The following is a 288,358-nucleotide window of genomic DNA, read 5'->3' as shown; positions in this document are numbered from 1 at the left end:
ATAGTCAGCCCTGAAACATACAAATAGCATTATACATACTGAGGTTTTATTTATGTATTTAGGAATATATATATATATATATATATATATATATATATATATATATGTGTGTGTGTGTGTGTGTGTGTGTGTGTGTGTGTGTGTACGCTTACAAACATATGTTTATAATGAACAATTAATGAACACAGAGGCCCTGAATTTGAAAGAGAGCAGGAGAGGATAGATATGGGAGGCTTTTGAAGAAAGGAAGGGAAGTAGGGATGATTTAATTATATTATAATCTCAAATATAAAAGAAAGAAATAAAAAACATAACAAGTTTGGCTACAAGGAATTATGGAGTTGGCCTGGTTTAGCTGCCTTGAGGGGTACACAACATAGGTTTTTTTCAGGTTAGAGTCTATTCTTTTGGGGCACCATGTGCCTTTCAGTTCCTGAGAAAATAAGGCACCACCTCAGGTAGTGGTGCACTCAAACTGTGTATCTCTTTGTTACCTAGAAGTGAGCAAAGCAAAGAGAAGTTTGGCAGAATAATTAGTCTTAGACATTAATCTCCTGTACCTTGTATAGCTTGAGAACATCATTGTATCCTGGAAACTATAATTGTATTCTTCCTAGTAGCCACCATTATACTCTGATTCTGATAAGTGTATAAAAGGTCTGACTGCTTGCAATAAATTTGCTTCAGTCTCAGTCTTTCTGGGGCCTGGATTTGGTTCCAACAACCATAACAGGACAATCTGGTTCAAGAAGTAGGTCATTGAACATTGGGAGTGACAAGTAAATTTCTTCCTATCAGCTGTCCAAGGTTCTTTGTGAAGAGGGATACGAGCAAACCATACTGAGCCCTGGAGCAGTCAGGTACATAGTGCTATTCAAGACATTGGAAAGAAGACATTGGTTTGAATAAGGTGTCCTCCATAATTTTGGGCATTAGGACACTTGGTCTACAGTTGGTGGAGCTGTTTGTGTTGTTTTGGAGACCTGACCTTTTTAGAAGTATGTCAGTGTTGCAGGCTTTGAGGTTTCAAAGCCTCCCACCATATCTAGTGCATTCCTCTTCCTGATTGTTGTTCAAGATGTAAGGCCTCAGTTTCTGCTCCTGTCATCTGTTTCCTGCTGTCTGCTGTCTTCATATCACTATCTAGGTCTCTGGACTTCTGAAACTGTAAAGCCCAAGTAAACTCTTAAACTCTTAAACTTTTATATATACAGAAAAGTACACATACACACATACACACACATACACATATGCACGCTTACTACTATCATTATATCATTTTTCACTGTGCACTAAAGAGAGAGACAGAGAGAGAGAGAGAGAGAGAGAGAGAGAGAGAGAGAGAGAGAGAGAGAGAGAGAGAGAGAAGGAGGCAGGGAGAGGGAGAGGGAGAGGGAGAGGGAGAGGGAGAGGGAGAGGGAGAGGGAGAGGGAGAGGGAGAGGGAGAGGGAGAGGGAGAGGGAGAGGGAGAGGGAGAGGGAGAAACAAGGGGTCAGATAAATCTTCAGGGAACTATGGAGTCCTGTGTTTGAATTTTGTTTCTTGCTGTTCTGGACATTTCAGACACAAAACATCAAGTATATGTAAATGGGAAGATATTTCATGTTTCCTAGCTGTTGTCTTCTGAGGTATTGTCTTTCATCACCTTCTCTGGTTTCTTTATTTTTATATTTTATTTTTATTATTATTCTATCATAGATTACATTCCAACTGCAGTTCCCCTCTCTCCACTCCTCCCAGTCCCTCTACCACCTCCCTTTTCTCCCAGATTCATTCCTCTCCAATTTCCCTTCATGAAAAAACAAAGCTCCTGGTGATATCAACTAAACATAGCATATTAAGTTATAATAAGACACAAATCCTCATATCAAGACTAGATAAGGCGGGCTGGACATATGCTTCAGCGGTTAAGAGCACTGACTGCTTTTCCAGAGGTCCTGAGTTCAATTACCAGTAACCACATGGTGGCTCACAACCATCTGTAAAGGGGATCGGATGCTCTTTTCTAGTGTGTCTGAAGACAGTGACAGTGTACTCACATGCATGAAATAAATAAATAAATCTTAAAAAAAAAAAAGTCTAGAAAAGGCAACCCAGTAGGAAGATTGAGTCCCAAGGACAGGCAAAAGACAGACATAACTAGTCCTACTCTACACCAAGAACACCAAGCTACCCACTCTAACCTATATGCTGAGGACTTAGCTCAGACCCATGCAGGGTCTATGTTTGTAGCTTCAGTCTCTGTGATCCCTTATGAGCCTGAGATAAAGAAAAAACAAGGCCATCAATCACGAGTATGAACTACAAACAAGAGGTCACTAAATAGAATCTTTTATTATCAAGATGAAGTAATTGACAAGCAGCTCTCTCATAAATCCTAACACATCCCTGTTGTAATGAAATATTTGCAGAAGCAGATTATATATACATTTCTGGCATGTAGATGAACTGAAGACTATAATTCAATGAGAATAAAGAGTTATATGCAGAATTCATTGAGTTTCACTTCTCCACCTTAATCTTCCTATGAATGCCTCCTTCTGTCCTATGGGGTTGAGCCTAGCTAAAATTTGCTCCTGATTTATATACAAAAATATTTTTAAATCTAAGTCATCCAATTTTTCCTGGTTGGACTGATAAACTCTTTAGAATGTACACATCAGATTGGAAATACTTAGAGAAATGTATTTTCAATATATTTATAATGGACACCTGCATCTGAGATTTGGCCTCAGTTAACAGTGGAATTTAAGCAAGGGTGTTTGGGTTGGTGAGCAGGGGGTGGGAGGAGAGTATAGGGGGTTTTTGGAGGGGAAACTAGGAAAGGGGATAACATTTGAAATGTAAATAAAGAAAATAACTAATAAAAAATAAAAAGAGAAAGAAGCCTGTCACAGACTTATTTTGTATCCAAATTTAAACTGGCATACAAATATGCTTTCAAATGTTTTACTATTGTTTATTCTCAGAAAGAGTAGGTTGCATAGAAAGGGCTCAGTGAATATTGGGTTGTCTAACCTTGTTTTCTTAGTCCTAAAGGCAACACGAGCTCATATATGGTAGTGGTCAACACCACCAAAAGAATAGGAAACTTTGGAGCCAGGTGTTGGGTACACCCATAATCCCCAAATTTTGGAAACAGGCAGGAAGATAAGGAATTTGTGTCATCTTTGGTCACATAAAGACTTCTTTTTTTTTTTAATTGGATATTTATTTCATATACGTTTCCAATGCTATGCCAAATGTCCCCCACGTGCTCCCCCACCCACTCCTACTTCTTGGCTCTGTCGTTCCCATATACTGAGGCATATAAAGTTTGCACAAACAATGGGCCTCTCTTTCCACTGATGGCCAACTAGGCCATTTTCTGATTCATATGCAGCTAGAGACACGAGCTCAAGGTGGGTACTGGTTAGTTCATATTGTTGTTCCACCTATAGGATTGCAGATCCCTTTAGCTCCTTGGGTACTTCCTGTAGCTTCTCCATTGGGGGACCTGTGATCCATCCAATAGCTGACTGTGAGCATCCACTTCTGTGTTTGTTAGGCCCTGGCATAGTCTCACAAGAGACAGCAATATCTGGGTCCTTTCAGCAAAATCTTGCTAGTGTATGCAATGGTGTCAGCATTTGGAATTTGGAATGGATCCCCTGATTATGGGATGGATTCCCGGATATGGCAGTCTCTAAATGGTCCATCCTTTCATCACAGCTCCAAACTTTGTCTCTGTAACTCCTTCAATGGGTATTTTGTTCCCAATTCTAAGAAGGGGCAGTGTCCACACTTTGGTCTTCATTCTTCTTGAGTTTCATGCGTTTAGGATATTGTATCTTATATCTTGGGTATCCTAAGTTTCAGGGATAATATCTACTTTTCAATGAGTACATATCCTTTGTGATTGGGTTACCTCACTCAGGATGATGCCCTCCAGGTCCATCCATTTGCCTAAGAATTTCATAAATTCATTCTTTTTAATATCTGAGTAGTACTCCTTTGTGTAAATGTACCACATTTTTTATATCCATTCCTCTGTTGAGGGGCATCTGGGTTCTTTGCAGCTTCTGGCTACTATAAATAAGGCTGCTATGAACATAATGGAGCATGTGTCCTTCTTACCGGTTGGAACATCTTCTGGATATATGCCCAGGAGAGGTATTGCGGGATCCTCCAGTAGTACTATGTCCAATTTTCTGAGGAACAGCCAGACTGATTTCCAGAGTGGTTGTACATGCTTGCAATCCCACCAACAATGGAGGAGTGTTCCTCTTTCTCCACATCCTCGCCAGCATCTGCTGGCATTTGAATTTTTGATCTTAGTCATTCTGATTGCTGTGAGGTAGAATCTCAGGATTGTTTTGATTTGACTTTCCCTGATGATTAAGGATGTTGAACATTTTTTCAGGTGCTTCTTAGCCATTCGGTATTCCTCAGGTGAGAATTCTTTGTTCAGCTCTGAGCCCCATTTTTAATGGGGTTATTAGATTTTCTGGAGTCCATCTTCTTGAGTTCTTTATATATATTGGATATTAGTCCCCTATTTGATTTAGGATAGGTAAAGATCCTTTCCAAATTTGTTGGTGGTCTTTTTGTCTTATTGACAGTGGCTTTTGCCTTGCAGAAGCTTTGCAACTTTATGAGGTCCCATTTGTCAATTCTCAATCTTACAGCACAAGTCCTTGCTGTTCTATTCAGGAATTTTTCCCCTGTACCCTTCGAGGCTTTTCCCTACTTTATCCTCTATAATTTTCAGTGTCTCTGGTTTTATGTGGAGTTCCTTAATCCACTTAGATTTGACCTTAGTACAAGGAGATAGAAATGGATCAATTTGCATTCTTCTACATGATAACCTCCAGTTGTGCCAGCACCATTTGTTGAAAATGCTGTCTTTTTTCCACTGGATGGTTTTAGCTCCCTTGTCAAAGAACAAGTGACCATAGGTGTGGGAGTTCATCTCTGGGTCTTCAATTCTATTGCATTGGTCTACTTGTCTGTCACTATACCAGTACCATGCAGTTTTTTTATCACAATTGCTCTGTAGCACAGTTTTAGGTCAGGCATGGTGATTCCACCAGAGGTTCTTTTATCCTTGAGAAGAGTTTTTGCTATCCTAGGTTTTTTGTTATTCCAGATGAATCTGCCAATTGCCCTTTCTAATTCGTTGAAGAATTGAGTTGGAATTTTGATGAGGATTGCATTGAATCTGTAGATTGCTATTGGCACGATAGCCATTTTTACTATATTGATCCTGCCAATCCATGAGCATGGGAGATCTTTCCATCTTCTGAGATCTTCTTTAATTTCTTTCTTCAGAGACTTGAAGTTCTTATCACACAGATATTTCACTTCCTTAGTTAGTCACGCCAAGATATTTTATATTATTTGTGACTATTGAGAAGGGTGTTGTTTCCCTAATTTCTTTCTCAGCCTGTTTATTCTTTGTGTAGAGAAAGGCCATTGATTTGTTTGAGTTAATTTTATATTCAGCTACTTCATTGAAGCTGTTTATCAGGCTTAGGAGTTCTCTGGTGGAATTTTTAGGGTCACTTATATATACTATCATATCATCTGCAAAAAGTGATAGTTTACTTCTTCCTTTCCAATTTGTATCCACTTGATATCCTTTTGTTTTCGAATTTGCTCTGGCTAAGACTTCAAGTACAAGGTTGAATAGGTAGGGAGAGTGTTGGCAGCCTTGTCTAGTCCCCAATTTTACTGGGATTGCTTCCAGCTTCTCACTATTTACTTTGATGTTGGCTACTGGTTTGCTGTAGATTGCTTTTATCATGGTTAGGTATGAGCATTAAATTCCTGATCTTTCCAAGACTTTTATCATTAATGGGTATTAGATCTTGTCGAATGCTTTTTCTGCATCTAAAGAGATGATCATGTGGTTTTGGTCTTTGAGTTTGTTTATATAATGGATTATGTTGATGGATTTCCGTATATTAAACCATCCCTGCATCCCTGGAATAAAACCTACTTGGTCAGGATGGATGATTGCTTTAATGTTTTCTTGGATTCGGTTAGCGAGAATTTTATTGAGGATTTTTGCATGTATATTCATAAGGGAAATTGGTCTGAAGTTCTCTATCTTTGTTGGTTTTTTTTTTTTGTGGTTTAGGTATCAAAGTAATTGTGGCTTCATAGAATGAGTTGGGTAGGGTACCTTCTGTTTCTATTTTGTGGAATAGTTTGGGAAGAACTGGGACTAGATCTTCTTTGAAGGTCTGATAGAACTCTGCACTAAACCTATTTGGTCCTGGGCTTTTTTTGGTTGGGAGATTGTTAATGACTGCTTCTATTTCTTTAGGGGATATAGGACTGTTTAGATCATTAACCTGATCTTGATTTAACTTTGGTACCAGGTATCTGTCTAGAAACTTGTCCATTCCATCCAGGTTCTCCAGTTTTGTTGTGTACAGCATTTTGTAAGAGGATCTGATGATGTTTTGGATTTCTTCAGGATCTGTTGTTATGTCTCCCTTTTCATTTCTGATTTTGTTAATTAGGATGCTTTCCCTATGCCCTCTAATGAGTCTGGCTAAGCGTTTATCTATCTTGTTGATTTTCTCAAATAATCAGATCCTCATTTGGTTGATTCTTTGAATAGTTCTTCTTGTTTCCACTTGGTTGATTTTGCCCCTGAGTTTGATTATTTCCTGGCGTCTACTCCTCTTGGTGAATTTGCTTCCTTTTGTTCTAGAGCTTTTAGATGTGTTGTCAAACTGCTAATGTGTGCTCTCTCTAGTTTCTTTTTGGAGATACTCAGAGCTATGTGTTTTCCTCTTAGAATGGTTTCATTGTGTCCCATAAGTTTGGGTATGTTGTGGGTTCATTTCCTTAAACTCCAAAATGTCCTTAATTTCTTTCTTTATTCCTTCCTTGACCAAGGTATCATTGAGAAGAGTGTTGTTTAGTTTCCATGTGAATGTTGGCTTTCTATTATTTATTTTATTATTGAAGATCATCCTTAGTCCATGGTGATCTGATAGAATGCATGGGACAATTTTAATATTTTTTATATGTTGAGACTTGTTTTGTGACCAATTATGTGGTCAGTTTTGGAGAAGGTACCATGAGGTGCTAAGAAGAAGGTATATCCTTTTGTTTTAGGATAAAATGTTCTGTAGATATCTGTTAGATCCATTTGTTTCATAACTTCTGTTAGTTTCACTATGTCCCTGTTTAGTTTCTGTTTCCATGATCTGTCCATTGGTGAAAGTGTTGTGTTGAAGTCTCCCACTATAATTGTGTGAGGTGCAATGTGTGCTTTGAGCTTTACTAAAGTTTCTTTAATAAATGTCGCTGCCCTTGTATTTGGAGCATAGATATTCAGAATTGAGAGTTCCTCTTGGAAGATTTTACTTTTGATGTGTATGAAGTGTCCCTCCTTGTCTTTTTTGATGACTTTGGGTTGGAAGTCGATTTTATTAGATATGAGAATGGCTACTCCAGCTTGTTTCTTCAGACCATTTGCTTGTAAAATTGTTTTCCAGCCTTTAATTCTGAGGTAGTGTCTATCTTTTTCCCTGATATGGGTTACCTGTAAGCAGCAAAATGTTGGGTCCTGTTTGTGTATTCAGTCTGTTAGTCTATGTCTTTTTATTAGGGAGTTGAATCCATTGATATTAAGAGATATTAAGGAAAAGTAATTGTTGCTTCCTATTATTTTTCTTTTTAAAGTTGTCATTCTGTTCTTGTGGCTGTCTTCTTTTAGGTTTGTTGAGGGATTACCTTCTTGCTTTTTCTAGGACGTGGTTTCTGTCCTTGTATTTTTTTTTCTGTTATTATCCTTTGAAGGGATGGATTCGTGGAAAATTAATGTGTGAACTTGGTTCTGTAGTAGAATACTTTCGTTTCTCCATCTAAGGTAATTCAAAGTTTGGCTGGGTATAGTAGCCTGGGCTGGCATTTGTGTTCTCTTATTGTCTCTATAACATCTGTCCAGGCTCTTCTGGCTTTCATAGTCTCTGGTGAAAAATCTGGTGTAATTCTGATAGGCTTGCCTTTATATGTTACTTGACCTTTTTCCCTTACTGCTTTTAATATTCTATCTTTATTTAGTGCATTTGTTGTTCTGATTATTATGTGTCAGGAGGAATTTCTTTTCTGGTCCAGTCTATTTGGAGTTCTGTAGGCTTCTTGTATGTTCATGGGCATCTCTTTCTTTAGGTTTGGGAAGTTTTCTTCTATAACTTTGTTGAAGATATTTGCTAGTCTTTTGAGTTGAAAATCTTCATTCTCATCTACTCCTATTATCTGTAGGTTTGGTCTTCTCCTTGTGTCCTTGATTTCCTGGATGTTTTGAGTTAGGATCTTTTTGCATTTTCCATTTTCTTTGATTGTTGTGCCGATGTTCTCTATGGAATCTTCTGCACCTGAGATTCTCTTTTCCATCTCTTGTATTCTGTTACTGATGCTCGCTTCTATGGTTCCAGATTTCTTTCCTAGGGTTTCTATCTCCAGCGTTGACTCACTTTGGGTTTTCTTTATTGTGTCTACTTCCCTTTTTAGGTCTTGGATGGTTTTATTCAATTCCATCACCTGTTTGGTTGTGTTTTCCTGCAATTCTTTAAGGGATTTTTGTGCTTCCTCTTTAAGGTCTTCTACCTGTTTAGCAGTGTTCTGTATTTCTTTAAGTGAGTTATTAAAGTCCTTTTTGATGTCCTCTACGATCATCATGGGATATGCTTTTAAATCTGGGTCTAGCTTTACAGGTTTGTTGGGGTGCCCTGGACTGGGTGAAGTGGGAGTGCTGGGTTCTGATGATGGTGAGTGGTCTTGGTTTCTGTTAGTAAGATGCTTATGTTTACCTTTTGCCATCTGCTAATCTCTGGAGTTATTTGTTATAGTTGTCACTGTTTAGATATTGTTCCTCTTGTGATTCTGTTAGCCTCTATCAGCAGACCTGGGGGACTCGCTCTCTCCTGAGTTTCAGTGGTCAGAGCATTCTCTGCAGGCAAGCTCTCCTCTTACAGGGAAGGTGCACAGATATCTGGCGTTCGGACCTCCCTTCTGGCCGGAGATGAAGGCCCAAAACAGGACCTTTCCCAGAAGCTGTGTTGCTTTGACCTGTCACAGAAGCTGTTAGCTTCTGTAGTCCACACTCTCACCTGTGCAGACTACTTTTGGCGGAGTCTCAGAACCAAGATGTCTCCTGCCAATCCTGAGGCAAAGCCCTCCAGGGCTGGGCAGAAACCTATCCTCTGGCCGGGAAGGTGCCCGAATGTCTGGAGCCCGAAAAGGGGGCTTTCTCAGAAGCTCTGTGGCTCCCGCCTGTCCCAGAAGCTGTTAGCTTCTGTAGTGCACACTCTCACCTGTGCAGACTACTTTTGTTGGAGTCCCAGAACCAAGATGGTTCCTGCTGATGCTCCACATAAAGACTTCTAAGCCAGGTTAAGCTACAAAACAATAATTTTCACAATGAAACAGATAGTTCTTAAGCGTTTCTACACTCAGTAGTTGTGCATTTTCAAGCCTCCCTAATGACTCGTGCACAATATTTTTTAAATGCCCCCTTTAATAGTTTAAATCAATAAACATTTTCCAACTAATATACAACAAGTTTTAAAGGGATGCTATTTCGTGCACATTCTCCAAGGAAACAGGAACAAATATCTACCCACCCAAGGTAAGGTTTTAACAGCAGACTGAAGTAGATTTCACCAAATTCAAACTACTGGTCTTATGTATACAGCATAGATGAGGACATTGCTAATATGGATGTGGGTAACCCCAAAGTAGGTATAGTATCCAAAAGCCTTACACTGGCATAGAAAATATTACCCATATTGCCATAGATGGCATCCCTCCAGTTAATCTTCCATTGTATAAATATGTTCTTTAGGACTCCCCAAGACCATGGCACTATGTGCAGTTAGGCTGGATTATACACATCTAGAAAAGGCAAAGGCAAAAGTGGCTGAGAACTCAGTGGTGGTCTTATGATTCTCCCCTCCCTTTCCTCTATGAAGAAGTGTAAATTTCCTCATAGGCCCCATTGTGGAAATGCCTTGTAAGTAATCACAGCAAATTCGGGGGGGGGCATGGGAGGATGGCAAGGGCTGTGATGCTAAGACAGATATGATTTTACAACAGATGCTAACATCAATATGTTACAGAAATTTGTTAAGCATGTATGACATCATTAGGTATGTAGAATTATTTAGAAGCACTTTAGTCTTGAGAATTGACTATAAGATAATAGCATAACAAAACAATAAATGTCTATTCATATAAGAAAATATTCTCACCTAATATGTTTCCATGTAATTTAATATGTGAATATTCATATCTTCATATGGTGCATTCACTTGACAATATCCTAAAATAGGCCATTTTGACAGTGTCCTACACACAATGGCACAGAAACTGATTTCATCTAAACTACATTTCTCACTGGCAATATAGTAGCTGATAGTTTTCTATGAGAAAACTCTAGTGAAGTAGTAATTTTGAGACGTTTACGGAGTATAGTGTGGAAGGAGGTACAAATGGCTCTTCCTCCAGGTTCTTCCTTGGCAGTATTGACTGAGTTGAACCTTGTTCTATGGATATGACTCTTGAGCTTGCTGAATCTAATAACTTGAGTCATTACTCTGATGACTGGATCCTAAGGTAGAAGATATTCCTAATATATCTAATTTTGACTGGTTATTTTCTATGAGTCACAATCCCCTGGAGATACTCTTAATTTGGAGATCACTGGGCACAGGTATTTGTATCATTTAAGACTGTGTCGTGAGGATTCAATATATTGCTGGCTTTGGTGAGAAGGAAATAAATGAGCATACCCTGAGTGTTATGCTAACAACATCTTATAGACTTCTCTTAATTAGATTAGAAAATAAAACTAACTTGCTCAACTTGAAACAGAACAATTTGATTGAATTAAATTGGTAACGAAAATTATCAATAAAACTGATCCATTCAAATCAATCAGTACCAATAAACAGAATGGATCTAGTTAAGGGAAAGAACTGAAAAGCAATTAAAACCATGGCTGTGTTTAACCTCTGCTGATTCACTCAATGTTCCAATATCTGGTAACATATTGAGAGACAAACAGTTGAATAAAGTCTTTGAAGTAATGGTGCCTCACTCCGCTTCTAAAATTATTGAAAGCAAATTGCTATTTCTCTAGTGACTGTGACAAATATGTACAGAAAGAAAATAAATAGAAAAATCTCAAACTATAATTATACATGAGAAAATTATTAGTTTTTTGCAGGAACTTTATAATTAGTCCCAAGAATAAGTATCAATTCTATGAAAATGAAACTATTGGAGTGACCTTTAACAGTGAATTAATCACTAAAAAAATATCTAATATAGATAAACACAACTGAGGTATACATTGGATCATTGCCTACATTCTGTAAGTTACACGCATGTTTCATGCTAACAGAATAATAAGAAAAGTACTTCTAATGTACATATGGGATATGGCTATCACTTTTACCCATGGCTGGGTTTTCAGTGGTTTGTCAGAGGTTTTGATAAAATGGTTAACAAGCCTCAGATATGAATTGGGTAAATCAAGGTAAGCAGTTCAGTTTACTTAGCTTGAAATCAACCTCTATTATATTTGAATTCTTATACTGGGAAACATTTATCCCCTTTAAAACTGGTCAGAATATTTATTTACGTTGTCACTTTTCTGCTGTGTATATTCATTGTGAAAATCCTCACTGGGTTGAAAACTGGGATAATAGGGTATTGTGCTGACAACTTCTAGCAGGGAGTTTGGAAGCTTAACTGATGACTTTGCCAGTCCCACTGTGTCAAGTAGCAGAGGACCCTTTGCAGAGGCACCTACCAGTCCTGCCAGCCTTCTCTCCTAAACACCTGCTTCCTTCCAGTTCCTCCTAGTTCATCCTTGCTACCAATCCTCCTGGGAAACAAGAGGTTTCTTTCCCAAGGATGCTTGGTTTCCAAGATTCCCAAGTTATTTTTACCACAATCATAAATGCCAATACAGCTGCTGCTCAAACATCAGTGGCAACATTTGCCTGAGTCTGGGCAACGCTCTAGCTCTGGGAGATGCTGTACTCCCCGCAGTCTGTATAGCTGTTTACTTATCATATTCTCAGTTCCTGCGATCAGATTCAAACCTTCAAGTATCTGCCTTGGGACTGAAGAAAACAAGCATGAATCAAAGCCATATCTTTCAAAGGCAGAAAAATAAAAATAAGATTTATCAGGGAAGGAAAGACAACCAGGGGGATGAAGGTCAGAGATATGAGCCTGAAGCAAATTTCATACAGCATCACCCTGTTCTGCTACCCACAAGGAATTTTCCAGACATGGAGAAAAATCTCACATTTGGGCAAGCTGTTGTGTTACTGGTGGGCACTGCCGGGCATGGTGGCGCATGCCTTTAATCCCAGCACTCCGGAGGCAGAGGCAGGCGGATTTCTGAGTTCGAGGCCAGCCTGGTCTACAAAGTGAGCTCCAGGACAGCCAGGGCTATACAGAGAAACCCTGTCTCAAAAACAAACAAACAAACAAACAAACAAAACAAAACAAAAAAACAAAAACAAAAAAAGAGTAAATACTGACTAGGGCATATAACTTGGTGTAATAATATTAATAATTTAATTCATGTAAACATCATGTTAATATCTGAGATGATAAATTCAGAACAAAATACCAACTCTATGCCTCAGCCTGAAATGGAAATTGTTCCATATGAAAGTTATTGCAAACTATTATACTACAAATAATAGGATTAATGTTTGCTTACAACTATATCTAAGTATGCCATCCACAAATATGACAAGAAAGTGGGGTAAAAATAATTCCCTTTTTTCACTCTTGGTAGGAGTCTGAGGTTGAATATTCTACAAGAGAAGAGTCAAACAAGACTAAGAGGATTTACATCTGCATAGGCCTAAAGGAAATTATTCTCAAAAAGAAAATGTTTTTAAGAGTAATGAAAGGAAAAAAAAACAGAATTAGTGAAGATTTGTACCTCTTCAACAATCATATTTCACAAGTCTACTCTTCAGTGTGTGTTTATCTGATGATGCCTCTAGAGAAGTAATGAAGGGTAAATGTGGGCATATGAGTGGGTCCCTGAACCCATAGACTTAGTATTCCAATAAGAAGGGGCATAAGAGAGATTACTCCCTTTTTTCATGCACAGGCACACATGCACACACACACACACACACACACACACACACACACACACACATTTATGTTTCAGAAAATAATTGGGAACAAAAGATGAGAAATAACAAAGCAATCTCCTTGAGTCTGACATCAAGCTGACCCAAACAGATAGAAGTTCATTCAATTCTAAGTATCTTTGTCACATGCTGTAAACATATTCACTAATCTTTGAATGTTATCAGAGACATGAAAAACTAACCAAAAGGGCAAGATTTCAGGAACATTTGTTTATTTATTAATGAATATCTATACCACTTTGTAATGTAGTTTGTAGTATAGAAGATCAAAATGTTAAAAATTAAATTTCTGTTATGATTTCTAATTTTTAACATTTCTACAAAATATATTCAAGGAAAATGTCGATTCACAGCAAATTGACTAGATGATCACTGAGAAGGAACTCATCAAACTGATGCTCAAAGAACATTTAAATTTGAAATTTAGAGATGTTTCAACTATACAACATGAGGTGAATATGTAATGCTAGTGTTTGGTTCATTTATTTCTAATTTAAAAGTACTATCCATACTTATAAATTTATCATTCTTGCCTCTAAATAATTTCATGATTCTAAAAATCAATTTTTCTATTGTATATTTTTAACAAAAATACATAATTCTTTCAGTACCTATGTATGGTGAAATGTGAGTTTTCAGCTTCTCCTGTTAAAGAATGGAGGTTTCTCCAAGTCCATCAAGGTTAGTGTAGTCTTAATAACTCTTTCATCAAGAAAAAGCATTTGGTATAGGCATACAGGCTTTATGACTCAGTTTTCAGAGCCCCTGCTCTCTTCCTTACAATCCTGCCACTATAGCATGTGTGGGCTCCTTGGAAAATGTAAGACCACATGAAATGGAAACAAATCACCTCATTTTCATATATTCCAGATCAGCTATATCTCTGTCTTATAAGATTTAAAAGTGATTTTGATGGCAAGACACAATCCATTGACCCAGGGGTAAAGTAAAGGCATTTTCTTATTGTTATTACTGTTGTTAGTTACAAATTTAAAGGAGTGAAGGATGCACCTGAGGCAGGTTAATAGCAAACTAAATAATGGAGGTTGTCTGGGTCAAATATGTAACTTTACCTAGATTTCACAGTTTTCCTGTATTGATCAATTTGGATAATCTCATGGACTCTGAGATATAGACCTTGTCCTTAGCTCACCAGTTTCCTGTTGCTGGCATTGTGTCATAGTCTCTGATAATATAAATTATTAGAGGAAGGACTTAACAGCTTAGAAAGTAGAACTGACCAACCAGAACTTTATAATGATAGATCAAGGCAAATTAGAATATGTTCACATAGGGCATAATGTTATAACTTCTCCTGATAAAGAATGTAGTGTTTCTACAAGTCCATCAAGGTGCTGGACAAGAGCTGAGCTGAGATTAAGTTTCTGACCTATACAATCATAGGGTTATTTCTTAAATTACTAAAATTTAAGATAAGTGGCTATGAAAGTAAAGAAAAACAATTATCTCAGCAGGAGCAAAGGTTTTTACAATAGAAATATGCATAAAATTTAAGCTTATAAATACAAAGTTCAGATGGTTGAGAAAACGTTCCAAATTTGACTTTCACCAAAAACAACATGGAAAAAAGCAGACACTTCCATGGGTACTACACAGAAGTAGAGGCCACAAATCAAATACATCAATCACCAGTATGAAAATTGTACTTTAAATTACAATCACAATTCTGTAGAGTCTAGATTTATACTGACAATAAATTCGTCGAGGTATTTGTCTTTTTCTAAACCCAGTGGTACACTCGCTCATATTTTTCACTCAGAAACAATTTACAAAAGAATACTGAAAAGTGGTAAAAACATCAAAGATTGAGACAAAATTTTGTATAGTGCATTGCCAATTGTGTATCAGAAGTATATCAAATACCCTGTCAAAGAACACAACACCTGCCTGATCCTTGTTGCTGTGACATACTCCCAGTTGGTCTGCTCCTGTGAAGACTCCATATCCCAATCCATTCTAAAGGACCTGCTACACCCAGAGCAGTTGGTACGAAACCCCCTCAACCCACCCACCCCCAGTCCCAGAGTTGCTGTTGGGAGCCTGGTGGACTTGGGAGCCATCACCCACCAAAATCTCACCCTCCTGAATACCACCCCTCTTCCTTCCATCCCTTCTACCCATTCTGCCTGTTCCTTGCTCCTGGGGCAGACTCTTAGATGGTCTGCTCCCATGAAGACTCCATATCCATATACATCCTGAAAATCAGGAATCTGTCCTAAAATCCTATCTCATGAAGATAATAGAGTCCTTTATGGAGGATATCATTAACTCATTGACTGAAATACAGGAAAACACAGGTTAACAGGTGAAGGAATTGAATAAAGCAATCCAAGACTCAAAAGTGGGAGTAGAAACAATAAAGAAAACACAAATGGAGGTAAACCTGGAAATGGAAAACCTAGGAAAGAGGTCAGGGATCACAGATGTGAGTATTACAAACAGAATACAAGAGATAGAAGAGAGAATCTCAAGTGTAGAAGACATGGTGGAAAAGGTTGACACAACTGTCAAAGAAAATTCAAAGCATAAAAAACTCCTAACCCAAAGCATCCAGGATATTCAGGACAAAATGTAAAGACCAAATCTAACAATATATGGAATAGAGGAAAACAAAGATTCCCAGCACAAAGGATATGAAAATGTCTTCAACAAAATCATAGAAGAAAACAACTTCCCTAACCTAAAGAAAGGGATGGCTATAAAGCCTTTAGAGCACCAAATAAATGGGACCAGAAAAGAAAATCTTCCTGTCACATAATTATCAAAACACTAAATGTACAGAGCAAAGAAATAATATTAAAAGCTGCAAGGGAAAAGGTCAAGTAACATACAAAGGTAGACCTATCAGAATTACTCAAGACTTCTCAACGGAGACTATGAAATCCAGAAGAGCCTGATCATGCAGACTCTAAGAGAACACAAATGCCAGCCCAGGCTACTATACTGAGCAAAATTCTCAATCAACACAGATGGAGAAACCAAAATATTCGAGGAAAAGACCAAATTCAAAAAGTATCTATATACTAACCCAGCTCTACAGAGGATCCTTGGAGGAAAACTCAAACACAAGAAAGAAATTCAGGACAAAATGTAAAGACCAAATCTAAGAACGATTGGAATAGAGGAGGACAAAGATTCCCAGCACCAAAGAAAGCACAAGATATTGAGCATCTCACAAAAAATTCAAAAGCAGAGAACCACAAGCACATAAAGCCACCTACAAAACCAAACATACCAGGATCCAACAGTCATCTCTATTTGCTCAATATTAATGTACACAACTCACCTATAAAAATATATAAGCTAACAGACTGGATATGCAAACAAGATACAGCAATTTGCTGCATACCAGAAACATACCTCAATGTCAAAGACAGGCACTATTTCATAGTAAAAGTATAGAAAAAGGTTTTCCAAGCAAATGGTCACAGGAAACAATCAGGAGTTACCATCCAAATATCCAATAAAATAGACTTTCAACATGAAGTTATCAAGCATGATGAAGAAGGACACTTCATATTCATCAAGGGGAAAATCCATCAAGAGGAAGTCTCAATTCTGAACATCTATGCCACAAATGCAAGGACATCCACATTCATAAAAGAAACTTCACTAAAGCTCAAAACACACATTGAACCCCACACAATAATAGTGGGAGATTTCAACACACCACCCTCATCAATAGACAGGTCATTGAAACAGAAACTAAACAGAGACACAGTGAAAATAAGAGAAGTTATGAATCAAATGGATTTAACAGATATCAACAGAACATTTCTTCCCACCCCAAAAGAATACACATTTTTTTCTCAGCACCTCATGCTACCTTCTGCAAAATCAACCATATAATTGGTCACAAAACAACCCTCAACAGATACAAGATAATTGAAATAATGCAATGAATCCTATAAGATCACCATAGCCTGGTCTTCTGAAAAGGGAGACATAACAAAAATGGAGGAAATTCAAAAAGTCACCAATACTACATACTGAACAAAACTGGAAAATCTGGATAAAATGTATGGTTTTCTAGACAGCTCCAACATACCAAAGTTAAATCAAGAGCAGTAAAACTATCTAAACAGGCCCATAACGCAGAAGGAAATAGAAGTCATTAAAAACCTCCCAACCAAATGCAAATCAAAACAACCCTGAGATTCCACCTCACAACAGTCAGAATGGATAAGATCAAAAACTCAGGTAATAGCAGATGCTGGCAAGAATGTGGAGAAAAAGGACAATCCTCCATTGTCGGTGGGATTGCAAGTTGGTACAACCATGCTGGAAATCAGTCTGGTGGTTCCTCAAAAAATTAGACATAGTACTACTGGAAGATCCAGCAATTGCTCTCCTCGGCATATACCCAGAAGTTATTCCAACTTGTAATAAGGACACATGCTCCACAATGTTCATAGCAGCCTTGTTTATAATAGCCAGAAGCTGGAAAGAACCCAGATGTCCCTCAACAGAAGAATGGATACAGAAAATGTGGTACATTTTCACAATGGAGTAGTACTCAGAAATTAAATAAAATGAATTTATGAAATTCTTAGGCAAATGGATGCATCTGGAGGATATCATCCTGAGTGAGGTAAACCAATCACAAAAGAACACACATGATATGCACTCACTGATAAGCAGATATTATGCCAGAAATTTAGAATATCCAAGATACGATTGTAATACCCACGAAACTCAAGAAGAAGGAAGACCAAAGTGTGGATACTTTGATCTTTCTTAGAATGGGGAACAAAATACCCATGCAAGGAGTTACAGAGACAAAGTGTAGAGCTGAGATGGAAGGAAAGACCATCCAGAGACTGCCCCACCTGGGGATCCATACCATATACAGCCATCAAACACGGACACTCTTGCATATGCCAGAAAGATTTTGTGTCGACCCTGACATATCTCTCTCTTGTGAGGCTATGCCAATGCCTGGCAAATACAGGAGTGGATGCTCACAATAATCTACTGGATAGAATACAGGGTCCCTAATGAAGGAGCTAGAGAATGTACCCATGGAGCTAAAGGGGTCTGAAACCCTATAGGAGGATCAACAATATGAACTAACCAGTACCCACAGAGCTGTGTCTCTAGTTGCATATGTAGCAGAGGATAGCCTAGTAGGCCATCAATGGGAGGAAAGGCCCTTGGTATTGCAAAGATCATATGCCCCAGAACAGGGGAATGCCAGGGCCAGGATGAGGGATTGGGTGGGTTGTGGAGCAGAGCAGGGGGAGTGTATAGGGGGCTTTGGGGATAGCATTTGAAATGTAAATGAAGAAACTATCAAATAAAATGTAAAAACAAACAAACAACAACAATAAAACAAAACCTCCCAACCAAAAAAAAAAAAAAAAAAAAAAAAAAAAAAAGCCCAGGGCAAGATAGATTTAGGACAGAATTATACCGGACCTTCAAAGTCGACCTCAAACTAGTCCATAAATGAGAAACAGAAGGTAAACTACCTAACTCATCAAAATTCCAACTCAATTCTTCACTGAGATAGAAAGGGCAATTTGCAAATTCATCTGGAAAAATAAAAAACCTAACATAGCAAAAAAATTTTCTCAACAATAAAAGAACCTCTGGTGGAATCACCATGCCTGACATTAAGCTGTAATACAGAGCAATTGTGATTAAAAAACAAAACAAAACTACATGGTACTGGTACAATGATAGACAGGTAGATCAATGGAATAGAATTGAAGACCCAGAAATGAATGCACACAGCTATGGTCACTTGATCTTTGACAAGGGAGCTAAAACCATCCAGTGGAAAAAGACAGCATTTTCAACAAATGGTGCTGGCACAACTGGCAGTTATCATGTAGAAGAATGCGAATTGATCCATTCTTAACTCCTTGTACAAAGATCAAGTCTAAGTGGATCAAAGACCTCCACATAAGACCAGAGACACTGAAATTAATAGAGGAGAAAGTAGGGAAAAGCCTCGAAGATATTGGCACAGGGGACAAAATCGTAAACAGACCAGCAATGGCTTACACAATAAGATCAAGAATTGTCAAATGGGACCTCATAAAATTGCAAAGCTTCTGTAAGGCAAAGACACTGTCAATAAGACAAAAAGGCCACCAACAGATTGGAAAAGTTTTTTTCCCAATCCTAAATCTGATAGGGGACTAATATCCAATATATATAAAGAACTCAAGAAGGTGGACTCCAGAAATTCAAATAACCCCATTAAAACATGAGGTTCAGAGCTAAACAAAGAAGTCTCAATTGAGGAATACCGAATGGCTGAGAAGTACCTGAAAAATTGTTCAACATCCATAATCATAAGGGAAATGCAAATCAAAACAACCTTGAGATTACACCTCACATCAGTCAGAATGGCTAAGATCAAAAATTCAGGTGACAGGAGGGGCTGGTGAGGATGTGGAGAAAGAGGAACACTCCTCCACTGCTGGTAGGATTACAAGCTTGTACAACCACTCTTGAAGTCAGTTTGGAGGTTCCTTAGAAAATTGGACATAATACTACCAGAAGATCCAGCAATACCTCTCCTGAGCATATACCCAGAAGAAGTTCCGACTGGTAATAATAACACATGCTCCACTATGTTCATAGCAGCCTTATTTATAATAGCCAGAAACTGGAAAGAACCCAGATGTCCCTCAAAAGAAGAATGGATACAGAAAATGTGGTACATTTACACATTGTAGTAATACTCAGCTATTAAAAACAATGGATTTATGAAATTCTGGGACAAATGGATGTATCTGGAGGATATCATCATTAGTGGGGTAACCCAATCACAAAAGAAGTCATTAGATATGCACTCACTGATAAGTGAATATTAGCCCAGAAACATAGAACACCAAAGATACAATTTGCAAAACACAAGAAAATCAAGAAGAGGGAAGACCAATGGGTGGATACTTCATTCCTCCTTAGAATAGGGAACAAAATACCCATGAAAGGAGTTACAGAGACAAAGTTTGGAGCTAAGACGAAAGGATGGACTATCCAGAGACTACCCCACCCAGGGATCCATCCCATAATCAGCCACCAAACCCAGACACTATTGCACAGTGCCAGAAAGATTTTGCTGAAGGGACCCTGTTATAGCTGTCTCTTATGAGGCTATACCAGTGTCTGGCAAATACAGAAGTGGATGCTCACAGTCATCTATAGGATAGAACACAGGGCACCCAATGGAGGAGCTAGAGAAAGTACCCAAGGAGCTGAAGGGGTCTGCAACCCTATAGGTGGAACAACAATATGAACTAACCATTTCCCCAGAGCTTGTGTCTCTAGCTGAATATGTAGCAGAAGATGGCCTAGTCGGCTACCACTGGGAAGAGAGGCTCCTGGGTATTGCAAACTTTATATTCCCCAATACAGGGGAATGCCAGGGCCAAGAAGGGGGGTGGGTGGGTAGGGGAGCAGGGCAGAGAGAGGGTATAGGGAAATTTTGGGATAACATTTGAAATGTATATAAAGAAAATATCTAATAAAAATAAATAAATAAAAATAAAATAAAATAATAATAATAATAAAAACAACAGCTGGGTGAATCACCATCCCTGACCTCAAGCTTTACTACGGAACAATAGTGATAAAAAAAAAAAAACCTGTATATTATTGGTACAGAGACAGACATGTTAATCAATGGAATAGAATCGAAGTACGAGAAATAAAGCCACACATTACAGTCACTTGATCTTTGAAAAAGATTCCAAAAATATACAATGGAAAAAAGAAAGAATCTTCAATAGATGGTGCTTGACTAACTGTCTGTCTATATATAGAATGAAAATAGACCCATATTTGTCACTTTGTACAATGCTCAAGTTCAAGTGGATCAAGGACCTCAACATAAAACCAGATACACTCAATCAAATAGAAGAGAAAGTGGGAAAGAGCCTTGCACTCATTGGCACAGGGGGAAATTTCCAAAACAGAACTCCAATGGCCCATGCTCTAAGATCAAGAATTGATAAACGGGACCTCATGAAACTGGAAAGCTTCTGTAAGGCAAAGGACATAGTCGATAAGACAAATCAGCAACCTTCAAATTGGGAAAAATCTTCACTAACCCTACATCCAATAGAGGGATAATATGAAAGGACCCTGATATAGCTGTCTCTTGTGAGACTAGGCCGGGGCCTAGCAAATACAGAAGTGGATGCTCACAGTCAGCTATTGGATGGATCACAGGGCCCCCAATGGAGGAGCTAGAGAAAGTACCCAAGGAGCTAAAGAGATCTGCAACCCTGTAGTTGCAACAACATTATGAACTAACCAGTACCCCGGAGCTCTTGACTCTAGCTGCATATGTATCAAAAGATGGCCTAGTCGGCCATCACTGGAAAGAGAGGCCCATTGGACACACAAACTTTATATGCCCCAGTACAGGGGAATGCCAGTGCCAAAAAAAAAAAAAAATGGGAATGGGTGGGTAGGGAAGTGGGGGGGAGAGGGTATGGGGGACTTTTGGGATAGCATTGGAAATGTAATTGAGGAAAATACCTAATAAAAAAAAAATCACCAAAAAACAAACAACCCAATCAATCTATGGGGTGTAGAACTAAACAGAGAATTGACAACTGAGCGATCTCGAATGACTGAGGAGCACCTAAAGAAATGTTCAAAGTCTTTAATGATCAGAGAAATGCAAATCAAAATGACCCAGAGATTCCACCTTATACCAATCAGAATGGCTAAGATCAAAACCTCAGTTGTCAACATATGTTGGAGAGGATGTGGAGAAAGAGGAACACTCCTCCATTTCTGGTGCAAACTGGTACAACCACTCTGGAGGTCAATCTGGAGGTTCCTCAGAAAACTGTTAATAGATAAACCTGAAGACCCAGCTATACCACTCGAGAATATAACCAAAAGATGCCTCACCATGCCATAGGGTCACGCATTCCACTATGTTCATAGTGGCCTTACTTGTAATAGCCAGAAGCTGGAAACAACCTAGATGTCCCATGACAGAAGAACGGATACAGAAAATGTGGTTCATTTACACAATGGAATACTACTCAGCTTTTAAGAACAAGGGCATTCAGAGTTGCAGGCAAATGTATAGAACTAGAAAATATCATCCTGAGCAAGGTAACTCACTAGTAAGTTAGAAAAAAAAAAAAAAACTGTACCTAATACAAAGATACTCAAAGATACGAATACTACAGAACTCACATGAAACTCAAGAACGAAGACGAAAGTGTGGACACTTTGCTCCTTCTTAGAATTGGGAACAAAACACCCATGGAAGAAGTTACAGAGACAAAGATTGGAGCTGAGACGAAAGGATGAACCATCTAGAGATTGCCATACCCGGGGATCCATCCCATAATCAGCCCCCAAACACTGACACCATTGCACACACTAGCAAGATATTGCTGAAAGGATCCTGATATAGCTGTCTCTTGCGAGGCTATGCTGGGGCCTAGCAAACACATAAGTGGAGACTCACAGTCAGCTATTGGATGGATCACAGGGCCCAATGGAGGAGCTAGAGAAAGTACCCAAGGAGCTAAAGGGGTCTGCAACCCTATAGGTGGAACAACAATAGGAACTAAGCAGTACCCCCCCGGAACTCATGTCTCTAGCTGCATATGTATCAGAAGATGACCTAGTAGGCCATCAATGGAAAGAAAGGCCCATTGGTCTTGCAAACTTTATATGCCTCAGGACAGGGGAATGCCAGGGCCAAGAAGTGGGAGTGGGGTGGGGGAGGGGAGTGGGGGGGAAGTTTTGGGGGACTTATGGGGGAGCACTGGAAATGTAAATGAAGAAAATAACTAATTAGTAAAAAAAAAAGTTAAAAAAAAAAAGTTTAACAAGCTGAAGTGCCCAATGAGGATGCCTCATTCCCACTTGGGAGAGAGATGAAAGCAATCACAAGTGAGGAGGCAGGGAGAGACCTGGAAAGAAAAGTGGGCAGTTGAGAGGGGGTGGGGGAGAAGCGAACCTGATACCTGATCTGGTATTGGGTGAGGGAAAAGGACTGAAGACATGAGGGCAGGCAGAAGGAATGTAAACAGGCAACCTCAGCCAATAGGAGGTTGGGGGGACATCCCAGAATGCACCAGACACCTGAGAAGTGAGAGACTTCCAGGACTCAAAGGGAGAGACCTTAGATGAAATGCCCAACAGTAAGGAGAAAGAAATTATAGAGTCCACCTCCAGCAGGAGGACAGGACCTCAAGTGGGGGATGGGGTTTCCATTCCACAGTCACATCTCTGATCCATAATTGTTCCTCCCTGAAAGAATTACTGGAATGGAAATGGAGAGGAGCCTGAGGAAAAGAAGATCCACCAACAGGCCCAAAGTGGGATCCAGCTCAAGGAGAGGTTCCAAGGCCTGACACTATTACTGAGGCTATGGAATGTTCACAAAAAGGGATCTATCATGACTGCCCTCTGAAAGACCCAACAAGCAGCTAAAGTAGTCAGATGCAGATATTTGCACCCAACTAGTGGACAGAAGCAGCTAGCCCCTGTTGTTGAATTAGGGAAGGATGAAAGAAGCTAATGAGAAATGTGATTCCATAGAAGGACCTGTAGTCTTAATTAATCTGGACCCCCGAGATCTCTCAAACACTGGACCACCAAAGAAACAGCATATACCAGTTTGATAAGAGACACTCAACACATATATAGTAGAGGACTTCCAGGTCTATGTTCATTCAGAGATGATGCACCTAACCCTCAAGAGACTGGAGGGCCCAGGAGTATAGAGGTCAGGTGCGGTGAAGGGTGGGTGTATTCACGTGGACATGGGGTGGGGTGGAGAGGAGGTGTAGGATGTGGCACAGTCAAAGGGTGGATGTGGGGGGCAGGGAATAGAATATGGAGTGTAAAGAACAAATTAAAACTTAAATTAAAATTAAATTAAAAAAGAACACAACACATCTTTATTATCGTTTGATATATATATATATACATATATATACATATATATACATATATATACATATATATACATATATATACATATATATACATATATATACATATATATACATATATATATACATATATATATGCATGTATGTATGCACAAGTGTATAAATACAACCTGTTGAGTCTGTTTTTATTGTTTATCTTTAGATGGTTTTAAGGCTGATCTGGGCCACTGTTGAGAGTTGATGGAGCATAATGGGAGTTGGAAGAAGGGGACTTGTGAGGGGCTGAAGACAAGACAAGGGGAAATTGGGAAAACTATATTTTAATTTACATATATATGATAATATGTATGTTACATATTACCACACACACGGGCACACATATATTTGTGTGTGTGTGTGTGTGTGTGTGCATGTGTGTGTATGTGTGATATATATATAACACATATTATAAAATATATATATATTATAAAATACATATAACATATATTATAAAACACATATATAATACACACACACACACACACACATACATACATACATATTCTAGAAAAACACCATCCAGTAATAGCTGTATTATATCTGAGGGAACATCAGAACACTTGAATGGTACCAATGAACTGCTTTTGAAAAAAGACCCACCTGGGCCGTTTCTTTATACTAATGAGGAATCACAGATGTTCTGAAAAATAGCAAAATATGAACAATCTGATTCCATATTGATACTGCATAAATTGTGTGACATTTAGGCAACTAATTCCCTTTCTATTACTCAATTTAGGATATGTAAATCAAAGCACCTGGCTTGATGGCGTCCTCAATTTATTTCTTCCAAAGGAATTAGTTTGTTTTCTAGATACTACCCAAATTGCTTTACTTAAAATTGCTTATGCTAAACTTTTACAGCATGTCAGTAAAAATGCTTAATATAGGCAAAATATATGTATCATTGTTTTTGTATTGTATATCCAGTACATATGTATAGCAATATTTTAATATTGAATATATGTTCATATGTATATATTTTATAAACACTCAAATATAAAATTATGTAAATTATATATATATTTATCTCATAATTTTAAGATACACATTTTCCACAATTATTTGTGAAATCTGGATATACAACAGCTGTCACTATCACTGAGGTACCTGGTTATCATCTGTAAATATCATTTTCTGCACATGTGTGAATTTGGTCACAGCTGTTCACATAACCAGGAATTCGAATGCATTATAGACATTGTTTTATCAAGCAAAGCCTTAGTGTTGAAGAAAGAAAATCATAAGCATTGCACAACCTCTCCATGATTTCCTCAAACAACCCCAGTGCTCTAAGGAATACAATGGAGGGATTTTTAAGCAGCTTAACCTAGATAGCCAGGAAAGACAGTCTATTTTACTTCCCATGGTTATTCATGACCTAGGGTGAGAATTTTAATTCAAACAACTGAAGGATAAACACACAGAAAAAAAATACATTATTGTGATTGGTACTCTGTATGGACAATAGTAACTCCTTGATATTTCAGTCTACAAGAATACTTTAGATTTATGGAAAGAAGGGTTTTGGCTTCTGATTATTAGATAGAATTGTTTCTTTTCAAAACTTACAAAAATCAAGCAAGTCCTATACTAAGACAGTATGGATAAATGGCTGACAAGAATGGATGGCCTCCCATGGCTTACTCATGAAAAAAATAGTAGTATATAAAGTTTTAAAAAATATTTTCTTGTTTTTATGTTTTTATAAATGTGTCTTCATAGATGTTCTTGATAAAAATAGGAAAAATCCAGCACTGATGGATGACTCTGACTTGGAAAGTTATTCAGACTGAGTATACTTGAGCTTAGAAAAAATGTTAAATAAGACATTTTGCATTTATATAGTTTTATTATATGTATTATCAATATGTGATAGAGCATTTTATGATCATATAAGTCACAAATATTTATGAATAAAAAGGTCACTCAAAGTAGTTGTAAATCACAATACTTCCTAATTTGAAATGTGATCTTATTTTGATTGTTTAGATAAGAAGTTGGCCAACAGTGGTAATTTAGAAGCTATACACTATTGAATGGATTATCTTAACATATATGATATTTACTCTGCAACCTTTGGCTTGGTGTGGGTTCTGGAGATACAATCCAAAGTCTAATGTTGTTATGGCAATAACTTTACTGACTGAAACATCTCCTATTTGCCCCAAAGCAAACTATCTAAGGTACCTTAAATATAGACCAAGAGCTGCAAAATACAACTTCTACTTTCTGTTACTCAAAGAAGTCATAAAAGCTATGAAAAATGTATAGTGCCAGGAATTGAACCTGACATTCTGAAGAATGGAAAATGTAGCAATGGATTTTCAAACATCTTTGATCTATCTCTTCAACTTCAATCACAAGTAATTTGTACATTACCCCTCAAATGTAAACAAAAAGTTTTTCTTTCAATATTTGCTTAAAATTCCACTCAATAATGTCATCAGATCCAAGCTCAAAATTGCATCATTAAAGAAAAGTATTTGCAAAGAAAATCTTTAGTTGAGGTTTTCAGAAGCCCAATTATGTATCACTTTGTAAGGAAAAGTATACAAAATACAATTATATCCCGCCTGCATCCCCAGATATGATAAACATACAAAGAGGATACTTGGACAATAAGAATTAATGCTCTATTTAAAAGAACAAGAGGAAAAAGCATAGGGGTCACTAGCCCAGACCATCTTGAAACCCAGTTGAGGACCTTGTTCCTAGATGGCAAACATGATTCAACCTTGGTCCCTGAAGACCTTACTAACAATTCCATTGTTTTCCACTGATGTCTGCACATTCTGTACCTTTCTTTTCATTTTCTTTCTTTTTATTAGATATTTACTTTATTTACATTTCAAATGTTGCCCCCTTTCCTGGTTTCCCCTCTGAAAACCCCCTATCCCCACCCTCCTCGCAGTGCTCCATAACCCAGAGACACCTACTTCCTGGCCCTGGCCTTCCCTTACACTGGGGAATAGAGCCTTCACAGGACAGGGCCTTTCCTCTCATTGATGACCAACTAGGCCATCCTCTGCTACATATGCAGTTGGAGCCATGAGTCCCACCATGTGTCCTCTTTGGTTGGTGGTTTAGTCTCTGGGAGCTCTGGGGGGTTGTGGTTAGTTCATATTGTTGTTCCTCCTATGGGGCTGCTAACCCCTTCAACTCCTCGGGTCCTTTCTCTAGCTCCTTCATTGGGGACCCTGTGCTCAGTCCAATGGTAGGCTGCGAGGACCCAACTCTGTATTTGTCAGGCACTGGTGGAGAGGCTCCAAAGACAGCTATAACCGGCTTCTGTCAGTAAGAACTTGTTGGCATCCACAATAGTGTCTGGGTTTGGTTACTGTATATATGATGGACCCCAAGGTGAAACAGTCTCTGGATGGTCATTCCTTCAGTTTCTGCTCCACATTTTATATCTGTAATTCCTTCCATGTGTATTTTGTTCCACCTTCTAAGAACAATCAAAGTAACTCACTTTGGTCTACCTTCTTCTTGAGTTTCATGTGGCTTGTGAATTGTATCCTGGATATTCAGAACTTGTGGGCTAATATCCACTTATCAGTGAGTGCATATCATGTGTGTTCTTTTGTGATTAGGTTACCTCACTCAGGATGATATCCTACCAATACATCCATTTGCGTAAGAATTTCATAAATTCATTGTTTTTAATAGCTGAGTAGTACTCCATTGTGTTAATGTACCAGATTTTCTGTATCCATTCCTCTGTTGAGAGACATCTTGATTTTTTGCAGCTCCTGGCTATTAGTCATCAGGGAAATGCAAATCAAAACAACCCTGAGATTCCACCTCACACCAGTCAGAATGACTAAGATCAAAAACTAAGGTGGCAGCAGATGTTGGTGAAGTTGTGGAGAAAGAGGAACACTCCACCATTGCTGGTGGGATTGCAAGCTGGTACAGACATTCTGGAAATCAGTTTGGCAGTTCCTCAGAAAATTGGACATAGTACTACCTGAGAACCCAGCTATACTACTCCTGAGCAAATACCCAGAAGATACTCCAACATGTAATAAGGACACATGCTCCACTATGTTCATTACAGCCTTATTTCTAATAGCTAGGAGCTGTACTTTTTTTTTTTTATCATCTTTGTTTTCTCCAGAAATCTGAAAATGGACTTAAACCCCTTGTTCTGTAAGAGCCTTTAAAGGTTCCTTTTGTCTCAAAATGATTCTAGCCTATTTTAATTTTTGGTGCTTTTCCCAACATAATTCTTTCACGAAGTACTTCGGGATTTTCTATAGCTCTTATTGGGTTACATCCTGTTAGAAAAGTCAAGCCCACAGAGATCTACCAGATGAGTCCATTCCTTGCTAATTTTGATACTTAGAGTTTTATAGACAACACCTTTAGTATTCTCAGTAGTTTCAAGTGCCCATAACTCATATATAATATCTTTTTGGAAAATTTCTTCTTTATTATACAATGTCTAACAATATCATATATAATGTTCTTTTAAGCCAAAGTAGCTATAATTTACATCTTTCTGAAACTTTATGCACCGTCATTTAATTACAGCTTTAAGCTTTTCATCCTTATGGCATTCGTTACAGATTGAAACCTAAGCAATTTCTGAGATTCTTTTCCAGAAGAGACTATAGAAAAAAATTATTTGAACTCATCTCATCCTGGAAACTGTGCTTAAACTTAGTTTCTTTAGTGTATCTTCATGTTGAACCACTGACAGCTACAAGACATGTTTGTCATCTATCTAAAAAGTGCTCTCTGGAAATCTCTTTGGACAGATCCGTGATCCATTCTAAGTTTCTATTTCTTTTCAAGTCATAATCTGATCAACTTTCTACTACAAAGTAATACCTTTCAGGAAGTCAAACATTATAACATCTCTTCTTGTATCTTGTACTAACATCATATCTAGTTCTATTCACTGCTGAGTTACCAGACAAGGGCATGCTTTATGTGTATGTTATGAATATAACCAATTTCTGTATGTTAATACATAGCACCATTATCATATGTTTGTGTCCAATATCCTTTGGGTTTATAATCTAGAAATATCTGATAGAACACAATATTATAATTGAAACCATCAATCTACAAACAAACAAAACACTAACAACAAACAAGTAGTTTGGGAAATATGATAACTGTCTCAATTCTATTTCCTGTTGCTGTGAGAAAATGCTCCAACAAAATCAACTTAATGAAGGAAGTACATTTTATCTCACAGTTCTAAGCTGGCTATATGGTGCATCATCCTTCAGAAGACATAGCAAAAAGGAGCTTGAGGCAGCTGGTAACATTGCATCCACAGTCTAAAAACAAAATGAAATGAAGATTGTGACCAGCTCCTTTTTTCCCTTTAAACAGCCCAAGTGCCCAGCTCACATGGAAGTTTTTTTCACCTCAATTAGCCTAATGAAGATAATTCACAAAATTAATGTCCAGAGGCTCCTCTTCATGTCAAGATCTCATCAAATTGAGATAAATATCTACAGCTCCACCACTTGTGGATGTTACATCACTTTAAATCATAACCTTCAACTTGTCACCAGCATCTGATGTTTATCTCATAAATTAAATATTTAAATGACTTAAATTTAAAGTCCCTATTGTAAAATTTAACAAAATGTTAAAATCCCAAAAGTTAACTCATGAGACTCAAAAGAATCTGTTAATGGTGAGCTCCTTTAAAACAATAAGTAAATAAGTATCAAAGACCAAGTTATATATTTCTAACATACAACATACAATGATACAGTCTAAAATAAGGAAAGGGGTATAACAAAAGTGATTAGACCAAAGAAAGACAAAAGTCCAATAGGGAAATTACAAAATTCTAAGTAATCAGCTATAGTATGTGGGGCTTATAATGCAATTCTCTGATTCTCAAATGATGATAGAATCCCTATCCTTCAAAATCACATCTCTCTTCATCTTGTTAAACTCTATGCCCACAGCTTCCATAAGTGGGCAGGCCACAATCCTGTCATATCAAGTATCCTAGGCATCATTTCAATTTAGACTTCCCATTCATATTTTCCTACAACAGCTTATCAAGGAGGATTCATTTTGGACAAAATCTATATTGATTCTAACTCCACTCCTGGTATCATTCTTAGTTACTTTTCTTGTTGGTAAGATTAAAATATTTTGACAAAATCAAGGTTATGGAAAATTAGTTTATTCTGACTCACACTCAAAGGTCCAGTCCATTATGGTGGGGGATTCAAAGTGGCAGCAGCTAAGAGTGTTAAATGCTTATGGTCAATTCACTTTTCATTTTATACAGCTATAACAGTTAATAAATACACAAGTGTTATAAAAATGTTTTCCAACATAATAACCAAAAAACTGCCTGCCATATGAAATAAGCTTCAATTGTGAGTGGTCCATCCATGCAGTTCCAGTTCTATTTACTTAATCACATATGCCCCAGGTTTCAGCCAATGTAGGATGATACAATGTTGTCATTAATGTAGATTCTATCCCCAATAGTAACAGCATCTAGTCTATGAAAGCATTAGAAATTTCACTTTGCCATGAGTCTTGGAATTGTTTTACTTGCTTGTAGTCACTTGCTTGTAGTATTAATCAAAACTTAGCCAAAGAACTCTATAACTTAGTTTAGGACAGCAAGAAAGGTTTACTCTAGTATGTTAGAAAGCCAGAGTCAGAAACTTCTGTCTTCCACATCACTATGGTCTAAATAACAGAAAGATGAATGAGGAAACAATTAAGACCCACCTGCAGTTTATTTAATGGTTTGGACAGAGCTGTCATCTGAATGAACAAGGAAGAGGACATGATTTTAAATAATTTAAAACTTACTGAGAATTTAGCAGATCTTAAAAAATTCAAATGTTCTCCATTAATACAATAAGATGAAATGTTATGCTGTGTTTTGAGGTCACATGTGAAAAAGTGTGAAGATTCATGTTACTTCCTGAAGGAATAGCTCTACTTAGGTTCATGAAAGTGAAATGATCTACAGTTTATTAAGAAAGAAGCTATCATTAAATTGCAGTAGAGAAATAGATTAATGGTGAACTCCAGAAAGTTTGGATAGCCTTAGAAAATCCTCTTCCACCATGCAGATAAGATACAGCCTTGATTATATCTATTTGATATACCTAACCCTTTATAAAGACCACCAATATACTCTAAGGCCAATCTGTCTATGATTCAAACTATCAGAAAATATACTCACTTCATTTAACCAATGTGGTTGAGGGACTTTATGAATCAAGAATAAAAGGAATAAATTAAGCTACTAAATTGACATGTATGTTAAATATAATACATGTTAATGTTAATGTTCATGTGGTCTACTTTGTGGACAAAGGGTTGAAAGGTAACAGAGTTTTGTTTATATATATATATATATATATATGCTCTTAACTTCTCAACTCAAATTAATCTTAAGATATTTTTTATTTTAATTTGGGTTTCAGATCTAAGTGAATATACCTAGAAACATCTAAGGACTGCACATATGTATATATATATATATATATATATATATATATATATACACATACTACATACAATATATATATATATACATATGTGCAGATTAATGAGATTAATGACCATCCTTGATACCAATCCATTTACAATATGCTAAGTAAATGGATTATACATGAGCTAAAAGATAAACGTTTATTTTTATTTTATTTTTTACTTTTTGAAATTAAAACTGGTAGATACTATTACTGATTTGAAACTTAAATATATATATAAAAAAACAAAACCCAAGATACAATTTGCAAACCACAAGAAACTTGAGAAGAAGGAATATCAGAGTGTGGATACTTTGTCCCTCCTTATAATGGGGAACAAAATACCCATGTCAGGAGTTGCAGAGACAAAGTTTGGAGAAGAGATGGAAGGAACGACCATGCAGAGACTACCCTATCTGGGGATCCATACCATAATCCACCACCAAACGCAGACACAAATGCATATGCCAGCAAGATTTTGCCGACAGGACCCTGATATAGCTGACTCTTGTGAGGCTATGCCAGTGCCTGGCAAATACAGAAGTGGATGCTCAGAGTCATCTATTGGATGGAACACATGACCCTCAATGGAGGAGCTAGAGAAAGTACCCAAGGAGCTGAAGTGATCTGTAACCCTATAGGAGGATCAGCAATATGAACTAACCAGTACCCCCCTGAGCTCAAGTCTCTAGCTGCATATGTAGCAGAAGATGGCCTAATCGGCCATCATTAGGAGGAGAAGCCCTTAGTCTTGCAAAGATTATATGCCCCAATACAGGGAAATACCAGGGCCAGGAAGCGGGAGTGGGTGGGTTGGAGTGCAGGGTGTGGGAAGGGTATAAGGGACTTTTGGGATAGCATTTGAATTGTAAATGAAGAAAATATCTAATAAAAAATGAAAAAAAAAGCCGGGCGTGGTGGCGCACGCCTTTAATCCCAGCACTCGGGAGGCAGAGGCAGGCGGATTTCTGAGTTCAAGGCCAGCCTGGTCTACAAAGTGAGTGCCAGGACAGCCAGGGCTACACAGAGAAACCCTGTCTCGAAAAACAAACAAACAAACAAAAAAAAACAAAAAAAAATGAAAAAAAATTAAAAACCACTTATGCTGTTATTTCTATAATTAAACTTATCAAAATATTATGAATTTTGACTCTGTCCTATAATTTGTATCTTTTCTTCTAGTCTCATTTTCTGAAAATTTTCCTATCAATTTTCCTGTTAATATAAAAAGGCAGAACTGCACATATCCTGAAACTGATATTTTTTTTGTCTGAATAGAAATTTTCCTCTAAAACACCCATGGAAGGAGTTACAGTGACACAGTTTGGAGCTGAGACGAAAGGATGGACCATCTAGAGACTGCCAAAATTCCACGTATCCACCCCATAATCAGCCTCCAAATGCTGACACCATTGCATACACTAACAAGATTTTGCTGAAAGGACCCAGATATAGCTGTCTCTTGTGAGACTATGTTGGGGCCTAGCAAACACAGAAGTGGATGCTCACAGTCAGCTCTTGGATGGATCACAGGGCCCTTAATGAAGGAGCTAGAGAAAGTAACCAAGGAGCTAAAGACAACTGCAACCCTATAGGTGGAACAACAATATGAACTACCCAGTACCCCCCAGAGCTCGTGTCTCTAGCTGTATATGTAGCAGAAGATGGCCTAGTGGGCCATCAGTGGAAAGAGATGCCCATTGGTCATGTAAACTTTATCTGCCTCAGTACAGGGGCCAAGAAGTGGGAGTGGGTGGGGAGCGGGTGCGGGACTTTTGGGATAGCATTGAAAATGTAAATGAAATGTATACCTATATAAATAAATAAATACTTTTGGAGAAAAAAAAAGAAATTTTCCTCTTCATTAAAGGCACATTCTGAATCTGGGCTTCTATCTAGATGACTGTTTATTATTCTAGACTTATGGAGATTTATAACTGACATGGGCCTGATAAATCACCAATATCATAAATAGAACAGCCAAATGACTTTTAACAGACCATTACTTTTATCTTGCTTGGTCCCTCCTGAACATTATCACCAGGTTCCTAAGTGTCAAAAAGTATCTGGAGAAGACTCAAGATGAGTCTCTGGGGACACTTTTGACCTCATTTGCCATTTTCAGTAAGGATTTATCAGCTCCAAATTGAAAGGAATAGCAATTGCCTTTGAAGGAAAACATGTTTTCACTTTGAAGAAAACGAAGTAAACAAAAATGTCAGGAGAAAAACTCAACCAAATATTGTAAAGCACAAAGGTGTTTCTTTGTTAGATTTCTGCTTCCAAATTATTAAGATTGAAAATTCCTTTCCTTTTCTAACTTAACTCATATTCATGCTGACTACACTAGCCATAAAAGTTGAATACCTTTTTAATTTTACTATTATTTCATCATTAATATTTAGGTAATTTTAGAATTATACTAGACTAACATCTTAAGAATCAATTCAAAATGACTACATGAATTTGGCTCTCTTCTATTGTTCTTCAGACCCTTAAAAATAGGCATAAAATAAAAATAGTATGAAGTCAAATTTCCTGGTCGAAGACAATGACATGTGACACAGAACATAGGGATATGTTCAGGAATTTTCAAAAAACCAATATCATATAAAACCTTCATTATAAACTTTCCAGAGAAAATGTATTCTTTGTTTAGAAAGAAAGGAGTTCCCATGATCCATTTTAAACAGAGAAGGAAATAAGTTGGGTTGGAGAGCAGTAGGACTGATTAAAGAATTCACATGTAAAAGTCTGAGACACTCATGGTCTCCCACGCCTTGGAAGAAATTGGACAATTGTGACTCACCACAGAGTAAAAAAATCTAATGTTTGGAGAAACTGAGCCAGTCAACATTTGTATATTGGCAAATCATGTTTTACTTAAGAATAGATGTAACAAATCAGAAAGTAAAGCATAAAAATTAGAAATGTGGTTACCATTGATCAAGGGGCAAGGCGATATTGTAACTCCTTCGTAGGCATCCAGTGGCTACCACAAGCATAGACTGTAGTCAAAATTTCTTCTCAGGCTAGCAAAATCATTCTGGGAAAAAAGTGCTCACTTGTGAACATAACTAGAGTTTATATTCTCCTTTTCCCTTAAATCCTCAATAAGAAGAACAAAACCAAATCCTGTATGTTATCTTTAATGTAGTAAATTAATTTAGTGGCAATAAAACCTGTTCTGAGAGTTTAAGTTATGGTATTTACAACATTTTTCTTTCCCAAAGCTAGAAATTAACATCATTGACATACCTCTCAACCTCTAATACGGCCAAAATATTCTCTGTTCACCAATATGTTTCTAAAACAATATTGAGTGTGCTTCTTTGACAACCTGAGATTAATCCCCAGAACCCATGGTGGAAAGAGAGAAACAAGTCCTGAAAGTTTTCCCAATATGAATTCTTGTCTTGAGTCATGCTCTGATCCACATCCATACACATGAATCATATATACACACACCAATAAGAATAACAATAGTAACATATACAATAAAAACATTAACTTCTTCTCAGCAGAGATTAATGATTTTTCTGAAAATGAAAGTGACTTATTCCAAAGTTGCATGGCCACCCTGCAATTTAACTACAAGGTCTGTTCTGTTGCACCCTTCAACTCGGATGTGTATCACTAGTCATTAATTACTCTTGCCTCTCTTCTCCATTAGGTATTTTCTCAGACAGATAGACAGACAGACAGATAGACAGACAGAAGACGAATGATAGATATTCCTTGAGAATCTCACATGTTATATTCCTTCCATGAAAACTTTATTTAAAACTAAAATTTGCCAATTTTAGCTGTTTGTATTACTTCCCTAAGCTATAACTTTGTCATTTGAACTTACAACCATTTAACATTTTATGTATTATATGCATTATATAGTTTATGTTCTATTATCCAATAGAAGCTCCATAAAGAAAGTTTAATCCATGTTGTTTACTGATTTTTAGTATGAAGCTGTCCTACTTACAATAATTATTTAAACTTTTTAAAATAATTAACCAAAATACTCAAATAATAGGAATATTCCATTTTAACAATAATAACCTTAATGTATTAAATACTCAGTAATAATCTGGTTTACAGACTGAGACTTGTTTTATAATATTTTATCATTTATCACACAGTGAGGTAGGAAATAACATGTCTGTTAAATAGGCCAGACTAAGTCAACATCACCTGATGTATATGGGGTAGGTATTCAGAGTAAAAGGTTGCTTAACATAACCAAGAGAGTGTGGATCCTCTGTTTCCCCTTACTTCATACCACAACCAGAAAATCTGATAGTTGCTTAACTTTGGAAGAACACACTCACCATATACCATCGAATATTTTCTTTCTCAAAATATGATGTACACTTATTGGCAAGAACTATTCCTGGTGGAAGTCTAGATTTGACATACCAATACATTTTTATACTTTCAATAGTCTTCTAAAGAACACAGTTGACATATAGATGAAGGATTTGAAAGCTGTACTGGCAGATTTTGTGTATCAATGACACAAGTTGAAGTTATCACAGATAAAGGAGGCTCCCTTAAGGAAATGCCTCCATGAGATACAGTTTTAAAGCATTTTCTCAATTAGTGATCAAGGGTGGGAGGGTCCATCGTGGGTGGTGGCATCCCTGGGCTGGTAGTCCTAGATTCTATAAGAAAGCAAGCTGAGTAAGCCAGGGTAAGCAAGCCAATAAGTAACATCCCTCCATGGCCTCTGCATCCATCAGCTCTGGCTTCCTGACCTGCTTGAGTTCCAGTACTAATTTTCTCTGGGGATGAACAGCATTGTGGAAGTGTAAGCTGAATAAGTCCTTTCCTCCCGAACTTGCTTCCTGGTCATGATGTTTGTGCAGAAATAGAAACCCTGACTAAGACAAGAGCATACAGGACCTTGAAGGTTACAGTCAACCACAGATCTCTCCAAAAGAAGTAACAAACAAAATCTGAACAAATAATCAATCTAAGAATCCAAGTTCCTATACTATTTCTCCATCTGGGAAAGAAACAGCCACACCTCAATTTTGTATGTGATTTATTATCTTGTGGTCTTGGGAACACACAAAGTTGGGGTGTGATAAAGTCTTAACAGAACCTCAGGACACTCTCAGCTGTACAGTTGAGACAGGGTTTTTATACTCTCAAAATAAGCAGTTCTTAGAGGTGAAGTACCCCAGAACTAGTACAGACTAGCAAAGAATGTGCTTTTATAAAATATATGTTCTAGGTCTGAAATTTTTAATCTAACCTGATAAATATTAACAATCAAATTTGCAATTGAGAAATAAATGTCTCAGTAACAAAGTGGGAGGGTCTTGCCAATGCACCATGGCCTGCACCACACTTTCACTCATTCTTTATCAAAATGTGTCATAGAATTTATTATCCTAAAAGTCTCTTCTGTGCATTCTCTATCCCTTGACACCAGAGCACTTAGAAGTCTCAAAACCTAGAAAGCAATTACACAGGAAATGGAATTAATACTATGAAAAGGCCTATCACTGTTGAACAACAAACTGTAAGATCATTTGGGAACACTTTTATAACAGGCTTTCAATAAGTCAAAACACAAAAATTTTAATGAGAATTATAAATATATGGAACCAAAAAGCAATATTACAAACCCAGGAGTACAAACAGTAACTTATTCCTGCACAAGGTAGAGGTAAGATTATTATAACCTATTCTATTAAAGCAATTTGTCATTAGAAAGTGATTAGAAAGGAAATTGCTATTAAATAATCTCTTCAGTTATACAAACTAAATTATTTCACTGTGATGAATTTGTGTAGGCAAGAATTGTAACAGACTCTATGGGAATTGGGCCATTAAGTTATATATCAAAATGACTGAATTCTTACAGTGTAAAAGCAATAGGAAGCTTGTTTATTACCTTTGCTGCTAAGTCATAGAACATCAAATTACACATGCATGCTACTAAATTTAGCAACCTTAAGCAAGTGACTTAGTGCTTTTCTCTTTGTTTCTTTATCTATTCCACTTAGTTGATGAATAAGAACTGTCTTTCCTCAACTACTGGACAATAAAAATGAGATCAACAAGGGAAAGAAGTTGACACTGAAAAGTAATGAAGAAAGGGAAGAAAGAAGTAATAGGATTTCTCTTTGGGATATTTCAGAATGTTGACTGCAGATAAATGTTACAAGTTTTATAATCTGATTTTTCTGAAACTCACAATGTATATCAGGCTAGTCTTGAACTCACAGAGATCCCTTGCTTCTGCCTCCTGTGTGATGGAATTAAAGGGGTACACTATCATACCATGACTGAATCATTTTTATTTTTGATTGATAACTCACCATTTCTGAATGATAATTTGAAAATGTAAAATGAAGATGCATATCTACCATTACTTTTTATTTAAAAAATACTGCACAGGTATATAAAGGATCACTATTTCCAATGAGAATAAGGTGGACAACTGTGATTGATATTCCTATTGATCAACTTGAATAAATCTGGAATGAACTACAATTCAGAAATGGAGGGCACACCTATGATTCAGATCTTAAGGCTGGAAGACACCTATTTCTGACCTGGATCTTGGCATGGGATGACATGATTTTGGTCCGGATTTCAAACCCAAAACTTTTGAGATATTAGATAATGATGACAAAGAAACAGCCAACTACGAATGTAAATTTGCTTGTTTCATTCAAAAATTTTGCTTGCATATTTTCCATTCATTTTCCTGGAAATATGCAGTCTCTGGGAGGGTGGTAGGAAGGGGGACCCTCTAGAAAGTACCAGAGACTTGGAGTGAGAGACTGTCAAGGCTCAATGGGAGTGACCTTAGCCAAAATGTCCAACAGTGGGGACAGGGAAATCAACCGGTCTATCTTCAGTAGATAGATAGAGCCTCAAGTGGAGAGACAGGTTTGCCGACCTACAGTCAAACTTTCTAATTCAGAATTGTTCCTGTCTAAAAGAACTACGGGGACAAAAATGGGGAAGAGACTGAAGGAAAGGTGATCTAGTGATCAGTCCTACTTGGGGTCCATTTCATGAGGAGAGGGTAGGCGGCACCAAGGCCTGACACTATTACTGATGCTATGATGTACTTACAGACAAGAGACTAGCAAGTCTGTCCTCTGAGAGGCCCTACCTGCAGCTGAGTGAGACAGTCACAGATACTTATACCCAATCATTGGACTGAAGTCAGGGAACTCTGTGGTTGAATTAGGTGAAGGATTGAAGAAGCTGAAGGGGAATGTGCCCTCATAGGAAGACCAGCAGTCTCAACTAAACTGGACTTCTGGGAGCTCCCCTGGACTGAGCCACCAACCAGGCAGCTTTCATAGGCTGGTCCAAGGCCACTGGCACATATACAGCAGAGGATTGCCTGATCTGGCCTCAGTGGGAGAAGATGTGCCTAATCCTAGAAAGACTCGAGGACCCAGGGGAGGGAGATGCCTAGTGGGGGAGCAGTGGGATCATACTCTCAGAAGCAAGAGGGAGGAGGAATAGGATGAGCAACTGTAGAAGAAGGAACCAGGAGAAGGGCAACAGTTGAAATGTAAATAAATAAAATAATTTTTAAAAAATTATAATATGCTTGCAATTAGAGTGTGTCTTTAAATTCATATTCAGTATGACCAACAGCTCATCTTCTCCCACCTTCATAGATTATTATCATCATAGCCACTTCTAAAATTTGTCCCGAGAATGGAGAACTTCTCACAGATCAAAACAAATAAGTTGGGACTATGTGGATAGCACAGGACCTTCATTATGGGACCCTCATTGTACATTGAAGAATGGCATCTGTATGGAAACTTGGTATGCCTGAACAAATGCATCTTAACTCATAAAGAAAAATAACGTCTTGGTTTATCATCTGTGTTCCTATAACCCTTACTATTTTCAAACAGCTTGAAGGTTCTTTAGGGAGTTTACTTGCACACAGCTCAAAGCTTATAACTTAATTACTTAGCAGTTAGTCATTCTGAATATATTGATGTTAGAATGCAAACATATTGATAATCAGAAGTTGTGGTATGTTAAAGGACAGAATGTTCTTTTAAAATATTAAATATTTAGAATAGATAACAAATTTCTTCTGATCTTAAGTTTTATTTTGCATGTTAATATAAAAAACATTTACAAAAAATGGAGAAAAATACTTTGTAGGTTTCTTCCTTTATGAAGAAAATGGTAGATGTTCTTTTTCATAAAAGTTACACAAAAAGCAATTAGCTACTTAATATTAAGTTCTTATTTAATTCTTCAAAGTTTGCTCTTGCATTCATAAAGTATTATAAGAACCAAAAATTGCTTGACTTAAAACCTTGCTTCCAACAACACACGCAAAGTGAGGATTGAAGAAAAACAATACAGATGTGCAGGATGAATTAAATACAGCCCCAATAAACCTAGGGTTTTGAGAAGCCATTTCAATAAGAAATACAAATAACAAAATTTGAGAAGAAATTCAAAAGACATAAGGACAATTAATAGAAAAAACTCAAAAATTTCCCAGCTAGTACAAAAATTTAAGAGTTGTTCAGGGAAGAGTGCATGCAATTAGTAATTCACTGATAGTCATTGAAGGTAGGTAGGAAAATAACAGGTAGCAAGGGTTGGTTGAGGAAAGTAAAAGAAGCAGTAACAGCAAAATAATTTTTCCCAAGAACAAGAAGGCAAAACAATAAGGCAGAGCTAATGTTCAATATTTTAAGCTGTTACTTTCCAGAAATAGAAGGAGAACATATCTAGACCTTGAGTTTCCTCAAATTACCTAAAATAAAGTCTGTCCCCAACACAAATACATCTGGATCTTTTTCAACAATTTATTAAACTCATTCTAATATTTATGTAGGAAATGGGGTGTTAGACAGCTACTAATTCATCTAAAAGAAAGGACAACATTTAGAAACAATCCCCAGCAGATGTCACTTCCTTTTTTTAATGGATATTTTACTTATTTACATTTCAAATGTTATCCCCTTTCCAGGTTTCCCCTCCAGAAACCCCCTATCCCATCCTCTCTCTCCCTGCTTCTGTGAGTGTGTTCCACCACACAACCATCCACTCCTGCCTCCCTGATCTGGCATTCCCCTACAATGGGGCATCAAGCCTTCACAGGAACAAGGGCCTCTCCTACAAATGATGTCCGACAAGGTCATCCTCTGCTACGTATGCAGTTGGAGCCATGGGTCCCTCCATGTATTCTCTTCGGTTGGTGATTTAGTTCCTGGGAGCTCTGGGGGATCTGGTTGGTGATATTATGCTCTTCCTATGGGTTGCAAACCCCTTCAGCTCCTTCAGTCCTGTCTCTAACTCCTCCACTGGGGACCCTGTGCTCAGTCCAATGGTTAGCTGAGAGCATCTGCCTCTGTATTTGTCAGGCTCTGGCAGAGCCTTTCAGAAGACAGCTATATTGTGCTCCTGTCAACAAGCACTTCTTGTCATCCACAACAGTGTCTGGCTTTGGTATCTGTATATGGAATGGATCCCCAGGTGGGACAGTCTCTGGATGGCCTTTCCTTCAGTCTCTGCTCCATTCTTTGTCTGTGTATTTCCTCCCATGGATATTTTGTCCCACCTTCTAAGAAGGACTGAAGCATCCACATTTTGGTCTTCTTTCTTCTTGAGCTTAATTTGGTTGTGAATTGATTATACGGTATTCAGAGCTTTTGAGCAAATATCCACTTATCAGTGAGTGCATACCATGTGTGTTCTTTTCTGAGTGGGTTACCTCACTCAGGATGATATTTTCTAATTCCATCCATTTATTTGCCTAAGAATTATTCATTTTTTAAAATAGCTGAGCCATCCAGTGAAAACAAGACAGCATTTTCAACAAATGGTGCTGGTTGAACTGGAGGTCAGAATATAGAAGAATGCAAATGGATCCATTCTTATCTCTTTGTACAAAACTCAAGTACAAGTGGATCAAAGACTTCTACATAAAACCAGATACACTGAAACTCATAGAAGAGAAAGTGGGGAAGAGCCTCAAAAACATGGCATAGGGAAAAATTTCCTGAACAGAACACCAATGATTTATGCTCTAAGATCAACAATCGACAAATGGGACCACATAAAATTTCAAAGCTTGTGTAAGCAAAGGACACAGTTAGTAGGACAAAATGGCAACTAATAGATTGGGAAAAGATCTTTACCAACCCTACATCTGATAGAAGGATAATATCCAATATATACAAAGAATTCAAAAAGTTAGACTCCAAAGAACCAAATAATCCTATTAAAAATGGGGTACAGAACTAAACAAAGAATTCTCAGCTGAGGAATACCAAATTACTGAGAAGCATGTAAAGAAATGTTCAATATTCTTGGTCATTAGGGAAATTAAAATCAAAATAACCCTGAGATTCTACATCACACCAGTCAGAATGTCTAAGATCAAAAACTCAGGTGATGGCAAGGATGTGTAGAAAGATGGACATTCCTCCATTTTTGGTGGGATTGCAAGCTGGTAAAATCACTCTGGAAATCAGTCTGGAGGTTCCTCAGAAAATTAGACATAGTATTACCTGAGGACTCAGCTATACCACAAGACCTAGGCATATACACAGAGATGCTCCAATATATAACAAGAAAACATGTTCCATTGTGTTCATAGCAGCCTCATTTATAATAGTCAGAAGCTGGAAAGAACCCAGATGCCCTTCAACAGAGGAATGGATACAGAAAATGTGGTACATTTACATAATGGAGTACTACTCAGCTATTAAAAACAATGGAATCAGATGTCACTTCTTATTGCCCTGTGGTTATGATAATATAAAATTGCAAAGGCACAAGATAAGGTACAGTGGTTAAAAATGCCTGCTTCTCTTGCAGAGGGTCAGTGTTTGATTCCCTGCACCACTACCAGGGGGCTCACATATGCCTATAACTCTAGTTCAAGGGTTTTGGCACCTTATTCTGGCCTTAGCAGGTACCCACAAATAAATGCACACTGACATACATATACAAAAAAGCAAGAAGCAAATAAACTAACAAACAAACAAAAAAAAAAACCCACACCAACAAACCTATTTCTTAAACCTAAAGAAACAAAACCTCAAATTTGATATGTCATCCAAAGGAGGGGTAGGCAAATACAGCAATACAACATCATTAACTGACAGAAATATATGTTAGTCTCTATGAAGCATATGACAGACACCTCAATAGATAGGGAAGTAAATAATGTTGACTATAAGTTCCTGGGAATGTGACCATTCCCCACAGAGAAATATAACACTATGTCCTAATAGATCTTGTATAGATAAATGAACTCCAGATGGATTAAAGACCTCTTTGTCTTCTCTAGGGAAGTATCATTGGCCCAGAATTCAAAATAAAATACCCAAAACACAAATCCTGTATAGGAGTTATTTGTTGTTGTCTATTTTCTCTCACTGCAGCTGAATACTGGACACAAAGTATTTTACACAAAGTGAACTTTGGATCATGGGTTTGAATCTGGGCAGTGCAAAGGCCCAGAATTTGAACCAAGAGAGGCATCTGGTGCTACATTAAAGCATAAATGATGGAGGGTACAGCAAAAAGAGATGGAGTATTACAGAGATATGCATGTCTGGCTGAATTTATTCTTTTTGTCAGAATTCCACTCTGATGGGGACAGATAAACCCAATCACCTCATTAATGTTCACCGTATAATGTTTTGGTATTGGCAGTTAAATTTCAACATTTGAACAATGGAGAGATTTCTAACTATGGCAAAAATTAAGGGTAAAATCTGTAACAATTAGGCATTTCTAATCAAGGAATGTTAAGCCAAGGAAATTTAAGAAATGAGCAAGAAATAAAAAATTTATAATATGCAAAGAAAGGGGACCTATTATTTATAATAAAAAATAAATTAATTCAACAGGAATTATAAGAACTCACATTAGAAAAACAGACAAATGGCATCATGGGCAGCTCATAGAAGCAGAACAACTACAGGCTAACAAGCCTGGAGTTAATTATTCACATTTATCTGTAATCACATAAAAGCAAATTCAAATTATAATAGAATCTGTTCCACCTCATTAAAAAAAAAAACTTGACATTCCGAAATATTGACAGTGCAGAGTTTTGTAGTTATGTGCATGGCATACAATCCAACTTTCCATCCCTGATGATTCATCCTCTGGACATTTTCACATCAATCAAAGGAAGACAATGTAGCTATTGATCACAATAAGACGTTGGTATTCCTTCTGAAGTTCAAGTTAAGAGACAGCATTTTGATAAGATCAATAAATGGACCTTATTCCACCATTGCCCTCTGACAGAGCATTAAGAATACAGGGGCACACAGTGACTACTTTTAACTTTTTTAACTTTTAACAACTTTTAAGGTAAGAAAAGGATCATTAGTAGTTCTTAGTCCCATTAGCACTTTGAAAGAGTGTGAGCACTCAGACTGTAGAGATGTAAGTACACACAGTTTTCCTAGAAAATAAAATGCCTGCTGTTAACAGATTCACCATATCTATAACAAATAACAAATGATTAAAAAATTTGTTTTAGTGAAATGTAAAAAAAAAAAGAATTTGGTATTATACTTAATTACTGTTTATGGAATGCAGATCAGTACATTTACTGGATACATATCAGGGACTTCTGGATGAGGCTTAGAAAATACTCATTGGACTCAAATGGACTTCTGAGCTAACCAATTGAAGCAATTGTTATATTTCTATAGCAGAATCATATCTCTACATCAATGAAATAAAAAAAATAGAATCGACTTGAAGTTCAATGCTTCTTTTACAATGATATTAAAAATAACACAAAAACAGTGCATTGCAATGGCTGACTAAGAGAACAAAAGACTGCACATCAGGGATGGAAATAAAACAGAATTATAATGTTGACATACCTCCACACAGTAATATATACATGTATACACAACTTGCATACAAACATAGTCACAGGACAGCAAACAGGAAATAATGAAGACAGAGTGCTCTGAAATAAGGAGATGGTGAACATATTATATCTGATTATAAAAACTGATTGGGTAACTGATCTAAAATGATACAGTACATTAAAAAAGAATAATGAATATTTTATTATTTACTTATTATTCTGTGTTTAAATGCTGTTTATGTTTTAAGAGAGTCAGATTGTGCTCCACTCAGTTAATAGCACTATGCACTACCAATATTTCAAAACATCAAATCTTCTATGTCCTTTCCAATCGGATGGTGCAGATTTTATCTCATTGCTTTAATTTGCGTTTATGTGATTACAGAGAACTGTGAATAATAAATTCTAAGATAGTTAGCCTGTAAGTGTCCTGTTCCTTGTGTGCTGCATTCTGATATCAATGGTGTATTTTTAAATATGACATCTTTCATTTCTTGTTGAATTCAAGTAATGCATTTTCTTTTATAAATACTAGGTCCTGCTTGCTTTGCATATTTTGAATTTTTGTTAATACTATATAAAAATGTTTATCATATTGTTCTTTGAAAAGAAATATCTAATTGCTACAGATTTTACCCTTAATCATTGCCATGACTAAATTATGTATATTTTAATATTACCATAGTATTTTTAGATCAGTTACATAATCAGCTTTTATAGTCACACATAATATGTTCATTATTTCATAGCACTCTCTTTTTTCCTACAGGTCTGTCTGCTGCTCTGTGTGTTATCTGTATGTTTGTATGCAACTGTGTGTGTATGGAGTTGTGTCAATGTTATAATTCTGTTTTATATTATCTAATATATATATATTTGAGTCAGGGTCTCTTCACTATGTAGTCCAGGCTGATCTTAGTTTCATGATCCTCCTGGCTCTACTCCAGAGTTTCTGACATGCAGCAGTGCATGGTCATACTAGCTATAAAGTTTATTATGATTATTGTTTGAAATAATTAATATAAAATATAAGAATTATTTTAAGTAATTTGCAAACCATCCTGTAATTTCTTGGCAGTATAGTTATAACTTATGGAATTATTTAAGAGAAAGACACCTTGTAATTCAAATACTTAGGAAAATATATACTCACAACAAAACGGTAATCTTATGACTTAATATTTGGCAAGTCATTCACATACCAATAGTTGTTAATTACTTCTGGAAGAATTTTATACATGAATGTTAATCATGTGATTATTTTGTGAGGCTACTCAATTTTAATATAATTTTCACATACTTTATTTATTACTTTACCTGTGTGGGAAAGCATCATCTACTTAAGGAAAATAGTGTCTGATGACAAGTGTATAAACCCTCAGGAATCAGTCAGCATTCAACAAAGGAATTTATATATTCATGTTATTTTAGACTATTCATAGTGACCAAATTATGGAATCAGCCCACATCTATATGAACAGATGAATAGATAAAGAAAATACAACATTTTGGACTGCTATCCATATGGAATAAAATTATGCCATTTTCAGGTCATTGGACAGAATGGAAATCATTAAATCGCTTGTTAATAAGTTAATTAAGGCAGATTTAGTACACTCTTGAGTTTTAAAAAGACATGAAGGTAAAGGAAAGTATTTGTAACAAGAAAAGAAACTAGGAAGGGGAAGAAGGAAAAGGGAGAGCAAGGAACAATAAATATGATCATATCATACATACATGTATGGAACCATCACAATTAAATGTACATTTAATGTATGCTTAAAGTCAATTTTTTTAAAAACTCTATTATTTATTAATTACACAATTTGTTCTCGAATAAAATACATGTTTTCTTTATAGTTTCAATATAGACAAGTCACATAATGATCATGTAAGTGAAATGTTTGACTTCCTGGGGAACCCCAATGGAAGAGTTAGGGGAACCTCTGAAGGAGCTAAAGAAGTTTGCAACCCCATAGGAAGAAAAATATCAACTAACTGGATGCCTCAGAGCTCCCAGGGCAACCAAAGAGCATACATGGGCTGGTCCATAGCTCCTGCTACATATGTAGCAGAGAACTGCCTCATCTGGTAGCAAGGGGAGGGGAGGCACTTGGTCCTGTGGAGGCTTGATGCCCCAGAGAAAGGGGATACTAAAGGGGTGAGGTAGGGGTGGGTGGATGGGGGGGAGCATTCTCTTAGACGTAAAGAAGGGGATGGGATGAGGATCCACAGGGGAGAGACAGGGAAGGAGGATAACTTTTGAAATATAAACAAATAAAATGATTAATAATAATAATAAAGAAATACATGTGTATTACACCTAGGGAGCTCTGCTCTTCAGAATAGCTTTCTTTTTGAATATAGAGTTCAGTCATAGACTGTATGTATGAGACATTCATTACTAGACTACCAGAATCAAGAAAAATGGCATCTTTGTCATCCTAAACACACTTGTTAACTTATAGCATTTTATATATACTATCTGTCTGTCTGTCTGTCTGTCATTTATCCATCTAAAAGATATATATTTCCATCCTTAAATCCTTCCATGCATCCCTTCCTCCATCCCTCTCTGCCTTGCTCCCTCACTCCCTCCCTCCATTCCTATAATTGTACTCAGTTGATTGTTTTTTAAAAGTTGGTCAATATGAGTTTAAGGTCAGCCAGTTCTACATTAAAAATTCCAGATCAGCCAGGACTACACAGGGGCCATAAAAGAAAAGGGGCATGATCGGGAGCAGGAAGAGAGGGAACTGGGTGAGCATTGTGCATAACTATGAAATAGTCAAATAATAAAAGACATTCTCATTCAAGAAATATGAGTTTTATTTATTAGTAACAAATCCATCATTTTTTCTTTGCTTTTGGACTCTTGCTGATTATTGGCTTATTAAAAAGACACACACACACACACACACACACACCCTCAACTGGCAAGGAGACACCTAGTTGGTGGTGTTCTTCTTATGTGTGTCAGGGCCAGAGCAGATGCCAGTCCTTTGTTTATCCTAACTTGATGCCTGGCTTGGTAGCCAAAGCTGTTTTATGCCTTAGACTCATACAAATCAAATCAAATCCAGGCAGCACAGTGCAGGAGGAGGAAGACAAATGAAGAGCTGTGGACCACAATGCTATCCACAGACCTGCCCTCCAGTGCTTATCACAGAACAGGTCATACATAGATACCTTGACACCAGGCCATGTAGCACAGATTAAGGATGCTGCCCCAGGGGCACCACTAGCAGCATGGCCAATCTGCAGTGGGAGATGAGTATGTGGTGGTCGGGTGGGTGAGAAAAGAGAAGTGGAGCAGCTTCAGCATTATGAAGAGAGATGAAACTCTATTCTCCAGGGTGAGAAGCCAATCCTGCCTCCTGGTGCCATGGTGAGGTCCCAGCCTGAGCTGCCACTTAGTGCCATGTCTGATTTCATGGTTTCGTATTTACTCAGCAACAGGAATGGGTAGGGGGCCAGTATCAGTGTCCTTGAATCATATTATTACATGGGAACATGCATATGGCCCTGCTATGGGCAGAAGGATATAAGGAGCTGTGCATAACTGATTCTGCCCCTGTAACTCAGAAGAGTGACCCTTGTGCTTTGTCCAGGCAGCACAATGGGATTGGCTCTGGAAGCTGCAGTGTGAGTGGGCCAGCCCTGAGGACATGAGTGTAAGGGAGCTGATTCTGCCTCTCATCTGCAGTGGAGTGACATGGGCACAGACATAGTGCCCCACATCGCTATCTCCAGCAGTAGGGAAAGCTGCCCACAGGGTCATGAGCTCTGGAGAACTAGCCCTGCTCCTTACCAGCTGGAGTACTCTGGGAAAGTGGGCCCTGCACCTCACCTATACAGCACAGCAGAGCTGACCCTGGTGATGGGGAATGCAGGTGAGATAGCCCCAAGAGCAAGAGCACAGGAGAGATGGCCCTGCCACTCACCAGCTGCAGTGCTCAGGGAAGCAGACCCTGCACCTCCCCTGGGCAGCACATTAGTGTTTGCCCTGGTGGAGGGGACATAGATGAGCTGTCCTGAGGGCAAGAGCACAGGAGAGCTGGTCTTGCCATACATCTGGTAGAAGTTGGCATGGGTGTAGGGTTGCCCTCCTTCCACCCCTTGTCACCTACAGTAACCTAGGTGGCTCATGAGAATGTGAGAGCAGACCTTGCACCTCACCTGGGCAGCATGCTGGAACTGTCTCTGATGGCAAGGCATGAGTGAAACAGCCCTGAGAGGATGAGAGCAGGACTCAGAAGCTGCAACACTTGGGAGAGTGGACCCAGAATCTTGACTGGGTAGCACAATGAAGCTGACTCTGGAGGCGTGTGTGCTGGTGAGCTGGCCTTGACGTTGCCTCCTGATGATGGTAGAATTGGTGGCCTAGCCAAGAGTAGTGCTCGAGAGCTCACCCTGGTGGTGGAGAAAACGGAGAACTGGCTAGCTGACCAGTTCAGCTACAACCCAGACCCAGATTCAGGACTCCTATCCCAAAATCTATATCATCTGCAATGGTTGGGTCATCTAAAAGGGCCATTCCTGCATTTCCAAAGCTGCAAGATCTCTGTGACACAGGGAAACTATACGATAGCTAGTTTCCAATACTGACAGTGTCAAAGAGCTAGATATCTCGAACCAGACCAATGTCTCATTGAAGTGAATATTTTTTAAGTGAAGCTGTGAGGACCAGGGATATACTGTAGGACACAGTACGGCATACTACAGCCTCCAGGATAACATGTTTTCTATGCTTTGTGCTTTTGTTGTTGTAGTAGTGTTTGTGATTTATTGTAGGGGTTGTAATGACAAAAGCTGGATATTAGGGGGAAGATAAGTAGGACTAAAGTGCATGGTGTAAAACTCACAATCAATAAAACAGTTTTAAAAGACTGATACAAATATTTTCCTTGTTTTGCAACTTGTCATCTGACTTTGTGACATTTTTTTGAATTATTCATTAGATATTTTATTTACTTACATTTCAAATGTTATCCCCTTTCCTGGTTTCCCCTCCCAAAACACCCTATCCCATGCCTCTTTCCCCTGCTTCTATGAGGGTGTTCCCCTACCCTCCCACCTACTCCTGCCTCCCCACCCTGGAATTCCCTTACAATGGGGCATCCAGCCTTTACAGGAACAAGGGCCTCTCCTACAAATGATGTCTGACAAGGTCATCTGCTACATATGTAGTTGGAGCCATGGGTCCCTCCATATGTTCTCTTTGGTTGGTGGATTAGTCCCTGGTAACTATGGGGAATCTGGTTGGTTGATATTGTTGCTCTTCCTATGGGTTGCAAACCCATCCAGCTCCTTCAGTCCTGTCTCTAACTCCTCCATTGGGGATCCTGTGCTCAGTCCGATGGTTAGCGGAGAGCATCTGCCTCTGTATTTATCAGGCTTTGGCAGAGCCTTTCAGGAGACAGCTATATCAGGCTCCTGTCAGCAAGCTATCTGGCTTTGGTGTCTGTACATGAAATGGATCCCCAGGTAGGACAGTCTCTGGATGGCCTTTCCCTCAGTCTCTGCTCCATGCTTTGTCTCTGTATCTCCTCCCATGGATATTTTGTTCCACCTTCTAAGAAGGAATGAAGCATCCACACTTTGGTCTTCCTTCTTGAGCTTCATTTGTTCTATGAATTGTATCTTGGGTATTGCAAGCTTTTGGGCTAATATCCACTTATCAGTGAGTGCATACCATGTGTGTTATTTTGTGAGTAGGCTACCTCACTTGGGATGATATTTTCTAGTTCCATCCCTTTGCCTAAGAGTTTGATGAAGTCATTGTTTTTAATAGCTGAGTAGTACTCCATTGTGTAACCAGAAAAGTTTTTCATTACATTTTTGAAATAAGTCTAACTAATTCTCAGACATTTGGTAAAAATGTCGAGATTCTCTTTATTGTGGAAATTCTCTCTTTTTTCTTTTTTTCATTTTTTTCTTTTTAGTAGATACTTTCTTTATTTACATTTCAAATATTATCCCCTTTCCTAGTTTCCCCTGCGAAAATTCCCTATTCCCTCCCTTTTCCCCCTGCTCATCAACTCAGCCACTCCTGCTTCCTGGCCCTGGCATTCCCCTATACTGGGGCATAGAAACTCACAGTACTAAGGGCCTCTCCTCCCATTGATGACTGACTAGGCCATCCTCTGCTACATATGTGGCTAGAGTCATGGGTCCTACAATGTGTTTTCTTTGATTTGTGATTTAGTCCCAGGGAGCCCTGGGGGTACTGGTTAGTTCATATTGTTGTTCCTCCTATGGGGCTGCAAACCCCTTCAGCTCCTTGGGCACTTTCTCTAGCTCCTTCACTTTCTATCACAATTATATATAGCATTTTATAAAAATTTTAAATATGTGCAAATATATAGCAATAAAGTTTACATATATAGCAATTTATATATTTTATTAAATTATTGTTTTTATTTTATTTCCTGGGGAGTGTGTGTGTGTGTGTGTGTGTGAGTGTGTGCATGTGCACACATGGGCATGCATGCAAGCAATATGAGAAAGTAAAGAATTAGAGTTTTAATGTTGGGAATAGAGGAAATTAATGGTAATGATTTTTTTTCAGGCTTACTTTTCCTCTTTATTTAAAAAAGATTCTTTCTCCCTTTGCCCTCCAGGGGTCATTCAGGCAATAATGTCAACTCAGAAAATCACAGGCTCTGTTTTTAACAAACATCAAGAGGTTTGTTGTTTTTCCCTGTATCCAGTTTCTCAAGACCAAACTAATTTGACCCCTAAGCTTGACTAATAAAGACCACAAAGTTAGCTTGCATATGCATATGGACCATTCTCTCATCTATTCACCACACAGAAATTGAATATGCATGGTAAAATTCAACAACAGTTTCGTCACATTTCTCAACTCTACCAGTCTCATCTTCTCATGTTCTTCCTTCAGTGTCTTCACAGCTCCCACTTCTCCTAGAATGGTCTGTCCCCCATTCATTCCTCCATGTCTCTGCTCACTTCTCTCCTTAGATAGCTATGTAAATCTCCCTCTATTCACTCCCAGCATCTCTACTCTACTTCCATTTTCCTTGTTAGCATTTATCACCCCTGACAGAGTCAATAATGATCTGGTACATGTTGCCCTCATCCTCGGACTGGACACAAATACCATGGCAACAAAGTCATTTGATTTTTATATCTGTAGATCGTTAACCAACATCGGTGGCTCTTTAATAAATATATTAAAATATATTTAAAGATATACCAAATCTCAAATTATCTTATTAGTTTAATGAATTCTTCAGTAATATTTTTCTGAGATTTTTATTATGAAAAGGGAAATATTTTCTTTCTTTATTTTAATTTTGGATTTTATTGTATGGGATATTGCACATAAAGGTATATTTTTATAATAACTGTGTAGCTATTCAAATAGCTGTAATATTTATTTCTAGTACTTCGTTTCAATCTATAAAGCACCTTGATCTATAACATCTTTTCTTTTTGCTTTTCAGTTTCACTATTGCTACATTTACAACACAAATATCTTCTAAACCCTTGGTAAAACTAATTTAATCTCATTGATTATCTGGTTAAATAAATAATATAAAATCTTATTTCAGACAAATAATTGTTTAACTGCATACATAGTAAAATCATTGAAATGGTTGTATTTCTCCAATGTCTTGGCCGAAGACAAATATAAGTAAGTTACATTACAGCAATACCCATGACATTTTTATTATTAATGCCCTTATTATAAATTCTGCCCAGATCACAATAATAGATAGTGACAAATTAAGATAATGAAGCTAGAATACTGGTTTACCTGTTTTCCTTGCACATCTTTAAAGATGGTACTTCCAACAACAATTACTTTATTCTGAGAACAGTTTTATGATAGAGATCACTCTCTTGCTACCGATAGCAACCTGACTTATTTAAAGCATGTGAATGGCATTAACATCCTTACTATAAAATACAATAATCTTATACCACAAAAAATATGTGAGGCAAACCTGCATGGGTGTTTGCAGTGACTAACTGTATAACTAGAGAACAGAGATGGAAGAAATCTAAAGATCACTTTTATCCCCCTCTGCACGAAAGAAATGGAAGCCTAGTGGAAGATATTGGTGACTCAACTAACGAAACAGAGAAGAGTCAGAACACTACAGGTCCACTGTATGAGAGCAGTTGCACCACACTTGGGAGTATCAATTGGGTTCTTCTTTATATCTGAATTTATGTTTTTTTGTTTTGTTTTGTCAAACATCTATGTGTTGTACTTGTTGGCCTTATGATACTCAGTATATTCAAACTTGATGGTAACCTCTTCCCCAGAATGATGTTTTCTCTCCAACCCAGCATTTTTGTTTGTTTGTTTAAGACAGGATTTCTCTGTGTAGCCCAGATTCACATGTGACCTGGTGCTATCCTGAGCTTCTGACACCTCACATGTAATCAACCCACACACTGTATGACTATTTCTATCACTTTAAAACTTAATTCTATTTGATTTCTCTGCATCCACATCATCTTTCATCATTTTTTAACATATTTCCAAATTATCTAGCAGTCTACTAAAGGTTCCCTCTTGCATGGTTCATGCCAGCTCTCCAGATAGCCCTTCTCAGCCTACCCCAGTTAACCATAGTTTCTGGATGATGTCAATTCTTACAGTTTCTACTGCTTGGGGTGTTTTGTTCCTTCACTTACCAGGTGTCCTCCTATCATGGCTAATCTGGATTCTACTTGACGACTGAAGGTGAGACTAATTTCATGTAGTATACCATACTACTTGTTTTTAATGTTTAGCACCTGGGACATTTATTCCATTTGTGTGCTTTCTGATTTAATTGGCTAATCACTTTGAGCCACAGGCTACTAAAAAGCCAGAAAGCCAGCTTTCAACTTTCAAGCAGGTTTAATTAAAGAAACTAAGAGGATAAAATTATTTGCTGTGGAAAGAAAATTGTTAACTGGATGTCTATGAATTTATCAGATGAAGGGATATTCAGGGTCTTTTGATTGCATAAATAACCCATGTGATAATGTTTCTTCTGCTATCTAAATATTTGACGTTTTAAGTCAGGAAACATTGAAAAGACACATACATATGTAGTGACATAAATAAAAATAAATATTAAATGAGAAAATCAAGCATATTGCTAGGACTGTATTATAGCAAGAAGAATCTAAGGAGCAAAAGAATAGTAATTTGTTTCCCTGGCCATTCCCAGTGATTTGTTACTATTAGGTACCTAATTCTCTATAAATAATTTCACAGGATGAATCAGATATGGACACTGTGATATGGCATATCATATGGGCCAAGATTAAAATATTTATTATTTATGGTGAATGATAGATTACTCTGTTACAGTGAGTCATTAGGAGAGAATATAAAGGAAACAAGATAATAACAAGTCGAAATGATTCAATTTCACCACTTACAAAGCAACCTGTTATTTGATATGAACTCTTCTTAACAAAAAATATATTTTTGGTAACTTTTTAAAAGTCTGATAACGTAATCCTCTTTGTACTTCAAAAGCATACTAAAATTACCTCTCTAGAATCATGTGTGTACTTTTACAGGAAATGAAAAAGATCAGAAAGCATGGCTAAGACAGATGTTATAAAGATCTGCTTTCAAGCAGCTGTTTGTCTGCACCAAACACTCTTCCCCCCCTCCTCCTCCTCCTCCTCCTCCTCCTCCTCCCTGTTCTCCTCCTCCCCGTTCTCCTCCTCTGATGCCCCATGTTGAATTCTATCTTAATAGATCTTTTCTTTCTTCTCCTCCTCTCCCAGGTTTTTGGGCATTTTTAAACTGTGCTGATCTGTTTCCTGACTAGAAACACAGCCATAGGAAGCAGTACAGAGGTTCAATTTAAATGTCTTTGAATCTTTTGTCAAATAACATCAACGATCAGCCAGGGGGGTTTTATCCCTTTACAATTTTCCTGTCGCCTTCCAGATACCTTATATTTATAGAATTATGTATTTAAAAAAGGTCTGATTCTAATTTTAAATCACAGTATTGCTTAAGTACAGATCTCAGCTAACTGATTGCTACTGGGCATTATGTTATTTGGTACAGAAACACCCAAAGGGGAAATGTTATGCGATTCCTAACATTCTAACATCTTGTGATGCTATGGCTTGCTAAAAATATTAAGTGACATTGACTCATAATAATTCCTAAATGAAGACATTAGAAAATATTTCTTGGTCATTTAATTCCAATTAGTCTCTAATTCCTTTATTTTTTTTATAAAATAATTCTGCCATTAATGGTAAGAAACTATTTGTGTACCACAGCACTCTGATTAGTATACTAACAGGAAATATTCTGATAAACTTAAGCAAACATTCCCTATCCACATTTGTCATTTCAAAAACTATTTATAAAGTTAATTTTGCTACAGAGTTTTTTTCTGTAATTGTATATGTAGTTGTATTAGAAAGAACAGTTTTTAATTCACAAACCATAAAAGTAGTAAAATCATACTGAATAATGAAAAGGTATTAACTTGTCAAAAGGGTATAAGTATATATGCAACCAACATTGAAGCACCTAGTTGTATAAGATAAATATTAAAGAACCAGACAGATGAAATACACTATATCATAATGTGCTAAAGGATTTAAATATCTCACTCTCAGTAATAGAAATTATTCCGACACAAACTTTAGCAGGAAACATTGAACTGGGATAACAGTTAAGGTGAAATGGACCTAAAAGGTGTTTATGAATTTTTCTCAAGTACACACAGACAATTTTCTGGGATAGATAATATATGAATTCAAAGGCAGCAGGAAAATTCTGAAGGGATATAACCCTCCTGGCTTTTAGCAAATTCCAAATTCAGCAATTCTGTGGACCTTGTTCCTCCTGGCCTTTCTTCCTGTCCCACTCCTTCACAGGACTCCCTGTGCTCTACCTATCATTGGCTGTGGGAGCATCTGCTCTCATTAGCTGCTGGATGAAGTATCTCTGATCTCCTTGATTACAATTCTGTTGGAACTGTACCATAACACTCTGAAGGCAGGACAAACTGTAGGTAGGTTTGTGATTGGATTGGTTTCCCTACATTTGAGGCCTTGCCTGGTTCCAAAAGATAAGTAGTTCAGGCTCCATGCTCACCATTATGAAGGGTCTTTACTAGGGTTTCTTTCATAGATTCCATGGAGTTTCTATTTCATTAAGTTTCCATCTCACTCCCTGCCCACAGAGAGTCAACTGATCAACTGTCTGAGTATCATGGTGGCTCACAGGTATCAGGGAGCCTGTAGGCATCTGACCTAGGTCCTCTGCTTATGTTATGGCTGAAGGCTTGGTGATTTTGTGGAATCATAACATGGAGTGGAGGTTGTCTCTGACTCTTTTGCCTTACTTGTGAGATTCCTTTTCTTCTACTGGGTTGACTTATACAGTGTTGATGTGATGGTATGGATCTTTTTAAGGTTTATTATGCAATGTATGGTTGATGCTTCTATGAGGCCTGATCTTTTCTGAGGGGAAGGCTGAGCTAGAAGATAATCAGGGGAAGAAGGAAGATAGAGCAGAAAAACTGGGAGGAAGGAGAGAAAGGAAACTGTCATCAGTGTGTATGAAAGAGTAATTTTTTTTCAGAAAAATAATTAAACTCCAAGTCTCTTTTAAAAAAACAATGGTATACAACCACAAATAAATAACAAAAAAAATTTGAAAGCCCATAAATATGTACAATTAGACGCCAAAATTCTATTAGTTAATGAGTCAATATAAAATTAAAAGGGATACACCTTTTAAATATTTTTGGACCAATGAAAGATGGAAAAGGGACATATCAAAACCAATGGCATTTTGCAAAATAGCAGGACAAAAAGAAACATTATAGAAATAAATAAATGCTTGTAAAAGAACAGAGACCACGGATAAACCAGGACTCCTGTACCTCAAGGAATTAAAAATAAACAAATTAAATCCAATGTAAGCATAAGGCAATTGACAATAAAGGTAAGAGTAGAAAAAAATGAATATAAAAACTAGAGCAATAACACAAGAGTTCAAACAAACTAAAAGTTGGATTTTTAAATTGATAATTCTAATAGGTGAAACTATATCTATTCCAAAGAAAGGATAACAGAGGACTCATATGAAAGAGGATAGACTATAGCTGGTAACAAACAAATGTAAAGTATACATGTAAGTCTGAAAGTAAATAGCTAGGAGTCAAACCTCGTTATTGTACCATTGTGATAGCAATCACCAATGCAGAAGAATCACAAAATAGCAGAAAATCTCAACAAATGAATAATGAAAAAGAACACTGAGTTTATTATTAGCCTTCCTCTAAAGAAAGTCCTGACATCTGATAGCTTTACTACTGAATTGTACCACACATTTACAGGACAATTGGCATTTTTTTAAAAAATTCTTTTAAAAATGGCAAACTATTTTTGTGAGGCATTACATTGGTATAAAATCCAGAGTGTAAGAAGAGACTATGGTCCAGTATCCTTGATGCAAAATCTCCTTCTAAAACTGCATTCAGTAATGTATTCAAAGGATGATTACAATGATACAATGATCTACTGAGATTTATCCCAGAGAAGCAAGGATGGTTGGGTATATGTAAACTAATAAGTGTGATGTATCTTATTATTCAAATGAAGAGCAAAACCAATACTTGATTATTTCATTAAAGACAAGCAATTCCTTTTTCAATATTAAAAATACCTCTGTGACAAAACACCAAAAAAAAAAACCCACAAAAAACAAACAAACAAAAAACTGGACATAGGACGGTACCTTAATAAAATAAAAAGCAAGTTCATAGCCAGCATGGCACTCAATGGTAACAACAAACCAAAATCCTTTCATTTGAAAACTGGACAGGATAAAATTGTGCATTCTAATCACTGCCATTGAACAAGTTCTTGCATGAAAAATCAGACAAACAATGAATATGATGGGCATCCAAATAGAAACATTGTCATTGTTTACTAATGGCATGTTCTCCTGTGTATAAAGCTCTAAATAGCTCACAACGTCTATTAGGACAAAAAAAATGCAGTGAATTTTTAGAATACAAAGTCAACACAAAAATACAGGTCTATACATTGACACTGAGATAGCAAAGACATCAAGAGAATGTTCCTGCTTATGAAAGCTACATGAACAGTACAATACTCAGGAATGTATTTAATATAGGAAGAAGAAAAGCTATGCATTGAAAACAAAAGAACAGTTAAAGTAAAGGAAGACACAAACAACAGTAAGAAAGATTATGCTGATAGATGTATTAATATTGCTTTAATGTTTATGCTACTCCTGGAAGAATAGTGACAATACTGGCATTTCCAAGATTCTGGTGTCATTTTTTTAAAATTTTTTATTAGGTATTTTCCTCATTTACATTTCCAGTGCTATCCCAAAAGTCCCCCATAGCCACCCCCCCACTCCCCTACCTACCCACTCCCCCTTTTTGGCCCTGGCGTTCCCCTGTACTGGGGCATATAAAGTTTGCATGTCCAATGGGCCTCTCTTTCCAGTGATGGCCGACTAGGCCATCTTTTTTTTTTTTTTTTTTTTTTAAAAGATTTATTTATTATATGTAAGTACACTGTAGCTGTCTTCAGACAGTCCAGAAGAGGGCGCCAGATCTCGTTGCATGTGGTTGCTGGGATTTGAACTTTGGACCTTTGGAAGAGCAGTCGGGTGCTCTTACCCACTGAGCCATCTCACCAGCCCCTAGGCCATCTTTTAATACATATGCAGCTAGAGACAAGAGCTCCGGGGTACTGGTTAGTTCATATTGTTGTTCCACCTATAGGGTTGCAGATCCCTTTAGCTCCCTGGGTACTTTAGCTCCTCCATTGGGGGCCCTGTGATCCATCCAATAGCTGACTGTGAGCTTCCACTTCTGTGTTTGCTAGGCCCCGGCATAGTCTCACAAGAGACAGCTATGTCTGGGTCCTTTCAGCAAAATCTTGCTAGTGTATGCAATGGTGTCAGCGTTTGGAAGCTGATTATGGGATGGATCCCTGGATATGGCAATCACTAGATGGTCCATCCTTTGTCACAGCTCCAAATTTTGTCTCTGTAACTCCTTCCATGGGTATTTTGTTCCCAATTCTAAGAAGGGGCAAAGTGTGTCATTTTTAATGAACTAAAATAGATTGTCCTGGTATTCATATGGAGTCTTGAATCATCCTAAATAGCCAAGAAAATTATGAACATAAAGGACAATGCTAAAGGCAACACATGACCTGACTACAATCCTCACCCCAAGATGGAATTACTGAAAATGGCATGGCACATGTATTAAACTAAACCACTGAAAGAGTGACCAGAGAAAAGAGCCTAGAACAAATAGAGGTCCGAGAAGACAATGCCAACTGTTCACACTGGGAAAGCAATGTCTCCATCATTAATTGAATTGAGAAAATTATTCATATCTGGAGAATGATTTGGATACTCCTTATATGGCATCATATAGAGATCATATTGAATAATGACATATTGAATAATATAACAGAATATGATCCAAAATAGAGAGGCATGTGGATATGAGCAACTTGTTTCACCTAAAGTAACAAGCATTTACTTCAAGGGATAAAGACTATTCTTCTTTTGTAGCAATTACAAATTAGAGGCAAAGGAGAGGGGGATTGGAAAGGGGTGTCTGGAGGGAAGATGGGTAAGGGGGACAACATTTGAAATGTAAATAAATTAAATAATCAATAATAAAAAAGAAACAAAAAAACAAATTTAACTCATATGTTTGAGCTTAGGGATGAACACAAATGAACTGCACAGTCAAATATAATTCTAAAACCATAAATTCCTTGTGACCAGAGGTTATGCAGAATCTCTTATGTATAATGCTAAAGGTACATCATAGAAGAAAAATATGACAAATAGACCTTCCTCACAATGAAAACTTTTGGTATTCCAAAGACACGAATGAGGAATAAAAAATCGTGTCACTGACTAAAGAATGTCTTCACCTAGTGTCTGTGTTTTTGTCTGAGTGTGTTTGGGAGTATGATGAATGACCCAACTGCAGAATATGTGAACAGCAGTTAATGCTCAGTAAGAACTTCAAAGAAAAGGCAATAAAATCTGGGCTAAAGATTTCTGCAGGCATGTGAATAAATAAGATACTCTACAGGGCAAAGAAAGATCTTGCCTCAGGCAAAGGGTACATGGCATCTGAGGAGCAACATACAAGGTTGTGTTCTGCCTTGTAAACACATATGCACACAGTTGCATGCAACACCCTCCCCCTCCACATGAACATGAAAATCCATACACAACACACACACACACACACACACACACACACACACACACACAAACCCCAAGTCTGATTTGGAAAAACGAACACATTCATTGTCTCACTTAATTGGTTTCATGTCTGGATGCTCAGTTCATAGCTTCTCAAATGCTTCAGGGTTGTGCGGTTCTCAATTTATATTTGAACAAACCCTATCTTACTTATTAAAAGTCAACTATTATATGACATAGTTCTAAGAGCTGGGTGGATTTGTCTGTATTTCATTGTCTGTATTTCATCTTCTTAACAGCTTGATTTCCATCTCTTGTGACATTGTTGTATTTATTGTTATTAAACAAAATTAAATAATTGTAGATACCTCACTATTAGACCTAAGTTAGTCTTAACTAAAATAGCAGTAATATCCCATCTTCACAACATATTCAAGTGCCCTTTAGACATAGACACTACTTGTTTGGAATGGCTTTCCCGGATCTTCCGTCCACAGACAAAAAAAAAAAAAAAAGGAACACACATACATTTATTAATTTGTATGTTTCTCAGGCAAAAAGGAACTCTGAAAAAGCTGATGCAGATCCTTTGCTTGTTTAACACTGACAGGAAGGAGTGCTTTTAGAGCAAGGACAAAGGCAAAGGACTTTGAGTCTCTAGGAGCTGTAAACTGCAAATGCAAATACACAGCATTGCACAGAGTGGATGAAGACTAGGAATCACTGTTACATGGGTTTCTCTGGTGCTGTTTTCTGGCTGAGCATGTAAATGGTCTAAAGCCTACCTTTGGTAACAGTCCTTGCTGACAGAGTAGAGGGTCATTTAGGAATGTATGCACCGCTCTTAGGTACTTGAAAGGGAAAAGAGGACTTTTCCTCTGCTTCTTGTCATATGCTCCAGCTCAAAAGAATCCTCACAGAAAAATGGCATATTTGCGAATAGCATATTGTTCTGCCCTCCAATGCTTAAAGAAATAATTACCCTCATATCATTTCCATAACGGTAGTCACGAAGCATGTGCCTGTGTCCTTTGTCTTCTGCCAAGATGACTTTTATGTAAAACTTACTAAGAGATGTATTATTTGTCTCTTTCCTATGTAGAACTAATTAGAATAGTATTTCTTGATCCTGCCCTTACAATTCTGTTCTTCCCAGAAAGGTTATATCACAAGACAGATCTAACCACTAATTCTATTCATCACATCCTGGGGGTGAGTCATGCAACGTGTATGGAAAAATTCGGAACTAGCCACACTATTTCACAGGCTTTGTTCCCACGATGCCTTGCCTCACTTTTGACTAAAATATAAAATCTAGCAAAATATCCTTGGGAATATGTTTTTCTACGAAGGCCAAGCAGCTTTTGTTATGGCTTTTATCTCTTAAAATAAAAAGATCTGTATTTGAAAATAAAGATGCACAGTGAAGAAGAAAAGGGTACGATTTCCCAGCACCAATATAAAGAAGCAACAGAGACACTAGAATATGCAAATGCTGCTTTCAGCACATGTTAAGGATTTCTTCACTGAAGGGTGACTAGTTTTTGGTTTCTTGGTTGCTTTTGCTTTGCTTTAGCCTACATATTTATGCTTTCATTCTTTTTTGTTCTTGCTAGCTTCCCTGTTCTCTTAAACCTTTAACTCCTGTTCTTCAACATAGTAAAAAATTATCAGGTACAAAAAATACTGAGACACTATTTCAGCCAAGGAGCCCAGGGAGACAAGAGGATAAAATGTAAGGCAATATTCAAAAGTAAACACACACACACACACATACACACACAGAGAGAGAGAGAGAGAGAGAGAGAGAGAGAGAGAGAGAGAGAGAGAGAGAGGGAGGGAGAGAGAGAGAGAGAGAGAGAGGTTAGGACATCCAGGTTAGGATTGTAATACTGTGGGCCAGTCTCTATGTAGGAAGCCTAGCCATGATCCAAATTAAAATCTAAGTAAATAAATAAATAAATACCTCTGAATAAACTATTGACTTCAGCTATACAACTGTGATTCATCAATACTGATTCAACAAGTACATCAAATATTGCCATCTTACTCATGTGTGCTAATCAGATTTTCATCCGTATGACAGAACACCTGAGGACATCTAAGGAAGGAAAGAGGTAGTTTGACTCATGGATTCAGACCACTGGACATCTAGCCCCACTGCTTCTCCCACGGGGTGATGATACAGAACATTCCAACAAGGGAATTTGTGAGAAAACAAAACTGCTTGCCATATAACATATGAGGAAGAGATGGTAAGAGAGCTGGAGTTGGGTATGAAGCGATGCACCCTTCTAAGCACAGCCTCAATTAAATTCCTCCTACCAACTCCATCCCTAAATTAATTGTAAAGCTTGAATTAGACTAATCAATCCATTGATGAGATTAGGGCTTCCACGATCAGCTCCTCACATTGCTGCCATGTGGACCAAGTATCCAATATATGCATCTCTGGTTATGTCCTATATCCAACCCATAGCACAATATGAGATATTAAGAACATGGGTACATGAGAACTATTGCAGTCTTCCAAGATTCCCTATAAATTTAAAAATTCTAAAGCTAAAAGATTATTTCATTGTCATTGGCTTTTTTCTAAAAGGGCCTACCAAATAGTCACTGAATATTAGTTCTTAACCTGTATGTGAATGTTGGTGAAACTATCTTATATATGCTCATGAAAATGTGTGTAATTTCTACAGTTCCCTGAATTGCATTTTTACTCTCTCTCTCTCACTTATTTCTATGTCTATCTTAAGACTTTACAAAGACAAAATAAACTCTCAGTGGATTACTAACTCTCTGATCACCCCACCTTTAAACAATAATTTTCACTTGTTTATCTTCTGTTATAATAAACATTTGTATTTTTTTATCTCTGCATTTTAGGAATAATGGGACTTGGAAATGATTCTTGACATGCAAGCATGGTGATATGAGTTTGTGTTCCTAGTTCCCAAATAAAAAGCTATGTGTGGTGGCACACCTTTGAAGCCTTAGTGATGGAGGCACAGGCACACTGATCACTGTAGTTCACTTGCAAAACTCCAAAATTTTAGAAGAGACAAAGAGATTCCTGCATTTTGATGTCCTGTTGGCATCATGAATTTGGAAGGTATTGTAACAGTTTTTTTTATCATATGATTCATAAATATATGAACCTTCAAATATTGGCTATGTTATAAGTATGCATATATACATATGTATATCTGTATATATGGCATATATGTATATATAGCATATATATTTTATTTAAGTATGTATACATATAATTCTTGTAAATATATATGACTGTGTTGAGTGTATACAAACATACATATATAATTACAATCACATACAGATACACATATATTTATACATATATCTTTATAATAATAAAACTAAAAAAATAAAATTTATATGCCAATTTAATCCCCTTTTTTCTTTAAAAACTGCATTCTTTTTTTTATAATTATCCCCTAGAAATAATATGTCTCTTAATTATTTCAATTAGAAAAGATAAAACATGATGATCACCTGTTTCCTGAAAAGCAGTGACTTAGTCAAATCAGGGCAACTGTCTTTGTCCTAAGAAATGCAAGGTGAGCAGTCTTCATTAAATAAAATTTGAAACAAGAATGATGGAGGAAATTTACAGCAGCTAAAATTTATGAGGGAGGCTCAGGCTGTGAGTGAACACTGCTGTGAGTACACTCTATATTAATTTTTAATCTCTTAGAAATAAGATATATTAACCCACTGCCATACCATTAATCACTTACAATTCACACACTGAAAAGAGAATTCCCTCTCACCTCTGGCCAACATTCTCCCAAATATCAAGTGAACTGAAAGTTATACATGGAGAATATTAAATGTTTAAATACATAAGACCTTCCATCCCTACAAACCTCCTTATTTCAATCTTCTCATCTATCTTAAAACATTCAAGATAGTATCATTAAAACCAACATAGTTGTCCATTAAGGCACTGACATATGTCTCTTTTATAGAAAAGTTCAGATGAAATTCTGAAAGAAGAAAATATACTACATCTTAACCTCTCAAAGAAGTAAAGATTTATAATTTGTTAGGATATAATAAGCAAATATGATTGACAGTCACTAGTCTTGAGTAAATCTACTCAGCATAGTAGCTCTCAGAAGGTGAGTAACTTACTTTCATCAGATAACCCTTCACTGGGAAAAAGAGGAGGAGAGGTAGCAAGGAGTGGGGGGGAGAGACAGAGAGACAGAGACAGACAGACAGACAGAGAGAAAATTATCATGGGTTTTCTGTAGATAAAATACAGTAGTTTAATTAACTTTTATAGATTTATAAGAATAGTTATTACTGTGTAAAAACCTTTGATGAGATACACAACTTTTTATACAGTATTAAATTATTTTTCCAACTTATCATTTATTAGTTGATTTTGCCTTAGCAAGGTCTTTCTGTAAGCTGGGCATAATGATAGAACAATTCTGTCAAAAAAAAAAAAAAAGGATGTTTGACTTTTGACACAGACTGTAGTTAGGGAGAATAACATCAGGTGTTTGAGAATTAAAAACTATTTGAAGAAAAACATTTTAATATGTAAGATCATTTAGTAAAAGTATGTGTTATAATGTAGAATGACCCCCGTGATGGAATTAGGGAAAGGCTGGAAGAAGCTGGGGAGGAAGGCAACCCTTTAGGAAGACCAGCAATCTCAACTAATTTGGACCCCTGATATATATCAGACAAAGAGCCACCAACCAGGCAGCATACAGTCATCTGGTACAAGGCCCCTGACACATATACAAGAGAGGACTGTCTGGTCTGGCTTCAGTGGAAAAAGATGTGCCTAACCCTCGAGAGACTTGAGGCCCCAAGGGGTGGGGAGGCCTGGAATAGGAAACCTCTTGGAGACATGGGGGAGAAGGAATGGGATGAGGAACTGTGGGAAGGTAGACTGGGAGGGGGTAATGGCTGGACTGTTAAAAAAAAAGGTAATTAAAAATATTAAAGAAAATAAATATTTGCTGGTACAATATTTTTTAATGTAGAATTTCAGTTGATCTAACTGCTTTAGATCTTGAGAATATGTCTTGGATTTGTATTTTCAAATATTATGCACATGTTTTTGTTTTACCATGCCTTTTAAGTTTACTATGTGTGGTTAGTTATAATTTGATGAACCATTTTACAAATTCAAGAAGCAAAGGCTTGTGTGGAGGATGACTTCAGTGATGTTAAGCACACACTCTCCCACTGAGATACCTCTCAAATCATTTTCAAAAAGTTTTAATTTTTTAATATTTTAAAACATATATTAGGGATTCTTTGAGAATTATAAACAATATATTTTAATTATATTCATCCCACCTGCTCTTCTTAACTCTGTCTATATCTGCCCATACTGCTCAACTCCAAAATTCTTGTTCTCTTTTTTAAAAATCTAATAGCACATGTGTGATGCTCCTGGATGTGGGGCTATGCATTAAAGTATGGCCAATCTACTAGAGCCACACACTTAAAGCCACATATATTTTCCACAGTTCCTCAGGGTACAATTATTTTCTATTCCATGCTACAGTGTTGAATGGTTTACTCTTTTACAGGCAACAATAAATGCTGTTAGTTCATGAGTGAGTTCCTGACAGGTCTGGAAGACATTGCTGGGAGATAGTGTTTTCTATATATGACAGACAAACTGCACCCATCTCAGCAATAGAGTTGCCTAAGCAAGTCAGGCATTGTAATTACACCCTCTGATAAACCAACAACAATAAGGGAAACCCCACTTTGTCCCACCTCTAGGTGGAGAGCTACAGGTGGTCAGTGACTACTGACCGAAGGACAATTAGGTTCTTGAAGGGACAAACTTCCATTTAGGTGGTGCACTTCCCAGCAAAGAGCTCATGACACATGTTCTGATAACCAGAATGAAATGGACTCAGAAAAGTGTGTGTGTGTGTGTGTGTGTGTGTGTGTGTTTGTGTAAATTATAGGAAAGAACATGAATTTGGGAGGAAGGATACCAGAGTAGAGGACAGTGTAATGTTGATGCAGTTTTCATTTAATAAAAATTTTATTTAAAGAACAAAATATGAGGCTTCCAAGCAAGTCTGAGAAAAACATTCTGGCCATTGTGTTCAGTGCTTAGAGGAATTCTGATGGAACTATGTAAGGGTATTTCTGGTGACATTAAAGGAAAAATCAAAGGTCAGGACATCCTTTGTCATGAAGAAATTATTACAACACTGTTCTAATACCTCACTTATTTTGCTGTGAAATAATCTAGCAAACCTGACACAACAGAATGAGTAACCATTAAAACAACATTACATATGCTAATTTGGCAACATTAAAATGTAGTTAAAGTGCACATCATTTCCTAAATGCAGATGCCTCATACTTGATTCAGGGTGTTGAATAGACATTTATCTCTCTTTATTTTGCATGATACATACTAACCTAATATATCTTCACTTTAAATCTTACATGTTGAGCAAGTTTAAGTCTTAATGTGGAGGGATAATCCTTAGCAAAAAGTGTCCAAAGCTAAAACTTTAAAAAATACCAAATGTGCCAAGCATTCCAGCTACTATGGAATCTCATCAGTGTTTAGGTGTTAGGATGCAGCAGAGAGAGAACTAGCAGAAAGCCATATCACAGCAAGAACCAGCCTGCAGCTTTTATACAAGTATCATCAGTAACCATGAAGGCAGAATTTGAGACTTTATTTTTATATACATCTTACAACATCATTACAAACGAGTAACTGTACCATTGAAAAATAAGGATTTAATTCCAACTATTTCATCAGCCATTTTGATGTTCCATGACATCTGTAATGAGATGAGTTTTTTCTGCCAATAAAAGGTAGGATATTGCATATGGACATGCATCTAAGTACCCATGAAACATGTCAGTTATATAGTGAACATTAAGTGCCTACTTTTGAAACATTATCATTAAGAAATGATGAGAACCCTTAGAAATATCAACATTTACCTTAATACTATAAACCCTGATAATGCACAGAATGACAGAACTTGGGTCGCAAAATACATAGTCAAGTACAAAGATCTCATAGTAGTTTCCTTGGCTCATTAAAAAGTAGTAGCACAACTTTCCTTCCTTCTTTCTTTCTTTCTTTCTTTCTTTCTTTCTTTCTTTCTTTCTTTCTTTCTTTCTTTCTTTCTTATCTGGAAACTTGAAAATATAAAAAAGCTTTCTCAGGGCCAAGGTTTGTACTTGTAACTAACTCTATAATGGCAGAGCTTATTTACATTTCCTTTGGAATAGAGGTTAAATTGAAGACTGTTGTCTAGTGAATATGTAAATAATTTCAGTACTGTGGAAAGAAGATCCCACATTATAGTTCATTACAACCCATTTTATATCAAAATCAACCATCTTCTTACAAAATTGAAAATTGGCCTTCAACAGTTTAGGTTTTCATTTGTTGTTCTGGTAGATTACTCATCCAACTAGCTTGTAAGTTGGTATCATAATTTCAGAGAAACCTCTGACACATATTCATGCTCTGTTCATGTAAAAAGCCAGTCTGTGTTTGAAGGGAAAGAACAAAAAGAATATTTCAGGATATTAGAGAAAAATTTTAAAAAAATAAGGAAACTAAACTGGATGTGGTCACATTAACAATAGAGTTTTTGAGATAAGATTCTGCAGCATTTGTTCTAGAATTAGGTTGCAGTAAAGATGTTCTATGTGTTGAGTTCCAAATATTAAAAGGTGAAGTGTGAGAAAAAGAACAGAAACAAGGAAAGCAGTGAGAGCTACAACCTTCTCCATAAATGGCTCTCTGTTTGTGGGGCTCCACACACCCCATTCTCTGCCAAGCTGCAACTACAAAATCTCTTTCATGGAGCACGTAAGTGAGCAGAACATTTTTCTCCACAGAACACACCAATATGACCTCTGCTTTCCAGTATACCAGCAGGCTTCATATGAGATTCAGAGTGGCCCTGACATGGTGACTATACTCTGAGTGGCAGACATGAGACTAAAATGAGATGAAATCTGTACTCTGCCTACAGAGTTGTTTTATCCAACAATCCAAAAGCCATTGAGTACTTCATTAGTAAAAATTAACTCATTGTGGCAGAAGAAATCAGGCTGCTAAGATTTATAATTCATATTCATGATCAATAAAAGTCTTCCATGTTATTCTACATTGCTTCCCTTAATGGCTTATAAAGTTCACTGTCAACTTTTTTTCTCATGTACTAACATACACAGTTATCAAATTTCACCTTGGGGCTATTAAGAATTTACATGAACTATTGCGCTTGAATACTCATAAAATTAATATTTAATAGCCAGTAGCATTCTAATCTCTGCCTTACTTATGCCTCAAAGGAGCAAAGAAGCAAAGAAATTTGCCCACAATATTACAGATGTAACTATCAAGGGGCACTGTAGATTCTTTAAGTCATTATATGCTCAGTATTTCAGATGTTATAGTGATGTTTATCTCACTTGAAGAAGATGACACCATAACACTAAGACTTAGTGCAACCACTCTATGAGAAAACCAGAGCATGAAGAAAAGAGTTTATCAAAATTATATTCTTGAGAACTTATTTTGGTGAAATTTGTTGATTCTGATCTTCAAAAGATTTACTCCAAGAGCAGCCCAACTTTATATGAAAGCAAAGCATATATATGAGGCCAGAGTATAGCTTGTAGACAGTGTTTAAGCACTGGTACCAATTGTGTACATTTTCTCAGTTATATTGGGACACTTTTACTCTTCTCTTGTGGGATGATGTATACCTATAGCAACAGGTAGAAACTGTCTAGGCTTCAAGTTTCATTCATCCAAAATAAAAACTTAGTTATTTGTCATATTGAAACAAACAAATAAAGCATGCTATTTGATACTGCTTTATAAAGTATTCAGTTTTTAAGGTTTACTTTTGGGCTGTCAGTCAAATTTTTAAAAGCTATATTCAAAGTCTTTAAAGTCATTTTGGGCACGTGTTCTACTTTTACCTTGAAATGTGCCTCCTTCCTTCTACCTCAGATTTTGTTAATTCAAATTTGCATAATTATATGTGACCTTTTTTAAAGTAATAATGTGGATTTGATTTCTGATAGTAGCTTTATTTTCTTGTAGATTAAAACTCATCCACAAAAACATAATTAAAGGCTATTGCCAATTACCTTCAGTACAGTCTTTCGGACCTCAAACTGGAGCAATTTCAACTTTAACAGTCTTGTTCTAAAAACAGAATTTCCAAGCAACATTATTTAGTTACTGAAAAATTACATGCATTATGGATGCCAGTAACACACATTTTCAATGAATTTTCTTCTCCTTGTCCCCAAGATGCCATTCATTTCTGAGCAAATAGGTCCACCTAAGGGCACTGGAGCCATGGAATATACTATTCCTCTCACAAATCTTGTCAGGAAAGAAAATCTCCTCAGTGGTTTTTCTCCTTGATCAATCTCATGATGTCAGGTACTCACTTTCATTACCTCTGGAAATTTGCATACTGCTAACCTCTTGGTTCATATATCTCTAACCATTATTTTTCCTCTTAAGGTCTGAGTCAGGGAGGAGGATTGGTGATATTAGGAGAAATGGAAAACCATGTGTTCACATCAATGGAACTAATTTTTCTATACAAGAGACAAAAATATATACAAAATCATTTCTAAAACATTTGTTAAACATGTGCTTTCTGTTTCATAGGTAGTTTAGTGTTTTATGCTAGGGCAGGACAATATGACTTTGATTGCATATTTTTAAATGAGAATTTCAGAGCCACAATCACCCATGATAAACCCACCTTTAGTCAGGGAAAGAAGGCAGAGGCAAGAGAGATAGCAGCCCCAGGTGCGTTTCTGTAGCTCTTCTGTGACTGGCACAGAATACAAGTGCCTATGTAAATACTAAGCTTCAAATAATGTCAACATCATTCAAGAAGACCCTCACTTGAGAGAAAGTCTTTTCTTGGAAAATCTTTCTTTTCTACAAGTCTACTTCCCACCTCCCCTTGTAATTATCAAAGATTCCTTTTTCATCTGACAAAGAATTTGATAACTATATTAATAGACTCAATTACTGATGAACTATTGCTATCAATCAATTTTGGAAAAGGGAACATGCCTATCTTCAGTCATATACACACTGCTAAGCCCACCCAGCTCTGACCATAGCTTCAAATCTGCAGTCACACAGAGAGTCTGGTTTAATGAAGCATCCCATGAAACAAAACAAATAGGCATGAAAATGAGAGAGAATTTTAGAGAGGAGCAAACATAACAGTGGAAAGAAGATGGAAGAATGTGGGGTGGGTCATGAGGCACATGTGTGAAGTGGCCTAAGAAAATTTAATTAAGTAAATATTATTGTGAGTTAGAAAACATCTATATTAATTAATTGATTCCAATTTAATTAAAAATTCTGGACAAAATTAGAGATTGAAATAAATCCAAAGAGAATGTTATTCACATATAAAGTTAAAATCATTTATGGAACCAAAGAGATGTGATATATTGAGGGGATAGGCAGGGATACTACTTAGAGAGATGGAACAGCAGAAAGATTTCTCACTTTTCAACATTCTAAAAGCTCTTAATAGACACTTACATACTTAGATCTCAAGTTACACACTGATGTCCATATCAAGTTTAAAGAGACACTGGGGCTCTAGAGAACTGGTAAAAGCCAGTGTTAGTACAAATTCAAGGATTATAATTTATTCTCACTGTAAAACTCACACACTCCTATTTAGATCAATTATTAAAAAAATAACATTTTCCAATACAGTTTCTCTTCTGTGTCTGTGGGTTCTGCATTAGTGGAGTCAAACAATTATAAAAATAATCCAAAGGCCATCTTATGAACATATATCCTATAACTTTTCTTTAAAACATACTTCTTACAAAATTTTCTGCTCTTCCCCTGACTTCCTGTTCCTATAGATATATATATAAACATTCAAAAATTAAAGCCTAAAAATTTCTACAAAATGCATGTTAATACTACAAATCCAGGAGAAATGAGATACAGTATTTACATTTAGAGACTTTCTTGAAATAATGGTAATTGTATGATAAAAACTGTGTATATGTGAAGTTTGAAAACTGAAATTATAAATGAGAATTGGGACATAACAAGTTCTCACTGACAGTCAAGGGTAGCTAGCACAATGCAACTGTATGCAATGTTGTGAGTTAAAGCAGCAATGCAGACTATGAAGAAAATAACCCCTAGTGACATGAGAACAGTCATGAGTGGCAAAGACTCAACTTCAGTCAGCTCCTACCTTTCTGCTTATTTTTAGCAATGTATTATGATCCATTGAGACTCACTCATGAAATAATTCACTTTTTATTTTGGGTTCATTTATCTTCCTCTGCCATATCTACAGAGCAGAAATGGAGATAAAAGAAACATAACATATGTTTAATGAATAATTAATTGACTTACATGAACCAATTAATTTAGATTTGTCCATCTAAAATGAGGACAGGTAGGTTCTACCAGATTCTCACTATGTAACTCTAAATAACATGCAAGGTGAAGAGTCACCTCTGAAAAGAAATGTCACCAGCCGGTGTTATAGCAAAAGAATGCTCTTCTGTGTCTGCGAGTTCTACATAAAAGGAGTCGAATAACAATAATCCAAAAAAAAAAAAAAGAAAGAAAACAGTTGAATGCAAGGACATGCGAGCACATTATTCCTAACACAATCCAATAAGATAACAATTTGCATGACCTTTATATGAGGTAGATATGATTTAGGCTATAAATTTCATGTACAGATTTCATGAAAATATTTTGTACATAATAAAAGCCATAGTATATATATATATAAAAAAAACAAGTATCCCTGTATTTCAATATCAGCAAGTCCTAGAACCATGCCCATGAAGAAGCCAATAGTCAAATGTATATCAAAGGACATCTAGAAAGCATTCAGACCTCTAAATCCTCAGTATGAAAGAGCAGAACAATAGCTATATACAAATACATACATTATTAGACAGAGTTAGAATAGAAAATTTCTATACTATCAAGTTTCACATATACTAATTTGAACCATAAGATTGCTAGGAAAAGAAATCCATTAAGACTACTATAGAGAAAAAAAATGGTTCATAATTTTTTTTACCCTTTTAGAAACCAGACATAAAAATTATTTTGGGTTTTCTATGATTCTTTGTTTCTAAAGCTAAAATATGAAGTGAGGCCCTCCTGGTTTGCTGTAACCCCTTCCAAAGCCAGTGAGAGAAATCTTAAAAGTCTCTGGGTACCAGTCAGTCATGAAAACTAATCCCTACACTTTAGATAGCATTAGCCTTCAGCCAAGCCTTTATTTCAGAACATATGAGTTCCTCACGGCACCGGAGAACAGAGATGAATGTGTACAGAAAAAACCTGCTGTGTCTGTTGCATGGCTTGCTTCCCTCTAGTGTTTCCTCAATACCCACAAAGTTTTTCTTCTGGGAAAAGAAAGAATCAAAATTAAAGAGCAGTGGTGTGATGGGGAGAACCATGGGTTTTCTGAGTTTTTTGTTTTTGTTTTTTGTTACAATCATTGAATGTTTGAACCTGCAAGACTATCACTCATTATCTTTCTCACTTGGGGAACCCTAAGAATCTAAAGGGTCTCGAGAATTCTCTTTCCTGTGATTAAACAGAGCACCCCACCTAGTAGTATCTCACATTTTACAAACATAGGGAGTATATTGGGCTTTTCTCATACAAGAGTGAAACTGCTTTCATCAAGTACAGATAGAATCAGGAGCTTAAACACAGAAGTGTTGGGAATTAATTCTTACAAAGACAGAAAAGCAAGGAATGAAAAGTAGAGTTCCATTTCTTGCCACCAGTATGACAACAGCTGACAACCCACTCCTATGACATTCTACAGTTTATGGGTTGTCACTGATAGGGGAGGGTATAAATGAAAAGACTTTTGTACCTCTTGTCTTAGAGAAATTCTAAGACTCATGTGGCTAGCTGTAATAGCTATAAGTTCCATTTACACTCATGTCCCAACCTCCACAGACATAGTAAACAATAGAAAAAAATCAGCACATTTAGAAAAGGGCATCATTGTCTCTAATCCAAGGTACAGATTCTTCAGCTCTTCACCTCTGAGGTTGGGAAGATATAAGCATGAAATGAGTCTTAGATATGAGTTTGGCAAGTCCAATCAGGAAATCTAGTATTGCTATCTGCACCATAGACCAGAAGTATAGTTACATCTGTAAACGATGTTTGTAAGACGTGCAGATCTTGGACACTCATAATTGACATACTATATGCATTTGTTTGTATTTAAATGTGTAAGTGTGCACATGTGTGTACATGTGCATGTGTGTGTATGTATGTGTGTGTATGTATATATGTCTATGTGTGTATATGTATGCCAAGGTCAGAAAAGAACTCCTACTATCATACTTTATCACTATTTGCCTTATTCTCTGAAGACAGGGTCTCTCACTAAACATGTAGTGGTTCTTTTGTTCTAGACTGGATGACAAGCAGGCTTCAAAGATCTACCTGTCTCTCTTCTTACAAAACTGAGGTTAGCCACAGACACTCATGTACAACTCTTACTAGGATCTGGGGATCTAAACCCATGTCCACATGTTTATGCAATGTGTTCTTATCCAATAAGACCTCCCCCAAACCATGATATACACTTCAAAAAACATAACCATCATTGTAGTGGTTTGATCTGATGCCACTTGTATTCTAATGGTACATACTGGTTTCTCAAGATACAGTTGCACCAGATGAGCAGATCCTCATGTACATAAAGTGATGCCATGTGACCTTCTTCACAATCTCATTGGGAAATGGAGGGAGAAAAGTTGGAATGGATGTTAGAGTGAGGGAGTTGCAGGGAAAGGAAGAGGAGAGAAAGATGAAGGTAGAGGAAGCTGCCATGGACCAAGACTGCATGACCAAGAGAAACAGCAAGTAACATGGGACTATATATATGGAGAAAAATTAATATATCTCTACATCTACCTAGTCTAGGCTTATGGATTGTAAGTAAAACACTTGGATTATTTGTATTTTATATAAGTTTGTTAGAATTATAAAGTATTTTCACATGTCATTAGATTTGCACACACACTATATTCTGAGATGCACAGCGCCAAAAAATAGGAAATGTTCAAGAATGGCTCAGGAAAATAGCACCTGGTAGAAAGAATCCAGCAAGAATATGATCAAATGGCAACAATAATTCAAGGATTCAAGCTCATCCAGGCACTGTCCAGCAGCAGTGGAATTCCTACACTGTGAAAGCTCATGGGTTTGGAGATGGGAAAGGGATGAAGAACAAAAAGAATCTAAAAGGACAGATTTCAGGTTTATGCCAGCAGTAGAAGTCTAAGTGTTTGTTAGGAAGACTGGATTCTCAGGAAGGCTGGAGTTCAAGTGAAGGTTCTATTAATAAGCAGAGCATTAAGATGCTAATTAGAGGAAGTGCCCTTTATGCAAAGCTGTCTGTTTGAATATTTAAGCTTGAAAGGATCTTGAACTTGAGAGTTTGGGAACTCAGAGTTTTCACAAACACCTGGAGCACATCTGTGTTGCTCATGACCTATTTGCAACAACCCTTATTTGCACTGCCCATCAAAAAGTATCTCCAAAACTCCTGATGCACTTGGTTCTTTCACTTTATATCTGGATGGTGGCCTCCCCATCCCTCCTCTCCTTGCAGTGACACTCTTATAAACCCCTCCCTCCTTACCCCCTCTCTTTTTCCTCAGAGAAGGGGAAGCCTCCATTAGGTACCACCATTCCCTGGGACATCCAGTCATAGTAGGCCTAAGTATATCTTCTCCCACTGAGGCCCAACCAAGTAGTCCAGTTAAGGGCAGGGGATCTATTGACAGGCAACAAAGTTAGAGACACCTTTTACTCCAATTGTTATGGGATCCACATGAACACCAAGGTGCACATCTGCTACAAATGTGTAGGGGATCTAGGTTCAGCCCCTGCATGCTCTCTCAGTCTCTGTGAGCCCCATGAGCCCAGCCTAGTTAACTCTGAAGGTTTTCTTGTGCTGTCCTTGACACCTTAATCTTACCCCATTCTATCATCCACTCTTCCACAAGCTGCACAGAACTCCTACGAAGAAACAAGAAGCAAGAAATATAGAGAGTATTAGCTCTACCAGGAAGTTGTGCCATGCACTAATTGCTTATACAATTCTCCAATTACCAATAGTAATGTTCCTATGAGAAATGAAGCATACAATTATTAAGAGAACACTTTACCAGAGGCTGCTAGAAACTCTGAGAGTATAGACTAGACTAAATACTCCTGTGGTTATAAATCCTGAATAGAAAAGCCAGCAGGATGGCTCAGCAGGTAAAAGTACTTACCACCAAAGCAGAAGCCCTGGGACCCACATGGTGAGAGAAGGAATCAACTTTCCCAAGATTTTGACCACCACACATGCACAAGGCACATACATACATACATGCACACATGCATATATTAACACATGCATACATACATACATGCATGCCTGCCTATATACATACATACATACATACATATATACACACACACACATGCATGCATACATACATACATACATACATACATACATACAAACTTAAAGTAAGAAATATATTTTAATGACATTAGGTACCTCAATGACAGGAGCAGTGTAAAGTACAACAGATTATGTGTATTATAAGACCCTTGGACATGCTGAACATAGTACTTTACCTATATTAGTGTTTATCTTCAACAAGTAAGCATTTAATGTTCTTTTAGCTGTTGATCATATTTTAAAAAGTTCTTAATCTTTTTTTTTTGTTATACTAACAATCCATCTAAGATGTGTGTGTTGGGGCTTGAAAGATTGAGAAGTAGTGCTTTTATTTCTTCTTCTAAGTTAGTGGTAAATGGAGGGAATAGTAAAATTAACATATTAATATCCAAGGAAAACATTATATGTGGCTAGGAAGGTTCCTGTTGATGCTTATAAAGCATTAGGAAGATAAATGATATATGGAAAGATTTTTCCTGTGGAACTCATAATTTGAACAAGATGTTGATCTATTTTATAAAGATAATTTAATTTTGTATTACTTAAGGTTAAAATGTGGTATTCTGGTGGCAAAAATAATTCCACACTTAAAACAGATTATGATAGATAGATAGATAGATAGATAGATAGATAGATAGATAGATAGATAGATAGATGATAGATAGATAGATAGACAGACAGACAGACAGACAGACAGACATACATACATACATACATAAATGGATACATACTTACATAGATAGATTATACACTGACAGACAAATAGTAATTTATATTAAATTGATAAATTATATGTAGATGACAGGTACGTATAGATAAGCAATTATTATAGGTGAAGATCCAAAAGGAAACTAAAACTCACATGGTAATAATAAGTCTTTTCTGGTAAAAGAGACATAAAGCTGTTCCCATCAGAAGTAATACTCCTACCACAAAAAATAAGCAACCAGCTATACTTTTAAAAAATATGTTTTACTTTTTAATTATAGTATAATTATATTATTTTCCCTTCCCTCTCTTCCCTCCAACCTATCCCATATAGCCCCTTGTTATCTTTAAAATTAATAACCTCTTCTTTTTAACATAGATTTTTTTAAAAAGTATGTCTCAAAGCTACATGTGTAATTACATAATGAACTTAAATTTTATAGAATTTCACCCTTGAAACCCATGTGTGCACATGCTCCAGCTCTCACAGGCCTTTGTAGAAGTAGTAACCCAAAGCTAAAATAGTATAAAGTAAGTTAGGGAGCTTGCTATACATACACCCAGCATTGTCTGAAAGGAGATGCTGCTAGTTCCTAAAGATCCAATATTAGGTAGGAAGGCCTACAAAAATCTCCCTCTTCTTAGGTTCTTGGTTCTTCACTTTGAAGTAAAAGTGCCTGAGTAAGAAAAATGATATACTATTAAGAAGGATAAAATGTTCCCAAGGAATAAAATGCAAGAAACAACACTAGGGAGCAAAAAGAATGTGCTGTAAATTTAGAAACAACAACCATATAAAAGGCAGAAATAAATTTTGTGATACTCAGAAGCACACACATAGCCTATAAATCATAAGGGGACCTCTGGGGTTTCAGCGATGATCAAGTCCAAATCCATGCTGAAGGATATTGATCCCACCTAAAAATATGTAAAGTCAGATCTGCAATTAATATGAATAACTCTGCAAGACTGACAGTTTAACAACAGAGTCGACTTGCTCTTCTGCACTGCTGAATTTGCAAGTAAGATCAGATTCTTCACAGAGGGCAAGTTTAATTGATTCTCTACTGATTCTTTCATTCCTTTTACAATTTCTATAATATGTTAAACACTTATGAGACATAGAAAGATATAAGAAAGTAGCTTATAGAGGAAAGAGTTAATAGGCTGGGGCATAGATTACATGGATTTTGTACTGACACAGAGATTGTTCCTATGGTTAACCCATGGTGTAGAAAAGACAGGTAACACATGTGAATACAAGAAGAATTTTAGCAGAAAAATACAATCTATACACATAAGCAAAGGGGAATATTCAAAATAGTTGAATGATTTCATAACAAATAGGACATTCCATGGCAAATAATCATTGAACTCAAAGAAAGGTTAATAAATATTTTCTGAATGAATGATCAAGAGAAAAAAATGTTTTTTGTTGTTTTTTTAATTAGGTATTTATTTCATTAACATTTCCAATGCTATCCCAAAAGTCCCCCACATGCTCCCCCACCCACTCCCCCACCCACCCACTCCCACTTCTTGGCCCTGGTGCTCCCCTGTACTGAGGCATATAAAGTTTGCTTGACCAAAAATGTTTTTAAAAATAGATAATGCAAGATTTATGAACCCAAATTAAGTATTTCAGCAAATCTAAAGTACAATGTTGGGTGAATGTACTTAGGATTTATTCTCTCTCTCTCTCCCTCTGCCCCTCTGTCCCTCTGTCCCTCTGTCCCTCTGTCCCTCTCTCCCCCTCCCTACTCCCTCTCTCCCTCTTCCTCTCTCCCTCCCTCTCTCTCTCCCTCTCTCCATCTCTCCCTCTCCCTCTCTCCCTCCCTCTCTCCATCTCTCCCCCTCCCCCTCTCTCCTACACACACACACACACACACACACACACACACACACACACACAAAGAGTTACTGGCTTCTATGAGATGAGCACTTGTATGTTAGCATAACCCTCTGCCACTATGTTGTTCTCCTTGTACCTTACATGTAACAATGGAAGGAGCCACTCAAGGACTAAATCCTCCCAAACTGAAATAGACTTAATCTTTCTTCCTTTATTTCTATTAACTGCTTGACACAATGAAAAAAAAATCTAACTGAAATAATGACCACAGACTTTCCAGTTCAAAATGAAAGGTGTTGCAGACATAAGTTATTGTAATGAGTACACCACTTTAGATTGTGTTCAATACCACTGAACACTGTGCTGACAACAGTACACATGGAAAATTCTGTGTATATTTCATCACAGTGAAAAAATGGAAGAAAATACATTTTAAAATTATATAAATATCTTTAAACAGCTCTTGACTGCACAAATCAATAATGACAACTTATAGGTTTGTGTATATGCAGAAGTAAAATATAGGATGAGAAAATATACAATGGAAATGACAAGAAGAACTGTAGTGATAGAAACTTAAAAATAGTGTTTAAGACCAATTGAGGGGAACATGCATTAATCTCCATGGAAACCATTCAGAAAGAACAGAAAAATAATAGCCAAACTCAGTAGACTTAATAGAAAACTACAAAGAAGAGAAAAAAGGAATCAACATTAGAGACATACATATTTATATTAAATGTTAGTAGACAAAATGCTTCAATTTAAAGGCAGAAAGTTGATACTAAATATTAGTAAGTAGTATTCTACGTTGTTCTGCACTGTTAAAATACTTCTAAGTGAGAAATATTTCTAGTATTTATATGTTTAAACCCACATTTTAGTTAAGAAGGTCCAGGCAAACCAGAAATTATCAGGAAGAAAAATTTATATTCTACAAATACTATGCATAAGAAACTGGTATGATTGACTTAAGATGTTATTCAACTATACCATCCTAGCATATATACCCCAAAGAAGCTAAACATGGGATATGGGATACTATCTTTATAGAACTATTCCATATATATATATATATATATATATATATATATATATATAAAATCTTTATGGTTACTTAATTATGTCATTTGTAGGGAAATGAATGGAACAAGAGATAATATTAACTGAAAGAAGTATCAAGAGTCACAGATGAATATTACATCTTTTCTTTTGAAATTTTGATGTTGGCCCTACCCTTGAATGACTGATCCATGTCTCCAGCCCATATTTTCTCTAATATGCAAAACCCAGCTAAGATTCGGGACATGTGGGTTCAGTGAGAGGCCTGTTATCAAAAAGTTTGATAGAGAATAATTGATGAATTTTCCCAACATCACTGTGACATCCACAGATATATACATATACATGGAGATATACCTTCACACACATGCATGTGTGTGTGCACACACACACAAAGTCATGAAAATCTCAGAGAAATACATTAATTTGAACACTATTTTAAAATGAGTTATAAAACTACTCAGCATAAAAGAAAAAAAATCTGAATCTTTAAAGAACAGAAACTGGTACTTATAAGTTAGGGCCAAAAGAGGCATGCTAGGTCACTCCAGAAATAAGAAAGAATATTCACAATGATGAAAGGACCAAGTCAGTAAAAAGATGTGTATAAACATAGTCTTAAAATACATAAAACAAAAATTAATAAAACTTAAACCACACACAGAGAAAAAGAGATTCTAACAACACACTCAATAATTACTGGAATAATTGAATGTTGACAAATATAAAATTTATAGATAAACAAAACTGAAATTCATCTGCTAATATGACACAATTTTTATATAATTCCTGTCAAACCCAACAAGAGCTACAATCTTTTTTGAATAAATTATTCAGCAAGTTAAATTAATCAGGTCTTAAGACAGGTCTCAATAATATGAATAAAATTCTACACTTAAATGATTCAAATTTTGTGTTTATTGCTTAAATATTCTTGTTGCATTTACTTTAATAAAATTAAGTTTTGAACTTAATTATGTATACACATGCAAAATAAATTATATGTAAGTATTATATATGTATGAATTATATATAATATCACTAGATATTTAGATAAAATTACAATGGATTCTAGAGCGGCACAAATGTTAAGAGAGAAATTTTTTAGAAAGCTCATTTCTGTTGTATAATTTAATAAGTAGTTCACAAGTTAATTTATAAAACAAATTTCCAGAGACTTCAGTCATAAAACTTCTCAGTGGACACTTCCTTAAAAAGTATATTATAACATGCAATGTGCACATTTTCAAATACAGTACATTTAAAACTACAACTTTCTAGTCATAAAGTTGTCGAAGATTCATTAAAAATCCAACCTATTGATTTAGTTGTCCATATGAGTGTGTGTGAGTGTGTGAAAACTTGTGTGTGTGTGTGTGTGTGTGTGAATTTGTTTGTTTGTGTGTGTGTCTGTGTGTGTGTTTATGTGTGTGTGTGTGTGTGTATGTATGTGCATCTACATGCATGTGCTTGTGCATAAATGTGCCTGTAAGTATTTCTGTTCCTATTAAGTTTACTTGAATATAGCTTTATAATTATTGTCGGTTGACCTCTGGAGGCATTCCTATCCAAGGGAAATATTAAAATGTAAATACAGAGGTGGATGCCCTCAGCCAACCATTGGACTGAGCACAGGGACCCCAATGGAGGAGTAAGCAAAAGGACCCAAGGAAGTGAAGGGGTTTGCAACCCCATAGGAAGAACAACAATATGAACCAACCAGACCCCTGAGATCCCCCAAGAACTAAACCACCAACCAGAGTACACATGGAGGGACCCATGACTTCAGCAGCATATGTAGCAGAGGATGGCCTTGTTGAACATCAATGAGAGGAGAGGCCTTAGGTCCTGAGAAGGTTCAATGCTCCTGGTTCCATGCCAGGACAGGGAAGCAGGAGTGGGTGGGTTGGTGAGCAGGAGGAGGAGGCATGGGATAGGGGGTTTTCAGAGGGGAAACAAGGAAAGGGAATAACATTTGAAATGTAAATAAAGAAAATATCTAATAAAAATTTAAAATATGAATAAATGTAACATACACATTAAAAAAAGAGAAAAAAGAAAAAAAAAGAAATCTCACAATCATGAAACAAGAAAATTGATAGTAAATGATTAATTGTAGAATAAAAATTCTAGGATAAAACTTGGAGTGATCAAATCACAACAGGAAATAGTATGATTAAGTTGTGCCTCCTTACTGCCATGGTGTTTCTGCTGTCAGAAATAGTTCTGTATATTAACTAAACATGATATGCTATTTAGCAATAATGTTAGAGCAGTCCCTAGAATGGATAATCAATGACTAGGTAAGTTTGGAGTGCCACTGGACAAATGACAGGAAAGATCTTTCCAACCCACCTCTTGCTCCTGGCTGGAAAAGGGACTTCTAATATAGTCTTCAGCAGAAGGGTGAGAGAATGAAGCAATACTGGCCATGCTTACCAATTCCTGGGCACTGTGTTCAGAAAGCAGGAGTGAAGACTCTGACATAAAAAAAGGACCATTCATGACTGTCCTCCGAAATACTCAACATGCAGCTGAAAGAGTCAGAGGCAGATATTTGCACCCAACCAATGGACAGAAGCTGCTGACCCCTGTGGCTGTATTAGGGGAAAGCTGGAAGAAGCTGAGGAGGAGGGCAACCCTGCAGGAGGACCAGCAGCCTCAGTTACCCTGGACCCTTGATATCTCTCAAGCACAGGAACACCAACCAGGCAGCATACACCAGCTGATATGAGGCCCCCACACATAGACAGCAGAGGACTTCCGGGTCTGGGTTTAGTCAGAGAAGATGCATCTAACCCTCAAGAGACCCCAGGGAGTTTAGAAGTCTGGTGGGGTGAGATGGGGGGTGGGACATCCTTATGGAGACAGGAGGTCAGGAAGGAGGTATGGGATATGGAACAGTCAGAGGGTGGACCAGGAGGGGTATGAAATCTGGAGTTTAAAATAAAAAATTTTAAAAAAGAAAGAAAGAAAAAACATGTAAAGGATAAAGAGATGGTAATTGGCATTGTTGTCTCATGTTCTCTTTCTATCATTTCATTTTTAAAATTCTGTTAAAAGGATGTAATGATTCTTTGAAGTTTTTTTTTTCTTTCTATTTTCCTTTAGTTCAATAAAGTCTCTGAGTTTGTTTTGCTGAAGTGTTATCCATGACTGGACTGGTCAATAAGCCCTTGTGTTTCCTTCCCAATGTCTCAAAAGCAAAACAAAGCAAAACAAAACAAAACAAAACAAAACAAAACAAAACAAAACAAAACAAAACAAAACAAAAAAACACACTAATTTACTACTTCTACTTTTTAGGTTCATTGAACTCCAAGTATTACTGCTGTGCTCTTCTCTTTTATCTCTAGGCTTTTTATAGCTTTAGTTAATTTTTTCTTAGCAAACCTTACTCTTACCATTTCCTTTTCAGCATCTTCCATTCTCCTATTTGTACTTATGCATTTAAAATCAGTGACATGCACACTAATATCTACATTTATCTAACACCTAAACCTCAACATATGTTAGATTGTTCTTTCTTATCACTGTTAGGCAATGTAAATTCTTACTAATCTTTCAGCCATAATTTTATAACTTTTATAGAGTGACTTTTATCCAGACCTTAAAGTACAGATTATATTTCATGTTTTCTGTGAGTTATACCTGACCACAGTAATCCAAAGTAATTGACACTAATTATCTTTCTGCTGATACAGGGCATCCATGGTCTCATATGTTCATAAGTTACATATCTCAGTTCTTTAAATAAATGAGGAATGTCCCAAGGGCAGATGTTTCTTTGAACATTCTGTTTAACAACTGAAGGTAATATCATAAAAACAATGGGTAACTGTGTGATGTTATCACTTTTATTCCTTCTTCATGGGCTATCTTAATTACAAATCTTTTAACCTGTGCAGTAGCCAGAGGAGTTGACTAAAAAAATGACTGGAGACAAACTCTTTCTTCACTACAACCCTGATGAGCAATTTAAACCAGAAAAGAAAGTGCACTCACCATTAACTGCCCCAAACAATGAATTCAGGGTAAATGTGACTACTATTCTTTCTCAAGTTCCTTTCTCATTTTAATAGCATTTACTAATTTTATAAAACAGTGGTTTTATGACATTTTGTCCATGTATATCATATACTTTGTCATCTTCCTGCTTCCCTGCTGCTCTTCCCCTTTCTCTGCCTCCCAGCCCTCCTCTGCTTTCATTTATTATCTCCATAGTTCTGTTTTCTTTAATTATCATAGTACATGTATACATACTAATAAATACAACTTACGGAGTCCATTTACTGATGTTCACATATATTTAGCTTTAGGGCTGACCATTTAGAATTAGATAACAAATTAGAGGAATTTCCTGGGGAAGACTGATTCTTCCTCTCTCTGAAGTCATTAATGACAAAAGGAAAACTGTGAAGAGAAGCTATGAAATCCTTACTGGGTGGGGATGACATGAGTTCTTTGGGAAATACCAAAAGGAATCCCACTGGGCATGTTGGGAAATGCCTGTCACTCAGCCTTTGTTAGTCTGATACAGGATTCACACTTTGAAACCAGCTTGTTCTACTCAGCCAGATCAATGAGAAGTACAATACTGGTCTTAGGTAAAAGAGTCCTGCAAATCTAATCCTGTGGAATGTTTGGAAATTGACAACTGCTGAACTTAAATACTGAGGAAGGTATGGGAATCATACTCAATGCAAAGTACAGGAGGTTGCTGGGATGTAAGAAGTCTGAGATTCCATCCTTTGAACATTGTAACACAGACCGGCATTTGTCAATACTAATGAATATGATTGGTATACTTGACCTCTGGCTTTCATGTATAATATTAAATTTCAATAAAATTTACTGAGATTTGTTATGCCAAGTGTTTGACGAAATATTTTCTTATTTTTACAGCTGAAATCTAGCCATGAAAATACTTTTTTTTCTTAAATTTTTCCAATTTTTATTAGGTATTTTCTTCATTTACACTTCAAATGCTATCCCAAAAGTCCCTTATACTCACCCCCCACGCTGTTCCACAAAGAGCCCCCAATGGAGGAGCTACAGAAAGTACCAAGGAGCTGACTGGGTTTGCAACCCTATAGGTGGAACAACAATACGAACTAACCAGTAACCCCAGAGCTCACGTCTCTAGATGCATATGTAGGAGAAAATGGCCTAGTTGGCCATCATTGGGAAGAGAGGCCCCTTGGTCTTGCAAACTTTATATGCCCCAGTACCAGGGAACACCAGGGCCAAGAAATGAAAATACTTTCTGTTGGCAGTAAGTCTTTCTCTTTTTGAATGCTTGACAGTCATAAAAAGAAATAATGATGAATTTTGAATACTGTCTGTGCATAACTGTCCAATTTGAGCCCTGTGACTGGTTAAAGGCATTGTGCATTTTCCTTCTTTCCTAAAACAAAACTATCCTTGTCTAACAACTATATGAAGTAGGTAAGAAAGAGAATGTATCCCATCAACAATGGAGGAGTGTTCCTCTTTCTCCACATCCTCGCCAGCATCTGCTGTCACATGAGTTTTTGATCTTAGCCATTCTGACTGGTGTGAGGTGGAATCTCAGGGTTGCTTTGATTTGCATTTCCCCAATGATTAAGGATGCTGAACATTTTTCCAGGTGCTTCTCAGCCATTCAGTATTCCTGAGGTGAGAATTTTTTGTTTAGCTCTGAGCCCCATTTTTTAATGGGGATATTTGATTTTCTGGAGTCCACCTTCTTGAGTTCTTTATATATATTGAATATTAGTCCCTGCTTGTACAACCACTCTGGAAATCAGTCTGGTGGTTCCTCAGAAAACTGGACATAGGACTACTGGAGGATCCAGCAATACCTCTCCTGGGCATATATCCAGAAGATGTTCCAACTGGTAAGAAGGACACATGCTCCACTATGTTCATAGCAACCTTATTTATAATAGCCAGAAGCTGGAAAGAACCCAGATGTTCCTCAACAGAGGAGTGGATACAGAAAATATGGTACATTTACACAATGGAGTACTACTCAGCTATTAAAAAGAATGAATTTATGAGATTCATAGGCAAATGGATGGACCTGGAGGGTATCATCCTGAATGAGGTAACCCAATCACAAAAAAACTCACATGATATGTACTCACTGATAAGTGGATATTAGCCCAGAAACTTAGAATACCCAAGATACAAGATACAATTTGCAAAACACATGAAACTAAAGAAGAATGAAGACCAAAATGTGGACACTTTGCCCCTTCTTAGAATTGGGAACAAAACATCCATGGGAGGAGTTACAGAGACAAAGTTTGGAGCTGAGACAAAAGAATGGACCATCTAGAGACTGCCATACCCAGGGATCCATCCCATAATCAGCCTCCAAACGCTGAAACCATTGCATACACTAGCAAGATTTTGCTGAAAGGACCCAGATATAGCTGTCTCTAGTGAGGCTATGCCAGGGTCAACAAAAGTGGATGCTCACAGTCAGCTATTGGATGGATCACAGGACCCCCCAATGGAAGAGCTAGAAAAAGTACCCAAGGAGCTAAAAGGATCTACAACCCTATAGGTGGAACAACAATATGAACTAACCAGTACCCCCCAGAGCTCGTATCTCTAACTGCATATGTATCAGAAGATGGCCTAGTCGGCCATCAGTGGAAAGAGAGGCCCATTGGTCTTGCAAACTTTATATGCCTCAGTACAGGGGAATGCCAGGGCCAAGAATCAGGAGTAGGTAAGTAGGGGAGTGGAGGGGAGGGTATGAGGGACTTTTGGGATAGCACTGGAAATTTAAAGAAAGAAAGAAAAGAAAGAAAGAAAGAAAGAAAGAAAGAAAGAAAGAAAGAAAGAAAGAAAGAAAGAAAGAAAGAAAGAACTCATGTTAAAATCATCAAATTCTTAAACTACCTCAGATTCGCAGAAGAATGGCATGTGTTAGAGAAGTATGTAATAGAAAGAAAAAGAACTAAAGTACTAAGAGATAGAAATCTTTGGGTACATTTCAGAAAAAGAAGCAACTGGGTCTTGATGGCAAAAATTCTAGTGGAATCTATGGGTAAATTATGGTAACAAGCACTTTCAATATGTCCAAAAATATGGTCATCACTAAACCTTATGCCTCAAGTGCTTGAGGATATTTAACAGTACGATGTTACCTGGTGAGTCACCAGTAATAGCTTTGTTTTAAATACTGCCTTTCATTTAGAATTTATAGCACAGAGAATGCCATCTCTCAGTTTTCAATTTTTGTTAGATTTTTTTTTTGGAATGACTTTAGTATTTCATTTTCAGAGAAAGAAAAGATGGGGTTTGGGAAAGCTTGATACTATCTGATGCTATGGGTTGCATATGTTGGCACTGTTCTGAAAATGATGGTAAATATAACACCCAAACTGATAACAGAGACACACAGATTCTGTAGAATCAACATCATTTAGTCATTAATATCTAACTTTGGTATTCTCCACTGGGTGATGACATTGTTTCTCAGAAGTAAGGAGACATATCCATATGAGAAGTTAATTAGTGAAAACAGCAAACAAACAAGCAAACAGTACAAATAAGCCAAAATACCAAATCATCTCCCTCTACATTTAATTTTGAAATGTCTCAGAGTTTATATTTGAATGGCTTCTTTTGGGAGTACCACACCTCACAAGGCACAAAGAAGCCCCATTAAAAAGGTGTGAAGCATTTTGCAAGGCTGGCCCAGGTGCTCTTTTTGGAGACATTCTTTGAGGAAGGCCACCTACCAAGTGAACCAACATGGAGGGTACTTTATGTATTTTCTTACTCTGGTTTAGATAATATCAGCCTGAAAGAAAATGGAACTTTCAAACCAAGGGAAAAACAACTGCTAGCTTCTAACCTTTCCTGCTCTGGTCAAAATAAGATGATAATAACACAAAAAACTCATAATGATTTTAGCAGAGAAAGTGGCTATGTTGTTATTAAATTTTAGTTGTCAGTTTTGTTATTAGAAGATCTACACACTTATATTTTTCACTTTCCCCATTTGAAAAACTAAAACAAATTTGCATCCACAAAATGTAACACTGAACCTGTCATCAAATTTCCTGCAGTATGAATGCTACATAACAGATCCTGCAAAGGCCCCTACAAGTGGCTGAGCATTAGATTTGAGGAGCCACTTGGGCAACCCAAATTATTTCGTATGTTTAAGCATTTTCACACAATATTATAAACTGACTTACTATAGACTAACACAAGCTAGCCTGGGCTGGCTACATCATGTGGTAACACAAAGAGTCAATAACAGTGAAACTGAAACTCTACTTTCTACCATCCATTACATAGAAATGTACTTTCTTACCTTAGAAGAATAACAAAGTAGAGTAAGAGAAAACAAGGCAATTTTCTTTGTTAAAACTTGTATTTTATTGTTTCATTCATTTTCTTTAATGTATCCACATTAATACCAACTACTGAGGGAATCTATGAGCTGAGTCATGTCAGTGAAGATTGTTCAAGGCAAATGTAGATACAAGCAATTAAACAAGTACACCAGAACAGATATAAACTATGACGATTACAGTGGAAACAAGAGAAATAAACAACTAGATACTAGAAAATACAGGAGATGAGGTTTCATTCTGTAAAAGAGTAATTAACTCACAAAATCAGAAAATTTGGGACCAAGAAAATACAATTAGTAGAGGAAAGAAGATTCTAACATAGGATTAGCATGATGTGGAACATCAAGGTTATTTTACTTTCATTAATTGTTCTAAAGAATAGTGAGATAACTGGGGTATACATTGAAGGGATAAGATACAGAGGTTCAGGGTGTGTGGGGGAGGCAAAGTGAGACTGGATGTTGCTTCAGAAAGCTGGTTACTTACAGAAACAGAGGAGAGGCAGTAGGAAACCTTCCTACAGACAAAACAAGGCAAGAATCTCAATAGAATGATTTGGTACAGAAACTTCCCTCTGACCTGATGCTTTGAGCTTGGCAAATCCCAAATCCTCTAAAAGACTAAAGGATAGAAAATAAAACATCCAACAGTAAACATGATCATAGGACTAAAGAAAACTATACTTGCTGTGCATGTATATACTAAGCAGTCATAATTTCAGTGCTGCTTTTTCTGATGGGCTCTAAATCCCTTTATCTACACTAGATATTTAGAGTGCTTTACAACTTTTGCTAGGGCTCTATGATTCAATCACAAACATCCTAATTCTCAAGGATTTAGAGTCTTCACTCTTGGTCTTCTGGAGCTTGTTAAATGTTCTTGTCTGACCTCCTGAGTCTCACACCAACCAGGCAGAAGCTGGGGGCAAATTTCACTGCAGAGCTCCTAATGTAGCTCAAGCCAGGCAGGGAGAGTTCAATAAATATTGATTGATGGTAATAGAGACAGTATCACGTGCCTTAGATATGTTGTTGCCATTCTGACAGGAAGCCACTGAGAGTCTGTGCTGTCAGGACAGTTTCCATGGCAGTGGAAATTAAACACCAGAAAACTTGAAGCTACACAAAAGTCATGGGGCAACAGCACACTAAACTTTGCATCATTCATGACTTTCTGTATGGTCTCAGTATAAAAAACAGAAAGAGATTTCCTAATATTCCTACACTGTGAATAGATTTAATTGTATGAGGGCTAATACCACACTTTTTAATGCATTGCTTTATTTCAAAGCTAAACCATGAATTCTCAGGATGAGAGAGTGTGAAACACATAGGACCTTTTCATTCTGTAGCCTAAGTCCATACACACAAGGACTTTGTTGGATTTCCTATAATATTGCAGAGGATATGTCTGGCCTCTCTCAGTACATTTTTTAATCTCCAGGAGTCTATAGTGGGCAATGTAACTGGGCAGCATTTGGTATACTCAGTAGTCTGCATTATGGGTAGTTGAAATATCATTCTCTAAAGGGAAGTTCTATGCTGTCTAAGATCCTCTCACCATCCTAGATCTAGTTTATCTAAAGAGTTCTTTCTCTTTCTTTCTCTCTCTCTCTCTTTCTCTGTGTGTGTGTGTGTGTGCTTGCATGTTTGTGTCTGTGTGTCACACACACATATGTTGTGGTAATATTTCTGTGTACTACATAAAGGTTGTCTTTATATTATTTAAATGTTGATTTCTGTACAAGGCAGAGAACTAGGTAGTGTTCAAACTTTGACATTGTTATTATTATAGATTATTACCTGCATCAATCAGTATTTTGTAAACATACACCTCCATCACCTTTTGATTGGCTCAATAAAGAGCTAAAGGTCAATATATGAGGCAGGAGAGAAAATCCGGGCCCCAATAGGAACCATGAGAAGAATCAGACCTGGGAATATTTGCTAGCATGACCTGGAAATGGAAGAAACATGCACAGGGACTCAATGAGAGGCGATGGGCCAGGTGTCGAGATGTGGACTCAAACAGTGAGGTTAACTTAAGTTAGAAGAGCTAACTGAGAGTTAGCCTTGGTATAGTGCCTAAGCTTTTATAAGTAATAATAAGTCTATATGTCATTACTCTGAGCTTGAGGGTCTAGGACAGTCCAGCAACACATAAACACACACCTCTTCACACGTTTAACTATTTAGCTATACAAATAATACTTGTTTCTGATAATAGCTCTGTAGAGAAACAAACATCCATATAATCTATAAAATTCCTCAGATGTAAAATAAAACAGTGTGTTTTAGAATACTATTCTTCCTTTTCAATCATTCTATTTCTTAAAGCATAACCTTAAAATAACAATAAAGAGAAACAAAGAAGTGGAATTAGTAGCCCACCAACTGCTTAGCAATTGCTGTGCTGAATATGTTTCTTATGCTGTCACATTTAATAGTGAAATTCAGCTGGGTTTTTATTCCTATTCACATTTCACATATGATAAACAAATAGAATATAGTAACTTACCTAAAAACTTACCTAAAAATCCACTAAAAGTGATCATGCAAACATAGAGAATTGAAACCCTTTCTATTTTTATTAGATATTTTCTTTATATTTCAAATGTTATCCCCTTTTCTAGTTTCTCCTCCCAAAATCCCCTATCCTCTCCCCCTTCCCTCTGCTCCCCATCCCACCCACTCTCACTTCCTGACCCATCCCTGCATCCCTGGGATGAAGCCTACTTGATCATGATGGATTATCATTTTGATGTGTTCTAGGATTTGGTTTGTGAGAATTTTATTGAGTATTTTTGCATCTATATTCATAAGGAAAATTGGTCTGAAGTTCTCTTTCTTTGTTGAATCTTTGTGTGGTTTAGAAATCAGAGTCATTGTGACTTCATAAAACAAATTGAATAGAGTACCTTCTGTTTCTATTTTGTGGGATAATTTGAGGCGTATTGTAATTAGGTTCTCTTTGAAAGTCTGATAGAACTCTGCACTAAACCCATCAGGTCCTGGGCTTTTTTTGGTTGGGAGACTCTTAATGACTGGGATTGTTCAGAACATTAATCTGATCCAATTTAACTTTGGTACCTGATATTTGTCTAGAAAATTGTCCATTTCATCCAGGATTACCAGTTATGTTGAGTATAGGCTTTTGTAGTAGGATCTGATGATCCTCAGATTCTGTTGTTATGTCTCCCTTTTCATTTCTGATTTTGTTAATTAGGATACTTTCCCTGTTCCCTCTAGTTAGTCTGGCTAAGGGTTTATCTATTTTGTTGATTTTCTCAAAGAAACAGCTCCTGGTTTGGTTGATTCTGTGTATAGTTCTTTTTGTTTCTACTTTGTTGATTTCAGCCCTGAGTTTGATTATCTGTTTATTCCACCTGGATGAATTTGCTTCCTTAGAGCTTTTAGGTGAACACTGACTATTCTTTCTGAAGCCCAGGTTTGATTTCCAGCACCCACATGGTGGTTCACAACAGTTTGCATCTCCACTTCGAAGGGATTTAATGCACTCTTTTTGGCCTCCAGAAATGCCTAAGTAGCTTTTACCCATACATTGTACTAGAAAATTCCAAAGACACAGTGGGACCCTTTCTTAAATCCACCATCACCAATAACAAATGAAACACTGTAATTAAAAGCAAGACAGAAAACCATTTTTAATGGGCTAATTCTGAAGAAAGCTGAGACAATGAAGACTAGAAGTCAAGAAGAAAGACACTTCAGATTAACCAGATCTAAATCCTTTCTATATTACTTACTATATAAATGTGTCTAGCTAATTTCAGTTCTTTACCTCACAGTTATAAAATGGGCACAATTATAAGGCTTGTTCATTAGATGATCACAGAGAGCAAAGAGTAAACATTAATGCTAAGAGCCAAGGCTAGTAGCTACTAAGTGCTATTAACTAACCTAAATGAACACCTATCTAATAAAAATTAGTAATTTAAATGTCTCCATTCCACAAAGAGCTAAGCTTAAAACTGTACAAGAGAATTCCTTTTGTAATCAGGAAGACAAAGTTGATAGGAGACCACCTTTGATGTCACTCTACCCATACAGTACTGCAGAGATTTTACACAGATCATTCTAGATGTGAAGATAGAACTGATCCAATTAAACCTTTGGAATTTCAACTGTCACAGCAACTGTCAGTGTAAGAAAAGTCTCTGTAACCAACTGGAAAAACTTGCCTGAAATAGCCCATCAGTCTCCCATGCTTTCTCTAGTTCATCAGTGATTAGCTTTAAATGAGTATATGCAATTTTCCTAGGTATTTTATCTCTCTCAAATTTGTCCATAAATACCACTAGAAATATCTGAATATTTTGAAATACTTTGCAGTACTACAGGTAGAACCCGAGATTTTGCATAAGCTATACAAATGCTCTGCCTCTGTTCTAGGTAAACCTTCAGTCTCTACTAGACATTTCTAATAGTCTTTGAGGATTATTTTGTTAAAGAATAGATTCTATTCTATTTTGTTAAAGAACTAATTTAAATTACTAATATTTTGTTAAAGAAACACAAACACTGCAAATATCTGTAAAAATTCCACATAGTTTTATAGATATGGAGAAATTTTAATATTCCTCTTAATAAATATATTTTTGAATAAGCAGAGACCCGAGGTCACATTTTCAGTAAGCCACAGAGACTTATGGATCAGAGTCATGGCTAAGGCCACTCCTTAGTCCTGATTTTCTTTCACTGTCAAGTTTTCTTTTTTTTTTTTGTTTTCCTTTTAATGTTATCTCAGTCTTTAAATGCCTTTTCTCCACTGTGAGTGGAAATATGCTGGCTGAATCAAATCTTTGTCACCAATCAGTGTACTCAAGCTCCATTTATAAATAGGACGCTTGAAACGTCTAGCTGAGAGAGCACAAAGGCTAAAGGAGGATTCATGCAGGATGAGCATCTGGCTGCTCCCTGGCTTCTAGGCTTGCAGTTTATAAACTTTCTCTCTCCATGAGGCTTTTGCACCACACTGGGAAACTTCCAAATATAACCCCATTACAGGGCCATCTGAAGAATCTAAAAAACTGTGCTGATCCACAGTATAAAATGGATGACGCTCGGTATTTGTCAAAACATTTCACCTTTGCAGCTGCTCAGCCCATAATGACAAGAGCTTAGACTTGGTTAACAGCAAGCATGTAATGAGAATCACTAGGAAAAGTGAAGAGGAATGCCTTTTGATTATTTATGATATATTTATACAACTTTAAGTGCCTTGGATATTCTAATTATTTTCTCTTTCCTGTTTTGCCAACTTAGCCTATAGAATTTGACCCTATCTTTCTCTACTTATGTGAAACCATAAAGGACATCATGTGTTTATTTTTCTTTAGAGAACAGTCTACTATGTGTTGTATATCCCCATCTAAAATCTCAAACTTGTTGAAGCTGAATAGTTCCACAGCTCCTGCCAATCAATGGTGAGAGTATTGAAAATATGGGTATTCTGTTCCTTTGGTTTCATAAAGAATGTAAAGTGTGATTTAATGGAAGAAAGTGTGGACACTTCACCTCTTCATAAAATAGGGAACAAAACACCCATGGAAGGAGTTACAGACACAAAGTTTGGAGCTGAGATGAAAGGATAGACCATCCAGAGACTACACCACTGGGGATCCAACTCATAATCAGCCACCAAACACAGACATTATTGCATACGCCAGCAAGATTTGGCTGAAAGAACCCTGATATAGCTGTCTCTTGTGAGGCTTTGCCAGTGCCTGGCAAATACAGAAGTGGATGCTCACAGTCAGCTATTGGATAGAATACAGGGCCCCCAATGGAGGAGCTACAGAAAGTACCCAAGGAGCTGAAGGGATCTGCAACCCAATAGGTGGAACAACAATATGAACTAACCAGTACCCCCAGAGCTCCTGTCTCTAGCTGCATATGTATCAAAAGATGATCTAGTCAGCCATCATTGGGAAGAGAGGCCCCTTGGTCTTGCAAACTTTATATGCCTCAGTACAGGGGAATACCAAGGCCAAGACATGGGAGTGGATGGGTAGGGGAGTAGGAGGGTGGAGGGTATGGGGGACTTTCGGGATAGCATTTGAAAGGTAAATGAAAAAAATACCTAATTAAAAAGTGGAAAAAAAATAAAAAAATGACCTGAAAAGGCCTTTTCTCAACTTTGTTCTAAAAACTTCTCTGGGTGCAATTTATTCTGAAAGACTGGTTTCTATTTATTCTAGCCAGATTTCTGCAAACTTTTCTTTGGTAACTATAAAAGAAAAAAAAACCAAATCTACAGGACTTCAATAAAAGCCATTTTATTAAATGAAACTGGAGAAAAAGCCACTGTCATCACCAATAAAATCACTGCCAAGAGGATCACTGGATGCCACTGCTCTGAAGGATGTTTGGCATGTGTAACACCAAATCACAACACTGTCAACATCTCCACAGATCCCCAGTCTCCAGGAAAGACAGCTTGAGGCTGTTCTCACTTTCCCATTACTTCCTCTAGACAATAAAACTGTAGTCAAGAGTTTTCTGATAGGAAACTCTTCATCCCAAATGAAAACACTCAAAAAGAATTATGGTTCAATATATCAATATGAACTCATGTAACTAATACAGATACATATGTAGCTACATTAACAAAGACACAGATAGAGAACATGTGAGTACACAGGATAGCAAAAATGCAATAATACTCTCTTGTCTTTTTGTGAGGGCCTAGAAACGGCAATCCAGTTACACTGAGCATGTCTGTGTCTGATGCTTGTATTTTGTCTTACAAAACTGATCTTTGAAACATGTTGTGAATGCATGGCTTATAGCTGATAGGAAAATAAAGAATTTTTTGTCTTTACCCTCTCATTACTGGCTGTTTGGAATAGATCATTAACATCTCCAAAGGAAAGAGAATATTTTGTTTTTGTTTTTTTTTTTTTTAAAAAAGGCATCAGGGTGTAATGGTTTCAATAGGACAGGCCTCTGTAGACTCATATATTTGACTTCTTGATCCCTAATGTGTGTGTGTTTGTGTGTGTGTGTGTGTGTGTGTGTGTGTGTGTGTGTTACTATCATAGGCTTTGAGAATTCAAGAACCCATACCAGGTTAGATCTCTCTCTTCTTCCTCCAACTTTGAATCAAAATGTAAGCTCTTAGTTACTGATCCAAGGGCATGCCTGCTTGCCTGTCTGTTGCCACACTCCCCACCATTGTGGTCATTGATTCACCCTCCGAAACTATAAGCAAGTCCCCAATTAAATGCTTTCTTTCTATAAATTGCCTTGTGTCTCTCAACAGCAATAGAAACGCATTAAGACATAAGGCTTCTTGGAAAAATGGCTGATTATAGGACTAGGCTAGAGTAAAAATACCCAGTATGAGTTACAGAACATGAAAAGTTCCAAATATATAAAGAAGTTCTGAAAAATTCACAATGACCAAGGTATGTGAGAGGAGCACAGGAGTGCACAGAAAGAAAAAGTTCAAAATGATTCAGCAACCAAATAAAGTCAAGCTGAATTATGGCTCAAAGTATAAAGTTAACATTCATGAATTCATGTTTATGTGAATAACTCATAGATGTAAATAAAGTACTAGCAATTGCTGAAGAAGTCCAAGTAATTATATAAGTACCTTTCCATTTGAAACAGCTTTTCTCAGCTTAAGTGTGTGCACACAATGATTTCCTTCCCCAAATTTCAGAATTGGAGGTAGGTGAAAAGTACAAATAGAATTTCAGGGCACAAAATCATGGGAAATGCTGCCAGTCAAATAGATGGTCACAGTAAGGAAATGTACCATTTACCCAGTGGTATGAAATGAGGCTTGGCCACCTTTGGCTGTCACATGTAAGTGAATGTTTCTACTAGAATTGTAAGAAAAATATCAGACGAATTCCAGCATAGGTATACTCTGTAAAGTACCTGAAAAATACTTATTAAAACTTCCAAGGTCATAACAAACCAGGCAAGTGTGAATCAGCCAGACAGAAAAAGCCCGAGAAAACCAAAATAGCCACAGACAGCATTTACAAGGACTCCTTGCACACAGAATGGCCAATTATATAAAACTAAATCAGCAAAGTTTATGTTTATTTAATTATAATGTAATGATTTTGGTCCCTTTGTGCATTATATGTACGATGTTAATGGGGGGAAAAGTAACTAACCAGATGTGGAATGGAACTCTGAGTACTAGTTTGCAATTTCCCTCTAAATCTAAAAAATATTCTAAAATATAAAATATATCTGGGGATTTGAATTTGAAGTACCTATGACATTATAAACAGTTTTCCTACTGACTGAGTAAACTAAATACAGAAATCCATAACTAACTTTCAACTGTAAGGTCAGAAACAATAAACAATGAGAAAGCTGTTGGTGTGGGGAACAGAGAAAGGACTTTGACAAAACAATGAGCTGTAAGAGTCCTGGGCACTGTAAAGGAATGGGTTTAGCTTAAACTGATCTAGCTTCCATGTTGTCCCAAAGCACAGACAGCACAAACAACAACAAAACCCTAAAAAAATTTCAAGCAAAGAAAGATCAAAGATCATGATCGAAAATTACTGCTTGTTTTTCATTGTGGTTTGTCACCTGTTTCCTTGTTGAATTGTTTCAGTTTTGAGACCACAGTTAGGCCTGTGTTCAAGCTAAGCAACTTCTCCCAGGGCTTTATAGCTTCTGCCTTAACCTCAAGATGAACCATGTTCCATTAATTTACACAAGAACCAGATTGCTTGGGAAGACCTCCAGTTCAGCCCTGAATTTACTACTTATTAGTTATATTATTCTTACAAAGTTACTCCATGACAATGAATCTACATTTCTTAATGTGAAATTGAATGTAATTTTTCCATTATAAAGTTAAGTGGATTAAAACAAACAAAAGGTAAGTCAAGTGCCTGTCATATAATGTATTCTGTGAAATATTAGTTTTTCCCCATTTATAATGTCAATTAAGTTAACTGATACATTTAAAAATATATTCTGTGTACTACAGAAATAAAAATCAGAAGGCTGATCAAAAGAAAATAGTAACAGATCTGAAATAGTTTTCAATAGATGATAAATCTAGAACAATTTGAGTAATGCTTTATTGTACTTACTTATTGTTTGCATGTGTGCATCTGTGTGGCAGTGATGGGCTACAGTACAGAGGAGCTGATTTTCTCCATCTACCATGTGGATTCAGTGGATCAAACTTCAGTCATCAAGCTTGGTGGCAAGTGCCTTTACACACTGAGCCTATGAAACATTACCTAACATAATCTTGGCTCTTAACCCAAATTACACACACACACACACACACACAAATATATATATATATATATATATATATATATATATATATATTTTCACTGTGATATTAATATAATTGAATAAGTAGAGCAAGAATAAACATTATCACAGTAGAATTATATATATATATATATATATATATATATATATTGTTAGATGTAGAATGCATTTAGTGATTTACTCCATAAGAATAAAGAATGGAATGGAAAAAGAAGTTAACTGACTAGGGAAACCAGGTAGGCATGTCGTAACTAAGCAACCAAGTTAAATGTTTGTCATATAGGGGTCATGTAGCCATAGATATGATTAGAAACAGGAGTGCTTCTTCTCTATAGTGTGCTCTTTGAAACCCACACATAAACATGGAATATCATTTAAAATTGTCAGCCAGATCCGATATGAGGGTTTTATACTGGTATTCTTCAAAAATAGAAATGCTTTGAAGAATGATCAGGCTGTTAAGATGAGAAGACACTAGGGTGACAAAGCACACATAGACTAAATGCCCAATGTGGTGTGATGGATCAGAACAAAGGGAAATTAGCAGAAACCTGAGAAGATAAAGACAAAGCTTGCAGTTCTTAATGGTAGTAGAACAAAGTTGCCATCTTTGTTTGGAAAAATGCCATACCTACAGTTAAATGCATTCTATCAAGAAGGGCCAGTGCTTCACAAGACTCTTGTGAGGCTATGCCAGGGCCTGGCAAACACAGAAGTGGATGCTCACAGTCATCTATAGGATGGAACACAGGGCCCCCAATGGAGTAGCTAGAGAAAGTACCCAAGGAGCTGAAGGTGTCTGCAACCCAATAGGTGGAACAACAATATGAATTAACCAGTACCCCCAGAGCTCGTGTCTCTAGCTGCATATGTAGCAGAAGATGATCTAGTCGGCCATCATTGGGAAGAGAGGTCCCTTGGTCTTGCAAACTTTATATGCCCCAGTACAGGGGAATACCAGGGCCAAGACATGGGAGTGGGTGGATAGGGGAGTGTGGGGGGGAGCTATGGGGGACTTTTGGGATAGCATTTGAAATGTAAATGAAGAAAATACCTAACTAAAAAAAGGGGGGCAGTGCTACAGAAGCTAGGGAAAAAGAACACAGAAACCCTGAATTGAAAATTTTCTGTAAACCAAAATTATTCCTAAGTAAAAGTGTTTTAGGATAAAAAATAAAATTGATATGAGTTAAAAATGTGAGAAATTAAAACTAAATATTAAATGTTATAGAATGAATTAAAATTATAAAGTGCACAATATTAGAAATTATAATATTTGAGTAGTATATAATACACACAGAAAGAAAGAGGAAAACAGAGAGAGGGAGAGATAAAATGAGAGGGAGAGAAAGGCAATCATAACTAGACCATCACTATAGAGAAATATTTCATCTTATTATCTCAGATCAATGATTCATTAAGTGAATAAAAGTGTTGATAATCTTCCCCAAAGTCAATACATTATCAATTGACTTAATATTATTTAAAGAAATATTCAAAACTTCTAATGATTGTTTTATATCCTACAAAATAAACTTACATAGGCTATTGATAACATTAGATACTGAAGCACCTGTTATTGAAAAGGTGTATGTATTTTATCATGTTTCCCCTTCTAAAACTCCTCACCAATCATACCCACCCAATTATATCTTTTTATTTCTTTCTTTAAACACTGAAAAACTTTCAAGTAAAAACCACAGAAATTATTGTTTTTCAGTTCTGAGAGTATAGTGTCCCTTGTAGTTCTTATCCAGCTGCTCAAACACTATAAGAAGGTAGAAATCAAGGAAGGTGAACTTACAATGAATCAATAACTTTACCTCTCTTCCAAAATGAAACATTTAATGCTCCTAACTTTGGGCTGTTGTGTATTGTTAAGGAAAGCTCTCTACTTGTTCTTGGATGGGCAAACAGAAAGCTGAGCAGAGCTCCAGAAACCTGTTTTTCATGATGACATCTTAGCTCCTCTCATTATCCACTTTCCCACAGACTGGGACTTCTGGAAGGAATTTCTTATCAAATATCATATTTAGCAGGGATAATTCAGGAAGAGCAGGGCAGGTGATATAGAAAGGGAGAAGGTGTACTGGCTAGTTTTTTGTCAACTTGACACAGCTGGAGTTATCACAGAGAAAGGAGCTTCAGTTGAGGAAATACCTCCATGAGATCCAACTGTAAGGCATTTTTTCAATTAGTGATCAAGGGGGAAAGGCCCCTTGTGGGTGGGACCATCTCTGGGCTGGTAGTCTTGGGTTCTATAAGAGAGCAGGCTGAGCAAGCCAGGGGAAGCAAGCCAGTAAGGAACATCCTTCCATGGCCTCTGCATCATCTCCTGCTTCCTGAAGTGCTTAAGTTCCAGTCCTGATTTCCTTGGTAATGAACAACAGTATGGAAGTGTAAGCGGAATAAACCCTTTCCTCCCCAACTTGCTTCTTGGTCATGATGTTTGTGCAGGAATAGAAACCCTGACTAAGACAGAAGGTAAGCTACTGTAGTAACTTGAATGTGTAAAATACCCTTGTAAAGGGAAGGTGCCTGAGCAGGAGGTGAGGAAGAAGCCACAGAGAAAATGCCTGCTGGAAATATATTCTGGAGTTGTTTCCCTAATTTTTATCTATTCAAACTTTCAGAAATATATTAAAAAGATATGCCTCCACAGATAAGCCTTATCAGAAACATTCTGAAAGTCTAGGGACTGTATATACTATCTGGGTCAGTTCTCAACATAGGGAGTAGAGTAGAGACCACTTAGAAAAGGATCCTCCTAAGATGCTTTGTACAGTTAAGCTGTGTGGAGACACCTGACAATTAAAATAGCAGGAAAAATATACCATGGAATCTACTGAGCACACTGAAAATTAAAACAAAGTAGGATAATTTGAGTGCATTCCAAAAGTGAACCCCTGGCTCAACACAATAAGTTAATACCCTCTGAAAGACCCAACAAGCAGCTGAAAGTGTCAGAGGCAGATATTTGCACCCAATCAATGGACAGAAGAACATGACCCCTATTGTTGAATTAGGGATGGCTGAAGGTGATCTTGTAGGAGGACCAGCATTCTCAAGTAATTTGGACCCCTGAGATCTCTCAAGCACTGGACCACCAAACAGACAGCATATACCAGCTGATATGAGGCCCCCAACACACATACAGTAGATGACTTCTGGGTCTGTGTTCATTCAGAGATGATGCACCAAACCCTCAAGAGACTGGAGGACCCAGGGAGTTTAGAGGTCAGGTAGGGTGCATGTGGGGGCATCCACATGGAGACAGGGTGGGGTGGGGAGGAGGTGTGGGATGTGGAGCAGTCGGAGAGTGGATTACTGTCTGTCATATGGTCAGCCCACAAAGAACTTTGTTTAAAAACATTTGGATATTCTTTCTATGTATTGAGACTATCAACCACATGCTGGCTTGGATTCATTATGTACCCTACCTGGATCTTCAGCATCCTTGTGAACAGGAAGAAATCATGAAAACTAGAGAGGGGACAATGTAAGGAGAAAAGATTAAGGGATTAGATAGGAAGAGAGGGTAACAGAATCCACAGGACATAAAAGCAGAAGTTAGGAGAAATGGGAAAGTGACAAGCAATAGGAATGGTGGTAAACCATTCCTAAAGGGATGACTTTACAAAGTAATTTTAGAGGAAGGCATACTGATAGGCCTTGGGGTGACCATGTCTACTGGGGAAAGTTCTTTTTATAAAGGATGATGTAAAGCCACAGATTGTCTGAGTTTATGGGTTGTCAGCTATCTTGCAAGTAGGTACAGTTCTTGCTCCCATACTTGTCTTCATAATCATAGTGATGAGCTAAGGGAGCGTCAGCTGTAGCTGACACATGCAAGGATGAGGTTGTAGGCCCATCAGCCTTCTCCAAGTGCAATGGGGAATTGTGCATAGCTTTGGACTTCAGAATCTCATCAGCTTTTCTTTGTATAAAACATAGGATCTATTATGTTCACTCATTTGACTCATAACTCAACCTTCGAAAATTTTACTTCTTATGACACATAAACCAAGTATAAAAGAGAGAATAGAGTAGTGAAGGAATAATGGAAGGAATGAATGAAGGAAGGAAGGAAGGAAGGAGGGTGGGAGGGAGGGAGGGAGGGAGGGAAGGAAGGAAGAGAGTCTTAGTTGTTCTGTTGCTGTAAAGAGACACCATGACCAATATAACTTATAAAAGAAGATATTTAAGCTGAATTGAGGCTTACTTACAGTGTCAGAGGTTTAGTCTATGATCATTATGGTGGGAAACATGGCACCAGGCAGGCAGGCAGGCAGGCAGGCTTGCTGAAGCAGTAGTTGAGGGTTTGCATCTTTTTCAGAAACAAGCATGCTGTAAAAACAACATTAAACTGAACTTCTGAAATCTCAAAGAGAGTTCCCATTGACAAACCTCCTCCAACAAGGCCAACCCTCTTAATCCTTCCCAAATAGTTCTATACACTGGGCACCTAGCATTCAAATACATGAGCCTATGGGGGCCATTTTCATTTAAATCAGCACACAGACAGAAAGTGGAGGAAATGGAGAAAAGAATTAATAATTCCCACAAAGTCAATCAATCTCAAATTTACATTTTTATAGTTAGAAATTGCTTATTTGTGTGCATAAATTTGACTAAGCTCAAGCTTGTTAATGCTGTAGATTTAAATATGCTTCTGTATAACCACCATGTCTCACACTTTCTGAAGAGAAAAAGATGTGTGGGTTATAAGCTTGTCATGTATCTGAGTCTGCACAGTGTAATTACAACTTCCATGGATCCTGTCACAGCAACTGGAAGCAGTGGCTGAGTCACCTAAGCGACACCTGCTCCTGAACGGAACAACACTGCCTGGTCCTTTCACTGCTTCTGCCTAGATTTGTTCTGCAAACTCAGTTGTTCACTTTCCAGGCTGAAAGAAGACATGAAAATGTGGCCTCAGACCACAGCTGAGGCCATCACTGTAGCGGTATGCCTGTCCTCAAATAAGCTCAGAACTCAGATTCTTTGCCCAGAACAAAAATATTAGCTGTGGAAACAAAACCGTCCCAGAAACCCAACAAATACACAAATGCATGTGGTAGTCTCATGCTGATTTGCCACCCCTGGTGAATCATTTTGGAGGGAATTATCTCCAAAGTTATAATTTAATTTTCATAACAACCCATAACACATGGGATAAGAGAATACACAATCCTGTATCAAAAGTATCAATATGTGCCAGAAAGTCTCATTAACTTTTTGCATTGAATCTTGCCAAATGGAGGGTCTTCCTCCTTTAACAGATAAGATACTAGATTCAGAGAGGTTAACAGGTTAAGCAAGTTAAGACTAGCAGAGGACGAATCTATGAGTCCAATCAGTATCTTATACATGCTAGACCATATTTTCTACTGACCTAAAACTTAGAGTTATTCGATACAGATTCTAATATACTGTTTTCACACCCAAGAAAAAAGTTAAAGGGAAAACACAAAGGTTCTATAGGGCTATTAAAAAATATATACAATCTTAAAACATTAGAATTTGGGGCTCATTGGTCTCACCTTCCAGTCAGTGAGATCAACTCTTCCAGGATAGTATAAATAGAGATTGCTGATCTCAGGATGCATAGATGGGGCCCAGTGTCATGGAGATTCTTCTGCTACAAAATATCCTATTCAGTGTTTGAAAATCCTTAAACATACATATGCTGTGTTTACATTTTGTGTGTATATATATGTATGTGGTATGATGGTGGTAGTAATGGTGGTGGTGGTGGTGGTGCTGGTGGTGATGGTGGTGGTGATGGTCTGTGTGATAGTGGTGGTAGTGGTGTATGTGTATGTTTGTATATGTGTATGTGGTATGGTGTGATGTGTGTATGTGGTATGGTATGATGTGTGTATGTGTGTGCGTTTGTATGTGTATGTGGTATGGCATGATGTGTCTGTGTTATATGGTGTGGGGATGTGGGTGTGTGTGTATGTATGTATGTATGTATGTATGTGTTTGTATGTGTTAAGTGGTGTGGTTTAATGTATGTATGTGATGTGGGTGTCTGTGTATGTGGTTGGCTGGCATTTGTGTATTGTACACATACCTTTGTATAACAATATGTGCATCTGCATATTTCAAAGGAAGAGTTGATAGTCTATCTCTCTCTGCTTTAGTCCCATGAGGCAGTGAACCTAAAACAATGTTAGCAGCCAGAAACTCCCAGCAATCCTCCTGCCTCTGTTAGACAGTGCTTGAATTATAAGCACCTGTGTGACCATGCCTAGCTTTTGAAATAGGTGCAGGTTCTCATGCTCACACAAGACTTTTGCCCACTAAGCCATGTTCCTCAGTCTTTAGGTACATTTTTGAGCAAAACTTTCTCCCCTTAAATGTGTGTCTTTAACATTCTCAAGTTTTACAAAATAAAAATATTACTTAATTGGCACAGAAATCTTCTCTAATGGCAAGAGAGAAAACATGGGTTTTCCAACTGTGCCTTGGCTCTGAATGTGATTGTATTTTCAAATGGCTCCCAAGAGACAAGGTTTCTAGCCACATTCCTCTGGATCCCATTGTAAGCATAATACAGCATGTTTGGACTCATTAAGGGGGTCATAGCAACTTCACACAAATGGCTCTACATATTATATTTATGTTTATATAGGCTAAAATTAAAATTGTCCATTTCTATATTTCAGCCATGCCTCATTTTTAAGTCAGAATATGATTTAGAATAAAAATCTTGGTCTCATATAAATGGATAATAAGTTAGAGCAACACACTCTAGTCACTATTCTAGTCAATGTATAGGAGTTAACTGCTGCCCTGTTTCTCCCAGGACTGAGCATTTTTCAGGCAGGGTTATTCTTTAATATCATAATCCCTGATGATCAAGATGAGAGTTTTGACAATTCTATTTCTCAGACATTACTAATTTTGTCTAATGAATGTCAACAATAACACCATAAACTAATTACTATTCCCTCCATCCAACAGGAAGTAAAGATAAAGGACCTCAAACTCACAAAACTGCTCTGTGTGGTAAAGAGATATAGTCCATTATATGTCTCATTATAAAACCTTAGTGATATTTTCAAACACCTGGTGATGGAAATAAAACACTTTGATTATCTACATTCAACTAGTAAAGTGTAGTTGAGAGCCCATTTAGAGTCTGCTAGGGCTTAGACATGAAATCCCAATATGTGTCCCTGATTTTCTAGCAGCAACGACTTACTGTCATGACTTATTGTATGATTCCTACCAGGGCTTCCTCATTTAGTATTGTTGCCTAGAAATTGAATGTATTAATGAATAATTCAAAGTCAATGTTAAATTATATTTCCTTGTATTTTAAGTTTTCTGAATTTATAGTACATCTCTGATACATCTCTTTAAAATATATTTATTAAATTTAATAACAAATATAGACTTATTTAATAATAATAAATTATTAAAATAAAAATTATAATACATATGTGTGTGTGTGTGTGTGTGTGTGTGTTTTAATTGCATCGTACCTGGAATTATCATGTAGCTGTGGGTATAACTGTGTATGCTCTGAGAATGAGCAGTGTTCTCTTTCTAGGCACACTTCATTTTTGAGTCTTTGTGTATAAAATATAAATGAACTTGGTGAAGAGCCTCTGGATCTAAAGAAAACCTTAGTGATCCATCTTATTGGACACTATTTCTATAGCTTTTGCAATTTCACATTTTTGTCATCTATAATTTTAATCATTACTAACAACCAAAGAGCCAGTGTAAAAGGAAATGAAAATCTCTTTGAAGGAAAAAACCAAAGAAACCAAAATCTTCACATGACAGAGAAATAAAGTAGCAATGAATCCATCCAAAATTCAACTATTTCATCCCATTTTGTTTTTCTACTTGCAATGAGAAAACACCAACTGCCTTAAAGAAATACTTTATAGAAATTCAGTTCAATTTGTATTTATTCCATTGCTTATAAAATAATTCCATAAATTATCATATAAATAATATAAACTTAAAGCGATCGTGAAAAAAATGTCATGATCTTATTCTGATATATTTTAATAACTTTATGTTTTAGTTCAATGATTATCATTCCTTTCATCATTAAATTTTATGAACATGTATTTATTAACTTTGGTGGTATGTATGAGAAGGGCCTCCATAGGTTCATAATTTGAATGTTAGTTTCCCAGTTGGTAGACTGTATAGGAAGAACTAGGGCCTGTGGCCTTCTTGGAAGAGCTGTATCACTGGGGATGAGCTTTGAGGTTTCAAAAGCCCAAGCCAGGCTCTGTGCCTTTCTGTCTTTATCTTGTGAACCAGATGTGAACTCTCAACTACTGCTCTAGCATCATGTCTGCAAGCCTGCCTACCTGGCTGGCTGCCTCCCTGCCTGCCACCATGCTCCACAGGATGGTCATTGACCAACCCTCTGAAGCTATAAGCAAATCCCCAATTAAATGCTTCCTTTTATAAATTGCCTTAGCCATGATGCTCTATCAGAGCAACAAAGAGAAAGATATTCCTTACTGAAATGTTGTCAGTTTTATTATTAATCCACTGATATATATTTTCAGAATATCCCCTTTTCTTTCCTTCCTTCCTTCCTTCCTCCTTCCTTCCTTCCTTCCTTCCTTCCTTCCTTCCTTCCTTCCTACCTCCCTCCCTCCCTCCCTCCTTTCTATCCTCCCCTCCCTCCCTCTCTTCCTTCTATAGAAGGCACATTAAATGACTACTTCATATTATACAGTATGTTTGATTCTGGGTAAACACATATAAATAAAATAAATGGTGTTTTACAGATTCATGCAGCAGAGTCATGAGAACAAGTTAAGCACAGCAATATGATATACATTAAGAAGTGCGTAATTTGGTAGCAGGTCCATGAAGTACTATTTGAGCAAAAATGATGAAGAAGTATTGGCTGCCCAAATGGAAACATCAGGAAAATGACAACTCAGAGTCAAAAATCTGAACAAAATAAAGATGCAAAAACCATGGGGCCACTGAGATGGCTTGATGATTAAACATGCTTGCTGCCAAGCCTGATGACCATTTTGATCCCAGTGACACACATACTGAGAGGGGTGAACTGATTGTCAAAAGTTGTCCCTGATGCCCAAACATGTTCCATAGTATATGCACTCAACCCTCATATGCACATAATATTAATAAATAAAGAGTACTTAAAATTTAAATCTGAACCATCATCTAAAGATGAGTCATAAAAGTCAGTGATGTAAAGGATTTAATGATTAATGTTAGATGTCTAGTAGCACTTTGTCTTTGGGTCCTAAAAAGCTAGTAAAAGGTTTTAACAAGATGTATCTTCTAGAAAAAGAATTAAAACAGATTAATAAAAAATAAAATTCGACAGAGAAAGACAGAGACAGAGAATCAGAGACAAAGAGGGGCAGAGAGACAGAGACAGATAGAGACAGAGACAGAGACAGAGACAGAGACAGAGACAGAGACAGAGACAGAGACAGAGACAGAGACAGAGGCAGAGCCAGAGGCAGAGGCAGAGCCAGAGGGACAGAGCAAGGCAAAGAGAAGTACAAACCAGTAATGATGGCCTACACTATTAATACCAGCACTACAGAGTGGAGACAAGATTATCAGGTCAAGATTATCCTTCGCTACCTGGTGAGTTTGAGTCCAACCTGAGTTACATGATAGCCTATGTAAATAAAGCAAAACAAAGAACAAACAGGAAAAATTGAGAGAAAGGAAAGGAAAGTTAAGGGGATCAATTAAGAACGTTTGGTATATCAGTTACAAAATGACAGGAATTAGATTTATCAAATGAGCTGCTAGAGCCTCATGGTTGAGAGCATGTCCTTTAGGTAATTAGTAAACCTCATTTACTAGCTTCAGACTTGGGTTAACTATTTCATGTTTTTTTGTTCCATTGTGCTCTGTGCTAATTTGAAAATGGAGAAGAGAGTGATGACATGATAAGCCTTTAAGATCCTACTCAAGGCATCTCAGCAACTGAGAGTATATAATTATAAAGAATATTCTTTGAGACTAAAATGAGGGCAAACCAACTTACACATTAATTTTGAAAGGTTTTCATTATCCCACAAAACTGTCTAGATTGCTGGGTACATTTAGTTCTCAGGGAAGTGCAGAGTAATATACCTGTTGCTCTCAAAACTATCAAGTAAGAAGAGATAATCCAGGAAAACTTAAGAGGGAAACATGATTAAGTCTAGTCTTGATACATGCACTGCCACTTAGAGGAAAGTATAAGAGGAGTAAACAGCATAGCTATCTTAAGAAATGAGAATAGAAGATGGAAACAAAATATAAGTCAAAAGGGAATAGAAGGGCAATTGAAATCTCTACAGGACTGTATGTGAGGAGACACCCAGGCAGTTACTGGCACACCATGATCACAGAGTAGCTCAAGCAGAATATATATCACATTAGCTAAAGTGCTCAATTGATTTTTGGTGTAAAACATCGGTGAATTGTAGGAACTATAGCACATGGATTCAATGGCATTCTTAGAAAACATAGCTAAAGAAAGCATAGTGCTTCTGTAGTAGGAAATTAATATAGGAACTGGAAAGGAGACAGTGGAGGAGAGAGCAAATGTTTTGAGGAAGGGAGGATAGAGGCAAGGTTAGCACATAACTGAGGGAAGAGGATTCAAGATGCAAGTAGAGATGACAGCTGCACATGAAGAAAGCAGTGATTTAAAGAAGAATGTAACAACATAGTGAAAAGGATGGACTCATAATGGAAAACACACTAGTCCTTTGTGAGGATAAAAAGAGCAAGAGTCATTTTGGAGTCATATTTAAGATTGTTAAGCGTAAGGTGCATCCTGTGAAGAAAGAAAGAAAGTGCAATAGTTTTCTACACTTCAACAGATTAACAGTGGAAACATTTGTACACATATAAACCAAATGAGTATCTGTACTGTTGTAAAGATTTTTCTAGTTACATGTGACACAGGAATATAACTCTATGTACTTTGCTTTTTAACCTTGTTTATCTCTGGAAGTAACTGGCAATATGATTTGCACACATTCATTTGATTTAAGGTCTTAAACAGACAATGCACAAGCTTTCATGCTCCAATACCTAGCTTTACAAAGAGAATCTAATAGAATATATTTTCCTAGGTCTTGGCTCTCAGATATGCTTGTAAATACCCTCTGAGAGACTGATGCCAGAGCATGGAAAGGAAAGTGAAGCTCAGATTTCTTAACTGTTACTCGTGCATATAAATGATTGTTGAAATTTATTCTCTGGGAGATTTGTTCTGCCATCTGTGATGGCTTCTGGAATTTGGATTTACATGCCTGTTCCCAAGTTATGATGGTTCCAGCAGGCTAGAGATAAGGCCATCTGTAAATTAATAATTGCCATCCTTCTGTGTTATTTCTGCTCAATATTTGCTGTCATATCAATTAGCTGATTCAGAGACTCTCATTTTATTAAATATAGACTTTTGCAGATAATTTTGCATATTACTCAATATTTTTGCCAGCACCTACAAAAACAAATGTTCTATTTCTAATAGTGTGCTTGTTATAACCATCTTTGCTGGGCTAGCCACACTTGGCTCTGTTTAATTTCATTGAAGAGTTTAAATGTAATTGGGAGGTCATTTATTATGCTCTTTCTAGATTTGTTTTTATTTTTTTATTTTTTTACTTATTTTCCACAATAATGAGACATTCACTATTTTTGTCACCAGGTGAAAGATTTTTCACCAACTCAACTTAAAAATATTTATTTGTCTTGTCTTCTTTTCATCTTTTATGGAGCACAAGTTGGCCTGTGATTTTTTTTTCTGTACTCTTATACAAAAAGCTAATAAAACCGTTTATATTTGGAGAGACTGGACTCATAAAATAAATCTCTACTAAGCTTTTTGCACAGAATAGGTGCTAAATATATTCTGAAAAGGTGACTAAAATCCCATTATAAAACAATATGCAATTATCAAAGGATTAAATATTAATGGTATGGTGTACAGGGAAAAGGAAACTCTATTGGAATAAAATTATACCCATAATTTAATATGCATGCTTGTATTTACTTCTTTTCTATATTACCCAGCTGTTAATTCAAAAACTATTTTAAGAATTAATCAGAAATTTTGAGAGCAACAGAAAACACAAACCTATTCCTTCTGTTCTTTACACAGATGAGACAAGCCCTTTAAACCAAAGCTATCTTTATTTTCTTTGTACAGCAAATAATTAATGTCAGTTCAACTTCACTGTCTTTTTTTACTGGATCTGAATAATGGGAAGGATTCTTGACAATAAAAGATACTGTATCAACACTGGGTCCCATGTGTCTGTAGGTTTTCTGATAAGATTTGAGCATGTATGTTCTTGATATGCAGCCTCACAGATGTCACAACAGACAAGGCTGGAGCTTTAGCAACAGATCATTCACTCCTACCAGTGTCTTCTTGAATGGTTACAAAAGAAAATGTGTTAAAAGATCAGATTCCTCAGGAGATAGACATTTGATTTATTATTAGCATTATTAATTATTATTAGACATTTTCTTTATTTACATTCCAAATGTTATCCCCTTTCCTGGTCCTCCCCCCAAATCCCCTCTCCCATTGCTCCTCCCTCTGTTTCTATGAGGGTGTTCCCTCACCTATCCACCCACCCACTCCTGCTTTCCCCTACACTGGAGCACTGAGGCTTCACAGGACCAAGGGCCTCTCCTCTCATTGATGCCCAACAAAGCCATCCTCTGCTACATATGTGGATGGAGCCATGGGTCACTCCATGTGTACTCTTTGGTTGATGGATTAGTCCCTGGGAGCTCTGGGAGCGGGGTGGGGGGTGTTCTGGTTGGTTGATATTGTTGTTCTTCCTATGGGGTTGCCATGCCCTTCAGCTCCTTCTGTCCTTTCTCCTTACTCCTCCATTGGGTACATGGTATTCAGTCCAATGGTTGGCTGCAAGCATCCATCTCTGTATTTGTCAGGCTCTGACAGAGCCTCTCAGGAGACAGCTATATCAGGCTCCTGTCAGTAAGCACTTCTTGGCATCTACAATAGTGTCTGAGTTTGGTGACTGTACATGCACCATTTTCAAGAGATACAACCACAAAGATGGAAGGGAATTTTGACAGTCATTGAAATAATAAGAGCTGAAAATATCAAGAAAGATATAGAACATTTAAGCATTAAACATCAATAAATTTCAAGTGAATGAAATAATTCCCTAAAATGCCAGTGGTAGTTAAGCCAGAAATAAATAAAAGAAGGAAAATTAGAAAACTTTGAATTACATAGAAGTTATGAAATGTATTCAAACTTACCAATATATCTTAGAAGTTATCAAACTGAAAATTTTAAAATACACTTAATCAAATGATAATTTAAAGTAAATTTGAAATTTTCACACTGCATAAGGTCAACAAAGAAGTATAAATATATTCCTGCAGTGTATATAATAAAGACTGAAAATGAAAATACACCAAGGCCAAATTTGGGGGGGGGATGTTTGTTTTCTTGCCTGGAAAATTTATTTCTAGATCCATTAAATCAATGTCATCAACAAAATAAAGAAAGAATGTCATAACTATCTCAATATTTGTATCAAAACATATGACAAAACTGGTTCTATTGTGCTGAACTTTAAAAATTATTCATAAACTAAGAATAAAAGAGTTTACCCCCAATCTTATACTAATTGTTATCTCCCAACCATGGAACCAATTATCAGTAGAAGATTATACACATTTCCCCATTACCATAAATGACTGATAGTAGTTCAATATTTTTCAAATTTATAAACAAACTAGATGATCAACAACATATAAATGGAAAGGAAAATACTAAAATTTAATTATTTACAATTGACCCACAAAGTACAATGTATCTCTTGGTGGAAATTTGAAGTCTGACTCAAAAGTACACAGTTCATTTTGAGGTCTAGTACAATTGTGAAAAATAAGTCAGGCTTAAGATAACTTAAGTGGGATTTACCTGACTCTCATGATTAATTTGCATTGGTTGCTCCTGTGTCTACTATAGCTATTAGCAAAGGTGTGTGATGCATTACAACAGATTTAACAGGTCTTCTGCAAATTATGGTTGACAGTTGAAAATTAATTAGTTGAATTTATTCTACTTAGATTGTTTTATGACAATATTTGCTGTTAGTATTTTCTGAGTAATATTTCATCATAATATTTCATTAATATGGACCAAAATAATCCTACATAAAATACTAACCAACAGAATATTGTAAAGGTAGAAATGAAAACACACTGTAGCCAGGTTAGATTGGATGTGGTTTGGTTTGGTTTTGGTTGAGATTGATGAATCAACATTCATTTTCTTTGACTTTAGAAAACTTTGTGTCTACAACTTTTAAGGAGTAGGATCATTATTTTAAGAGGGAAAGATAGCCTTCCCTACAGAAGAGGACATCAATTGGTTTTCCAATACCAAACAGTCATCTCTGAAAACATATGCAGCTGGAGCCATGGGTCCCTCCATATACACTCTTTGGTTGGTGGTTTAGTCCCTAGGAGCTCTGGAGATACTGGTTGGCTCATATTGTTTTTCTTCCTATAGGGCTGCGGGCTCCTTTGGTCCTTTCTCTAGATCCTTCATTGTGGACCTTGTGGTCAATCCAATGGTAGACTGAACCCACCTCTGTATTTGTCAGGCACTGGCAGAGCTTCTCAGGGGACAGCTATATCAGGTTCTTGTCAGCAAGCACTTCTTGGCATCCACAATAGAGTCTGGGTTTGGTGACAAATGAACACACATGGGATGAACTTACTGGATATTAGGTAAAAAAAATCTCAGAACACCAACAATACAACTCACAGATCATATGAAACTCAAGAAAAAGGAAAATCAAAGTGTGGATGTTTCAGTCATACTTAGAATGGGAAACAAAATAATCACAGGGGGTAGAGCGACAGAGGAACATGGGAGGGAGAGAAGAGGAGGAGGAGAAAGGGAGGCAGTATCAGGTAGGAGATGTACAGAAGGTCAGGAATTTGAATGGAGGTGTGTAGCATTGAGGGATAGGGAACTGGGGATAGCCATTAGTAAGTCCCAGATACCAGGAAAACAAGAGGCTCCCAGGACCCAACAGAGATGAGATTAGCTGAAATACCCAACAAAAAGGGAAGAGAACCTGTAAAGACCATATTCAGAGGTTAGGCACAGCACCTAGTTGAGGGTTGGGCCCATCCCACCCATCTCAAAAATAATATACCAGAATTTTTCCTATCTAAAGGAAATACAGGGACAAAGAATGGAGCAAAGACTGAAGGAAAGGCCATCTAGACACTGCCCCACCTGGAGATCCATTCCATATGCAGACATCAAACCCAGACACTATTGCTGATGCCAAGAAGTGCTTGCTGACAGGAGCCTGGTATAGCTGTCTCCTATCTTGGAAACACTAGAAGTTGGTGTGACATTTCCCCTTATATTATGGTTACAACACAGTGACAAACATTGCAAAAAAAAAATAATAAGAGATGAAAATTACTCTTAAAATCCTCTCTTTCTCCTTTCCCTTTTCTTTTTTCTTCATTTCTAGTGTAATGTATTCTTAATCATTCAAAGTCTTCTTTTTTATAACTCGGTTATTTCCCTTTGAAGAATGAGTGAAGAGATAAATATTTTCATCCTAAGCATTGATTTCAGGGTCTTCTCCTGTGTACTGTATCATTTTGGCAATACTTTAAAAGATTCATCTAGAAAAAAGCATTTCTATCCATAGGGCACATTGCTCTGTGAAATGCACATAACTAAAGAACTAGTGAAATTGAAGCAAAATACTATGAAATAAGTTTCCTTTAGGATCAATTCTGCTTTTCTCTTAAGCTACATTCAGTTGTGACTTTAGAACAAAATCTACTCTGTATTCAAGCTACCTGCCAATGCCAAATGGGATTTTATTGAATTTGATAGTAATTTATTTCTCCAAGAAAACAGCCATTAAAAAAATTCTGTAAGTACTACTAATCATTTTATTACCAACAATAAATGTCTCTTGATTCTAGATGCAGTGGCTCTAGATATATAGAAGATAATTGAATTTTACAATTATGTCCTTTAGGGCACAAGAATAGTAAATCTCAGTGTATGAGTCAGAACAAAAACCATTTTCATCTATTTTGGAATGTAAATGTTTTTATTAAAATATTCATTAAATGTTTTCACAGTCATTGTAACTTATTTCTTGAGTTAAATGTTAATGCTGAAGAATTGTGAGCATTGCTGATTACTAAGATATAAAAAGTAACTTTATAAAATTTCCTTAAAGGATTTGTGACATTCAGTGGGGCAGTGGTTCTCCAATGAGATTAGCTGTTTGTATTATGAATATAATTAAAATCATATATTATGTCAGGCTTTTAAATAAAAAATAATTGCTATACTAAGAATGTTTGCATGTATTCAGTTCCATTTCTCTCACAACTGTCTTTAGCCAGGAAAAATCCATGGGGCATCCTTTTCAGGGCAAAACAAAACCTGTCCACAGACTATGTATGCAATGGATGCTACTTACACTGGTTCAGGCATTAAACCAACCAGTGCTGCCAACAGTGCTCTGAGGGTGGTCTCCCCAAGTCCCAACAGAGAGATTTTTCTTCTTACCCACAAAGTATTCCCATTAATAAGCATTAGTAACATGATTACTGTGCTTTACATATTATCAGATATCTCACAGGAAAATTCCATAGGAAAAAAAATGAAAGAAATACATCCCTTAGCTCACATAGCCCATTGGCTTACAAAGAATTTTCAGCCTCTAAGGAACCTCAAGTTCATTAGCTGAAAGTTATTGTTCATCAGATTCTAAGAGAGCACAAATGCCAGCCCAGAGAACTATACCCAACAAAATTCTCAATTACCATAGACGTAGAAACCAAGGTATTCAATGACAAAACCAAATTTATACGATATCCTTCCACAAATCCAGCCCTTCAAAGGATAATAAAGGGAAAACTCCAACACACAGAGGGAAACTATGCTCTAGAAAAAGCAAAAAAGTGATCTTTCAACAAACCTAAAAGAAGCTAGCCACATGAACAAAATTCCAACTCTAACAACAAAAATAACAGGAAGCAACAATGACTTTTCCTTAATATCTCTTAATACCAATAGACGCAATTCCCCAATAAAAAGTCAGGGATTAACAGACTGGTTACATAAACAGGATGCAACATTTTGCTGCATATAGGAAACCCAACTCAGTGACAAAGGTAGACACTACCTCAGAGTATACTTTGACTTTTATATTTGGTGAACCTTGATATCTGGGTAAGAATGTAGTCTATTTTACAGATTATTCCATGTGCTTGTGAGAAGAATGTATATGCAGTTTCGTTGTTTGCAATATTCTATAGTTATCTGATAAGTTTATTTGCTCCAAGGTGGTAGGTCTCAATGTTCCTAGTGCTATGACCCTTTAATATAGTTCTTCCAGTTGTGGTGACTTCCAACCATAATTATTTTCATTGATACTTTGTAACTGTATTTTTGTTACTATTATGAATCATAATGTAAAACATAATGTAAATATCTATGTTGTCTAATAGCCTTAGGTGACCTCTATAAAAGGCTTGTTCAATCCCCAAAGCTATTGCAACCCATGGGTTGAGAAAAACTTTTCTAAGGTATAGTTTAATTCCAAAGACTTTTAAACTGATTTTTGTTTGGGTTTCCTTTCCAGAGGTCATGATGTGGTATAGATTTCACAGGATAGTATATGTATATATGTGTGTGTGTGTGTGTAAGCATACATATATATAAATACAAATATGTATGTATGTACACACGCACACATATACACACACACACACATTTGTCTCTGTAAATAACACACATTTCTCAGAAACAACAGAATATTGTATCTAGATTTTTAATTCTCTCAATCTGTCTCTTCCAATGGTATAACAGAGGTAGCCTCTAGTCTGCCATCTTTCCTAGAAGCCCTAGGTTAATAGCCACATTTTAAGGATCATTTTCCTCTCTATGGATCAGTCTAGGAAATTAAGTCATGTCCATGAGTGTGCTTTATCTCTAGTGCATCACATATAGACCTTAAGACAGACAGGATAAGGTGAGAAAACGCTGTGTTTAGTTTCTTGAATATAGTTTGGAGGGACTGAAGTGGAGCAAAGCATTGAAGGGGATGTTTTTGTATGAAAATGATGGTTATGTGCAGAATGTTTCAATCATGAGAGGCAAAAACATGACCAATGTAAGAATCTTGACATTTGAATGTCCCCATCAACCTAGATAAAGGAGTTAATGAGGAGAGAGTAATTCCTTAGATGAACTATTAATTTCCTAATAGGCTAGAGCTGTAATTTATCTCTGCTATAAAAATCATTCCAGACAACAAAACACAGACTGGGAATAAGGGAATGGAGCAGAAGCAGGCCAGGACTAAAGATTCTTCTTTTTCATATTTGCAGGGGGTGAGCCTTCTGTGACTGCAGCAGGAGGAAGTGAAAGATTATTAACTTTTGGTACATACAATTCATTTTTATACTGTTTTGTTTATCCTGTGAGGCAGACACTTTTGGATTATGGCAATTGACATGATGCTACAAGATAGAAACTAAAATGTAAATACAGAACTGTCATTTGAATGTTCTTTCTTGACAGAGACACTGAGGAAACAGAATAGATGTTGCTAAGCAGAGTCATGGGGGTGGGATTTGCAGTGTCCACTGTTGCATGAAAACATAAAACTGTTTTTATCAATATTTTCCTTATAATAACTTTTTCATCTGACAGAAATTCTATTTTGGTTAATATAACTTAAGGCTACCTCATGAAGCAAAAATATTAAAGAATTTTGAAGGCACCTGATTCAAGATCTCAAGTTTTCAATTGAGTCTCAACCTTTGCCAAAAACACCAGCATACACCTGAGCCTGAAAACTTGTCTGAAACTTTCTGAAGTGCTTGGTGGATATGTTGAGTTCCTCATGTGTTAATATTTGTGATAACAGCTGAATCCCTGGTTATTTATAGTACATGCCTCAAGAAATGTCATTTACTTCCCCAGCACTGGTATGAACATCCTCATAGAGAATATAAACAAATATATTTCTATATCATGGGATGAAAGTACATTGAATTCTGACAATGTCCTTCAACTATCTCAAAGTTTCTCCTGGGACCTTGTGTGTGTCAGAGAGAGGGAATTATATGTAGAAGCTTGTATATAAAAACATAAGTTCAGAGAAATACTTTTTCCATAAAGAATGAGCTATTGTATAGATGTCTTCTAAGATGGCCATTCTAGACAAATAGATATGGTTTTGCTGTCAAGAGTTGCTTCAATTTAAAAGGACAAATGTTCCTCTCTAATGATGGGTCTCATGAGTCAGAATTATGCCACTTGGAAAAACAAACAAACAAACAAACAAACAATAAAAGCTAAATATCTTACTAAGTTCTTTAAAACAAGAAGAATTTCTATTGTGAGTTTTACTGTCAAAATTGCTTTTCTGTCTATACTTTCTACACATTTCATATTCAGTACATCACAATTGAGGAAAGAATTAATAAAAAGACACATGAACCAATACACCTGTAGGGTCTCAGCAAATACCTGTTCTTGAATCCTTGCCTAGATAAGCCAAAACCATTGTGGTGACTGAGTGTTGTACCATCCTTTGAGAAAAGATTGGCTTACCCAGCACAGTGACAATGTACATGCCCAATAACACTCTGAAACAAAGGGTGCCAAGGACTTCATGAAGAACAGAGCTCCTTGTGTGCCTGGAATCAACCCATGAGTGAGGCAATATGGAGAGCAACTGTGTGGTAGGGTTCCCTTCCCAAGATTCACTTCTCTCTTCCTAACTCAAAACACCAACACAAGTCCTCACAGCCATATGAGTATTCCCTGGAAGGTTCCCCAAACTAGTTGTGTGGTAATTTCATATCATGATTCCCAATCACTCTTACTTCCTAGTCCTCCCAGGTCCACCCTCCAACTCTTGACAACTCCCCCCCAACAAAAGAAGAAAAAAAAAAGATAAAAGTTCAATTTTTGTTGGCCATTTTTATTCAAACCACCACACACAATCTCCCAGTGTTGGAGTTACAGGTATATACTACCATGCCTGGATTGTTATGTCAATTCTGGGGATCTAAATTCAGATTCTAGTGATTGTATCATAGGTACTTTACCCACCCAAGCATCTCTGCAGTTTCAAAAGTGTGAATTTATTTATTTACAAAATTCTATACTTTGAGAAAAACAAACTATCACAAATATATTCCTTTAATTTATCAAAGTGTGAAAAAAACAGAACAAAGCTGAAATGGGACTTTGGTTTTAGTGGGAAAGAATAAAGATATATTTACCTATTTCTATACTTGAAAATTAGTGTAAAATATTGAGGGTGGACAACAGACATTCATTCATGTTTTATAACTCACAAATTTACAAAGTAACCCTAATGCTTAATACTCATTGAGACAACATATATCACTAATTATACATAAGCTGAGTTTTCCTAAGAAAGACAGGGATTCCACAATAAAGACCTACCATGCTTTAAAGAGATCAAAATTTAAAAAAAGAAAAAAGAAAAGAAAAACAGTAATTCACTCTAAAATAAAATAAAAACAATATTAATTGCACCTCTCCAAGAACTACATCTAAATTTTTTCTACTTTTCTTATTAGGACTTCTCTAGTATTCAAAGGATAGAAGACATGTTATATTAAGCCATCAATTCATTTTGGTTTTTAATTTAATTCAGTTTTGACATGACCTTAGGTTTAGATATAAAATTATACAAAATTGGTATTTCTTGTATATTTGCATGAACAATAAATTAAGTGCAATGTATAAGTAGATATATAAGTAGATATTACAAAGGAGAGCCATTAGAGAAAATGTTTAATAGTATGAAAAAGCAAATTTTCTTGGAAGGAATTTAACTCAAGCTTAATGTTAAAAGATTAAGAAAAGATATGTGTAAGTGGAAAGACAGACTATAGCCCACAAGATTAGCCAGGCCCACTGACCCCACAAGGATCTTAGAGAATTATTGGCATTTCTGTCCTCCAAGATTATCTAGAAAACAGCCACAATTAACACTAAGCATAATTTCTTGTCCTTAGCTTTTAATCATTTTACCTGAAAGGTTCCATGGATCCTTAAAGAGATCACTGGTTCTGGAGATGTGCAGAAAGTTTGAAAATATACTCATATGCTCTGAAGCATCTCTTCTCTATGGCAGAGAATAAAAGTGAAGCCAAAGATGGCGGCCAAGGATGCCACAGACACTGTCTGAACAGCAGAGTAAATAACAATGCACAGCATGGTAACCAAAATCACAAAATAAATATGAATGCAGGTGACACAAATTCGCATTGTACTGATTTGTATTACAAAGTAAAAGAGACTTTTTCCCATATGGAAGGATCTCAAAAAAATTTTTTTTTGTACAAATTCTCCATCAAAGCCACAAAACTTGCCCCTCTGTAAATGTCAAGTTTGCTTAATGTCTCACATTGTTTTTAGTATTACCAGCAAAGGATAAAAAAAACTATTTTGAAATAAAGATTAAAGAAAAAAATAACAAATTGAAAGGCTAATCCCCAGTTTTGCTATTCTAATATCTGAAAGGCTGTTGAGTTTTTCCCTTTTATATAAAAGTGTGCTTTTATCTTATGAAGTCTAATTAGGAAGCAATAAAATTGTCTTGCCTAGTGATTTCAAAGGTCTAGCTCACTAATAATGTGAGAAGGATTTGTATCAAGCTAGAAGGCACTGCTACTTTAAATAAATTACACATGATCTTATAATTTGGGCTTTATAGTTCTAATTGAATGTTTGTACCATTTACAATGTCACAGTCCTCAAGATTTAACTTAATCACTTCCACATGGTATTTCTTATGTTACCTACCAGTCTTCTCAAAAGGTCCAAGTGTGTGTGTGTGTGTCTGTGTGTCTGTGTCTTTCTTTTCTATAAACTGATGTTTTAAAATTAAAACATAATTAATGTCACTTTCCACTTTTCTTCCCTCTACTCCTTCCCATGTATCTTCTCTTATCTCATGTATGTCCTTTATTTCTTCAGTTACACGCATGTGCACATGCACACACATATTCCAACATAACAAAAACAGCCTGCTCAGTCTGTACTGCTCAGTCTGCTACGTTGAATGTATATACAGAATGTATATACTTTGAATGTCTATACTTTGAATGTATAGCAGATCACTAGGATAACCAATTAGTGCATTTCCTTAGGGAAGACTGTATATCTCACCTCAGCATTCCTTAGTTGGCCTGCAGTTCCTTGTTTACCATTATGGTTCTGTAAACTTCACTCCTTTCCATGTAGCATGTCTATTAGTATTGTCCTTGTTCAGGTCTTATTTAGGCAGCCATGTTGATGAGACTTTATGGGAGCAGAGTCTCTGAATTTTCTAGGTAAGCAAACTTCTGGGTCTCACAGCAAACTTTCTGTTCCTCTGGCTCTTGTGCTTCTTCCCCCCCCCCGTCCCAGAAACTTATGATTCTCAAAGGACATAATCCTTTCACTGTCCCCTTTCTCCACATTGCTTCTTGGTTCTGAAGTTCTGGGGATTGAACACAGGACTTTGTACACACTAGGCAAGCAAGCACTGTTCAACATCTATACACAAGATTTCAGGACCTTGTAGTGGTAACATTTATATGCTAGTTAGGTACTCAAAGATTCAAACCTATTATAGCAACCCAAGATTTCTAATTGAATTCATTTCTATGAATTCATTTCTATGAAGCACAATTTTGTCAAGGCCAAATAGGTCCCTAACAGTCATTAAATCTGATTTTAGTTTTTGAGGAACAAAAACGAGGTTGAAACATATTATAAATTGTCTAAGTAATGTCTGAACTAGAAATAAATATCAAAATTAGCATCTAAAGATATTTCTCTTGGTAAAATTTCTGAAGCACAGTATTGATGGTAGAATACCAAGTCTTGAGATATCTTTGTAAAGCAACAAAGATACACTTTAAAATGATTTACTATCTTACATTAAATACTGTTTGAAATCAACATGAAGAACTTGAGAATATTACAGATTTTGATTTGTTAATAATATCTTGGCTTGTTAATTAGCACTTTAAAAAACATGCTCACACACTAAACTATATTAAAATTATTTTGTTATATAGATTTTAATTACTGGAGATTTGAGATATTTTGACCACTTTTTATAGTAATATTAAGTAAGTAATAGCTATTTTGTTTATTTGGTATATATATTTGTAACCTCAAGTTTCACAATAAATAGTTCTCCATTATTTTTTACCTTGTTGTTGAGGAATCCAGTATGTGTACAAAGAACAAAGGGAAAGACAGAGTAGACTAGACTTCATCAGCATGAAATGTTCCCAGACTACACCATTCAAGCCTCCAAAACTCTACATCTGAACACTGCTTCATACAAGAAAAGGGGTGCTAAAACTGCCAACATGGGATGTTGGGAGAATGGATGGCTGTTTCTTGTTTCTGTGGTGGTGTGCAAGCATATGGGAGCAGCACACTAAAAGTTGAGACTGTCAGATGATTTGTATAGAGCTAACAAGCACAAAGAAGAGCTAATACAACAATTGCCTCAATTTGTAATGAAAAATAGAGTAAAAATAGGATATGAAGGAAAGCAAATGTGGGTAGAAGGTGGAAACAGAGAAAGCATAGAAGATAAAGATAAATATGAGAAACCAGTGTATGAAGGAAGGAGGAAACTTGTCGTCAGAAACAAACCCCCACACTCCTCAGTGATGGATCAAGCTGACAGTAGGTGCCATTCGCAGTCCACTGCCCATCCAAAGGCCTAAGAGAGAAAGTGGGAACAGGCAGGAGTGATGAACACTTCAGGGAACCAATGAGCATGAAAACAAACAGACTATTGGGGAGACAGTTTCTGTGAGCAGCTCCTTTAGTTTTTTTTGGGGGGGGGCAAAGGCTATTTAAACCTTTGGGGCATTGGTAGAGTCTTTCCGGGTGAGTGTACATTATTGGTCAGGGTCAGGGTGCTGGGATGCCTCATTTTTGCAGAAGGAGGAATTCCAGATGCTGTTAGACATGACATTATAAAAAGAAAGGAAGTTTAACCTGGATATTGGGTTATTTTATCTCCTCTAATAGGGTAAAAGGGAGGGCATGGGTCTATGTGCATGGGGACTTGCAGGCCCAGGGCAGAGGCAGGGACAGTCCTACTCATATCAATCTCAGGGTGAGATTTCCAGGATTTGGACACACCATGACACCACTCATGCTTCAGGCCTATTCCCCACGGTGGCTCCCTCTCAAATACGCATTGAGTCACCTTTATTTCTGTTTCAAGAACTCATTGAATGCTAGTGTGGTTGGTTCAGACATTTCCAAACATATAGTCACATCGGACTCTGAAATGATGAGGGAAAGGAATGTTATAGTGTACATTTGCTTCCAGAGAAGCACTTTGACTTGTGTGAGCCACTCCCAGGTGAAAACAGGCCAAAGGATATATAAAATTCAAACTTGGTGCCGGGAAAAAATACTGAATCATTGAATGGGAAGAGAATTTTAAATGGAAGTCTTAGTAATATATAGCTATACAGAATGTGATATAAATGATTAAGGACATACCTTCATAGTTTTTCAAGGGTATCTGAGTGGTACTAATTTAATTACTATTCTAAGTGACATTGTACAGATGAATCTAAAGTAAATTATTTATGTTTTATATCATATTCTAGTAACATGAAATCTTAAAAATTGTCATTTGGCTTTTTCCCTTGCTTTCATGTTTTAATTGTTAAAGAAAGCATAGCTGCAAGTGGCAAGTCCAGCTAATATGATTCATGTAAACTTTGCCTCTTGATATACTTAGACAGCATCAGATGACTCTCTACATCATATTGCAACCAAGGGAAGTACTTCCAGGTGTTAAATACTCAGAAGCCTGAGCAACAAATGAGTAGACAAATGGGATTCTATCAAATAAAATGATTCCCAACAGCAAACAAGACATTCAACATTAAGGAGAGACAACCCAGTGAGTGAGAGAAAATATTTGCAGATATTATTATAACAAGAAATTAGCATATGTGTAGTGGGTTAGCCTAATGTTGCTTGTATTTTAATGTTAATTTGGGCCCCCCAAGACTGGTTACCCTAAAGAGAAGAGAGTCTGTATATAAGATATTGAGTGAACCTGTCCCCAGTTAATTTTGATTGGCAAATAGAGACATCAACCAACAAAAGCTGGGTAGTAGAGACATAAGTGGGGTTGAGGTTTCCTGAATTTGGAGAGAAAGAACCATGAGGGCTGAGGAGAAGGAAGCCACCATGGAAGAAGAACATGCAGGAAGGTAAAGAGAGCTGCCATGGGCAAAGGGCCAAGAGAACATGGCCCAGATGGATGGCTGCCCAATTAGAGTTAAGAGTAGCTCAGATGGAACATAGTAAATAGTAAGTGATTAACTTGGGGGTATCAATAGGAAAGTAGATTCTAACATGGAAGATAGGCAACTGCCCAGCTGCTGTGCTGCCTAAGGCTATTTAAAAATATGAAGGAAGTGTGTGTTTTTATCCAGGAAATCAATAACCTAAGGCAGGGCAGAAACCTTGCACTGGAATTTTAAATATTTTTCTACTATACATATGGAATTTATAAGATATTTGTCTTTAAGCGAGCAAATGTATGATGGAGAAATGGCTCATCCAGTGATGTTTGCCAAGTAAATTGAGGACCTAATGCTGGTATTCCAGCATTTACATAAAAGGCCAGATGTAGCAGTGTGCACATGCAATTCCAAGACAAGGGATTAAGCCACAGATGGATCTCTAGGAATAAGAGATCCTATGAGTTTAAATTCAATCTCTGCCTCAAACTAACATTAATCCCGAGACATTTAATCTCTCATTGTCCTCCATTCAGAATTTGCTTGGCTTCCCTCAATTTCAGGACATGTGACAGTTTCTATTTGTCTTTCTTTCTTTACTACTTTCTTTACTTGTGACCTTTCCCAGCTCCCTGCTTGCCATCAGATTCTTGCAATAGAGGAACAGTCACTTCTCATACTCCATTCCATTCCCATCTCCTCAAGCCAGGATATTTTAAAGATATTGTAGCATAACCTTTGTTCCTTTCCTAATCATCAGATCTTTTAAACTAGAGGAACCTGGCAATTCCTTGCTCACTTCTCTCTTCAGAACTCTCTCAATGGGAAACAACCTCCATCACTCCAGTTTTGGGAAGAGAAGAGAAAATGGTATTAGTTATCCCCCTCCAGTGGTCCAGAACAGTCTAACTCCACTGTGATTCAAACGCCATGCCACCACTAGCTGTCCTGGTCCCATGGTGTTTCATAATTTTCAGATCTGCTTCCTCTCTCCTGCTCTCTCCTGTTGCAACAGCTTGCTTTTCTCATCACCAACCATGAGTAAGGGTTTCTCTTTCCTTACATCATCTCCAACAATGCTAGATTTTTTTTTTAGTGTAGACATACAAAGTATAATTGAACATCAGCCTTTAGTTATCATAAATATCCTTGCCATTACTATTTATATAAAGTAATAAAATGCATTAATAGAACTTTTGTTCAACTCTTTGTTTCTTGAAACTAAGTAGCATAGCACTTAGTGTAGATATATTTTTCTTTTTTTGTTATTTTTTTTAATTTATTTTTTACACTCCATATTCCATTCCCCTTCTCCCACATCCACCCTCCATCTGCTCCACTTCCCACAGCTCCTCCCCACCCGACCCTGTCTCCATGTGAATGCTCCTATCCCACACCCCACCTGACCTCTAAACTCCCTGGGGCCTCCAGCTTGAGGGTTAGATGTATTGTCTCTGAATGAACACAGACCTAGAAGTCCTCTACTGTATATGTGTTAGGGGCCTCATATCAACTGGTGTATGCTGCCTGTTTGGTGGCCCAGTGTTTGAGAGATCTCAGGGGTCTAGATTAATTGAGACTGCTGATCCTCCCTCCTACAGGATCGCCCTTCTCCTCAGATTCTTTCAACCTTACCTAATTCAACACAGGAGTTGCTGCTTCTGTCCATTGGCTGGGTGCAATTATCTGTATCTGACTCTTTCAGCTACTTGTTGGGTCTTTCAGAGGGCAGGCATGATAAATCCTTTTTTTGAGCTCTCCATAGCCTCAGTAAGAGTGTCAGGCCTTTGGACCACCCCTTGAGCTGGATCCCACTTTGGGCCTGTCGCTGGACCTTCTTTTCCTCGGGCTCCTCTTCATTTCTATCCCAGTAATTCTTTCAGACAGGAACAATTATGGGTCAGTGGAGTGGGAACCCTCCCTCACTTGATGACCTGTCTTCCTGCTGGAGGTGGGCTCTATAAGTTCCTTCTCCCTACTGTTTCATTTAAGGTTCCTTTGAGTCCTGGGAGTTTCTAACCTCCCAGGTCCCTGGTGCATTCTGGGGGAGGAGGTCCCCCCAACCTCCTATTTCCTGAGGTTGCCTGTTTATATTCTTTCTGTTGGCCCTCAGGGCTTCATTCCTTTTCCCTAACCCAATACCAGACTAGGTTCCTCTCTCCACCAACCCCTTCCACTTTCCCTCCCAGGTCCCTCCCTCCCTCCCCACTTGTGATTGCTTTCTTCTCTCTTCCAAATGGGACTGAGGCATGCTCACTTGGGAGATTTTTTTTTTTTTTTTTTTTTTTTTGGTTTTTTGAGACAGGGTTTCTCTGTATAGCCCTGGCTGTCCTGGAACTCACTTTGTAGACCAGGCTGGCCTCGAACTCAGAAATACACCTGCCTCTGCCTCCCGAGTGCTGGGATTAAAGGCGTGTGCCACCACGCCCGGCTAGGGAGATTTATTTTTTTAACAAAATATTTTTATCAATTCTTTGAGAACTTCATAAAATCACCCACAATTCCCCCTTAACACCTCTCAGATCTACATTCACCATCCCATCCTCAACTTTTTTGTTCTAGATTCTACTAGAAAGCTCTCAGATATACTAAACACAGTAGAGCTGGAAGATACAAAATCAATAATTAAAAAAAATAGTAACTATCATTTATACCAACAAAAATTATGAGAGAAATAGGCTAGAAAAAACATAATTCATTATAGCTCCAAAAATAAAGTATTTAGTATTAATCTTAATTTCAAAGAAAAGGAATGAAAAAAGTAAAATTATTCTACAAAGAAAACTTGAAGTCATTGTAAAAGAAAATCAAAGAAGACTCTAGACAATAAAAAAATCAATGTATGTTCCTCAATTAGCAGAATGAATATCATGAAAGAACTTATACTAACAGAATTAACCCACAGATTTAATGCATTGTCTATCAAGATCTCGATGGCATATTTCAAAGAGCTAGGAAAAAGAAATCATAGAATTTATATGGAACTTCAAAAGAAAACCAAGAGAAAAAAATAAGCTCAGAAAATAGTCTGGTACTGGCATAAAAACAGACATAAAAAAGAAAATCCTAGACCAATGGATTAGAATAGAAAACCTAGAAGTAGGCTGACAGTTGTGATACATAATTTTTATCTGTTTAATCATTAATATTTATTGCTATTGTTTTTTCAGTTTGATATTTATTCCTTTTTCTCCTGCTACTCACTGGTTAAGAGATGAGGGTATAAAGAAGACCTTACAGTCCCTTAAAAATATAAAAAAATGTCAGTGTGACAGCCTTCTTGTAGATATTGCAGTTACAAGGAAAGATAACAGTGCATAGTCTTCAGTTTTTATGTCAGGATATTTTATATATTTTTCTTCATACAATGTATTTTGATTATATTTTCCATCCTTCAATCTCTCTAAGAACTTCCCATCTCCTTACCTGCCCATTTTTCTCTTTGTGTTTTTGCATGAACTCTGTCTCTCTGTCTCTGTCTCTAAAGGAAAAAAAAAAAAAAAACTCCACAAAACCAAAACAAACCAAAAAAAAAAAAATCCTAGTAAGTTTTAAAAAAATAGCATACTAAAAAAAACCCACCTAATTTTGACAAAGGCAGCACAACATACAGAAGATGGCCTATTCTACAAAGGATGCTTACAAACTCAGACATCCAACTTTAGAAGGAGGATTTAAAGCATGAGATATATATTTTTTTACCTGCCTTACAAATTAATTCATAAACAGTCTAGTGGTGTTCATTTAAAATCTGAAACGCTGAAACTGTTAGATGACATTATAAAGGTTGGTCTTTGCGAACTGGAGTAGCAGAGAAATCTCTGGGCAGAGCATCAACAGCACAGGAACTTCTAAATACTTTTGTTTTTCATCTCATCCCATCTAAAACGAAAACCAGTCTAGTCCATATATTTCAAGAAAACACTTCTAGTTATTTATTGCTGTGCCTCAAATGATCCTAAAACATGACAACATAAAACAGCAGCATTTGCCAGTCTCTTGACTCTTCTTTCAATTCAGGGAGGACTTGGTGGAAGCAGCTTGACTCTGCTGCTTTGGGTATCAGCAAAGGCAGCCTGAAGACCAGGAGTCAGAATCTTTTGAAAGCTGTCTTGATTACATGGTACTCTGATTAGCTTTCTTTTGCTTTTATAAAACACTGAGCAAAAGTAACCTCAGGAGAAAATGTTTACTTCAAGTTATAGTTTATTACAACTTTTTGTCAAAATCAAGAGAAGTCAGAGCAGGAGCTGAACACACAAACCTTGAGGCAAACTTGAGGCCTGTAGAGGAATTCTTACTGAATTGCTTCCCATAGCTTCCTCAGCTATCTTGCTTACCCAAATCAGGACCATCTGCCTGGGAGTTTCTTGGGCTTCCCTGGTCTCATAGACCTGGGTGCTATGAGAAAGTGGATGAATAAGCCATGAGGAGCAAGCCAGTAAACTGTACCCCTCCATGGCCTTTGCATCAGCTCCTGCCTTGAGTTCCTACCCTGAATTTGCTGGATGATAAGATGAAAAAAACCTTTCCTGCCCAAGTTGCTTTTGGTCATTGTGTTTTATCACATCATTATAGAAACCCTAAATGAGATAGCTGGGAAAACTTTCTCTAGGCAATTAAATTCTTTTGCCACTCTGTGTGTGTTTAAACAGCACTATCCATGAAAGTGCCACAGTGCTGGCGTTGATGTTACAAACTTTACCAACTAGATGATATCACCCATATTCAATCTATAAACTACAGCGATTGACTGTGAACATTAATAGTCTTCTAATGAATAGCCTGAACCCATACTAGGTAGGTCCCAAAAATGATATTTTTAGAGTATGCTGATATGTATGACATTCCTTGAATATAATATATAAGAATTGAGGTATTTAAGGTTTTTAGATGCTAGACTTTAACATTTTGATGATATTGGAAAAGTCTCCAGATCAAGTTTGGCAACAACAGTTCACAAAACTCAAACTAGGGACTGAACACTCAGCAGACAAGATTTTTTCCTCTTTCTATTCTGTGTCTAGTAATACCTTTTTTCTACTTTAATGTGTTCTGGTCAATGCTGGCCTTAAGTATAAGCTTTGAAGATTTATAGCATATTGGGTTTCTTGAGCTGAAATAATTCAAAGCTGTACTTCAAACTCTGCTAGCTTTAGAATATACCAGGGATTGCCAGTTTCCTTGAAAACCCAGGTGCTAATGATTTAACAAGCAAACTCCTCATCTGGAACCCTGACCTTTTCTCTATGTCTAAAACAAAATTTTACTTTGAAGGGTATTTAAATCTTAGATTGTTAGACAAAGAACATTTTTCAGCTTCCAACTTCAGAAAAAGTTTTCTACACTCCAGTTAATAAACTAAAATAATTCTTAATAAATGTAGCTCTACTATGATAGTATCTCTTTTAAAAACATTTATATTTGTTTGTGTGTGCATGTGTATTCATATATGTGCCACAGTGCACATGTAGATGACAAAGGACAAGTTAACAGGATCAGTTCTCTGCTTCTACCATGTGCTCAAACCTCATGATTGAACTTAGGTTGTCTGGCTTGGCAGTAAGTGTCTTTGATCACTGAATCATCTCACTGGCCCTTGAATCTTCTCATGAAAAACAAATTAATTCCAATCTCACAGATCGCCTGTCATTTCATATTTGGATAATTAGAAAGATCAATCGCCTTTTCAAAATAAAAATACAACTCATTTACATTGGTTACTTTTCTATTAATGTGATAAAACACTGTGACCAAGGCAATTTATAAAGGAAAGAATTTATCAGAGCTGTGGTTCCAGGGAGGCCACAACTGTGAAGGGGTATTAGCAGAAGCCAATAGCTGAACACTCACATCTTGAATGGAAAGCAAGAGTAAAGAAAACGAGATAAACATGTCCCCAAACATTTTACTCTCAAAGTCCTTCTTCAGTGACATACCACTTCCTCCAACAAGGCCACACCTACTAAACCTCCCCAAGCAGTGCCACCAACTGAGGACCAAGTATTCAAATAACTGACTATGGGGAACATCTTATTCAAACCACCATGCCCTTCCTCTCTATTCTAACATCTAAGTGATCACTGGTGTGCTTCAGCATGCCCAGGGTAGCAATATCATTAAAAATGTCAATAAACTTTCACATGATGCGCAAAACCTAGTGTCACATTCCATACACCCTTCATATGCCTTATAAAGCTAAGTATAGTCAATTTGCATATAGTGAACATTAAAAAATATAGGTATAAAATAAAATACTTGACAATGTAGCTATTTATTTACTGCAAGATTTTTAAAGTTTTTAGTTTATTGTGTATGCTATAGGTGTGTATGTGTTTATTATATATGTGCATTTGTGAATGTTTGCAAGAACACGCGAATGTATGCATTTAGAGTCCAGAATTTGGCATCAGGGTCTTTCTCAATCATTCTCTACCTTTGTTTAAAAACATAGATATTATTTTATTTTATTTTATTGTGTATACATACACATGTGTGTGAGTACCCTGAGAGGCCAAATGAGGGTGTCAGATTGATATCCAAAACCATGGAATAGGCAGTACAGGTGATCATGATTTGCCTGACTTGAGTTCCAAGAACCAAATTGCTTCTCCATAAGAATATCAAAGATTCTAGATGGTCCATCCTTTCATCTTAGCTCCAAACTTTGTCTCTGTAACTCCTTCCATGGGTGTTTTGTTCCCAATTCTAAGAAGGGGCAAAGTGTCCACACTTTGGTCTTCGTTCTTCTTGAGTTTCATGTGTTTTGCAAATTGTATCTTATATCTTGGGTATTCTAAGTTTCTGGGCTAATATCTACTTATCAGTGAGTACATATCCGGGGATCCATCCCATAATCAGTCTCCAAACGTTGACACCATTGCATACACTATCAAGATTTTGCTGAAAGGACCCTGATATAGCTGTCTCTTGTGAGGCTATTCTTGGACCTAGCAAACACAGTAGTGGATGCTCACAGTCAGCTATTGGATGGATCACAGGGCCCCCAATGGAGGAGCTAGAGAAAGTACCCAAGGAGCTAAAGGGATCTGCAACCCTATAGGTGGAACAACAATATGAACTAACCAGTAACCTCCAGAAACTTCATATGCCTCAGTACAGGGGAACAACAGGGCCAAGAAGTGGGAGTGGGTGGGTAGGGGATGGGAGGGCATGGGGGACTTTTGGGATAGCATTGGAAATATAAATGAAGAAAATACCTAATTTAAAAAAAAAGAATATCAAAGATTAACTGCTAAGTCCACTTTCTAGTCCCTAAACCTTTTTTTTTTGGGGGGGGGGGAACAGACTCACTCAGTGAACTTGAATTTTACTGATTTGTCTAGGCTGGAAAGCAATTCCAGGGTATCCCATGTCTCTACCTCCCTAGTTCTGGAATTACAGGTGCACTGATAGAACCAGCTAGCTACATGGGTGTCAAGTATCTGGTTCTGGTCTTCATACACCCACACTTTGCTAAATGAGCCATGTACTAGGCCCTATTGTTGGACTTGGCAAGGTAAAGTATCATGAAGGTAAATGTAGAAACTTGTGCTTCTTACAAAATATTCAGTCATACAACACATAACTTTTGCAAACTGTTCTCTACCTAAGCACTCTGCAGTTCCAATACACTCTACTTACTTCATTTTTTAAAGGTAATACTAAGGATGAAAGTTCCAAATATCCTACATGCAAGTATCTTTGCTGTCTTCACTTGTTCAAATATATCCATAGAATATTGGCATTAAATGTAAAATATGCAATATGTTTCAATATTTACTTATTTCCCCCACTATAAGTAGAATTAAAATGAGGCAGAGACTAAGTCTGAGATTCCAGCATATTTCCATAGGCAAGCTTATGGCAGACTTATTGATATTGAATGTCCCCTGCATTGTGCTTTTGTCAACGTAACATTTGTATGTATTCTTAGTATAAATATCAACAGTTACATGTTGCTTGCATTAATCAATGACATAAGACTATTCATAGTGAGCAGTGTTAACTGGATGACTTGGGTTGAAGAGGAGTAAAACTTTTGCTACCCAAGTAGTAGATCTTCAAGATGAATGGGGTCTTATTTTAGATCATGAAAAAAAGAAAAGAGAAAGAGAAACAAATACGGGCAGTTGCTTTAGTAGTTATTAATGGTTGTTGTTAGGCACACAACTATTGACTGAAGATGAGTCAGACTGACCATAAAAAGCCTTTGTGTCCTGAGCATGAACGGAAGAGAAAAGGACCGATAACTGTTCATGAGCTCACCAAAGAAAGCCTGCTAATTAAATATTGAGGTGTTTACCTCCAAGAGCCATTATGGGAGACTAATGAACTTGTTCAAAGGATGCAAGCAAGCTATCACCTGCTTTGTCAGTCAATACAACTGGAAAGAAGCAATTTCCATCCCTGTAGGGACCCACAGGTTTATTCAGAAGCCACCAGGTTTTAATTAGCTTCAAAGCAGCCATACTGGGTGATAAAGTTTACCCATCCACCTTTTTGTCACATAAAAGTCATCTTAAAATATAAAACATGTTGTGAAGTTGTGCGTGCCTCTGTGTATCATTCATTTTATCTAGAACAGGAAGGAAAATTAAATATTAGAAAGAGAACAACTGTTTGTTTTGAAATGAATATGACAGAAATTGGCTGAAAAAAAATTTAGCTGGGCAGTGGTGGCGAATGCCTTTAATCTCAGCACTTGGGAGGTAGAGACCAGCCTGGTCTACAGAGTGAGTTCCAGGACAGACATGGCTACATAGAAAAACCCTGTCTCTAAATAAATAAATAAATAAATAAATAAATAAATAAATATTTAATCAAAATGTCATTGTTTGGTATGCATTCAATTTAGAAAACATCAAATTATGGCAGAGCAATAAAAAGCCAGTACTTTCTCTCTGCCTTGTCTGTGCTGCCTGTGACACATGTAGCTCTGAGATGTATAGTGATTTCTATGAAGACATATTAAGTTTTATAATATTAAATTATGTTTGAGGTAAGCATTTAACATACTATAAGTAGTTGTGCTTAAATGCTTAAATATTTTTATTGTTTCTCAGTATTGTGCATTGTGTGTGTGTGTGTGTGTGTGTGTGTGTGTGTGTGTGTCTCTGTGGGTATGAGGGTATATACCTACATGAATACAGGTGCCCACGATGGTTCTGTCTGGAGCTGGCATTTCAGGCGATTGTAAGTTGTCTGACATGGATACTTGGAACCAAACTTGGGTCCTCTGTGAGAGGTGCTCACAACTGCCTGTAACTCTAGCTTAGGGAAAATAGGTAGGAGGTGTGTAAAAACCACAAAAAGACAAGTGAAGGGATGTGAAATGCCCTTCTCTAGATTCAATACCACCTTGATGCGATCTTAATTCACAACAACTGTAATTGCCTGCTGTATGACCATATAACAAGGCCCTATCAATTATCAGTCCAAGAAGGCAAAAGGATCCACCAGGTTCTCCCCTTTAGGAGTGATTATTGATAGACTTGGAAAGAAAGAATCACTCTGTTTAGTAGTATATCTACTGCCAAGCCAACAAAGCTCCAATAGACTCTCCAATCCCATGAACACACAGGCAGCACTGGTTAATCTCAGAGGGTCAGAAAACAAAGTGAATAAATACAAACATTTGAGAGTGGTGGGGGGAGAAGGTTAGACAAGGAGGGCAGAGAAATGAGGATGAGAGTAGTCACTATGCATGACATACATGTGCAAAATTACCTAAAGACAAATTTAACTAATAAAAAAGATAAAAATATTTCTTAAACCTTTAAATGTCATCATCAGTTAAAGCTGGAATTAAGTACTAACAAAACTTTTAAGGGTTAAGTCCATAAACATTTTTTCACCTTTCTTTCTTCTGTCTTTTTTTCCCTTCTTTTTGTTTCTTCCTTTCTTCCATCATAAAAACTTTGTGGGTATTGAGCACTAACACCTCACTGTTCTTTCCTTCTCCTTCCCTGCTAACCACCATTGATGTGACCATTCTAGGCCATACAAGGAAATGCTATAAAATACAGCTTATGGACAACAGAGATTTATTTATCTTCTGGATTTTGGGAAGCCCAAGAACAAGGTCCTTGTACATGTGATATCTGGTGAGAGTCTGCTCCTTGAAACAGAGATGATAATGTCTGCTTGTGTCCTTGGGTGTTATTCTCACTCTGTTCTCTCACCCTTAATGGCATGAACTCCCCGGAAGAATAGACTAGTGGCCTGAGAGAGACAGAGAGAGAGTGATGCAGGAATGGTCAAGGGTGATGGAAACCTCAGGGTGCTGTGAGTAGACATCACCACCAGGGTTAAGATTCTAAGAATGCCTTGTCTACATAAAGAAGAATTCCAGGTGCTTCCAGACAAGACCTTATAAGGTGAAAGGAAGTTTAAACTAGTAACCAGGCTATGCAACCTCCTCCTCTGGTGGGGCAAAAATGGAAGCATAGGTCTATGTGAACTAGGACATGCAGACCCAGGATCATATTTTTGCCAATCTCAGGATGAGATTTCTGGGGTTTCGACACAACTCTTACTCCAGTCTGTTTCCCACGCTTCACAACTTCCCCAGCCCTACACTCTTCAGTGGTGAAGAGACCAAAGCAGCATGATAAGAAAAGAAATCCTATTCATGAGGGGAAAATATCAGCCAAAGGACAACCCCTTCTAAAATCATTGTCTTGGGCCTTATTTCTATATATGTGTTGAGGTAAAGAACACAAGTATACTATACAGTATTTATCCTTTAAGTCTGATTTAGTATGTTTTCAAATCTTACCTATGTCACAGCATGTAATGACATTTTATTTATTTCAAGTGTTAAACAATATCTCACTGCAAGTATATATCATATTTTGTTTAGCCATCCACCAACAGACTATTGGTTTATTCCCATATATGGATATTGCAAATGATGCTTCTAGGAATACTAGTGTACAAGCATCTGTTTGAGTTCATACTTTCAACCACTGGCATACAAAGCAAGAAGTAGAATTTCCAATCATAATGTTAATTAACTTTTAAGGCATATCCTTTTTCACAGTGACTCAACCATTTTATATTTGTAACAGCAATGACCAGTGTTCTAAGTTCTCCACATTCTCATAGACATGTAATAATTTCTTTAATAAAGATAATAATCTAAATTGTTGTTATGATATATTCTTCTTTTGATTTGAATTCATCTACTATTACCAAAATTGATCATTTATCAACACATCATCTAACTGCCTGTTTTGCTATTTAAACATATTTATATCTCCTCTTTTGAAAAATATGTTAAAGTTCTCTACCTTTGTTTAATAAATGTTTTGGCTGCTGTTGAATTACAGGGATACTTTGTTCTGGATATTAGGTTCTTACCAGCTATCTTATTTGTAAATTGGATCCCATTCTCAGAGTTTAATGTTAATGATAGGTGTTTCCTGTTGTTTTTCCTGTATCTTTCTCTTTTTGTTTTTATTTTTGTGTGTTTTGTTTTGATGTTGTTTGTGTCCTGGTGGAATGATCTGGGAAGTATCTCATCCTTATGGATTTTCAGGAGAATTTAGGCAGAATTAGCAGTGTTTACAATGAAGCATGTGGATTTTCAGTGGGGCTGTCTCAACTTTGAGACCACTGTATGAGAAAAAAAATAAGCTTAACATTACTGATAGTTATAAAGCAAATAAGAATTGTTACTATAATTAATTTTGGCAATTTGTACATTTCATGAAAGTTGTTAGAATTACTAACATTTATTTATAATATCATTTTACTATGATTTAAATATCTGTGCTGTGTGTTTTCTCACTCTCCCTCCATCCCCTGTTTCCTATTTGTTTCCCCTGTCACTGTGCCCCTATAGAGGCTCTTAATCAGGCTTTGATTATGATTTTAATCATGACTTTGATTTCTCTTTAATTTCTCTTCCAGTTGCTTCTCTCTCACAGCCCATTGCTCAAAAGGTAATTTAGAGAAGAATGTAACATTCCTCATCTTGTCTAGCTCCAAAATAACTCCATCAGTTTAAAAGACTACCTAGGAGTTTTCTTGGTAGAAGGGAAGGGGGAAGTTATAAGTAGGTACAAACTTGCTTTAACATCCAGAAATTTCAAAACTTTTAAAATTCTCCCTTTGTCCATAAAAAGAGATCGAGAAATTGATAGAGTTCCTCATGATCTCTTATTTTCAAATGTGTGTGTGTGTGTGTGTGTGTGTGTGTGTGTGTGTGTGTGTGTGTGTAAGAGAGAGGGAGAGGGAGAGAGAGAGAGGGAGAGAGGGAGAAAGGGAAAGAGAGGGAGAGAGGGGAGAGGGAGAGGGAGAGGGAGAGAGGGAGAGAGGGAGAAAGGGAAAGAGAGGGAGAGAGGGGAGAGGGAGAGGGAGAGGGAGAGAGGGAGAGGGAGAGAGAGGGGAGAGGGAGAGGGAGAGGGAGAGGGAGAGAGGGAGAGGGAGGGAGATAGGGAGAGGGAGAGAGGGAGAGGGAGAGAGGGGGAGAGGAGGGAGAGAGGGAGAGGGAGAGGGAGAGGGGGGAGAGGGAGGGGGAGAGAGGAGGGAGAGAGGGAGAGGGAGAGAGAGAGAGGGAGAGAGGGAGAAAGGAAGAGAGGGAGAGGGAAAGGGAGAGAGGGAGAGGAAGAGAGATCCTAAAACATAAAGGCATTACAGCAGATATGGGCAGATATATAACCATTCTATGCGCTATTTCTTTTTTTAAACATTATTTCTCTTGGCTATTAAACTGCCTCAAGTTGGTCTTCTTGTGATTTATTTATACTTGTCAGTACATTTCCATATAATATCTTTTATATCTTAACTTGGATTCTCCATTATATCATTTAAGAGGTACATAGTTATGCATGACGTAACTATGATATTTGAGTAAAGGATGGATCAAATATGTGAGAGTAGATGCTCTATATGGCCTACATAGATAGTAGGCTATATACTAAATTTTTTTCTAAGGTTCCCTCTGTATCTTCTTGATAGTAATAAAGTAACTAGGATTATTTCCTAGAATATATCCCCATTTATAAGAGAAAATGGCAGTCTATGAATTCACATCATAATTACATTTTTTGTATTGGTATGACAGTTCAGTCATTAGTCATCATAACATTTCAACATCTTCAATTCTCTTATTTGTGTACTGAAACCAATAATAATATAGTAAGAATTATACATTTAAGACACTTTGTAAATCATCTTATACAAAGTTCTGGCTCAAAAATATTTTAATGTTATGTACTAGAAGTGAGGATTAAATAAGGGCTCATGAGTATGATAATTGAATGCATCATAAATATACTACATAATTTTTCTCTTAATACAAAATTAATTGGTTTAAATCCTTCATCAAATATGTCTACTGAAAGGAAAGTGATAAAAATGTCCTATCATGTCTGTTTTTCTTATGTCTATCGTATATACATAAGTTATGCATATATGCATATTGGTATAGGCAGGAAGAGAGACAAAATTTTATGGATTTTGATTTTTTTTTCTGATTTTCCCTACTACATAGAGTTTTCAGTAAAGAATTTTTTATTTGGGGATAAAAAGGCTAAAACATGTGCAGTGTATATGAAGCTATCATTCTGCATTCTAGTAAACACTGCTTCCTTCCATGTGGAAACATATGCCTTTAAAATATAGGCATCAGAGTAGCAGACATACTACAGATATTTTTTTTTCTAATTTTAGGATCATCAATCAAAATACATACGTTCACTTTCAGTACACATTTGAGGTGTCTTTAATTATAGAAGGTATACATAGGTGCCTTATCTAATGTCATAAAATCTAGTGCTTTCTAATGTTATGCAACAGAGCCTGCAATTTGGTCAAATTGATAGGTTATTTAGAAATATAGTATGATTTTAACCTCATGAACCTGTAAGTCAGGAACTCAGACAGTATTTGTTTCTAGTCTATGGTTTTTAAACCTTTCTATGAGATGAGTAAATGGGGTGGCAATTACTAGAAGCTCATCTGAACGTGCTATTACTGCTCCAGATGGCTTCTGTGTCTGTATGGCTTACAGTTTTCTTATGCTAAGACAACATTGGTGCTTCAATAGGCCAGTGACTATGCAGTCTTTTCAAATGTAGATTCAAATCTGTCATAGAACCTCTTGCATCACAGCCCAGCAACAAAAAGTCAGTTTCATCCGAAAATGAAGCAATCCTACTTAACAGTACGAGTTAAAGGATTGCAGCCCTCATTAGTGCACTAACACATATGGAACATTATCTGATTTCAAGTAACATTTTTACATTCAAACTGGGGTGGCTTTTGCTCAGTTGCTATCCAACAATCAGCATTTTTAAAATAAATGGCTAGTTTTTGGCTGATCATAAACTTGATCTATACAATTCTTTAGGAAGTAGAAAAGTATTTTTAAAAAGAGATCAAAGAATAAACAAACAGGAAGAAATTCACAATAGTTTATAAAGTTCTTGCCAATATCCTTTTGTTTTTGTTTTTGTTTTTCTCTAATAACAATTGTGTTGTATGGCTTTTCTAGAAGACACACACACAAAAAAGTCTGTTTACTCCTGATAGGGCACAGTCAGTAAATCAAAAACAAGACCAAGAAAGATATTCCACCCAAGTCTAGCTTAGTGAACCAGTGAGTTTCCTAGGGTTATTTACAAGGCCCCCAGATCACTGAGGGCAGCATCATCAAATAATTCCCTCCAGTGTAATGAACAATTCTCAGTCCTGAGTCCCTGGAACTGAAAATTTCCTTAAGTGTCTTAAGGCTTAGGCTCATCTGTATGGATTGAGAGGAAAGGACAGGAAACCACTACACAACATAATAGAGACAAATGTTGAAATTTCTAAGCTAAAAATTGGTTAGACAATGAAAACTAAATACAATTAAGCAGGAGTAACTGCTATTCTATAACAGAGAAAGATAACTATAATATAAATCTCACCATATATTTCAAAGCCACTAAAAGAGTTTGAATCTCCTTAAAATACAGAAAAAAATTATCAAGAGATGGAAATACTGATTCCTTTGATATGATAATTAAACATATGTATCTATCAAGTTATTCTACTTTGGTATCTAAGTTTGCATGAGCATTATAAATTCTCAAAAGGGAAGAGATTAACTTAAAAGACATATTTACTCAGCATAGAGCAATTGACTCTAAATCATCTCAAACATTTTAAAATATCTCTATAATATTTACATTGTTGAAAAATTTTAAGATTTATTTTGATGATACATACTTACATGCCATAGTATGTGTGTAGAGATCAGAAGACAGCTTATGGGAGCCAGTCAGTTCTCCTTTTCTACCATATGGACCCTAGGAATAAAACCCAGGTTGCCAAGCAGCAATGCCTTCACTCTCTTGCCAACCTAAAGTATTTTTTATGTTATGCTTTTATTGTTAATACCCAGTTTTTTTTTCTGACTGAGATGAAATAAAAACTTCTTCCTCACCAAAAATGTATTCAGAGCCTGAGATATCAACCACTCTTGTAAGCTTATGGGGAGGTGCTTATTTCTGTGGAAGCTTGTTGTCCCAGCAGAGGGGGATGCTAGAGGGGTGAGGAAAGAGTTGGGGAGCACTCTCCTAGAGGCAACGGATTGGGGGAGAAAGTGAGAGAATATTTTATAAACACGGGAGCTTATAAAATAGTTAGCATACTTCAAAAAGAACTAGAGAATTGACAGTACTTCTCTATGTAGTAGATTGGGGGGAGGCAGGAAGGAAGAAAACAAGTACATTGATTGTGTAAGTTGTTATCAGTTGCATACTTCAGATCTCAATTAATTATCTGCACATAAAATATTTCTTCTTTTCCTAGAGGCATATGAAAACTGAAATCATCTGGTTAGATATCAGTTACCTTTAAGGTTCATATCCTATCACCATTGGTATTTTCTAATGAATTCAACTTCCACAGTGATCCAGAGAAGTTAATGACTTATTGATGAATGAGCTGTCAGAGAAGACACTGACAACCATATAGTATTAAAATACATTGATTTCTTTAAGAAAAAAATTCATACTTTGTATGATATGATAAATACAAGGTACTGAAGTAATGATATTTAGATTTCAGTATTATGTAAAAAGGTCAATAATATTTCTCATTTATTACATAATGCCCTCTAATACTTTTGTTTTTCACTAGCAAGACTTGTAGCTTAATCTATAGCAACATCATTTTGCAGAACACGGGGAACTATGTTCTGTTCAATTGAATTTCAAATAATTTTCAATATAAAAACCCTTGAGCAATTATTTAGAAAAGAAGCTTAGAACTCATTGTAGCTGATGAGCAATTAATTAGTTTCCTTCCTCACCATTCTGAGGGAATCTGAAATGGTCTGACACCTGTGTTTGTCCTTGGGCATTCATATGATTGGTAATGAATCATAGTTCAATGACAATCACTGTGCGTCCCACTACAAGTGGCAGTGAAAACACATAAAAATATCATTTCACTGGAAATTCTCCAAAGCAAAGAGGAAAAATGGAAAACTACAGGCATAAAATGTTGTCCTGCCTGCTCTCTTAGAATTCTAATATAAACCTTAATGGAGCTAACTATGCATCCTCAACTAATTTGGGTAGTAATTATTGAGTGTCTAAGAATGAGACAGTACTAAGTATGATTCCTGCCTCATTGTGGGCATTGTGAACCTCATGTTGTTAAGATAATAATGGAATCATTCTTACAAATGTGGTGAAGACCAATTTAAATCACTTCCGTAACTTAACAAATGCCAAATTCGCATTGTTGATCATTGACCCTCCATCCATTTTCACATGGTGACAAAACACCCATGATGAGCTCCAGGTTTACATATGTACTTTTTAGAATCTTTCTCTGTCTTCCTGTCTGTCTACATCAAAAGTCTCAGAATACATGGATTGAGTCATGAGTTTGAGGGACCCAATGTTCTGATTGAGCATGATCAGGCTGCATGGCTTCCCTTGGATACATGAAGAAAATCCAAAGCCCCAATATCCATAGGGCCAAGAAAGAGAAAGAGTTGGGTCTATAAAGTATCATAAGTCATCCAGGAAACTCAAATTTGACAATTTTAACTTTTAGAGTCCACAACAAGGCATTTCTATCTTTAAAAGTTTCTAAAAGTACCTGTTTCTCAGGTTCCCAGTTCATAATACATATAACAGCCGGTTGCCTTCTAAAGTTTCTATAAAATTTTAATCAAATTATAAAAATATACATGAAACAAGCTTGGATACATAGCAGGTACTGTGTACATATTATTCACTTGCTCAGTCACAGTGAATATTAGAATGTTCACAGACACCTTGGGACAGCTATGATAGCTCCACTGTTCTGTTTTTCTATTTAAGACTCAGAGCTATTCATTTTTGCTAGATTTCATAGGTTTTTAGATAGTTTATAATGTTGGTTCCATCAACAATTCATCTCACTTGAAACACATTATCCAGTATACATAATATTTTACCTATACCCAGCATAATTGACTGATATCTCCTCTGATGTGGAAACACTTTAACTGATGGTGTTTAGGCTCTCTAGGAAGCTGTCATGATGCTTCAGAGGTACTTGAGCTAGCCACTACTCCAGGCCTGAAGTAGACTTGCTGTTAATGTACATCTTGATCATGAAATCAAAAATGGAGACATTTATTCCTACTCCATGATCTTTTAGCAGACTTCAATGATTATTTCTCAGCATCTCTTTGGATACAGAGAAGCCACTCCTGCCAGTTTAAATGCATGTGCAAATTTGATCAGTATTCCTTACTGTCTTTTTATTTTCAATAAAAGAAAGAAAAATCAGGCCTTAGGATGCTATGAGTTCTTCTGCAAACATGTGATCTGAAAAAAGTCAGAGTGGGATCTAGTTCAGTTGGAAAAGTGATCACCAGTGGACCTCAATTCAATCCCCAGCATTCAAGTTAAACAATATAAAAGAATCCGGCTCTGATGGCATATGCTTGTAATCTTAGTAGTCAAGAGGTGGAGATAGGAAGATACCTGGGTCTCATTGTCCAGTCAACCTAGCCTACTTGGTAAATCCTACACTGGCAAAAACAAACAAACAATCAATAACAAAAATAACCTATTTCAAAGAAAATAGTAGATAGCATTTTAGGAATGATGCCCAATGTTGTTCTTTGACCTCCAAATTCACAGACACATAAACCACACACACACACACACACACACACACACACACACACACAGGAGGAAGTATTAGAAAAGGTCTCATCAACAGCATGCTAGATCTTAACAAGTCCTCAATCAAACTCATATATACTATCCTCCAATGCAGATATATATATGTATATACATATACATACATATATATCTTCTGTATAAAGATTATAGTATTTAAGCATAGAAACCCCTTCCTAGTTTCCTTAAACACACAATTCTGCTAATTTTGTCACTGAAATGATGGTGCATAATGCCTCTCTTCAGTATCCCTTTCTCATGCTGTCTTCACAATGAGAGCTCTTGGTAGGGATTCACTATGAATATTAAAGCACAGAGCATATAGCCTGTAGAAACAGATACTTCTAAGCAATCAAATGTCAAGAAATAAAAGCTTGATCACAAAGATATATTGAGTAGTTTTCAGAAGAAATCAATAAAAATCTAATTTAGACAAGAAGGTTGAAGAATGAACTAAAAACATTCTGAGTTCCAATTGACAGGAGTAGATTGTATTCCCAGTGGCCTCACTATCCTAGGGTGCAAGCTTACTGTAGTGGCTATTCCTCTTTGTCAACTTGACTATATCTGGAATGAATACAATCCAGAATTGGAAGGCTCACCAGTGATTCTAATCTGGAGGCTGGGAGAAGTTTCTGACCTGGATCTTGGCAAGGAGATCTTTAGGCGTAGTGACTATGAGTTCCAGAAGATTAAGTGAGGGAGATCTTTGAGTTCAAATCTGGGTTATACCTTCTGCTGGAGACCTACATAAGGAAGAAGAAAGATTTACTCTCTCTTTTCTTCACCTGCTTGCCCTGTGTGACTGAGCAACTGCTAGATCCTTTAGACATCCATTCACAGCTGCTGCTGACCATTGTTGGGACTTGGACTACAGATTGTAAGTTATCAACAAATTCCCTTACTATATAGAGACTACCTATAAATTCTGTGACTCTAGAGAACCATGACTAATAAACCCATCCTACCCAGGGAATCTCCCACAGACTAATGCCTGGTATGACTTAGTTACCCATACTCAGTGTGTGACTATGTATAACATGTTCTAGGAGGCTATCACATTGCTAAGAGGAGGATACAGATTCTTAGTTTCTGCCAATAAGTAGGTAAGAGGGAGACCAGAAGAAATAGCATCATGGCATGAGTATGTCTGCAGCTACAGAGACTGCATGAGACCATGATTCCTGCTTTCAATCTTCATTGGAATCAAGATTGTCAACAGTGACTATTTTTCTATCTTTTCATGATCTATACTTTGGGAATTTTTTTAATAGCAATTAAGATTGGCTTTGAGCATATAAAATAATCATAAATTTAAATACATACTTTATAAAGACAAGATTCTTCATTATTTTGTGGGTTTCTTTAACAACATGTCTATACAACAAGCAGAACTGTTGTCTGGAAAATTAATTCTCCTTTTAAGCAAAGTTGGAAATGAAGTAGAAAGATCAGAAGAATGTGGGGAGAGAAAGGAGAAGTTAGGAGTAGTACTAAAATGATTGTAAGACATCATTGGTTACAGCCAATACTTGGCCTTATTTCTTCCTAGGTACCTGCCTGCTGCCACGAGCATGATTCAGCTTTCTAGAAACATACTACTGTCAGCCATTCCAACAGACTTGTGGAAATGTAACTATAGCAATACTCAGTACTAACGGAGCTGTTCTAACAAATTCATGCCTGGAGGTTGCCTGTGTCGGAGGCTACATGAGGACCAAAGAAGTGAGAATAAAGAGTACCTTCAATTCCTCTGAATCCACTTTCCACAAAACTGGTTCTAAATTCTATATAGAGAAGCAAACTGTAACAGTCCAAATAAATAAATTTCAAAAGAAAATGAACAGAGTCCTACATCACTGAACATATTCCCAGGGCAGCCACAATTGTTGAATTTTCAACACTTGAACTTTAGAGCAAAAGAGATTAAGTTTATTTTCCTTCCCTGGCTCATACGGGGAGGGTGAGACAACAATGAAATTTCCCTAGATGAACCCCTGCTTAATTAGCAAATATTTTGGGTGTGCTTGTCAGGATATCTCAGCATTATTCACTCCAAAACCAAAGGTCACAGAGTATGAGCAGGCAGCAGAGGTATGGGTTTTTAACTACTGCAGGTCAAACAAGCCCCAGGGTTTTTTGTCAGAGCATAAATGAGTCATGTTGAAAAACATTGTTCTTCCAAATCCAAAGTTTGTCTGACCAAAAAAATCGGGGGGGAGGGGGTGGAGTACAAAACTGAAATCAGGACTCAGTGGAAATAACTGTTTGTATACAACAGCCAGGGAAAAACTGAGCAGAATCAGGGACACGTGGACATGTCAAACTTTGCCATCCTAGATGCAACCACATACAGAGCAAAGGGAGAAAGAAACATGTCAGTCAAACACCTGGAAATAAAGACTCTAATATGGAAGCTGATCATTTCTCTGTCCTACACTTGATCTCTGATGAGGTATGACAAGTAACACGTTGAAGCAAGGACACTGGGCGTCTAAGAACATTTGTTACTCTGAACAATCTCTAAATTAGTTTGTGAGATTCTGTAAGAACTTCAGAGGAGTAAGAATTCTATATGCTCATCTGAGTTATGAAGTTCACTGTTATCAATGACCTTGAAACATATCTGGGAAAAGTATTATTGAAGAAGTAATATTGAGTTCAGACCTTACACACCAGACAGACAAACAACATGAGGCCAATGGACCCTTTTTAGCAGACACTGCAGAAACACACACAGTGGGGCTGGTGAGGTGGCTCAGTGGGTAAGAGCGCCCGACTGCTCTTCCAAAGGTCCAGAGTTCAAATCCCAGCAACCACATGGTGGCTCACAACCATCCGTAACAAGATCTGGCTCCCTCTTCTGGAGTGTCTGAGGACAGCTACAGTGTACTTACATATAATAAATAAATCTTTAAAAAAAAAAAAAAAGAAACACACACAGTGTGAAGAAATAGGAGAAGCTGGGTTTTAGAATACAGGAAATTCTGGATAGAGCAGAAAGTCTGATATAACACAGTGAATCATTGTCCATACTAAGGGAAGAAGTCTGAAATCAAAATACTGTTCTAGGAAAGTTAATTTGACAGCAACCTCATGGTCAGTGAAAGGAAAGAAAACCAGAAGTTGATATGGTCCTTTAAAAAGTTTTAACCCAACTAGAAAAGTTTGAAAAAATATGGAAAATGGAATGTAATGTATATTAAGAAATTGAAAAAACATGGAGGCAAGATTAAAGGCCTGGGTTCTTTGAAGCTCATGGAGAAAATGAAAAATTCTAGAGAAAATGTGGAAAGGTGGGAAAAGGAACTGGATGGGGGAGATTTTGAAGGAGCAAAGACCCTCATATGTTCTAAATAAGTGAATGAGGAAAATGCCAGAAAAATAAAATTATGGACTGAAAAGAAGGTAATGTGTCGAGAAGCAATAAGCTAGTGATAGTTCACTATGGAAACAACAGGAACAGATTAGGAAAAATTGATGGTGATGATAATGATGATGTCTATGTCGATGACCATGATGATGATGGTGGTGATGATAATGATGGTGTTTATAGAGATGATGGCAATGACAATGATGAAGAAGAAGGGAAAATGGAGACTGCTGTTCAATGGTGGATAAATCATCTTGTCAGAATTTTGATAGAAGACTGGGACATAGGACTCCAGAAACCCTCATCCAGCCAATATTCAGTTCTGAGGCCACTATAGTGTTTACATCCAAACTACCCATGAAGAAGGGAAACACATAGAAAAGGGGTGTAGTTTCAGAGCCCCAGTTGTAGCCAAGCACAGAAACAACCATGAGAACTTGGCCACAGAGGCATACATGAACATCAAAAATCATGGGAGATGTTAATGGAGGAAAATTGGCCTTATACAATTCAGATTACAGTGGCAGTGTTTCTTTGACAGGTGGTTTGATGTTATTGTTGTGGAACATCAACAGCTGGTACATTAGAATAAACAACTGGAAAGTGTAATTCTGGTCAAGTTTAGATCCAAAGTAAAGGAGTTTTAGTAATTAATATGCATGAGAGTCAGTTTGATGATTTTGGAGTAAAGAGTATGAGGAAAAGCTGATGCTATGGCCAAAGGGGTGTTTGAGGCAATATTTTCATACTTGTTTACTTTTTTTTAAGATAGGGTTGTCAAACTGCCTGAACTTAAAATTGATCATCCTCCTCGATACCAGGAATTAGTGCCTGGCATATGTCAGGCAAACACTCTACCACCGAACTATATTCAAAGTTCCAAATTATCCAATTAGAAAGAAATATAAAATAAAAGCAGAAAACAATCATCTCTTTTTTCTCTCATATGTGGAATCTAGGGCCAAAACACCAAAAAGAAAACATAAAAGTAAATAAGAGATTGTTAGAGAAGAAAGGGGAACGGATGGTGGGGTAGAGTAATGGGGAAATTTGTATAATAAAAATTATATGTGTGAATAAAATATTGTAATGAAACCCATAACCATGCAGAAAGTGCACTAATAAAAATGGAAAGCAATCTAGCCAAAAGGAAACTATCATACAATCGAACATAGAAGAAACTACTAAATAAAACAAAATGCAAAAGAGGTTGAAGTAATTATGATTCAGAGATTTAAAAATGTCAGAAGCAAAATAGAAAAAGGTTAAGGAACATGACTGAAATGTTTTTTGGTGAGGGAGATGTTAGAACATGAATATAAACATGGAAGGTTAAAGAAAAGAAGCTCACACAGTCATTGCCAACACAGCCTTATTCTTTTCAGTGAAATCTGAGTTTGTATCTTCTGTTAAGATTAGTAAGACATACTGAAGACCTGCTGGCTTGAAATGAGTGCTAAACATGGGGAACAATGTATAAGGAACCTGAAGTGACATAAGATAAAGACAAGAAAGAGCAGCAAGGTGATGGGAGGCTGCACGGTTCTGAGGGGCTTAAGACAGAAACAGGGCACAGCTCTTCTTTGCGTTGTTTGGTAACTCCGGAATGTAGGATTAGATGATGCCCATGTCTCAAGGTATGATGTAGTTTTATTTTGTTTCTACCTCAAAGATCACATGTTAATGGCTTGACCCCTTTACTAGGCACTATTGGGAGATCATAGAGTCATTATGAAATGAAAACTAGAAAGGCTTGTAAGTCATTGGCAGCCATGACCCATAAGGAGATGCTCAGGTTCTGGTCTCTTATTCCTTCTCTGTTTTGTTCCCTGAGGTAATTGCATTTACTTCACTACACCCATTCCTCACTGACATGCAGCACCTGCATCACTGACTTGGAGTCTTGATTCTACCTCAACAATACAAGATGCAAGCAAATCTCTTGTGGTGTAATTAACCACCTCCAGTCTGTTACAATACAGACTTAACTGCATATACTGCAGTCTGTTAACTGTGTGAGTTCACCATCTCCAGTCTGTTATAATGGTGGCCAGGTGACTAAGACCACTCACTCCCTCTTGGTGTTGAATTTTTCTGAAAACACACATTGGCTCTTTTGCATTGGAAATTTAATCAGCATTGGTGTCTCCACTTCATTTTTCTTGTAGGTTTTTTCTTGTATATTTATATCCCAAGGAGTTTTTTTTCCCCCCAAGAAAAATGGACAGGAAGTAGAAAGCTCATGGTGTTATCTAGTGAGACAATCGACCTGCTCTGGGGGTAGAAGGTTGATCACTGCAAAAGAAATCCAAGTACCTGGTAGAAACATCTCACAGTTCTCACAAAGACACCTGACTTATAAACTACTTGGTTTTAGATTTTAAAACCACAACTCAGATTGAGTAATGCAGAGGGTGTCCCATAGTTACCAAATACTCATGCTATCTCCTGCTACCATGGATTCCCTAGATTCTGAAGAAGTATGTGGAAAGAAACAGTCATAGTTTGGCTAAACTGGAGAGAAAAAAAACCCTAATCTCTTGTCTACATAAGTCTTAAATTTGACAAAGGCCAGGAGATACACAGGTTTAGCTTTGAGACACTTTAACCAGTCCTTTTATCCTTTTATGAAGGAAGGTGACTAGGCCCCAGAATATTCACAGGTTTATGTCCTCAGGAGTTCTGTATACATTTCATTCAGAATGAAGATTTTTTATATATATATGTACTTCTACTATAATTTCTAAGGTAGTTGACAAATTTTACAACCCCATTGAATGGTGATTGGAGTTCTACCTATTGACATTGTAATTTGTTGGCTAGCAGCTGAAAGACAAAATAACCAGAGGCAGAATGCAAAATTTAATGTTTATTATTTTCTTAATATCCATTTGTTGTGCCTTATGCTAGTTTCTAACCATATTTTAAAATCTTGAAATCAATGAAACCTTCGAAGATTTTCATCTTCCACCATGTATCATGATGGTCTGTTTTCTATTATTCTGGTCTCAATCCTCTCACCACAGATGTTTAACATGTCCAAACTGTATTAGTCATGGCCTATACAACCTCATGACCAAAACACAGCCTTTCCAAACAATAACAAAAAGCTTGTTTTGACATCATGAGAGTAGAGTGGCAGATGTGGCTGGTGAAGTTAATTAGTTGCAACTGATTCTCTGTTTTCTCATAAGTAACATCTCAGAGACATTCAGAGAAATCTGATTCAGCCAGGTGCTTGAAGAAAGCAGTCCACAAAGACTGTTAGGCCATGACCATAGACATGTGCTCAGCCCCTTACTATTCAAATTTTATAGTTCAAAGACCTCCAACTCTTGGCCTAACCTTGATCTAAAACAGGAATGTCAGGTCTAACTAGATCCATGTGTGCTGCCTGGACTCTAATGAGGAGAAGCTTAGCATCTACTCTTTTCCCTTGAGTTTCTCTTTGTAAACACTGTTCCCGAAGACTGGAGTGTACCTAGAGGCCATTAGCTTCCATCAGGAATTAAACCTTCCATGTTTTAATTAGTAGCAGGGACTCTAGAACAGTTTTAGTCAGTGACATGAAGAAAACAAAGCAATGGTTAGTAAGAAAGTAATTAATGGAGGATCAAACAACAGATCAGTTGACATGAGAATAGAAAGGACACACGATAAACACACGATAAACTTTTGACTTCAAGGCTTCTTTTCTGAGATATAAAAAGATCTGTTTATCTCCTGGTGACTAAAATGAGCATTCTCACTTGTTACTCTTCCTGTCAAATATCTCTCTGATAATTTTCTGTAAAATGACAGCACCTAAAGCTTTAATTTGATTTCAGTTACGCTCCATCTACTTTTTGTTTTCCGTTTTTAATATATTTGGAAAAATAGAATGGCAATCGATACAGTCATGTTACATACCAGAAATCCTTGAAAATACTTCTCTTACTTTCCTACTGGAACACAGGATGACAAGGTAGGAGATGTTAGATGGGCTATGCTCATAAATCATGAACTACCTTGAATCCAGGAGAAAATGTTATAGGTAGAAACAGAGACCAAAGAATATAAGTGAAGCAAGCCTACATCAGGTTATAGAAAAATCACCAATGAGTAAACAAGGAGGGACACTGAATCACACTGAATCTCAATGATTTTTATCTCTATACCTTGGCTTAGGCCAAGAGCTTCCACAAAGCAGTGTTCCTCGATCACTGTTCCCAGTTGTCAGCAACATTGAGATACAGAATACAGATATGCTAAAGTGATGAACTATATACTATGTACCTATCTCAGATCTCAAAAAAATAGCATGTAGGACTCCAGGCAGAGATGCCAATAGCCACAGACACATATATTAGTAAAAACTCCCAGAGAAAGCTGTAGCATTCGGAGACTGATGTCCAGGGAAACCTTTTTTGAGATCTTTTCTTCACTAGAATTCTTCTACTTATTGGGCAGAGCATCAAGGAGCAATTCAAGAAAGGAGGGGAGAATGGTATGATAGACTGAATGTCTCCTCAATTATATTCACCTTCTAATACCCACAGTTTGTAAATATGCTATCTTCCAAGAAAAGGAGTGCTTTGTAGATGTAATAAAAGAAATAATGTTAGTTGGGGATTAATCTAAGGATCCCAATGTCATCCTTATGGTCCTTTAAGAGACAAGTAAAAGATCTGTGGTCAATGGGATGTAACAAAGGAATCAAAAGAGACATAAAGATATGTAACCATGTCTGGCATTGAAAGCAAGTGAAGTGGTCCACAAGGAAAGGGGGACATATGGCCCCTGGGAATTTAAAATAGCAAGGATAAAGTCTGTCTTCTACAGACTCCAGAAGAGATAATATCTTGCTAATACCTTGATTTTAGTTTAGGGAGTCCTAAGTAGAATTCCTCACTACTAGAACTATTACGTGATAAACTGTATGTTTTAAAGCCACCATGTTTAAGCAGAAGTGGGAAACTAAGACTACTATACTATTATATACATATTTTACTATTATAAATACAGTGTGATGGGGTTTTAGGTGATTATAGGTCACAAAGAAAATGTCTAGAAAGTCTTCCAATGAAAAGCACTTGTGTCATCAAGCTGTGGACCTCGTAGATGATAGCTATATATATTCCCACCCCTATTCTGCCAATGGTTTCAATTGATACAACAACCAGGTCACATGCTGAACAAGAAATCTGATATATGGAGACACTATAAAAAAAAAAAAACTCAATCGTCTCGTTATTTGAAGTATTTCATCATAGCAATTCATTCGTTCAACAAACATGTTGAACCATGCTGTTGAATACTCAGGCCAGAAATAAGAATTAAATAGTTATGAGAGACTTGACATCACAGAGTTCTCCAGAGAACCAATCTACGTTAGGAGAAATATTCTCTTCAGTATGTTTTTTTTTTTTTTTTCTGGTTGAGATCTATTTATACTAAAGCAGATGCTCACTAAACAAAAATGCACTTGGACAAGGCATAGCTCATGATTTAGTTATAATAGCAGTATTTCATTGCTGGGGAAGAAAGGACACCAATGCTCTTACCCAGAATTAAATTATGAATGCTACATTACTGGCCTGGCAGGCAAGATATGTTCACTAATACAGCTGTGGCTTGACTAGTATGGAGTAACTAACTACTTTCTGGTTGTATTTGAGATTTCTCCATGGGACAGAATGGAAATACATGCCTGATGCTGTAATCCTGGTAAAAGCTCATGACTATTAAGGTCATAAGCCCTAGGTTAGAAACAATTATCATTTTGCTCAATAGTCCTGAGGTTAAACTACCCTTTATTTTTTAACAATTTTTAATTAAATATTTTCTTCACTTACATTTCAAATGCTATCCAGAAAGACCCCGATACCCTCCCCCTGCTTGCTCCCCAACCCACCCACTCCCTCTTCTTGGCCCTGGCATTCCTCTGTACTGGAGCATATAAAGTTTGCAAGATCAAGGGGGCTCTCTTACTAATGATGGCTGACTAGGCCATCTTCTGCTAAGTATGCAGCTAGAGACACAAACACTGGTTAGTTCATATTGTTCCACCTATAGGGTTGCAGACACCTTCAGCTCCTTTTGGTACTTTGTCTAGAATATGCATGTTCATACCCATAGATCTGAGCTGATCTCGACCTTGGTAGAGAAGTTTCTTTTTCAGAGGGAGGTCAGCACAGAAATGTGTTAATAGTCAAAGTGTAAGAACAAGAAACTGAGTACTCAGCATTACTTGGGACTCTCCATATATCTCCATACACAATAAACATTGTGGAAGAAGAGGTTAAAAGAATGTAAGATCTGTTGGATGAGGAAGAATGCTGTTAAATGCTGTCCTCTGGACATTACATGGCTATTGTACACAAACTCACAGCAGGTGTGGTTCCTTGCACAGGATGGAGTCAGAAAGACAAATTTCCTTCTAAGACTATGGAGTGGTCTCCATGCCCTACCTCTAATTGTGGAGCTATTGAAAGTTGATAGTTGTTGGAGGAGAGAGAGTTGTTCCTTAAAAAATAAAAAGGCCCCTTCCGGTCCGGCCAGCACCAGGGTTGCTAGGGTGTGGAGTCAGCTGACAACCACCAGCTACCCACAAGACCGTCCACGAGATCTTAAGACCTCTGGTGCGTGGAACACAGCTGCTGCTCCAATCCAATCGCATGGGACCTGAGACTGCGTTAATCAGGGAAGCAGAAAACCCAGCCTGATCAGAGACACAAGTCCCTTCCAGTCCATGCCAGCACAGGGGTACCTTGGGTGTGGAGTCTAGGGACACCCATAAGGTATACACAAGACCCTCCACGGGATCATAAGAACTCTGTGAGTGGATCACAACTTCTGCCAGGAGGCAGGTTCGAACACCAGATATCTGGCCACCTTCCCTGAAAGAGGAGAGCCTACCTGCAGAGAGTACTCTGAACACTGAAACTCAAGAGAGAGCTAGTCTCCCAGGTCTGCTGATAGAGGCTAACATAAACGCCTGAGGAGCAAGATCTAACCAGAGAAAACTACAACAACTAACTCCAGAGATTACCAGATGGCGAAAGGCAAACGTAAGAATCTTACTAACAGAAACCAAGACCACTCACCATCATCAGAACGCAGCACTTCCACCCCACCCAGTCCTGGGCACCCCAACACATCCGAAAAACTAGACCCAGATTTAAAAGCATATCTCATGATGATGGTAGAGGATATCAAGAAGGACTTTAATAACTCACTTAAAGAAATACAGGAGAACACTGCTAAACAGGTAGAAGACCTTAAAGAGGAAGCACAAAAACCCCTTAAAGTATTGCAAGAAAAAATGACCAAACAGGTGATGGAATTGAATAAAACCATCCAAGACCTAAAAAGGGAAGTAGACACTATAAAGAAAACCCAAAGTGAGGCAATGCTGGAGATAGAACACCTAGGAAAGAAATCTAGAACTATAGATGCAAGCATCAGCAACAGAATACAAGATATGGAAGAGAGAATCTCAGGTGCAGAAGATTCCATAGAGAACATCGGCACAACAATCAAAGAAAATACAAAATGCAAAAAGATCCTAACTCAAAACATCCAGGAAATCCAGGACACAATGAGAAGACCAAACCTACAGATAATAGGAGTAGATGAGAGTGAAGATTTTCAACTTAAAGGGACAGGAAATATCTTCAACAAAATTATAGAAGAAAACTTCCCAAACCTAAAGAAAGACATGCCCATGAACATACAAGAAGCCTACAGAACTCGAAATAGACTGGACCAGAAAAGAAATTCCTCCCGACACATAATAATCAGAACAACAAATGCACTAAATAAAGGTAGAATATTAAAAGCAGTAATGGAAAAAGGTCAAGTAACTTATAAAGGCAGGCCTATCAGAATTACACCAGATTTTTCACCAGAGACTATGAAAGCCAGAAGATCTAGGACAGATGTTATACAGACCCTAAGAGAACACAAATGCCAGCCAAGGGTACTATACCCAGCCAAACTCTCAATTACCATACCATACCATAGATGGAGAAAACAAAGTTTTCCATGACAAAACCAAATTCACACATTATCTTTCCCTGAATCCAGCCTTTCAAAGGATAATAACAGAAAAAAACCAATACAAGGATGGAAACCATGCCCTAGAAAAAGCAAGAAAATAATCCCTCAACAAACCAAAAAGAAGACAGCCACAAAAACAGAATGCCAACTATATAAACAAAAATAATAGGAAGCAACAATTACTTTTCCTTAATATGTCTTAATATCAATGGACTCAATTCCCCAATAAAATCGAAAAACCACAAAAAAAAAAAAAAAAAAAAGACATAGACTAACAGACTGGCTATGTAAATGGGACCCAACATTCTGCTGTTTACAGGAAACCCATCTCAGGGATAAAGACAGACACTACCTCAGAGTTAAAGGCTGGAAAACAATTTTCCAAGCAAATGGTCTGAAGAAACAAGCTGGAGTAGCCATTCTAATATCGAATAAAATTGACTTCCAACCCAAAGTTATCAAAAAAGAGGAGGGACACTTCATACTCATCAAAGGTAAAATCCTCCAAGAGGAACTCTCAATTCTGAATATCTATGCTCCAAATGCAAGGGCAGCCACGTTCATTAAAGAAACTTTAGTAAAGCTCAAAGCACATATTGAACCTCACACAATAATACTGGGAGACTTCAACATACCACTTTCATCAATGGACAGATCCTGGAAACAGAAACTAAACAGGGATTGCAAGCTTGTACAACCACTGTGGAAATCAGTGTGGAGGTTTCTCAGAAAATTGGAAATGGTACTACCAGAGGATCCAGCAATACCTCTCTTGGGCATATATCCAGAAGATGTTCCAACTAGTAAGAAAGAAACATGTTCCACTATATTCATAGCAGCCTTATTTATAATAGCCAGAAGCTGGAAAGAACCCAGATGCCTCTCAACAGAGGAATGGATACAAAAAAATGTGGTACATTTACACAATGGAGTACTACTCAGCTATTAAAAAGAATGAATTTATGAATTTCCTAGGCAAATGGTTGGACCTGGAGGGCATCATCCTGAGTGAGATAACCCAATCTCAAAAGAACTCAAATGATATGTACTCACTGATAAGTGGATATTAGCCCAGAAACTTAGAATACCCAAGATATAAGTTACAATTTGCAAAACACATGAAACTCAAGAAGAACGAAGACCAAAGTGTGGACACTTTGCCCCTTCTTAGAATTGGGAACAAAATACCCATGGAAGGAGTTACAGAGACAGTTTGGAGCTGAGACAAAAGAATGGACCATCTAGAGACTGCCATATCCAGGGATCCATCCCATAATCAGCCTCCAAACTCTGACACCATTGCATACACTAGCAATATTGTGCTGATAGGACCCTGATATACCTGTCTCTAGTGAGACTACATTGGGGCCTAGCACATAAGTGGATGCTCACAGTCACCTATTGGATGGATCACAGGGCCCCCAATGGAGGAGCTCGAGAAAATATCCAAGGAGCTAAAGGGATCTGCAACCCTATAGGTGGAACAACATTATGAACTAACCAGTGCCCTGGAGCTCTTGACTCTAGCTGCATATGTATCAAAAGATGGCCTAGTAGGCCATCACTGGAAAGAGAGGCCCATTGGACTTGCAAACTTTATATGCCCCAGTATAGGGGAACGCCAGGGTCAAAAAGTGGGAGTGGGTGGGTAGGTGGGTGGAGGGGGAGGGTATGGAGGACTTTTGGGATAGCATTGGAAATGTAAATGAGGAAAATACCTAATTTTAAAAATAAAATAATAGGAAGCAACAATTACCCTTCCTTAATATCTCTTAATATCAATGGACTCAATTCCCCAATAAAATGGCATAGACTAACTGACTGGCCACACAAACAGGACCCAACATTATGCTGCTTACAGGAAACCCATTTCAGGGAAAAAGGTAGACATTACCTCAGCATGAAAGGCTGGAAAATAATTTTCCAAGCAAATGGTCTGAAGAAACAAGCTGGAGTAGCCATTCTAATATCTAACAAAATCTACTTCCAACCCAAAGTCATCAAAAAATACAAGGAGTGTCAAAAATAAATAAAATAAAATAAAAAGGCGCTCTCACTGATGGTTCCACTGGTAGGTTTCCCATGCTCCTGTGGATGGCCCCACATGCATGTACATATGATGAGCACTAGCGCTAATTGGACTCAGTCAACTGTCATAAATAAATATAGAAGAAGACATGATATTGGGAAGGTAACATGTTGGAGAACAGAGAAAGTTGGAAGGAGATGGGGAGCAAATAGTATCGTGATTCATTGTGTACATGCATGAAAATCTCAAAATTAAAGAAAACATATTATAAAAATTGTGTTTCGTATGCTTAACACTGATTTCTATAATCGATACCATAAAAATAAGTAAGAATAATGGAATTCATAAGGACAAAATTAAAACAACAGGGGGACCCAAAAATCTTAAAACTCTTACACTCAGGGAGTCCTGAAATTATAAGGGGATATTCTATGCTTCTAGGCAAAGGGGACGATGAAGTTCTGTTTGAATCCTTAGGAAAATGATATGGTTATCTGGATCCTTATGAAGCATATTGAAAGATGGCACCTGTCAATCATTTATAGACTGATTCTAAAAATTAGTGAAGAATTTAACTAGAAAGAATAGTTAACCTTCGTTTATAAACTAGGCAGGAGTCTACATGAAACACTGAAGAAAATAAAAACAGAACAAATATTTCCACACATGATTTTGAAGGAAATGAATAAAAATATCAAAGAAAAACAAGGGGAGAGTGTTGTTTACTTTGTTTTATTTCTTTAAAAGCTAGGTAACCAATATCTTAGGCCTTATAGGCCATTTGGCCTCAGTCACAGCTAGGAACTTCTAATTCTGTAGAAAGAAATTAATTATAGATGAAAGCAATTCAATGGTAATTTCTGTATACCAATAAAATTTTATTTACAAAAAAATGAAATAAAATAAAAATAAAAAATAAAAAGGACCATAAGTCTGTCCTTTAACTCTTTTGGTAAGGAACTAGAATCTCAAAGATCAACTTGGTCAACTTAACTGTTCTTCCTGTACCCCATTCCCACCATTGACACCATACCTTGACCTTTCCTGGACCTAACACACAAACTCACATACCAGCATTTCCATTCTTTACCACTCTAAGAACTATTCAAACTGTTTCACTTCCTTTCTGCTTCACACCAGTCTGTTTGCTTATGCTTTTATTTAACTTGGATAGCGTTGGAAAGCCAAAATCATTGTATAATAGCTTGAGGAACACAACAGAAAATAACAAGCTTTCTAAGAGTTCTACTCAGATTCTAAAATGAGCCTGAGGTTTCAGGGAGTGGGAAAGCATTAGCAAAAAGAGTCTCTGAGGGAAAGAGCAAGGTAGGATAAAAGCATTTCTGGGAGGTGGAGAGCAAAGCACCAGTAGGACCAACAGACTTCAGGACTCTGAACTTGGAGGATTTCTGACAGTGAGCCCATCAGCACAAGAATACGTTGTTTCTCTATTTCACAGACCTTAGGGTTTCTCTGAATAAACTCTAACATCCCTGGACAATAGACAGGACATGCACAAAGAAGCTGAAGCTACCCTTCCAAGTTGCAAGTTATCTTGAGGCAGAAGAGAACAGTGGGATTTCTTTCCAAGTTACACATGTGAAATTCCTTTCTGAGTCTTGTCTTCTTTTTACTCAAAGAAAACCCAAGAGTGTGTATTGACCCCCAAGTGATAACTTTTAATCCAAATAATGAACAATATTTTTTTCCACTGTGTATCAAGAGTCTCTCAATTTTCTGGAACTTGGAGTCTCCATACCTGCCTCTTGTTCCACCATCAGGGCACATACAAGGAAATTGTTAAAACTGATTCACACCTGGACTGGGAAAATATGAGCTTTATCTCTGGGTACCAAGATGTGTGGCTTGAGTCTTGCATTTTGATGCAAATAAAAACAAGGCATCTCAGGTAGATAGATCTCAAAGAAAGAGTTGTTAAGGCAGAGCCAAAGCATCAAAGATGCTTACCTGGCTTTGTCACTTAGCTCTATCCATGTATGTCACAGTTCGCTGCTGATAATTATGTTTTCCAGTTTTCAGTGTGAAATGCTATTTGAGCCATGAATTATATCATAAATATATGATGATTTCTACTTTACTGGATATTGGGAACACTAAAACCCAATGTCATGAAATTTGTTTGTTTTAGATTTTGAGGCTACTGGGATGAAGAAAGTCACCCTGGGCTGATAAAAAGGTAATCTAATTAATGCATGATTTAGAAGTGCCTAATAAGGCCAGAGTTGAGAGCTGCAAACCTAAGGAGTCTGCATATATCGGTTAGAAAACATACAGGATTCACAAAATGTTTGCACAGCAACCTGTGTAATCATAAAACAAGAGCAAATGACCTGACACATCATGAAGCTGATTCCTGCAACAGAATTTAAAGTAATTTTAAGTTAATATGCTGCAGCTACCACTGTCAACAAAAGCAAAAGTCAGAGATCATTGGAAGAAAAATATAAAGTTAGCTAAAAGTTGGAAGAAAATAGAAAATTCCCTAATCCCCTTTATGTATCACTTAAAGAGTCCTCAACTATAGTTTAATATTCACGAGTGTACTGGCTGGTTTTGTGTATCAACTTGACCCAAGCTGGAATTATCACAGAGAAAGGAGCCTCCCATGAGGAATTGCCTCCATGAGATTCAGCTGTAAGGCATTTTCTCAATTAGTGATCAAGGAAGGGAGGGCCTAACCCCTTGTAGGTGGTGCCATCCCTAGGCTGGTAGTCCTAGGTTCTATAAGTAAGCAAGCTGAGCAAGCCAGGCAAAGCAGGCCAGTAAGCAACATCCTCCATGGCCTCTGCATCAGCTTCTACCTCCAAATTCCTGCCCTGTGTGAGTTCCTGTCCTGACTTCCTTTGGTGATGAGCAGCAGTGTGGAAGAGTAAACTGAATAAACCCTTTCCTCCCCAACTTGCTTTTTGGTTATGCTGTTTGTGTAGGAATAAAACACTGACTAAGACAATGAGTCTATGTAGAAAGATACCACTGATATTTCTGTTTATGTAGAAAATACAGAAAGCTAGCAAGTGAGAACAGCATCAAAAGGATTCAACACCTGATTATTTCCATATAGAAATACAGAGGAAATGATGGAATTAGGGCTTCTGAAAAATGCCACATAACGCTAATATAGAGTAGGTTTTATTGATGGGTAATGTAGGAATCCGATACAGAGATTTGTTTTTACTAAGCTTAAATTGGATTTTATTCATTATATACATGCATGCGCACGAGAGAGGACAGTTAGCTGTCCCTCGATATCCATGGATAATATGATCTAGGATGCTATGGCTGCCTGATCCATGCTGTGGTCTTTGCATAGAACCTAGTACTTTAACCAAATAATAAAAGCATTCCTTCTTAGTTACTACTGACAAAACACAACTGCTTTGAAGAGTTGCCACGCTGTTATACTCTACTGTTTAGGAAATAATAAGTATGTGTAAGGCAGGGAGGGAGCTCAGATGGCTAAGTGCCTGCTGTACTAGTATGAGGACCTAAATTCAGATTTCCAGAACTCTTTTGCAGCCAGAAGTGGTAAAACATCTGTGATTCCAGCATTTCTGGAGCAAAATAGGAAACAGAGACAAGAGGATCCCAGGAAGTTCAAAGATCAGCTAAACTGGTATGTGCAGAATCAAAAAACAAGAGCCTCTGTCTCAAACAAGACAGAAGGTAAACACTGATACCCAAAGTAGTGACCTCTTCACGTGTGTTGTGGCATGCACACTCCTACACTCACACACACCTGGACAGACAGACACACACACACACACTACACACAAATAGATAATATACATTCAGCCTGGAAACATTTTTTTTCACAAATTCTTTCAATTTGCAGGCAGTTGAACAAGTGGAGGCAGAATTTGCCAATATTCTGAATTGCTGATTGTAAATACAAAACAATGGTGATACCTTGTTAACACAAGATGCAGAAGGGAGCGGACATTTTGAGGCTATGTAGGGCTATGCTTCCTGTTTCTTCCTTCATATAAATAATGCTGAATTTCTGTTAAAGGTTACCAAAATGAGACACATATTGAGAGAATTTGAGGTTTTAGGACATTGTATGTGTGCAATTTTTCTTTGATTAGAAAATATTAATCTGACAAATAAGTGTGTATTCAATGTATACAATTTATTGTATTTTATATATATTTTTGAATTTAACATTTTTGGTTCCAAATATAAATTGGTTCATAAATTACATATTTTTCTATACCTACTTGATGTGTCTTAATAAAATATACTATCTGTTTATCTACATAGCTTCTTGATAGACAATAGCTTCATTTGTGTGTTCATTTGTTCATTGATTGTTATGCTGTGGATAGTCTACAACCTCTTACATACCAGTATTTACATTGAGCTGCAACTTCAGGCTCCATGTTGCCTCAAATGACAATGTTCTTTTCTTCTATGGCATATTAATATTCTAGTGTGTGTGTTTCTGTATATGTGATTTTCTTCAACCACATATTTATTTGCTGATGGACACTGATGTTGATTTTATAAACTTGGGTATTATAAGAAATTCAAATTAAATGAGAATTTGATATCTGTAAAGATGTTGATTTTAATTCCCTTTATATTATATTCAATAGTAATATTTCTGAATCATTCTGATTTTTTTTAAAGACACTCTCCATACTAGGTATTATAGTAACTATACTGATAGTCTTACCAAAACTTGTCTAGGATTCTTTTTTCTACATTCTACCAACGTGTTATATTTTGATGTTGTTTTAATCATGGTTACTCTTACAGGTGTAAGAGGACACCTAAGAAGTCTCAACTTGTGTTTCAACCATAATTAGAGGTACATAATGCCTTTGCACACCACTGTTGGACTTCTGGGTGCCTTCTTTAGAAATAAGTATTTAAGGGTGGGGGGAAAATGGCTTGATGGTTGAAAAGTGTGTCATAAAGGTGTGAAGACATGAGTTTGGATCCCTAGAATCCATGGGGAAAGGCAGACAAGATGACAATCATCTGTGATCCAAGCACTAAGAGTAAGAGATAGTGACTCCCCATGACAAGCAGGCTATGCAGACCAGCTAATGCTGGCAAACTCTAGATTTAAATAGAGATCCTACCTCAGTAAATAAAGTAAGATGCAATCAAGATACCCTATGACAACTTTAAGTCTACACACACATGTGCACACATGCATATACAAATACACATACATGCAGACATACATGCCATACAGATGTACATGCAACAAATAAACAAACAACTATTTATGTTCTTTGACCATTATTAGCAGGATGCTCAGGTTAGTTTTATGTCAACTTGTCACAAATTTGAGAAGATGAGTTTTCAACTGAGAAAGTATCTCTAAAGACTGGCCTGTAGGCAAGTCAGTAGTGCATTTTCTTAATTAGTGATTGATGTGAGAGTACCCACCCAGTGTGATGCCACTGTCAGGATGCTGGTACTGAGCGCTATAATAAAACATACTGAGTAAGCTATAATAGGAAGCTAGTAAGTGGTACTCCTCCATGTCCTCTATATCAGCTCCTGCCTCCAGGTTCCTGTCTTGAGCTCCTATTAGGATTGAGTACTTGCCCTGACTTCACTGGAGGAAGTGTGATATGGAACTTTAAGATAACATGAAACTTTTCCTTTACAAGTTGCTTTTGGTCATAATTTAACACAGGTACTAGTTATTTGGGGTTGTTATTAAATTGTCTAAATTGTTTATAGTTTTAGATACCAGTTCCTCATTAGATACAAACTTTGCCAGTTTCCTCCCAATCCATTAGCTAGTTTTACATTTTGTTGATCATTTCCTTGCTGTGCATCAGCTTTTCATTCTCATGCATCGTATTTGTTAATTTTTTGTCTTTGTTTGCATATATGTTTGGTATTAGAACCAACACCACAGTCATGGAAACTTCCTGTTTTGCAAGACCCTTATGCTTTCATAATGTCTCACTTCCATTTAAGTCTTTAATGTACTAATTAGGTCTGAAATAGTTTTGTGCATGGTGTAAGATGAGTATCCAACTTCATTCCTTTGCTTGTATTTGTGTGTTTTCCCACTACCATTTAGTATCATGCATGTTTGACATGCTTATCAAACTTTTGCTTAATAGATAATGGGTTTGTACAAGGATCTCTATTGTTTTACACTAACTGTACTTCTATTTAGTTCTCAGGCCCCTTTGTAACACAGATTGTGAACAAACAGTCCAATGTTGGCTTGTTTTTCTCTTTCTCAAATCTTATAATCAGTTTTTGTTTTTCACATCTGTGAAAAATGACTGTCTTAGTTACCTTTCTACTGTGGTGATAAGACAACATGGTCAATGCAACTTATAAAAGAAAGAGGTTTGTTTTTTGTTTGTTTGTTTGTTTTTTAGTTTCTAGTTTATTAGACTGTTAGAGTCCATGGCCATGTTTGGCATCAGGCAGGCAGGCATGGCATGGGAAAGGTAGCTGAGAGCTTACATCTTGATCCACAAGCACAGGACAGAGAGAGAGAGAGAGAGCAAACTGGGAATGGTGTAGGTTTTTAAAACCTCAGAGACCAACCCAAGTAATACAACCCCTCTAACAAGGTCCATACTTCCTTAACTTTTCTAAATAGTTCAGCAAATTGGGAACAAAGTAGACAAACATTTGAGCCCATAGAGGCCATTCTGTTTCAAACCACCATAATAATGTTGAAATTTTGACACTAATTTTATCCTATGTTTTCTTTTAGTAGTCTAGACAATTCTTTTTTTCTTCCAATCTTCCAAAATCTTGCTATGTTTTCAATGTCCCCATTAAAATTCATGCTTAAACTTGTCACTTCTGTCATAGTACTGGGAGGTAGGACTTTCTGGACATGGCTAGTACATGAGGTAAGTGGCTGTAGTGTGTTAAGACTATTGTACTACAGCTCTCAGTTGCAAAAAATGACTCTTGAACACTAAATTTTGCTTTTTTGAATTTTCCTAGCATTCATCCTCTGTCCTGGGCTCTCTTATCAGTGAAGTTTTCCTCCATGTTATGAAAAAGCAAGAAGGTGCCAACTCTTTGATGTTAGGCTTCCAAGACTTCAAACTATGAAAGTATAAGTGATGTTCTTTATGACTGTCTTTTCTTTAGGTACATGCTAACATGTTTCACATGGACTAAGCTTTTTTGTTTTTTTAATATTTTTTTAATTACGTATTTTCCTCAATTACATTTCCAATGCTATCCTAAAAGTCCTCCATACCCTCCCCCCCACTCCCCTACCCACCCATTCCCACTTTTGGCCCTGGCGTTCCCCTGTACTGAGGCATATAAAGTTTGCAAGTCCAATGGGCCTTTCTTTCCAGTGATGGCCAATTAGGCTATCTTTTGATACATATGCAGCTAGAGTCAAGAGCTCCTGGGTACTGGTTAGTTCATAATGTTGTTGCACCTACAGGGTTGCAGATCTCTTTAGCTCCTTGGATACTTTCTCTAGCTCCTCCATTGGTGGCCCTGTGATCCATCTAATAGCTGACTGTGAGCATCCACTTATGTGTTTGCTAGGCCCCGGCCTATTCTCACAAGAGAAAGCTCTTCTTAAACTCATAGTATGATTGCTGCAGCTTTATTGTAACATCTCCTTGGATTCCTTGTAAAAATGTCAAACAAGCCTGTCTGGATATAGAAGCAAACAGCAGCTCCTAACACAATATTGACAGATACATCCCAAGCAAAATGAAGAAACATCAGCATGCAGGAACCATGGACCAAATATTCCCTCCAGGAGGAATCAAATGTCCAACTAAGTTCTCCAACAGGCACAAAGACATTGATATGGTACTTTGACCAAAAGGAAGGTAAACTGCAAAATGATACTAACTCAAAACATCCAGGAAATCCAGGACACAATGAGAAGACCAAACCTAAGGATAAAAGGTATAGATGAGAATGAAGATTTTCAACTAAAAGGGCCAGTAAATATCTTCAAAAAAATTATAAAAGACAACTTCCCTAACCTAAAGAAAGAGATGCCCATGACCATCAAGAAGCCTACAGAACTCCAAATATACAGGACCAGAAAAGAAATTCCTCCTGACACATAATAATCAGAACAAAAAAATGCACTAAACAAAAATAGAATATTAAAGCAGTAAGGGAAAAAGGTCAAGTAACATATAAAGGCAGACTTATTAGAATTACACCAGATTTCTCACCAGAAACTATGAAACCCAGATGTTCCTGGACAGATGTCATATAGACCCGAAGAGAATGCAAATGCCAGCCCAGTCTACTATACCCAGCAAAACTCTCAATTACCATAGATGGAGAAACCAAATTATTGCATGGCAAAACCAAATTCACACAATATCTTTCAACAATTTCAGCCCTTCAAAGGATAATAAAGGGAAAACTCCAACACAAGGACAGAATTACACCCTAGAAAACGCAAGAAAATAATCTTTCAACAAACATAAAAGAAGATAGCCACATGAAAAGAATCCCAAATCTAACAATAAAAATAAAAGGAAACAACAATTTCTTTTCCTTAATGTCTCTTAATATCAATGCATTCAATTCCCAATAAAAAGACATAGACTGGCTACTTAAACAGGACCCAACATTTTGCTATATACAAGAAACAACATACTTCAGGGACAAAGACACATACTACCTCAGGGTAAAAGACTGGAAAACAATTTTCCAACCAAACAGTCCCAAGAAACAAGCTGGAGTAGCCAACCTAATACCGAATAATATCCACTTTCAAACTAAAGTAATCCAAAAGACAAGGAGGGACACTTCATACTCATCAAAGATAAAATCTAACAAGATAAACTCTCAATTCTAAACATTTATGCTCTAAATGCAAGGGCATCCACATTCATTAAAGAAACTTTAATAAAGCTCAAAGCACACATTGCACTGCACACATTAATAATGGGAGACATCAGAACCCCACTCTTATGGAAGTACAGATCCAGGAAACAGAAACTAAACAGAGACACAGTGAAACTAACAGAAGTTATGAAACAAATGGATTTAACTGGTATCTATACAACAAATGGATTTAACAGATATCTACAGAACATTTTATCTTAAAACAAAAGGATATAACTTCTCAGTACATCATGGCACCTTCTCCAAAATTGACCATATAATTGGTCACAAAACAGGCCTCAACAGATACAAAAATATTGAAATTGTCCCATGCATCCTATCAGATAACAACAGACTAAGGCTGATCTTCAATAACAGCTTAAAAAACAGAAAGCCAACATTCACGTGGAAGCTGAAGAACACTCTACTCAATGATAACTTGGTCAACGATGAAATAAAGAAATTAAAGACTTTTTAGAGTTTAATGAAAATGAAACCACAACATACCCAAACTTATGGGACACAACAAATGCAGTCCTAAGAGGAAAACTCATAGCCCTCAGTGCCTCCAAAAAGAAACTGGGAAGAGCATACACAGCAGCTTGACAGCACACCTAAAAGCTCTGGAACAAAAGGAAGCAAATTCATCCAAGAGGAGTAGACAGTAGGAAATAATCAAACTCAGAGCTGAAATCAACCAAGTAGAAACAAAAAGAACTATACAAGAATCAACAAAACCAGGAGCTAATACTTTGAGAAACTCAACAAGATAGATAAACCCTTACCCAAATTAACCAGAGGGTAGAGAGATAGTATCCTAATTAACAAAATTAGAAATGAAAAGGGAGACTTAACAACAGAATCTGAGGAATTCCAAAACATCATCAGATACTACTACAAAAGCCTATATTCAACACAACTAGAAATCCTGAATGAAATGGACAATTTTCTAGACAAATACCAGGTAACAAAGTTAAATCAGGATCAGATTAATGATCTAAACAGTCCCATATCCACTAAAGAAATAAAAAAAAAAGTCTTTAGTAGTCTCCCAACCAAGAAAAGCCCAGGACAGGTGGGTTTAGTACAAAATTCTATCAGACCTTCAAAGAAGATCTAATTCCAATACTCCTCAAACTATTCCACAAAATAGAAATAGAAGGTACTCTATCCAGTTCATTCTACGAAGCCAAAATTACTCTGATGCCTAAACCAATTAAATAAAACAAAGAAAGAGAGCTTCAGACCAATTTCCCTTATGAATATCCATGAAAAATTCTAAATAAATTTCTTGAAAACTGAATCCAAGAACACATCAAAACAATCATCCTTCATGATCAAGTAGGATTCATTCAAGGAATATAGGGATGGTTCAATATATGGAAACCCATCAAAGTTATCCACTATGTGAACAAACTCAAAGGAAAAAAAAATGATCACCTCAATAGATTCTGAGAAAGCATTTGACAAAATCCAACACCAGTTCATGATAAAAAGTCTTGGAATGATCAGGAATTCAAGGCCCATACCTAAACATAATAAAAGCAATATACAGCAAACCAGTAGCCAACATCAAACTAAATAGAAAGAAACTTGAAGCAAGCCCACTAAAATCAGGGACTGGATAAGACTGCCCACTATTTCCCTACCTATTCAATATAGTAATTGAATTCCTATCCAGAGCAATTAGACAACAAAAGGAGATCAAAGTACTACAAATTGGAAAGGAAGAAGTCAAAATAGCACTATTTGCAGATGTTAGGACACTGTCAGTAAGACAAAACGGCAACCAACCAATTGCGAAAAGTTAGTTACCAATCCTAAATCCAATAGAGGAGCTAATATCCAATATATACAAAGAACTCAAGAAGTTAGAATCCATAAAACCAAATAACCCTATTAAAAATGGGGTACAGAGGAAAACAAAGAATTCTCAAGTGAGGAATACCGAATGGCAGAGAAGCACCTGAAAAAATTTCAATATCCTTAATCATCAGGGAAATGCAAATCAAAACAACGCTGAGATTCTACTTCCCACCAGTCAGAATGGCTAAGATCAAAAACTCAAGTGACAGCAAATGCTGGCAAGGATGTGAAAAAAGAGGAACACTCCTTTATGGTTGGTGGGATTGCAAGCTGATTCACCACATTTGGTGGTTCCTCATAAAATTGGACCTGAGGACCCAGCAATACCACTCCTGGACATATACCCAGAAGATGTTCCAACCACTAAGAAGGACACATGCTCCACTGTGTTCATAGCAGCCTTATTTATAATAGCCAGAAGCTGGAAAGAACCCAGATGTCCCTCAACAGAGGAACGCATACAGAAAATGTGGTACATTTACACAATGAAGTACTACTCAGCTATTAAAAAGAATGAATTTATGAAATTCCTAGGCAAATGGATGGACCTGGAGGGCATCATCTTGAGTGAGGTAACCCAATCACAAAAGAGCTCACATGATATGTACTCACTGATAAGTGGATATTAGCCCAGAAACTTAGAATACCCAAGATATACAATTTGCAAACACATGAAACTCAAGAAGAACGAAGATCAAAGTGTAGACACTTTGCCCCTTCTTAGAATTGGGAACAAAACACCCATGGAAGGAGTTACAGAAACAAAGCTTGGAGCTGAGACAAAAGGATGGACCATCTAGAGACTGCCATACCCAGGGATCCATCCCATAATCAGCCTCCAAATGCTGACATCATTGCATACACTAGCAAGATTTTGCTGAAAGGTCCCAGATATAGCTATCTCTTGTGAAGGTATACTGGGGCCTAACAAACACAGAAGTGGATGCTCACAGTCAGCTATTGGATGGATCACAGGGCCCCCAATGGAGGAGCTAGAGAAAATACCCAAGGAGCTAAAGGGATGTGCAACCCTATAGGTAGAATAACAATATGAACTAACCAGTACCCTCCAGAGTTTGTGTCTCTAGCTGCATATGTATCAGAAGATGGTCTAGTCGGCCATCAGTGGTTTGAGAGGCCCATTGGTCTTGCAAACTTTATATGCCTCAGTACAGGGGTATCCCAGGGCCAAGAAGTGGGAGTGGGTGGGTAGGGGACTGGGGGGGAGGGTATGGGGGACTTTTAGGATAGCACTGGAAATGTAAATGAAGAAAATACCTAAGTAAAAAAAGAGTAATGGATACAGAAAATGTGGTACATTTATATAATGGAGTACACATCTATTAAAAACAATGAATTTATGAATTTCTTAGGCAAATGGATGGATCTGGAGGATATCATCCTAAGTGAGGTAACCCAATCACAAAAGAACACACATGATATGCACTCACTGATAAGTTGGTATTAGCCCAGAAGCTCAGAATACCCAAGATACAATTTGCAAAACACATGAAACTCAAGAAGAAGGAAGACCACAGTGTGGACACTTTAATCCTTCTTAGAAGGGGGAGCAAAATACCCATGGAAGCAGTTACAGAAACAAAGTTTTGAGCAGAGACTGAAGAAATGACCATCCAGAGACTGCCCCACCTGGGGATCCATCCAATAAACAACCACCAAACCCAGACACTATTAGAGTTGCCAACAAAAGCTGTCTCTTCCGAGGCTCTGCCAGTGCCTGACAAATATCTAAGTGAATGCTCACAGTCATCCATTGGACAGAGCACGGGGTCCCCAATAAAGGAGCTAGAGAAAGTACTCAAAGAGCTGAAGGGATTTGAAGCTCCATAGAAGGAACCACTATATAAACTAACCAGTACCTGGAGAGCTCCCTGGGACTAAACCACCAATCAAAGAAAACACATGGTGTTACTCATGGCTCTAGTTGCATATGTAGCAGACGATGGCCTAGTTGGTCATCAATGGGAGGAGAGGCCCTTGGTTTTGTGAAGGTTCTATGCCCCAATATAGGAGAATGTCAGGGCCAGGAAGCAGGACTGGGTAGGTTGGTGAGCAGGGGGAGGTGAGAGGGAATAGGGGATTTTTGGAGGGGAAACTAGGAAAGGGGATATCATTTGAGATGTAAATAAAGAAAATATCTAATAAAAAAAAGTATTGGGGTGGGTATATTATCTCAGATAAAACAACCTGTCTGATCTGGGGCCTGTACCCCATCTTATGATGTGCTTGTGTTTATATTTACTTCTGGAAACTGTTTCTAACTCACAAGTATTATTGTTGGATAACCAGGGTTCCTATGGTGTCAGGAGCCATAATGGGACAAGCTAATAACTAGCAGGTGATCATCCTGAAGTTGCCTGCCTCAGATTTTTATATAATCTGTGACAGGTGAGCCCTCATTATGCAAGGCTGTGAGGGACTTATTTTAGGAAAGATCCTGCTATTAATATGCTTTTCCTGTTATTGTTAAACATATATAACAATCATTAAGTAGTAACACACCTCTTTGGAGCAGATTTCTACAGATCCATGAAGATGTACTATCTTGTAGTGATGCTAGATAGACAAATAGATTAATTACATCTTAATGATGAACCTACAAGAAGTCCTAAAATTACATCTGTGATTATTAAGCTCTTTTATAATGGCACTGCTATGAGGTCCTTTTCTGATTGTCAAAGCTGTAATGAGAACTCTGTCAGTCTCCCAAGTGTCACCAGTTATTTGCTCTTAGATGGTAACCAGACTTTGTCCTACCCAGTGCACATTCCAAGTTGTAAAAGAGTTAACCAGAGGGTCATTAAAAAGGAACTAATGATTTATTCTCTCATCCTGTTTTAGTCCCAATGTGTGAAAGAGTTTTGGGGTTGTCATCTTGTCCTCTCACAGAGAGATACTGGATCCATCAGGAGACTGTCCAAATACTGAGCCCCAATCAGGTTAAAATATGCTTTCCTCACTCCACAAAAATGTACATTCAGTACAACATCAGTGTTTTATGGTTGAAAAGCTACAAGATAAAGAGTCTCTCAGATCAGAACAAAGGCAAGCCCCACAGTCAAAACTGGGCAAAAACAAGGTCAGTAAAATTGTCAATTGTCTAGTGCCCATGGCCATAACAAAATATCAAACTCAGTCAAGTCCTGGCAGGATTAAAATAGATCCTCATACAGAAGGTCCACCTTACCTCAGTATATATGTAAGGTAGAAGATGTATAGCTTTCAACAACAACAAAGTATAAAGAATGCCCAAAGCAATAATAATAGTTTGAAAAAATAAATCATCAGAAAATAACTTGGATATGATACATATGGGAAATTACCAAAAAGGGGATTTTATAACAGAACGCTTATATGTTAAGGACCATAATGGAAGAAATTGGACAACTTATAAAACTAAATTTGTAATGACCTTAGAGAGTTGTGAAATTTAAGAACCACTTAAAGGCTAAGGCTGGATTTGAAAACTCTATAGCAGAAAAATACTTTTAATAAGCGAATCAGAAGGATCAGAACAGGATAGTGATATGGAGAATGTGTCCAAAGGGAGCTTCAAAATCAGTGATTCTCAACTTTTCTGATGCTGAGATCCTTACATTGTGGTAAGCCCCAACCATAAGATTATCTCATTGCTACTTCATGACTATGATTTTGCTAGTTGCAAATTGTAATGTAAATATCTGATTTACAGGATATCTGTGAACCTCTGTGAAAGGCTCATTCATGCCCTTCCCCAAAGGAGTACTGAGAACCACTATTCTAATTTGAAATAGAATAAATATGATCAGATGGTTCATGGAAAATTTATAGATAACCAAAAGCATACAACGTCATTAGAGGCTTGTGAATTTAAACGATACAATAGCACTATACTACTAGCAGGAATGTCCATAGTTCAAACCACTGACCACATCAAAGGCAAGTGGATACGTGAAATCGGAAAACACTCATCCATTGGCAGAAATGTCGAACTAATCTAACAGCTTTGGATGACATTCTGGCAGTTTCTTGTCATGTACCTCATGTTCCTTGATGTTTACTCAAATCAATAAAAATCATTCATCCATGCAAATACCTCCTCACAGACAGTTATAGAAGTCTCACTCATTATTGTCCAAACTTTTGAGAAAGTGAGTGGTTTCAGTTCAGAAGGTGAATGGCTAAATAAACTATGTTATGTCCAGAATATTAGCCCTGAAGCTTGCTGGCCATGGAAGAATAGAGGAACCATAGATGAATACTACTAAATGAAAGAAAACAATTTGACGGGGCAATCTAATTTCTATACTATATGATTCCACCTATATGTTAGTCTAGAAAAGACAAAATTATAGAGTCAGTGGTGGCCAGGAGTTAGGAGAAAAATAGTAGGAATATGAAGAGTGTAGGGATATTTTTAAAAACTAAAATCATTCCATATATTGTATGTGTTGGACACCTGACAGTATATATGTACCTTTTATATACATGTCTTTGTATATATGTATATATTAATATAAATATTATATAAACAAAGTATATAATATTTGTGAAACAAAGTATTATATACACATAATTTTAAATACCCAACCCTCTGTTAGAGCAGTAATGCATGCCCGTGGGTCAACCTGTTGACAGAAAGGCTTCGTATATCTTCTTGATCATGATGTACTTGCCAGTTAGTTGTAATATTTAAGACAATTATAAAAAAGAGGAAAGCATTCTTCTTTGCCCAGGAAGTAGTTATGAGACATTCATAATTTATATCAAAATACTTCCTGATGCCCATAACCATTAAAGTGATGGTCTTAGAAACATTAATTTTGATGTTTATGGATGAGGGAAAATTCTACTTTTACAACAGTAGTAATAGTAGTAATAATAATAATAATAATATTACAACTTTTACTGCATTCGGGTTCTGTTTTTTTTTCCTGCTTCTATAGGAGATGAAACTATAATACTTTAAAGATATTCTTGGAAACTAGGAAATGTTATTCTGATATACTTTAATCTGATTGATCGCCTTGGAGAAGTTAAAAAAAAAAAAGTCACTTAATAGTTGACCTATAGCTGGTTGTGATCATTTTCTTTCTGGAAGCTCGTTCATTACTTAACACAGGGATGAGTTGGTTTGAAAATGCCAGGAAATATGTGAAACCAGTTGAGAGAACAAGATGTCTAGAGCAGAAAAAGAGGAGGGGATATCAAGGATTCTGTATAAAACAATGACAATATTAATTCTAAGTAATATGTCCTCAAAATATAGCCACATCCTGATCCTTACATTGTATAGATAAAGGATTTTATGCGTGTAATAAAGTATCTTGAAGCAAGGCATAGCAGTACCCTAATTCTAAGTACCAGGATGGTGTGACAGAAGGACCACAACTTTAAGGCTGGCCTGGGCTACACAGCAAAACCCTACATCCCAAAAGATTAAATAAAGCGAGAAAAAATAAAAAGGGACTATAGACATTATATGATTTTAAAATATTTATAGACCTCTAATGAAATTTAAATCTTGATTTAACAAAAAAAATAATCTTGTTGGGATTATATTTAAGCATTCCAGGGTGAATTATTTTTGTGTAGAAAGTGTGAAAGAAAAACTTCAATTGATATAATAAACACACACACACACATATATGAAAACTAGCAATCTTAAGCTTATTGGGAATGTAAAAGAAAGATATTGTATCCCAGCTATGTACCTGATCAATGTTTCCACAGCAGTAAACTTTAAAAGGTATATACAACTTAAAAAAGAAATCTGCAGGATAACATCAGAAGTTTTCAGGAGCTTCCAGACTTTGGAAGCTACACAGCTGAGTCGAGGCTCCGTTTCATGCATCAGCTTTTCTGCTTGAGTTATTAACCATTATAAAACAAAACCTACAGGAAAGAATGCAGTTCAAGACTGGATGTTGCATAAAAAGGACTCTGGAGAGGTATAGGTGGTATTAGGCTCCCATGGCCAAAATGCTTAGTGGCTAGTTTTCTTAGAAAAGAGAACAGAAAAAGGCACACTCCAGTAAACTGTTTGTCATTAGAGGTATACTCTGCTCAAGGGTTTCAGGACAAACATTTTAGGGTCCATCAGCAAAGATCAAAGTAGAATTTTCAGTGGTATCTGTGATTCAGATAAGGTGACAAGTGAGTGATTCAGATCTCCAAGGAGGAGGGTTTGGCAGTTAGAACCTCAGATGAGAAACCAGAAAAAATGCCATCAGTAGAATGAGCCTTGCAATACACCCAGGATGCAAGTGATAAAAGAAGAGAGTAAAAACATGAAATGATTGGTAGATGTCTTGATGATAGATTTCTGAGAAAGCCTTGTATCTCTCTATAAGTTTTAAATTTTACTGAAATTAGAGAGAGGAGGAAGAGGGAAAGGAGGAAGGAGAGAGGAAGGAGTAGTAGGAGACAGAATATGGGAAGAAGAGGGGAGAGAGGGAAGGAGAGTGAGAGAATATGAACGAGTAAGAATTTAAATGGATGATAGAATCAACAAAAACAGAAGGGTGAAAAGGGTGAGCTCCACATGCCCTGTTTTTTACTGTAAGAAAAGAGCATATCCTTCAAGGGAACTTTATCTTGATTAATTTCTGAGTTTTATTCACCTGGAAACTGAGTGTGGCTTCTGTCATGCCAATCTGAGTTTTACTTAAGCCTGAAGTCCTTTTGGACTAGAAATGAAATATTTAACCAGGCTTTGACCTACTTCTAAAGCATAAATCCCAAGCTGCAAAAAATTTTGAAAAGTACAATTCACACGTGTTCTCTTGCAATATCTGATTAGTGATACAAAACTAAAATTACAAGTAAACATACCCCTAAATGCCAAAACGCCAACAAGGCACACACTGTTTGGAAATACCCCACAAATAAAAGAAAATAATGTTGAAAAATAGAAAATACATTTAGCTAAATGGAGATGAATTAGATAAAGCAAAAACAAAAACAAACCATAGTCTCTAAAGCTATGATTACAAATTTTTAAATACCAAGCAAGACCTATGAATATAGTTATTTAAAAAGCAATTATCTAAGATGTCATAGCAACATATTGAAATATCTATAAAATAAATGAGTATTCAAATACATCCCCATGAAACTGCACAAGCTTATTCAAATTCACTAATTTTTATATAATAAATGCTTGTCTTGTGAGTTTAGTCATAACCTTATTAACAGAATGTTTCAGAGACATCACCAAAAGAGAAATTCTAGGCTTGTTTCTGTCATGAAAACAAATGCAAAAATTGCTTTGTATAATGTATAGAATAAAAATATAGTTAGTGTAGGCAGAAAAAAAAAAATGTGTACCATGATATGTTGCATTCAGTCCAGAATATCACCCCAAGTTTAAAGAAGTGCCAGTTTCCTTTCTTCTCCATTTCCTTGATCCCATGCCTCCTCATTCTTAATTTAGACCTTAGTTTAGTGGAATACATCCTTCAGGCATTTTCTCAGAAATAGCTCCTAGAGATACATGTTTTGGTGGTTATACATATCTGAAAATATCTTCTCTCATGAATGACAGCATTACTTGGTAGTCTTCCATACCTGATCCTCTGTCTAAGGTACTGAACTGTGAAGAGGTAAGAAATCTTATCCTCCTTGAAATAATCATCGGATAATAATCAGCTGTGAGTGGAGGCCACCTCTTTTGGGCTTTTAGTCCTAACATTTAAGTCACTGCAACCTTCTAATTTCCTTTAATCTATTAAGACAGATCAGTTGAATGTCACTAAGATGATGGAGGCTTGTAACTAAGGAGCTAACTCCTGAGTCGTTGTTCAGAGGGGTTTTGCCCTGGAAAGATTCTTGCTTACATGATTGATAAGTAAGCTTATACATTTAAACTTTGAGATAGCTTTGGGTAGCTTGTCACTACAGAGTAACTTAGCATGTCCTGGATAATTAAGTGAGGATTGCAGTTTTGTTTGGAAATAATATTTTCTTAATAATTTTGAAGCATTTCTTTATTGTTCTCTAACCTTCTGACACCGTGTTGATTTCAAAATCATATTCTGATTCTTTTGCATAACACCTTTAAACAACTAAAAAGGATAATTTGTTTTTTATTGTCCATGCATGTGCCCACAGAGGCCAGAAGAAGGCACTGAAATTACAGATGTTTATAAGCCCCCTAATATGAGTCCTGGGAATTGAACTCATGTCCTCTGGAGTTACAGTATGATCTTTTAATGGTTTAGACATTTCTCTAGCCCCTGAGAACAACTTTCATTTTCTTTCAAAATTAGGCTCTTCTTTTGATAATTTGTTCATAGTGTGGTGAAATAAAAATATGACTTGTTGAGTATTTTTTTCATTCAATTTGAGTTTATTCTTACAGGCTTTTAACCTCAAAATAACTTCCAATTCTAGTGAATTTTATAGTATTTGCAAAACAACCTTTTATTTTCATTTTGGAACTTTGTTTAGATTGCTATTGTATCATCTGGATTAGTTATATGATTTTATCTGTATTGCCCAAATTTATATTTAAACTTCATATTCCAAAAATACTTAAGTTCTCATATTCCAAATAGTTAAGTTTTAAACACCTTGGTTTCTAATCAAATATAAGTCGTAGCCTAGTCAAAAAAAGGTATTGAAAATGGTTAGAAATTTCTTATGTATGATAAGCCTTAATGAGTGTCTGGCTTATATGCATATCTTTTTTTTTTCAGGAATTCATAGAAACCATACCATGAGGAAGTGTGTGTGTGTGTTTTGAGGCTATCCATACTGAAGAATGGGACAGCTTTGGTCATATTAAGATTACTTAATCCTTTTGTAGTAAGCTATTACCATGTATTAAATATTATCAAGCACAGCATCTTTATGATTAAACTTGTCACCTTTCTTGTGTCCAGTAGGAGAGGAATTTGTGATAGGGAGTGTACTGGCTGGTTTTGTGTGTCAATTTGACACAGGCTGGAGTTATCACAGAGAAAGGAGCTTCCGTTGGGGAAGTGCCTCCATGAGATCCAGTTGTGGAACTTTTCTCAATTAGTGATCAAGGTAGAAGGATCCCTTGTGGGTGGGACCATCTCTGGGCTGGGAGTCTTGGGTTCTACAAGAAAGCAAGCTGAGCAAGCCAGGGGAAGCAAGCCAGTAAGGAACATTCCTCCATAGCTCTGCATCAGCTCCTGCTTCCTGACCTGCTTGAGTTCCAGTCCTGACTTCCTTGATGATGAACAGCAGTATGGAAGTTTAAGCTGAATAAACCCTTTTCTCCCCAACTTGCTTCCTGGTCATGATGTTTATGCAGGAATAGAAACCCTGACTAAGACAGGGAGAGAAGCAAATACTTGGAGCAAACACTGCCCACTGAGGTGATCATCTCACTCAGTGAAGTAGTGAGAACCATCTGCTATCAGCTGCCTTGAGGTCTCACTAACTTACGTTGGAAGTTTATAGTCTCATCACTGACAAGGAAAGAAGAGCTAAATACTTTAAACAGTGCATCAAATGCAACGTTAATTAATGTAACGGTTGTTGCTGCCAATGATTTACGATGACCTCATTTATTAACGTGAGAGATATCATTCATCAAAGTACAGTTTGGGCTCTAATTCAACTCCTTTTTCAAAAGTATTTATTTTTATATGAATACCCATATCCTTGGTTTTATGTAATTTGCTTTGAATTTAGAATTAAACATTCATGTCTGAAAATAAGTGAGAATTTAATTAGAAATGGTAAGTCCATAGAACTGGCAATTCAACAAGACCAACCTAAGACAAATATGGTAGCTATTTGTGGCCATTGAAGCCAGAAGTTGTGACTTTTGTGTTCATGAAGTGAAGGTGTCTGGGATATAAAACAGCTTCTTCCGTCAATTTCAAGGTAAGTGGTGTTGTCTCAGTGTGCTATGATTTTGCCAAATGAAACAGAAACATTTTCTTTTTGTTTCTTTTTGAGATTTTAAATTATAACATATCTCACTTGCCTTGCCTCCCACCAAGCCCTCCCATATTTCCTTCCACAGTCTCCTTCAAATTCATGCCCTTTTAAAATCAATTGTTATTAATGCATATATACATATACACCATATATGTATACATATATACATATACGCCATATGTGTGTGTGTATGAGTTTACTGTGATGTCACTAATGTGACAAAACTTTATGTTAATGGGAAGAATTCAAGTGTGTTAGGAAGTCTTTGGTGAGCCTCTCTTACTTGACTAAGACTCTTGGCTACAGCCATAAAAAAATTCTTTCCTTTTGAAAAAAAAATCACAGATTAGACAAATTATCTCCCAACATCAATACAAAGTTGCATTTATGATTTAAGCTGATCTACTTGTAAGAGATATGAAGTAAATTAGTGAAAACAAAGTAGTCTGTTTATTTCATCTTTGAGAATATTGGAAGGTGTTTTGTTTTGTTTTGATATGCTTACCACTTTAAAAGATGTTTCTCTTTTGTTAGTAAACTGAAATTATCTTTCAGTTCCTAAATTAAAAAGGAAACCTGTAATTGTGTGTCACTGTTTTGAATTATTGAGGATATAGATGGAAAGAGAGGTCGTTGCAAAGGATGAGCCATGTTATGAGTGTGACCATGAACACTGATGATACATAAACTCTTCTGTGACCCTTCCAAACATGATGATTACACATGGCTGTGCTGGATGGTCTGAAACTTAGATTTGGGGGCAATCCAGGGAATAAAACTGTGTGGTTAGAGGCAATAAAAATAGTGTTATTAATATTTCCATTTCCATTAATATGTTCTTATACATTAATTTTTTTCCTACAGTTTGCCAATAACCTAGTTAGCAAAGAATCCACAAGAATTATTTCATGCATGTTATGAAACTGTCTGAGATTATTTATATAAAATTCAGTAAAACATAAGAAAAAAACAGTAAAAAAAATTAAACCAGATTTTTTTGTGTGTGAAAAACAACAGATATTTTGAGGTTTCTAGAAAATTTTGCAACAAAGAGAGGTGTGTGTTAAAATAGCACATTATGACAGATTCACCAATGTCCAGCTGCAGAAAGCACACCAACATGATGGCATGGCAGACAAGACAACCTTGGAAAATTAAGAATCACACACAAAAATATACTTTTTGCTTAATAATAAAGGATTGTGATGGGAATAATTCTGAAAGATGAGAAACACTGAGCATTTAGAGAGAATATAAGTCACTTTGGGACTCTCATATTTGCATTCTTTACTGATAGTTGAAGTGAATATTCAAAGATATATTCTAAGCACATATAGTGTTATGGATCTTGATTAGAAACCTAAGTGCAAGGAGCCTCCTGGCCCAGGCCAGGGTAGTAGTGGAGTCACAGAGTAGGACTCTGGTGATGGCTTTAAAGTGTGAGGGTCTCAGGCTTACTTGATAACTTCTAAAAAGTCCTAAAAACTTCTTTGCTCTTTCTGAGGGTAAAGGACTGCTGGCTTAGGCGAATAATACCTGTAGCCTAACATCTAAGGATTAAGCAATGCAGCCTTTGTTCTATCTCAGCAGGAACTGAGGAACTTTCAGTCTGTTATTCAGGAGACACAGGAAGAGAAGATACTTAGAGAAGTGATTATAGAGTTTATTACTAAATTATAAAAAGTTTCCTATGAAAGCTATCTAAGGGGAAAAGCAGAAAGATCCTAAGTGGGGGGAAAGGGAAAAGTAGGAAAAGATTCCAGTCTAAGTGGGGAAAGGCAAAAAGTCTCCTCTATAGATCTCACTCCTCTCTTTGTCCTCACTATTTATACATCTTTCAGAATACATGATCACATGTTACAAAGTTCATCACAAGTTTACATAAAAAAATCAAATCATAAATTGAAATAGAAGTTTACAACAGCAAATGTTTACATACATATCCATTAGGAGTAATTATCTAGCTAAACATCCACACCTCTCTCAGCTCCACAGGTTCACTGAAGGTTTAAAACCATAACTAAATTATTAGTGAAGTTTTGTATAGATAAACACAGTCGATATTTTATCTTCTGTCCTAACACCTATAAGTGGTTTTATACTGTTTGACAAGTTTGGGGTCTTTGATATTATTAGAATTTCAAGGTTTTTTGCATCAGTAAATTCCCCTAACATTTCAGTAAATGGTAACCTGGAAATAGAATAAACACAGAAATAAAACAGGATAAAAACCTCTTTTCTAAAATGTAACAAAGTGATCCCAAAGATTAAGCTGACTTGACCAGCTTAACAGACAAAAAAGAACATCAACTCCATGTATCAGGCTTGCTAGCTTTGGTATTGGAATAAATATGTGGAAGCATGGTGTTCTGGGAAGAAAACTGATCTCATTAGAGTAGTGTGAACTTTTGAGACATTGTCAACCTGACCTTCACATCATTAATTCATTTTCTGTAGAAACAGCTTCCAAATGACTAAAACCAGGTGCTTTTTCTCCAACTAAATATTTGTATTGGTTATTTGGGAATTTTATATAATAGACTCCAATAACATTCACTTTCCAGTCATCCTAGGTCTCCTTGCTCTTGTGACCTCCTGACCCCCCCCCCCAAAAGAAAGAAATTAAAACCTGAAACAACCACCACCACAAAACAAATAAACAAACAAACAAACAAAAGCAACCACAAGACCAACCTTTATTGCCCATTGCACATATACTTACTGAAACATGATTAAATCCTCAGTGGCCAGCCCCTTAAAGAAAACTAGGCCCTTCCCCACCTGTACCCCTGCCAGAAACCATCAATTGTGGAAAACTACACTTACCATCTTTATCACAATTTTTAAGAGTTCTCTTCAGTGCTTTAATGTCTAGGCTATTATTTGGGAAGGGGTGTTACAGAAGACTTCATGGCCCTCTTTTTCTATTGTGAGTCTAAATGTTTTTTTTTTTAATTTATTTTTTTATTAGGTATTTTCCTCGTTTACATTTTCAATGCTATCCCAAAAGTCCCCCATACCCACCCCCCCAATCCCCTACCCACCCACTCCCCCTTTTTGGCCCTGGGGTTCCCCTGTACTGGGGCATATAAAGTTTGCAAGTCCAATGGGCCTCTCTTTCCAGTGATGGCCAACTAGGCCATCTTTCGATACATATGCAGCTAGAGACAAGAGCTCAGGGGTACTGGTTAGTTCATATTGTTGTTCCACCTATAGGGTTGCAGTTCCCTTTAGCTCCTTGGGTAATTTCTCTAGCTCCTCCATTGGGGGCCGTGTGATCCATCCAATAGCTGACTGTGAGCTTCCACTTCTGTGTTTGCTAGGCCCCGGCATAGTCTCACAAGAGACAGCTATATCTGGGTCCTTTCAGCAAAATCTTGCTAGTGTATGCAATGGTGTCAGCATTTGGAAGCTGATTATGGGATGGATCCCTGCATATGGCAATCACTAGATGGTCCATCCTTTCGTCACAGCTCCAAATTTTGTCTCTGTAACTCCTTCCTTCCATGGGTGTTTTGTTCCCATTTCTAAGAAGGGGCAAAGTGTCCACACTTTGGTCTTCGTTCTTCTTGAATTTCATGCGTTTAGCAAATTGTATCTTATGTTTGCATGTAAAGCTGTTTGAGCAAAAGGGTATACTGTATGCCGCACTACAATCTCCAGTGCCACTATGATGAACAAGTATGCAATAGAGAGATTGGAGAGATGGAGGAGTAGAGTAATCTATCCAATGTCTGTGCAGTGGATGGAGATGGGAGAGATGGAGGAGTGGAGCAATCGGTTGATGCCTGTGAGGTGGAGAGAGGTAGGATTAGAGACTTAACAGTGTTGACAGATTTGAGAGGAGGCTGTGGTGGACCAGGGGGCATTTTGGTGCTGGGTAGAGCAGATAGAATGGTGTAGAACAGCCTGGAGCTTGCATAATCTCAGCCCCACCCCAAACCCCAACAAACTGATAAAACCCCAGATACAGATACAACCCCAGATACAGAATCTTCCTAGCTCTGAGAAATGACAGGATATCCAAGATGAAGAATCAATCTTTTTCAGGTCTGGATCTCCTTGGAAGACCTCTTGGGTCCATGCTGTCTCTAAAGACCATGTAGGCATCTGTGATCCATGCTACTGACTCAGGCCAAGTGGATCTTAGTGATCTAGGCTGCTGCTGGAGGCCAGGTTGACATCCATAGTTTGTGCTGCAGCAGAGATCCAAGTTAGTGTCCTTTGTTTGGATTTCACCTGAGGCCAAGTTGATGAGCTTGATCTGCTCTGTTGCCAGAGCTCATTGTTGATGTTCCTGGTCCAAGATGTCTCTGAGGGCCATGTTGGGGTCCATGGTTCTACTGGAGCCAAGGACTGTGTTGATGTCTGTGGCCTGTGCTGCCACAGAAGGCCATGTGTATTAATGTCCAGAATCTATATTGCCACTGGAGATCATGCTGAGGTCATGGTCCATGTTCTTTCTGTTCCAATTTCATATCTTTTCCCTTGTTTTGGAGGATACCCATTTTCTAAATCATTACATTGATTTTAATTTTTTTGAGGTTATAATTACATCATTTTACTCTTTCCTTTCTTCTCTCCAAGCTCTCATATATATCCTTTCTTGCTCTCTCAAATTCATGGCCTCCTTTTTTCATTAATTGTTATTTCATGCATATATATATATATACCCACTCAGTCTTTATAATGTTTCTTGTATGCATATTTTCATGGCTGACCATATGGTATTGAATAACTGATTGGTATGCTCTTACTTAGGGAAGACTATTCTCTTACTCTCATTATTCCTTAGTTTCCTGTAGCTCTTTGTGTATGTTTGAGACTTCTCGGCCTTATTCCCCACTCCTGTCCACTTGGCATATCTATGGGCTCATGCTTAAGGATTGTTACATTTATTTTGTATATTCTTGAGTTTTTTAGACATTGTTTTCATTTTCAATGTATTCTCCAATCTGCTTTCTTTGCCTTTGCTGTGTTAATTATTCAGATAGAAAAGATACTTACTGCCTGACATTATCCTTTGGCCCCGCCCTCTGGCCATGATTGGCTTCAAGTCCTCTTGTGAGTCCTCAGGCCTATAAACAAGTCAAGTGGCAAAGCCTGAGAAATGATGACTCCCTCTTCCTGTTCTTCACTGGACTAGATGAGCTATCTCAGGACCCTGACTGGCACATAGGAAGTGCATACCTGTTGCGCAGACTGTGTGTCTCCCATTGCCTTTGGCCCTACTTTCATGGCATTAGGAATCATTTTGACTTTTCTTTTGTCCTTTCCTTTTCCTATGTTGGGATGAATTCAGGTCTTTTTAAACACTAAGTAAACAGGCCACCACTGCATACTTTGCCTTTTAAGAATGATCGCATACATTTATTTCCTTTGGTTCTCAGACTCATTTTAAAAAATGGATTTTTTTTCTTCCAGACTAATCCAATCATCTCTATTAACTCTCATAGGAAGCAGTGACTTTTCTCATTCTTGCAATAAAATTACATTTGGGCCTTATTTAGAACATGTGTTTCCACGTGGTCATTTTATTATTCATTTTGAGATTTTTATATTGAGGAACCAGAAAAAAAAAACTTTTGTTCCTTTATGTCAGTATTTGAACATTGAAAGAATGTTGAAAAGAAAACATAAAACTTTAAATTAATTTCTATATACTTGATCTTACTAATCCTGCATGGTTTAAATGTGGATTGTACCATAAGCTGCTGGGTACTGTGAGCTCAGTCACCAATGTACTGCACATAAAAATGTAGTAGAACATGTAAACATAGGAGGGGCTTGGGACATAGAATGTAGGTCCCTCAGGCAGGTCTTGTGTTATTTTCCCAGAAGCCTAGATACTTCTATGAGAGCACATTGATAAAGGTTTATGCACACCACAAAGTGATCCCTTCTGCATTCCTCTGATATGTTATGGTAAAGCCAAGCAGGCCTCACCAGGAGGTGAACAGAGAGTTCTATAATGTCTTAAGTTTTGTTCTTCTAAACTGTGAACTAAGTAAACCATTTTTTTATAAGGAATCCAGTACCAAGTATTTTGCAACAACAAAAACCCAAGTAACACAGTAAGAAAGGTGAAATGATTCTTTTTTGTAGTTGTTCTTTTACAATCTATCCCAAAACTATTTATAGGATCGGATCAGGAAAGACTTAAGTCTACTTTTATATTGTTTTAAGAATCCTGGCGTTTGTAGCTGGAGTGATGTCCCAGGGAATAAGAGCTGTTACTGCTTTTCCAGAAGACCCAAGATTGGTTACCAGTACCCACATCAGGCAGCTCACAGCCACTTGCAACGGTAGATCCATGTTCTCTTCTAGACTCTGTGGGCACCTGCACATATGCATCACACACTCCCACATACTATACATGCATAAAAATTAAAGTAGAAATAAATTTTAAAAAGAATCATAGTATTATAAAATTTTGAGTTACATATTTTAATTTTCTCTACCTAAAAATGTCTTCTATTTCATTCTTATATCATTTTACTGATGAAAAGGAGACAAAGTCAACTAACATTACAATTAGCTACAATAAATTAGAAGCAAAATCAAAACTAAGACCCAAGTTTCTGTGAGTTGTATTTAGCACAGCAGTTTGTTGATATCCAAGTGTAAGCAGTAATTATAACTTATTATGCTTTGATCTATACTCAGTTTGTGACTGTGTGGAGTTCTGTGACAGAATGCCTAACAGGAGTCACTTAAGAAAGGTAATGCTTAGTTGGCTCACAGTTTTAGAGGACTCAGTCCATTATGGCAGAACTGCTCGACGATGACAGTTGGCACTTTTAGCAGAACCTGTTCATCTCAAAGTAGACCAGGAAGCAGAGACAGAAACAGGGACCAGGAACCCAACATAACCTCCGAAGTTCTGCTCTGGTGATCTAATTCTACCAGTTTACTGCCCCATTAATTAATTTATCTATTCATTTTACATCCAGATCTCAGATTCCCCTCCCTTCTCTCCTCTCAGACCTTTTCTTCCCTCCCCTCCTCTCCCTTCATCATCCCTCCCCCCTCTCTTCTCAGAGAAGAGGATAAGCTCCATGGACTGAAGAACAAGCATTCAAAACAGGAGCCTCTGAGGGATGTTTCAGATTCAAATCATTAGGAACAATTTTTATAAAAATAAACAGCATTTTTGCATGGCTTGAAGTCAGTTACCCCTGTTTGTACTTATATTTTGATTTATACTAAAAGAGCCAGCCTGAGTCTCAGATAAGACCCTGTCGTTCTTGCTATAAAGTGCTTACCTTATATGGTTTCTCTGCATCTAACACAGGGCTGTGAAGGCTGGAACCATGATCATATATAAAGAAATGACTGCCTATTATATTTTTCTTCTCCCCTCTACTTAATGCAGAAGGGTCTCCCAAAGTACATTCACCTGTGATGATCCATATTTCTGAAATGGACCCAAAATTATCACTTTAGCACACTGAGCTCCAAGGAAGAGGCAAGAATGAAAATATTCAATAACAAGTTAGAAAAAAAGTTTTACTGCCCAAGTAGGAGAGAAGTTTAAAGCTCACAAATACAAGACCGAGAATATACAAAACTGTAATATGTCCCCTGCTAGCTAGTTTAAATGCAAGAGTCCCTGAAGCTCAGAGCTCTAATAAGGAAAGCAAAGTGCTTCTCTCTATTCTTACACAGTGTCAGCTTCAGCACCATCTGATTCATGTTCATTCAAACTTCTCTTTAAATTACCACCTCCTCCAATTTCCTAGGAAGAAATATTTGGGTGTGTTTAGGGTAATCAACATGGTTAACTTACTAAAGCAATAAAGCTGCACATGTCAAGAGTTTCTGAGTGCAAGCATTAAAATAATATTTTAGGGCAGTGGTTCTCAATCTTCCTAATGCTGGGATCCTTTATCAGAAGATATAAAATGCTGCAATATCTCATAACGGCTTTTTCTCACAATGAGAAAGATGTCTTCATATCTTACACTTAAAACTATATAGGACACAGAGGCCCTGGCTATCCTCATCTCAGAACAATATCCCAGGCAGTATGAGTACTCATTTTTAATTGTGAAAATGGGTTATAATGAGAAATGATTCGGGTTGATTTCTTCAATATACAATATACTCTCCAAGAAGAGTAGATGGGTATTCATGGATTAAGCAACACCTCCTGTCCTGTCTTCTCATCCAACATCAGAAGCCTTACCTTCCCATATACTATTATGTCAATGTTGTTTCATCATCAAATATTTATGCATGGTCCTCAGATTGATATGATTGGACACTTAGAGGGTAAGCCCAAAGGGAAGTGTTTCAGTTGCTGAGGGTCCTCTATTCTGTAGGAAACTCTGGTCTCTTGGAATAAGTTCTTGCAGAATTGTTACAAAACCCTTGATCTCTGGATCTCTCCTTGGATTTATGTTCCAATCAAACAATCTGACTCCTAAATTATGAGTTAAATGAACCCCTTTCTTCATGTGTAACTTATTTCTGGCATTTGATAATAGCAATGATCAACTAAAATATGTATGGAAGTGGCATAATTTGAGTAGATATTCACCTATATCCTTTCTTTGAGTATAAATTTATCTTCTTTGTCACAGTAATATAACCAGAAATATGAACTTACCCAGGCTGAAGTTAATCATCACAAGGAATCATCCCAGATTATTGAAAGACAGAATAGCTATCAGTCATTTTAGAAACAGGTAGACCTTTACAGCATACAGTAAAAATATTTAAAGTATGGACATCTTACTACCTGGAAGGGAAGACAATCTGATAGTGAAGCCTTCACCCAAGAACGTGATCAGACAGTAATACAGAAATGGAACTTAACCCTTAGCACACCACACCCAACAGTCATCCTCACAGCAGAGAAAGGGGGATCATTTTCAAATGTCTCAAGATTCCTCTATGATACAATGAATCAAGAAAGGCCACAAACATAATAAAGATGTTAGATTGTTTCCAAGTGTCTCTTTGTACTATGATTTAAAAGAAAAGTACTTTGAATTCTTGTAGTGATCTTGGTGGACACTATTATCCTAAGTAGAAAACAGTTTTGTTGATGCTGAGCAAACCTGCTATAAAATTAAGTTTGAGAAAGAAATAAAGGAGGAAGCTAACTTTCCATTTCTTAGCTCACTGCAGAGGAAGCAATTTCCATTTTCAGTTTCTCAATTTTTCCTCATTACATCTGATTTGTTAGGCGTAGAAGAAGCTTCCATTTTTTAGCCTTGTCTACTAGCTTTAGGCCTCTGCATCACATCTATGTAAGTTAATATTTTGGCAGTGGTAATAAAGTGCTCTCAACCCACAGGAACACCTACACATATTCAAATCGCCCTGTCATTGTGAGTGCTTGTGTCTGTTGGGTGCTAAGTTCAGACATCACATTTGTCAAAAGGGATAATCATCTTCTTGCCTGAAGACAAGAGCCTGGGGAAGTTCACAAATGCCAGCCAGCACTTAGTCAAGCAAGACTCCCTGGAGAAAAAAAAAAAATGGCCAAAAGATACCACCATGAAAGACATGTAAGTAACTGTTCATTTTCAGAATCAACTGCAAAGCAAGTGTTCTGGTTCATTAGCACAAGAGACAGTAGGGTGCACAGACTAATGAGAAAACTCCTTAATATAAGGAAAGCAGATATATCAAGTGAAACATACTAGCCAGAAAATAAGTTACATATATCAAACCTCAGCCAGGAATTAACCTCCCTGATACTCTGTTGGTTTTCATCTGTTTTTTTTAGCTCATTATATTTATGTGTAGCAGAATATCATTTTACACATCACAGATATATCATTTTTATAAGAAAGTTTATCTGCAATGCCATTTCAAATGGTACAGCGTCATTTCAACCTCCATCAACCCAGGTTACTAAGGAAATATGTCGAGCCCCCAACTAGCCCGTGGTGGACATGTGTGAGAAGCCTTGTTAAAATGGGAAAAACCACTGTCTGAAAATTCTTCTTACTGTTCCTGTTAATTCTTATTGGTAAATAAAGATGCCAGCAGCCAATAGCCAGAGAGAAGAGACATAGGTGGGGTTTAGGTTTCTCAGGGGAGAAACCACAAGGAAGAAGAGAGAGACAGAGCAACCATGGAATAGAAAAGCTAGAAGAGTCACCATGACCTCTGCACCAAGAGAACATGGCCCAGAGGGTGCCTGGTTGGAACTAAGAGCAGCCCAGATGAAGCATAGTAAGTAATAACTTGGGTTATCAATGAAAACATAGATTCTAAGAGCATGAGGCTAGGCAGTTGCCTAGCTATTGTGTTGCTTAAGACACACTAAAATATAAAAGTTGTGTGAGTGTCTTTCATCCAGGAACATAAATAGTTTATGGAAGGAGGGAACCCAGGCACCAGATAATTTTTAAGTACTTTGCAAGACCTTTTCAAGTTTATAAGACCAGAGAGATGGCACAGCACGTAAGTGTATTTTCCATACAACCCTGCAGTGGAGCCTTCCAACCCATGTATAGGATCCAGATGTGCTGCCTTACCTCTGTAACAGCAGTCTTAACACTTGTACAGGGACATGGAAGGTAACAATGGGAGAATCTGACAAATCTCACATACATAGCAACGCAATGACAGAAGCAATAAGAGAAGTAGGACAGGAGGAGAGGGCTGACTTCCACCTTTGTACATCTGTATTTATTCATACTCAAACCACAAGTTAATGAATTAATCAAATTTAATCTTAAAGTTTATATGACGACTTCATATTGTTTTCATCAAAGCTATTTTTTTATGATGGTGATTCTAGAACAAATCACAGAGTTGTCGGTCACATCCCAGCTAGTTTGCACCAAGAGATTGTCTTTTTTCTAAGAACATGCTGCCAGGCTGTGTTGGGAAGCAGCATCAATTTCTCTACTTAACACAATAACATGCAAGGTAAGACACCCCCCAAATTGCTGTGTTTATTTTAGTGTCTGTCCTAGAAATAGTAACATTTACCAATGTCCTTATTTCTATTTTGTCTTTATCTATCTATCTATCTATCTATCTATCTATCTATCTATCTATCTCTTCACTCATTCATTTATTATGTGAGTGGGGCACAAAGAACTCAGGTAAAAGGATAGCTTATGGGAGTTTTTTTTTCTACCGGCTGAGATATGGTGATAGAACTCAGAGCCAGTAAAAAATAACCATTTCACATTAGTTTCACTGCACTATTTTTAAGTTTAGTATTACTTTAGTTGCTTTTAAAATTTTCCTTTTTACTTAAATATTTATGCCTTGGGAATTTCATACATGAATAATGTATTTACATTGTTTCCAGTCCTCTCTCCCTGTCCAACTCCTCCCATGTCCTCCAACTCCCTCTAAAATCTATGACCTCTTCTTTAGTAATTGTTGTTACACAAGCATACATATACATGTACGACCTACTGATACCATTTAGTGTTTTTCATATGGACGTGTAATTGGAGTTGATGACTTTGAAATAGAGAGTTACCAAAGCGCTCACCTGGTAAATTCTCCTCTCTTAGAAACTCATTCCACCCCATCTGGGTTGTTATGTCAACTGGTGATGCCTAGACAAACTGGTAATATACTGACAACCTCAATGTTGAGATTTTATAGGTACAGCTATCTGGTTTAGAAGGCTTTACCTAGCAGCAGATACCCTGGTCCTCTGATCCTTAGAATCTTTTCACCCATCTTCCATGATTTTCCCTGAGACTGAGGAGTAGGGTTTGCACTGTATATGTATCAAAAAAAAATTTTTTTGGGGGGGAACCACCTGGTCAGTTATTCTGTACATTTTGACCAGTTGTGGATCTCAGTGATAGTTTCAATCTATAGCAACTCCTCAAATGTATTTGACAAGGGGTGATAGCTGCACTTATCTCTGTGTACACACATGTAACAATAAGGAAGATGTGGTCATGGATTTGAAAAGTGAGACAAAGACAAGAGAATTTCATGTGTGAAATTCTCAAAAAATTAATTAAAGCCCATTTTTAAAATGTGGTTATCAAAACAAACAAAAGTAGCCAAAGAAAAGACACAAGAAACACAAACAGACTCAGAGATGGACATGCTCTCTCATATACAGCAATCCATAAAAATTACAAGAACAGCCGAGCATGGTGGTGCATGCCTTTAATCCTAGCACTCGGGAGGCAGAGGCAGGCGGATTTCTGAGTTTGAGGCCAGCCTGGTCTACAAAGTGAGTTCCGGGACACCCAGGGCTATACAGAGAAACCCTGTCTCGAAAAAAAAAATTACAAGAACAGTTTATCTTAGTTGATTTGTTAGTTCTTGTTTTATCTTTCTTTATTATTTTATTTTTTTAGATGTTTGTTTTTTTAATGAGAGACAGAAAGGCTTTGGATCTAGTTGTGAGAGGAAGAGGAGAAGGACTCAGAAAATTTGGTGATTAGTAAACTGTAATCAGATTTTTATAAAAAAAAAGAGAGAGAAAAAGAAATAAAAGGGGAGAGGATGAAGTTTCACAAATATCAACCTCTCTCTGCAAGTGGATTTCACTTCTCTAAGGGTCTATGTATGGAATGATGTTATCCTAAATGTTCTCAAAGGGTATCAAATACAGGTTTTCTCTTTGTTTGTCTTTTCAGATTAACCAGACAAGCTTGTAGGAAACATAAAATTCAAACAAAATATTGGCATTTAAAATAATGAAATCAGAGCAGTAAAATATCATTCAAGTGATAACATTTGCATTATACTATGAAAATAGTGGAGGACCTTCTTTTCCTCTCTTTGGTGGGTTATTCTCAATATATAAACCTTTAAAACAGTTGTTGCCATATAATATCAAATGGCTTCCATGCTGTTAAATGAGCTGATTTACAGACATGTTGTTGATATGGGAATCCTGAAGTATTTTTGAGAGAAATGGAACCTTTCTCAGATGTTAGGCAGCTTAACCAAGGGTATTCCAGATAACCGGATGGCCACCAAATCTACCCAAGCCAGTGGCTTTCATGTCCTTGCTTTGCAACTTGAAAGAATAAAGACTGTGGACCATCACACACACACACACACACACACACACACAAACACAAACACACACACACACAGAGAGAGAGAGAGAGAGAGAGAGGCAGACAGACAGACAGACAGACAGACAGAGAGAAAGGCAGAGATATAGAAGGGGAAACAGAGACAAGAGGCAGACATCTAGGCTACATGGAGTAGCAAATGGGACATTTTAGTAGACCTATAGCAGAAGTGGTGGTAAGACACAGATCTGAGGATGAGCTGCTCAGTCAGGATGTCCAGCTGCCATCCACAACTCTAGCAGAGGTGTTTTTTAGGAAAGGAAATAACAGTAAAATGGTAAATAGAACTGTCTTCAGGCATGGCTAGCATCCAGTAAAAACATCCTCGGGATTGTTACAAGAGGTTCCTGCCCCATGTGACCAGTTTCTATCTCCCACTGTTTTTAATAGCATAGATTCAGACATCTGGGAAATCAGAAATCATTTTGGGAATTTGGTCTTTCTCAAAAACTCTACTAAACCCATATTTAATAATAACAAAATTCATTTTAAGAATCATTTCTGCATTCTTCCCTTTCTTCTTTTCAGAAACAAACTGATTTTCATTAAGTTGTAAGAATCCATGTCTCAAAAGTATAAGATAAAAAGAAAAAGAAGATTTAGATCATTTTGCAAAAGCATTACTTTTTTCTAACATATTTTAAGAGGAAACTGGGTTTGAATCCATTTTCAGTAGATTTTATACATTATAACTTAATAAATACAATTATATTCTCCTATTAGTGTATTTTAGGGCCCACCATTTTAAGTTTATACCAAGCACTCTAAATTTTATAGAGATCTTGAGCATAGAAAGCTAGAAAACACTAAAGAGCAAAACGTAATCTAAGTAGAAACTGTCCTGGTATTTTAATTATTTTATTTTAAAAAATATATTTCTTTATTGTTATCAATCACTGTTGTTCCGTTTTTTTCTCTTTTCTATTCATTTGTTTATTCACTTTATATCCTGGTTGCTGCCCCCGTCCTCCCAGTCAACACCTCAGATGGCCACTCCCTCTGCACTACTTACCTTTACCTCTGAGAATGGGGAAATTCTCCTGCTGAGCATCAACCCATCCTGGCACCTCAAGCTACCCCAGGACTAAGCAACTCCTCTTCCTTTGAGGTCAGCAAGATAGCCCTTGAGGAAACAGGATCCACAGGTAAGCAACAGAGTCAGAATAAGCCCCTGCTCCAGTTGTTGGAGGACCCCCATGAAGACCAAGCTGCACATCTGCTACATATGTGTGGGAAGGCCTAGTTTCAGCCTATGTATGCTCTTTGGTTGGTGGTTCCATCTCTGAAAGCACCCAAGGGTCCAGGTTAACTGACTCTGTTGATCTCCCTGTGGAATTCCTATCCTCTTTAGGTTCCTCAATCCTCTCTTCAACTCTTCCTTAAGACTCCCTGCACTCAGTCTAATGTTTGGCTATGGGTCTCTGCAATTGTTTCCATCAGCTACTGGGTAGAGGCTCTCAGAGTACAGTTATGCTAGGTTCCTGACTGTGAATTCAGGATGACAGATATAAACATAGCCTAAGGATCCAAGGAAGTTGAAGGAGGAAGACAGGCCTGCAATGTATCCCTCTGAGGATAGCTCACCACATTCTCCCCCAAATTAGCAGGGTTGCTACTGCATTCATTTATGTACATCTCACACAGAATATTTGTTTGTACAGGCTAGCCATGATTAATATAGCTGTCAACAGTATCTTCACATGTTGCATCATCGTGACAAGGCTTTGACCAACAAAGAAGCTCAAAGTCTCCCAGGATGTCCCTGTGAATCCATTGCCCATGCAGTCATGGTAATAGTTGTTTCTGCCAACTGCATAGACCTCCATGTAGATGTGGTTGAACTTTACATTTCATCAAAGTTGAGTTCCCAGTAGTTTCCAGGAGCATAATCACAGAAGCAAGCCCCAAGAGTTATCAATCATTTTTAAAACTTATTAGTAAATCTAAATTCTCTCTTACTTCATGGATTAGCATTAAATGAATCATTGACAAAAGGAACAAAGATCTCCCCACCCCACCCCTTCGTGATTTCAGAGACCTAAGTTCCCATGACTATCACTGTCCTAAAGAGATGCTGAAGACCTGAAGAGGTTCTCACTGTACAGCCAGTTTGTACATGTGCAAGGCCAGAGTCTTTGAGCAGTCCAGCTTGGCACTCTAGTCTACAGTCAAATTTATATAATCAAGCAGTGTGTTTAATCCATCTCAAGCTTTACTTAAGTGTGTGATCTCTTGTCCTTTCTCTTACTTCATCTATGAAACTAGTTATTATCAGGAATGAATGTCATATGGTCTTTGAGACAGGGTTTCATTATATTGCCCTGGCTAGCCTGGAACACTTTGGATCTGATTTCCTCTGCTTCCAGAGTGCTGAGATTTCAGGGATTCATCATTAGGCCTGGCCTCTAAAATACTCATAAAATGACTATGATTAAACAGAAATATGCATTTAAAATAATTTAGATAATTCTTTTAAACATGTTATACAACATGTTCTAAACAAAGATTCTGCATTGATTGACTGTTAGCCATAGGAAACCTTATATATAAAATATGTAAGTTAAAATTACTCCAACAAATCAAGAACTAAATTTTAATTTTACAAATTACTTCTACTCTCCCATGAAGTGATACAGCTCTGTTCCGTTTTTTATTGTTTTTTTTTTTGTTGTTCCTTTTCATTATTGTACTATATGAACTAGTTTTGAGCAGTAATTTTCTTTTTTACTGAATACTTTGTTGTAATTATGTCTACTGCCATTGTACTCCCTGTTTTCCATGAAAGGATGATCTCACTGGCATAAGAGATTATTTTTTCAACATTAACATTATTGACAAATTTATATGAATGGTTATTTTCATATACAAGGTTTCTCTCAAAGACATAATGTATTTCTGAGAGAGGCGGTCTGTAGCTCTCTGCTTATGCTTCCTTCACTGATGATCTCATTTCATCTGGGGCTTTTAATGCCAAATACATGCCAATAATGTCCAAATTTAGATCAGCAGCCAAATAGCTCTCCTGCAAGCACCACACTTTCCTATCCAACTACCTACTCAAATCTCTATTTAGTTTTCTAAAAAAAATCTCAACCAAGTGTGTTTCAGGCTCTGGTTTGTCACTGTTCAGCCTACTATGTTTCCTAACTGGAAGCCATCTCTTCCTTGTGGGCTATTTTCAACAAAGTAACAGGAGTGATCCTTCTCCAATGCCAGCCAATCTATAACACTCGTTTTCTCTCTAAACTTTGCAATGGATCCTAATTTCATTTAGCCTAGGAGCCAAACTCCTAGTGAAGGCCAACATTGCTGACCCTAGGTGTCTAAATTCCCACTTTTCTGACACCTCACTTTCTTTCTTAAACCTATAGTCCTTCTTAATTCCACAGATTCAATCTGCTTATAGTTCTTCCTGCAATTTACCAAGCAATTCCCTCCTTAGGACTGCTAATTGCTCAAACATCCATGTGATACCCTTTCCTCTTCAAGTCTGTGATTATAGATGATTTCCTAAATTAAGGTTTTTTTTTCTAAAATTCCATTTAAAACTGCAATATCTGGGGCAGTCAAGTTGGCTCAGACTTAGAGGTGAGTGCTGTGCAAGCCCGGTAGCTTGAGCTTAATCCCTGGAGTACATGTAAAGTTTGAAGGAAAGAAATGACACCACAAAGTTATTCACTGACCTCAAAATATGTGATAAATGCACACATCATACACACCCAAACACACATCCACAGTAAACAACATCTTAAAAACTGAAATTCCTTAACTCTATTATTGAGGTCTAATTGTTTGCCACAGCACCAATGTTTACACATTCATAATTACTGTTTATTATTCATCCATCCATCCTATTAGAAACTCTAGTGATACACACCAAGTGTCTACAACAGCATGTGACTAATGGGGACACACATCATGGTTTATTAAAAGGACTCAGTGGCATTTTATATTAAGAAATTATTCTTTAGAATGAAAAACTTATTCATATAATAGTAGGGCCAAAAGAGTAATATTTTATAGTCCCTGAAAGCCATAGCTTTCATAGTTTTCATTAACTATGTTAAATGTTCTTGTTTCACCATAGTCTCAGTAGAAATGGATTTGTATCCTGTCTTTAAAAAAAATCACCTATGAATTGAACCAGTAAGAAACAGAACTACTTGTGGTAAGCATATATAGTATATGTAGTAATCATAAATTAAATGGGCATCAAATAATTTATTAGATTATTCTATATAATCAGGAGAGAGGTACTGAATAATAATACTTTAAATAATCATCAACTATGCCTTTGATGAGATCACAATTTATTCAAAGGAGAAAAGACATAAAATTGGTAACTTTCATGAGAAGTATACATAAGTTTTAACAATGTCTCATAAAAGGTACTACTGATATTCAGATAAATGTCCTAGGCATATAAAGTTTGCAAGACCAATGAGCCTCTCTTTCCACTGATGGCTGACTAGGCCATCTTCTGATACCTATACAGCTAGAGACACGAGCTCTGGGGGGTACTGGTTAGTACATATTTTTGTTCCACCTATAGGGTTGCATATCCCTTTAGCTCCTTGGGTATTTTCTCTAGCTCCTCCATTGGGGGCCCTGTGATCCATCCAATAGCTGACTGTGAGCATCCACTTCTGTGTTTGCTAGGCCCTGGCATAGCCTCACAAGAGATAGTTATATCAATCACAAAACAACTCACATGATATGTACTCATTGATAAGTGGATATTAACCCAGAAACTTAGAATACCCAAGGTACAAGATACAATTTGCAAAACACATGAAACTCAATAAGAACGAAGACCAAAGTGTGGACACTGCCCCTTCTTAGAATTGAGAACAAAACACGCATGGAAGGAGTTACGGAGACAAAGTTTGGAGCTGAGATGAAAGGATGGACCATCTAGAGACTGTGATACCCGGGGATCCATCCCATAATCAACCTCCAAATGCTGACACCATTGCATACACTAGCAAGATTTTGCTGAAAGGACCCTGATATAACCATTTTATTCTATAGCAAAATCTGTATGAGATTGGTCAATGTTACAGTGATTAAAACTGATCCCAGAGATCTCCAAACAATTTTGGGAATAACTTCATCAAAATGTTCACACATATCTGTGTTAGATTACTCTTCTTTTTTTCTGACACTAAGCTAATTTTTTCCCAACAAAAGCAGAATTTCATTTTATTTTCCTTTGATTGTAGCATTTCACTCCAAAGTTGCATTTAAAAACAACTTTATTACTGAATAATAATACTTTGAAAATCATCAACTTTGGTGAGACAGGTGGGGGAGAGTTGGGGGTGGGGGGAACCTGATCTGGTATTGGATGAGACAAAAGGACTGAAGCCCTGAGGGCCAGCAGAAAGAATGTAAACAGGCAACCTCAGGAAATAGGGCATTAAATAAAATGCCCTACAGTAGGGAGAGGGAACTTACAGAGCCCACCTCCAGCAGGAAGACAGGACATCAAGTGAGGGATAGAGTTGCCATCCCACAGTCACATCTCTGATCCATAACTGTTCTTATCTGAAAGAATTACAAGAATGGAAATGGAGAGGAGCCTGAGGAAAGGAAGGTACAGTGACAGGCCCAAAGTGGGATCCAGCTCAAAGGAAGGTTCCAAGGCCTGACACAATTACTGAGGCTATGGAGCACTCACAAAAAAGGGGCCTAGCATGAATGCCCTCCAAAAGACCCAAAAAGCAGCTGAAAAAGTCAGATGCAGATATTTGCACCCAATCAATGTACAGAAGCAGCTGATTCTTGTTGTTGAATTAGGGAAGGCTGAAAGAAGCTGAGGACAAGGGCGATCCTGAAGCAGACCAGCAGTCTCAATTAATCTGGACCCCCGAGATCTCTCAAACACTGGACCACCAAACAGACAGCATAAACAAGCTGATATGAGGCCCCCAACACATATACAGTAGAGGACTTCTGGGTCTGTATTCATTCAGAGATGATGCACCTAACCCTCAAGAGACTGGAGGCCCCAGGTAATTTAGAGGTCAAGTGGGGCCGGGGATTGGGGTATCTAGGTGGAGACAGGATGGGGTGTGGTGGAGGTGTGGGATGTGGAGCAGTTGGAGGGTGGATGTGGGAGGCAGGGAATGGAATAAGGAGTGTAAAAAATAAATTAAAATAAAAGTGTACATGCAATTATATATATATATATATATATATATATATATATGCAATTATATATATATAATATATAGAAAGCTGTTACATAGCTTCTGAGCATCCTAGAATGGTTACAGGACAGGAACTTGGGAAGTTTCATATCTAGACTCTAACTAACATAAAGAAAACATGGAACTCAGCAAGGCATGTTCACCAAGCTTACAGTAACATGACTCACAACAAGAAAAATCATTCGAAAGCCTGGCGTGGTGGCGCACGCCTTTAATCCCAGCACTCGGGAGGCAGAGGCAGGCGGATTTCTGAGTTCGAGGCCAGCCTGGTCTACAAAGTGAGTGCCAGGACAGCCAGGGCTACACAGAGAAACCCTGTCTCGAAAAACCAAAAAAAAAAAAAAAAAAAAAAAAAAAAAAAAAAAAAAAAAACCAAGAAAAATCATTCGATAAAATATGTTGAATGGGAAATGATTCAGTGAAAATATTATTCAGAACAAGCAATTACTAAGTGAAGGTATTACCCACAGCAGACAATTACTCAGTGAAAATATTACAGGCAGCAGGCAGATATTCAATCAAACACTTGACAAGGAGAGCAATTATTCAATAAACAATCATATAATTGTACCCAATGGGGCATGCTTACCATACGGCATACAGATCATTTGCAGACACTAGGATTGTACACTAGCTGTGGAAAATGTGGATAATTTATGGTGCTCATTTGTCATTTTTAAGATAATTTTACTTCAGTTTTACTTTCAAGTAAACAACATCAAAGTGCATATACAGCCATGCTAAACATCAATTTTTCAAATAAAACACTTTCAGATTTTTGTCCTCCTCTCTCATATTACTCACCCCACTTTTCCTGTCTTATTTTCTCCTCTGGATGTTGCTCCCCCACCCCCATCTCACTAATTCCTTCTTTCCTATGACTTATAAGGGTAAAGCTGAATATTAAAAAGCCATGTTTATTATTAAATCTTCCTTTGTAAATCAACTGTGAATATATTTTGTAAAGACACGACATACAGGCAGCTGTTTATCAAATGATGATAGGTTTTAGGCATAATCTGTAACACTATAGCTAGTCACAATGTAACTATACCTTCAAAAAATTTACATGTCAAATGAAAAAGCAAATAAATGAATAAATGCTTATCTGCATAAACAATAATTACTGACTTGCTAAGATTTACATTTAACAATTCCTGTTATCAGTGCACTTGTGGAAGAGGCTAATGGACAAACCAAAACTATTATCATAACATAAAAATGTGCAATCAAAAACATATAAAAGAGAAGGGGGAAAGAGCTATGATTAATTTGAGCCACTGGGGCCCAAGCTAAGGCTGAAACATTTTTATTCAAGTTTGTAGATGTGTCCTAGGAGACAGCACAGGATAAAGACAGATATGAAGGCACAAGCCCATGATGGGCATGAGAACTACACACAGCTTAAAGTTTAAGCAAGCAACAGATATGGGAACACTAGAAAAGGAGGTGGGCACACACATATGAAGATAAAGCAACACTCTCCTCCACTTGTATCTTGTGACATAATACAAGACATTCCCCAGGATAAATTGGGAAATGAGTCCAGAAATCCTATGGCATTCTAGGAATCATCATACTTTCTGGGTGCCTGAAAAGATAGCTAGTATCAAACCATGCTTCATGGTTCGAAATTGAAAGAGGACTCTAGTGGAAACCAGGTGTTTATGCCATCTAATATCCATTTACCCTTCTATTGGTAGCTCTAATCTCAGCTTCCTACTGGAAAATCAGGTCTTCGTCTCTCTTAGATACCCTCATGTGATCTTAAGAACATTGATTCCCAGAGCCAATACTACAGAGAATGGGTTCTACTCTTCTGAGGTTTCAACAATTCCCCCAGGACAGGAAATACATAATCTTCCTGTAGGACAAAGAAAGTTATTTCCTGGAACTTAGAAGAAAAGAAACTTTCATTCATGCAATGTGTTGTGTGGATGAAAGTGAATCTAGAAGTGCTGGGTTCCTTCTGACAGATGGTAACTAGACCTAGTAAGAGTATATCCAAGACTCCCATGCCAATTCAGAGCACACAAATGTACAGTACAGATTAATGCATTGATCAAGCCACTAGGAAGTTATATCCTTATCCCCTGAGCATTTTATACATACCAATGCATTCATCTATACCTTATTATATCAGAAAATAAATCTTGTCACAAAAGATGAAATTTTAAGTTTGCTGTATCTATTACAAATTAACCTATATAACTAAAGTAAATAAGCCAAGTCTCAATAACAATATTTCATTGTCTATAAAGTAAATATTCAAAGCCTAACTTGCTTAACATTTGTAAAAACATATTGGCATGCATTCTACATATTTACATCTAAGAACTAAACTATTTTCAGGTTCCACAAATCATGAGTATTATCAATATGAAGTCAAGCTTCCAGAATCCATATGTAATATGTTCAAGAAGTAATCCAAAATCACTCAGCAAACAACCAAAAATATTTACATGGAGAAGGATAATTAACCAATGTTGAAACAAAGATGACACTGAGGTTGGAATTATCTAATAAACTTTGAGCTAGTATGTTTTATTGAACTAAACTGACACTTTTAAAGCAAATTTTAAAGAAGTCTGAGCAGATATACAAAGGAGCCAGTACTCAATCCATCATGTTCTATTCCTCTCTACTATAGACCAGTAATGTCCCAGATCATTCTACTACATTAGACCAGGTCTCAAATTAAAGAGCAAAAAGAAAGGAATAGTCACTGCACATGAGTAATGACATGCTAATTTGGTGAAATGTGTGCTTTCATACTTCTCCATACTTATCCTATGTGCATTGACAAAACTAAAACTGCTCAATTTATAATACAATAATATCCTTCAGAAATGTTATCATGGAATCAGACTCAAACAAATATTTATTCCATGTGAAATCTCTCAAAGGACTGTCAAGCAAGAAGTTAATCTCTAGCAAATGCCTAGACTGAGAGTTGTGACAGCATAGCTGCTTTGAATACTCTACAGGTGCCATAAGGAATGTAGATTACACCACAGATGCTTGCTACCAAAACACAACTGGGTCTCCAGAAGTCACAATTCAGATAAAATTGTTTCAAATAGTGTATGCCAAAGTTTTTGCTATAAAAAAAAAATAGGGAACCCTAGCAACATTTGATCCAGGCCAGAAATGAAAAAACACTTGCCCGAGAGGTCCATCAAAGGCCTATGATTGGTTCAAATACAATCCTTCATTTGTATAATGAACAATCTCATGACTGATGCAAACGATGACTAAGCCTAGGGGAAGGCTAGGGCACTGAGGCAGGAGGGAGTCAGTTGGAGGGAGCACCCTCATAGAAGCAGGGGGAACAGGACAGAGGAGAGGAAATGGGGTTTAATGGAAAGGGGGATAACATTTGAAATGTAAATAAATAAAATAACAAATAAAATTAAAAAAAAACACTTCTCTGTCTTTTTGAATTTTTATTAGATATTTTCTTTATTTACATTTCAAGTGTTATCCCCTTTCCTGGTTTCCCCTCCAAAACCCCCTATCCCCTCCCCCTCCCCCCGCTTCTATAAGGGTGTTCACCCACCCACTCCTGCTTCCCCATCTTGGCATTCTCCTACCCTGGCATTTAGCTTTCACAGGACCATGGGCCTCTCCTCTCATTGATGTCCAACAAGGCCCTCTTCTACATATGCAGTTGGAGCTGTGGGCCACTCCATGTGTACTCTTTGGTTGGTGGTTTAGTCCCTGGGAAATATAAGGGGTCTGGTTGGTTGATATTGTTATTCCTCCTATGGGTTTTGCAAACCACTTCAGCTCCTTTGGTACTTTCCATACTTTCTCTAACTCCTTAATTGGGTACCCTGTGCTCAGTCCAATGGTTGGCTGCAAGCAACTACCTCTGTATTTGTCAGGCTCTGACAGAGCCTCAAAGAAGACCAGACTCCTGCCAGCAAGTACTTCTTGGCATCCACAATAGTATCTGAGTTTGGTAACTATATATGGGATGGATCCCCAAGTGGGGCAGTCTCTGCATGGCCTTTGCTTCAGTCTCTACTCCACAATTTGTCTCTGTATCTCCTCCCATGGGTATTTTGTTCCCCATTCTAAGAAGAACCAAAGTATTCACACTTTGGTCTTCCTTCTTCTTGAGCTTTATGTCCTCTGTAAATTGTATCTTGAGTATTCCAAGTTTTTGGAATAATATCCATTTATCAGTGAGTGCAAGCTATGTGTGTTCTGACACCCTTCACAATAGTCACAAAAAATATAAAATGCCCAGGTGTAACTCTAACAAAGCAAGTCAAAGATCTATATGACAAAAATTTCAAGTCTCTGAAGAAAGAAATCAAAGATCTCAGAAGATGGAAAGATCTTCCATGATGATGGAATGACAGGATTAATATACTAAGAATGGCCATCTTGCCAAAAGCAATCTCCAGATTCAATGCAATCACCATCAAAATTTCAAATCAATTCTTTATAAAGCTAGAAAAAGCAATTTGCAAATTCATCTGGAATAACAAACAACCTAGAATAACAAAACCTATTCTTAACAATAAAAGAACTTCTAAGGGAATTACCATCCCTGACCTCAAGTTGTATTGCAGAGCAATAGCGAGGAAAACAAACAACAACAACAACAACAACAAAAAACCACAAAAAAACTGCATAGTAATGGTAAAGAGACAGATCAATGGAACAGAACTGAACACCCAGAAATGAACCCACACACCTATGGACACTTGATCTTTGACAAAGGCGCTAAAACCATCCAGTGGGGACTGTGGGTTTGGGGGCGGCAAGACAGCATTTTCAACAAATGGTGCTGGCTCAACTGGCAGTTAGCATGTAGAAGAATGCAAATCAATCTATTCTTATCTCCTTGTACAAAGCTCATGTCTAAGTGGATCAAGGAACTCCACATAAAGCCAGATATACTGAAACTAATAGAAGAGAAAGTGGGGAAGAGCCTCAAACACATGCCACAGAACAAGAATGGCTTATGTTATAAGATCAAAAATTGAAAAATGGGACCTCATAAAATTGAAAAGCTTTTGTAAGGCAAAGGACACTTTCAATAGGACAAAACAGGAAACAAAAAATGGGAAAAGATCTTTACCAACCATGCATCTGATACAGGGATAATATCTAATATATACAAAGAATCAAGAATTCAAATTAGATTCAGATTAGAACTTAGATTCCAGATAACCAAATAACCCTATTTAAAAATGGGGTACAGAGGAAAACAAATCCTCAAGTGAGAAAACTCGAAAGGCAAAGAAGCACCTAAAGAAATGATCAACATCCTTAGTCATCAGGGAAATGCAAATCAAAACAACCCTGAGATTTCACATCACACCAGTCAGAATGGCTAAGATCAAAAATTCAGGTGATAGCAGATGCCGGTGAGGATGTGGAGAAAGAGGAACACTCCTCCATTGTTGGTGGGATTGCAAGCTTGTACAACCACTCTGGAATTCAGTCTGGTGGTTCCTCAGAAAATTGGACATAGTATTACCTCAGGACCCAGCTATACCCAAAAGATGCTCCAATATTTAACAAGGACACGTACTCCACTATGTTCATAGCAGCATTATTTATAATAGTCAGAAGATGGAAAGAACCAAAATGTCCTTCAACACAGGAATGGATATGGAAAATGTGGTACATTTACACAATGGAGTACTACTGGGCTATTAAAAACAATAACTTCATGAAATTCTTGGGTAAATGGATGGAACTAGAAAATATCATCCAAAGTGAGGTAACCCAATCACAAAAGACTTCCCTTAACTGACATTTTATTGGCTACTATTACTTTTATCTTTAGTAGTGAAGCCAGAGCTGTTAACATTCTACAGGCATAAGTGGTGGTGGTGGTGTCCACAGGTGGTCAGCTGGAGTTGTAGAGAGCAACTGGGGCTAGAAACAACTGAAGCATATAGAACAAAAACAGCAAACTCTTGAGAGTTCTAGAGGCCTAACAAGTCCTAATGGGCAATACTCCAACACCCACAGGCATGAGTTCCAATACTTTAACAGGCTGAGCATCCCAACATCTGTGTCTACAACATAAAGCACAGCACCTAAACAAGAGCAGGTCCCAGAGAGTCTTCACAGCACTTTTCATTTTCTAGAAACATACACTCTTATTAACCAGAGACATTTTAACTTAATTGCATTCATGTAGGTTTATAAAAAATAAAGGCATGATCTTACTGAATTTATAAAGAGCTTCAGTTGACTTCAAAAAGACCTAGGTGTATGTTAGGGCTTGAGAGATAGCACATTCATTAAGAAAATGTAATGCTCTTGCACAGGACACAAGTTGGGATTCCAGCACCTACATGGTGACTCAAACATTTGTAACTCCATTTCTAAGAGATCAAATACCTCTTCTGAGTTCCACTGTCTCCTGCATGCACATGCACATACATACATACATACATACATATTCAGATACACATATATTTAGGTATACAAACACATAAATAAACATTTTTTAAAGATGTAGGTGTAGCATATATCCATGTCCACTTCTTTATTTAAAAAACTTTTCTGAAAATGCAGAGTTCCAGGATTGCTTTTACTCTGCATAATGAATGGAATGATAGGTGGAAATGCACTCTCTATTTTAAGGTTCATAATAACTGGGTTAGCATTATGTCTAATAAATTTAGGCCCTAATTACTCGTTCCTTTATTTATTTCAATTACCTGATTAGGAGAGTGATGTTGACTCATTAATTACTCAAATAAAAAGGGTAGAGTGCAATTGTCATTCAGTACAAAGAAGTTCCATTTTCCCTCTTAGTCAGATTAGGCTCCATTTAATATGTCTTTCTTCTTAAGGGGAAGAGGCATTGTTCTTTCGACACCACGTTCCCTAATAAGGATTCTCAATACCTATTGCAATATGCTTTATAGCAGTCCTATTGATAATGGAAAATTGTATGAATGCTTTGAAATGTTCTTAACTCCATTCCTACCATGGGAGACAAGGGGAAGAAAATCAGAGCTGTCCAGGTCATAATTCATGCAAATTTATAGCACTAATTGCCTGAGCTAATAGTGTATCATAATCACATCTTTTAATTGCTTTTATTTGAATCTACACATTCATATTTATTTACTGTTATATGTAGGGATGCTTCACATGCTTTGGATGTACTATATCCATGTCTGGTGCTAATGGAGGCCAGAAAAGGTGTTGGAACCCCTGTAATTGGATTTACATAATTGTTAGCCACCATGTGGGTGCTAGGAATCAAATCTGCTATCCTCTGGAAAAACAACAAATACTCTTAACCACTGAATCATCATGCACTTTATTTTTTTCTTTTTCAATTAGTAGTAAAATGTTGAGCAGTAAAGGAATTAATTAAAAACAGTTTTTTTTAAATATTAACTACAAAAGTTACCTCTTTTAGGGGCTACTAAGATAAATAGGGTTTTTGTTTAGATGTCAGATGAAAGTAATCATGACTCTTGCCCTAAAGACATGATGTTTATTATTTACGAGGATCTGCAGAAGTCTGAGACTCCGAAAGGAGAAAATGGACCAGGACAAAAGGCATAGAATTAGTCAAACAGGAAAAAATTTCTCTAGGTATAAAACTCACATGAAAATAAGATGTCACTCGAGTATCGGGGTGCCTTGCCAGAGGAGTCTCCGGACACCCGCAAGGACCCGCACAGGACTCCCCACAGGATCCTAAGACCTCTGGTGAGTGGAACACAGCTTCTCCTCCAATCCAACTGAGCAGGACCTGAGACTGCATTAACTAGGGAAGCAGGCAACCCGGCCTCTGCTGAGGCACAAGTCCCTTCCGGTCCACTCGAGTATCAGGGTGCCTTGCCAGGGGAGTCTCCGGACACCCGCAAGGACCCGCACAGGACACCCCACGGGATCCTAAGACCTCTGGTGAGTGGAACACAGTGTCTGCTCCAATCCAATCGCTAGGAATCTGAGACTGCATTAACTAGGGAAGCAGGTAACCCGGCCTGAGGTGGGACACAAGTCCCTTCCGGTCCACTCGAGTATCGGGGTGCCTTGCCAGGGGACACCTGCAAGGACCCGCACAGGACTCCCCACAGGATCCTAAGACTTCTGGTGATTGGAACACAAGATCTGCCAGGAGGCAGATTCGAACACCAGATATATGGGCACCTTCCCTGCAAGAATAGAGCTTGCCTGCAGAAAATACTCTGACCACTGAAACTAAGGAGAGAGACAGCCTCCCAGGTCTACTGATAGAGGCTAACAGAGTCTCCTGAGGAACAAGCTCTAATCAGGGACAACTATAACAGCTAGCTTCAGAGATTACCAGATGTCGAAAGGCAAACATAAGAATCCTACTAACAGAAATCAAGACCACTCACCATCATCAGAACACAGCACTCCCACCCCACCTAGTCCTGGGCACCCCAACACAGCCGAAAATCTAGACCCAGATTTAAAAGCATATCTCATGATGATGGTAGAGGACATCAAGAAGGACTTTCATAATTCACTTAAACAAATACAGGAGAGCACTCCTAAAGAGTTACAGGTCATTAAACAAAAACAGGAAAACACAACCAAACTGGTAGAAGTCCTTAAAGAAAAACAGGAAAACACATCCAAACAGGTGATGGAAATGAACAAAACCATACTAGACCTAAAAAGGGAAGTAGACACAATAAAGAAAACCCAATGTGAGGCAACACTGGAGATAGAAACCCTAGGAAAGAAATCTGGAACCATAGATGCAAGCATCAGCAACAGAATACAAGAGATGGAAGAGAGAATCTCAGGTGCAGAAGATTCCATAGAGAACATCGGTACAACAATCAAAGAAAATACAAAATGCAAAAGGATCCTAACTCAAAATATCCAGGAAATCCAGGACACAATGAGAAGACCAAACCTACGGATAATAGGAGTTGATGAGAATGAAGATTTTCAACTTAAAAGGCCAGCAAATATCTTCAACAAAATAATAGAAGAAAACTTCCCAATCCTAAAGAAAGAGATGCCCGCAATCATACAAGAAGCCTACAGAACTCCAAATAGACTGGACCAGAAAAGAAATTCCTCCCGACACATAATAATCAGAACAACAAATGCACTAAATAAAGATAGAATATTAAAAGCAGTAAGGGAGAAAGGTCAATTATCATATAAAGGCAGGCCTATCAGAATTACACCAGACTTTTCACCAGAAACTATGAAAGCCAGAAGAGCCTGGACAGATGTTATACAGACACTAAGAGAACACAAATGCCAGCCCAGATTACTATACCCGGCCAAACTCTCAATTACCATAGATGGAGAAACCAAAGTATTCCATGACAAAACCAAATTCACACATTATCTTTCAAAGAATCCAGCCCTTCAACGGATAATAACAGAAAAAAAACAATACAAGGACTGAAATCACACGCTAGAAAAAGCAAGAAAATAATCCCTCAACGAACCTAAAAGAAGACTGCCACAAGAACAGAATGCCAACTCTAACAACAAAAATAAAAGGAAGCAACAATTACTTTTCTTAATATCTCTTAATATCAATGGACTCAATTCCCCAATAAAAAGACATAGACTAACAGACTGGCTACACAAACAGGACCCGACATTCTGCTGCTTACAGGAAACCCATCTCAGGGAAAAAGACAGACACTACCTCAGAGTGAAAGGCCGGAAAACAATTTTGCAAGCAAATGATCTGAAGAAACAAGCTGGAATAGCCTTTCTGATATCGAATAAAATCAACTTCCAACCCAAAGTTATCAAAAAAGACAAGGAGGGACACTTCATACTCATCAAAGGTAAAATCCTCCAAGAGGAACTCTCAATTCTGAATATCTATGCCCCAAATACAAGGGCAGCCATATTCATTAAAGACACATTAGTAAAGCTCATAGCACACATTGCACCTCACACAATTATATTGGGAGATTTCAACACACCACTTTCATCAATGGACAGATCATGGAAACAGAAACTAAACAGGGACACAGTGAAACTAACAGAAGTTATGAAACAAATGCACTTAACAGATATCTACAGATCATTTTATCCTAAAACAAAAGGATATACCTTCTTCTCAGCACCTCACGGGACCTTCTCCAAAATTGACCATATAATTGGTCACAAAACAGGCCTCAACAGATACAAAAATATTGAAATTGTCCAATGCATCCTATCAGACCACCATGGACTAAGGATGATCTTCAATAACAACATAAATAATACAAAGCCAACATTCACGTGGAGACTGAATAATCCTCTTCTCAATGATACCTTGGTCAAGGATGGAAGAAAGAAAGAAATTAAAGACTTTTTAGAGTTTAATGAAAATGAAGCCACAACTTACCCAAACCTATGGGACAAAATGAAAGCATTTCTAAGAGGGAAACTCAAAGCTCTGAATGCCTCCAAAAAGAAACTAGAGAGAGCACACACTAGCAGCTTGACAACACATCTAAAAGCTCTAGAAAAAAAATAGAAGAAAATTCACCCAAGAGGAGTAGACGGCAGGAAATAATCAAACTCAGGGGTGAAATCAACCAAGTGGAAACAAGAACTATTCAAAGAATTAACAAATGAAGAGTTGGTTCTTTGACAAAATCAACAAGATAGATAAACCCTTAGCTAGACTCACTAGAGGGCACAGGGACAACATCCTAATTAACAAAATCAGAAATGAAAAGGGAGACATAACAGAGATCCTGAAGAAATCCAAAACACCATCAGATCCTTCTACAAAAAGCTATACTTAACAAAACTTGAAAACCTGGATGAAATGTACAAATTTCTAGACAGGTACCAGGTACCAAAATTAAATCAGGATCAAGTTAAGGAGCTAAACAGTCCCATATTCCCTAAAGAAATAGAAGCAGTTATTAATAGTCTGCAAGCCAAAAAAAGTCCAGGACCAGATCGGTTTAGTGCAGAGTTCTACCAGACCTTCAAAGAAGATCTAATTCCAGTTGTGCACAAACTATTCCACAAAATAGAAGTAGAAGGAACTCTACCCAACTCATTCTATGAAGCCACTATTACTCTGATAACTAAACCACAGAAAGATCCAACAAAGATAGAGAACTTCAGACCAATTTCCCTTATGAATATTGATGCAAAAATACTCAATAAAATTCTCACTAACCGAATCCAAGAACACATTAAAGCAATAATCCATTCTGACCTAGTAGGTTTTATTCCAGGGATGCAAGGATGGTTTAATATACAGAAATCCATCAATGTAATCCATTATATAAACAAACTCAAAGACAAAAACCACATGATCATCTCGTTAGATGCAGACAAAGCATTCCACAAGATTCAACACCCATTCATGATAAATGTCTTGGAAAGGACAGGAATTAAAGGCCCATACCTAAACATGAAAAAAGCAATCTACAGCAAACCAGTAGCCAACATCAAAATAAATGGTGAGAAGCTTGAAGCAATTCCACTAAAATCAGGGACTAGACAAGGCTGTCCACTCTCCCCATACCTATTCAACATTGTACTTGAAGTCCTAGCCAGAGCAATTCGACAACAAAAGGAGATCAAGGGAATACAAATTGGAAAAGATGAAGTCAAAATATCACTTTTTGCAGATGATATGATAGTATATATAAGTGACCCTAAAAATTCCACCAGAGACCTCCTAGACCTGATAAACAGCTTCGGTGAAGTAGCTGGATATAAAATCAACTCAAACAAGTCAATGGCCTTTCTCTACACAAAGAATAAACAGGCTGAGAAAGAAATTAGGGAAACAACACCTTCTCAATAGTCACAAATAATATAAAATATCTTGGCGTGACTCTAACTAAGGAAGTGAAAGATCTCTATGATAAGAACTTCAAGTCTCTGAAGAAAGAAATTAAAGAAGATCTCAGAAGATGGAAAGATCTCCCATGCTCATGGATTGGCAGGATCAATATTGTAAAAATGGCTATCTTGGCAAAAGCAATCTACAGATTCAATGCAATCCCTATCAAATTCCAACTCAATTCTTCAACGAATTAGAAAAAGCAATCTGCAACTTCATCTGGAATAACAAAATCGTAGGATAGCAAAAACTCTTCTCAAGGATAAAAGAATCTCTGGTGGAATCACCATGCCTGACCTAAAGCTTTACTACAGAGCAATTGTGATAAAAACTGCATGGTACTGGTATAGTGACAGACAAGTAGATCAATGGAATAGAATTGAAGACCCAGAAATGAACCCACACACCTATGGTCACTTGATCTTCGACAAGGGAGCTAAAACCATCCAGTGGAAGAAAGACAGCATTTTCAACAAATGGTGCTGGCACAACTGGTTGTTATCATGTAGAAGAATGCGAATTGATCCATTCCTATCTCTGTGTATAATCATCACATCTAAGTGGATCAAGGAACTTCACATAAAACCAGAGACACTGAAACTTATAGAGGAGAAAGTGGGCAAAAGCCTTGAAGATATGTGGACAGGGGAGAAATTCCTGAATAGAACATCAATGGCTTGTGCTGTAAGATCGAGAATTGACAAATGGGACCTCATGAAACTGCAGAGCTTCTGCAAGGCATAAGACACTGTCAATAAGACAAAAAGACCACCAACAGATTGGGAAAGGATCTTTACCTATCCTAAATCAGATAGGGGACTAATATCCAATATATATAAAAACTCAAGAAGGTGGACTCCAGAAAATCAAATAACCACATTAAAAAATGGGACTCAGAACTGAACAAAGAATTCTCACCTGAGGAATATCGAATGGCAGGGAAGCACCTGAAAAAATGTTCAACATCCTTAATCATCAGGGAAATGCAAATCAAAACAACCCTGAGATTCCACCTCACACCAGTCAGAATGGCTAAGATCAAAAATTCAGGTGACAGCAGATGCTGGCAAGGATGTGGAGAAAGAGGAACACTCCGACATTGTTGGTGGGATTGCAAGCTTGTACAACCACTCTGGAAATCAGTCTGGCGGTTCTCTGTATTTGTCCCAATACAGAGACAAAGTTTGGAGCTGTGAAGAAAGGATGGATCATCTAGGGACTTCCATATCTAGAGGTCCATCCCATGATCAGCATCCAAACGCTGACACCATTGCATTCACTAGCAAGATTTTGCTGAAAGGACCCAGATATAGCTGTCTCTTGTGAGACTATGCCTGGGCCTGGCAAACACAGAAGTGGATGCTCACAGTCAGCTAGTGAATGGATCACAGGGACCCCAATAGAGGAGCTGGAGAAAGTACCGAAGGAGCTGAAGGGATCTGAAGGCCTGATTTGCATTCTTTTTTTTTTTTTTTTGCATTCTTATATAATGTAGTATTTAAAGTCTTTTATACATTTAGGAAAATCCTCTGAAAATGTTGCTTTTTCTACTACAAGTGTTATTTTTTTTTCTTATTTTTAGATGGGATTTCATTAGCCCATGTTGAGACTAAACTTGCTAAGTAGTTGAGGATAACCTTGTTCTCTCATCATCTGACTTCCACCTTTCATATGCTGAAATTACAGGTATAGGCCGCCATGCCTGGCAGATGTTAGTGTTTTGAAACTGAGAAATGCTTCTTGAATATAAATCGAACATAGTAAAAACTGGCAAAATGTTGCTAAATTGTAAAACTGATATCATTATGTGGATATGAATTTTAGATGAAAATGCAAAATAGAAAGCAAAACCATTAATGTTTAATAATTCATAAAAACACTCCAGGGTACATAATAGTTACTAATGTATTACCAGTGGCTGAAAACACTAACTAAAATTGGAAGAGAAAAGCAACAAGATTCATGAAGGCATCAGTAAGCTGAGCCAATATTGCATGGATAATTGGTGAGCAAGAAACCAGAAAAAGGCAACTGTTAGAAAACTAAACAAGAATTATTAGATATTTAGAAAACAACATGAAAAATTTCAAGAACATTCTAATAGCTGAAGAAATGATTAAGCCTAGAGAAACTTCAGAGATGATTTCATTGGCCTCTGAGTCTTCATTTTTAAATGGTTCAGTTTCAGAAATTTGGTTTTCAAGTCAAATCTTGGAATTCACAGGTTTTATTTCCAATAATCTATTGTCCTTTTTTCTTTCTATTTATTTAAATTTCATTTCAAGGTATTATGTGATTTTCACTTCATTCTAATTTTTCCTGTTTTGTACCTGTGAATGAAACAGATAGAAAATGTCGTAGAATTTTGTCTTTTGACATCTTATTTTCTTTTTTTTTCTCCCTTAAATGTTTTATTGGTTTCTGAATTCTCATTCTTGTAACAAATTGCTGAAGTGCTTAGAAAATTTCTTTACTCTCATCCTGGTTCCACAAAGATGGTTCTGTAAGTTTAGAGACATGTTTGGGTAAATTTTTTTTTGTAATAATTTTTTATTACATCTTTTCCTCAATTACATTTCCATTGCTATCCCAAAAGTCCCCCATACCCTCCCCCCTACTACCCTACCCACCCATACCAATTTTTTTGGCCCTGGCATTCCCCTGTACTGGGGCATATAAAGTTTGCATGTCCAATGGGCCTCTCTTTCCAGTGATGGCCAACTAGGCCATCTTTTGATACATGTGCAGCTAGAGTCAAGAGCTCTGGGGTACTGGTTAGTTCATAATGTTGTTCCAGCACCAGCCGCCTTGGGCCAGAACTTGGAGGGCAGTACCACTATCTGCAGAGGACTCTCCACCTTACACTCACCCTAGCACACCCAGGAGCTTAGAATCATTGGTGAGTGGAACACAACATCTGTTCCAACAGAACAAGGGAGCCTGGGAACAGCTGGAGCACAGACACAGGAATAAAACCCAATCAGTGGCTCAGGTTCCTTTTGGTCAGTGTGGGTCTACCTTGCTTAAGAACTCAGCACACAGAACCACGGTCCCCAGAGGAGGTACCATTTCCAGGTGCTCTAATATGCCCAGGATCTTAGGATCCCAGGATCCCGGGAGTTTGGTCACACCAGGATCTCAGGGTCTCAGAGGAAGCTTGACTTCCAAGTACTCTGACACACCCAGAATCTCAGCATCATAGGATTCCAGAATCACAGGTTAACAAAGAAAGCTGGACTCTGAGAAGTTCTGAATCAACTGGGATTACAGGAAAGACAGGCTCCAATCAGATATATCAAGGGCAGGGAACACTTGAGATAATGAGATGGCAGGAGGCAAGCATAAGAACAGAAGAAGCACAGAAACCAAGTTTGCTTGACATCATCAGAATCCAACTCTTCCACCATAACAAGTCCTGGATACACCATCACACCAGGAAAGCAAGATATGGATAAAGTCACCTCTCATGAAGATGATGGAGGACTATAAGAAGGACATAAATAAATCCCCTAAAGAAATACAGAACACTACTAAATATAGAAGTAGAAACAATAAAGAAATCATAAAGGGAGACAACTCTGGAAATAGAAAACCTAGGAAAGAAGTCAGGAGTCATAGATACAAGCATCAACAACAGAACACAAGAGATAGAAAAGGGAATCTCAGGTGCAGAAGATACCATAGAAAACGTTGACACAGCAATCAAAGAAAATGTAAAATGCAAAGATACTAACCCAAACTATCCAGGAAATCCAGTACAAGAAGAAGACTAAACCTAAGGCTAATAGGTATAGATAAGAAGGAAGAGTTCCAACTTAAAGGGCCAGTAAATATCTTCAACAAAATTATAGACGAAAACTTCCCCAACCTAAAGAAATAGATGTCCATGAACATACAAGAAACCTACAGAAATCCAAATAGTTTGGGCCAGAAAGAAAAATTCCTCCCGTCACATAATAATCAAAACAACAAATGCACAAAACAGAGTATTAAAAGCAGTAAGGAAAAAAGGTCAAGTAACATATAAAGGCAGACCTATCAGAATTACACCTAACTTAACCCCAGAGACTATGAAAGACAGAATATCCTGGGCAGATGTCATACATACCCTAAGAGAGCACAAATGTCAACCCAGACAACTATACCAAGCAAATCTCTCAATTACCATAGATGGAGAAACCAAGGTATTCAATGACAAAACCATATTTATACATTATCTTTCCAAAGATGTACAAATCCAGCCCTTCAAAGGATAATAAAGGGAAAACTCCAACACAAGGAGAGAAACTATACTCTAGAAAAAGCAAGAAAGTAATCTTTCACCAAACCCAAAAGAAGATAGCCACATGAACAGAATCCCAATTCTAACAACAAAAATAACAGGAAGCAACAACAACTTTTCTGTAATATATCTTATATAATGGACTCAATTCCCCAATAAAAAGACAGAGATTAAAAGATTGGTTATGTAAACAGGAGCCAACATTTTTGATGCATACAGGAAACACATCTCAGTGACAAAGACAGACACTAGCTCAGAGTAAAAGGACGAAAAACAATTTTCCAAGCAAATGATCCCAAGAAACAAGCCGGAGTAGCCATTCTAATATAGAATTAAATTGACTTTCAACCTAAACTTCTCACAAATGATAAGGAGGGACACTTCATACTCATCAAAGGTAAAATTTACCAAGATGAACTCTCAATTCTGAACATCTATGCTCCAAATGCAAGGGCACCCACATTCATTAAAGAAACTTTAGTAAAGCTCAATATAGATATTGCATTGCACACAATAATAGTGGGAGACTTCAACACCCCACACTCATCAGTGGACAGATGCTAGAAACAGAACCTAAACAGAGACACAGTGAAACTAACAAAAGTTGTGAGACAAATGGATTTAATTGATATCTATACAACATTTTATCCTAAAACAAAAGTATATACTTTTTTCTCAGCACCTCATGGACCTTCTCCAAAACTGATGATACAATCAATCATGAAACAGGCCTCAACAGATACAAAAATATTGAAATGATCCCATGATCAGATCACCAGGAAATAGGGCTGATCTTCAATAACAACATAAATAATAGAAAGCCTACATATGCATAGAAGCTAAACAACAATATACTCAATGATAACTTGGTCAAGGAAGAAATAAAGAAATTAAACACTTTCTAGAATTTAATGAAAATGAGGCAACAGCATATAAAAACCTATGGGACACAATGAAAGCAGTCCTAAGAGGAAAACTCATAGCTCTGAGTACCTCCAAAAAGAATCTGGAGAGAGCATACACAAGCAGCTTGACAGCACACCTAAAAGCTCTAGAACAAAGGAAGCAAATTCACACAAGAGGCTTAGAAGGCAGGGAATAATCAAACTCAGGGCTAAAATCAATCAGATAGAAACAAAAAGGACTATACAAAGAATCAACCAAACCAGGAGCTGTTTTTTGTTGTTGTTGTTGTTGTTGTTGTTTGTTTGTTTGTTTTTTTGGTTTTTTTTTTGAGAAAATCAACAAGATAGATAAATGCTTAGCTAGACTAACTAGAGGGCACAGGGACAGTATCCTAATTAACAAAATCAGAAATGAAAAGGGAGACATAACAAAAGAATCTGAGGAAATCCAAAAAAAAAAAAAAAATCATCAGTAACTTCTACATAACTGGAAAACCTGGATGAAATGGACAATTGTCTAGACAAATACCAGGTACCAAAGTTAAATCAGGATCAGATTAACAATATAAACAGTCCCATACATCCTAAAGAAACAGAAACAATCATTAATAGTTTCCCAACCAAAAAAAAAAACAGGACCAGATAGGTTTAGTGCAGAGTGCTAGAGTGCTATCAGATCTTCAAAGACCTCCTAATTCCAATACTCTTCAAACTATTCCACAAAATAGAAACACAAGGTACACTACCCAATACATTCTATGAAGCCACAATTACTCTGATACCTAAACCACACAAAAACCAAACAAAGTAAGAGACCTTCAGATCAACCTCCCTTATGAACAAATTGATGCAAATATACTCAATAAAATTCTTGCCAACTAAATCCAAGAACATTTCAAAATGATCATTCACCATGATCAAGTAGGTTTCATCCCAGGGATGCAGGGATGGTTTAATATATAGAAATCCATCAATCCAATCCACTATGTAAATAAACTCAAAGGCAAAATCCAAATGATCATCTCGTTAGATACTGAGAAAGTATTTGACAAAATCTAACACCCATTCATTATAAAAGTCTTGGAAAGATCAGGAATTCAAGGCTAATATCTAAACATAATAAAAGCAATATATAGCAAGCCAGTAGCCAATATCAAATTAAATGGAAAGACATATGAAGCAATCCCCCTAAAATCAAGGACTAGAGAAGGCTGCCCACTCTCTCCCTACATATTCAATATAGTACTTGAAGTCCTACTCAGAGCAATTGGACAACAAATGAAAATCAAAGGAATACAAATTGGAAAGGAAGAAGTCAAAATATCACTATTTGCAGATGGTATAATAGTATATATAAGTGACCCCAATAATTCCACCAGAGAACTCCTAAACCTGATAAACAACTTCAGTGAAGTACCTGGATATAAAATTAACTCAAACAAATCAGTGGCCTTTCTCTACACAAAGGATAAACACAATGAGAAAGAAATTCAACTACTTTTCAAAATAGTAACAAAGAATATAAAATACTTTGGTGTGACTCTAACTAAGGAAGTGAAAGATCATATGATAAGATCTCAGACGATGGAAAGATCCATGCTCATGGATTGGCAGAATTAATATAGTAAAAATGGCTATCATGCTGAAAGTAATCTACAGATTCAATGCAATCCCCATCAAAATTCCAACTCAATTCTTCACCAAGTTAGAAAGGGCAATTTGCATATTCATCTGGAATAACAAAAAACCTAGGATAGTAAAAACAATTCTCAACAATAAAAGAAACTTTGGCAGAATAACCATGCCTGACCTCAAGGTGTACTACAAAAAAATTGTGATTAAAAAAATGAATGGTACTGGTACTGTGACAGACAGGTAGATCAATGAAATAGAATCGAAGATCCAGAAATAAACCCACACACCTATGGTCACTTTATCTTTGACAAAGGAGCTAAAACCATCCAGTGCAAAGAAGACAGCATTTTTAACAAATGGTGCTGGCTCAACTGGCAGTAAGCATGTAGAAGAATGAGAATTGATCCATTCTTATCTCTTTGTACAAAGCTCAAGTCTAAGTGGATCAAGGAACTCTACATAAAACCAGAGACACTGAAACTTATAGAAGGGAAAGTGAGGAAAAGCCTTGAAGATATGGGCACAGGAGGAAAATTCCTGAACAAAACAGCAATGGCTTGTGCTGTAAGATCAAGAATTGACAAATGGGGCCTCATAAAATTGCAAAGCTTCTGTAAGGCAAAGGACACTGTCAATAAGGCAAAAGGTCAACCAACGATTGGGAAAAGATCTCTACCAATCCTAAATCCAGTAGGAGGCTAATATCCAATATATACAAAGAACTCAAGAAGTTGGATTTCAGAAAACCAAATAACTCTATTAAAAAATGGGGTACAGATCTAAAAAAAGAATTTTCAACTGAGAAATACCAAATGCCTGAGAAGCACCTAAAAAAATGTTCAACATCCTTAGTCAACAGGGAAATGGTAATCAAAACAACCCTGAGGTTCCACCTTACACGAGTCAGAATGGCTAAGATCAAAAACTCAGGTGACTTAAAATGCTGGCAAGGATGGAACACCCCTCCATTGTTGGTGGGATTGCAAGCTGGTACAACTACCCTGGACATCAGTTTGGAAGTTCCTCAGAAAGTTGGATATAATTCTACTGGAAGATCCAGCAATACCACACCTGGGCATATACCCAGAAGATGTTCCAACCTGTAATAAGAACACATGCTCTACTATGTTCATAGCACGCTTATTTATAATAGCAAGAAGCTGGAAAGAACCCAGATGTCCCTCAACAGAGGAATGGATACAGAAAATATGGTAAATTTACACATTGGAGTACTACTCAGCTATTAAAAACAATTAACGAAATTCTTAGACAAATGGTTGGATCTGGAGGATATCATCCTGAGTGAGGTAAACCAATCACAAAAGAACACAAATGATATGAACTCACTGATAAGTGGATATTAGCCCAGAAGCCCAGAATACCCAAGATACAATTTGCAAAATGCATGAAACTCAAGAAGAAGGAAGACCAAAGTGTGGACACTTCTATCCTTCTTAGAAGGGGAAACAAAATAACCATTGAAGGAGTTACAGAGACAAAGTTCGAAGTAGAGACTGAAAGCATGGCCATCCAGAGACTGCCCTACCTAGGGATCCATCCCATAAACAAAGACCAAACCCAGACACTATTGCAGATGCCAACAAGAGGTTGCTGACAGGAGACTGATACAGCTGTCTTCTGAGAGTCTCTGCCAGTGCCTGACTAATACAGAAATAGATGCTCTCAGTCATCCATTAGATGGAGCACAGATTTCCCCAATGAAGGGGCTAGAGAAATTACCCAAGGAGCTGAAGGGGTTTGCAGCCCCCTAGGAAGAACAACATGAACTAACCAGTAACCCCAGAGCTCCTTGGGACTAAACCACCAATCAAAGAAAACACACGGAGAGACTCATGACTCCAGTTCCATATGTTGCTGAGGGTGGCTGAGTTGGTCATCAATGGGAGGAGAGGCCCTTGGTCGTATGAAGGTTCTATGCCCCAGTATAGGAGAATGTCTGGGCCAGGAAGTGGGAGTGGGTGAGTTGGGGAGCACGGGGTGGGGGAGAGGATAGAGTTTTGGAGGGGAAACTAGGAAAGGGGATAACATTTGAAAAGTAAATAAAGAAAATATCTAATAAAAATAAAAATATAAAATGCATAATAAAAAAAAGAATGCGAACCCGGCCTGATCAGGGGCACAAGTCCCTTCCGGTCCACTGCAGAACCAGGGTTCCTAGTCCGGGGAGTCTCTGGACACCCGAAAGGACCCACACAGAATCCCTCACGGGATCCTAAGACCGCTGGTGAGTGGAACACAGCATCTGCTCCAATCCAATCGCACGGAACCTGAGACTGCATTAACCAGGGAAGCAGATAACCCAGCCTGATCAGGGGCACAAGTCCCTTCCGGTCCACTCCAGCACCGGGGTTCCTGGTCCGGGGAGTCTTCGGACACCCCCAAGGCCCTCACAGGACCCTCCACTGGATCTTAAGACCTCTGGTAAGTGGAACACAACTTCTGCCAGGAGACAGATTTGAACACCAGATATCTGGGCACCTTCCCTGCAAGAGGAGAGCTTGCCTGCAGAGAGTACTCTGACCACTGAAATTAAGGAGAGAGCAAGTCCCCCAGGTCTGCTGATAGAAGCTAACATAATCACCTGAGGAACAAGCTCTAGAGAAAACTATAACAACTAGCTCCAGAGATTACCAGATGGCAAAAGGCAAACGTAAAAATCCTACTAACAGAAATCAAGACCACTCACCATCATCAGAACGCAGCAATCCCACCCCACCTAGTCCTGGGCACCCCAACACAACCGAAACGCTAGACCCAGATTTAAAAGCATATCTCATGATGATGGTAGAGGACATCAAGAAGGACTTTAATAACTCACTTAAATAAATACAGGATAACACTACTAAAGAGTTACAAGTCCTTAAAGAAAAACAGGAAAACACAACCAAACAGGTAGAAGTCCTTAAAGAAAAACAGGAAAGCACATCCAAACAGGTGATGGAAATGAACAAAACCATACTAGACATAAAAAGGGAAGTAGACACTATAAAGAAAACCCAATGTGAGGCAACACTGGAGATAGAAACCCTAGGAAAGAAATCTGGAACCATAGATGCAAGCATCAGCAACAGAATACAAGAGATGGAAGAGAGAATCTCAGGTGCAGAAGATTCCATAGAGAACATCGGCACAACAATCAAAGAAAATACAAACCTCAAAAAGATCCTAACTCAAAACATCCAGGAAATCCAGGACACAATGAGAAGACCAAACCTACGGTTAATAAGAGTTGATGACAATGAAGATTTTCAACTTAAAGGGCCATGAAATATCTTCAACAAAATTATAGAAGAAAACTTCCCAAACCTAAAGAAAGTGATGCCCATGAACATACAAGAAGCCTACAGAACTCGAAATAGACTGGACCAGAAAAGAAATTCCTCCCGACACATAATAATCAGAACAACAAATGCACTAAATAAAGATAGAATATTAAAAGCAGTAAGGGAAAAAGGTTAAATAACATATAAAGACAGGCCTATCAGAATTACACCAGACTTTTCACCAGAGACTATGAAAGCCAGAAGAGCCTGGACAGATGTTATACAAACACTAAGAGAACACAAATGCCAACCCAGATTACTATATCCGGCCAAACTCTCAATTACCATAGATGGAGAAACCAAAGTATTCCATGACAAAACCAAATTCACACATTATCTTTCCACGAAACCAGCCCTTCAACGGATAATAACAGAAAAAAACCCATACAAGGACGGAAATCACGCCCTAGAAAAAGCAAGAAAGTAATCCCTCAACAAACCAAAAAGAAGATAGCCACAAGAACAGAATGCCAACTCTAACAACAAAAATAAAAGGAAGCAACAATTACTTTTCCTTAATATCTCTTAATATCAATGGACTCAATTCCCCAATAAAAAGACATAGACTAACAGACTGGCTACACAAACATTCTGCTGCTTACAGGAAACCCATCTCAGGGAAAAAGACAGACACTACCTCAGAGTAAAAGGCTGGAAAACAATTTTCCAAGCAAATGGTCTGAAGAAACAAGCTGGAGTAGCCATTCTAATATTGAGTAAAATCGATTTCCAACCCAAAGTTATCAAAAAAGATAAGGAGGGACACTTCATATTCATCAAAGGTAAAATCTTCCAAGAGGAACTCTCAATTCTGAATATCTATGCTCCAAATGCAAGGGCAGCCACATTCATTAAAGACACTTTAGTAAAGCTCAAAGCACACATTGCAACTCACCCAATAATAGTGGGAGACTTCAACACACTACTTTCATCAATGGACAGATCGTGGAAACAGAAATTAAACAGGGACACAGTGAAACTAACAAAAGTTATGAAACAAATGGACTTAACAGATATCTACAGAACATTTTATCCTAAAACAAAAGGTTATACCTTCTTCTCAGCACCTCACGGGACCTTCTCCAAAATTGACCATATAATTGGTCACAAAACAGGCCTCAACAGATACAAAAATATGGAAATTTTCCCATGCATCCTATCAGAAAACCATGGACTAAGACTGATCTTCAATAACAACATAAATAATGGAAAGCCAACATTCATGTGGAAACTGAACAACACTCTCCTCAATGATACCTTGGTCAAGGAAGGAATAAGGAAAATAATTAAAGACTTTTAGAGTTTAATGAAAATGAATCCACAACATACCCAAACCTATGGCACACAATGAAAGCATTTCTAAGAGGGAAATTATAGCTCTGAGTGCCTCCAAAAAGAAACTGGAGAGAGCACACACTAGCAGCTTGACAACACATCTAAAAGCTCTAGAAAAAAAGGAAGAAAATTCACCCAAGAGGAGTAGACGGCAGGAAATAATCAAACTCAGGGGTGAAATCAACCAAGTGGAAACAAGAAGAACTATTCAAAGAATTAACCAAATGAAGAGTTGGTTCTTTGACAAAATCAACAAGATAGATAAACCCTTAGCTAGACTCACTAGAGGGCACAGGGACAACATCCTAATTAACAAAATCAGAAATGAAAAGGGAGACCTAACAACAGATCTTGAAGAAATCCAAAACACCATCAGATCCTTCTACAAAAGGCTATACTCAACAAAACTGGAAAACCTGGAGGAAATGGACAAATTTATAGACAGATACCAGGTACCAAAGTTAAATCAGGATCAAGTTAACAAACTAAACAGTCCCATATCCCCTAAAGAAATAGAAGCAGTCATTAATATTCTCCCAGCCAAAAAAATCCCAGGATCAGATGGGTTTAGTGCAGAGTTCTGCCAGACCTTCAAAGAAGATCTAATTCCAGTTCTGCACAAACAATTCCACAAAATAGAAGTAGAAGGAACTCTACCCAACTCATTCTATGAAGCCACAATTACTCTGATAACTAAACCACAGAAAGATCCAACAATGATAGGGAACTTCAGACAAATTTCCCTTATGAATATAGATGCAAAAATCCTCAATAAAATTCTCGCTAAAAGAATCCAAGAACACATTAAAGCAATCATCCATCCTGACCAAGTAGGTTTTATTCCAGGGATGCAGGGATGGTTTAATATACAGAAATCCATCAATGTAATCCATTATATAAACAAAGGCAAAGACAAAAAAGAAAACATGATCATCTGGTTGAATGCAGAAAAAGCATTCAACAAGATCCAACACCCATTCATGATAAAAGTCTTGGAAAGATCAGGAATTCAAGGCCCATACCTAAACATGATAAAAAGCATTCTACAGCAAACCAGTAGCCAACATCAAAGTAAATGGTGAGAACCTAGAAGCAATCCCACTAAAATCAGGGACAAGAAAAGGCTGTCCACTCTCTCCATACCTATTCAACATTGTACTTGAAGTCCTAGCCAGAGCAATTCGACAACAAAAAGAGATCACGGGGATACAAATTGGAAAAGATGAAGTCAAAATATAACTTTTTACAGATGATATGATAGTATATATAAGTGACCCTAAAAATTCCACCAGAGACCTCCTAAACCTGATAAACAGCTTCGGTGAAGTAGCTGGATATAAAATCAACTCAAACAAGTCAATGGCCTTTCTCTACACAAAGAATAAACAGGCTGAGAAAGAAATTAGGGAAACAACACCCTTCTCAATAGTCACAAATAATATAAAATATCTTGGCGTGACTCTAACTAAGGAAGTGAAAGATCTCTATGATAAGAACTTCAAGTCTCTGAAGAAAGAAATTAAAGAAGATCTCAGAAGATGGAAAGATCTCCCATGCTCATTGATTGGCAGGATCAATATTGTAAAAATGGCTATCTTGGCAAAAGCAATCTACAGATTCAATGCAATCCCTATCAAATTCCAACTCAATTCTTCAACGAATTAGAAAGAGCAATCTGCAACTTCATCTGGAATAACAAAATCGTAGGATAGCAAAAACTCTTCTCAAGGATAAAAGAACCTCTGGTGGAATCACCATGCCTGACCTAAAGCTTTACTACAGAGCAATTGTGATAAAAACTGCATGGTATTGGTATAGTGACAGACAAGTAGACCAATGGAATAGAATTGAAGACCCAGAAATGAACCCACACACCTATGGTCACTTGATCTTCGACAAGGGAGCTAAAACCATCCAGTGGAAGAAAGACAGCATTTTCAACAAATGGTGCTGGCACAACTGGTTGTTATCATGTAGAAGAATGCGAATTGATCCATTCCTATCTCCGTGTACAATCATCACATCTAAGTGGATCAAGGAACTTCACATAAAACCAGAGACACTCAAACTTATAGAGGAGAAAGTGGGCAAAAGCCTTGAAGATATGTGGACAGGGGAGAAATTCCTGAATAGAACATCAATGGCTTGTGCTGTAAGATCGAGAATTGACAAATGGGACCTCATGAAACTGCAGAGCTTCTGCAAGGCATAAGACACTGTCAATAAGACAAAAAGACCACCAACAGATTGGGAAAGGATCTTTACCTATCATAAATCAGATCGGGGACTAATATTCAATATATATAAAGAACTCAAGAAGGTGGACTGCAGAAAATCAAATAAACCCATTAAAAAATGGGGCTCAGGACTGAACATAGAATTCTCACCTGAGGAATACCGAATGGCAGAGAAGCACCTGAAAAAATGTTCAACATCCTTAATCATCAGGGAAATGCAAATCAAAACAACCCTGAGATTCCTCCTCACACCAGTCAGAATGGCTAAGATCAAAAATTCAGGTGACAGCAGATGCTGTCGAGGATGTGGAGAAAGAGAAACACTCCTCCATTATTGGTGGGATGGCAAGCTTGTACAACCACTCTGGAAATCAGTCTGGAGGTTCCTTGGAAAATTGGACATAGTACTACCGGAGGATCCAGCAATACCTCTCCTGGGCATATATCCAGAAGATGTCCCAACTGGTAAGAAGGACACATGCTCAACTATGTTCATAGCAGCCTTATTTATAATAGCCAGAAGCTGGAAAGAACCCAGATGCCCCTCAACAGAGGAACGGATACAGAAAATGTGGTACATATACACAATGGAATACTACTCTGCTATTAAAAAGAATGAATTTATGAAATTCCTAGGCAAATGGATGGACCTGGAGGGCATCATCCTGAGTGAGGTAACACAATCACAAAGGAACTCACACAATATGTACTCACTGATAAGTGGATATTAGTCCAAAACTTGGGATACCCAAGATATAAGATACAATTTCCTAAACGCATGAAACTCAAGAAGAATGAAGACCAAAGTGTGGACACTATGCCCCTTCTTAGAATTGGGAACAAAACACCCATGGAAGGAGTTACAGAGACAAAGTTTGGAGCTGTGATGAAAGGATGGACCATCTAGAGACTGCCATATCCAGGGATCCATCCCATAATCAGCTTCCAAATGCTGACACCATTGCATACACTAGCAAGATTTTGCTGAAAGGACCCAGATATAGCTGTCTCTTGTGAGACTATGCCGTGGCCTAGCAAACACAGAAGTGGATGCTCACAGTCAGCTATTGCATGGATCACAGGGCTCTCAATGGAGGACCTAGAGAAAGTACCCAAGGAGCTAAAGGGATCTGCAACCCTATAGTTGGAACATCATTATGAACTAACCAGTACCCCGGAGCTCTTGACTCTAGCTGCGTATGTATCAAAAGATGGCCTAGTCGGCCATCACTTGAAAGAGAGGCCCATTGGACAAGCAAACTTTTTATGCCCCATTACAGGGGAACGTCAGGCCAAAAAAATGGGAGTGGGTGGGTAGGGAAGTGGGGGTGGAAGATTGGGGGACTTTTGGGATAGCATTGGAAATGTAATTGAGAAAAATACGTAATAAAAAATATTAAAAATTTAAAAAAAGAATGCAAATCAGAGCTAGAATGATAACTCAGGGGTTAGAAGTGCTGAATGCTCTCCCAGAGAACCAAAGGGATTCATAGAAACCACAATGTTGTAAAACAAAGGTAAAAAAAAAATCAGTAACTCTAGTTCCAGGGAATCTAATACTTTCTTCTAGCCTCCATGGGTACCAGGCACACATATGGTGCATAGACGTACATGCAGGCAAATCACCCACACATATAAAAGTACTTTTTAAGAAAATGTAAATCAGACTCTCTTTTGTATGAACATTTATTCTGTTCCATTTTGTTTTGTTTGTTTTGTTTTCCTTTTTTTTAGATTTATTTATTTATTTATTATATGTAAGTACACTGTTGCTGTCTTCAGAGACCCTAGAAGAGGGCATCTGATCTCCTTACAAATGGTTGTGAGCCATCATGAGGTTGCTCGGATTTGAACTCATGATCTTCAGAAGAGCAGTCAGCGCTCTTAACCACTGAGCCATCTCTCCAGCCCCCTTGTTTTCCTTTTTTTTCTTTAAGAGAAAAGAGCATGGTGGTGTGTTAGAGAGCATCTGGAAGGAATTGATGGAGAGGTAATAATATGATAAAAAATATTGTATGAAATTTTCAAAAAGTAAAAGCATTTTATAAATAATATAGTATAAAATGATGGTTGCATGTTTAGAGTCTTAACTTTTTTTATAATCAGAGCTATGTATGTAACTTTCATTCTACTAGTTAATTGTATATGATCAGTGCTATCAATATTTCTAAAAAAACAAATACTAAAACTGATAGAGAATTCCATGTTAATGTGAACACACAATTATAGGTTGAAAGGTTACATGATCTAAAATACAACCCTGGAGCCCCAGAGATGGCTCAACTGCTCAATAGAATGTGCACTGCTCTTACAAAAAACCCACTTGGTTCCCAAAACCACCTAGCACTCCAGTTGCAGAGAATCCACTGTCCTCTTCTAGCCTCCATAGATAACTACAATTGTATGCGTATACCTACACAGAGACACAAATGAATATACATGATTAAAATAAAAATAATTTTTAAAGATAAATGAGGCCTCATGGACTTTTTCTTGCTTACTCTGGCATGTCTGTTTGTGAAGTCTTTGGCTCCCATTAAGCATGCTAAAAACTTAATGAGTGTACTTTCTGATGTTTTTAAGAGACACAATCTCACAACACACTTCCTGATCCTCTACTCTTAAAGTCATTCATGCCCCTATTTCTTAATGTTCTCTAAACCTTAGGTGTGATAATATTTTGAATTTGGAGGAGAGAGGGAGGTAGCATATAGAATATTGTAGGAAGGAAAAGGAATTCAGTAATTTTGTAATTATATTATAATCTCAACACTAAAATAAAAAAATTAAAATGATATAAGTTGTTTCTACCAGTTCAAGGATCATAAATATACTCTAATTTTTCAGAGCTTTCCTTAAACCCATCAGTGTCTTATAATCGGAAAGGTCATACATCACTCAACAATAAAACCACACAAAGAAGAATCTTGCAGATTGAGCAGTGAAGCCGCAATAAGCAAGTTGTTTGGGAAAATTATTCAGGCTTGTACCTCACAACCTTTGGTTCTAACATCTGTTCTGTTACTTAAAGGGTACTAAGCCTTGAAGAGTGTTATTCATTCACAATACAAGAAAGAAAGATAATATTGTACTGAATCAAAATAATGTATGAGAGAAAGCTCACAGTATCCAACAAAGAATCATCTCTGGATAATTTTTTCTTCAAGTGAAGTATATGCATATGCTTTATTTCACAAAGGTGTATGCCCTAATAAACACATTGCAGATTGAAAATAGCATATGTTGAAAATGTTCTTCATTTGGAGCTAAAACAAAAGGATGGACCATCCAGAGACTACCCCACCTGGAGATCTATCCCATAATCAGCCACCAAACCCAGACACTATTGCATATGCCAGCAAGATTTTCCTGAAGGGACCCTGATATAGCTGTCTCATGTGAGGCTAGGCCAGTGCCTGGAAAATACAGAAGTGGATGCTCACAGTCATCTATAAGATGGAACACCGGGCTCCCAATGGAGGAGCTAGAGAAAGTACCCAAGAGCTGAAGGGGTCTGCAACCCTATAGGTGGAACAACAATATGAACTAATCAGTACCCCCAGAACTCATGTAAGAGAAGATGGCCTAGTTGGCCATCATTGGGAAGAGAGGCCCCTTGGTCTTGCAAACTTTATATTCCCCAGTACAGGGGAATGCCAGGACCAAGAAGTAGGAGTGGGTGGGTAGGGGAGCTGGGCAGGGGGGAAGGTATAGGGTATTTTCGGGATAGCATTTGAAATATAAATGAAGAAAATATCTAATAAAAATTGAAAAAAAAGTTCTTCATACAACCTCACTAAAAGTGAAACCCTAATTTAGACTCTCTTAAATGTGCTCAGAACAGTGATATTAACCTACAGTAGGGCAAAATTATCTAACACAAAAGCCATTTGACAATAAAATATTCAATACTTCATGTAATTCATCAGATACTATATTGAAAATATAAAACTTAATAGTTGTATGTATATGCCTCATGCCAAAAAGTCAGAGTCAGTCATCTACAAATAAATCACTACACAATTTGAGTACTATGGTGGGTACCCTGGGAGACAGAAATATAAGCGTGAAAAAATTTACTCATGAGCAGAAACGATAAGCCCACTCATATTGAATGTTGCTGGAGGAGTGGATTGGTGAAAACACACTCAGAAGAGCAAGTTTAAAGTACCCTACTAAAATGTGTTACTTATAATTAGTGAGCTAGAAACAAGAGAGAGTCTTAATTGACTTAGTTTGGCTGGCTCTCACTCATGGCTTCATTATAGACACAGACAAGCTGGGATTCTAAAAAGCTGAAACAGACCAGGCTGTACTAGTTCCCTACATTTCCTCAAAGGTAAAACATAGATATTGGTGAAAGGCTTATAAAACATACAACAACCCGAGAGATCCTATAAACCTTATATTCAGAGGAAGAGAAAGCCATTGTGTTTCTAGAATTGACCATCCACTAGCAATCATAGTTAGACTTCCTGATACAACATAATCCTTAGCTACCTGATCATGTTAATCCAATGTTGGATCCAACAAAAAATAATCTTCAAGCTCCATGTGAAACCATAGGTTACCATCGCTAAGGACATCTGTGCTGCAATTGTGTTTTTTCTCACTCTTGCCTTGAAAGGACAGGATCTAGAAAATGTTCTGTGTACCTCAGATGCCAAGTTCTTCTCTGACATTAGCTGATCCTGTCTCTGTTCATATAAATGAGACATACAAAGGACCTTGAAGATTAAATATGATTCTCAGGCATCAGTCTGCACATAGCATATGCTAAAATCTCCATAGTATCTAATCTTAAACTCTCATGTTATACCATTGTGCCAGTCTTACCTCCCAATTTCCATCCCTTTCTGCTCATTTGTTCCATCATCATAAAATCCCTGGCATGTTTTATGTGTCATTCATTACAGATGCATGCCGCATACCTACAACAATTCAGCAAAGATAAATAATTATATCACAGACCAGAAACATTCAAAACCATAAAATTCAAATTATGGAAGCTTGCTTATATTCTAATTTCTCAACACTTATAATAAACTATGCCCTGAACCATCACTGTAAACTTAAAACATCACCTGATAACACAACTTGAGGAAGGTCACTTCCCAGGCTGTTAGCCCAAATACATTTTCTGAGAGCTTTCAGGTTGAAGACTTAGTTATTCAAGCAATGTTGGTCAGATGGCCTTGCTTCTTTATCACATGTGTTGAGACATGGCAACTGAACCTGCAAAGAAAGAAAATGATGCAAAAAGAGTACAGTGAAAGAAAGAACACTCGAAGAAAGTGACCATCCTTATAGCTCAACCACAAAAGCAGCTTCCCCTCACTTTTGTACTGCATTCTAGTTTGGCCAACCAAGTCATGGAATCGAATTTTTAAAAAAAGAAAGAGAGATACACAGCTGTCTGAGTCACAGAAAGCAAAGATCCCTGATAGCTGGCAAGGCAAGGAATATGCCTGCTACTGCTCTCAAGAGGCCAGGAGGACCTGCTGTTCTGCTCATCTGAAAGACAAACTGCTACCACTTTGTTGTTAACATTTGGGAAAGACTTGGAAACTTGATCATTCTGTCTTGAATTTGTTTGTGGAGAGAACAAACCTGAAACTTGTACTCATGTTCTTTGAAGACAAGCTAACAAGGATAAGGGAATGTGAACTTAGTGAAAACATGGTTTTCTTTTATTTATCTCTCTGCATTCCATCTCCCAAAGATAGAACTAGTCTTAGCAGGGTGTGTGTTGAATACATCTGAATCTCTTGGGTCATTAGCAAAAATCCAGTCTTTCTGCTCAGGTAATTATTCATTAGAGACCAGAAAAAGCTATTTACTGTCTCCAACAACTAGACTATGTATGCAAATTACCTAAAGATAATGTGATTAAAACCAGACTTACTTGTTGGAAATGCCCACTAATTACTTTTACACTTCAGTTTCCATAGTTACAAATCTGTGGCTGTTTGGAGAGAACTGGTGCACAAGGTAATCACTGGACTGGTTTATTCACTGTGAACAATTCCAGGACCACAATGAATATGAACACTTAACTGAAAAAGTCTCTCTTCAGAGTTAGCATAGTCTGCTTGCTGCCATCATTCTCAAATCACCTATAATAGCCAGCCATGTCTCATTGCAAATATTGATGGGATTTGTGGCAATTTGGATCTTAATACAGGAAAAAAATAATAGCAAACACCAATGTAAATTTTAATTCAGTATGAAAGAGGGTGAATATCTACCTTCTGGTAGACATAGCTCATACAAAAGTTCTTTTATAGTGATACTGAAAAGTCATTTCTTCTAGATAAGAAAGTCTGTTAGGCATTTCTTTAAATTTTTTAATATAAAAATATTTCATACTATCTATTCCAATCACAGTTTCCTCTTTTCCAACTCTTCCCAAATCCACCTTTCTTCTCTACCTATAAACCTCCACATACTTTCCTCTTTAGAAAACAAATAGGCAAAAAATATTAAGAAAAAAGAAAAAAAAACACAAGAAACAAACAGCTGGCACATATATGGGCTTGCCCCTGAACCAAGCCCCTATCCTCTGTCCTCTTGTGGAATGAATATGGGATAAGTCACTCCTTTGGCAGAAATAGCAGGAGATCCAGGATCCAATGTCTCAGAGATCTGCTATGCAGTCTGGCCACGAACTTGACTGAACCTGAGGTTCTGCCCAGATAACCTTGTTAAGGGATGGAAACCTCACAAAGCCACTCTGAACTTATAGTCTTTTATCTAGTCTGTTCTCCCTTTCCTGAAATCTTTTGGCATTTTGGACATTCACATCATAATACCAAAAAAAAAAAAATACAAAACTTGATATTTTACAAACTCATCAAATGATTTCAACAATACTTAAAATGAGCATGTTACACAGATCACAGAGTCCAAAGGCATCTTAAACCTCTTTCCATTTCACACTGCCTGAGCCTAAAAGGCTGGATTCTTTTGGCTCATCTAATTTCAAGCCCTTCTCCAACTCGTCATTGTGGACTCATTGTGTTCTGTTTGCAATCATCTCTCCTGACTTACTGACACTTATTCCATCAGTAGCACCTACTTCAAGTTCTTTGGCCACCTGATACTAAGTTCCTTATTTTGTAGAAATTTATTTTATTCAAAACACTAACGGAGGTTACTTTGATGTGTTGCTTAGTTGGCAGGGTATAAGAACAGTGCCACTTCCAGCTTGTTCATAGTTTTACATCTTCAGTGCCAGCAAAGTGCATGGTACATAGCCATCCTTCCCAAATTATACACTGAATGATTCACTTTTCCAACTTTTACTTCTCACAGTTCAATGTAATCTTTAGTGTGTATGTTGAATATGAAAATTTCAAGAGAAAGTTTGGACAGTGACTCTGGAAGCAATATATTTAGGATATGGATGCAATGGTGAGATTTTTAAATACAGTAATAAAAATAGAACAAAGTATTAGCCTCTTTATATGGTGAAACTCTCAAGAATAAAGCTGTTATGCTTGTAGAGAACATACACAAAGTGACTAGAATGTATTTATCTACTTTCCTATAAAAGTTACTGGAAATTATAGGACATATTCTTGGGAATTGTTACTGTGACCTTATGATATAATCCAAGGCTTGTATCTGCACAATGAATTCAAAGAGCTGAGCAGCTTGCAAAGTTGACAGAAATTCGATTTCACTCTATGACAGGCCCTTGAATAGCATTAAATGCAGCATATATTAATAATATAGAAATGACTTGGTGTGCTCATGGTGTGTTTCTCCCATTGTATAGCCCTTCCTGACATCTGAGAGAGGAATGGAGTGGATGACATAGAGTTCAATGCCTGGCTTAACTATGAGACATGTGTGCCTAGTTGATGCTTTATGCCCAAAGGTCTTGGTAAAAATAATGTATGATAAAAAAATGAAAAGCATTTTGTTAATTATAAAAGACGAGCAGCTGACTGAAACAAGGACCTTGAGAAGTCTTGTGGAAGAGTTGGTGAAAGGTTTTAAGAACCAAAAGAGGATAGGAACTCAAGAAGACGAATAGAGTCAACTAACCTGGACCCTTAGGGTCTCCCAGAGACTGAACCATCAACCAAAGAGCATACAAGGGCTGAAGCTAACACACACGCACACACAAACACATGAATATGTAGAAGATCAGTGGCTTGGTCTTCATGCAGGTCCCTCAACAAGTGGAGGAAGGGTTGTTCCTGACTTTGTTGTCTGCCTGTGGATCCTGTTCCTCTAACTGGGCCCTCTTGTCTGGCCTCAGTTGAAGGGATTGCCTAGTCCTGAAGTGATAAGAGGTACCAAGGTGGGTTGTTAGCCAGGGGAGAACCTCCCACTTCTCAGGTAAAAGGGATGGTTAAGAAAGGAGCTGTGAAAGTGGTGAACTGGGAGGATGAGGGAGCTGTGATGAGGAAGTAAAGTGAATAAATAAATAAATAAATAAATAAATAAATAAATAATGGGGACCATATAATGAGGAAACATAAGGTAGATTGTTCTCTTGGGGACAATGGGTAAAAATCTTTTTTTTTTACATGTTTTGTTGGTTTTGTTTTCATTTGTGTTCTTCCTCCCCATTCCTTCCTTCCTCCTTTGCTGAGCCAGTCTCACTCTGCAATTCATACTATCCCAGAATTCATTCTGCTGCATGGAGTGTCCTGTAATTCACAGTCTTCCTGTCCCAACATCTGACATAATAGCATCTCATAGCGGATCTGTCCCAGTTCCATTTAGCAAGCTGCCTGTGCTTAAATGCTGGCAGATTGCTTTTCTCCCTACATAACTAATGAGGTGCTGACAGAGATATTCATTATACCTTGTACCAGTCTGAATGGGGTGGTTGCATTCTAAACCATCTTTGTTTTCTGAGCTAAGCATAACTTGGAGCTTTATATTAAATGCCACTAGTGTTTTAACTCATGTGTTTTCTGGTGATGTTCCTGTATTTGACACCATCTGAAACAAACCAGGAATTTCTACCTTCATGCTAAACTCCTTGTTTGTGGCCATTGTATAGTACAGTACAAAACAGAGGCCGGTATACCTCAATTCTCAGCATTTTTTTTATTAGTTTCCTAGAACATACAGAATCTTCCTGAAAGATTCTTTAAAGGAATTCTATGGATAAAGAGTAGACATATTAAGCTACCTGGATTGCTTAACAACCATTCCTGTCTAATGTTCCTCATATAAGTCTCATTGAAACCATCTACCCTGTAGTTTTAACTTTGCAAACCTTGGATCAACATACCATCAGACTTTCTGTAACTCCCATTTTGGTTTTCTTCTTGCTCCATCTTCACTGGAGTAGAGCAGTACATGATGAGTCTTTAGGCATGTTAATCTTTCCTCTGCTTGGAAAGAGGAAACCAATCAAGCACACAAAGCCCCTACAGAAGGAGCTAGAGAAGGTACCCAAGGAGCTAAAGAGGTTGGCAACCCTATAGGAGGATCAACAATATGAACTAACCAGTACCCCACAGAACTGTGTCTCTAGTTGCATATGTAGCACAGGATGGCCTAGTTATCCACAGATGGGAGGAGAGACCCTTGGTTTTGGGAAGATCATATGCCCCAGTATAGGGGAACGCCAGGGCCAGGAAGTGGGAGTGGGTGGTTTAGGGAGCAGGGCAGGGGGAGGGTATAGGGGACTTTCAGGAAAACCTTATGAAATGTAAATGAAGAAAATATCTAATAAACAAATTTTTAAAAAAGACTATAGCTGGTAAAGCCAGTGATGATATTTGAGCTTAGAGAAACAGGTTATATGTATGTCAGGAGCCTGGTGGGTGACTGAGACAGGCCAGCCAATTTTCTCTCTCGCTCTGCCAAAGAAAATCTCTTTTGAGAACCCTGCTTCAGTGGAAACTAATCATGAGGAATTGCAAACAGACACTGAGAGACACAAACCAGGAGCTCAAAGCAGAAACCATGGGAGTAGATAACAGCAGTCTTTAGTAGCAACCTGAGGCAGACTAGATCCTTTGGCTGTTGCAACCTGATAGGACAACTACAAAGTCTCCATAGAATGTTGCTATCAAACTAGTAACTACATGGTTGTATCCCAAACACTTTCCAGGCTTGAAGACTGATTGATTTTCTCTGTGTCCTCAAGAGACCCTTTCTGTTAGAGGTTACTGAGTATACCTCCTGCATATTTGATGTTGCCCTGTTACTGTAATCACCACACTCCTTGTATATCACTTTCAGAACCCCACACTGTCATGTTGATTCACTTGCTATTATAGTCTTAGGATACATGGCTCCAATGTCATTCTCTCTGGTATTCACACAGAGTGGAGTGGATTCTCTTCCAAATCTTGGTCTTGTGGTTGGCTTCTCGTTATTCTCTCATTACTTCATCCAGATAGTTCTACTGCCAGCTGGCTTGCTGGACTCTACCTATTACCTGCTGCCAAGTTCTCTAAATTCTCATTCCGCCCATCTGGAAGCAGGCCTTCAAGATGGCAAAGTGTGGTATCATATTGGTGTCTTGCCAAGAGATAATAAAGCTTTCTTCCTGTCACCTGTTTTCCATGTGGCTTCCTGCACTGCCTGCTATGACTAGCCATGCTCCATTTTGGACCTGGCCTGGGTTTACCTATCTAGTACCCCAATGCTGCCTATCTGTGGACTGTCTGTTACTGTACTTATTCAAGAAGATGCTTTTGCCTTATCTGAGTGACTTGTAGTAATTGCTTAAATGATCCTTTCACTCAACTAATGACTCACTGACTTAGGTTTGAAGGAGACTTTGTGTGCATGATGATATTAAAAAACCAAGAACACCACCAAACTTCTTAGACAACTGTTCAGGGTCCTCTCAATCTGACTTCTATCTGCTCAAGTGAGTCCTCTGCCACATAAGTTCCTAGATTTATTTCATGTGTTCCTTCATGGGCATTTTTTTTTTCTGCTAAACTATACTATACCCCCACCAAGTGCCCTCTACCTTCTAGAATCCTATACAACTATCATGTAATCCATTAACTCTGCTTATAGACAGCCTTGGGTACTTACTATTTGCCAAACACAATGCTAGGTGGAAGTCACTCAAATAAGTATAGAATTTCTTGTTTGTTGCGGCTGGCCAGCGACTCACATGTCTGGGTTCTAACCTGGAAGGCATCCTGGAATCTGGAAGAGAAGAGAGGGCTAGGCGACACGAGAAAGATGAAACCAAGACAACGGTCTGATCAAGGTTCGATTTTACTATTCCAGACACTGGGTTATGAAGCAGGGGAAAGGGGCCCATTCCGGCCAAATCATCACGTGTTTGGCTCCTGAACAGCCAGGCAGCAGGCAGCAGCAGTGGGAGTGGCAGGCTCCACCCCATGCTCTCTTCTTGCTAACAGTGAAACCTGAGCAACCAGGTTTCAGGCTGAGGGGAGGGGGAGGTACACTTGTTACCAAAGATTTATAGTCTGAGAAAATGAGTCAAACATGCAATCAATGAATAAATTCCTATCTTGGAAATAGACAATGGCCATCAGTCTCAAGGATTAGGGAGGTTTTCCAAATATAGAACAGATTCAATAGAGAGGCCAAGTAAAAGAGGAAGCTGCAAATACTACCTAGTACCTAGAGAAGACACAGAAAGAGCTTAAAGAAGCAGAGTCTTGACCTAGATCTTTAATTAATGATAAACAAGTATATGTTAAGTTTCAGGAGTAGGGAGGTCAGAAGAAAAAGTGTAGATCCATGTCATATTACTACAAAAAGCAGTAAATGGAAGCAGGACAGTCATAGTATAAGATGGAGAGGGAAGCACAAAACAATCACCCTATCTTGGAAACAGACAATGGCCTGTCAGTCTCAAGGACTAGGGAGGTTTCCCAAATCTACCATGTGCACCCCTGTTATAATTCTCAATCCCACCATTCAAATGTAGAGGCATCACAATATTCTCACGTTTCCACTGTGTCCTTAAGCTTTTAAAAACAATGCTGCTGCTTTTAAATTAATCATCTCTTTTCCTCCTTGCTTCAACAATGGGGAAATCACCTACACTTAAAAGCAGTAACAGCTAATTCACTCAACAAACATTTATTTGCTATGGGTGCAGTAGTGTACACCAGATCTCCCTATTGGCAACTGATGACTTGATGCTTAGAAAGAGAACTCTAAAGGATACTGCCTTTCTCAATATTTCCCTCTTTCCAGCAATAGTTAGCAGGACAACAAAGCAACGTGTAGAACCAGTCAAGATACTCCTGAAAACTATCATCTTCTCATGCCCAATCACACTTTCCTATTTTTTCAAGGGATTCACCTGTGACTGACAAACTACTCACTAAACTACTTTTTTGCAAATCTTGGAGTCTTGGGGTTATTTCCCACAGAATCAAGACTACATTGCTTAATGTCAATCAATAAGGAAAACTTTCAAGTAAATTTCACTTATTAAGAACTATTATATAGAGAGTATATTGCCAGGAGTGAAGTCTAGAAAGATGCCAAGAAAAGGAAATAGCAATGGAGGTGGCAGAGCAACCTTCATTTTTGAAAGAAGACTGCCTGACACAAGAAGGCCTCCAGCTGGTTTATACCCTTCCAAGTTCTCAAGGATTAAATGCAAAATAGAATGAATTTATTTTAGACAGTCTACTCCTTTCTTGGAACCGTTAACAAGAGAACTCAAGTACTTCAGCCAAAGTTGTCATCTTGTCTCTTTTACAAATTAGAGAGCTAGCTAGGTGAAGCCTCTGAGCTCTTTTCAGATAAAACCCATGTTGATATTAAAAGTTATAAATAATTTGAAACAGGGTATTTTGGACTTCATCAAGAAAGCATTTGCAGGGGTGGGGGTAGGGGGAGCTCAAAAAACTTGCTTTGAGTTTTGCTCCATACAAAGACTATTTATTAAGGACAAGCATCATCCCCATAGGTCTTATTATTGCTTTTAGTACTATTTCAACACAGTATTCTGTATACTAAAAGTGCTAAGTTCAGATATTCAAGCGTAGCCCCATACCAAAGACACATGTCTGTTACTTAAGAAGAATTTATTATAGAGAAGTAGCCATCAGCACTTTTGTTAAAATAGATGATAATGAATGTTTCCTTGGCACAGAACTAGCCTACCATGACATCATCCCAGACTTCTCTTAAATGAGTATGGGTTTGCATCTCCTAAGAAAAAATGGAAAATCTACATATCCCTTCAACACTAGCATTATTTATCAAAATGATGTGTCCATTTTTCTCAGCACTTAAAATGGCACTTTGATGATAATTACTTTAATCTATTTTTATTTAGTACACCATGCATGCTTGAATTGTTGAAGCAATTTTGAAAGTAATTTTTATTTCTAAAAGGCTCCTATGGTATACAGATTCATTCACAAAAAAAAAAGCTAAGTGGGATGTGTATTCATAGACAATGCCAAAGGAAGATGTTCTCAAGTTAGAAGAAAGAAATGAACTTGGAAAAATATATAAAAAAAAATTGTGCTTACACTTAGTTTATCTTTCAAATATATAACACTCATTCCTTCCTGTGTTAGCACAGAAAAACAGACCTACTGGATTGCTAACTCTAGGGACTGATAAGCTATGTTCTGTGATATAGCTATATCTGATGTGAGTATGTGTATAAAGAACTCTAAGGAGCAAATTCCATTTCAACAGGAATCATGGTTGTGACATTAGTTACTTCTCTCATTACTTAGTTATTTCTTTTATTACCATGACAAAATATCCAACAGAAACAACTTCAATGAAGGCTTGTCTTAGTAGGTCTCAACCCATCCTGGTAGACAAACATGGGTAGGGACTCTACATGTAGCTGAGGACTGTGAAGACGAGAGCTTGGGTGGAAGCCTTGTGAATGGATCTTGTCAGCAGCTAACAACGTTTTTCAATCAAGGGCTAAGGAAACAGCTCAGTTCATACCGTATTTTCCTAGCATGTATGAATATCTAGGTACCATCTCTAGCAAAGCACAAACCAGAAGTACTGGTATATCCCTATAATTACAGTTCTTGGAGATGGAAACAGAAGAATCAGAAGGATCAGTTCTTACTACATAAAGAGTTTGAGGCTGGTGTGAGCTACATGAGATTCTATCTCAAAACTTAGTAAATAAATATTTTAAAGGATTTAAATAAATATTTTCAAGAAGCCTACCAACGATGTTCAGGTCAAGCCCAGCACCAGATCCCAGTAGATTTCCTTTTTATATTGGCAGTTCCTCAGGGAGAAGAGCCATCCAAAGGCCTCTCAGCATAGAAATGGACAGGCAAGCAAGCATTCTACATTATCTATTGGTGTTAAGACAAGTGATACTTCCCCTTAAGTAGTAGAATGCAGAGCCCATGGTGGATCATGAATTGATGAGTAGCACAAAAGACTTTTCTCATTCTACCAATGAGTAGTAACTCGCCATTTTGGCAGTGAGAGCACACTTAAGGTATGTGGACCACTTACCAACTCAGCTCAAAATACAGCCAGTTCCAATAAAGATTACCTCAGTCTCCATCCAATTCCCATCATAAGTGCCATAACATCCTGCTGGGCCAGGGAACAGTCATAGGAGTACCTTTCTCATAGTAACTGCATAGAATCTCAAGCAAAGTCACACATATATGTAAAGAATCCTGAATATTTCTATGAGCATGACTAGAAAAAAATAATGTTTTCAATGTAAGAAACATCCTTACTGTCTGTCTGGTATTTTGAAAGTGCCAGCATAGCTCATTCCTCCCTAAGTACTTACATTTTTCTAGGAATGTCTCCACAGAGTGTCTGACTCCTACAGCTACTGGAGAGGAACTATTACAGGGTTGTTTGTTTTATGAACATATTTAATTTATTGAGGGTATACAAGAACAAGAGATTTCTCTTGATACACACACACACCAGAGGACCTCTAGGACTTGTGCTAATGATATGGTTTAATGCTATTAAGTAAGATCCTTAGATTTGTATTCATACTGACTGCTTCTTATATCCTTTCCCCATTCAAAATGTACAAAGTTATGTTTTGTAAACCACCCAGAAATCTTAATAGCAACAAGCACTACATACAAACAGCATTGTATCTTTGAGTATTGAAATCTGTGGGGTGAAGTCTATGCTCTTTTTCCATAGCATCATGTGAAAAAGAGATTTATCTGGAGATGATGGTTTTTATTACATAAGTATAATCACAGCTTGAAATCCCATGTCAAATACTGGTGACACAAATAAAAGTCTATTTAAAGAATGTTAGCTCATAATGTTTCATATAAAATTAAACCTTGGCACAGGACCTTGCCACCAAGTAGACAAAGCAACATGGATCAAGGCTATGATATTGTACTTAATGTGTATATCTTGCTCTGTAACATTTGAATATCCTTGTGTTTATTTTGGTTAAAATAGAGTATATATACTAATTGATCTTCAAGAATATCACTCAGTATATTAACGTTTTGTCTTTTTCATCTTATTGCACTTCCAAGTGTTTCCTAAGGCCACTGTCATACACATGTCTCTCATAAAGATGTCCACTGAAAAATGTCAGTTCTGGTGAGAAACAGTCCTGTAACCTAGAGAGAAATATGAATGTTTTTTTCTAAGAGTATAAACATTTGTTGACTCAAAAAAGAAGATGATTGTAGAATCTCTGAGAGGGTGGAAATTCTGGTCTGAAACTAAGGGTGTCAATTTCTCTGACCATCACATTGTTTAGGACATGTGTGACCTAGAGGATGTGGCCAGGAACAAATGCCTCCAAATCAACAACTAAAAATGGCCCTCTTTCATTCTTTATACCAGATCCTAAGAGCACTGTTCTCTTTGATCTAAAGAATTAAAAATGTATTAAAAACATTTTGCTAGACAATTGAAAGCAAGAAAGCCAAGCATGTTCTGAAGCTAAAAGCAAGTGCACAGGAATCCACCTTGAAGGAGAAGCTGAAAACCAGATTTTTCCAGGAAACATCTGTCTAGCCATGCTTATTTTAAATTCCAGTCCCATTGGCAGTACAAAAACCTACAAGATAAGTAACAAAAATCAAATGAAAGGGTGAATAGGAGATCTTTGCAAGCAATTCTAGAAAATCCTGGAAGATAAATAAGAATTAAATCTACCAAATGGAGAGATTGACAAGTCAGCTCCCCTCCTCAAGTCTCCCTGACTTCAAAGCACAATTTTGCTCTTTTTTATTGAATATTCTTATTTATTTACATTTCAAATATTATCCCCTTTCCTGGTTTCCCCTCCACAACCCCCCCCTGCTTCTATGAGGGTGCTCCCCACCCACGCAATCCCACCTTACCTTCCTGGCATTCTTCTACACTGGAACATTGAGCCTTCACAGGACCAAGGGCCTCTCCTACCATTAATGCCAGATAAGGCTATCCTCTACTATATATGCAGGTGGAGCCATGTGTACTCTTTGGTTGCAAAGTGTGGATGCATCAGTCCTTCTTAGAAGGGGAAACAAAATTTTGCTCTTATAATGTCTGTTTCAACTTCAATTTCTCAGAGTTAAGTTGCTACAAAGACTACGAAGTTGTACCAAATGGGCATCATGATCAGATGACTAATAGAGACAATAAAAGTATTTAGAAGCTGAATGTATCAAATCCAGATCTCAAAGAATTATCTCATGTCAACTTTCATACCAGAAAACTGTGAAGGGTGTAAGTGTAATCAGTTATAGGCAACAAAATCAACATACCTACAAGTACATTAAGACAAATGTCCAGAAAAAGAATAAGAAACTATTCTTTTTCAAATGCTTCAGTAAATATTCCATGTACTGAAATTGCTACTGTAATTAAATGAAAGAAATGGAGTGTGAAAATTAATATTTTTAAATAAATGAAGATAATTTTTAGAAATTATAAAATAATTATAAATGTAAAACCTAGCAGATAGATCAGAAAGAAAATCAAATATAGCTAGCTGAAGGAAAATTTAATGAGCTCGAAGTTGGTTGCAAATAAATTACCCAAAAAGTATGCCAATAAGACAAATGTAAAGAAGTATGAAATAGGTGAAGAGAGGGTCAAGAAATCAAAATTGTGTCCAGAACTACATAAACATGGGAGAAGAGAGTAAAATAATGGAGTGATAGAACAAAACAATTGGAGTAAATAATTTTCTAACTTACATCAGGACACTACTCAGATCACAGAAATCTGTGGTTTTCTTTAGCCAAGTGGTAAATATAAAAAATCTTGTCTGAGTTCCACATAATACAAGTAGCTGTATTAAGTTCATTGTGCTGTCAAATAACTGTTTCAACCACATGATTTCAAACAATTTCTTTGCATTTTGCAGGGGACAGGTGAACTTTCCAAAACTATCTTGAGGGTTGTCGGGGTTTCTATTCCTGCACAAACATCATGACCAAGAAGCAAATTGGGGAGGAAAGGGTGTATTCAACTTACATTTCCACATTGATGTTCATCACTGAAAGAAGTCAGGACTGGAACTCAAGGAGGTCAGGGAGCAGGAGCTGATGCAGAAGCCATGGAGGGATGTTCCTTACTGGCTTGCTTCCCCTGGCTTGCTCAGCCTGCTCTCTTATAGAACCCAAGACTACCAGCCCAGAGATGGTCCCACCCACAAGGGGCCTTTCCCCCTTGATCACTAATTGAGAAAATGCCTTACAGTTGGATCTCATGGAGGCATTGCTTCAACTGAAGCTCCTTTCTCTGTGATAACTCCAGCTGTGTCAAGTTGACACAAAACTAGCCAGTACAAGGGTAAATGAATAGGTTCATTTATTTGGCATGAGACAACTAAGGACTCTGTGAACCCAAAGGGTTTTGTAAGTTACCTTTTCTACTGAATAACAATTGCATACATTCATAGAGAGCAGAAGTGACACAGTAATCAGATGGAGGTGAATGGCACATCAGCCACTGTGTCTCTTATTTATTTGCACTGGGAACATTCAACATCCTTCCCTCAAGCTATTTTGAAGTACACAATTGGTTTATTTTAAGATCTGTACTTTGTGTAATTCAGAGGCTTAAGTGTATAAAAATATTGCGATTTTTCTATCTCAAGGTCAGAACTAGACTCTGGAAGAGTCATCTTTTAATTTCTATATTGTCAGATACAGAACCCTATAGGTTATCTAAATGTGGATATTTAAAGTTAAATGTATTAAAATAAAATGAAAGTAAAAATTCTATGCCTAGTCACTGACACATAGCACACAATTAAGAGTCATATGCCTATTTGGATACTTGTTTATACTGCACCAGAAGTTTTTATCAAATGGCACTGTAGATGACACACTGAGGTTCTTTTTTTTCCTTTATATACATTTCAAATGCTATCTTGAAAGTTACCTATACCCTCCCACCACCCTGCTCCCCTACCCACCCACTCCCACTTCTTGGCCCTGGTGTTCCCCTGTACTGGGGCATATAAGTTTGCAAGACCAAGGGGCCTCTCTTACCAATGATGGCCTACTAGGCCATCTTCTGCTACATATGCAACTAGAGTCATGAGCTCTGGGGATACTGATTAGTTCATACTGTTACTCCACCTATAGGGTTGCAGACCCCTTCAGCTCCTTGGGTACTTTCTCTTGCTCCTCCATTGGGGGCCCTGTGTTCCATCCAATAGCTGACTGTGAGCATCCACTTCGACACACTGAGGTTCTTGATATCACTTCTAAGTTAATTTTATATGATTAGCACAGACCATTATAAAGTTATTAGTGAAATCAATCTCCAATTTAGAGTCTAATGCAATAATTAAGAAATCTTATTTTGTAATTATTTAGGTTCATTATTCCTAGGCAAATTTAATAGGCTACCATGTGTGTATTTCTCAATCTTAACACCAAGGATATTGCAGAGTGCCATATGTTTGATGGACAATTGGTAATTTAAAACATGTGTAATAGATTCCCCAAAGAATCATTTCTTAATAGAATCATATGTAAACTGTGATTTGGTCCAGACTACTTAACCAGTCTACTCAGGAAAATGACACTTGAGTGTCACATGAAATCTGTGCTGTAAAGGCATCTTGAATAAATTATAAAAAACTGTAAAAAATAATTTCTTAGATTATATTTTCCAGAATAAAAATTATTTCATCTACATTTTCTATCTTAACACCTAACCCATCCCCTCAACTCACTGTATCTAAATGTCCTGCGCTCTCAGTGCCTTAGATTTATTGCTAATAATTCCCTAGTCTCGCTTCTTTCAGCTGCAAATCAGATGGCTACAGCTACAACTATATGTCTGGACATGACCCTGCAAGGTCCTACTTAGTTTATGACTTGTGGGGCTAACATATTAGCTTCACAGTTCCCGTGGCTACCACTTCCTTTAGCATCTTCTATAATACTGCTGTTTTCTCAAATTTTTATTGTGGCCTCCTTTAGAATGAAGAAGTTGCCACACATGGATGACAATATGCCTTAAAAGAACAGAAGAAAGAGTATTTCACTATTGAAAGAAAAAATAGTGAATGGATATGTTGTAGAATACTGTCCATTTGGGAGACTTGAGATGTCTTAGAGATTATTGTGGAGTCATTATGGAGCAACAAAGAAAACAAAAAACCAAAATGATGGTCTAGAGCAATGGTTCAGAAGTTAAGAGCATTGTTGCTCTTGAAGAAGTCCAACACCCACAGCAGGTGACTTACATAAAATGGTTTATAACCTGTAACTTCAGTTCTAGGAATTCAACACCTCCTCTGGCCTCTACAGGTTTTAGTTTCATATGTACAATAAAATACACACACTCACACGCAAAATTTAAAAATAAACTATTTTTTCATTGGAATTAGAAGTTGATGAGAAAATATTTAGAAACTGTTGATCCCAATTTTATAGTTCAATGGATGAAGAAAGGAAGTCTACACAATGCAGCAGTATCATGTAGTGATTTAGGCATAGACTTTTGCTAAAAGGCAATCAAGTAATACTTCTGCTATCTACATGTTAAGTCAGGTCTCAGTTTCCTGCACTTTTATAAAAGATTTTATAATATCAACAATAATCACCTTAGACTAGTGGTTCAAAACCTGTGGGTTACAATCCCTTTGGTTGTCAGATGATCCTTTAACAGGAGTTGTCTAAGACCATCTGAAAGCACTGATATTTATATTATGATTCCTAAACAGACAAAAATTATAGTTATGAAGTAGCAACAAAAATAATTTTATGGTTGGGGTCATCACAACATGAGGAACTGTTTTCAAGGGTCACAGAATTAGGACTGCCTTAGACATTTACAAGGACAAGATGGATAACGTGTCATATGTTAACACAGTACCTAATTCACAGAAGCAATAAAGATGATGGTAGTAATGGTGTTAATGATGAAGATGATAACATGGTGACTTAAGCCTACCCTCAAGATGGTGTTAAAAATAAAACTTGAATCTTTGTTTCTGAATCTTAGCCTGATGCCTTGGTCCCTGAAGCTTCTCATTACACTGGTTCAAAGCTAAGTTTGAACAATAGGGAACAATTTGTTCCCTATCTACCTCCAATAATCACAGCCATGATGATGGACAAGACTAAAAAACAGAGCTCAGGGATAGGCTAATGTCTACCATATCACCCAAATATATCTCTTCTTTTGGCAACAGGTCTGTTATATGCTGAATGGTCAACAGCGTGTTTTTAAAGATGAGCTTAGAGAGAATGTGATTACTTCTGCTGGGGCAACCTCAGGTCTGTCAAAACTTTATTGCTTGTGTCAACACTGCCCACCTGGTGTTTCTTTCAAAGTTCCCACTTCCATGCCTTCCTTGATCCTGGGCAGTGCATTATACTATCCATATGTTCTTTCTCCTGCCTTCCCAAGTCTTTTCACTTAAGCTCAGCAGGATGATAGCATCTGTGCCCAGAGACACAGCAGAACAGTTCAATGTAAGAACCTGGTGATTTCCCAAATCATGAGGGCCTCACTAGATGCCTTCTCTACTCAGTGGATCCCACTTTAGTTTAAAACTTCTGGAAATTTTTCAGTGTACCTAAGTATGTCTAAAACATATCCATACAAAACCTACCTCTTATTCAAAAAACAGAATGTAATATTTATTCTGAGGTAAATATAAGTGGCCATGGCTTGGAAACACAAATTTAGGTTTCCCCAAATACCATGTTCCAACTCAGAAATGATTCCATAATTGTTTTTGAGGGGAGAGGGGGTTGTGTGTGTTTTTTTTTTTTTTTTTTTTTTGGTTGGTTGGTTGTTGGTTTTTTGGGTTTTTTTTTTTTTTTTTGGTTTTTGGTTTTTTTTCAAGAAAGGGTTTCTCTGTGTAGCCCTGGCTGTCCTGGTCACTTTGTAGACCAGGCTGGCCTCGAATACAGAAATCCATCTGCCTCTGCCTCCCAAGTGCTGGGATCAAAGGGTTGCACCACTACCACCCGGCCCATAAATTTTTATAGTTTAAAAAAACCAAAGAAAATCATAATTCAAAGCATCCTTTTTAACATTTTCTGGTGATGGCATTTGTTAGGTATGTTGAAGCAAAATGAGGAAAACTTAAAGATTCTCAATGTTACAGGATGGTATTCTTTGTTTTGTAAATCAATAGAAGATACTGGTTTATTAATTGTAAGGAGCCGCCCTCACATTGGCCATTACAAGATGGCGCTGATGGCACTGGCACCTGTGTAAACAAACCATCTGCACATGCGCTGGGGTAGTTTCCCACCCCATGTGCTCTGCCTTCCCCGTGACGACAACTCCGGCCGATGGGCTGCAGCCAATCAGGGAGCGACACGTCCGAGGCGGAGGACAGTCCTCCATAAAAGGGAAGGGTTTTCGCCATTCAGAGGATCTCTCTATCAATCTCTCTCTCTCTCTGGCCATCTCTCTCTCTCTGGCTCTCTCTCTGGCTCTCTTCTCCACTGGCTCCTGATGGGGTAAGCAATAAAGCTTGTGCCGCAGAAGATTCCGGTTGCCCTGAGTGTGTTCTTACCAGGGGGAACAAAAGCGGCGGGCAACAATTAATATTTTTCAAAAATTTTACCTAAAGTTGGTTGAAAGGCTATTACATCAGACATAGAGGTAGACAATAAAGAGATACTAAGAGAACTCAAAATAGTCCAAGATAATTTGCCTCTGGATCTGCAACATTCCAACCCACTACTCTGAAGAAGCTCTGATTAGTCATCAGCATTATAGAATCTTTAACATAGGTGTGGCTTTCTGTGAGCTCAGCTCTCAAAAGGGTATCTGTCATTCCAACTCTTACAACCAGTGAAGGTTTGAGGTCATTGACATAATTGAATCTACTAAAATGGAACTTGTATCTTCAGCTATATGTAGAAATTTAAATGTTTCTTGTATTTTGAGACATTCTCTTTGAAAAGTTTCATTTTACAAAAAAAAAAAAGTTGTTTCTTTCTCTTCCATGATTGTTCAAAAATCTGGACCTACAATGACACATGCAATGAAAAAAATATTCAACAAACTGATCATATGCCATATGCCTATGAATAGTGATTAGCATCGGTTACCCGCCCCAAAAACATCTGCCTCCATTTCCTGCCAGCCTATTTAGAGCCTCAGAGTCATTGTCACCTGGATCTTGATTCTATTTCTCTTTATTAGAATGTTTATTTAAATCTCACTAAAAATGTATACAGCTGTGAGCATGTTTGCCCAGAAGTTGCCAAGATGCCAAGGTACACTTTAGATTATTTCACTGGTCAGCCTCCCTCACATTAAAATGCTACTTGTCTGAAACTCCATTATCTAAATGGTGTTTAGTATCCTAGCCAGTCAAAAGGGCTTCCAATGAGGATATTAGAAATCATCTGTTTTAGTACTATGAAGATGTCTCAGGGGCCCAAGTGCTTGCAGTACAAGCATTATGACCTGAAACTCATGGAAAGGAGTTAGTCACAAACCATGTACCTATAATCTCAGATCTGGGGTGGTGGAACAAGAGGCTCTCTGGAATATAATGGCAGGCTAATACAACACAATAAACTACTGGGTTAGTGAAAAATACTGTCATAGTTAATATGGTAGAGAGTGACTGAGGGAAATTCACCTTTAGCTTTCACATGCACACAGAGAGAGACAGAGACAGAGACAGAGAGACAGAGACAGAGAGACAGAGACAGAGACAGAGAGAGACAGAGACACAGAGTGTAAGGAGCAGGTGTGGCAGCAGTCCCAAGATGGCGCCCGGGACTGCAGCCAAGTCTTATGACTTGCACCTGACTTCCTCATACACCTGAAAATAAGCCATGTCTATCGTGAGAACTGCGCAGGTGCACCATGATGCAAGATCAGACCATATGACGAGTGATGATTCTGGGCAATGGACTGCTGTTACATGGACTGGGCTGATGGGGCAAGGTAGAGGGATTATATAAGGGATTACGATTGTGGGCAGGAGAGAGAGATTCCTGCAAAGAGTGATTTTTTTCCCCCGCATGCATGTTGAAAGGTTCCTGGATAAAGTTCTTTGAGAAGAACACTGTGTCGTCGCTCTTTTCTGCTGGTCGGAGACAGAAGCAACAACAGAGAGAGAGAGAGAGAGAGAGAGAGAGAGAGAGAGAGAGAGAGAGAGAGAGAGAGAGAGAGAGAGAGAGAGAGAGAGAGAGAGAGACAGTAAATTTGTAAAATTAATAAATTTTACTTGAGAGTATAATAGGAAACTTGAATTTTTGCTTTGCTTTGGGAACTGTTACTTCGTTGTTGTTGTTGTTGTTGTTGTTGTTGTTGTTGTTGTCTTTGTTGTCTTTGTTATTGTTGCAGGAGCTGGTATGATTCCCAAAGAAGAACATCTAGCTCCCAAGAATGAGATAGGGTGTCTTACATAGTCATTATAAATCAAAGAATCTCTTTTGGAACAGTGGAGAGGATATATCCTCTATCTGGAAGTTCAAATTAACCATGTGCTGTGCTCATGCACTCAGCACAGCTGAGTGCCATATTACACTGTGTACTATCAAAGCTATGAAAACATTTCCAGATAGCCTCTTCAGCCTTTATAAGACGTAGGTATCTGATGACATTACTTTTACAATTGCACATGCTGTATGCTTTGCTTTGTATCTGCAAACTGTGATGTACCAATAATCATCATTGAAGGGATCACTGCCCTGTGTAACATCTGTTACTGCTTTTTGCTGTTGTTATAAGAACTCCAAGTAAACTTCTAATGTTTAATTAGATGTGTGACTAATGCTGCAGATGGATTTTTCACCATATATGAGGAACATTGTTCTTCTCTGTATAGCATAGGCTACACAATTGAAAGAGGCAAGATGACCAGAAGGAATTCAATGGTTCAGGTCTATCCTGTTACCAGCATATTTGACTACAGCATCCATTGAAGAAGTAATGAATTTTTCTGATTTTCTTTTTTTCTTATTTTTTTCTTATTATTATGTATTTATTTCATTTACATTTCCAATGCTATCCCAAAAGTCCCCAACACCCTCCCATACCCATTCCACCACCCACACACTCCCACCTCTTGGCCCTGGTGTTCCCCTGTACTGAGGCATATAAGGTCTGCATGACCAATGGGCCTCTCTTTCCAATGAGGGGTGACCAGACCATCTTCTGATACATATGCAGCTAGAGACACGAGCTCTGGGGAGGGGTACTGATTAATTCATATTGTTGTTCCACCTACAGGGTTGCAGATCCTCCCAGCTCCCTGGGTACTTCTTCCAGCTCCTCCATTGGGGGCCCTATGATCCATCCAATAGCAGACTATGAGCATCTACTTCTGTGTTTGCTAGGCCCTGGCGTAGTCTCACAAGAGACAGCAATATCAGGGTCCTTTCAGCAAATTCTTGCTAGCAAGATGCAAAGGAGTCAGTGTTTGGAGGCTGATTATGGGATGAATCCCCGGGTATGGCAGTCTCTAGATGGTCCATCCTTTGATCTCAGCTCCAAACTGTTCTTTAGCTCCTTCCATGGGTGCCTTGCTCGAAATTCCAAGAAAGGGCAAAGTATACACACCTTGGACTTCGTTCTTCCTGAGCTTCATGTGTTTCAAAAATTGTATCTTATATCTTGGGCATTCTAAGTTTCTGGGCTAATATCCACTTATCAGTGAGTGCATATTCTGTGCGTGCTTTTGTGATTGTGTTACCTCACTCAGGATGATGCCCTCCAAGTCCGTCCATTTGCCTAGGAATTTTATAAACTCATTTTTTTAATAGCTGAGTAGTACTCCATTGTGTAAATGTACCACATTTTCTGTGTCCATTCCTCTGTTGAGGGGCATCTGGGTTCTTTCCAGCTTCTGACTATTATAAATAAGGATGCTATGAACATAGTGGAGCATGTGTCCTTCTTACCAGTTGGAACATCTTCTGGATATATGCCCAGGAGAGGTATTGAGGAATCCACTGGTAGTACTATGTCCACTTTTTTAAGGAACCGCCAGACTGATTTCCAGAGTGGTTATACAAGCTTGCAATCCCACCAACAATGAAGAAATGTTCACTTTCTCCTAATCATCACCAGCATCTGCTGTCACCTGAATTTTTGATCTTACCCATTCTAACTGGTGTAAGCTGGAGTCTCAGGGTTTTTTTGAACTGCCTTTCCCTGATGATTGAGGATGCTGAACATTTTTTCAGGTGCTTCTCAGCCACTCTGTATTCCTCAGGTGAGAATTCTTTGTTTAGCTCTGAGCCCCATTTTTTAATGGGGTTATTTGATTTTCTGGCACACCTTCTTGAGTTCTTTATATATATTGGATATTAGTTCCTTATCTGATTTAGGATAGGTAAAGATCCTTTCCCAATCTGTTAGTGGCCTTTTTGTCTTATTGATAGTCTTTTGCCTTGCAGAAGCTTTGCAGTTTTATGAGGTCCCATTTATCGATTCTTGATCTTACAGCATAAGCCTTTGCTATTCTATTCAGGAATTTTTCCCAAGTGCCCATATCTTCGAGGCTTTTCCCCACTTTCTCACCTATGGTCACTTGATCTTTGACAAGGGAGCTAAAACCATCCAGTGAGAAAAAGACAGCATTTTCAACAAATGGTGCTGGCACAACTGGCTGTTATCATGGAGAAGATTGCAAATTGATCCATTTCTATCTCCTTGTACTAAGGTCAAATCTAAGTGGATTAAGGAACTCCACATAAAACCAGAGACACTGAAACTTATAAAAGAGAAAGTGTGGAAAAGCCTCGAAGATATGGGTACAGGGGGAAATGTCCTGAATAGAACAGCAATGGCTGGCTGCTGCTGTAAGATAGAGCATAATAAATGGGACCTCATAAAATTGCAAAGTTTCTGCAAGGCAAAAGACACTGTCAATAAGACAAAAAGACCACCAACAGGTTGGGAAAGGATCGTTATCTATCCCAAATCGGATAGGGGACTAATATCCAATATATATAAAGAACTCAAGAAGGTTGACTCCATAAAATCAAATAACCCATTAAAAAATGGGGCTCAGAACTGAACAAAGAATTCTCACCTGAGGAATACTGAATGGCAGAGAAGCACCTGAAAAAATGTTCAACATCCTTAATCATCAGGGAAATGCAACTCAAAACAACCCTGAGTTTCCACCTCACATCAGTCAGAATGGCTAAGATCAAAAATTCAGGTGACTGCAGATGCTGGCAAGGATGTGGAGAAAGAGGAACACTCCTCCATTTTTGGTGGGATTGCAAGCTTGTACAACCACTCTGGAAATCAGTCTGGCAGTTCCTCAGAAAATTGAACATAGTACTACTGGAGGATCCAGCAACACCTCTCCAGGGCATATATCCTGAAGATGTTCCAACTGGTAAGAAGGACACATGCTCCACTATGTTCATAGCAGCCTTATTTATAATAGCCAGAAGCTGGAAAGAACCCAGATGCCCCTCAACAGAGGAATGGATACAGAAAATGTGGTACATTTACACAATGGAGTACTACTCAGCTATTAAAAAGAATGAATTTATGAAATTCCTAGGCAAATGGATGGAGGGCATCATCCTGAGTGAGGTAACACAATCACAAAGGAACTCACACAATATGTACTCACTGGTAAGTGGATATTATCCCAGAAACTTAGGATACCCAAGATATAAGATACAATTTGCTAAAGGCATGAAACTCAAGGAGAAGAAAGACCAAAGTGTGGACACTTTGCCCCTTCTTAGAATTGGGAACAAAACACCCATGGAAGGAGTTACAGAGACAAAATTTGGAGCTGTGACAAATGATGGACCATCTAGTGATTGCCATATCCTGGGATCCATCCCATAATCAGCTTCCAAATGTTGACACCATTGCATACACTACCAAGATTTTGCTGAAAGGACCCAGATATAGCTGTCTCTTGTAAGACTATGCCGGGCCTAGCAAACACAGAAGTGGATGCTCACAGTCAGCTACTGAATGGATCACAGGGCCTCCAATGGAGGAGCTAGAGAAAGCACCCTAGGAACTAAAGGGAACTGCAGCCCTATAGATGGAACAACAATATGAATTCACCAGTACCCTGGAGCTCTTGTCTCTAGCTCCATATTTATCACTGGAAAGAGAGGCCTATTGGACTTGCAAACTTTATATGCCCCAGTACAGGGGAACGCTGGGGCCAAAAAGGGGGAGTGGGTGGGTAGGGGAGTGGGAGTGTTGATATGGGGGATAGCATTGGAAATGTAAATGACAAAAATACCTAAAAACAAAAAAAGAATTTCTGGAAAAAAAAAAAAAGAAGGGTCATCATACAGTTCATGTCTGCAAATGAGTGAGTAGAGACTAATATCTGGGAGAATCCATAGAGCAAGAACCTTGAATTGCATTGGCCTAATATGATAAATGTATAAGGCCTTTTAAATTGTACTTATCTTTCTAATTAAAAGTATAAGACCCTTTAAAAGTAATTAAGGGTTTTACCCCTAAATTATATTTACTTGGTAACAGTGATTATGTTTCTTTTGAAGAATGAAGAAATCATTCTTCTTTCATCAATGGACTTGAGTTACTGAATGGAGGAGTTGTGTGCTCAGACCTCAAGCTATGCAATCTGTCCAAGGTCTCATTTACCTCTTCCAAAAACATACCACTGAACCCCTGATTAATAACCCCACTGAACATCTCATACCACCAGACCTGGAATAATGCTTCCTTCTAAGAATTAACTTCAATTGTTCTACAACTACTTTGTGAGAAATCCCAGCAAATAAAACAAGTACCCTCAAATGAGCAAATAAAAGCATTTTGCTAACTTATTTCCCAAGTAACAAACCTTTCATGAAAAGATGTAATATTAATATCATTCTATCTAACCTGTAGTTCTGACTTTTATTGGGAAATAAGCTATCATTGAGTGTGACTGAGTTATTTCCTTATCAAGTTTAGTTTGAAAATGATTCTTCTTCTATTGGATGACAGCATCCATAGTACTTACTCTGGTCTGTGTAATATGAAAGAGTTCCGTTTAAGTAAAGTTTTTTTTTTAAGTACCAGTTACATTTTCAGATTGTACTAATAATTCTTCTTGGAAAGCAATAAAAGCTAATGTCTCCTGTTTTCAAATTTTTATCTGATTGTTTATCTATTGGCCCTACAGACCTGCCTACAGCCTGATCTTATGGGATAATCTTATTAATTAAGATTCTCTCCTCTCAGGTTGACATAAAACTATCCAGTACACTATCATACTATCACTCTATCTACCTGTGTAGAGTGTGTGTGTTTGTGTGTGTGTGTGTGTGTGTGTGTCTGTGCGCGCGCGTGTGTGATGTATATAGAGCATGTAGAGGGAAGAGAGGGAAGTTGGAAATTGAATCCATTCTTCCACCTTATGGAGGAAAATGTCTTTATCCACTGAGTCATCAAATATCTCCTTCTTTTTTTGTAAATGCTGAATTCTTGGTAAAGGATTCTAAGTAATACAAAATCTAGCTTACCCATAGGTGAACATGGGGTTAATAGGCATGCAAATTGCATCTCCAGAGACAAGGTTTCTGCTGTTTTGACAGTCTTTTTGCTTTTACTGTCTGAAAGTCTGGTAATTACCTCTGATGACCTTAATGTTTGGTATTGTAATGGCATTGTCACAGATTTAGCCATAAACAATATAGTTGGGAAAAATCCTTTCCCTACAGACCAATTTTCTAAGTCTTGCTGTATAAAACCAAGAAGAAAATAGCATGTCAAATTTATATGCAGACATAATCAAATAAGACTGAATGGCATCCACTGGGACTATACTCAATTTATAAACACCTGAAATATTTCCATTAGGTCTGGATTGGTCATTTAATTTATAATAAATATGTAAACCACAAGCTCTAAAGAATTCTTTATAAATTGCAGATATTTGTGTTTATTTTATTTAAATTATCATTTAAATGATACCAACATGTTTTGAATATATAATTCTTAGAAATACACAGTATAACTTCAGGATGACAAAACAGATAATGTTTACCTCATTTCATTAACTTAATAGATGTGTTTACTATATTAATAAAACTTAAATGTATCCATAGCATATGCTAAAATGGACATACAATTTTAGGGTTGTTTAAATTCGTTTCACAATTCATATAGGACTAGCTACATAATTTAAAGTACTTGAAGATATAAGAAAGGCAAAATTTCAAGTTTCTCTTTTCTATCTTAGTAACATTGAGTTAATTCAGGAATAAGACAGTTAAATTCTTCACTGACTAAACCAGCTTCAGTTTTTCTAAAATTTTAAGGGAAATCTAACAAAAACTGTAGTTCTTTTATTGATGATAAAATCATCCTTAAAACTGAATAAAGAGAAAAAACAACAACAAGATACAAAAGATACAGTCAACACAGGTTGGTTTCCAGTTCTCTTTTCTTCACTGAAACAAAAAACTCCCTGTACTTTTGAAGCCATCCCCTTTATGCAAAACCTCAAGTGCCTCAAAGGAAGTCTACTTTTAGCTTTTCGGGTAGACATGATTATAAGAAAACTTTGAACTTCCTGCTCACTACTTATTCTGGAAAAGGTAATATATTTATATTAAGTGATGTTTTCAGGCTGTTTTATGAGCATCATTTTGGAAAATTCTTTGACTTCTATTGGAAGTTATCTAAAACAACCTCTCCTTCCATTGCATGGACACAACTCTGCTTTGTATAAAGGTAAAACCAAAACATCTAAAGTCAACATTCTGCAGTCCTAGCCAGCATAAGAAGACCATAGCACTTGTAAGAAATTCCTGACAAGAATAAATTCAAATATAGTTATGGAATTCCTAACCAATACTGCATAGTCATGTATCTCGTGTAAGATAGCTGACACATTTTAAAAACTATTTGCTTTGTGTTTCTATTCAAAAGACTATTCTCACATATAAAGATTTAAGGCAAAGCCAACTTTCCCACAGTTAGCAAATTATGCACTATTTAAAGTCAATTTTTTGTTGGAATACCATCTTCAAAGAACATCAATTTAAATGGACTATTTACCTATTTGTAGACACATATACTGATTAAACTCTTGGTATATTATTGCTGATGTTTATTAGCAAGAACTCACTTGTCAGATGAGTTATCACTTACAAATAAGAGTCATTTCCTTAGCTAAATAGAAGTTGGACTGAGTACCTACACTGTGTCCAATACCAATGGGTCAATATAGCTGCAATAATGAGCAAACTGGATAGATATCCATGTTCTTATCAAGTTTATATTCTAGAGGATAAATATTTGTGAAATACATAGAATGTCAGATGGTGATGTTTAAGAAGCAAAATTATACAGGCATAGAAATTCAGAGTTTAAAGATGTAAAGGGAGATGTAATTTTAAAAAGTCTGAGGAAAACCTACAGCAAATTTGGGATAGCAAGAAAGACAGTGGTTATAGGGTTGGAGTGAGCAACATAGTTACAGGCAAAAGAATCTAGAAGTGGGGCATGTAAAATATCCTAGAAGTGGAGATGGAAGCCTTCTCTCCTTCAACCCCTAGTGATTTCCAGGAATGCAGCAAAGGTGGTCTGCAGCATCAGGAGGTGGGAGCAGAAAAGATGTAGTGGTAGATGGAATGTGAACTAATTTAAACGTAAGGATAGTTCCAGCGGAGAACAGACATGCAGATTTTTAGACTAGGTCTAATTATAGCTATATTTTGCAAATAAAATCAGCAGAAAGTATTGATGTATGTGATGCATAAGAGAAATACATAAACCCAAGTTGGCTCATGTGTTTTAGCCACAAAGATCTATATGGATAGTACTAACAATGACTGAGAAGAATGGAACAGCAAAATGGATGTTTTTAGTGTGGGGCAGTACAGTCAGAATTTAGCTTTAGTCTTGCAAAATTCAGGCTGTGTATTAGATATCCAGTAAGAGGTCATGAGTGGCCGGGCGGTGGTGGCGCATGCCTTTAATCCTAGCACTTGGGAGGTTCGAGGTCAGCCTGGTCTACAAAGTGAGTTCCGGACAGTCAGGGCTATACAGAGAAACCCTGTCTCTAAAACCAAAAAAACATAGAGGTCATGAGTGTTCTTGAGTCAAGAATCTAGGGCTGTAAATTTAGAAACAGTCTTAGTTAAACTTTAAAATAAAAATAACCTGGAAAAGGAACGTGAGTTATAAAAAAATAAGAAGAGCTAAGAATATAGTTGGGTGATAGTGTGATTGTACCAAGTATAAGAACCTGGGTTCAACTACAACAAAAATAATTAATAAATAAGAGATCTGAGCTTTGGTGATACAAAACAGTTATACTCAGTTTGAGGCAAAGAGTTGTGAAAAGCTGTTGTCACAGAAAAGCTGTTGTCACAGACAGAATCCCTATTTCTTAGCAGCCCAAAGAATCTGAGAGAGATAAGAAAATGAGACCCAGATATATAAAATGGTGGTCTTTACTTCTCTCATCCAAAGGGTGCATTAATGTAGTCTGTAAAATTCAATTGTTCTTTCAAGAAATAGATCCATTGGCTAGAACAAATGATAAGCTAGAAAAGATGATAAAGTGAATATTTGCCACCAATGCCAATTACTCAAATAGAAAGGTAAACCCAGGAGCAAGGTACAAAACTGCTTTCTAGTTACTATGAGTCTGGTACCCTGTTTTCTGTCCCACACTGACTTAATTGTCAGGAAACTACCAAGATGGGTATAGCTGTTCCTGGCCTCCCAGCAAGAGCAAGATATAGATAGATCACAGACCTCTTTACACATCTTCAAGTCTAATAAGGACTAACAGGTTTATTCCAGTGACTGTGTCACACAGAAGTTGACAGCATAATCCAGAGGAAGTGATTCATCAGTGATGTCCAGTGATGACTCTGAGCTCATTAAATATAGAATATATTTTCAAGTACTTTCTAATTGCATTTTCTGCTTCTATTATTAGTCTTCCTACAGCAAAACTTCTCAAGGACATTAGCAAATTCCTCCAAGCCTTTTTTTTTTTTTTTTTTTTTTTAGCTTCATCTCCTATGTTTCATTATCCATTGTCTGCAATTTGAACAACTACTTTCTGGGCCTACTATATAACTCTCACCATAGAGATAAATTTTATTTTACCCCAACACACACACCACTTTTCTGAATTCCATGAGGATCCTAGCAGACTCTAATAGAATATCCCTAGGTAGTTTATTAGTCAAACTAGATCCCATGTTCATAGGATCACACCACAACCCCAATGTCAAGGAGATATTACTGTCTTTGCAAAGTTATCTTTATTCCAAAGGTAGACTCCTCTGAACTAATATTCAGAAAACTCAGGATTGGGTTGTGTCTTAGTTACTTTTGCTATTGCTCTATAAATATTCTGACAAAAGCAACTTAAGAGGAAAGGGCTTATTTTAGCTCATCATTCAAGGGTACAGTCCATCCTAGTGGGAAAGTACTGGCAGAAAGCCATTTTGAAGCAGCTGGTCATATCATACCCACAGTCAGAGAAGCAAAGAATGATGAATGTTTCTGTTCAGCTAGCTTCCTCCCTTTCGGTTAGTCTAGGATACAAGCCTGGAAAATGTTGCTGCCCACTTTTAGGGTGAGTCTCCATACTTAAATTATCCAGAACATTATAACCTCTTACAGGTATAGCAAGAGGTTAATCTAACCAACGAAATTCCTCACAAGTTTGCCTTAAGTAAGCTTAAATCTTAGGTGGTCCTAGCTTCTATTGATAATTAATAATAATCATCATAGACTGTTAAGAAGGAATGAGACAGTGGCCAATGATATATGATACCATGGCTCGGGTGGGGGGTAAAGCAAAAGAAACAAGCTGTGATTTAAAGGAAATTTAAAACATAGTTTTAAACACAAATATTATGCAACCATCTATTTTAATTTAAAAGTTTTATTTTTATAAAACATGAAATATTAGGGACATTGACTGGGATTGTTAATGAATTCCAGTAATAATATTTTGAACTGGCTACTTGTGATAAAATATTGTGTTTTGCTTAAAAAAAAATGCCATATATAGCATTGCTTTGTGTAGTGGTTATTCCTGGTTGTCAACTTGACTCTATTTGGAATGAACTACAATCCAGAATTGGAAGGCTCATCTGTGATCCTAATCTGGAGGCTGAGAGATACAAGTTTCTGACCTGGATCTTGGCTTGGAGATCTTGAGGCATAGTGGTTATGAATCCCAGAAGATTAAGACAGGGAGATCTCTGAGTTCAAGGACATCTAGGACAAAGCAAGTCCCAGGTCCAGGCGTGGTGGCATACACCTTTAATCTGGGCCATACCTTCTGCTGGAGACCTTCATAAGGACATTGGAAGAAGGAAGATTATGCACTCTCTTCTTCTCCTGCTTGCCTTGTGGGACTGATCAATTGCTAGATCCTTAGATTTCCATTCACAGCTGCTGCTGACCATTGTTGGGGAGTTGGGCTACAGACTGTAAGCCATCAACAAATTCTCTTGCTATATAGAGACTGCCCATAAGTTTTGTGACTCTAGAGAACCCTGACTAATACACTGTTTTGAGAATTTCAATGTTTTGACATTAAATACTAACCGTATTGTTATAACTTACACTGATAAGTGTTAGATATATTTGGGATGGTAAAAAGAGGTAGTAGGAGAGATAGATGATAGATATATAGAGATATATAGATGTATATATAGATATATAGATAGATATATATATAGATATATATATAGATAGATGATAGATAGATAGATAGATTTAAAAAGTATGACTAATGTATACATAGAGTCAGAGACAGAGACACAGACAGACAGAGAGGCCTTGCTATTAGACAAAATGGAATTTCTAATTTTTATTTTATTTGTAAACTTACAGATTAAATTTATTTTTCACAATTTTACACATGCGTAGTACATTGTGATTATATTTACACCTCTACCCTTTCTTATCTCTCTCTCTCTTTCTCTTTCACCCTCAATTAGTCCCCCATTCCTTACAAGACCCAGTGCCAGATACAGAGGAAAGAATTCATCAGTGGTTTATCCTGTAGATCTTTAATACTATACTATCGTCCTGTCAGGCAAGATGTGCCCACTGATATAATAAGGGCATGGCTCTTACAGAGGTAACCAACTACTCTCTGGTTAGATTTGTGACATTCTACATGGAAGGGACTTCATATCTGTACTGTAAATATGGTTAAATAAATGTCAGGATGGTCATGGGCCCTAGTGGGCAATTTATTACTATAGTTTTGCTACCAAGGCATGATATGAAACAGTCTATGTTTATTCTCATAAATATGTAAAACTATAAGCCTTGACCACAGAAGCTTCATTTTGCAGTAAATGTCAGTGAATACAAACACCCCTTTGCTCAGGGTACTAAGAATAAGAAATTGTTGAGTGATCAATGCTTCGATACCAGCTCACCAAATCCCAAACTTCAGGGAACTTAACAGAAGAAGGTAAGAACTGTATGATTGATTAAAGGTCCACCATGAAACACTCTTCTGTCATTAAAATTATGAACTCAAACTAGCTATTGCTGTCTGCACTAGGCCTGAACCTGATTGGGCCTGTCAATAGTCAGTCATATATGGAGGAAAGACTAATGGAATTCCTTCCCTCCCTGAGGTGTTGCTGATTTTTGTTGCATGCTGGAAAAAGGGAGTGACTATCTTCAGGTATATACTCACAGATATGTCCACCATTCATTCATTCATTCATTCATTCTCTCTGTCTGTCTGTCTCTCTCTCTCTCTCTCTTTCTCTTTCTCTCTCTCATTTTTTGAGACAGTGTTTCTCTGTATAGCCCTGGCTGTCCTGGAACTCACTGTGTAAACCAGGCTAGCCTCAAACTCAGAAATCCTCCTGCCTCCACCTCCCAAGTGCTGGGATTAAAGGCGTGCACCACCACTGCCCAGCCTATTCTCTAATAAATAGTTCTATACCCATGCTCAAAGCACATTGTTAAACTTTGTCCCAAAACAAAACAAAAAGATATAAACATGGGATCCCACTCTTAAAGATCTTGGAGGGAATGTGGTATCCTGCACCAGCAGTCAAGAGGCTCAGTTAATAGGTAGTCTCTATATTATTATTAACCTGCAGTCAAGTTATCTCTAAATTCTTCAGATTCTTTGTGACTGTAGTATTACAACTGGTGTTACTGTCAACTTCTGCTAGAGGATAAAGAGGCTGAAATGGGTGTAGCTAGACCTTAGGAGCTGCAACAACTAGAAGGGCTACAATTTACTTATTGCTATAATATTTTAAATATTATACCTCTGATGTCAGATAAATATAAAATCAAGTTTCATCTAAGGATGACATAATAGGTTTCAGAATATAAATTACTCTTCTTAAACATCTATCAGAAAATAGCAACCTTGACTTTTATAACGTAACTTAGTAAAGCTGCCTTTGAAGTGAGAATATACACAAAACCAGATTAATTGTAAATCAGGTGAATGCTGGTGATGTCAGCCCCAGAGGCGACTTGCCATTTATCATATGTCTATTGTTCTCTCCTTAAGTGAGAAAACTCTAAATTGATGCTTATAAAAGCCATAAGTCACTCCTCCAGATCTCTGCTATTCTCATCAATCACAAATTCTAAGTCCTGTAGAATCTGACCTTTGTTACATTCATCAATAGTGGGGTCTCTCTGATGCACTCACTGCATTTAACAAGTTTATTGAAAGAACACCACTTCATCTTATTCATGTTCAAGGCTATTTGGATAGAAGGAAACTCCTCTAAGACGTAAATTAAGATTTCTTAAAAAAATATATATATATAGGAATATATTGTCTAATTTGCCATGTCCTTGTAAATGATGATTAAACATGATTCCTCCAATCCCTTATAACTAATAGCCCTAACCTAAAAACCATCACCACTATTGATTTTCTGTTAGACAAAGTTAATAGTGCTGTCTACCTTTGTGTGCTTTCAATACATGTATGGCACTTATTTCTATGTCTTTCTATTAGTGTTGTTTTTGTTAATAAAAAGATGTTTAGTAAATTAGATTACTATTATTTATGTCAAAATGATTAGGTTTCTCTACTAACAAGTTTATAGGTTAATATGCCAGAGATCTGCCTCTCAGATAAAAGACCTTTTACCCATTTAACTTAGATTTGAAACATTAATCTCTTCTCAATTATCTAAGATAATTTCAAATTAATTATTAGACTATATCAAGAAATAATGAAAACACTTTTAAGGAGCAAAAAAAAAAAAAAAAAAGAAAGGAGAGAAAAAGCATAAATGAACTGACTCATTATGAATGTGAAGCTTTTCTTTTGTAAATAGTCTCCGTGGTCACAGTCAGGATTATTTATAAGTTATTACATCATTTTTCTTTGGAAATGTGAGAACAAAAAAAAAGAGGGAGGAAGAGGTGAAGGGGGGACATGATGGGTGGAAGCTGTATAAATGGAAAGAATAGAGTGTAGTCAAATAGGAGGGGGATGAGGTAGAATAGCAGGGAGTATCATAGTAGATTGCATATGAGTATGATTGTCAATCAAAATAATTAAATAAAATGTTTAAATTATTAAATAAAAGAATGCTTATATTGAAGAGTTGAAGTCACATTCAGAGAGCAACTGTTGACATCTAACAAACATGACTTATGGGACAATGATGATGAAAACATTAATTTAAATTTCCATACAATGTACAGCTTACTATCATACCTGAACCTTCCTGACTATAAACAGATCTATAGCAGCTCGATAATGAACAAGTCACTGCTGGAACATAGGGTGGTTCAATGAAGAGAGCTCCACTTTCTATGTCCTTTTTGACTTGATGATTCACTTTCAAGTTCAGAAAAAAAAAAAAAGATTTATCATTTATAGCCCAAATGCAGTGACACACATGACCCAAATCTCCAAACTTAAAGCCAATTTAACTCCAAAGTGCAGTTTTAGGATGGAGTTTTGATGCTAAGACCACAGTGTGCAAACGTTGCTCTAAAGCATGGTGTATGTAAAGCAGACATCCAAATCAAGACCTTAGTTAACTGAATCCCCATTGCAATAAAGCAGTCATTTATTATAGGGCAAAAAGTTGGATTTTCCTGAACAATAATACCAAGCAGGCCTCTTAGCATTATGTTGATAGGCACCACCTCTCAGTTTTGCTGAGTCTCATGACTATGGCTGCTACCACTGCTGTACCTCTTTCTCTTAGCACAGCCTATTTCCCTAACACACCCAGGGCCTGGGCTCCAAACTTCAGGACCACAGAAAACAAACAAACAAAAACTATGTATTAAAATGATTTTCTCTTTTACTTGGCATGGTTGCTCTCACTTCCAGTTCTTAAGAGACTGAAGTAGAAGGATCAGAAGTTGGAGGCCAGCCTGTACAACATTGTGAGCTCTAAGTCAGCTTGGGCTACAGAATGAGATCATATCTCAAAACCATACAGTATCAAAATAACCTGTATTGTCCTTGGGCCAATAAAGAACCATACATGTTTATCAAATTACTGCCAGTTTCCAAGCCTTTATCTATATATAACTTGCCTAACATACCCAGTCTGTCAATTAGAAAATTCATTTCAACTATTTTCCTCAGATCCATTCTTGTGCTTATTTCAGTATGAAGCAAAAACTTTCAATCCTACTACCAGCTTTTTCACATGGGAACAAGCTTTCTTCCCCTCCCGAGGGAATCACTTATTTTCTTATCTCCTCATATCATCTTTACTGCATTCCTTCATTTTCTTATTCTATATCCTCATTAAGCCATTTCCTGCAGAAGACTTAGGAAGTATGGTAGATAAACTTTATGAGCCTTGAGTTTCTAAGAATGTTATATGCTGTTAAACATTTGATTAAAATATTGGCTAAGTACTAAAGGATAGTTTAAAATAATTTTCTTTAAGGCTTGGTCTTATTGGTTCCAACATACTCTCTTGCTCTCTTCTACTAGAATTGTTTGAGATGTTCTTTAGATAGAACTTAACATTTAAATCACTTCCACCCTCATTCTTGACCCAAGATTTGCAAGCTGAGATGGAAAACCCATTTCAAAGAAACTTAAAGACCTCTAATCTCTCCAGTCCTGAGCTGCAATGAGTTGATTCCTATTAACAAATAACATCATCACAGAAACTTACCTTAGTATCTAGTGACACTAAGAAAGCAGGAAAGTTAGGAAAAGCAGAAACTGCTAGGTTGCATTTTCAAAATTGTGTGTTCTAGATGGAGCCATTATTTACTCAAATATCCATTCCTGAATAACAAGCTATTTTATAAAACAACCAACAGTCACTCAGCAGTCTTTGAACTACAAAGTACTGTGCTGTAAAAGTAAGTGTACTGGCTGATTTTGTGTGTCAATTTGACACAGGCTGCAGTTACCACAGAGAAAGGAGCTTCAGTTGGGGAAGTGCCTCCATGAGATACAGCTGTGGGACATTTTCTCAATTAGTGATCAAGGAGGTAGGGCCCCTTGTGGTTGGCACCATCTCTGGACTGGTAGTCTTGGGTTCTATAAGAAAGCAAGCTGAGCAAGCCAGGGGAAGCAAGCCAATAAGGAACATCCCTGCATGGCCTCTGCATCAGCTCCTGCTTCCTGACCTGCTTGAGTTCCAGTCCTGACTTCCTTTGGTGATCTACAGCAACATGGAAATGTAAGCTGAATAAACCCTTTCCTCCCCAACTTGCTTCTTGGTTATTATGTTTGTGCAAGAATAGAAACCCTGACTAAGATAAGCTCCAAGGCATTCTTACAAACTATTTATGTTAATATCTCAACCTGGGAATATTTACCTAGATAGCTAAATGTGACCTAGTATTTACATAAGTTGTAGATAGTGTTGTTGGTGATAAGTTAATTCCTCCTTAGAGCCCTGAACAGAAATAATTTTTCATATGTTCCTGGAAGAATGTTAGTAAAGAATATCTAGGCTCCTGTTTGAGTAGCACCACATATTCCAGGGATGTGGGAATAGGATATTTTTCATTCACATAGTCTCATTTGTAAAATTACCTTGACTAGTGTCTTGCTCAGAGGTAAAATCCAATTTCATATGAATTATAAGTAAGATTCAAATTCTAGAGCGCTCATAGTTTTCACATTTTTTTTATTTTTTGTACATTTATTTTGGCTATTTTTATATTTTGGGTAACTAAAGATATAATTTGATCTTTATTAACACAAAGTTTTCCTGACATTATTAATTTCATCTCATATTTTCTATTAAAACCTGTAAAACCAACTTGCCTGGTATCCCTCCTGTGCTAAGAACAATTGCCCAGCCAGATGCAACCAACTTCCTTTGTTTCAAAAAAAGAAAAGGAAAGGAAAAAGAAAAGAAAGGAAATGAATGTTTGCCCATCCAGATATGATGGGACTTCTTTTCTTTATTAAGAAAGTAATGTGTATTAGACCAGAGATGACTAAATTTCCAATAATGATTCCCCTCCTCTTTCTCGGTTTTCTTTTCTTTTTATGATATTTTCCAAACTAGACAAGTAGACAATCAGTAATAGACTGAAGTTGAACCTCAACCAACAAGGAACAGTGACCCTCCACACATGCCCTCTTATGTTAAGAGGCTATCTCTACCTCTTGCATTTGTTCCTCCATTCCTGTGAGTTAATTATCCTTCTGATGAAAAGTAATGTTGCTTTGCTGAGATGCTTCAAGTGGAGTGGTGGTCTCTTCCTTTGTGAGGGACCACCTCTTCACTCCTGAGTATGTCTAACAATAATATTTTACAACATGCTCTTAGATCATGCAATCCTCACAACAGCCCAATGAAAAAGATAGTTCCATTTTTTCATTTTGAAGGTTAAATATCTGAGATCCAGAGATGTTACATTATTCAACAAAGACCATAACTGTAGATGGATGATTAATCATCTGTGCCCAAGAAGTCTTACTCAGGAGACCATGTATACCAGACTGTTATCTGTCAAGAGTAAAATATATCAGGCTTTTAAACAATTCCCTTATATCGTGGGTAACACAGTAAGCATTTAAAAATTACACATGAATAGAAAGTCCTACATGAAGATGTAGTAGTATTTAGGTTCCCTTCTTACTCAACTGGGCCCATCCTAAATGCTTGATTTCTTCCATCAGCTTGTCATAACATTAGGACCCCTCAATGAGTGTTGAGTTGATGTTACTGCAAATGTTACAGGTCTAAATTCCAACCATAATAAGACTTTGAGAGGAAAACTTATAATTTACTTTATTCCATAAACTGGAATAACTATCCATATAAATCACAATTTTCACCTCAATGGGGAATTAGAGTTTCTTCTGAAACAAGTGATTATGCCTTGGGAATACAGACTTAGGTTACCCAGAATTCCATGTTTTAACATGGTAATAGTTTGGTGGAATTTTTATACTAACAGAATAAAGTTATAAAATCAAGACACTTCAAACACACTAGTAAGCCGGGCGTGGTGGCCACACCTTTAATCCCAGCACTCAGGAGGCAGAGGCAGGTGGATTTCTGAGTTCTAGGCCAGCCTGGTCTACAAAGTGAGTTCCAGGACAGCCAGGGCTACACAGAGAAACCCTGTCTCAAAGAAAAAAAAAAAAACACTAGTGAAAACATTTGGCAAGAAGGTTTTGACAAAGCAGGAGAGAGAGTTACATGTCTCAGATATTACCTGACAGCAATCCTAGCCCTTTGGAAACATTCCAAAGGATTTATCTAATGGTCATGAAGATGTTAACTCAGGTGCAGAGAAAGATAATAAGTGGCTATCAAGGGGAACTAAAGATGACCTAAGATAATTTGGCTCTAGACTTGCAACATCTCAAACTTTCTAAGATTGTTAAAGTTCTAATAAGTTGATTAGCCTTCTAGAAATGGAACAGGGGTGCTGTTCTTTTTAGAAACATTTGTCAGCACAATATTTCTCTCTATTTCATGAGCATTATAAAATGAAGATAAACACTCAAAATGAGAAACTTAAAAGTTTTTGGTATCCCTTTCTATAACAATAGCTGGTGAAGACTAATATTTTTGTTTTAAAACTTCTTCCTTTCCCGTTTTCCTGGATTTTTATTTTGAATAACAGAAATTCAAACTTAGCAGAGCTATTACTTTAAAGTAGTATTTTTTAATCTTCTTGTCTACTTTTTATATTCACTCACTCAATATATTGAATCATTTACTCTTGTCTGCATTGGGTTAGCTTTTCCTGGAGAAACATGAATCTACCATAGATGGGGCACTGGTGACACATGAAAGCAATGATTCACCCAAGTTCAGTTTGGTGAACTTTTAAGTTTATTGGGGTTACTCATACAGCATAGGTGAAAAGTTACTGACAGACACATCGATAAACCCCAAAGAGTTAGGTCACTGCAAATGTCCCACCTAATCGTGGATGAGTATTTCATAAAAATGTCCTATTTCAGTTCACTTTCTACTTCCTGCATATTCTATCATCTCCCAATATCCATTTGCTGTGGGATTATGGCAGAAGAGAGTCATAGCTGAATTTATGGTGAAGGTCTTTTAGCAAAAGAGTGGAAACAGCTGCATCTATCTTTGTATTGTCCTGCTCTGGTAGTTGCTATGGCTACCAACACACAAAAATCTCTAGTGTAAATGGTGATCATGTTAGAGTTGGAGGAAAACGTCTTACTACAAAAATCAGCTCCATTACTAAGCCCTTAATTTACCCTATGCCTGAAAGAGCTGACGTTTAGTAGACATGAAAGCCAAAGCAAGTGCCTATCTTTTTATAAATGTGTTTTCTTCATTTAAAAAGCAATAGTAAGAATGGAGAGATGATTCAGTGTATAAAAGCTCTTTATACACAAGTATGGGACCTCAGGTTGGATTCCCCAGAACCTATGTAAAACTAGGAATGACTCTCCTCATCTGTAACCCATGGCATGGCAGGGTATACTTTGGGGAATCCCCGGGACCATCTATCCAGAGAGCCAAAAACAACAAACTCCAGGTTCATTCAAAGATCCTCTCTCAAGGGGATAAAAGAGAAAGTGGATGACCATCCAATTACTCCTATGAACTCAACCCCCCTCCCTCCCTTCCTCCCTCCCTCTCCCCCTTCTGTGTGTGTGTGTGTGTGTGTGTGTGTGTGTGTGTGTGTGTGTGTGTGAGAGAGAGAGAGAGAGAGAGAGAGAGAGAGAGAGAGAGAGAGAGAGAGAATAAACAAAGCACCTTGGAGATATTTTGTGAAAGTTGGAAGTAACACACATGAAAGATCTGATACAGAATGAGCATTCAATAAGCATTATTTTTTCAATATCAGCTTGTCTAAAGAAGGAGGAAGGAGGAAGGAGGAGGAGGAGGTGGCATTGTTGCTGAAGAAAGGCTTCTGTGGTAAGAGCACTTACAGCTGTTGCAGAGAGCCAGACTAAGTCCAGCCCCAAAATCATGTGGCTTATGACTGCCTGCAACTCCACTTCCAGGTTCTCAGACAACCTCTTATGACTCCTGTAGAAACCTGTACACATGTGCTGCATATACATATTCACACACACAACACACACGTATAATAAAGAGGTGAAATCTGTCTTTAAATGTAAATGGCCTAACCTGAAGTAATCTCATCATTAATTTTTCCAAAGATTTTTTTAAATGCCAATGAATATTTTCTAGAGTCAATCCTCCATACCCTAAATCATAAAACTTACTTTGACTTCTCAAAAAAAAAAAAAAAGAGAGAGAGATTTTCTAAATTGAATGTTTAGGATGAAATAAGACAAGAAGAATACCAAGCAATTTTAAAGATTTCTTTCTAGATGCAGACCATTAATTATGATTATTGAGCAAAGGCTTTTTCTCCCTTGTACATATTAACATCTTAAAAGAAATCTTTCAAACCCTTGCTAATCAAATAGAAGTGCTCAGCATTCTTTTTTTTAAACAGGCCTTTCTGGGAAAGGCTTCTATCCTATAACAATTAAGCTACTCTGAAGCTCCCTGGGTGAATTTCTTATTCCACATTGTTAACTAAGAGCATGTCTCAGACATACAAAAAACATGATAAGCAGCCTGCCTTGAAATTCCCAAGTATTCTAAGCTTGGTCTTGCTTTAAAGTGTCTGGAAGGTCTAAGTCTGTTATAAATGAAGCAGTCTGACTCCACACATTCCTCATTCAGTCAGCATAAATGAAATCACATTTCCAGGCTGAATTATAGAGCTAGATTTGAGCATCTTCTTACAGTCTAAGAACAACATTCAACATGAGTCTTTTTCTACTTAGCAGTCAAAACTGTTGCTCTGTGCTCTGTTGAAATTCTGATATATGAGTGTTGCCTGTCAGGCCAGTTAAGTTCAAAGATTCATGGAGGCATTCAAGGTTCTTCCAATGAACCCTATGACTCCTGATCCATAATGTTGAAATATTGAAAACATAAGACTAAGTATCAGGATTGATGACTTCATTATATAAAAAAAAACTGATATTTTACATTACTATATGCTTTTATGTTATGTAGTGAATATGTATTATTTTACTTATGAATTTTCTTCTTATTTAGAAATCATCTCAATAAGATATTCACACTTAGCTGGGCAGTGGTGATGCATGCCTTTAATCCCAGCACTTGGGAGGCAGAGGCAGGTAGATTTCTGAGTTTGAGGCCAGCCTAGTCTACAGAATGAATTCCAGGACAACCAGGGCTACACAGAGAAATCCTGTCTTTAAAAAACAAGAAAAAAAAATGGTATTCACTCTTAAGTCAGTAGCTTGGTTCCTGTACCTTTGGTAGCAATTGCAAAGATATTTAGCCTTCTGAAATTTGTTTATCTAACACTTTTAGCAACATAAGTATATAAAATTTTGCCTGGTATTAACCTTTGCAGCAGGATCTGGCCATGTGTCTAGTACTAAACCAGTAAAAGAAGATGGGATTTCAGTGTAAGGCTATCTGCAGGAAGGCTCTCCAATGGAAGGTGCTGACACAAACACATATTTGCCCTTCTAATTTCCTGATCTCAGAATATACAACAGGATGAGCTAAAAGATGGAGGTAAACAGCTAAAATGGTAGAACATAGCCTCAGCAAGAGCCCAAGTCTCTGCTGAACATGAAGATACATGACCCAAAAAGACAGAAACAAATGACTGTCTTGTTTTGGCTTTGTGATTTGAGAGTGCTTTTCCATGCACTGCCCACAATCATACCACCCACCAAGGTGCTTGGCCACTTCAGCAGTTTACATTAATAAGTAGCAGCAGAGGAGGAAAAATCACTATCAACACAGAGAAAGGAAGCAGACAAGAAAGCAAAAATAATGGCTGGAAGAGATATGTGAACCTGATATCCACAGCCAGCCATCTTTAACCCTTTCTTCTCACAACCATCTTTTAACACTATTCTTCCCATAATTATTGCTTTCTTTAGTATCATATTACACTTCATCCATTTATTCTTGCTGATGGACAATTAAATAAAAGAACCCTGAGTATTCTCTTCCTACAAACTTTCTGCATGCCTATAAAACAAAATTACTAGTATTTCAAACTTGACCATCTCTTGGTAAGTTAATTTCTCCCTTTCAAATGATACTGTTTCACTTCTAATTAGCTAATGACAATTTTTTTTAAATTACAAAAATCTTATAAAGCATTAATGAAATTTCAGGAGTGAAATAGATACTAGATTAATCTAATTTTGTGATTATTTTTCAGTCACTTTGAATTTCATTTGTCTAGTCATTTGAGACTTGAATCTTTTAAATACAATGTGACACTTATACTATTGTATTTCAAAGGAGAAAATAATTAACATTTTCTCTTTATTAAAACATTTTACCACTTTCCAGAGCCACCAGTCACTAGATTTAATACAATCCCTTGACTTGTTTTCTGTTCTACTTAGCTCCTTTCTGAGCTTGATTTCCCAATAAGCACCCTCCTAGAGGTGGCTGGACCACACTGACTTGCCATTCTCTCCAGAAGTTGGATCTCTTTACACCCTTATTGATTGACCAGCATTCATTCCCAAACTAGGGTGGTGCCTTTGCCTAGCCCATTTCTACTTCTGTGTTCTCTGGCACCACAGCAATGGTGTTTATAACTCTTAACACTGTATGCCAGACATTGCTCTGAGAACTTTACACAAACAGCTTACTAAAATCCTTAAGTATATCCGTGCCCAAAGTAAATGTTTTCAGAAGGTATAAGTCGTGGCTCAGAGAATATTAGAAATTCTCCCCAAGCCACAGTTAGTTAAGCATCAGAGTCAATGAATGAAGCTAAAGACTGAAATTAACATGCTAAAGATTTATGAGTATAAATCTGAAGGAAACTTCATTGACATATCAGTAGATAGGATTTCTCTACACTTTACTTGATATCTGCTCTGTTGTCTTGGGTAGGTCCCCTTTGATTAGTCTTTTTCACACACATTCCACAATTCACTTCACCTCATTCACTCTTAAAACCTATGTTTGAATCTCTCTATTTATATTAACCTAGCTTGCATAACATAGACCTGACTTTGTAAGCAAAACCTTTAGTAGCTGCCTTTAGTGTATTATATCTAAGAAGATGAGCTTGTGAGTTAAAGATAGAAATAGAAATAGAAATAAAAATAAAGTCCCTTCATATTAGTACCAGGTCCCAGTGCTTTTTATCTAGCAATCAATTAATTATTCATTATTATTCAAATATATTAATTATTAATATCTATATATCCTCACTGAGGAATAGTATATCGAACTTCTTGCTCCTGTGTAAATATAATTTGGTAGCCATTAATTACTCTTACCTCATCACTCTATCACCAGTTTACCTGGCTCTGGGTATAGTAACCAAGGATGAACCAGTCAGTCCCAGGTGCCTAGGTCTTGGCTAATGCCAACAATACCCCCATTGTGCTATATCCTAAATCCATAACTCACCAACATCAGCATGGCCATGGGGAAGAACCAACATCTACATAGCTATGGGCTGCCTACTGCTGAGGTAGACTGTGGCCCAAAACCATTGCAATGAAGTACAAGTACAGGCTGAATAGATGAGACTAGGTCTACAAGTGTTAACTTTTGGAGCTGTTCCAGAGGCAGAAATGAAGACACTAGTCATGGAGATCTAACAGTGCATGGTTTCACCATTCAGCACTAAGTTCTGAGCAGAAACTGATACATACTATCCTGATTTCTTCCTAACACATGGGATCTTGTCCACACTGTGCTCTCTGAACTTGAGATATTTTTGGGAACTAAGTCATAGCTGGCAAACAAAAAACCTGCTCCGTTTCTTGAAAGTGTACTACAGTGCATGCTATAGCTCTTAATGATGATAGAAGAGTCTTTTCCTCTTGAGCCTAGAAGTCTGCCTGGTACCTGGAATGTTCTAGAACAGCACTGACCAGATAATAATTGTGCTGTTCAAGATTAAGGAACAGAGGTGTGGAAACAGTCTCTTGACACCAGAGCTGACACTAAGCTGAGTTGCACCTAATTCTCACCTCCAGAAAAATTGTCAGTATCAGGAAGAGGGCAGACATCTCTCATGACTGCTGTAAGCCTCAAATGATGGGTCCAAACTTTAGTGTGTGACAGCCACACTCATGTGTGATGTCATTTAATGTGGGATGATCCAGAAGTGCTGTCTGTGAGTTCTAGGCTGTGAACCAGACCTTGAACTTGGTTTCTGTTAAGTGTTGGGTATCACTGTGGCAACCCAAGATTTGGGCCCAGAAACAAAGTCTTAGGCTCATTAGTCTATGTGCCACAGTTTCCCACAGATGGATTCTCAGTTATAGCTATGCTATTAGAAGTCAGAAGGGTGGTTGGTGGCCATAACTACCAGCCAGTTCCCTTAACTCACATGATGAATACTTACCTGGTAGCAGGAGTCCTTAGGTCTTCCCTAGAACTAGGTCTCATCATCAAAGATCTGATCCTGTGTGTCAAGTCTAAATCCTAGACTTACCCCATTTTCTCTCCCTAAAGCCATAGTCATCTCTAAAAGCCAGGATTCTGGTAGTTGGAGGAGAGATGAGGAGATAGGTCCTTTCTGCCTTCTTAAACACACATTTATTTCTCAATACTAAAATCAGGCACTGCAGTCACTCACCTGGTTTCCTTAGCTCTCTCTCTCTCTCTCTCTCTCTCTCTCTCTCTCTCTCTCTCTCTCTCTCTCTCTCTCTCTCTCTCTCTCATGTGTGAAGTTTGGTGCACAGATAGATGTTCAGCTTGATTGATCCTGTAGGATGGTCACAGGAGAAGATCTGTGAGCTGCCATCTTCCTCTGCTGTCAACAAATTCTAAATACCAAATAAGAGGTAGTGTCTTTGTGCCCTTGGACATAAACTGAGTCGTGCTCACTGGAAGATCCTATTAAACTTGGAATAAGTATTTGATCTCCTAAGGGCTATGCAGAAGATTTAAAATGGAAAATGCTAATTTTATTTTTAAGAGCATCTGCTTCTGAGATGATCAAAATATTTTACAGTGGTTATATTCCATTTCTGTTTCACTGAGGGTTACAAACAGGACTTATTAGAAAAAAACAAGATAATATAAACCATAGATGCAGCTCATTTTCTTATGAGTTAAAATTCCAATAAAATTATCATAAATTGAAAAAAGGATCAATTGAAAACTCATTTAACACACCTAACCCATAGAACCGCAGAGCTCAGAACACACCACTAGAATCTGTTATTTTTTCATCAGCCGAGTGGGAGATGTCACTTACTGTCACCTCCCACCATCAGGTGAATGTCACACCACATGCTAAAAGGAAAAGAACAATACCCGAAAGTATGATTAACATTGACATCGTATTGGCTTTGCCCAGGTTTAGAGTTAAAAAAACTCTTATATTAATTCTGCATAAGTCAGCAATCATCCATTAAAGTAAATTCTAAGGAAAAGAGAGAAAAGGAAGCTAAAGGGATTAAGGAAAATACAGTGCATTTTTTATGTAATTAATGACAGAAGATTATAACTCTGACTACCTTAAACAATGGTACAGTGGATTACAATGTGTATGTGAACACATACACTTTTCTTTTCCTTTTTCTTTTCTTTTTTTTTTTTTTTTTTTTTTGGTTTTTCAAGACAGGGTTTCTCTGTATAGCCCTGGCTGTCCCGGAACTCACTTTGTAGACCAGGCTGGCCTCAAACTCAGAAATCTGCCTGCCTCTGCCTTCTGAGTGCTGGGATTAAAGGCGTGTGCCACCAATGCCCAGCCACTTTTCTAGACATATAATAAACTATTAAAAATAGAAACAAAAGAAAATCCTAAAGTTTCATGGAGCTGTGTTAGGTAACAGTACACTAAAGATATTCATTATATATGATGGAAGATGTATAACACAGTATTCCCTTATATAAAGTTATAAATTTTAATTTAGTTCAGAAATCTAGATTATAGTCAATCATTACAGAGTAGCAAGCCAAGAACCTAAACCAACTTGTCACATCTTCAGAAAGAGAATAAATGCATGTATGCTGGGTACTCAGTTGGCTTCCAGGGCCCTAACACAAAGTATTACCTACTTTCAGACTGGGTCTTTCCACATCAACCCATGCCCTATGGATATATTCACAGGCCAACATGATATAGAAAATTTCAAGTTAAGTGTCTTCTCAGGACCCCAGGTTATAGAAAGAACATTATCAAAACTAACCATTACCATGGTTACAGTGAGATAGGAGGCAGAGAGAGAATCCCCAGAAATTCAGGGGCCAGCTATACTGGCATATGCAGTAGTGAGCAAGAAGAGGCCCTGACTAAAACAAGATTGAAAGCAAGGACCTACAGCCAAGGTTGTCCTCTGAACTCCATACATGCATTTATGTTCACATACATAAACACATATAAAAGCATGCATGCACAGATACACACAAACCATATAAAGATGTGAAAATAGGATTTAAATAAATGACATTATATACAACAAAATTCAATATGTTTATATGTACTCAGTATACTCTAGTCTTCTTTCTGAGCATATCTAGAGGTAAAATGTGATTCTAATACAAATCTGATAGTATCTCTAAAATAAAAAGACCAGGATGGCCTAGAACTCACAGAGATCCTCTTGTCTTTGCCTCTCAAGTTCTTGGATTAAAGGTGTATGCCACCATGCCCAGTCACTCACCCTAGTATTGTTCTGTATAATTATGTATATGAGAATATTTAATTTTTACAATATATTTTTAGTCATTGAAAAATTATTGATGGTAGAAAATTTGCATAAAACATGAATAACTGAAAGACTCCACCACCATTTTCCGCATGAGATATAAACATAGTCATTGAGGTAGACCAGATGCTCTAGAAAGCATAATCATCTATGATTAGTGTGCATAAAACAGCTAGCATTGTGGAATTCACTCAATTGGATACACGACAGATATTTTCCTGACTTTTAGTTCTCACATACATTTCTACTTGAATGAAATAGACCCTTAATTATTATTTTTCTTCACATTTAACACCATAAGTATGCAAATTTAGGTGAATCATTTATGGATTTTTTTTTCCCATGGCTACACTGAGTATCTGTGTTAGGTACCATTTGTGACAATAGGATAGAACTGGAGATTGTTACATTAATTGACATTAAGTTAGGCAGAGAAAGGCAAATATGGAAACTCAGTTGGTCTAATAGAAATTGAGAGTAGAATGGTGGCTACCAGATGCTGGTGAAGGGAAATAGGGAGGGTTAAAGAAAGTTGATACTAAGTTAATAACATAAATATATTGTTATTGTTAGAACAATTACAGATGTTTATCTTGATTTGAGCATTAACATTATACAATGTATACACATATCAAACATATTACCTCATAAAAGTGGATAATTTTATGTGTTTGTGTTGCATTGGTTAATAAGAGATCTTTATATTAGAAAAATAATAACCTTCTAAAATGTTAGGAAGTCTCTGGATCCTACTGTCTTCTACCAGGAGAAGTTTACATTAAAAAGAGGAAACAAAAAGAAAAAAGTTAGTAATACATTGTTGCACTAGCCTATGAGGAACTACTAACATATTAGCATACTTCAGACCCAACAACAGTTCTTCATCTTTTATTAAAAATGAAACACTCTTACCTATACTTTCACAAGAGTCATTTCCTTAGTGAAGGGACTAAAATTGCCACTTGCTAAAATTTACAAATCACATAGGTAAAATTTCTGAGGACTTGTGCTTACAATGGAGCTTTGCAAGTTCCCCAATGGAGATGGGCTGACTCTGTAAATAGATAAAGAAATATTATTAAGCCTATCAGAGTTTTCTCATCAACAAATGAACAGGATAAAAATGAGGGTTTTTTTTAAGAATCAAAATCTGTTAAAACACTTCTCATCTTTAAGAGTAAGCCTTCTAAATTAGGTCAGAACACAATGATACATTCAGGTGTGTCATCCTGCATTCTACATAGCCTAACAACTAATTAAAGCATTCCCAACAAACTTAGAGTGACACTAAACTCCAAAGCAAATATGTTGAGTTCAAGATGTAGCAAGGACCTACCTGAAACTTTGAAGTTTATATACAAAGAGAAACTTTCTACTTACTCTTAAAGAGATGAGTACTTTTAAAATAGTTGACTTTCAAATAACTGTTAACATTAAGCATAATCTAACAAAGGAACATATTTAAAATATTGAAGATTAATTTTAGTAGGCTTCCTTATGAATTCTCAAAGTGATTTCCATACTATAAAGTTGATTAGGCTTTTAATATTTATGCTAATGAGAAAAGTCATAAATTATTTACTACTGTTAATTTGTGAACTAAAAAACTCAGTAAATGGCAATGTTGTCTCATAGAGTTTAAATATAACAGGTATCTATTTATGTGGGTATTGGCCCCAAAAGTAGTTTCCTATTTTACATCAATCTAAATTATAACATTAAGAGCACTGCCCAGTTATTTGTAACTTTGAAGAGGAAAACACAACTATTAAACACACATTGGGTAAAGCATAATTAAAGGTCATGACTCCCCCCCAAAGGATTCATAATAGAAACTAACTTGTTCCCTGCTAAGTGTTTATCAGGTTCCTACAAGCTTAATTAAGAATGTGAATGACTAGAAGGGGAAAGAAAGAACACAGTGGCAATAACCAAAACTGGTCAGTGGAAGATACCTAGGAATGGTTCCAACCATATATAAAGACGGTTCCACCAAGGCAAAGCCACTGAATCCTCTGAAGGTAGCATTCTAACCAAAGACAAAAGCTGTAACAACCATCACCCCACAATCCAGTTTGTTCTTTTTTGATAGACTTTTTAAAATCCTCTTTTAAAATATAAGCTACTCAGTAAGGCTACACATTAAATTTTCCTCAGCAAACTAAAAGCTCACATAAAACACTCTGAAGAGGAAAGGATACAGTGAATGGGACTTAGTTTCACTAGGGGAATTGAGTCTCTCCTCCCTGCCTGGCTAGGTTACCAATGGGGACACTGTCCTCACTGAATGGCCAGGTTTTCCACAGTAACACAGTCCTCTCTGGAATACAACCAGTTTGGTACAAGCCACTAGCACACCCTAAGCAGAGCATATGCTGAGAATTATCAATAATGCATATTAAACATGTGCACAATGCTGAACATGTCTGCTGACCTTATTCTGCCTCAGTTTCTCTATTTTTAAGATAAATATTCTTTGTTTCTTTGATTTTTCATCAGCTCAAAGAGAGCAAACTGCAGTATAACTTTTTGGGCAAATGAATCTTCCTTTGACTTAGTTGAACCAGATGTGGCCACACACTAGATACTCAGCAAAAGTGAAGATTTTGTTAATGAAAAGTTTGGTATCAAAAAGGAGTTAAGGAGTTTTTGAGTGACCACTATGTGCCAAGTACTTTCCCTAAGCAGTTTCCAGTCAGGCATGTCTAACCTATTACACATGTGTCCCAGAATATTTGTAGATGGCAACGGCATACAGATGTGTCATAAGATATGCCATCTGGCATGTCAGTGACTCCTTTGACCTCAAGAACAATCGCCTGAGGGACCTCTACTGTTTCTGTTTTACAAATGAGAGCAAGAAGAATCAGACATTCTGTATATTCCCAGGACAAGATATATTATCAAGACCCTCCCCAGATGGAAAATGAAGTGTCAATGCTTGTATTCAGTTGAAAGGGGCTTTTACTTCAATTTATTTCCAAAATAACAAGAAAATTATGTATTCTGTAAGAATTATATTCTAAGAGTATTGATGATTTGAATATATTTCTCTTAGGTCCCGGCTCTTCACAAAGTCTCACAGAATGTCCCACAACTCTAAAGCCAGGCAAGTGGTCCACAGATGTGTAATCTTGGTACCTGATCATAGGTCATCACAAGTGGAATATCTGCCTATATCATGGTCAGCTAAAAGAAGTGAAGAAAGACAAGCTAGTAGCTCAAGTGTCTGCTAAAGGAGCAGGACTTTTAGAATGCACCAGGCATTTAGAATTCAAACGTTCCTTCATGTGTGCTCTAAGAACATGTGTAAATTTCTTCACACTTGCATATCTTTGGTTCTTCATCTACATTGTCATATGGGCAGATAATAATTATTGTCAGGAATGAAGGAGTAAACATGTAATATTCTCCAGAGTTCCAAGCCCACAGGAAATGATCATGAAATGCCTGCTTTGACCTCAGCCATCATTGTTATCATTTCTATCTCCAGTCTAGAATCAAGGATTTTCTGATACTGTCATCTGTCCATCTAGAAAGTGATTTTTTTTTTTTTTGCAGGGGGAGTGGAGGAGGGTTCTAGACAGGGTTTTCCTGTGTAGCCCTGGCTGTCCTGAAACTCACTCTGTAGACCAGGTTGGCCTCTAACTCAGAAATCTGCCTGGCTCTGCCTCCCAAGTGCTGGGATTAAAGGTGTGCGTCACCACTGCCTGGCTTTAGAAAGTGAAATTTATGTCTGCTGTGTGTCAGGCTTTTCACCTGGGGTCAAATATTTTAAAAACAGCAAGAGATGCCATTTGGCAACAGTGTTTTGAAGAGTATCAGTTGAATTCATATAATGCTAAACATTTTCTTGTTACTCAAAGATAGACACTCATGTTGTTAGCTCCATAGTAATAGATTACCCAGTTACTTTCTCTGCCAGAATATTATTTTTTCTCTGGGTAATTAAATCTAATTCTATTGCTAAGCACAAATATTCACTGAAAGAAGTTAGGTGATGATGTAGCAGGATTGAACTTCAATATCCACGTCTTGGTTCTCTTTGGTTTTTAGAATTTGGACACCTTGTTTGGACCCTTCTGTTTCTCAGTAAAGGGAGAAGTTATTGAGTTACAGCAACACAGACATCAGAGGCATTTTTGATCTTGAGTTTTTATTAGAGAAAAGAGAACATGTTTTGTGCCATGAGGACCCTGATGCCATTAGCTGCTCTTCACCAGTTTCCACTATTGTGACCTATTCTTCTGCCCCTGTGAATTGCAGTTCTAACTAATTTTTTATTTCTCTGTTCTTATTCTGTATCGACATTCTTTGTTAGGGGATCATTACATACATACATACATTCATACATACATACATATATACATACATACATACATACATACATACATACATACATACATACATAAAAGCACATTGTAATCTTTCCCTGTTAACTCCTTCTTGGCCTTCTAGTTTTCTCATCTCTGTCTGAGATGCTGGGATATAATAAAAGCAAGCATATACATCCAGTAGTGCACACATACAAATGCTCACATAGATATGTGCACACACACACACACACACACACACACACAGCTCATAAAGTTTTTCAACACAATTATAGAGGTGGCTTCTAATTCAAAGCATTTTGGCCCTAGATACCAGTAAACACATATGGTACAAGTAATAAAGGAGACTGTATGAATTCGGGAATGTTCTGTCTTACACAGTGATATAGCTTCATCCATTTATCTGATTAAGCAGGATATATATTCTCTATTTCTGATGCCTTCTGGAAAAACCTGAAGGACTAAGCCAATCAAACTGAATATTTTGCAATAACAGTGAAGTAGCAATTACTAACTTTATTAATATAGCATCATAATAAGTGACCTGCATCATAAGACTTTTACCTAGGTATGTATATTACAATGTCTGACTTTTCAATACATGCTCAGAACTACAGATGTAAGAAATCCAGCCCAATTTTAATATGAGTGCTAGGGATCCAAACTCATGTCCCTTTGCTTCTGGGGCTGGCAGTCTACTCACTGAACCATCTCTCCACCCTTTGTATCTGCTTACCTTAGTATTCATTTAAAGTCTACAAGATGGATAGAAGTTTTATGACACAGACACATGATGTGACTTTGACAGAGGGAGGGATAGATGAAGCATGGAATACTTTTAGGGTGTGAAACTACTCTGTATGATACTGTAATGATGGTAATGGTATAAATGTCATTATGCCAGTATCCAAATGCGTAAAACACACACCTAGAATGAACCCATTTCTGGCTAGTGTTTTGTCAACTTGACCAAGCTAGAGTCATGTAAGAAGGAGGAAACTGAACAGAGAAAATATTCCCACCAGTGTGTCTTGTGGGGCATTTTCTGGACTCACGATTGAGATGAAAGGGCCCAGATCACTGTGGATAGTACCACCCATGCCATGGGCAAGTAGTCCTGATCTGTGTAAGAAAGCAGACTCACAAGCCAGTAAGCAGCATTTTCTCCATTGTGTCTGTCTCAATTCCTGGCTTGAGCTCTGGCCATGACTTCTCTAAGTGATGGACTGTAACCTGCAAGGTAAATAAAACCTTTCTTCCTCATTTGTTATTAGTCATGTTGTTTATCGAAGCAACAGAAACTAACTAAAACAAACCCTAATATTTGACATGAAGCTTAAATACAGATTGACCAGTGCAGTGAATGCTTCTATCTGATAAGTATATCAATGTGAAAAGGCTGGAGTTTAGAATAGGAAGACATGAAGAGCATGTCCTTTATGTTACCACTTTTTCTGAGAACATATCTGCTCAGAAATACAAACATGTATTTCTACTGCTGCTGCTATTGCTTCCTTATTATTCTTATTTTTGATCATCCATTACTATACTTTTTTGAGACAGGGTCTCAGAGAGTCATTCTGACTGTCCCTGGACTTACTATGTAGACCAGGCTGGCTTTAACTCACAGAGACTTTTTTTTTCTTTTTTTTTTATTTAATTTTTAATATTTTTATTGCATATTTTCCTCAATTACATTTTTTTTTCTTTTGAGACAAGACTAGGCTGGCCTAGAACTCACTCTGTAGATGAAGGCAGACTTGAAAACTGAACAAATGAGGGAAAGATGCCAAGAAAAGCAATGTAGTATATAAACAGGAACATAAAGGGTTTCCCTTTCTGCCTTGTGCCTTTCCATGTTCCAGATTATTCCTGATGTAAGAAAAGTTTCCCATAACTCTTCAGTGACTATAGTCCCTAGTCCCTTCTGCTATATACTATCACTAGTTATAAGATATCTGAGAAATGTATGCTAGGAGATAACAGTAGGAAAGAAAGGAAGTAGATGCTTCCCTGTTTCACTGTCTCCCTGGGCCACATGAGAAGCCCTACAATTATAAAGGTTTCACTGTGAAACAAGCAATTGACTGTCTTTGCCATCATATGATGAAGGTGAAAAAAACTGGCTTTTTCAACCACCCAGCCAGAAACAAGATGCAACTTATGCTCAGGGAACCAATCTCAACATCCTTTTGCCTATCCATCAAATTCCCCTAGAACACTCTATATTACCCTCAACTGAACTTACCTATACCTACCTAAATCTAAGACTCTAGGATAACAGCTCTGAATGTTTGCATTTCTACATAATTGACAGCTCTAAAATTCATCATATCATCTTATCTGGACTATCTTAACTATTGCTAATCCCTTTAAAAAAATAAAGATACCCAGCCACTCTAAAAGAAGCCTTGAAGCCCAGGCCTCTCTTGTTCCTTCAGGCCATTTTTTTTTTATTTGTTCATCAAGTTCTGTCACCTTTTTATCCACATACTTGCTTTAATTAGCTCTTTCTTCTGTCCCAATTTCTGTCTAATCCCAATTTCTCACTTGCAGAATGCAATAACTTTCTCTTTTTCTCCAATCTCTGACTTTATTCCATGTCAGTCTTTCTAAAATAAATACATAATAAAGTAAACAAATAAATAAAGCAAACTCTGTCACTTTCTTAAAATGCTTCCATGTCTACATTGCTTCTAAAATAAAATTTCCAACTTTTAAAATGTCCTGAATGATCATGAACTTTCCTTTCATCCTCATATGCCATCACTTCCCTTCTTTCACCTTTAAGGTGCCCATTCTGAGTCTCTTATTATTGATTATAAAATATCTTAATATGCCTCCATTCTTCAGTGTTCTCTGAAAAACATTTCCACTGCCCTGGCTCTGCCAAACTATTCTTTGGCATCCTTCAGGGTTCAGATCACTTATCTATTTGTTCTGTGGTACCCAACAGAGGATAATGCCCTGGTGATAGAACAGCTCCAATATTGGTGTTTTATAAACTGTAGGAGCTTCTGAATTTCCAAGTCTATAAAAGCTATGGTTGGGTAGAAAGGAAAAGCCAAGCCAAATCTCTGTAGATCATCAAAGACCCATTAGGTAGGGCCTATTTGCATTACAGCTACCCTTGCAGAGGAATTACTGGCAGTAATCCAGGAGCCATCTCTGTAAGGGCCTTCTTGCTGATGCAGATGGGAGCCCTGAGATTCAAGAAAGAGAAATCTCACTGCACCTGGGCAAGCTGTCACCTATCCAGCACTTACACAGGTGGATGCCTTGCTGATCCTCTGGCTGGGTTCCTGAGAGAAGGTTTGTTCCAACTCTGACAGCACATGAAGCCAGGCAACAATATACTCAGGTATCTAGAAAGATAAATCTAATCTATGAACAATCCTTACCTCAAAGTCACTGAGCTTTGATAGTCTGGATGTCCTCCTTGCGCACTTACTACATTTTTCACTCTGAAGAAACTCACCAGTCTTTTGTCCTCCACAGATAACCAAATCTTCTAAGATGATAATGCTCATTAGAACTTGTTGCTTTGTTAAAAGACATAATTGATTCTTTTACACAATTGATTCTTTATTATGTGTAAGTGGAGTGAAAGAAAACATTTTATATTGGGCATCTCCTCTCTATCTTGAAGCCAATAGCTAAGTGTGTTTGCTTTTCTATATAAAATTGTCACTACCATGACACATCAGCTATGTTTGTTAAATCTTATGTCTGGCTGTTGTTTTATTGCCTCCAAGTCATAGATATGGCTAAAATCTATGAACCTGTTTAATTACATAACTTCCCAGGCGACAAAGACATTTCAGTCAGTACTACCACATAATATTCTCCTCGGGTTTTTATTTTAATTAGAACTATATTTTAATTCTTCAAATTCCATGTACTGTGTGAATTTTCTATAATTCAGCAACAAATTTAGCAAAACCTGTAATCTCTTCCTTCAGTTGTAGTAAATGGATTTGAACCTATAAGAATTTCATAAATGAAAGAAATATTTTTTCAGAATTTTTATTTTTCTCAAACACCAAGGCTTCTAATTTTTGAAAGCAAATAAGTACAAGAAGAGCATCAGATAGTACTCATAACATGACCCATGCATTTCTGCAATTTAACATTTAAAAAGAACTATAGTGGATAACATGAAGTGAATCCCCACTTACTCACATCTGTAATATTACTACCCGTTACGAGACTGGTAAGCTCATGTACAGTCCATAAACTCAAACTGTCAAGAATCTATCTCTATCTATGTGAAGGGGGGTGTTTAGACACAGACATTTCAAAATAGGGACTTACAAGGCATTGTTCAAACTCATCAGATGTTATTTTCCACTATATTTCAGTAGCAATAGCAGTAAAAAAAAAATAGATGCAGCATTTTTAAGATAAGTAGGTAGATTTTAACATAAGTGGGTTAACATAGAACATAAGTAGTAGGTGATTGCCACACACACACACCATAAAAAAAATTGCAGCTTAAATAAAACTGACTAGTGTGCCAATAAGAAGTCTATTTATGCTGCTTTTAATTAAAACTAAGGCCTGAAAAACAAATATTCTTTTATGGATTTTGGAGTATAGCACATATGTAATCATAATATTAAAGGAGTTTGGGTCTGTATTTACCAATATCTTTCCACTTGCAACATGGCAGTCTAGAAAATAGTTCATTAAGCCTCACTGATTCAGTGAAAACTCCCTCACCATTATCCTCTTTAAAACTTTGCTGTGGTCATTTTTAAAAGGAATGAAACAAAATCATTATTTGTTTAGCAAAAAGCTAAGTGCACTAATTTGCAAGTCTTACTGGTGTCTCTTTCAGAGAATCACAAGTAGCATAAATAGCGTATGATGAGCATTGTCATAGTAACACCTGCACAGCCTCACTTGGCACTGTCTCATTCAAAGATAAAGTTGATAGAATTATATTCTATAATAGCTAAAATATTATTGCTTGACTTTTGATCGATGAAATTTTAAACCCACTTATTTCTCTCAATTTGATCCATTAAAGTCAACTCAATTACAATTAGGTCAGTTCACATTTTGCTAGCTAAGTCAAACAGTAAAGGAAAATTAAATAGAAATCTAGATATCTATTCTGTTGATGCAAATTTTCATTTTCTTCTCAGTTGAAGGGAGAAACTCTTTTAAGACAAATGAAGGCTAGTATTTCATTCAGTGCCCCCCCCCCGCCACCATTGAACCTAGACTTGTCATCTCTTCATATATACAACATATTTCAGTACCAGTAGATTGCTAAGTGGAGACCTAAACACCTCTTGGAGAAAATGCTTACCTCTTCCATAAGTTACCTTATCTTTCTATTTTCTCCATGGTTCAGCTGCAGCATGTGCTCCTAGCAAATCAGAGACACTGCTTCTGGAAAGGCCCTACCTCCTTGCTCTTTCCTATTTGAATCAACACATTTCTTACTTTATGGCATTGGCTCAAGTTACATCTGTTCACACCTGTGTGAATACATATGTGTATACATGTGCATATATGAGTGCCAATGCATAAAATGCATAAATGTGTGGGGACCGAAGGTCGATGTTAGGTATCATCATGTATTGCTGTCTTTCTTGTGTATCTATGGCCTGTAAATACACACATTTATTTGTTAGCATATGTGTACTCTCTTGGGAGGAGCATCTGCATATGAATGAACACATGTGCATGTAGAGGCCTGAAGTCAAGGTCTGGTGTCTTCTTCAATCACTCTCCTCTTTATTTACAGAAGCAAGGTCTTTGACTGAGCCTAGCTATTGGTTATTCTAGCTAGTGTGGCAAGCCAACTTGAACCTGGCATCCCCTGTCTTTTACTCTGAAATGCTGGGATTACATTAGGGTTTCTACTCCTGCACAAACATCATGATCAAGAAGCAAATTGGGGAGGAAAGGGTTTATTCAGCTTATACTTCCATGTTGCTGTTGATCACCAAAGGAAATCAGGACTGGAACTCAACCAGGTCAGGAAGCAGGAGCTGATGCAGAGGCCATGGAGGGATGTTCCTTACTGGCTTGCTTCCCCTGGATTGCTCAGCTTGCTCTCTTATAGAACCCAAGACTACCAGCCCAGAGATGGCACTACCCACAATGGGCCCTCCCCTCTTGATCACTAATTGAGAAAATGCCCCACAGCTGAATCTCATGGAGGCACTTCCCCAACTGAAGCTCCTTTCTCTGTAATAACTACAAGTTGATACAAAACCAGCCAGTACTAAGCTTTAACAGAAGAACTGATGCTGCCCAGAAGAGTTTCACAATCCAGGGTGCATTTAACTTCCACAGCCAAGCAAACAATGTAGATGTATTTGCCAAAAATTAAAAAAGCATCAAACGGGAAATTAGGACAAAGTTTACCAATGGAAAGTAAAATAGAAGCAAGACTTTCAAGAATTTTATACAACACAGAAACTTTTAAGCTAATTTATTCATTTAATTTACATCTCAACTATAGTTTCCCCTTCCTCCCCACCTCCCAGTCCTTCCCCCACCTCTGTATCCCTCCCCACCCCCCATCCACTCCTCCTCTCTTTCTCTTCAGAAAAGGGGAGGCTTCTTCCCATGCATATCAACCAGCCTTGACATATCAAGTTGTAAAAAGACTAGTCTTGTATGTTCTCTTATTGAGACTATATGAGGCAGCCCAGTTAAGTGAAAGAGTCCCAGAGGTAGGCAACAGACTTAGAGGCATCCCACTGTTAGGAGCCCCACATAAATACCGAGCTACATAACTGTTACATATATTCAGAGGGCCTAGCTCAGTCCTGTTCATGCTCTCTGGTTCATAGTTCAGTCTCTGTGAGCTCCTATGAACATGTGGCTAGACAGGACATATGCTCCAAGGGAGGACCTACTACTATTATGCTGATAAATGGATATAATATCTTTAATGACTTATTGTTATACCCATAAATCAATGCAATTTCAACACTCATATGAGAACCTTCTATTTGCAGTAGATGGTACCTAACACAGATACTCACAACTGGTCAACATATATAGAGTAAGAAACTGAAGAATGCCCAGCCCTAAAGGAAACATACATACTGAACCCTCTTCTCAAGGCTCAGTGATCATTGGAGAACGAACAGAAATAATGTAGAATCCAGAGATAGTAGAGGAATACAAGAAAATAGTGTCTTTTGTACACATCAGTTTAGTTACACCTATAAAGTTACGGTAACTGTGATAGCATGCAAGCCAAAGCCAAACAAAATTCCAACATGGGGAGAAGAGTTGGGAACATAATCCTACTCCTAGTCTTGAGGCTATAGGCAATTATTAGCAGATGGGAGAGGGGTAAATCAACCACGTTCTGGTGGAAGAGCATATATTCATAAGTACTTGGGAAGAACAAACTGGTCTTGAAAAGTTGTTTTAGGCACAAAATTTGGTACAAATATAAACAAAACATGTTGTACTAAACCCTTAAAGAACTAATAAAATTTTAATGCACTATATGAAACTTACAAAGGAAAAATATGCCCATCAGTACCAGGGCAAGAAAAAAGATTCATGTTGGGAGATATACATTTTCAATACGCAGAGAACAAGTTTAACAGTGAGCATTGGGAAGAAGACTCGGTGTGACTGGAAATATCATAATGTGTGTTTATGATTAAATCTGATTATATGTTGTGAGAAAACATGGCAATACTACATTTTAAACACAGTAAGACTTGGTGAACCCAAGTCATACAGAAAATTGAAATTGAGCTCCATAAGACCAGCAAGATTTCCCTGCAGTGATGGAATGTACCAACTGTAAGCTAGAATAAATACTTTCCTTTCTTAAATTGTCTCTCGTCAGGTATTTGTGAGAACAATAAGAAAAGTAACTAATACATCTGCTTTTCACTACTTTTTTAAAAAATTTTTGTCATCTTTATTAAGTAAATTTCATATAACTACACAATAAGCCAGTATACAACTTGTGCAAAACACTCATTCCCTCTTTTTCATTAGATATTTTCTTTATTTAAGTTTCAAATGTTATCCCCTTTCCTAGTTTCCCCTCCAAAAATCCCCTATCCTCTCCCTCTCCCCCTGCTCGCCAACCTACCCACTCCCTCTTCCTGGCCCTGGCATTCTCCTATACTGAGGCATATAGCCTTCATAGGACCAAGGGCCTCTCTTCCCATTGATGGCCAACTAGGCCATCCTCTGCTACATATGCAGTTGGATCCATGAGTCCGGAGCAGAGACTGAAGGAATGACCATCCAGAGACTGCCCCACCTGGGGATCCATCCCATAAACAACCACCAAACCCAGACACTATTGCAAATGCCAACAAGAGCTTGCATACAGGAGCCTGATATAGCTGTCTCCTGAGAGGCTCTGCCAGTGCCTGACAAATACAGAAGTGGATGCTCATGGTCATCCATTGGACAGAGCACAAGGTCCCCAATGAAGGGGCTAGAGAAAGGACCCAAGGAGCTGAAGGGGTTTGCAGCCCCATAGGAGGAACAACATGAACTTACCAGTATCCCCAGACCTCCCTGGGACTAAACCACCAATCAAAGAAAACACATGGAGGAACTCGTGGCTCTAGCTGCTTTTCACTACTTAATAAAAGAAAAGCATTCCCCTCCTCCCTGAAATGGTGGTATAATTACCCACTATATGGTTGTTTTGATCTATGCACCTAATACATATCTGAGAACATTTGACTTTTTCTCATTTTTCTTGGTAATGAAAACTGATCTAAAGAATGTCTTTACCCAGAGCCCCTTTGTATCTGATTGTGTGTTAGTACTTTTGTATTGCAACCAAATAGTAGACAGAAACAACTTATGGAAGGTAAGGTTTATTTTGGCTCACTGTTTCAGAAATTGCATAGTGGAGTGAGGTTCACTGTAATGGGAAGATGTGGCTGTAGATCCTTTCACTGCAACTAACCAGAAAGCTGAGAGAGTGAACTTGAAGCACAAATATCAAATCTAACCTTGAAAGGCTATCTCCTGGATTCCTATTTCTGCCAGGTAAGTACTATACCCCTTAAAGCTTCCATAACCACCAAAACAGCGACCACCAGCTAGAGATCAATTGTTCAAACATATGAGCCTTTGAGAACATTTCAGACATAAATCATTAATATCAATGATGTTCTTCTGCAATTTACTGTAAGAAATGATTCCCAGCTAATAACAAATGTAAAATGGACTTTTATCTTTCTGAGATAGTCTAGGTAATTGTAGTCTCTGAGAATTATGTACCCCACAGAATTGACTGCACACATTCCAGGAAGGACCCCTAGAGAAGCTGTAGCTTAGGCATATGTACTAATGATGAGACTGAGATTCTAGGGTGTGGCTATAGTAACTGTAAGAATCAAAAGCATAAAAAGGCAGACATATACCAACAATATCAGCATTATAAGTCAATGTTTTTTTAAATAAAAAATTTCAATATGAGAAACATGTTGTACATATACACTTTAAATATCATGCTAATATAGTGTCAGAAAATTCAGTAGTTTACTCAAAATTATATAAATTCCATTTTCCTTTAAAAAGAAAGAAACCTATGTGTGTAAGGGAGTAGTGTTGTGAATGAGATATGTCCTCGTGTATTTGAACACTTGGTTCCTAAGTTGATGCTGCTGTTTGAGGAGGGTATGCATCCTTAGGTAGTGTAGTCTTCACTGAGAGTGGGCTTTGAGGTTTTATAGCCTCGACCCACTTCTGTCCTATTTCTACTTATGCTTCCTCTGTATAAATAAAAATCAGTCAGCCAGCTACTTGCTCCTGCCACCATGCTATCACTACTTTGTGCCATACCTCATCTGCCTTGATGGGTTCTACCTTCTGGGTCTGCAAACCAAAATAAATTTGTTTGTCCTTTAAATATCTTTGGGTTGTAGTATTTTATCATAGTAATAAAAGAGTAATTAATATACTGTGCATGTGTATCAGTTACATTTGTGTTTGTCTACCTCTTAACAAATACTTGTTCTACCTTTCAAACATGAAAACAGGAAATAAAAATATACTCTAAGTTTTCTTCAAAATAACACAATAAAATATATGCCTTTAACTTTTAAGAAATTAGCTCTTTGGATTTTTATGTGCTTATTTTATTATTATCACTATTACAGCCCATCACCAGAGCAAACCATAGTGTTGGGCAGGGCAGTCTTTGAAGAACCTCTTATCTACAGCCTTGCAAGAAGTATACTATTTATTTTGTTTAAAAAGTAACTTGTCAGACCCAGAACAGCCTAACAGAAAAGTCGTTGAAAAGCAGGGACATAGAAATCTTAAAGATTTTTCATTATCCCTGAGTCACAAGCAATTCCCAGTCAAAGCTCAAGTATGAACCTTCGTGAAGGTTATGATTATCCCCCACATACTACCACAGATACTACCACTAGTTTTGCATCTCAAAAGCACTTCACATTAGCCAATTAACAGGGGTGAGCAGTCATAAGCAAAAGAAACAAGGCTACAGTTATATAAAAGCTGTGGTGAGGATGTATTTGCATACTCAAAACTAAAAATTTAATCTCAGAAATGCCAGAGTCCAGAAAAAAAATTACATCCACCCTTTGATGACATTAAGCTTACTTAACTCCTAAGTACAACCTATGGGAAATTTAATCTCCTATCCACTTTCCAAAAGTAATATGTATTATTCTAAATGGACCTTGCATTGTTGTTTATTTATTTGTTTGATTGTTTGTTAGTCAATGCCTTGTGAAAATACTCTTTAAAAGCATTCTTCTCCAGAGCTCAGTCTACCAACTGAGGTCTGGTAGGGAACAGAGAAGCATTTCCTTTGGCTCTGCTACAAAAGACTTTTTTTTTTTTTTTTTTTTTTTGCTTTTTCTGACAAAGTAATAAATTTAGAAGAACCACAATAAAAGTATAGTTTTTTATAGTTTGATTGACAATTTTAGAAAAAATATACTTCAGTTCAGAGGACTGGCAGGTTTAATTATCAGCATCACATTTCAACTCACAACTGTCTCCACTTCTAGGGAATCTGACACCTCTACTGACCTCCACAGGCATCATGCACTCACATAGTATACATGCATACATGCAGGTAAAACAATCGTACATGTAAAATAAAATTAATTATCTTTTAAAAACAGAAAAATATGTCAAAGGAAAACATATTAAAATAATTCATTTATTCAAATCTATTTTTCAGACTGACATGCTGGCATGTTATATTGCTATAGACACTCAACATGACACATCAGAAAAGATGCCTGACCCAACTGAATCTTACCACATAACAAAGTTGGGCATGCTCCTTACAGGATGAATTTCTGAAAAGGAGTCTGAATTGTTTGCAAAGTAAGTATGTATCATAATTATCTTATCATCCTAATTATATTGTGTATAAAATCTGTGAGCATTGCTAATTCAACTTTTCTACTCTGTGTAGAAGAACAATATGTATGTCTGAGAGCAGTGAGATTAATTTCAAGTACCCCTCCAGAAACATGTTAATAAGTTTTCTTTAAGAAAAAAAGATGGTCTTCTAAATGTATCCCACTTCTTCTAACAGGTACTGGTAAAGACAAAGACGAACTTGAACATATTGTTGAAATAATTACAAAGGTGGCTTTGATAAATTTTAAAACAGCAGCATATAAAACATTAGGTTAAAAACTAAAAGATCTTGGCAGCAAGACAAATAATAGACATATTAACATGGCAAGGGAATCTCATGGGACCGCAACCCTAGACAATAGTCAGTACACCTCAAGCAACTAAGGAACACTAGTAGTGGAAGTAGTCTTCTCCTGGAAAAAGCCCCCCAATTAGTTGTCCAATAGCAAATCACCATCCTGGAAATCATATACATACAAAGAAACAAGTAGCATGCATACTGAGCAAGTTATTCTTACATATACATGTGTGTGTGTATATAGTGTATATATACACTAGGAATAACACACAAGTGTGTGTGTGTGTGTGTTTCATAATTTCTGTACTCAGGAGGCCGAACAATCAGCAGTTTAGGAAAAGTTGTCACTACATAGAAAGACCCTTTCTCTTTAAAATCAATTTTAAGGAGAGGGTAATGGTGGAGAAACATAAAGTATGTGAAATACCTGAATGAAACTGTTCTCCTGAAATCCATTACTTTGTAAATATGGTCAAGATGTTGGTTTTTAAGTATGAAGATTTTATTTCTGCCTTTCAGTTGGATTATAACATTTTAGCAATTAGAAACATCTCACCCATCTTGAAAACAGCTTTGGCCTCCAGGCCTCATAGGAGTACATTAGTACTCTTTTAAAATCAAAATATCTGTGGTATTTATGCATACTAGAAGATAAGTAAATTAACACATTATTAGAGCTATTCAAGAATCACCATGAGATGATACTCAAAGGAGGAATCTGTGTCCTAGGAAGAAGGTAAAAAGTGTCAGGGACCAATATTTACTATAAATGACCAGTCTCTGATCTTTATGCCAATGGTGGGGAAAACCTTAGAGTCATGCTAACTCCTCTTCTATTTCTACTGTTTTGGCATCAAATCTTAAGCCCCTGTGTATTCCTCATGGCATGTTTTACTGTTGCTCTTGTTTGTTCTTGCCACTCCTCCCCTCCTTAGCCACATCTCTGCTGGTCTCCCTGCTAGGCTGCCTCTGAGAACCACATTCTCCAAAGCTGCATGCACATCTATTTATGATACAGTCCAGTCGTGCTATGCCTCTGCCTTGTAGTCATGGTTACACAGCACCCTCTTTTTAAGTCTAAGCTTCTCAGACAGAGGGGGAAGTAATTGTTATCTTTCTCACCTACTTACTAGCCAGCAGCTCTCCCTGACTTCTCACAGGGACTTTTTTTCTGCCATTCTTTCTAAAAGTTAGAGAACACTGAATATACCATACATTTGTTTGTTCTCTCACTTCAGATGACTGTTCTGAAGGAGCTACAGTTTCCTTCCTCTTGAAAAGTAGTATGGTGGTGGATCTAGTACATTTTCTTTCCTTTGAACATTAAACTTTATTTCTCACGTAGCCTTTTATTGAGACAATAAAATTCTAATTGTACAGAACAATAAAATACCTGCAAATTACTCTGATGTTTATTTAGACATGTTCTTCTGCACTCCGGGACCATTTCCTAATTGTTCCTAAAAATTATTTCCTAAACTATGACAGACAATGTGAAGTAAATGAAACTCATACATGTGAGACTCAGAATGTATGTTTTTGTTCCCTTGGGATGGCGGTAAGAGCTGTCTCCAACACTGGAACAAAATGATTTACATTTAAGACACAAGAAGAATAAATAGAATAAGGCAGTACTAAGCCTCTCAATATCTCTTCTAAGTTATCTAGAATCATTGTTCTCAACATGTAGGTTGCCACCCCTTTGGGGGTGGAATAACATTTTCACAGGGATTGCCTAAGACCATTGAAAAACAAAGATATTTACACCATGATTAATACCAGTAACAAAATTACAGTTATAAAGTAATGACAAAAATAACTTTATGGTTGGGGTTACAACAACTTGACAAACTGTACTAAAGGGTAATAGCATTGAGAAGGTTGAGAACCACTGATTTAGAACTTTTTCACTCAAAATGATCGTATCTGGAGATGGAGAAATGGCTCGGTAATTGAAAGCATATATTGCTTACAGGGAACCTCAGTTTGGTTCTTAGCACCCACATCAGGCAACTTAAGAGATGGAATATGACTCATGTCTCTAGCTGCATATGTAGCAGAGGATGGTCTAGTCAGCCATCAATGGGAGGAGAGGCCCTTGGTCTTGTGAAGGTTCTATGCCCCAGTATAGTGGAATGCCAGGGCCAGGAGGCAGGAGTAGGTGGGTTGGGGAGCAGGGGGAGGGGGAGGGGATAGGGGATTTTTGGAGAGGAAACTAGGAAAGGGGATAACATTTGAAATGTAAATAAAAAAATATCTAATTAAAAAAAAAAGAGAGAGAGATGAAATGTACTCAGGCAGTTAGGTCATTTGTGACATGCCCTCCAAAAAGGGAATAACAGAATTATCATGAGACTTTGTGTAATTTCCAAGAGTGGGCTGTAATGGAAGGAAAGTCTTGCTCTTTCACTTTCTCTATTACCCTGGGCTGGCTCTCTCTCTCTCTCTCTCTCTCTCTCTCTCTCTCTCTCTCTCTCTCTCTCTCTCTCTCTCTCTCTCTCTCTCTCTCCCTCTCCCCCATCTCTCTCCCTCTCTCCCCGTCTCTCTCCCTCTCTCTCTCCCCTCTCACTATTGCATGTGTTACTGTCAAATATCACCAACCAGTAGTCCTTCTCCAGACACTAACTGTTAGGACTACACCATTTTGAACTTCCAGTCTTGAAAACTGTGAACTATACAAACCTATTTTGTTGGTGTCTATACACACACATGAAGTGTGTGGATATGTATGTGGAGGTCAGAGGTCAACCTCAGATGTCATATCTCAGGAGCCATCAGCCTTGTTTTAGGAGACAGGGTCTTTTATCAGCCTGCCTGAAGTTCACAGTTAAGTTCATCAGCCCAGTTAATTGGGCAAGCCAGCCCAGGTGAATTCTGTGTTTGTCCCTCTGACCCTCTGACTCTCTGACCCTTTGTCCCTCTGGTCCCTGGACTATGCCCCTCTTTTTTCTCCCTTTCTGCCTTCTGCCTTTCTGCCCCTCTGTCCCCCTGCCCCCTGGGACCCAGTTTCTCTGCTCCCCTGCCCTCTGCCCCCTGCTCCCCATCTCCCTGTTCCTTCTGCCCCTCTGCCTTTCTACCCCTCTGCTCCAGGACTGTATAGAACATGCCCTACATCCAGCATCTCTTTTTTTTCCTGCATAGAATCTGGGGATCAAATTCAGGTCCTCATATTTACATGGTAAGCATGTTACTGATTGAGCTAAGTCTCCTGTCAAATTTCTTTTCTCTATACATTACATAAGCTCAGGTATTATGCTATAGTAAAGAGAGTAGACTAAGACACTGACTTTCACAATGGATCTGAGAGAAACCTGACTGATTCCTTCTTGAGCTTCCCCATCTGTTCTATTTGCCTGTCTTAAGGAATCATATCCCCAAGTGGTGCCACCCATTAATTGTACTTTTGGTTAATACTCACCTTCCTATGGAGGTAAATGTCATGTCTGTTATTCTTTGATTCCTGAAACCTTTATTTGGAGCAATTATCATCATATATAATTTTACACTTTACTGATATGATAACTTACCAAATAATTCTCAGACCTATGAGGGAGATTCATGTCTATTATGTTTGTCACTGCATCTTAAATGTTTGGTACACAATAGGCTCTCAATAATCCAATAAGTAAGGAATAACAGGATGCTTAAAAACCTGTCTAGGGGCACTACCAGGAGACAAACTTCCTACAGTTTAAGAGCCACAAGGAATCAGAACTGTATTATCTTGATATTGCCTATAACAAATGTTAATGCCTTCTCCTCTATACACAGCAGGAAAAAGACCCACAGTTTTTATCAAGTTAAATAACAGTGATTTAAAGGTGCACTTTGGAGTCAATATGTTCTGATTTCCAGGGGCACTAAGTATATGCCCCCGGGAAAATCCCACAACATCTTCCAGGACCATTTTACTCACTTAAAAAAAATAGAAGAAATACTATGTACTTAGAGAACTGTTATACAGAAAACAGTATAATTCTGGAAATCAA

The 288,358-nt window shown here is 37.3% G+C and overlaps 1 long non-coding RNA gene and 1 other non-coding gene across 3 annotated transcripts; one reads left to right on the top strand and one right to left on the bottom strand.

Moving 5' to 3' along the window:
• Positions 1-47,408: 47,408 nt before the first annotated feature.
• LOC115029782 (small nucleolar RNA SNORA48) lies at positions 47,409-47,550 on the top strand. Its single transcript, XR_003835348.1, has one exon. It is a non-coding gene; the product is annotated as a small nucleolar RNA SNORA48 (small nucleolar RNA).
• Positions 47,551-100,762: 53,212 nt separating this feature from the next.
• On the bottom strand, positions 100,763-230,059 carry LOC115029700 (uncharacterized). Of its 2 annotated transcripts, none has more exons than XR_015045833.1 (4): positions 229,949-230,059; positions 224,008-224,158; positions 223,760-223,854; positions 100,763-100,872 (listed from the first exon to the last, which is right to left on the bottom strand). It is a non-coding gene; the product is annotated as an uncharacterized LOC115029700 (long non-coding RNA). The 2 variants fall into 2 exon arrangements; XR_003835245.2 differs by lacking the exon at positions 100,763-100,872 and adding an exon at positions 188,213-188,293.
• Between the last annotated feature and the right edge of the window lie 58,299 nt (positions 230,060-288,358).

Source organism: Mus caroli, unplaced genomic scaffold (genome assembly GCF_978045245.1).
Source record: "Mus caroli unplaced genomic scaffold, Mus_caroli_1 scaffold_18, whole genome shotgun sequence".
NCBI classification, from domain to species: domain Eukaryota; kingdom Metazoa; phylum Chordata; class Mammalia; order Rodentia; family Muridae; genus Mus; species Mus caroli.
Note: the sequence above shows the minus strand (reverse complement) of the source record. Positions and strands in the feature narration are given on the sequence as shown.